Source organism: Lepidochelys kempii, chromosome 1 (genome assembly GCF_965140265.1).
Source record: "Lepidochelys kempii isolate rLepKem1 chromosome 1, rLepKem1.hap2, whole genome shotgun sequence".
NCBI lineage: Eukaryota > Metazoa > Chordata > Testudines > Cheloniidae > Lepidochelys > Lepidochelys kempii.
Genome location: NC_133256.1, coordinates 233,453,477 through 233,666,996, shown reverse-complemented (window position 1 = coordinate 233,666,996; position 213,520 = coordinate 233,453,477). Strand labels below are relative to the sequence as shown.

Sequence of the window (213,520 nt, the reverse complement as noted above, 5' to 3'; positions counted from 1 at the left end):
CAGTGCCTAGCACAATGTGGCCTCGCTCTCAATTGAGGTCTCTAGGTGCTACTCTAATATAAATACAGTAAATGTTACATTTAAGCAGCATGATGGAATGTTTTAATTTTTAAAATTTGAGATACATGATATCAATGCTAAACCTACTTTTTTGCTTATTGGCATTTAACTGTGCTAAGCAGCTGTGCCTGATGCCTTGGTTTAATTTGAGATGGGTAGCATGTCCCAACTATGACCAAGGCATGCCCACAGCTATGTTTCTAGCTGCAATGATTCCAAGAAACTTGTCTTGCATCTACAGTAAAGATCTAAATAAAGGCAGGGCCATCGTAGAATAACAATCATTTCTTGACAAGTTCCATGTGGCCCCATAGCTGCAAAATATACATCATTTTTTCCTGACTGAAATCCCTAACAGGCAGGGCTGAGGAAAAGAGAGACAACAGTGTCAGACCAGCTAACTTAACTGTTCTCCAAAGTGGGATAAATGCCTAGTTCGGTTAAAACTCTCCCTATAATAAGGACAATGTGAATGTATGGCTCAAAATACAAATTAAATGTTAATTAAAACCAACCATTGCTGATACCAAAAAAAAAAAAATCTTAATTTTGCTCTAGGTACCTCCATCCCTTTATTAGAATCAGAGGTGGAGAATAGCCTAATAAAACTACAGAATTCCATGTATTGAACAGGGACAACATCAATTGATTTTAAACAGGAAAAACAAATACTCAAACCACTTGGAAACTTAGAACACTTTTTAAAAAAAAATAGGAGGACCCAATCTGACTCACTTTCCAGGCTGAGATGATTCAAATATACTATTTAAAACTTGAATGAAATACCTATTAGGGACTATTTGGCACAGCTTTTGCTCAGCCCCCACCAATGATGAAAAGAGAGGGCGATTTATGCTGTGAATTTTGCAAAGCTTATCATAACCCTGTGGATAATGACCCCTTAAAGAAAAGCTCTTCTACGTGTCTCAGCACTCAAACTCAGTGGCAATGTCTTGGGTTTTGTTATTTATATTGTTAGGCAGGGTACTGCCCTGCAGATTGTATTTCAGGATAAACATACCTTATGCTCTCTGACAAAGAATCTTAATCCACAGTGATCTTCTTTCCACCATGCTAATTTAAGAGTATTGATTATCTGCCAAAGCAGCTTTCATATTCATTTGAATTTGCAGAGAAATGACAGGATTGATGTAAAGCAGTTGTTGTGGCACTCTTCAACCTGAATTGCCTTTTTATTTTGTATGGACACTTCCATCCTTTTTTAATGTTTGGATCTATATTAATAACTAATGTGAAAGTAGAATGAATTATATTGAAATTATAATTCATTAAAGAAATGCTGCTTGAAGGATTTGTTGAAATATAGTTGTCAGGAACAGAAACATTAGGGAGTGTGAGACAATGGGTCCTCAAACTAATTAACTTAGAGCTCCTACTGAGGTAGGAGATTGGTAAATGTTAGTATGCAAATAAGATATGTATGTATATTTGTCAGTTTCTGCTTCCTTTTGTCTCCTATGTTAAATTGGCTTTGGCTTATCTGTATAAATAAGTTAGCGTGAGCTTTTGCAGGAGACTCACACATCTGGGTGCGTTGGCAAAGCACTTTGCTAATAAACAGAGTGGTCTGACAAATTTTGTGAGTCTTGAATCTGACTTTGACACTGACCATATTTGGGACCTGTTTTTCAAAGATGTGTGCATTTTTCTGTGCTGATACAAGTGTATTTGCCTGATTTATACTTTCATATAATCCATGTGTGTTTGGGGGTATCTATGCTTCAGTGCTAAAATTTTGTTTAGTGGTGCTGTGTGCTATTCAACGGATGCCATGTTCCACTGCAAATATGGCTGCATTTTAGTAGAGGGTGAAATCACTCCTCTTGTATGAATAAATGATTCTCTTATCGGCTGCAGTGCAAAAAGGCCAGAAAACCAGTTTAACTGCCCCCCTGAAAATTCTGACTGGTTTGCTGGGTGCCTACGTTTTTCCCACCTATAAAACAAGGGAAATAATAGGACGCTATGTCCCAGGGGTGGTGTGAGACTTATTTAATGTACATAAATCTCTTTAAGATCCTACTTGTTATAAACTAGGTCTCACACACACACACACACACACACAGCTCATTGTGAGTTATCAGTGCAGCAGGCATGTGGGCAAAAATGTGGGTGCTTTGCAATTTGTCTCTTAGCACTCAATCTTGAATCTTTACCCAGGCTCATTGTCCCTGGTGCAGGTTTTTCCTACATACAGCACAAGCAACTCCCTTCAGTGGATTGCCCCTCGGATCATCCCATCAAAGGGGTGAGGGGAAGGGAGGGAGGGTGTTATTGTTCATCCCCTGTCCTGAAGATTGGGGAAGGACTCTATCCCCTCATTTCTGGCTTTAGACCAGACCCTAACAAGAGGTATCCGAATTTCTAGCATAGGGGAGGTACTAGACACTGACTCAGAGCCAGACAAGTTGCTCTCCACTGAGAATGGCTTGGAGTGCATAGATGGAGGCCGTGCCACACTTACCCAGCAGGGGGAGCCAAAGGGAAGAGAAAAGTCTCCGGCTGCCTCCCTGCAAGGAAAAACTTGCCACTTGCCAGCCACCCTCCCAATCCAGGGGTGAGGGACAGCAGCCCCATTGGGCAGACAAAGAAGGGCATAGAGACTCAATAGCTTGGGGTTTGGGGTGGGAAGGAGGTGACAGAGACCCTGTTGTGCTGGGGAAAAGGTGTGGTATAAAGGGCCCCAGGCATATGGGACAGAGGGAAGGACAGACAGAGAATCCCCTGGTATGCCACCTCTGAAGTAAAAACAAAAACTGGGACCTGTGGGATGATCCTGAGCCCATGAAGCTAGACTAAGCCCCTTTACAGATTTTTCAGGACAGCTACCTCAAAAAAGGGACAATCCTGGGGAAATCTGGACAGGTGGCAACCCTAGCATGTGGGGGAGAGAATGGGGCACAGAGAGGCAGCCCCAGGAGAGGGGTAAGAAGTGAGTGCACAGTCTGAGTGTGTGTGCATGTAGCAGGGGGAAGGGCAGAAAAAGGGGGCCACACAGTGCTTCTTGTGTGAATGATGGCTATTGAGGGTACACGGATCCTCTAGGATCGCTGATTTAGGGCCAGAACAGCAGAATGCAGAGGTCAGGGAAAGAGGGAGGCAACCAGAGACCCAATGGGCATGAAAGAGGTAATCTTAGAGCAGGAGAGAGAAGACAATCTGGCAGGGTGGGATTGAAGCTGGATGAGATGCCCACACACACTTCGAACACAGCAAAAAAGTCTCCCATCTTCATCAGCAGGATAGCCTTGCAATTAAGGCACCAGAGTGCAAGTTGGGCTTTTTGGATTCCATTCCTAACTCTGCCACTACGTTTGTGTAATTCTGGAGAAACTATTTAATGATTCTATGCAGTGCTTTGCCCAGCTGTCAAATAGGGCTAGCACCTCCCTCTAGGCTAAATTCATTAATGTTTTTTCAGGGGCTTAGACATGAGGAGTGACATAGAAAAATATATAGAGAAATCATATAAAATGTAAGATACCAAAGGAAGAAATGGAGTTACTGGGTGCTCCTGAAAACACTAGATGGGTATAGCCAACCGTCTGGGCTCCCTCTAAATAAATAGGTAGAGGATGCAGGGAGATGATGGTTGTGACTGGAAGAGTAGTGAGAATCACTGGAAGATTTCACAGGTTTCAAAAAGCATCTGAACTGATCCAAATATCTGAAGCTCCAGTAATTAGTGTGTGTGTGTATATATTGCTTTCTATTGTGAAAGCTTTAATGCAGTGTACAGTTTTGCAACATTGAAGCCAGTTCTGTAGACACTCTTAAATGTAATTTTTGTACTATTGCTGCTAGTTTTTGTGTACTTTTATGTTTTTTTTCTCCCAATGTTAAGGCGTTTCTTTGTTCCAGTCCCCTATTATCTCATTGTGATGAATCATCATAACATGTTATAGTCATGTCAAAATCAATATGTGGGAGTAGGGAATGTAGGATTTAGTGGATTTTTTTGTCTTTTTTTTTTTTTTTTTTGGCCAGGCTTTGCTCTTGCAATTGGATCTACTAGCACAGACCCCTATGCATATGCAGGATATCACTGTGTGCAGGATCTGTGCTAGTGGATTTGATTATAGAATAGGAGCCTTGGTACAGAAGGGGGAGAAAATTTGCCATGGTGAACTGCAAAAGAGATTTTTTTGTTTGTGTTGAAAAGAAATGTATAATGAACTGTTAGATAAATGTATATTAAATAATTTTAGGTAAATAGGTATTATATATTTAATAGCATTATGAGAAAATGTTAAAAGAATTTTTTTCGGCTTTCTCTATGTATCTTGTTGACCCAGCTTTCAAAGTCTGTATGAAATCAGGAAGTTGGTTTGTATCTTATCTACAGCAGATTCTTGGTCTGTGTAGATAACAAGACAAAGCAAACCAGACAAATCTGTGATTTACTAGGCAGATGTGGCTAAAACAGAGTAAGGAGGATGAACACTGATTGAACAGAGTTAGCCAACCAGTAATTTTAAGGCCACAAGGAACAAATAAGTAAGAGTAAGACAACTGTTGTAAGAAATAATGGCATCAATAAAAAGACAGCTGGATTGAGGGAGGAAAACAGTTAATAGCTAGAAAACATAGATGAGGAGGTATCAATGACAATTTTAGCAGGATAAGTAAAATGTATCAGTTAAGAGGATTTTGGGTTAGTGTGTATGAAAATATATTTAGAATAGAATGTTTCTAGATGCAGTCATTTTAATAATATGTGCTTGCATGATGTTATGAGAGAAGGTATAAAGGTGGTTTGTTTAACAAAGGGGACTAGAGCAACACAGGACTTGTACCAAATTGGACCAACGTGTATCCTACCTGCACTCCAGGACTGGTAATTGATCATTACATTACCCTGCTCTACCTGCTTTAGTTATGCTTTGTTTGATTAAGGTAGTAACATATTGTCCTAACATTTTCTTATTAAAGCTTTAAATTAGTTAAGCTTAGTAATTGATGTGGAAAGTGCTTTTCACTCAACATTATCCTTTTAGCTCATGCTCAGGTTGGGGCCTTATTATGTGTAAATGAGACTTGAGAAATATAGCCTCAAAATGTTTTGTTCTTGTAAGTTTGCTTTGTACTTTTGTAACATTTGAATATCAAGACTTCACTTTCCGATTTTAGTGTTTGGAGGACTGAGGAACTCAAGCGTCAAAGTGGTATTAAAATAGGAAGGGGATATTGAACCTTTCTCAGAGAGAGGTTCTGTCTGGAATATCAGTTAAACAGATTGTGACACACACTCAAACCCAAAAGAATTTTAAACAGTCTGTCTAAACATCCCCTCCCTTGTCATCTGAGGCTAGGAAAGCTGCAGCTCAGATTTCAGTCTGTTGCAGTCTTGTTATCCATGCTTTTCTCCAGTCCTACAGAAGGTCTTCCAGCAAAAATCAGAGAAGCCAAGATTAGAATAAAAATAGATATGCTGGGGTAGAAATATTTGGAGAAATAAATGTTATTTTTCTCACCAGTTAGCCTTTTAATTAAAATATCATTTTAGTTTTCATACAATGAAATCAACCTTCAATTCAGAAGAATGCACACAATCCTTCCAGTACTTGGGGTTGTCAGGTATCACCCACAGATCCTCATGCTCATCTTCAGAATTGTCCATTGAAAATTCTTTCTCAAAACGTTGGCTGTTATGCACAGTGCAGTGTTGCTAACTCTTGTGACTTCGTCATGAGTCTCATGATAATTATTGTTTTCCTTAAAGCTCAGCTCCAGGAGTCAAGTGGCTAGGTGATGATTTCAGCCTTCATTCTTAAAGAAAAAGTAAGTTTCTAGCCCCTGTGGCTATGAAGAAACTTTCAAAATGTGACCCTAAAGCAGGGGCAGGCAAACTTTTTGGCCTGATGGCCACATCGGGGTTCTGAACGGAGCACCAGGACTGGCAGCTGTAAGTAGTACACCATAAGCAGCACATTCCTACCGGGAGCAATTTAACACACTGCACCTGGCAGCTCTCGCAGCCGCGCTGCCCGGCAGGAGCTCGCAGCCCTGCCACCCAGAGGACTGGCGGCACAGCAAGCTGAGGCTGCGGAGGCCAGGGACTAGCCTCCCCTCCTGTGGGGGCTGGGTGCTAGGATGGTCCCACGGGCCGGATGTGGCCTGTGGGCTGTAGTTTGCTCACCTCTGCCCTAGGCTTAAAAAGCGGAAGGTAAATAAAAAGACGCCCAAATCTATTGTTTTTACATAATCGCATGATTTGAAAGCCAGTCTCATGATTTTTGGTGAGCCTGACTCATGAGTTTTGAACATTTGGGGTTGGCAACTGTAAAATATTCTCTCCCTTTTCCCCTTACAGCTGCAAGGGAAGGGGGAAGAATCACTTCTGGACTCCTTAGGGAGGAGAAAAGGAGCTGGAGAAGAAACATAGCCTAACACTCTGTTAGCAAGGCGGAAGGTTAGCTATGGGGGATGAATGAGAAGTTTTGAGAGAAATCCAGTTTTGGTGTGATCCAGTGATTAGGGCACTGGAGGAAGAGTCAGCAGACCTGAGTTTTGGTCCTGGACCTTGGGCAAGTTTCTGTCTCTCAGTTTCTCCATTTGTAAAATGAGGATGACATCTAATCTCTTTTGAAAAACATTTTGAGATCTACAATTGAGAAGCACTACGGACACCTGATCTTGCTAGATGCTGAGAATACCAGTTCCAATCCAGCTAAACACTGAAGCCTGTGAGTAGTCCCATTGACATCAGTTGACTTAAATACATGTTTAAGTGCTTTGTTGTATCAGGATCAGAGTGCTCAGCATCTTGAAAAATCAAGTCATGAGGGAGCTTTATTATTAGTACATTTGAGAGGCTTAGGAGGAGAAAGGCCAGGAGGGCAGAGGAGGAGGAGGACAGAAAGAGCAACATAGAAGGAAGAGGAAGAAAATACTGCAGGGGCCAAAATCAGAGGGAACTGAAGAGGGAAAGAAAGAAGGGGAAAAAAAACCCCTAATAATCAATTCAAAGGAGGTGTGAGGAATGAATGGTTTAAAAGAAAACTTGGCAGAAGTATTACATTCCAGTAGTGATGAATATACATGCTGGATTCAATAAATGCCAGTTAGTTTTTCCTTGATAGCCAATGGAGATGGAGAAAAAACGGGAGGGATAGTAAGCAAGAGAGAGCACTGTTGGGGCATGGGAGGGCGGTCTGAGACGGATGGTGAGAGGCAGGCTGCTGCAGGAGGGAAATCAGTTCTGGAACTGGGGACCGGGGGGATAAAGTGGAATGAAGGAAAGAAAATGGAGAGACTGAAGAGAAAGAAAGAAAGAACGAGGGAGCCATTGTAAGTGAATGTTTTATTATTTTAATATGATTTTAAGGGAAGACTTTCAAAAGTGCCATTGGCTTTCAGTGGGACTGGTGCTCCTAAAACCTATAGCTGCTTTTGAAAATCTCTGGTTTAAGGAGTTACAATAAAACACACCATTGTTCAGGACAGGGGACTGGGTTTTTTTGTTACAGATTTGTTACATACATACACATACCTAGCACAATGCATTCCTGATCTATGATGGAGGCCCCTAAGTGCTATTGCAATACAAACAATAAATAGTACTATATTTTTGTCCATAGAACACACAGTATGGGCTATAAGCTCTTCATTATATTGTACAATATATGTTCAATACAAATAGAGTCTGCATTGCTGCTGGCAGCCTCTTAGAGAAGGAAGAAGGCTGAATTTGCATGTGGATTCTGAAGTGTCAATATTGTCTCCGGTTTGTAAACATTATTACAAGAACATAAGAACGGCCATACTGGCTCAGACTAAAGGTCCATCTAGCCCAGTATCCTGTCTTCTGACAGTGGCGAATGCCAGGTGCCCCGGAGGGAATGAACAGAACTGGTAATCATCAAGTGATCCATCCCCTGTCACCCATTCCCAGGGTCTGGCAATGCTATCTGTGCAGTTTGTATTATTTTAAAAAATGTAAGAGGCCTGTGTACATTATTAACAGATTTTACAGATCTGAAACATCCTTCGCTCTCGGGTTTTAGAAGATCATTGTTTTAAAAATTCAATTAATGGCAAGAAATTTCCCAAACCAACTTTTTAACTCTCAGAACATAAAAATAGCCTATTTTTAAAAATTGCAAAAATATTCTCACTTGAAACCTTTGGCCTTGTCTACACTAGATTTTTTTCCCTAAAATTTCCCATCATGCAGCTCTAGTGGTAGCAACAGGGGAGTGGGAGGCTAAACAAGGTGCTGGTTTTCTAACCCACAATGTTTTCTAACCCTCCTCAGAACAGATCTAGGTGACACTGTAGTACAAATGCTGGCAGCTACTGGGGCACCTTGTCTGCACTACAGTTTCCAGCACTGATAGCGCTGCAACGATGGGAAGCTTTAAGGGAAAAAAATCCAATGCAGACAAGACCTTTGATTGTCATGGTTCAAGCCCATAAGTATATTCTTACAGCAGAGTTACAAATTCATGTAAAATTCATTTATCATCAATGTAGGAATTAACCCTGCCCAGATGTTCCAGATATTTTGCAGACCTTTGTGCCATATAAGGGAACTTTTCCCCTGCTGCTGAATAGAGCCCATAAATAGAGGTGTATATGGCCTCTTAAGAATGTCAGATAATTGAAAATATCAAAAGCCTAAACTCTTCAGCATGTGTGCGTGCACACGCATAAACCAACAACAGTAAACACTGGTTATTTTTACAGTTTAAAAGGTCATTAAAATGGTAAATTAAATAAAGAAAGCAAATCTCTGGCATTGCTGTTGCTTGCAGTCATTCAGTGGAGTCATGATGAGCAGCTGTTGCAGCAGCAGTAGGAATCTGGCTTTTTCTCAGCTGTGTCCTTGTACCAGTAGCTCCTACTCTGTAGGCATATTACTTTCAGCTAGCATGGTGGGAAGCTCCTGGAGCACAAAGGCTTTGCAACCCTCACTAGCGGGACACTAGCTGTTTGCTGGATTTGTAAAATTAGCGTGCCAACTTTTTCCCTGTAATTCCACTCTCACCTATAAAATCATCGTTCTTTTACTATTTATCATTTGAGTTTTCCCATGACAATGCTCTGCCAGTTATTTTTGAAACTACACACACACATATATATATATTCAAGGGAGAATCATTCATACAAATGCAGAGCAAAACAGTTTACTGAAGTATTCACTTAGCAGTAAAATCAGTAAAGAAAAGTCTTTTCTGGAGCTGGACGCAGCTGCTCACCAGCAGGCAAGAAGAGTTAAACCAGTTATGAAAATGATAACAAAGGAAAAAAGATAAAATCAGTGAAGATGGGAATAGGCACCTTTATTTGGGAAGATTAGGCTGGGTCTACAGTAGGATATTTTCTTCAGAATTCTCACCATTGTACAGTACTTCCTATTGGTGCAGCTCAACTAGCAGTAGCAATGGTGGGATTGTGCATATAGTTGGGACTCTGATGTTTATGCCCTGTGCCATCTATCTCTGCTCAGAGATTGGGTCCTGTCCACATTAAAGCTCCCATTGCTACCACTGGAAGAGCTGCACCTGCAGTGGTGCAAATTTTGCAAAAAAATGTTAAGTGTGCATAAAATCCACCTGCAATGAGAACTGAAGGATGCAGTGCTGACTGGGGGAAAGGGGTGGGTAAACTGAGAGGTTTTGAGTGTCCAGACAGTTTGAAAGCAGGTATGAGGAAATGACTCAGAGAGCAAAGCAGCATTTACCCTTGTTTATGTAACCCTTCTGCCCGTCAGAGTTGGCAGCAACAAGGGCCGGGTTCAATATCTAGGGGATCCATTCCAATAACACAATGCAAACCGGCTCGAGCCCCCATCCAGTGACCTGGGACAAATATATACCACCCCCGCTGGGCGCCTCCAAGAGGCAATACTTCCCCTCTCGAAAGCACATAGTCTGAGCCCTGGTCTACACTAGGACTTTAGGTCGAATTTAGCAGCGTTAAATCGATTTAAACCTGCACCCGTCCACACAATGAAGCCCTTTATTTCGACTTAAAGGGCTCTTAAAATCGATTTCCTTACTCCACCCCTGACAAGTGGATTAGCGCTTAAATCGACGTTGCCGGCTCGAATTTGGGGTACTGTGGACACAATTCGATGGTATTGGCCTCCGGGAGCTATCCCAGAGTGCTCCATTCTGACCGCTCTGGACAGCACTCTCAACTCAGATGCACTGGCCAGGTAGACAGGAAAAGAACCGCGAACTTTTGAATCTCATTTCCTGTTTGGCCAGCGTGGCAAGCTGCAGGTGACCATGCAGAGCTCATCAGCACAGGTGACCATGATGGAGTCCCAGAATCGCAAAAGAGCTCCAGCATGGACCGAACGGGAGGTACGGGATCTGATCGCTGTTTGGGGAGAGGAATCCGTGCTATCAGAACTCCGTTCCAGTTTTCGAAATGCCAAAACCTTTGTCAAAATCTCCCAGGGCATGAAGGACAGAGGCCATAACAGGGACCCGAAGCAGTGCCGCGTGAAACTGAAGGAGCTGAGGCAAGCCTACCAGAAAACCAGAGAGGCGAACAGCCGCTCTGGGTCAGAGCCCCAAACATGCCGCTTCTATGATGAGCTGCATGCCATTTTAGGGGGTTCAGCCACCACTACCCCAGCCGTGTTGTTTGACTCCTTCAATGGAGATGGAGGCAGTACGGAAGTAGGTTTTGGGGACGAAGAAGATGATGATGAGAAGGAGGTTGTAGATAGCTCACAGCAAGCAAGCGGAGAAACCGGTTTTCCCGACAGCCAGGAACTGTTTCTCACCCTAGACCTGGAGCCAGTACCCCCCGAACCCACCCAAGGCTGCCTCCTGGACCCAGCAGGCGGAGAAGGGACCTCTGGTGAGTGTACCTTTTAAAATGCTATACATGGTTTAAAAGCAAGCATGTGAAAGGATTACTTTGCCCTGGCATTTGCGGTTCTCCTAGATGTAGTCCTAAAGCCTTTGCAAAAGGTTTCTGGGGAGGGCAGCCTTATTTCGTCCTTCATGGTAGGACACTTTACCACTCCAGGCCAGTAACACGTACTCGGGAATCACTGTAGAACAAAGCATTGCAGTGTATGTTTGCTGGCATTCAACCAAAATCCGTTCTTTATCTCTCTGTGTTATCCTCAGGAGAGTGAGATATAATTCATGGTCACCTGGTTGAAATAGAGTGCTTTTCTTCAGGGGACACTCAGAGGAGCCCATTCCTGCTGGGCTGTTTGCCTGTGGCTAAACAGAAATGTTCCCCGCTGTTAGCCACAGGGAGGGGGGAAGGTTGAGGGGGTAGTCATGCGGTGGGAGGAGGCAAAATGCAACCTTGTAACGAAAGCACATGTGCTATGTATGTAATGTTAACAGCAAGGTTTACCCTGAAAGAGTGTAGCGACTGTTTTATAAAATGTGTCTTTTTAAATACCGCTGTCCCTTTTTTTTTTCTCCACCAGCTGCATGTGTTTCAATGATCACAGGATCTTCTCCTTCCCAGAGGCTAGTGAAGCTTAGAAAGAAAAAAAAACGCACTCGCAATGAAATGTTCTCCGAGCTCATGCTGTCCTCCCACACTGACAGAGCACAGACGAATGCGTGGAGGCAAATAATGTCAGAGTGCAGGAAAGCACAAAATGACCGGGAGGAGAGGTGGAGGGCTGAAGAGAGTAAGTGGTGGGCTGAAGAGAGTAAGTGGCGGGCTGAAGACAGGGCTGAAGCTCAAATGTGGTGGCAGCATGATGAGAGGAGGCAGGATTCAATGCTGAGGCTGCTGCAGGACCAAACCAGTATGCTCCAGTGTATGTTTGAGCTGCAGCAAAGGTAGCTGGAGCACAGACTGCCACTGCTGCCCCTCTGTAACCAACCGCCCTCCTCCCCAAGTTCCATAGCCTCCACACCCAGACGCCCAAGAACGCGGTGGGGGGGCCTCCGGCCAACCAGCCACTCCACCACAGAGGATTGCCCAAAAAAAAGAAGGCTGTCATTCAATAAATTTTAAAGTTGTAAACTTTTAAAGTGCTGTGCTTAAAGTGCTGTGTGGCATTTTCCTTCCCTCCTCCACCACCCCTCCTGGGATACCTTGGTAGTCATCTCCCTATTTGTGTGATGAATGAATAACGAATGCATGACTGTGAAGCAGCAATGACTTTATTGCCTCTGCAAGCAATGATTAAAGGGAGGAGGGGAGGGTGGTTGGTTAGCTTACAAGGAAGTAGAGTGAACCAAGGGGCGGGGGGTTTCATCAAGGGGGTTTCACACCGTAGCCTGGCCAGTCATGAAACTGGTTTTCAAAGCTTCTCTGATGCATACCGCGCCCTCCTGTGCTCTTCTAACCGCCCTGGTGTCTGGCTGCGCGTAACCAGCAGCCAGGCGATTTGCCTCAACCTCTCACCCCGCCATAAACGTCTCCCCCTTACTCTCACAGATATTGTGGAGCACACAGCAAGCAGTAATAACAGTGGGAATATTGGTTTCGCTCAGGTCTAAGCCAGTCAGTAAACTGCACCAGCGCTCCTTTAAACGTCCAAATGCACATTCTACCACCATTCTGCACTTGCTCAGCCTGTAGTTGAACAGCTCCTGACTACTGTCCAGGCTGCCTGTGTACGGCTTCATGAGCCATGGCATTAAGGGGTAGGCTGGGTCCCCAAGGATACATATAGGCATTTCAACATCCCCAACAGTTATTTTCTGGTCTGGGAATAAAGTCCCTTCCTGCAGCTTTTGAAACAGACCAGAGTTCCTGAAGATGCGAGCATCATGCACCTTTCCCGGCCATCCCATGTTGATGTTGGTGAAACGTCCCTTGTGATCCACCAGAGCTTGCAGCACTATCGAAAAGTACCCCTTGCGGTTTATGTACTCGCTGCCTTTGTGCTCCGGTGCCAAGATAGGGATATGGGTTCCGTCTATGGTCCCACCACAGTTAGGGAATCCCATTGCAGCAAAGCCATCCACTATGACCTGCACATTTCCCAGGGTCACTACCCTTGATATCAGCAGATCTTTGATTGCGTGGGCTACTTGCATCACAGCAGCCCCCACAGTAGATTTGCCCACTCCAAATTGATTCCCAACTGACCGGTAGCTGTCTGGCGTTGCAAGCTTCCACAGGGCTATCGCCACTCGCTTCTCAACTGTGAGGGCTGCTCTCATCTTGGTATTCATGCGCTTCAGGGCAGGGGAAAGCAAGTCACAAAGTTCCATGAAAGTGCCCCTACGCATGCGAAAGTTTCGCAGCCACTGGGAATCGTCCCAGACCTGCAACACTATGCGGTCCCACCAGTCTGTGCTTGTTTCCCGAGCCCAGAATCGGCGTTCCACAGCATGAACCTGCCCCATTAGCACCATGATGCATGCATTGTCAGGGCCCATGCTTTCAGAGAAATCTGTGTCCATGTCCTGATCACTCACGGGACCGCGCTGACGTCGCCTCCTCGCCTGGTATCGCGTTGCCATGTTCTGGTGCTGCATATACTGCTGGATAATGCGTGTGGTGGTTAATGTGCTCCTAATTGCCAAAGTGAGCTGAGCGGCCTCCATGCTTGCCTTGGTATGGCGTCCGCACAGAAAAAAGGCGCGGAACGATTGTCTGCCGTTGCTCTGACGGAGGGAGGGGCGACTGACGACACGGCTTACAGGGTTGGCTTCAGGGAGCTAAAATCAACAAAGGGGGTATCTTTACATCAAGGAGTATTTCAGGCAGGACTTCACGGAGGGTTCCAATAAGAAATGGTGCACCTAAGTTATTGTCCTTATTGGAACAAGAAGGTTAGCCTGGCCTCTGATTGATACATGGCTAGATTTACCTCGCTGCACCTTCTCTGTAAGTGACTGCAGTGTGATCTAGAAGAATGAGTCCCCTAGACAGGGGAGGGGGGGAAGCAAATGAGTACAAAACAAATCTGGTCTATTTCTTGTTTTGATCCACTCCATCTATTTTTTACATCTTTGGCTGGCAGCAGACGGTGCAGAAGGCCTGCATGCCATCCACATCTCATAGCTGCTCGGCAGAAGATGGTACAGTACGACTGCTAGCAGTCCGTATCGCCTGCCCGCTCACCATAAGACGGTTCAATAGGACTGACTGCAGGACTAAAGAGAATGACCTGCTCAAGTCACTCCAAATTTAGTCCCTGCGCCCATGTCTGCCCAGGCGCTCCTGATCGACCTCACAGAGGCGACCAGGAGCACCTCGGACATGACGATGACAGCTACCAGTCGTACTGTACCGTCTGCTGTCACAAGGCAAGGGGTTGCTGCTACTGTGTAGCAATGCCGTACCGTGTCTGCCAGCACCCAGGAGACATAGGGTGACGGTTACCTGAGCGGGCTCCATGCTTGCCGTGGTATGGCGTCTGCACAGGTAACTCAGGAAAAAAGGCGCGAAAAGATTGTCTGCCCTTGCTTTCACGGGGGGAGGGAGGGAACGGGGGCCTGACGATATGTACCCAGAACCACCCACGACAATGTTTTAGCCCCATCAGGCATTGGGATCTCAACCCAGAATTCCAATGGGCAGCGGAGACTGCGGGAACTGTGGGATAGCTACCCACAGTGCAACGCTCCGGAAGTCGACGCTTGCCTCGGTACTGTGAAAGCGCTCCGCCGAGTTAATGCACTTAATGCACTTAGAGCATTTTCTGTGGGGACACACACACTCAAATATATAAAACCGATTTCTAAAAAACCGACTTCTATAAATTCGACCTAATTTCGTAGTGTAGACATACCCATAGTGTAGGAAAAGCCTTTTAATAACAGAGAGAAACAATGTGGCATTATGTTGGGGAAACACCACCAACAGGATTCATAACACAACCCATGAGCAAAAAAAAAACCCACCCCAAGCAAATTGGGGCATGCCCTTTTCCCTTTGGTTCTTGAGTCCAGCAACCCCAAATCACCCAAAGTCCCAAAAGTCCCTGTCCCTGGTCAGGGCAGCCCCAGAGTTCGAAAGTTTATCTGCGGAGCTTTACCTCCCAACCTGGGTGGAAATGGGATGGGGGTAAGAGGCACCTTACATGATCTGAAGCTGACCGCCCCATAGCGGCGCTCCGCTCTGCCAGCCGCCCCACGAACTCCTTCGCTCAGCTGCGCTCCGCTCCGCCACCCGCCCCACGAACTCCTTCGCTCAGCTGCACTCCGCTCCGCCACCCGCCCCACGAACTCCTTCGCTCAGCTCCACGGCCCACAAGCAGCTCCTGCCATCCACAAACTGCTCCACGTCTAACTGCTTCACCAGCCGGTCTGCAAGGCACTCCAGCCATCCTGCAAACTGCTCCACAATATATCTTCAGGCTCCCCCACTACTTAACATAACACTAAGTGATTTCAGCTCTTAGGTGAATTCAGCTTGTAGTAAGGGAGCCCCAGTGCTAGTGCACTGTCAGCCCAAAGCGAGCTCAGCAGCCTACAACCAGACTTCTAATGAAATCAAAATTAGCTCTGATATTCCACAGTGGAGAGAGGAGGAAGTGCAATTAGCATGTAAGGCCCTCACCAAGGGGCCCATGCCACCAAGTATTAATACTTGTCCCCAACCTCTCTCTATTCACACAGTTTTTGGAACCCATGACCCTTGCCAAGTGAGTGCTCCTTAGTTGATGGTGAATCCCTCCATCATAACAAAAGGCCACGTACAGTTCCAAGCACAGGTCCCATAATCAGGGTAATAACAATTTATTCTTCCTGCCCCAATAACAGAGACACTGGGGATCCCACAGCAGCCACAGTGACCATTTGGGCAGCTATGGTCTCATTCTAGGCGGGGCGGGTGTGCCTATGCAAATGAGATCGGCCCCTGAAGTTCTTTTCCACAACTTACCACACCTCACCACCGGATGTCAGGGTGGAGCTCATCCTGACACTGCTTACATCTATGAAGGAGGGGCAGGAAAAAGAGTAAGGCCCCTAGGCCAGGGTGAAACATTTTCAGTGCAAAGAATCCCTGGTGGTATGAATCCTCTCCACACGTCTGGGACATTCTGGAGACCCGTGATGGACCCAAACTGGGCCCTGGTAGCTACCTTGTCTGGGTAGCCCGTGAGGACAGGCAGATGATTACACCCAGGCCCTGACCTCTCGCAGCGCCCACTGGGCTGGGACGCTGGGCGCCAGTGGCGGCTGGGGGAGGAGGGTGAAATACCTTGGCGCTATGGGGACGCTGCTTCTTTGGGGAGGTGATGTCCCGCGGCTCTGGCGACTGCTCCCCCTAGCGGCGACCGGGGGAACGCGGCGGGGCCGGGCGCTGATGCAATCGGAACCCGCAAGCAGCAGCCGCCGCCAGCAGCCGCGGCCGGGAGAGTGTCAGTTCCTTCCAGCCTGCGCTGCAACGTGTCCCAAAGCAGGCAGGCGCTGCGTGAGGGAGAGACTGACAGCCTGTAGGCGCTTCATCCTCATCGGTGACCGAAGGGAGCGGGGCCGTGGAGAAAGCTCTTCCTGCCTTCATCTGGCAATTAATGCTCTTGCCCCAGCATGATGAAGGTAATTGGAGTCAGTGTGCTGCAGAATTTCTCCCTGGGTGCCCGTCCACCGAGGGATGCACAGTGGCAAGAAAACAGCATTTCTCTAGTTTGTTGTTGCTCGGATTTGGCTTTGGTGCTTCGCAAGGGAGGCTCTGTCCTCGCGAGTTGATTGTTTCTGATTCAGAGGCAGGATGTGCGTGACTCTCTCGTCTCCTTTTTAAATTGTTGAATGGCATATTGGGGGGGAGGAGAGAGAGAAAGAGAGAGAAAGCCTTTCCATCTAATCTTGCATGGGAGAATTGTTTGTTACCGGCGCGGCTTTATTTCTAACAATGGGTCTCTTAAGGGGTTAAAAAAACAGAAGGGAAAAAAAAAATCAGCGAAGGGTATAGTCTGCTGACAGGCAACATGGATTTGAAGTGCCCGGGAGTTTATTATAGCTCTTAGCTGTGCAGTCATGCTAGACCTGAATCAGGGTAACAGGCAGCAGAGTGTAGCGTGGTTTGGTGTAAATGGAAAATGTAACCTTTTCACGTGTTAAAGTTAATGTGAGATGTTGGGCTTTTGGAAACCAGCCTTTTATAGTCGCAGTTGGGTCTCTACATCCTTTAAGTTATACAGTCTTTTTTTATGCTGCCCCCTGAGATGTGGGGAGAGACGTCTTGTTCTTCCAAAAGGGCTTCGTGCTGTTGCTGCTTTTTCTTCTCAGCTGGTAACTTTACACTGCACGAAACAGCTGCACCATGCGAAGGTCTGGGGTCTTGAAGGAGGTTCTGTACAAAGCTGGCTTTGAACTGACATATTGTTTGTCCTGAATTTGCACTTGGGCTCGTGCACAGTTGCTCCACTTAAATGATTCTGCTAGATGAGATGAGAGCTTATTCCACCCAGGGGCGGAAGGGGAAACATCAGTGGGCTGCACTCATGCTGCTCTCCCCTGCCGATTGTTGTGTTGCCCTTTTCTCACCCTTGGATCTTGTCTACATTGAACATTTTCTGAAATTCCCTCGCTGTTGCCTTAGCAATGGTGCAGCTGCACAGATGCTGTCAATAATGGGAACACTAGTAAATCGGTGTTTTATCACCACCCCACCACACCTGTGCTCCATCTACATGAGCATTCCCACAACTGCTAGCATCAATGCAGCTGAGACAGGGCTAGACCAGTGATGGGAGAAGTTCTGAAAATGCTCCTAGTAGCCCACTTAGTGGCTTCTCCGGTTCCGCATGCTGTGGGCTAGGGATGTAGGCACTCTGGGGAGCAGGTTACAATCTTGCATTGCCACTATTCTGGCTGTACCAGCTGCATGACTGACCAGAGCAGTGGACTTCAAACTGCAGGACTGTTATCCATCACCTTACAGCAATACTAACCAAGCACAAACAAAAAAGAAGGAAGTAAAATTTGATCCATAGCACTGATCATGACAACAGTGAGCTTGACAATGAAATTACACTATTTCTAAGCAAAAGGATCACTCTGCTGGACAGAACAAACGGGAATGATATAATGGTACTCTGATCTAGGAGACAGGAGATCTGGGTTGTACATTCTGCCACTGGCCTACTGTGTAACTTTGGAGAAGTCACTTCACTTCTCTGTGCCTTTGTTTTCCCTTTTGCCCTTCATTTGTTTTATCTGTTTAGACTGTAAACTCTTGAGGACAGGGACTGTCACTGTGTGTTTGTACAGTCATAGCGCTCATCACAATGGGATCCCAATCACAGTTTGGGCCTCTAGGCATAACTGTAGTAAAAATAAAACTATGAAGGTATCTATCAGTAATGAGATCATTACACTTCCCTGTCCCTTGAAGTTTCCCCTCTTCACTATTTCCTGCTTTAAATCCCTGCTACTCCAATAAAGACACATTCTCCCTCAACCCTCTTCTAATTCCCTTCCTGTCTCTGAGCCCTCTTTACAGAAATATTATGTGTCAGAACTGAATTTACCTCTGGTTTCTCTAGTTCTGCCTTGTCCCCCTGTGGCAACTTATTTCAGCTGACAGGCCTAGCGCTTACATCATCTTGTGAGGATGTGGGCGGTCTGATTTCCCTGGCACTGAGGCTGACTGCCCAGATCAGTGTTATAGAGTCATAGGAGAAACAGAAGGAAGAAAAAAGAGGTTAGCTTGCACACAGCTTACATTTTTCAAAACCAGCCATGGGCCATATTCATCCCTGGTATAACTCCATGGAATTATTCCCCTGGAGTTGCACCAAGGATGAATTTCTCCTTAGGAATACAGTGATCAGTAAATATTCAGGGGTCAGGATTGTCAGGAGAGGAGACACATCACATTTTATTAATGACATGAGCACTCAACCTAGACAGTCTATTCAGGCCTTTTGAAATAATGCATCCACGCTAGGCGGGCTAAAGATTCAGCATATGCATTAGTATAGTTGCTCCCATACAAATAAAATGACAATGTTAGTATCTGTAAATAACTGTGGCTACATAAATAAAAACACCATTGTCATTAGTAGGCATCAAAACCAGGATTTTTAGCAAAAAAATTATGAGGTCTCTTTGCTGTGAGAAAACAGGGGACTTTATTCTTGCTAGCCCCAACCAGCAGGGATGATATGATCATATTCGCTATACCAAATGAGTTATGTCTTCCACCTTGTTAGAAAAGCTAGTCAAAGGCTTTGAGACCCAGAGAAGTTCAAGTCCTGTCCAGGGTACTAGTCTGTAACAAAGTGTAGCTAGTGACTGAGAGCTTTGGTGTCTGTAATGTGGAGATTGAACACCTGGCCTCAGCACTGAAAGCATAAACTTCCATGACAGCTTGAGCGCATGATGAGGGAGTATATGTCCATAACTTGTCATACAGTCACCCATTCTGGTAACTTGATAACTTTACCTTACAACTACAGGGATGCGTGGCCCCACTTTCCTTGGAAATGGTTCCGTTGCCTCATAGTTTATACTTTAAGGAACCAGATTATTACCTCATAAAACAGAGCACCTGTCATCATAAACCTTTATTATACAAGAGGTGAGATTAACTCTGGTCCACTAGGAGTCTAGCAAATATTACCATATGTTACTGACGATGAAAATCCAGTTGTTTGCTTTTCTAAAGGTCCAGCGATTCCTTCTCTTGTGCAAACCATAAGAGCCAAATAAAATAACATGAAGTTCCAATTACAACTGTTGTTAAAAGTAATCAAAAGCTTTAACCCATCTGTCTTCCCTGACACGCCCATCTTGGTACATGGGTTGTTATTGTTTTACGGACCAGAGTTATTCATTTACTTACCTTCCCTTTTGAAGTTCACCATTCATGCCCAAGTTACATTTTTAGGACATATATATACAATGGAGTAAAAGAACTATATATATGAATACTTAACTATGTGCATAGCTAATACTAGTACAGTTTACCGACCTGAATGTTTCATGAATTTAACAACAATGATCATGCTGATTGTAAGACTAGAATATTGATTTTGTTGATGCTTCTTGATGCCAGAAGTGGTCAGAAGGGAAAGAGGAGGAGGCGGCAACGAGCCGGGACAGACATAGAGAAGCTTGCAGGATCAGCAGCAGACTCTACTATGCCTCCTCAAGGTCACTAAGTCCATGAGAGTTTAGCAGTGCGGGACCAGTCCCTTTGTTTTCTCCTGTTTAGACCCAGAAAACCCAGTCTTCAGGGTGTCTCTGACCTCCCCAAACAGTGCATTTACCCTTTCTGCGAGCCAGAATCTTAATGGTTTCACATTATCTAATTTTGGTGAGTTGCTCTTAATACTATTTCATTTAAGTTCCTTGTAACAGCCATGATTACTATACTCATTCTGCAGCTGGGAAGGTGGGCAGCCTTCCAGAGTGCAGCCCTGCTCCACAATCAGCTAGCGGAGTGCAATAGAACATGGTGTGCTATTCATCCTGGAGCCTGAAAACAAGACTCCCAGATGACGAGCTAGAGGTCCAAGGTTTCTTTTTCTGAGCCTGTGTCTTGCACACAATAGTACAGATTGGTGTTTGCTTGGGCAGAGGTTCTCTTGTGTTCAAACTGCTGATGGTCTTGCTCATTGTTGTCCTTAAGATGAGCACAAAAGACAGTGACTTCTGTGTGGAAGGTGCTGATGGACTGCACAAGTTGGAGAACTGCTGTACAAAGCCATAAGTAATACTTCCATCCTGAGGAACTTGAAGAGCTTTGCAAACGTTAGTAGTTAAATCAACCCTGTAATGTAGGTAGGTGGTTTCTTGAGAAAGCTACCTAAAGGTACTGAATAGATATGACATCTTCTGAGACATGAAGTCTTCGTGAGAATTCTAAAGAGAATTCTAGTCATTTTGTTGACACCCAATTGCTTTTTATGAGCTGAATCATATAATTAACTCCTTAAATCCCATAGCGAGACTCATCAGTATTCCGAAGCTATGCCGGGGACAGTGCCTTCTCCACTCATTCCCAGAGCCTCTGCCAGACAAGCAGCAATGAGAAGGGATTTAAACGCTGCATTTCCTGCCTCCCCCTGGCATGAGGCAGCCGAGCTACTGCCTCCTCCTCTGATCTGGCAGCCGTAGAGTCTACTCTCTCCCAGCTGGCTATCTTCTCCTCATCCCATTCTGACCACCACTGGCACCAAGGAACATCACACACCCATCCACCCCACTGGAGAATTCTCCGAGGTATTTGGAAAAGGAGGAGGGAAACAAAAAACTCACAGAGGATGTGAGGGCCAGAATGTCATGGGGGAGATGAAGGTTTATGGGATCAAAAAAAGCAAACAATTTAAAGAATGGGCTTGAGGGTAATACTGAAAATGTGATAATACCATTATATAAAACAGTGGTTCAGCTTCTCTGGGGATACTGTGTGTTCTGTGATGGCCACCCTATCTGAAAAAGGGTCTAGTAGAAATTAAGGGGATTCTGAGATTGGCAATGAGAGTGATTAGAGGCATGCAAATACTTTCATGTGAAGAGAGATTGAAAGGGTGGTGATTGTTTGCCTCACAGAAGAGGGGAAAGAGAGGGGACCTGACCAAGGCACACAGAAGAATTTAACAAGGTTCAAAGAGGGATGTGTCTAACAAGATTGTCCAGAGATGCTATAGGAAATTCTAAAAAAATAAAATTAAAAAAATTGGAAGGGCTCCAGATCCTCAATCTTCAGGGTTTAAGCCTGTGCTGTAAGCAACGTTAGAGTCTGAGCTAGGAAACACTCATTCTTGGACATGCTGCTTATTTCTATGGGTTAATCCCATTGACCGGGAGAAGTTTTCAGAGGCACAAAAGATGGCTGGGTGCTTTTAAAGTCTATAGGAGCTGGGTACCTTTGTGTCTTTGAAAATCTCCTTCCTTTGATGGCAGCATCTGCAGGGTCACGGCCTTAGCACATGCTTGCTTGTGCACAGAGCTAGCGTGGCTTGTCAAGGTGTGATCCTTGGCAAAGCTGGCTCTGTCTCATTCTAGAGGTGTGAAGAATAGGAAATCAAGTCGGATTTAAGCTTTCAAAGTGTTGTTTTACCAGCTCCATTGCGATGTGAGTTCATTTCCCTCCCCATCCCTTTTGCGGCTGCCCATCACCATAGTGTCTGAGCACCTTCCATGTAAAATCAATAGTGACATCCCTAGTAATCTGTGGTTTTGCTTCTCTGAATGATTTGCCAGTCAAGAAAATTTTATAATTATAAGGAACAAAATAAGAAATGACAATGAAGAGTATATTATAATTATAAAATTAATTATATATAATTATATAATTATAAAATTATAATTTGTAAACTAATTCTTTAATTTATCTCCTGCCGTCTGTGTGAGGTAGGTGGTATTATCCCCATTTTCCCAGTAGGAAAATGGGCAGAGAGGATCCTGCACCAGTCCAGTCAGTGGGAGTTTTGTTATTGACTTTAATGAGTGTAGGATCCAGTAATAGGGAAAAGTTTCAAAGGCACCTAAAGCTATGGCTACACTACAGCACGGAAGCAGCACAGTTGCAGCTATGCCACTGGAGTGCTGTAGTATAGACACTACCTATAGTGACAGAAGGGATTTTTCTTTTTTCTGTCTCAGTAGGAAATCCACCCCCTCAAGAGACTGTAGCAATTTCAGCAGAAGAATTCTTCCATCAACTTAGCAGTGTCTATACTGGGCCTTACGTCAGCTTAACTACATCTCTTAGGAGTGTGAATTTTTCATATCCCTGAGTGATGTAGCTATGTTGATCTGTTTTAGGTGTAGGCCAGGCCTAAGTGACTTAGGCTCCTAAATCCCATTTGTAACAGTGATAAAGTTCCTTGAAAGTCAAAGGGATGCTGCTGAAATTCTTCCGCTGCTGTAGCAAGTGTCTAGACATAGTGTATAGCATAGTACAGCATTTTTCAAATGCTACCACTGTGGCCGCATGCAGCCACCAGGGGCTTTTCTTGCGTCCACAGCCACCTGGGCTGTGACTTCTGGGAGGGGAGAGGGAGGAACCAAAGTAGCGGCCCCTCCCCTTCCCTGGTGCAGTTGGATGCACTGCCTTGGTGTTGGTTGCTGGGGCCCCCAGCAGGGGTTGAGCCCTGCCCACCTCTGGAGACACCTGGGGCACAATGCAAGAGGAGCCGGCAGCTGGGTTGTTCCCCACCTTCCCAGGGGCGGTGGGACTCAGGCTTTGGGGTTTAGCCCAGGGGTGGCAGGACAGCAGGCTCTGGCCATGGGACTTCGTGCTCCGTCACTGGGCCCTGTCCTCTCTGGCTTTGGGTTCTGACCACGGGGCTTCAGGCTCCAGCACTCCACTGCCTCCTTCGGCCCCTTTCACGCTCATCGCCCCTGGCCCTCACTGCCTCCCCCGACCCTCCATCCAGGGCTTAATTTATCCCCAGGCTTGCCAGGGCAGAGTAAGTCTGCTGTAAAAAGTGATATTTGTATGTTTGTTAATATCACTTTTCACAACAGACTTACTAGCTAGCAATAAATAAATTACAATGATTTGGACATGTATATGTCCATATTAATTAGCTTTGGAAAACCAAATAAAGTGTTTTAGGAAAAAGTGTGAGAGTGGCCACCAGCAAGAGTTGGTGGCTGCACTCCTGAGGCCACCAGAAATTTTGTCCTGAGAACCCCTGGTACATGTGTAGTGTAGTCGTAGCCTTAAGCTCTTAACAGCCAGATTTATGAAGATCTTTAGGTGTCCAAATATGCATGCACTTTTGTAAATTCTACTGGGAATCTCTTTCTATAATACCTTTGTAAATGTGGCCCCAAGTGCCTAATCACTTTTGAAAATGGGAGTTTGGTTCCTAAATCACTTAGGTGTTTTTTGAAAACTTTACCCTAGATGGCTTGTCCAAGATCACAGAGGGAGTCAATCTTAGAGCCAGGACTAGAAGTCATCAGCTCCTAAGTCCTGGCTCCCAGTCTTGTTCCTTTGTAACTCCTACAAATATATATAAAAAGCATTTATCCTTATTGTGGTATTTGTGGTATGCCTTGTACTTTGAATGGGAAATCCCACATGTATCATGATGAATATGGGTATGTCTACACTACAGAATAAGGTCAAATTTATAGAAGTCGGTTTTTTAGAAATCGGTTTTATATATTCAAGTGTGTGTGTCCCCACAGAAAATGCTCTAAGTGCATTAAGTGCATTAACTCGGCGGAGTGCTTCCACAGTACCGAGGCTAGAGTCGACTTCCGGAGCATTGCACTGTGGATAGCTATCCCACAGTTCCCGCAGTCTCCGCTGCCCATTGGAATTCTGGGTTGAGATCCCAATGCCGAATGGGGCTAAAACATTGTCGCGGGTAGTTCTGGGTACATATCGTCAGGCCCCCCTCCCCTCCCTCCCTCCGTGAAAGCAAGGGCAGACAATCGTTTCGCGCCTTTTTTCCTGAGTTACCTGTGCAGACGCCATACCACGGCAAGCATGGAGCCCGCTCAGGTAACCGTCACCGTATGTTTCCTGGGTGCTGGCAGACGCGGTATGGCATTGCTACACAGTAGCAGCAACCCATTGCCTTCTGGCAGCAGATGGTGCAGTATGACTGGTAGCCGTTCTCGTCGTGTCCGAGGTGCTCCTGGCCACGTCGGCTGGGAGCGCCTGGGCAGACATGGGCGCAGGGACTAAATTTGGAGTGACTTGAGCAGGTCATTCTCTTTAGTCCTGCAGTCAGTCCTATTGAACCGTCTTATGGTGAGCAGGCAGGCGATACGGATTGCTAGCAGTCGTACTGTACCATCTTCTACCGGGCAGGCAAGAGATGAGGATGGCTAGCAGCCGTACTGTACCATCTTCTGCCGAGCAGCCATGAGATGTGGATGGCATGCAGTCCTTCTGCACCGTCTGCTGCCAGCCAAAGATGTAAAAGATAGATGGAGTGGATCAAAACAAGAAATAGACCAGATTTGTTTTGTACTCATTTGCTTCCCCCCCTCCCCTGTCTAGGGGACTCATTCCTCTAGGTCACACTGCAGTCACTCACAGAGAAGGTGCGGCGAGGTAAATCTAGCCATGTATCAATCAGAGGCCAGGCTAACCTTCTTGTTCCAATAAGAACAATAACTTAGGTGCATCATTTCTTATTGGAACCCTCCGTGAAGTCCTGCCTGAAATACTCCTTGATGTAAAGATACCCCCTTTGTTGATTTTAGCTCCCTGAAGCCAACCCTGTAAGCCGTGTCGTCAGTCGCCCCTCCCTCCGTCAGAGCAACGGCAGACAATCGTTCCGCGCCTTTTTTCTGTGCGGACGCCATACCAAGGCAAGCATGGAGGCCGCTCAGCTCACTTTGGCAATTAGGAGCACATTAAACACCACACGCATTATCCAGCAGTATATGCAGCACCAGAACCTGGCAAAGCGATACCGGGCGAGGAGGCGACGTCAGCGCGGTCACATGAGTGATCAGGACATGGACACAGATTTCTTTGAAAGCATGGGCCCTGCCAATGCATGCATCATGGCGCTAATGGGGCAGGTTCATGCTGTGGAATGCCGATTCTGGGCTCGGGAAACAAGCACAGACTGGTGGGACCGCATAGTGTTGCCGGTCTGGGACAATTCCCAGTGCCTGCGAAATTTTCGCATGCGTAAAGGCACTTTTATGGAACTTTGTGACTTGCTTTCCCCTGCCCTGAGGCGCATGAATACCAAGATGAGAGCAGCCCTCACAGTTGAGAAGCGAGTGGCGATAGCCCTGTGGAAGCTTGCAACGCCAGACAGCTGTCGGTCAGTTGGGAATCAATTTGGAGTGGGCAAATCTACTGTTGGGGCTGCTGTGATGCAAGTAGCCCACGCAATCAAAGATCAGCTGATATCAAGGGTAGTGACCCTGGGAAATGTGCAGGTCATAGTGGATGGCTTTGCTGCAATGGGATTCCCTAACTGTGGTGGGGCTATAGACGGAACCCATATCCCTATCTTGGCACCGGAGCACAAAGGCAGCGAGTACATAAACCGCAAGGGGTACTTTTCAATAGTGCTGCAAGCTCTGGTGGATCACAAGGGATGTTTCACCAACATCAACGTGGGATGGCCGGGAAAGGTACATGACGCTCGCATCTTCAGGAACTCTGGTCTGTTTCAAAAGCTGCAGGAAGGGACTTTATTCCCAGACCAGAAAATAACTGTTGGGGATGTTGAAATGCCTATATGTATCCTTGGGGACCCAGCCTACCCCTTAATGCCATGGCTCATGAAGCCGTACACAGGCAGCCTGGACAGTAGTCAGGAGCTGAACTACAGGCTGAGCAAGTGCAGAACGGTGGTAGAATGTGCATTTGGACGTTTAAAGGTGCGCTGGCGCAGTTTACTGACTTGCTTAGACCTCAGCGAAACCAATATTCCCACTGTTATTACTGCTTGCTGCGTGCTCCACAATATCTGTGAGAGTAAGGGGGAGACGTTTATGGTGGGGTGGGAGGTTGAGGCAAATCGCCTGGCTGCTGGTTACACGCAGCCAGACACCAGGGCGGTTAGAAGAGCACAGGAGGGCACGGTATGCATCAGAGAAGCTTTGAAAACCAGTTTCATGACTGTCCAGGCTACGGTGTGAAAGTTCTGTTTGTTTCTCCTTGATGAAACCCCCCGCCCCTTGGTTCACTCTACTTCCCTGTAAGCTAACCACCCTCCCCTCCTCCCTTCCATCACCCCTTGCAGAGGCAATAAAGTCATTGTTGCTTCACATTCATGCATTCTTTATTCATTCATCACACAAATAGGGGGATGACTACCAAGGTATCCCAGGAGGGGTGGTGGAGGAGGGAAGGAAAATGCCACACAGCACTTTAAAAGTTTACAACTTTAAAATTTATTGAATGACAGCCTTCTTCTTTTTGGGCAATCCTCTGTGGCAGAGTGGCTAGTTGGCCGGTGGCCCCCCCCACCGCATTCTTGGGCGTCTGGGTGTGGAGGCTATGGAAGTTGGGGAGGAGGGTGGTTGGTTACAGAGGGGCTGCAGTGGCAGTCTGTGCTCCAGCTGCCTTTGCTGCAGCTCAACCATACACTGGATTGGTCCTCCAGCAGCCTCAGCATTGAATCCTGCCTCCTCGCATCACGCTGCCGCCACATTTGAGCTTCAGCCCTGTCTTCAGCCTGCCACTTACTCTCTTCAGCCCGCCACCTCTCCTCCCGGTCATTTTGTGCTTTCCTGCACCCTGACATTATTTGCCTCCACGCATTCGTCTGTGCTCTGTCAGTGTGGGAGGACAGCATGAGCTCGGAGAACATGTCATCGCGTGTGCGTTTTTTTTTCTTTCTAAGCTTCACTAGCCTCTGGGAAGGAGAAGATCCTGTGATCATTGAAACACATGCAGCTGGTGGAGAAAAAAAAAGGGACAGCGGTATTTAAAAAGACACATTTTATAAAACAGTTGCTACACTCTTTCAGGGTAAACCTTGCTGTTAACATTACATACATAGCACATGTGCTTTCGTTACGCATTTTGCCTCCTCCCACCGCGTGGCTACCCCCTCAACCCTCCCCCTTCCCTGTGGCTAACAGCGGGGAACATTTCTGTTTAGCCACAGGCAAACAGCCCAGCAGGAATGGGCTCCTCTGAGTGTCCCCTGAAGAAAAGCACTCTATTTCAACCAGGTGACCATGAATTATATCTCACTCTCCTGAGGATAACACAGAGAGATAAAGAACGGATGTTGTTTGAATGTCAGCAAACATACATTGCAATGCTTTGTTGTACAATGATTCCCGAGTACATGTTACTGGCCTGGAGTGGTAAAGTGTCCTACCATGGAGGACGCAATAAGGCTGCCCTCCCCAGAAACCTTTTGCAAAGGCTTTGGGAGTACATCCAGGAGAGCCGCGAATGCCAGGGCAAAGTAATCCTTTCACATGCTTGCTTTTAAACCATGTATAGTATTTTAAAAGGTACACTCACCGGAGGTCCCTTTTCTGCCTGCTGGGTCCAGGAGGCAGCCTTGGGTGGGTTCGGGGTGTACCGGCTCCAGGTCCATGGTGAGAAACAGTTCCTGGCTGTCGGGAAAACCGGTTTCTCCGCTTGCTTGCTGTGAGCTATCTACAACCTCATCATCATCATCTTCTTCTTCGTCCCCAAAACCTGCTTCCGTATTGCCTCCATCTCCATTGAAGGAGTCAAACAACACGGCTGGGGTAGTGGTGGCTGAACCTCCTAAAATGGCATGCAGCTCATCATAGAAGCGGCATGTTTGGGGCTCTGACCTGGAGCGGCCATTCGCCTCTCTGGGTTTCTGGTAGGCTTGCCTCAGCTCCTTCAGTTTCACGCGGCACTGTTATGGCCTCTGTCCTTCATGCCCTGGGAGATTTTGACAAAGGTTTTGGCATTTCGAAAACTGGAACGGAGTTCTGATAGCACGGATTCCTCTCCCCATACAGCAATCAGATCCCGTACCTCCCGTTCGGTCCATGCTGGAGCTCTTTTGCAATTCTGGGACTCCATCATGGTCACCTGCAGCTTGCCACGCTGGCCAAACAGGAAATGAGATTCAAAAGTTCGCGGTTCTTTTCCTGTCTACCTGGCCAGTGCATCTGAGTTGAGAGTGCTGTCCAGAGCGGTCAGAATGGAGCACTCTGGGATAGCTCCCGGAGGCCAATACCGTCGAATTGTGTCCACAGTACCCCAAATTTGAGCCGGCAAGGCCGATTTAAGCGCTAATCCACTTGTCAGGGGTGGAGTAAGGAAATCGATTTTAAGAGCCCTTTAAGTCGAAATAAAGGGTTTCATCGTGTGGACGGGTGCAGGTTTACATTGATTTAATGCTGCTAAATTCAACCTAAAGTCCTAGGGTAGACCTGGGCTTAGATTGCTGTGGGTAGATAAACCAATTGCATATTTGTAGGTGCACGGGGTCTAGAGTTACAGTTGTGGAGAGAATCTTTACTTTGACACTGGCTTCAACCATGCTTGGTAACCAAAACGTGAATTCAGGAGACAGAAGAAAGAAGGTTTCTGATGCTGGGGGGGCTCTTTCTGTAAGTAATAGGGGAGTCTGCTGGGCTGTTTGTCTCTTTTGGGTGCAGTGAGAAGGCATAAGCAAGTGAATAGCCTACTCTGTACTAAGTAACACACACACACACTGTATACAGTCCAAACTTGCCCTCTTCCTGGAGCTTGCCTTTATTAACTTAAACAAGGAAACAAACAGCGTAAGCACTGTCCACAAGCATGGCTTGAGTCCCTGGCGTTTTCCCTGTAGTATGTCTCTGTCCTCAATACCCTTTGCCTCAGAATAGGGGCTTCAACTCCTCTTTTCCTTCAAGGTAGGAGCTAACTGGACCCAATTTAAAGCTACCCTTGTATACACCATGAGATGCACCAAGAGGATGCATCAGGCTTCATCAAACTCAGGCTTCATCAAAAATGAGGAAATTCTCCCTCTAAATTCAAACCAACTACACCAGTTTTAAAACATCCTGGGGCAGCAGTGTAGACAAGTTTTGAGCAGCAAGCACCTGTACGCTGTTGTGCAGGAAGAGAACATGCATAGAGCATGGCTTTGTGCAGATGAGATACGACCACTGCACAGCCCTCAACTTCCCATTTGCGGTGAAACCACGCTAGTTCTTCTGCCTGGGAAGCCTCCACAGCCACAGAAGAGAAGGCTAGATGTGCTCTAGTGTGAGAGAAGATGGTCTTGTGATTAAGATGTTCAGTTAGAACTCGAAGGGGTATGGTGTCTATTCCTGTCTCTAGTGTGAAGACTCTTAGGCAAACCCCCCCGCCACCAACTCTAAGCTTCCATTCCCCATCTGTGAATGGGCCTAATAATATTTTCCCTACCTCACAGGTGTTGTAAGGATAAACCTGTAATCACTCCGGAGACCTTTAGCTACTACAGTGATAAGTGCCTTTGAAAAGCCTATAAAAATATGGACACAGTTCCTCTTCACCTTGAACAAAGGTGGCAAAATAACTACAAGCATCACAGAGACCATTCTGCCCTCCAGAGTCAAGATAAAGCACGCAATTCTAGCCACCACTTAGCCAGAAGCTGCTGTCTGTCTTGGTTTGTTCTGCTTTGTAACCACCCTTTCACAGCTCAGGTCAACCTCTGGGTCTCTTGATCCATCTTTTGCTCTAGCGGTGCCATTCACACTCACTCTTCAGACAGGTGGCCAGATGTTCATCCAAAAGCCACATGTAGCTGTCAAGGATTCTGCATCCAGACAAAGCATCCATACCAACCCACTACCTTTGAAAATAACCACTGCCTTTAACACACACAAAATGTAACAGCCTAACCCTGTAAATATCCTTCTGATGGTTGGCTGGGTCCAGCTGCAGTAACTAACCCATTCAGATCCTATGACAGATTATTGTTGGTATAACTTATCCGCTTCATTTTATGACCATCTCTTCCTAACAGTATAATAAACTTCTTGGAATTAGGGTATAGGCAACTGCACTGGCAGATCTACTCAATCCAGAAACTCAGGCTCCTTGTGTCTCCATGCACCAGTGGCATTTACAGCTCAATAATAAATTAAGTTTTCTGTACAAGTTGCTAAGGCTGAATCCAGCTTCAGACCAGTGTATGTCTGCCTCTTACCAGCCTGCAGTCACATGCACAGTTACAGAACATTTTGATTCTTAGCATTGTTGTTGGTGTCTGGCAGAGCCAGCAGGTTATTATTTGACTTGCTCCAGTGGGCGTGTAAGCTTGGCTTGCGGGACAAAAAGGAGTCCTCCTTGTCTCCCAGAAGAATTCCAGAGCATTTGTTTTTTGTGCACATGTAGGGTCTGATTCACTATTGCCCTGTACCACAGGCCAAAGTGGGCCTAAAAGTTACTATTCTGATTTGGAAGTATTGCATTCACTTTGCATGGTTATAACTGGCTACACAAGGTGCAGGGCAACAGTAAATCAGGTCATTAGGGTTTGATTGTATGTTCCTTCCATGGCCAGAACTCCCACTGAAATTTGTAGGAATTGGATGCTCAAGAAATCAGGGTGGATTGTTTTAAATCAAAGCCATTTAAATTGCTGGGTTTTTTTAAATCATGATTTAAATCAGCAAGCAGGAAACTTTGATTTAACTCATTTTAATTGTGTTTTGCATTTGTACTTTTCAGATATTTTTCCCAAAAAAGGTTGATTCTCATTGGTTGCTAACCATTAAAACATGTTGACTGGCAACTAAATATAGCCTTTACACTAAATTTGGTGCTGGTTTTGCTAACCTGGAGGATACACAATAGCTATACATATTCATTTGTGCAATTATATAGCTTAACTTACATTTATTCAGATTCTTAATTTTTACATTCTTTATTATGTTAAAAGATAGCGAATAACACTTCTTAATTACTAGATAATCGTTATTTTTTTACTCATGATTTGTATCACATTGCATTTGGATAGAAATTGGAATTCAATTACAAATGCACAAAAACAATCATTTTCAAAGTTTTATTTGTTAAATAAAAGTACCTTAAGTGTGCTAATGAATACAAAAGGGGGAAGAAAAAAAAAGTCAGTTTACCACAATATGTTTTGCACTGAAAATGAACAGATTTATTAAACAAAGGAAGTATTATCTGTAGAGAATGAATTTGACTGCTTTTTCCTCTGGTCACCACTTCCTTCTGGATTTTAGAAGTAGTAGATCTCATGCTCTCACACCTCATTTTTATTTCCTATATTGGAAGAGGAAAACAAGTTTTCCTAACTCCCAACTGGTTTCTAAACTTTGAATGAACTGGTCATTGAACTGAACTAGTTGAATAAACTGAAAAGAAGAAAAGTGTCTCTTCACTTACAGAAGAGACTACTGCTGTCGAAAGCTGGCTCAGCACTTCAGCAGTCTCTGGTTCCAGGTGCCTAGCCAGTGACTTCTACCAGTTCAGTGGTTTGACTTTCTTTAAAACTTGGCAGCAAATATGTACTTCATATTATTTTCTGTATTTCATTTACATGATTTTAATAAGTTTAGGCCTTAACATAAGTTTCAGTTTCCAATTTAATTTTAAATAGGGTTATATAAAAACCACCATGTATTTAATTTAAATTTAAAAAATCCAATTTTTTATTTAAAATAAAATAATCCAATTGTATCCACTCTGCAAGAAATAAAAGATCAGGTCCTTAAATGTAATTTTTTCCTCATATTTGCTCTCTTTAAGCAGTTCTCATTTTGGAATGTATTTTTAATGAAATAAATACTACTGGGAATTGTATGATTATGGGAGACTAATTTCTCAGATATAGTTTGGAGGAAAAGTGTTGCTAATAATAGTACGGCCCTGATTTTCCTGAATGTGATAGCTGACAGATTTCTTCACCAAATTGCCATTTTAGATTTGGTATTGGTGAGTAGTGAGGACCTTGTAGAAGAACTGGTTGTAGAGGACAAGCTGGGTTTAAGTGATAATGAGCTAATTCAGTTTAAATAGAAGAATAAACAAAAATAAGTCTGCAGCTAGGGACCTTGATTTCAAAAGGGCCAACTTAAAAAAAATTAAGGGAATTAGTTAGGGAAGGGGACTGGACTAAAGAACTCAAGGATCTGAATGTGGAGGAATTACTTTAAGTCAAAGTTTCTGAAATTATCTGAAGCCTCCATCCCAACCAAGGGAGAAAAAAATTCATAGGGAAGGGTTGCAGACCAAGCTGGCTGAGCAAACATCTCAAACAGGTGATTAAGTATACAAGGAATGGAAGATGGGATGGATCAGCAAGGAAAGCTACATCTTGGAGGTCAGAAAGTGTAGAGACAAAGTGAGAACTGCCAAAAGCCAAGCACAGTTGGACCTTGCAAAGGGAATTAAAACCAATAGCAAAAGGTACTAGAACCATGTAAATAAGAAGAAAACAAGGAAAGAAGTGGGACCAGTAAGCACTGAGGATAGGGTGGAGATTAAAGATAATCTAGGCATGGCCCAACACCTAAATAAATACTTTGCCTCTGTTTTTAATGAGACTAATGAAGAGCTTAGGGGTAGTGGCAGGGTGACTAATGGCAATGAGGATATGGAGGTAGAAATTATCACATCCAAGATGTAAGTCAAAGTCAGACATCATAATGGACCTAAACTGGGGGTCCCGGCTAATCTCCATCCAAGAATATTAAAGGAACTGGCACATGAAATTGCAAGTCCAATTGCAAGGATGTTTAATGAGTCAGTAAACTCAGGGGTTGTACCCTGTGACTGGAGAATTGCTAATATAGGTCCTGTTTAAGAAAGGGAACAAAAAGTATTCCAGAAAACTACAGGCCTTTTGGTTTCACCTATGTTGTATGCAAGGTCTTGGAACAAATTTTGAAAGCGAAAGTAGTTAAGGACATAGAGAGGTTAACAGGAACTGGGATAAAATACAACGCTGTTTTACGAAAGGTAGATCAGGCCAGACCAACCTGATCTCCTTCTTTGAGAAGATAACTGATTTTTTTAGACAAGGGAAATGCAGTAGATGTGTTCTGCCTGGATTTCAGTAAGGCATTGATACAATTCCACATGGGAAATTATTAGGTAAATTGGAGAAAATGGGGATTAATATGAGAATTGAAAGGTGCATAAGGAACTGGTTAAAGGGGAGACTACAATGGGTCATATTGAAAGATGAACCCTCAGGCTGGAGGGAGGTTACTAGTGGATTTTCTTAGGGATCAGTCTTGGGACCTAAATTCCCTCTAAGCTGCGCAGGCGTATGGCCATGCAGCTGCCCATTAAGCACTGCGCAGGCACTCAGGGATGTGGCAGGGAGAGATACCTCTCCCCAAGTTCTGAACCTGCCATGGTGCCTCTCCCCCAGCTCAGGCCAGTGTGGAAGCTGCTGTGGCCGGGGGAGAAGCGCCCTGGCCCCCACCCAGCCCAGCACTGAACCAGTCGCAGCTGGGGGACAGGCACCCCATACCCAGCCTGACCTGGAGCTACTGCAGCTGGGGGACAGGCACCCCTCCCCTAGCCTGAACCTAGCCTGGCCCCTGACCTGCCGCAGCTGCAGGACAGGCGCCAGGAACCCAGCCCAGTCCCGGACCTGCTGTGGCCAGAGGACAGGCGCCCCTCTTCCAGCCCCCACCCATGACAGCCTGGACCTGCCACAGCAGGGAAAGGCGCCTCTCACCCCCCCACCCATCCCAGGTGCTGCTGTGGGGAGAGTCCTCTTTCCCATCCATAGCCCTAGGGAGCCCAACTGCACCCCAAACCCCTCATCCCCACCCCAGAGCCCGAACCCCAAGCCAAAGCCCTCACACCCCAACTCTCTGCCCCAGCCTGAGCCCCTCATCCCCGGCCCCACCCCAGAGGCCATACCCCCCTGCACCCCAACTCTCTGCCCCAGCCCTGAGCCCCCTCCCACACTCCAAATCCCTCGGTCCCACCCCTGCCACATGAATTGTGTTTTTTGCACAAATATGAAGGTGATGTGTCACATATCACCTCCATATTGGTGCACATAACAAAATTCATTCCACACATGGGTGGGGAAAAATTAGAGGGAACACTGCTTGGGACCAATCTTATTTGAACTTGGCAAAAGAAGTCTGAGTGTGCTAATAAAATTTGCTGATCACACAAAGTCGGGATTGCCAGTACAAAAGAGGACCAGACTATCATACAAGAAGATCTGGATGACATTGAAAATTGAAGTAATAGAAATGGGATGAAAACAAACAGTTCAAAGTCCTGCATTTAGGGACCAACAACAAGAATGTTTGCTATATGCTGGGGACATGCCAGTTGGAAGTGAAAAGACCTAGGTGTATTCGTTGATCACTGGCACCTCATAGTCATCCAATGTGATGAGGCCATGAAAAAGGCTAATGGAGTCTGAGGATGCATCAGGTGAGGCATTTCCAGGAGAGACGGAAGTGTTAGTACCATTATACAAGGCCCTGGTGAGACCATATCTGGAATACTGGGTGCAGTTCTGGTCTCCCATGTTTAAGAAAGATAAACTCAAACAAAGAGGTGCAAAGAAGGGCTTCTAGGATGATCCGAGGAATGGAAAACCTACCTTATGAGAGGAGACTTAAGAAGCTTGGGTTGTTTAGCCTAACCAAAAAAAGGCTGAAGGGAGATAGGATTGCTCTCTATAACTAGATCAGAGAGATAAATACTAGGGAGGGAGAGGAGTTATTTAAGTTAAGTGCCAATGTGGACACAAGAACAAATGGATATAAACTAGTCATCAAAAAGTTTTAGGCTTGAAATCAGGTGAAGGTTTTTAACCATCAGAGGAATGAAGTTTTGGAACAGCCTCCCAGGGAAACAGTGGGGGCAAAAAACCCAACTGGCTTAAAAATGGAGCTTGATAAGTTTATGGAAGGGGTGATATGATGAGACTGGGTGATATGATATGGGTGAGACTGCCTGCAATGGCATGTAGCCGATCTGCAACAGTTAGCAGCAAATATCTCCAACAGCTGGTGATGGGACACTAAGATGAGGAGGTGCTGAGTTACTACAGAGAATTCTTTCCCCGATGTCTGGCTGCTGGATCTTGTCCACATGGTCAGGATCTAACTGATTGCCCTATTTGGGGTCAGGAGGGAGTTTTCCCTGAGTCAGACTGGCAGAGTTTCCACCATCCTCTGCAGCATGGTGCCTGGGTCACTTGCAGGTTTAAACTGGACTAAATGGTGGATTCTCTGTAACTTGGAGTCTTTAAACCTGCTTTGAGGACTTCAGCAACTCAGCCAGAGGTTATGGGTCTATTACAGGAAGGGAAGGGTGAGGTTCTGTGGCCTGCAGTGTGCAAGAGATCAGAGTAGATGAGCATCATGATGATCACTTCTGGCCTTAAAGTCTATGAGTCAGTTAGTTTAGTTTTTTTTCCTAGAAGTTTTAATAGGGTTGCCAATTTTGGTTGGCTGTATTCCTGGAGGTTTCATCACATAACAGTCTTTAATTAAAGATTAATCTTTAATTCCTGTAGATTCCAGGGCAATCCTGGAAGGTTGGCAACCCTAAATTTTAATGGCTCATTTGCAAGCCAGGCAGAGTATAATCCCCCATGAAATTGTTACCTGGTTCTAAAAGTTCAATAATTCCTCAGACAATTATTTTATTTGTCTCTGGTATGTATACATTTGAGTATTATTCACATTATCTTGTGCTAAAGATTTGTGAACAAGCCACTTAGCTTGTTCAGAAACTTAAAGATCTGTGTATGATTTCCACCAACTAGGAATGTCACAAGTAAAACACTTAAATGTTATTGCATTTTTAAGTCTAGTTTTTACAGTAGACAAGGTTAGCTGGTATAGCTGTATGTGTACAAGCAAAAAAGTGCTTTTGCCAATATAGCTTATACCCATTCAGTGAGCAAAATAAACTAGCCCAGCAAAAGTACTTTTATGCTAGTATAACTATGTCTACACTAGGGTTTTTGCCAGTGTAGGAATTCCATAAAAATAAAATCACACCTCTACCCAAGAGTACTATATGGACAAAAGTTTACAGTGTAGACCTGGCCTTATAGAATACCTAGGCAAAGCAAAATGCTAGACCAAAAAAACAGTGAGGTTAAACAAAAACACAAAGGGCAGCCTGATTTTCATTACATTAAGACCCCTTTTTGCTGCTCTGTGTAGCAGAGCTCCAACCTTGTCCCCTTGGCTTCCAGACGGTTTATGCTAGCTTCAGAGGCTCACTGCAACCCTCCACGTAGCCCTTTTCTCTCTGGGGCCAGGGATAGTCTACTAAGCCCTTTTCATCATAAGCCAGCAAGGAGGTTGGTGAGAGAATTCCCACTGTCTCTGTTGCTCCTACAGCCTTATACCAAAACAGTTTAGCCTCTTGTCCTGACAGAGGCCTGTTTTCCCCTCCCAGGAGGTGTCTCTGTCATGGCAGGTTGGGGGGGAAAGAAGAACCCAGGCCCACCCTCTACTCCAGCCTAGGGACCCTAATGGTAGTAGCTGTTGGTAGCCAATCTTTCACTGCCAGAGTTGCTACATTTCCCTGGGCCACTTCCCCACAACTCTCCTGCTTCTCCCTTCTTCACCCTTACCAATGACTTGAGGGTGTCTTCATTAACCAGCCCTTCAGCCATACTTCTGCTTCTCTGCCTGACTGGAGTGAGCCCTTTTATAGTATCAGAGGGCCTTAATTAGAGTCAGGTGGTCACATTAGCTTAATGGCCTCACCTGACTCTTTGCAGGTTAATTGGAGTCAGGTGTTCTTATTAGCCTGGAGGAGCCCCTGCTCTGGTCAGTCAGGAAACAGAAAATTGTTAATCCAGTGGCCAGTATATCTGCCTTCTGCTACTCTGCTGTGGGGCCTATTTTTGATCCTCTGTCCGTTTACGCCTCCGGGCAGAGTTCCTCTGGGCGGCGTCCACTGACTCCCTTGACGCCTTTGAGGAGCGGTGGGCGCTGTCCGGGGTTCTCTGCTCGGTGTCCCTGTCCGGTTCCCTTCGATTGACCCTTTGACCGCACTCCCGTCCCTGTTGTTCATTAGTTGTCCCCCGTAATTATTTGGTTTCCCAGGTCCTGTGGATCTCCCCCTTAGGCTGAGGGGGGATCCTTTAGCAGTGGGCGAGCTTCGCCCGCCCACTTCCTGGATCCCAATAAGGCTACTCTGCTGTGGGGCCTATTTTCGATCCTCTGTCCGTTCACGCCTCCGGGCAAAGTTCTTCTGGGCGGCGTCCACTGACTCCCTTGACGCCTTTGAGGAGCGGTGGGCGCTGTCCGGAGTTCTCTGCTCGGTGTCCCTGTCCGGTTCCCTTCGTTTGACCCTTTGACCGCACTCCTGTCCCTGTTGTTCATTAGTTGTCCCCCGTAATTATTTGGTTTCCCAGGTCCTGTGGATCTCCCCCTTAGGCTGAGGGGGGATCCTTTAGCAGAGGGCGAGCTTCGCCCGCCCACTTCCTGGATCCCAATAAGGGATACTCTGCTGTGGGGCCTATTTTCGATCCTCTGTCCGTTCACGCCTCCGGGCAGAGTTCCTCTGGGTGGCGTCCACTGACTCCCTTGACGCCTTTGAGGAGCCCGCCCACTTCCTGGATCCCAATAAGGCTACTCTGCTGTACCCAACTGGCCTGGGTCTATCACATCTGGGAATATAAAGGTGCCTTTAAAGGGGATATAAATTATGTTTATGTCCCCATCACACTGTAGGAGTGATGTAAAGGGGACTTAGTATAAAGAAAAAACAATGCAGAATCCTTGTGGCACCTTAGAGACTCACAGTTTTATTTGGGCATAAGCTTTCATGGACTAAAACCCACTTCATCTGCATGCCCAAATAAAATTATTAGTCTCTAAGGTGCCACAAGGATTCCTCATTGTTTTTGCTCATACAGACTAACACAGCTACCCCTCTGAAACCTTAGTCTAAAGAAAATCAGGCCAAACAGAACAAGGCCCTCATGTGGTTTTATATACACTTTGAAAAATTATTTTTTGTTTTTAGCAATAACCATGACACACAGCCATGAATTGTGTCTGTTTAAGAAAGATGCTTATGCATTAATAAGTCAACTGAACACAACTGACTGCTTTAATGTGTTTTTCTTTGTGTCATTCCAGCAAACAATGCCCTTTTTAAACAAACTAATTAATGCGAGAGCTGACAAGCCAACAAAAAGACACTTTGAGGCAGTGTTCGTAGGGGTTAGAGATGGAAGAAAATCATTAGGAAATCTAGTCTTTCTGTCTACCAGTGCAAGATTGTTTCCTACAGTGACAAAGGAAGAAGCTGTTGAACTAAGCAAACGCGTGAAGAGAGGAAATAGTATTGAATGAGATAACAAAAGTTGCATAGAGAAGAAAACAAAAGGAAGAACATTAGGGGAAATAGGCTTAGAAAACAAAAGGAAGGAGACAGAACATTAGGAGGTCACTTGGGAAGGAAACTTCTATAAGGTCATTATATCTCTAAGCACTGGACTAATGACAAAAAATAGAAAGTAGAATTGTTTGTCTGTTTTCATCTCTTCAAGGCGGTAGTAACGGGTGAGAGAAAAGCAGCAAAAATACATAAGTGGGGGAGATTCAAGCTGTGTCGCACCTGATGTCATAATGAACGCTGGCACTCGCTGGGTTTAGAACACTAGCTAGTCAGAATGGTAACATTTTAGACCCACACTGCATAGATGTAAATCAATGACTGTACATGGTGTAAGGCAGCTGAAGTGCCTAGGCTGAGGCCTTGTCTATACTGCCATTTTACAGCGCTGCAACTTTCCCGCTCAGGGGTGTAAAAAAACCACCCTTCTGAGCACTGCAAGTTTCAGCGCTGTAAAGTGGCAGCGCAGACAGTGCACCAGCCTGGCTCCCAGCGCTGGGAGCTACTCCCCTTGTGGGGGTGGCTCTCTCCCAGCCCTGGTGCTGCCACTACACTGGTGCCCTGGCAGATCTTCAATGTTGCTAGTGAAGACTTATCCTGTCAGATTGCATAGCTCTTTAGACAGGTTCCCCTTAGGGCTTGCTACAGTGAATAAAAATACTTTACATTTCTAAAGAGTGTTTTCTCTCCTCCAGCTGTCTCAGTAACCCAGCCTGTCAGACACACACTCTTTTTGGGTTTCAGGTGTGCTTTATCCTATACCTCTTTATATATATTACATATAGCAGGAGATAAAGGAGATATCAGGCGTCTTTGCTGATCCTAGCGTCTTATCACACTAGAAAGCCAAATTCAAAATGTTATTCAAGTGTTGTGGCTAAAAAGTTTCATCTCCTATATTTTTGTTCCTCCTTTTTATCTTTCCACCCCAAGTAAATATCCCCTCCTCCAAGACTGTCTAACTTTACTGCTGGCTTTGATGACCCTACTTTGGCAACTTATTCATCTTGGCTGCAGTTGCCCATTGAAACTAGCTCAGTCTGCTTTTAAAGATACAGCATAGATATAACAATACGGAACTGTCTTGACATTAACCCTTGTCTATATAAACATAAAATTAATTGATGTGTCCCATCTGTAGTAAATGTTCTTCTACTTTGTTCAGTGTAGTGTTAGGACTTGTATAACCAAGAAAGTTGTACCGGTATAACTTGAGTGGGCTTTTACATCAATTTAGTTAAACCATTGAAGACCCCTGGATGGACACTTATTGTGATTTAAGAGCAGAATATTTCAGTTTTCACTTAATGGATTTAAGGTAAACCAAAACAAGCCATTCTTAAACCAAAATAAGAGTGACTACGCAGCCTTTTGCACTGTTTTAACTATATTGATTTTAAATTCAGCCATCACTTATGCCAGTGAACTTTCTCATGTAAACAAACTGTTGCACGTGCCAAGCTTTGGAGCTTCTTGTTTCCTTGAGAGATTAATCAGAAAACTAATTACATCATTGTGAAGTTTTTCCTGATCGCCTAAATTTTCCTTTTCTTTATTGAATCCCATCAATCTTGTTTTCCACTCTGTATCCCAAACCAAAGTTTGAAAACCTTCTCTGAGGCAAACATCTCAGAGATCAGAGACAACCATAACTGTAATTCTCCTTGGTGGAAGAGAGGCTAAGCACTGAAAGAGCCTAAGGCTGAATTGTCCTCTTTGAGGTGGTCTCCGCAGATGGGGATTGAGGCACTCCCGTGGGTCTGTTTGGGGACATGCACTATTGCTGCTTGTGCTGTATATCTCCTGTGAATAAATGGAGGACTTCTGTATCTTAAAAGTCTGTCAAGCTGGTACCTACCAGAGCCCAAAAAACTCAAAACATTTCAAGGGCTGCCTGCATGGGGCTTGATTAGTGGTTGGAACCACAATTTGAGTAGCAGCCAACCAATCATTCCTCTTGGTTCAATCTCACCTGAGGAAGAAGGCGTGAAGAGAAGTATTTGTGTAAAATATGGGTGAGATATACCCGTTCTGTTACAGTAAAAGGTGTCCAGTCTTTACTCGCATATAAATGAGCTCGCTCAGCAGATATTTTCTTTTCATTACTTTTTGTACTGGGCAACCACTTGCTTAACATAGTATAGGTTAATTCAGCAGAGTTTTAAACTGAAAGCTTCTGTGTCTGGCTCTGTGATACCATGAATGAGTGTCCAAGGTCTAGAGGCCCCTTGTAGAGGTCATTATGAGCTAATGGTTTTTTCAGTTGATGTTATAAATAGTATTCTATGATTCAGCCCCACAGCAACATGCACAATCTCTCACTCCATCTGACAGACTTTGTGGACCTTTTTTAAACACAAGCTCCATTACAATTTTAAGTGCAACTTTTTCTGTAGATTTTTTTTAATGTTGTGTGGCTGCCAAGTAGTACTAGAATTCCCTGGAAAGCCACAAAAGAGAATCATCTTTCTGCATTGTTATAATTTGGTCTTTAATTACTGTTAGCTTTTTTAAAAACCACAGAGATGTTTTGTCTGACACTCTAGTCACACAGTATCAGAAGGGTAACTTTTTGTCTTAAGCGTTTTCTCCTGGTGCTTAGACAAAGGCAAAATTATAAGTGGCTCAGTAGAGCAAACATCATTTGCAACACCTCAGGCCCATGGGTGCAACTCTATTTACTTAATGACTGTACAGCACCTAGCACAATAGGGCCCTGACCTGGTTGGCCTGTAGGCAATACTACAGTATAAATGTTTAACAATAATAATGAAGTCATTGAGGCCCAGCTCCCCAAAGGTATTTAAGGATCTGAGCCTGAGCCACTAGATTACCTGGCATCACATATAACAGAAGCTGGAATTCCTATCTTGATAAGGGAGATTAGATCTTGAAATATTTGCCTCTGGCTAGTAAGTGTCTGACAAATATGGAAGAGGAGAGTAGCTCACTCTCCATGGACAAGGCCTTCGTAAATTTGCCAGGAAGGGTGCTCTCCCTGGAGCCTCACTGGAGGCGCCATTTTTCATATAGCCTCTGGCTATTAGGTGTCTGATAAATCTGAAGAACCTCCTCTGGTCCTGAAGGGAGGAGGAACATTCATTTATTCTCTCTGCTGGAGCCTGAGGGCTGCTTCAAGGGGGGTGAGTTTGAGCTACTCTACCCCATCTGCAACCTGGTGGCAGCTGTAGGTAATAGAAGTGCTGTAAGAAGATGTTTCCACTGCACCTCCTCCACTGTAGGTTAGGGTTGTCAGGTGTCCCGTTTTCGACTCGAACACCCAGTTGAAAAGAACCCTGCCGGCTCTGGTCAGCACTGCTGACCGGGCTGTTAAAAGTCCAGTTGGCATGGGCCTTGCAGGCGCCTTACCTGGCTCCGTGTGGCTCCCGGGAAGTGGCTGGCATGTCCCTCTGGCTCCTAGGTGTAGGGGCAGCCGTGGGGGCTCTGTGCGCTGCCCCTGCCCTGAGTGCCGGCTCCGCAGCTCCTACTGGTCAGGAACTGCAGCCAATGGGAGCTGCGGGGGCGATGCCTGTGGGCGAGGGGTAGTGTGCAGAACTGTCTGGCTGTGCCTCTGCCTAGGAGCTGGAGAGACATGCTGGCTGCTTCTGGGAGCCCCCTGAAGTAAACATCACCCAGAGCCCTCACCCCCTTCTGCATCCCAACCCCCCTGCCCCAGCCCTGAGCCCCCTACCACATCCAAACTCTCCCCAAAGCCCGCACCCCTGCCCCAGCCCTGAGCCCCCTCCTGCACTCCGAACCACTCGCCCCCAGCCTGGAGCCATCTCATACACCCTTAACCCCTCATATCTGGCCTCACCCTGGAGCCCGCACTCCCAGCTAGATCCTGTACTCTCTCCCACACCCCAGTCCCTCCACACTCCAAAACCCTTGGCCCCATCCCCCAGCCCGGCGCTCCCTCCTGTACTCCAAATCCCTCATCCCCGGCCCCACCCCAGAGCCCGAACCCCCAGCCGAAGCCCTTACCCCCTCCCAACCCTCTACCCCAGTCTGGAGCCCCCTCCTGCACCCTGAACCCCTCATTTCTGGCCCCACCCTGGAGCCCTCACCCTCTTCTGCCCCCCGATCCCTTGCCCCAGCCTGGTGAAAATGAGCAGGTGAGTGAGGGTGGGGGAGAGCGAGCGATTGGGGCTGGGGGTGGAGTGAGTGGGGGATGGGGCTATGGAGAAGGGGCGGGGCAGGGCCTTGGGGAAGGGGATGGGAAGGGGATGGGCAAGGATGTTCAGTTTTGTGTGATTAGAAAGTTGGCAACCCTACTAGCTGCTTCTTTGGGTCCTCCTTCCCAGTGAATAGCTCTGCGTTGCCTGCCTCTGCGACTAATCCTAGCTTTCCCAAGTGGTCGCAGAGTGAAATTGACTTGCTCAATGCTGCCCACCTATTTTTAAATAGCTGAAGTGAAAACCAGCAAAACTCTGATCAGTTTTCACTCTGTTTTCATGGACACTGTGAGTAGCAGTAGAGACACCGGAACGGTCTCTGTTCAGACTCATGTAAGACCTCACTGCCTCAGTTTACACTCAGTTAATGTTTGAAAGGCTATTTTCACAGCCATAAAGACTAGACACTTAGGGACAGATTTTCAAGAGAGCTCTGCTCTTGTTTGGGCACCTAAAATCTGACCACTTGGTTTCATAAGTGCTCAGCACCTAGCAACTCCCAGGATGGTGCTTCGGAAAGCTATGAGTGGTGGCAGGGGTAGGCACTGCAGCTATTCAATAGAGAGGAGGCCCCAGAAAGGAGGCTGGAGAATACGTAGATTAGTGCGTGCACACATACATGTTCCCCACTCAAATATTTCTGCTGCTGTTCCCAGGGGCTACTAGAAGTACAGCTATTTTCAAAAGCTGGCCATTAATGTTTCTTAAATGAAAGCTTGGCTTCTGCATAAGTTGCTTGCAATGCATTCGTATCTCCTTCCTCCCCCTTCCCCAAATTCTCCACTTCTGGTCCTCAGTGATGAGCAAGTAAGTGGAGTTTTCAAGCTGTCGGGTCAGTAGACCAAGAACGGTACAGATTACAGTGTGAGGTCTCTCGACTGAGGCCATAAAGGGACACTGTGAACTTTAAAATCTCACTCTTTCTGGAAATGTTTCACATATTTTTGTGGCAAATAACATCTAGGATTATAGTAATTAACAGAGATTAGAAAAATATTTTTGTTGTGGACTTTCTTAAATTGATTTTTTTTTAAGCTTTCACATTTGACAGCCATTACGGTCACTATTTCCCCTTTTGTCTGTGTGTATCCTTCATACAGGATCAGGTGAGGGAATTTAAAATAGGAAAATGTGATTGTAAAACAAACAAAACTTGGAAGGTGGATAGCGAAGGAGGTATAATACCTGAAACTAGTTTAAACTAATGTTTTAATTTGACTAAATGTCAAGGTGATTGTGTCCTTGCTCCTATTTACTATGCATTTATATTCTTAGTTAGTTAGGAATTTGCCTCAAAATTCTTAGTCAAAATTTCTTCCCTCTACTGTTGTGCTCTATGCCATTTGTCTGTCACTCTCCACTCCATGTGCAGCTTTATTTCTGTGGTTCTCTTGGTATATAATTTGTGAATCATTTTCTCATTCTTTGGCATGAAAGGTTCTATATAAACACAAAATATTGTCCAGTATTTCCTCCATTAGTGTCAAAGGGAATAACTTGCACAGCTCCCTCACACAGATAGGTGACTAGACTAGACATAAAGAAAAGGAATACTTGTGGCACCTTAGAGACTAACCAATCTATTTGAGCATAAGCTTTCGTGAGCTACAGCTCACTTCATCGGATGCATACTGTGGAAAATACAGAAGATGTTTTTATACACACAGACCATGAAAAAATGGGTGTTTATCACTACAAAAGGTTCTCTCTCCCCCCACCCCACTCTCCTGCTGGTAATAGCTTATCTAAAGTGATCACTCTCCTTACACTGTGTATGATAATCAAGGTGGGCCATTTCCAGCATAAATCCAGGGTTTAACAATAACGTCTGAGGAGGGTGGTGGGGTAGGAAAAAACAAGGGGAAATAGGTTATCTTGCATAATGACTTAGCCAATCCCAGTCTCTATTCAAGCCTAAGTTAATTGTATCCAATTTGCAAATGAATTCCAATTCAACAGTCTCTTGCTGGAGTCTGGTTTTGAAGTTTTTTTGTTGTAATATCGCAACTTTCATGTCTGTAATCGCATGACCAGAGAGATTGAAGTGTTCTCCGACTGGTTTATGGATGTTATAATTCTTGACATCTGATTTGTGTCCATTTATTCTTTTACGTAGAGACTGTCCAGTTTGACCAATGTACATGGCATTGCTGGCACATGATGGCATATATCACATTGGTGGATGTGCAGGTGAACGAGCCTCTGATAGGGTGGCTGATGTTATTAGGCCCTGTGATGGTGTCCCCTGAATAGATATGTGGGCACAGTTGGCAACGGGCTTTGTTGCAAGGATAGGTTCCTGGGTTTGTGGTTCTGTTGTGTGGTATGTGGTTGCTGGTGAGTATTTGCTTCAGGTTGGGGGGCTGTCTGTAGGCAAGGACTGGCCTGTCTCCCAAGATTTGTAAGAGCGTAGGGTCATCCTTCAGGATAGGTTGTAGATCCTTGATAATGCGTTGGAGGGGTTTTAGCTGGGGGCTGAAGGTGACGGCTAGTGGCGTTCTGTTATTTTCTTTGTTAGGCCTGTCCTGTAGTAGGTGACTTCTGGGAACTCTTCTGGCTCTATCAATCTGTTTCTTCACTTCTGCAGGTGGGTATTGTAGTTGTAAGAATGCTTGATAGTGATCTTGTAGGTGTTTGTCTATGTCTGAGGGGTTGGAGCAAATGCGGTTGTATCGCAGAGCTTGGCTGCAGACAATGGATCGTGTGGTGTGGTCAGGGTGAAAGCTGGAGGCATGTAGGTAGGAATAACGGACAGTAGGTTTCCGGTATAGGGTGGTGTTTATGTGACCATTGTTTATTAGCACTGTAGTGTCCAGGAAGCGGATCTCTTGTGTGGACTGGGTCCCGATGATGATGAAGATGTCATCAATATAGCACAAGTAGAGTAGGGGCGTTCGGGACGAGAGCTGAAGAAGCCTTGTTCTAAGTCAGCCATAAAAATGTTGGCATACTGTGGGGCCATGCGGGTACCCATAGCAGTGCCGCTGATTTGAAGGTATACATTGTCCCCAAATGTAAAATAGTTATGGGTAAGGACAAAGTCACAAAGTTCAGCCACCAGGTTAGCCGTGACATTATCGGGGATAGTGTTCTTGACGGCTTGTAGTCCCATCTTTGTGTGGAATGTTGGTGTAGAGGGCTTCTACATCCATAATGGCCAGGATGGTGTTATCAGGAAGATCACCGATGGATTGTAGTTTCCTCAGGAAGTCAGTGGTGTCTCGAAGGTAGCTGGGAGTGCTGGTAGCATAGGGCCTGAGGAGGGAGTCTACATAGCCAGACAATCCTGCTGTCAGGGTGCCAATGCCTGAGATGATGGGGCGCCCAGGATTTCCAGGTTTATGAATCTTGGGTAGTAGATAGAATATCCCAGGTCGGGGTTCCAGGGGTGTGTCTGTGCGGATTTGATCTTGTGCTTTTTCAGGGAATTTCTTGAGCAAATGCTGTAGTTTCTTTTGGTAACTCTCAGTGGGATCAGAGGGTAATGGCTTGTAGCAAGTGGTTTTGGAGAGCTGCCGAGCAGCCTCTTGTTCATATTCCGACCTATTCATGATGAGAACAGCACCTCCTTTGTCAGCCTTTTTGATTATGATGTCAGAGTTGTTTCTGAGGCTGTGGATGGCATTGTGTTCTGCACGGCTGAGGTTGTGGGCAAGGGATGCTGCTTTTCCACAATTTCAGCCCGTGCACGTCAGCGGAAGCACTCTATGTAGAAGTCCAGTCTGCTGTCTCGACCTTCAGGAGGAGTCCACCTAGAATCCTTCTTTTTGTAGTGTTGGTAGGGAGGTCTCTGTGGATTAGTATGTTGTTCAGAGGTGTGTTGGAAATATTCCTTGAGTCGGAGACGTCGAAAATAGGATTCTAGGTCACCACAGAACTGTATCATGTTCGTGGGGGTGGAGGGGCAGAAGGAGAGGCCCCGAGGTAAGACAGCTGCTTCTGCTGGGCTAAGAGTATAGTTGGATAGGTTAACAATATTGCTGGGTGGGTTCAGGGAACCATTGCTGTGGCCCCTTGTGGCATGTAGTAGTTTAGAAAGTTTAGTGTCCTTTTTCTTTTGTAGAGAAGCAAAGTGTGTGTTGTAAATGACTTGTCTAGTTTTAGTAAAGTCCAGCAATGAGGAAGTTTGTGTGGAGTTTGACAGTGAACCATTGATGACAACTCTTTGAGTATGATCTTTCAATTATTTTTGCACCTACTTACGGTAATTTCCTCTAGACCACATTTCCCTAGTTTGCTTATGAGCATGTCATGTGGAACTGTTTAAAAAGCCTTACTGAAATCAAGATATAGCGCATCTACTGCTCCCACCATTCACTAAGCCAGTACTCCTGTTAAAGAAGGAAATAAGTTGGTTTGGCATGATTTGTTCTTGACAAATCCATGTTGGCTATTCCTTATAACCCTGTCATTGACTAGGTGCTTACAAATTGATTGTTTAATAATTTGTTCCAGTATCTTTCCAAGAATTGAAGTTAGGTTGACTGGTCTATAATTCCTTGGGTCCTCTTCATTCACTTTCTTAGAGACAGGTACTGTATTTGCCCTGTCCTCCAGGAGTTCTCGAAAATAATCGCTAATGGTTCCAAAATTGCTATAGCTAATTCCTTAAGTACCTTAGGATGGATTTCATCAGGCCCTGCTGACTTGAGTACGTCTAACTTACCTAAATATTCTTTAATCTGTTCTTTCACTATTTTAGTTTCCATTCCTTCCGGCTTGTTGTTAATATTAATCAAGCCGCTGGTCACAATTAACCTTTTTAGTGAAGACTGAAGCAAGATAGGCATTAAACACCTCAGCCTTCTTGACGTAATCAATTAGCTCTCCTTCCCCACTAAGTAAATCTTCACTTTTCTTCTTTCTGATTTTTGCCCCAATGTGATTGTGCTGTTCTGTTGTACTCCTGCTTAGCAATTTGTCCATGGTTTTCAAATTTTTTTGTAAATTTCCTTTTTGATTTAAGGTCTATGAAAAGCTCCTGGTAGAGGCATATACTCTTACTATCTTTTCTTCATATTAGAATAGTTTGCTATTTGCCTCTAATATTGTCCCTTTGAGAAGTTGCCAGCGCTCCTAAACTACTTTTTCCCCTTATATTTTCTTCTCAGGAAACTTTACCCATCAGTTCTCTGAGTTTGTTAAAGTATGCTTTCTTGAAGTTCATTGTCCTTATCTTGCTGCTCTCGCTCCTTCCTTTCCTTAGAATAATATCTATCATTTCATGACAGGTTTCAGAGTGGTAGCCATATTAGTCTGTATCAGCAAAAACAACCAGGACTCCTCCTGTTTTTTGTTTTGTTTTTGTTTTGTTTTTATCATTTCATGATCACTTTCACCCAAGTTGCCTTCAACTTTCAGACTCGCAACCAATTCCACCCTATTAGTTAGAATCAAGACTCACATGTCTGTCCGCCTGGTTACTCCCTCCATCTTCTGAAACAGAAAGTTGTCCCTAATATATTCCAAGAATTTATTGAACGTTTTGTGTTTTGCGGTGTCTGGGTAGTTAAATTTCCCCATTGATACCAGGTCTTGTGTTTTGGATATTTCTGTTGTCTGTTGTAGAAATGCTTCCTCCACCATCGCCTCTTGATTTGATGGTCTGATCTGCTCAGGGGCAGATGTCATACTTGGCACTATCATTAGTGCCTATGTGGATGAGCAGCATGAGGTAGTGGTCAGAGGGGTGATGAGCCACAGTAACCTTTCTGTGATGTCTTGGATGTAGACTGCAGGCAGGCAGTACACCTCCCAGGATTTCAGGTCAGCAGATGGATGCCTCCGTGCCCCCTCAGAATGGAGTCCCCAACCACCAGAACCCTATGGCTCCTCCTGTTGGATGCAGTGGCCATGAGCCTCCCAGACATGGGGGCAGGTGGCTCCTCCTCAATCATTGGGGTCTGCTCCTCTCCTCCTGTTGCCAGTACAGCATAGTGGTTCTTGACTGCAATGAACAGGGGACCTGGGGTGGGGTGGAGGGTGAAGCACTGTCTGTTGCACAAGGTGGCAATGCAGCCAGTCTCCTTCTTGCACAGCAGTCGGTTCTCCTTTCTTCTCTGGTGCTTCTGTAGTCAGCCTGTATCGTCTGTCCCGGATGACTCCATGTACATCCTGTCGATGAAGTCCTCATGGTCCTGGATGCTATGCAGATGAGCCACATCCTCCTGCAGCTCTCTTACCTGCTTCCTGAGGGATGCCAGCAACAGACACCTCTCACATGAGGTGGTTCTCCCTGCCTCACTTTCTTCTTCAGGGACATGCAGGCTGCATTCCCAGGAAGTCAAGACCTGGACCTCAGGAGAAGCCTCCAGGGTCAGATTGTCAGTCTGGCCAGGGCCAGCGCAGGTGCAGGCAGAGGAAGCGCAGGTGCAGGCAGAGGAAAAACACCAACTGGTGTTGGTGATGTGCCATTTTTCTCCCATTGTGGGTTCTTCCTTGGAACGTATCTGCAATCCTCCTCTTACTGACCTTAAATGAGTGTGTGACCCATGTAATTCCATGGCAGAGCTGTGGCGTGACAGAGGGGAAGGAAGCAGAGGAGAGAACTGAGGTTAAGGATGAGGACAAGCAAGAGGATGAGCATAAGGGGCAAAGTATGGTATATGGTTACTGGGGCAGATGGAGGTGCAAGCTTCCTGAACCCCGTGGGGATGGTTTTGTTGCAGACTGTCATCCACTAAGGGTTGACTGGAGACCACCACATTCCTATTCGTTTGTGATCTATTCTAACCCATAAACAAACCACAGGCCTGCAAAAGTGAAAGAACACTGTATTAGTCTCTCCAGTACTAAACTCTCCTTCAACTTCTGTGCTTCAGAGACACACAGTGTGCTGTTCTTCGAGTTCAGTACTCTTTGGTTGAAGGAGTTGAAGCTACATATTAAGCTACATTGAAATGATTAACATAGTCCTTCACCTGGTCCCCTCTCCTGTGTCTGTATAAGTTATAAAGGCTAGACCATACCTTATCCTGCTACTACTGATGGCAGTGGCAAAATTCCCATAGCTACAAGGGAGCAGGATCGGGCCCTACACATGCAGTTCTGAATTACACACCACTCAGAACCAGACTTATGATGGAAATTAATGTCCTGTCACAACTCAGGCTCTTGTGTCACAGAGCATGGTCTACAGGTTATAAACAGCTCTGCCAAATCTCCCAAATCTGGGGTAGGGGAGACTCTCTCACAAGTGGGGATTAATTTTAAGGCTCTTTCAATCTGATGATGAAGGGTTTTGCTGGCACCTGGTTTCTACCAGGGACTTAAATTTTCCTACATCATCCCCTCCCTCCTTAATGTCTTATTTATGCAAATTGCCATAACTCCTGACACAACAGTACCTGTCTCTTGGTTTAATAACTGGGATGAGTAGTTACAGGTACATCATTGTTGTCTTCTGAGCAGAGCGTTATGTGGGAGTATGTGGATATTTTAATGAGAGAACATTGTGGGGCTAGTTTGTATTTTACCAGCATACACGAGTGACCCCCTTGCCCTCCAGGCACTGAGCTGGCCTCTCCGACAACACAGTGTTGCAGTTTAAATCTTACGTCAGGTAGTTACTTGCAGCGCATTGGCATGATTAGGGGCTTGGTCTTCAGCCGTGGTGTAGCTCTACTGCTGCTCCTGATCCTCAGCTGGGTAGCAGAGAGTGCCTCAGTGGTGCACTGTACACGCTCACCCGGCAGCATGGCAAGCGCACTGACAGCTGAGCAGGGAGCAGCCGATGCCTTCTCTTGCCAGGTATTTCCCACTTTGCATGGCTTTCTTCGTTTATTTTTGGGCGCAAGAGAGAAACAGGGAGAACGCGTCTGATCCGAGAGAGAGAGAGACGTTAACTTCCCCTCCTCCCGGCCCTTAAAGGTTCCAGCATTGGTATCCCCCTCCCCCAGATGATCCTAGCACAAAACCCCTTTTCACCTAATTGTTCTGTCATTTAACCCCCTCCTCCCCATACCACGTTCATTCTAGCACTCAAGCCTCTTAATGCCCGTTCCCTCCTGTTCATCTTCCTGTGCATTTACTGATATTCCCTCAACCGTCCTCCTGTATATTCAGCACCAGAGCCTTCCGAGTGCCCATCCCCCAAATATTCCACCCTTGTGATCCCTGCCCACAAACCCTTCCTGCATCCTTTAATCTTTCCAGCACTGTCTTGGAAAGTCCTGATTAGCTCAAATGAGCAAAGCCAGAAAGGCATGTCAGATTCCCCCCCTCCTCTTTACCTCGGTGCCGCTGTTTGTAATGTGTGTTTCATGTCTGCGACCAGAATGCTGTAGAACTGGCAGGGAGAGGATGCTAAGAAAGCAACATGGAAGCTGCTTTGAGGACATGGGATGCTTCTGCTCGATTATTTGCTTTCACAGGTCATGCACCTGTCGGCTTACTCTTCCAATTTGCACCCTCGCTCCCCTTTCCTTCAATAGCTGGCTAATATCCCACTCATTTGTGGAGTCCTTAAAAGACACACAATGGCTATAAGAGAAATAGCGTATACATTCATGACTAATTTTGTTTTTGTGGATGTACGTTCGTTACCGCTTATCTCATTCAATTAAGGAAGTATGGTTTGGAGAAGATGTTTCCTCCCTCTCTACTGTCCCCTCCCCTGCCAAGTCATTTTCACTGAATAAAGGCACAGAGGAAACCAGAAGGCTGAGGTGTCTGCCTCTAAAGGGGATTCAGTGACCTGATATAATTGTGTAAAATCCCAGAGTATTTATTCAGCTTTAAGTGAAACAATTGCACTTTTGTTCTCAGACTGTGACCCTGAGACATATAAGGCTAATGTGGGATTTAACCAGTCTTGCTAAAGCCCAGAAATGCAGTTGTGTTAAATAACTCAATTGAAACAAAAACAAAAAACAAACCAAAACAGGAGGATGGTGGAAAATACAGTGACTAATATTCTTATTCTGATCAAGTGATGATGAAGGCTGATTGATACTTTTTGATTTCTATCATGCAAAATATTAATTGCCTAGGTATCTGCCTCTTTGCAACATGCATTTGATTTGGTATCTCCTGCTTTTTATTTCTTGCAGGGCTGTCAGAATGAGTGCCCAGCTGGAGGATGTACAGGGGGAGCCACAAAGCAAGCAACTGAATCTTTCAAGGTAAGTTGTTTGCAAAAAGGTTGGTGCCTGAAACATTTCAGACACAGTGAGAGAAAGTGCTCTGGAGCTATTTATGATCATTGTGCATAATGCTGGATTTATGGACATGTTTGATCATCATAATGCTGGACATAAGTGTTTTATGCTGATATCATTTGGAGATAATGCATTTAACCCCTGTAGAAATTAGAGCATTAAAAAAAAACCACCCTACATTTGTTTCTTACTGCAGTGAGGAAAGAATAAGCAACTGCTATATTATGTGATCAGCTGCTTGGGATATGAGAAAGGAAGAAGTTGGATGCCTGTTAAATATCATGTTCACAAAACTGAGGATTTGGCCAAGTGGATTTAACTGGACCATTAATGTTGATTTTCAATAAGCTAATGTCATGCCAATTTTCAAAAAGGGTAAACGGGGATGACCCAGGTAATTATAGGTCTGTCAGCCTGACCTTGATCTCATGCAAGATAAAGGAGTGGCTGATACATCACTCAATTAATAAAGAACTAAAAGAGGGCAATGTAATTAATACAAATCAACATGGGGCTATGGAAAAATAGATCCTAACTTTGATGGGGTTTTTTATGAGATTATAAATTTGATTGATAAAGGTAATAGTGTTGACATAATATACTTAGGTTTCAGAGTAGCAGCCGTGTTAGTCTGTATTCGCAAAAAGAAAAGGAGTACTTGTGGCACCTTAGAGACTAACCAATTTATTTGAGCATAAGCTTTCGTGAGCTACAGCTACATGCATCCTATGAAGTGAGCTGTAGCTCACGAAAGCTTATGCTCAAATAAATTGCTTAGTCTCTAAGGTGCCACAAGTCCTCCTTTTCTTTTTGATAATATACTTAGACTTCTGTCAGGCGTTTGACTTGGTACCACACAACACTTTTATAACAAAATTAGAACAATGTAAAGTTAACATGGCACACATTAATAGGGTGAAAAACTGGCTAACTAGGTCTTAAAATAAAACTGTAACCGGGAATTTTCATTGAGTGGGTCTGTATCCAGTGGGGTCCCACACGGTTCTTCGCCGTACACTATTTAACATGTTTATCAGTAACCTGGAAAAAAACATAAAATCACCACTAATAAAGTTTGCAGTTGGTAAATAATGAAGAGGTCAGGTCGCTGATTCAGAGCAATCTAGGTTGCTCACTAAACTGGATGCAAACAAACAATATGAGTTTTAATACAGGTAAGTGTAAATTTATACATCTGGGAACAAAGAATGTAGGCCATACTTACAGGATGGGGAACTTTGTCCTGGGAAGTAGTGACTTTGAAAAGTATTTGGGGGTCAGAATGGATAATCAGCTGAACATGAACTCCGAGTGTGACACTGTGGCCAAAAGAGCTAATGTGATTCAGGCATGCATAAACAGGAGGATCTTGAGCAGGAGTAGAGAGGTTATTTTTCCGCTATATTTGACACTGGTGCAACCACTGCTGGAATACTGTATCCAGTTCTGATGCTCACAATTCAAGAAGGATGTTGACAAACTGGAGAGGGTTCATAGAAGAGCAACAAGAATGATTAAAGGATTAGAAAATATGCTTTATAGTGATAGACTTAAAGAGCTCAATCTATTTAGCTTAACAAAGAGAAGTGTAAGGGGTGACTTGATTGCAGTCTGTAGGTGTCTATATGAGAAATAAATATTTGATAATGAGCTCTTCAGTCTAGCACAATGGTTTTCAAACTTTTTTTTTCCTGGTGATCCAGTTGAAGAAAATTGTTGATGCCCATGACATAACGGAGCTGGGGATGAAGGGTTTGGGGTTGGGAGGGGCAGAGGGTTGGGGTGCAGGGGTGAGGGCTGCGGCCAGGAATGAGGGGTTCAGGGGGTGAGAAGGGGCTCTGGGCTGGGGCAGAGGGTTGGGGTATGGGAGGGGGTCAGGGCTCTGGGGCGGGGCCAGGGATGAGAGGTTTGAGGGCGGGTGCAGGGCTGGGGCAGGAGATTGGGGCACAGGCTTACCTCGGGCGGCTCCTGGTCAGCAGTGATACTAAGGCAGGCTTCCTGTCTCTCCTGGCACTGTGGACCGCACTGCACTCCGGAAGTGGCCAGCAGCAGGTCTGGTTCCTAGGTGGAGGTGCGCAAGCGCTTCTGTGCGGCTCTCACCCGCAGGCATGGCACCATCCCCCCCCACCCACCAGCTCCCTTTGGCCAGGAACTAGTCAGTGGGAGTGCAGAGCCGGTGCTCAGGTTGGGGGCAGCGCACGGAGCCCTGTGGCCCCTCCTAGGAGCCGGACCTGCTGCTGGCTGCTTCCACGGTGCAGCACGGTGTCGGAACAGGTAGCGACGTTTAACGGCCAGTCGGCAGTGCTGACCAGAGTCACTGCAACCCTGTGCCTTACATTCGGCGACCCAGTACTGGGTCATGACCTGCAGTTTGAAAACCACTGGTCTAACAGAGAATGGTATAACACATTTGAATGGCTGGAAGTTGAAGCTAGGCAAATTCAGACGAGAAATTAGGTGTAAATTTTAACAGTGAGTGTAATTAACCATTACCAATGGTCATGGTAGAGTCTTCACTGATGATTTTTAACTCGAGAGAGTGCTTTTCTAAAGGATAATTCTAGGAATTATTTTGTGGAAGTTCTATGGCCTGTATTATACAGGACTTCAGACTAGCTGATCACAATGGTCCTTTCTGGCCTTGAAATCTGTGAAATCAATCTGATTATTTGAACCAATTTTCAGTTGCCCGCTTGCAGCTAAGGTCCAGCATAAGTATGGGAGATGGACAATTATTCTCAGCTGCACTCCAACTAGTGAAGCTTCTGATGAAGGCAAGACAGAGTTCTATATTTAACTCTCTTTTCTTCTTTCACCTATCTTGAATCACGACATCGTCACTCTCCTTGATGACTTTAAAGCTATTGTTGAGAGTTCTAGTGGAGTATGGAAATTGTTACTGTACCAGTTACTCCAGCCATCGCACTTGAGAAAGCTTCTGCCAGGAATGATTTTGCCTCCTTTTATAAACACTTGTGTGACCTCACTGACAAGAAAGACTGTACCAAGTGAAAAAAGAAAAGGAGTACTTGTGGCACCTTAGAGACGAACAAATTTATTTGAGCATAAGCTTTCGTGAGCTACAGCATCCAATGCATCCGATGAAGTAAGCTGTAGCTCACGAAAGCTTGGGCTCAAATAAATTTGTTCGTCTCTAAGGTGCCACAAGTACTCCTTTTCTTTTTGCGAATACAGACTAACACAGCTGCTACTCTGAAACCTGTACCAAATGAATGACCTACTCCATTTCAGGTCAGCTAATTGATACAGAAGCAGAGTAAATGGCATGCTGGAGTGAACATTTCAGCCAGCTCTGAATTGCACCCCCAATTTCTTTGAACCCTGACATTAAGGCCACTGCTGAGTTGACTCATTCTGCACAAAATGATCCTGGCAAATTCACTGCTGATGACATCCACAGAGATGTAAAGAAAGCTAAGGGAAATAAGGCACCTGGAATCTGTGGAATTCCTGCAAAACTCTTAAAAAGTGCTGGACCAACTATGTTTTCGTGAATGCGATGCTGTTCAGCATCATGTGGGGAGTCAGTCCTGTCCCACTGGCAAAGAAGCATTGTTTTATTACTTCGGAAATGTAAAGGCAGCAAACGCGTCTCCTGTAACTATTGTGGCATTACTCTTCTGTTCATATGTAGTGGGGCAGCTGCCCCACTCCCGCAGAAGGTGGGTTAAAAGCAGCCCTGGAGAGGGCTGTGGCTGGGAAATGGAGTGAGAACAGCTGGGGGAAGCTGTGGGAAAGCAGCCACAGCTGTGGCCGGCTCAATTAGGGCCCAGCTGTCCCTTATAAGAGGGCCAGGGCCAGCTTTAGGCACCAGCAAAGCAAGCAGGTGCTTGGGGTGGCACATTTGTAGGGGCGGCATTCAGGCTATCCTTTTCCCCCCCCCCCCCACTTCGGGGCGGGCCCTACAGGCGCTCACCCAGATAGACCCTGTCCTGGCCCCCAAGCTGCTGCCGAAGTCCAGATGGAAGAGCTGCAGCGGGTAGCCAAGCTGGCCCTGGGACTGGGGTCCAGCAGCAGCAGTGCCCTGGGGCCTCTCTGGTTCGCACCACCGGTGGGCTCCGACACATGGAGCACGGGACACTCGGGCTGGGGGCCGCCCGTGGGGTGCTCAGAGGAGCCGCCTGCAAGTGTCGCAGGGCTCCCTGCTCCCCGAGCCGCCCAGGGGCTGTGGCGGGCAGCCAGGAGCAGCAGCAGGGCCATAGAGGGGAACGGTGACCAGAGCGCTGCTGTGCGGGGCCCACGTCCCACTCTCTGGGGCTCCGCTCCCCACTGGCCGCTCCCTCTGTGACTGCCCTGTCCCAGCTCCTCAGCGCCCTGCTGGCGCGGTCCCCCTGGGTCTGCCCTCCTGATTCCCCCCCTGACCCCGGCTGGTGGAACCCTGGGCTGAGGCGCAACCCGGGAGCCCCACTGCTTATCCCAACCCTGCTAGTGCCGGACCAGCTGTAGGCGAAGGGGGAGCGGGTGGAGTCAGGGCCCCCCTGGGTGCTAGGAAGGAATCGGGTGGATGCAGCCTCCGCCCCTGCTAGTGTCATAAGCGGGATGCTGATGACCTGCCCTGGGAGCGAGTTACCAGTGACCCAGGGCTGGGGCGGCAGGTGGTGCGGGGTCGGGGGGGAAGAGCCCAGGGCTGGGGCAATAGGGGAGAAGGGGGGAGCCCAAAATTTTTTTGCTTGGGGCAGCAAAAAACCTAGAGCCGGCCCTGAAGAGGGCTGTGGGCCAGAAGCTGAGGGAGTCCCACTCTAGCCCTGGAGTGGGAAGGGCTAGCTGCCTGGGAACAGGGTGCCTGAGCAGAGCAGCGCTGGGGAAGGGCAAAGGGAGCTGGGGAGCTCCAGCCTGGTAACCCCCCAGGCTGCAGGCCTTGGTGAAGGCCTATAGAGGCACTGGGGCTGCAGAAGGGCAGCCTGAGGAATAGGCAGAGGCAGCTAGTCCTAACCCCTTGCCATTGATGAGTGGCCATTACACTGCAGTCTGCCCCAGTGAACGGGGGCTAGCTGATGACTGGCAGTAGCCACTGAGACAAGGTGGGTTTAGAGCGAGGGGGTACTGCTGGGGCAGAACCCTGAGATAAAGAGGCACCGGGGTCCGGGAGGGACACGGGGAACAGTGGCAGATGAGATACTGGCCTGCAGAGGGCGCTCCAGTGCTGGTGAAGAGCTAATTCCCTGGACGACCAGCAGGAAGCACCGCACTGGTGAGTCGTCGCCCCGCGACACCATACCAGGGAAAGTTTTTTGCTTCTGTCTTGTTGGCCCAAGCCACTGATATCTTAAGGAGCAAGAGAAGACCACAACAAGCCGGCTATTCCGCTGTGGAGTAAATCGTCACAGTCTATAGCTTATCAAGAAGGCAAGAGAATTCAAATTGTATTCATGGATATCAAGCCTGCATTTGACTCCATTAACAGGGAATCTCTTTAGCTAAAACTCATAGCCATTCCTGACAAGCTTTGCAGAATTTTCTGTCTCTAAGGTAAGATGACTCCTCAAGCTGCTTTCTTGTAAATGGGAAAGGATTGTTTTCTTCCAAATTAGGTTGGACTTTCAACAAGGATGTGTTGCTGCCCCAGAATGCTTCCATGCTTTCATAGACTATGTTCTTGAATGGACACTAAATAAATGCATTTTAGGTATACCACACGATGATAAAAACCTCATTGACATCAATTTTGCTGATGACATATTGTTAGTTGTTGAATCTAAACCCTGGGAAGCTCAGTGGGAAAAGTCAGCCTGAAAATTAATTTCAGTAAAACCAAATTTTTACCATTAGGCCATTTTAAATAAGCTGCAGGCTCTTGCATCTTAGTGGGTGATCAACCAGTTGAGATTATCTGTGATTTTACCTACCTCGGCTCCGTTATCAATAACACAGGCGGCAGGGCCATCCCTAGCCATGGGGGAGCCCAGGCCTCCGCAGGGGGAAGGAGCAGGCTTGGGGGGCTGGGGAGAAACCACCCCCCAGCACAAGCCGGTGGAGCGGAGCGAGTTAGGGTCGGGTCGCTCCACTTCCCGCCACCCCGTGAGTGCGGGGTCGGGCCTGACCCTGCACTTACGAGGCAGCGGAAAGTGGAGCAACCCAGCCCCAGCCCACTCTGCTGTGCTCCCCTGACTCCCAGCCTTGGGAGGCAGGGGGAACCGGCCCCCGGCACTCACTGGTGGTGCGGCTGGGGTCGGGTCGCTGCACTTACCCGCTGCTGCACCGGTGAGTGCAGGCCCACCCCCTGCTGCAGTCCTCAGGGGAGTGGGGGCAGGACTTGTGGGTGGGAAGAAGCAGGGCGGGGGCGGAGCAGGGGCGGGGGCTTTGGGGAAGGGGCGGAGCAGGGGCTGGAGCAGCATGCTGCTGCGTACTTTGCGTATGGGTAGGGACCCCAAATTTCCTGGTGCCCTACGCAGCTGCGTACTTTGCATATGGGTAGGGACGGCCCTGACGGGCGGCATCAAGAAAGAACTTGAAGCCCAGAATGAAAAAAGCATAGTCAATAATAGCCCCATCAAAAATGTCTTTCACAAATGGAGCACCCTGATAAGTAGAAAGATGAAGATGAGGATATATAATGCTATGGGACTGAAACATGGCACCTTACTGTCAAGTGTGAAAAGAAGTTGGACACCATTCAGATGAAGCATCTCTGAATGATTGAAAACATCAAATTCAAGTCAAATGAGGTGATTTGCTTCCTAACTAGACAGGTCCCACAGTTTCAAACAGTTGCCCAACTCTCACTAAGGTGGTATGACAGGTTTCAGAGTAGCAGCCGTCTTAGTCTGTATTCGCAAAAAGAAAAGGAGTACTTGTGGCACCTTAGAGACTAACCAATTTATTTGAGCATGAGCTTTTGCGAGCTACAGCTCACTTCATCGGATGCATACTGTGGAAAGTATAGAAGATCTTTTTATACCCACAAAGCATGAAAAAATGGGTGTTTACCACTACAAAAGGTTTTCTCTCCTCCCACCCCACTCTCTTGCTGGTAATAGCTTATCTAAAGTGATCACTCTCCTTACATATGTGTATGATAATCAAGGTGGGCCATTTCCAGCACAAATCCAGGGTTTAACAAGAACGTCTGGGTGGGTGGGGAGGGTAGGAAAAAACAAGGGGAAATAGGTTACCTTGCATAATGACTTAGCCACTCCCAGTCTCTATTCAAGCCTAAGTGGTAAACACCCATTTTTTCATGCTTTGTGTGTATAAAAAGATCTTCTATACTTTCCACAGTATGCATCCGATGAAGTGAGCTGTAGCTCACGAAAGCTTATGCTCAAATAAATTGGTTAGTCTCTAAGGTGCCACAAGTACTCCTTTTCTTTTTAAGGTGGTATGGTCAGCTTCTCCGAATGCCTACCAACTTCCCTGCAAGAATCATCTGAAACTCTGACCCAGTGAAAGCAGGAAGAAAAAGACTCCGCTCCCCCTCCCCCTGAAGGTCTAAAACATGATGGCTGGTCGGTGTCAGCAGACACCTAACCTTCATAGGCATCCTACTACATAACATGCCCGATTTGAACCAGGGCAGAACATCATGGAGGTGCATAATGCATTTGGTGGCTTATGTACTGTCCAAAACTGCATGAGAACTAACCTAATCTTAATGCATCAGCTGCCTGCTAAAATGTTGCTGGATATTGGTCTTTAAATTAAATAAAAATGGCATTTATCTGTGTACCTTAACACTTACAACATACAGTACTGCCAGTCCCATATGTAAAACAATATCATCCAGTATTGATTCAGAGATTGAAAATTCCTCTCAACAAAGACTGTATCGTATACATTTATTATTCCTATTTATTAAGCTTTGGCAATGTTCAAAAATAAGTCATTTCTAGCCCGCTTCAAAGTTGCGGAGTCAAGGGTCTGAGCAGCCACTCCAAAGCCTAGCACCTCAGCTTGGGCACACCGTCAGTGCTTAACAACCAGACAATACTTATTAATGCTGATGAGCTGCCAGAAGCTGCTACGAAGCAATGCCCTGCTTTTTCTCTTCTGTTTAGAACTTAAACAATTAAAATCTTGCTCTTCTCTCTTTCCTCCTCTCCCCACTTCCACAAAATGTATTGGTGATTTTAAGCAGTGTGTGCATACAGATGTCAACTTCACATTTCTGCTGGGAAATTGGAGCTTAGCAGGAGCACCCCAGAAACCCTCCTCTCCCACTTAATCTTCTATGCTATTTTTTTGCCTTTGCTTCTTCCTTCTCTCCTCCTTATTCCTACTTATCCTCTTTGTTTTGTCTGTACAAGTTTTGCCTTTCTTCCTTTTTTCTCATCTGTGTATTTCTCTCTCTCTCTCTCTTCTTACTTTACATTCATGTCCTTTAAAAAGCCCCATCAGACTTTTGCAACTGTTTAAAAAATATGGGTTTAAAAAAAAACCCAGTTGAACTGTCATGTGCTTTTTCAGCATTTCCTTGTGTGTTACTGTTGACTACTGTGGTATTTGTAATGAAATTGTGGTGATAACCCTGGTAATCAGCCTGCCCTTCCTGATTCTTTGCTTGCTGTGCCAGCCCAGTGCACAATTCTGTTTTAGGCTTAAGTAGTTATTTCCCTTTTAGCTTCCCTGGCTTAAATCAGAAATGAAAAATAAATGCTACCAAAGGTTATAATCAGTCTTGATAAGGCCAATTCTGATCTTGGCCTTCATTTGACATTCACGAAGGTTTTGCCACTGACTTCATTGGTAGCAAGATTTGGTCTCATGGCAACAGGCCGCCACTTTTCTTGTTGTGCTTGCCTCCCTCTGCACACGAAGAGGGATGCCAGTAAGGCAAAACCTAATATCAGCCATTTAGTAGTGGGGCACCACAGTTCTGCCTGTGGGTAATAGTTTAGGATGACTCTTCCACTAGAAGTTCTGTTTTGGAGAATGTCAGTTTAAAAAAATATTTATATTGTATGTAACTAGTTGTCAAGCTGTAGGGGCCCAGTATGTATGGAAGTCTAGAGCTGTTCTGTTGTCTCCCCTTGGCAGACGGCTTAGGTAGTTTTCATTAGTTCCACTGTTATCCTTTGATCCCTTTATACTTGATGGGATATACAGAGGCCTTAAAGCCCGTGGCACTCCTCTGTGTAAAAAAACAAAACACGAACAAAACCCAAAAGAATCCTGCTGTAAGGGCTGACAGAACTGCCCTATGTGCTTTCTCCTCCCCCACTTGGAACCTCCGGTATATGCCAAAGGGAGGAAAGACAGGACCAGAGTGCCAATGTGCTCTGACTGTTTTGGGGCCATGGGCAGACTGAGCATAGATTAGAGCAGCCCTGCGGCTGTGCTAAATTACACTCAGTCAGGCAGGTCCCCAGAAGGTTGAGAATACTGGGAGGCACTTTCCTTTCTCCCTCCTTCTGCTCCCCTCCATTCCCACATCTCAGCCAGAATGGAGCATCATGACTGAGAGTCTCTCTAAGGCAAGAGAGCGCTAGCAGGAGGGACAGAGGGTCCTGAATGGAGAAACCCTAAAAAACAGCCAGCTCAGGATAAGGTCTAATTTGGAAGTCCATTTTTGCCTTATGACTCTGTTACTTGAGGTAAGATTAAGTGCAGACCCCTGACAGAGATGAGTTTTTAGAAAATATTATATTTTCTGTGTGTTTGAGAGGGCTGCCTGGGGATCCTGCTGGTCGCACTGTATGAAATAATAATTTATACTTGCTTTGAACTTTACAACCAAATTTAAAACACTGCATAAATGGAGGAGGGGCAGGGAAATAGCGGGGAAAAATAAAACCCCAAACCAATCCAGTGCACTTCACAACCACTTCAATGGAAGCAAATTGCAAAGCTGTGACTTCAGAAACAACAGATAATGATATTGCTAAGGGCATCAAACTCAATAGGAGGCTGATTACGCTGGAGAAAGTTGCTATTTATGCACCAATAACCTGATGATCCAAGATGTTAGGAATGGAAGTACAGAAAAGAGGGTATAATTCAATGGTGTTAAGTAAAATGTATTGTGTAAATTGTGTAATGCCCATTCTTGAATGCCAGATTCCTCCTCCTGAGACCACATTTTTTCTTAGACCCTAGCTTGCAGTCTTTAGACAGGTTAAACTCCTGTGAAAGTCAGTGGGACTTTTATCAGACAAAAGACTGCAGGCTCATCTCATTGCAGACTGGCAGGAAGTATTTCTTATGGGTGTGCTAAGTACCAAACTCTGCTACTAGCTTTTCATTGCTCTCAACTCTCATTGACTACTCTGAAGTCAGTAGACTAGATTCTGCATCTCCAGCACATGAATTATCACTAAAATACTTTTTTAATTTCTCCAGCTGTCAGAAAGCTAACCCTTATTGTATTCAAAGTCTAGGCTTCCTGAAGAATCAATCTCACATTTACAACTGATACAGCACCATTAATTAAGTTAGGGATGAGGCACATGAATGGGAGCAATGATTACACTGCCGCTACCTGTATTGTATCAATTTTATGTACAAAGGATTTCAGTCTCCAGGGATGTCGGCCCAGCACCTTTCACCAGCATTAATATCACTTTTCAAAACTAATCTTTTTCTGTACTTTTCAAATGACTGTCAGTGATTAACAAGGCGTGTTTAGCTTTTTAGATGTCTTCTGCATCTAACTTCTAGTTTGTATTCAAAAGAGTGCAGTACATGAAAACACAAGAAACTGATCAATGAAATTGTGCTCATACCATGCATTGCAGAAAATATTTCTGAGGTTGATGTACATACAGGAAAGTTTACACAAGTGCAAAATCTTCACAGCAGAACAGATATAGTCTCTAACTCTGCCAGGTAGTGATAACATGCAGTGAATATGATTATGATTAAGGCATTTGAGTGTTTGTGGTTCCAGATTAGATTAAAGTTACTTTTTAAATCACATTAGGGTGGTTGGTCACCTTCACGCTTACGCCAACGGTAAATTAATGTTGCTTGGGTGTAAACTATTCATTTCTATACTTTATCATATTTGAATTTCATATTTAAATATAACCATAGCTCTGAATTTCCTGGGTTTGTAATGTTTGCTCCTGGGATAATTACAATAGCTGCATAATGTTTTTTTTTCCCTTAAATTACTGCTACGTACTCTGAACCTTAACTATATCTTTACATAGTTTTTTGTCATGGAATTTCCTTATTTTTTTTAAAAAAAGAAAAAAGTTCATACATGAACACTAAACAAGAAATTCAAGGCTTCCTCAGTTTACATAATCTTGCCCTTAATTTACAGTTGACTTAGTGATTTAGAGGGCACTATGGTTACAATTGACTTAGTGGTTTAGAGAGCACTTAATGGTGTTAGTGATACAGATACTGGGTGAAAGGAGGGAGGGGAGAGTGCAGATTCTGAACTTTGAAGGCCCCCCATGAATCTATATAGTTGAGTAATATAATATTCTTTGTATACACCCATACTCCCCCTCAAAAACAGTTGTTAAAGAGAAACAACTATGTCACAGTAGCTCCAAACAATAATTTGTTCCACAGTCTGATTAAGTGTAAAGCAACTAAAAATACACTACAAAAGAAGTGCACGTGTTTATGGTCCATGTTGAGAGGTTGCTGTAACATTTCCTGCACATCTTGGTTTTTGTTCTTGCAGGTCTTAGACAGCTGTCACTGTTCCTTATGCTAGGAGTCTTAGCTCTGTGTTTTAATGTGCTCAGCGTATGGATCCCCAAATCAAGTAACTCTTGATAGTCATATTTTGGTGAGCTGCATGGTTTGTGCTTTTTGTCCAGGTGCCATTCATCTCTCCACGTCATTGGAGTGGTGGTCTGTATTTCTCCATTTTCTGGCAGCTAGGGTAGCAGAGATTAAAAGCTGAATGCATTGTGGTTGGAGGTGAAGAGCCGTGGAGGTGTGTGGTTTAACTGGCTGCTAGTTTCTAAATGTGTGTGAGCATAAATAAGCAGACCAGAGAACGCATATTGGGATTTGGCTCATGAGGAAACAAATGCAAGTGAGTTGCAAGGCAAATGAGATGTTGTTACTCTGTGCAGCAGGATTTGCTACAGTAAGAATACATCCAGAAAGCATTAAATAGTGCCCTAGCTTCTTCTGGAAAATGGTGTCTCCATTTGCAAAACAGTCTCCAAATGTAGAGCCTGATGCATTAGTGCATTATTCCATTTTTACACCAGTGTAATTCTAAGGTGGGTGCAATTCTCAGTGAAGTCAGTAGCAACTGTCTGTGTCTGTCTGAGGCAAGGATCTGACCCATCCAGTATTTGATTTGAGATAGTAAACATTTTTAGAAAATGTTTACTTTTTCTTTAAAGAATCATTTTTCTGTTTGCAACTCTTTCCTTGTAAAGTGAATCGTCTGTAGAGGTGATAATTTTTTTTCCTTTACAAAAAAAAAACACGGGGGGGGAGGGGGCAGAGAGGAAATTTCTCACAAAAATTCACTTTTTCCCCTCCCCAAGCCAGGTTTAAAAATAATTAAAATATGTAGTACTTTATCTTTTCAAGCAGTGTACTAAAATCATGAATTAACCAGTAGAAATTCACTGGCATAAAACTGGAGTGATGCAATGAATCAAACCCATAAAAAGTCTTAAGAGTGTAAAGCACTTTGCCTTTTATTTATTTTTTGAACTCTTAACTCAGGTCAATTTTCAAACATGCTCAGAACATGAGTCAGAGGAAGTTACGTAACATTGCTATGTATTTGGGGTGGGGTTCTTACATAGCTTGGTGACACTCTGAATATGAGCTGAACAGATTTAAAGCAATTAGACATTGTAACAGGGTGCAGGCAAGCCCCTCTTTCTTCTGCCACTTCTGCACCCACAAACCATCCGCTATGGTGCAATCACCCATGCGCTTTATTTACAGTTGAAAGTCCCAGCACCTTGTAGCTACAGACAAAGTCAGGCTTGCAGCCAGTAGAGGAGAGCGGCCTCTAACACCCTGGCTCCTCCCTGTCCTCTCCCCCCAGCTTTCTTACTGCCTGCCTTTATGTAGCCCCTGGCTAACGGGGCCAGCAGCTATTCCCTGGTTGCCACTTAAGCCTGGGCTTATTCAGCCAGCTCCAATTCCCCTTTCCTGATTGGAGCTGGCATGACAGAGGTCTGGCTCAGGGTTTCCTAGCCAGCACCCTGTCACACACCTCCCCACTTATGAACTGCCAGGTTAGTCCTTCCTCGGCCTCTCCGTCCCTGTCTGGTGGGGTTAGCCCAGGAAAGCCTCTCCCCCTCTTTTGGGTGATCACCAGCATCATCCCCTGGAGGTTCCTTCATCTCCAACCCACACTGGTTGGGGGGTGGATGTCCCTATAGTTTTGCCATCACCCACAGATCCTCACACCCGTCACACTCCTGCAGGCATCCCTTCTCCTTTATCCCCTTTTTTCCAGTAGGGGTTCGAGGCCAATCCTCACCTCCTGCTGGACACCCTGGGTCTCAGGTTCTCCCAAGCCACCAAGCGGGGGCCCGTTTCTTCTCCTGGGAGCTGTGGTCTGAGGAGCCCCAGTTGCCCCTTTTCTCCCTCGAAGGGGCTTGGGCTGGCCATGTCCCCTGCACGTCCTTCCCCTTTGTCTACCCTATCCAGGCTTTGTTGTCTGGGGTTCTCATGTTCATTATCCCGAGGATCTTGCTCCTCTTCCTTCTTGGGGCTTCTCAGTCTAGGGGTTCCTGCCCCCTTCTTTGGGAGAACCTTTCCTTTTCCCTTTGGGGAGAGGGTCCTAGTCTGTGCCCAACGCAACGGGGTATGGTAACCCCTCTACTACACTGACCCGCTCCCATTTAAAGCTGCCGCGCACTTCTAGGGGCACCTGGGCCACCGGGCAGTATCTCCTGTCTCTGTGGATACACTCCAGGACCATCTGTGCACCTGGAATTATCCAGGGTGGTTTTATCAGCCCCCTCTGGATGAGCAAGAAGGCTGAAGCTATATCCACCAGGCCCCTATGGGGTTTCCTCCCCACCCTTACCGGGATGGTGAATAGCCTCTGCCCCCTTGTCCGCCCTCCAGCATTAGTCCAGCCACAAAATTCAGTCCACCCACATTCCATAAAAGGGGGAATGCCGAGATATGTCCTGGCCACCCACACTGCTAGCAAACAATCACGCTGGCTCCTTGGGGTTCCTCCTTCCTCTCAGGACCTTTCCCAGGAAGGGGTTTCCTCCAGCTTCTTCCCAACTCTGTCTTTATAGGGTCAGCTCTCCCTTCAGGGAACGTCTGCCTTCGTGTATTCATCAGTCAGCTTGACTGCCATATCAACCATACTTGGCTGATGTTGCCTGACCCAGACTCAGATATTCTTGGGGAGGCCCTGTAGCAATTGTTCTAGGATGAGGACATCCATTATCTCCCCCACCATGTGTGTCTCAGGCCTCAGCAACGGGCAGCCCAGTCCATCAGTCCCTGGGTAAATGCCCACGGCCACACAGCCCCTGTCCATCAGGCTGCATAGAACTTTTGGTAGTATTTCTCGGCCGACAGGCCCACCCGGTCTAGGGTGGTCACCCTCACCGTCTCATAGTTCTGGGCCTGTTCCTCGCTCTAGGTTGTGTAGGCCACTTGAGCTTCTCCCCGCAGGTAGGGAGCCAGCTGTAGGGCTTAGGTTGCCCTATCCCATTCAGTGCCCATGGCTACCCACTCAAATGTACTGAGGAAGGCATCCGGGTCATCTGCCAGGCCCATTTTACAGAGTCCCAAGCCTTGCGGCTGGGTGACATCCCCTACCGTGGGGCTCACCATTCATTGCAGGGGTTGCTGCTGCACACTGGTCTGCTCTCTTATAAAGTTCTGTAGGCTTTTCTGGTAATCTGCCTGCCAGGTTAGCAAGGTCTGTCTCTCGGCCTGGTGGGACTGCTGGAAGCCTTGCAAGGCCTTCTGCATCGGCTCCTGCTGTTTGACGAGCCACTGCAGGGTCTCCTCCATCTCCGGGCTGCCAACCACATCCATTGGCTCAGGTCCCAGACAAGCCCCCACATGTAACAGAGTACAGGCAGGCCCCTCTGTCTTAAGCCACTTCTGCACCCACAAACCAGCCAGAGATCTCTGCTCTAGTGCTATCACCCATGCTCTTTATTCACAGTGGATGTTCCCACACCCTTGTAGCTACAGACAGTGTCAAGCTTGCAGCCAGCAGGAGAGAGTAGCCTTTAACTCCCTGGCTCCTCCCTTTCCTCTCCCCCCCCCCCCCCACCTGCCTTCCTGCCAGCCTTTATGTAGCCACTGGCTAATGAGGTTGGCAGCTGTTCCCCATTTGCCATTTAGCCCTGGACTTACTTAGCCAGCTCCAATTCCCTTTTTCTGATTGGAACTGGCATGACAGATGTATGGCTCAGGGTTTCCTAGCCAGCACCCTGTCACAACATGTCTTCAGATATTATCCTCTATTTGAAGATTTTAATATCTTTGCTCTCAATTTATCAGCATTTATTGGCATCTGTAGCTCATTTGCCCACTTGATCATAAAATACCTGTTCTTGTACTGTATTATTGCTCTCTAGGGCCATGTGTTGTGTTGGAGAGATTGTTTTTCTCTTATCTGGTTTAAAGAGGCCACACTCTACTGGTGTTAGTTCCATATTTAATAATTCCACTTTAATGGCTTATATTAGTCCTCATGATAAATTTTGGGTGTTCAGCTATAAATTTTCCTTTAGGAGAAAAGTTGCATAAAGGAAATGAATCCACATTTTCTCATCCTGTTTTCCTAATCTTTTGATTGTGTGAAATGAGCATTAACTGCAAGAATTCATGTATCCCAGACAGGTGCTTTTACATACTGTTTTCTCTTGCTTCAGGACATAAGCTGACCAGTTAGAGGTATATAATATTACCCACTGATAGCATTTGGGGGGAGGGGGGTTACATTACCTTCTGAAATATCTAGCATTGGCCACTATTAGACTCAAGATACTAGGTCAAAAGCCAGTTCTGATGTTGATGGAATAATAGTACTTTGTCCTTAGGTAGCATGTTCCATCTGAGGATCTCCAAGCACTGTAAGAGAGGTTGATTAGTACTGTAAAGGGCAGTACTAATCAATGTCTTTACAGATGGAGAAGCTGAAGTTATCAATTTAACTTTTCATTGTAGAGATGTTAAATAATTTGCCCTGTGTGTTACAGTGCATCTGTTGGTGAGTCAAGAGCAGAACCCATGTTTCCTGACTCCTAGTCTTGTACTCAAAGCATTAGATTTGGGATTTTCCCTAACACTTGCACTGTCTTTTTTCAGTGCATTTCTTCTAATATAGTGACTATATTAAAAGAGACATCCTTTTACCTTCTCGTAAACTAAGAGTACATCTGTGTTACAGAATTAGTTTGTATGATCTACCCTTAAGTAGCTTCCCTCGTATTAGTCTATCATGAGGGAGGGTGGCCACAGTACACAATACCAGTCAAGTGCCGAGTGGGGTTGATGTAATGTTCTACATCCACTCTGATGCTGCACTCAATTGTATGTGGCACTAAGACTTCTGGCGGCACGTCCCATGCTTATGTAGCACTTCAGGAAACTGCACTGCTCTATGAATGCTTTTGCAATATTTTGTGAGGATCTGTGGGTCTAGAATTCACGTCTGCTGGCTCCTGTCCACACAGCCGTTTGATAACTTCGGTGAAGCGGGGAACAGGAGCCCTGAAGGCTCAGACATCACTGGATGCCCCAGCAATAGAGGCCTTAATTGGTGGTGCATAGTGAATCTCCTAATTGGCTCGGGTATGCTATTTAAGACCTGGGGAAAATACTTGAAGGCTGTCTATGCAACTAGGTGGACCACAGCTTGCTGCTGCAAATGGACGCTATACTCCTGGGGGAATTCTGTGCCACTGCACACACGCAGAATTCATGTCCCCTGCAGAATTTCTTTTTTCTCTGCAGACAATAAATTCTGCCAAAGAGGCCCTGCAATTACACCTTTCGGCCACTAGGGGCTGCTATAGTGTCAGAACAGAGGGCAGCCAGCCTTGGATAGGGAGGAGGAGAGGTTGCTTTTCTCACAGCACCCTGCCTGTGGGGCCAAGTGGTGGGACGGACAGAGCAGGGCACATGGAACTCGTAGGGTGTCACACAGACTGGGGTTCAGAAGGGCTGGTGGGGGCACAGGAGCTAGTGGGGTGACAGCATTGGGCCAGGGGCTGAATGGGAATGGGGATTCAGGAACACATGGGGCAGGGGGTAGGAAGAGGGGTGGCTGAATTGAGGTACAGGGACACATGAGGAGGGATAGTGTGGGGGGTGACATTGCACCCCATAATACTTTATAGAATATGTTTATGAATGTAAATTTGACATAACTGGAATATGTTTTATGCTACATATGCCATATAACACATCTTTGCAAAGGTTATGTTCTACTGAATGTATTCATCCTATTCGTATACATATATCATTTTTATATCTGAAGTTATGAGCATTGGCTCTAAACTTGTATTTAAAGTGTTTCCTGTAGAAAGCACCTAAGGCAGATTTGGTCAACATAATGTGAAGAGGTTATTCAAGTAATTGGGAGTACTTGGCCAACAATGGACCTTTATTGACGCCAATCCACGTCTGAGCTTTCCTGAGGACGTTCAGGCAAACATGATGTCGGCCTGTAAAGAACTGAGTCGTTCATGGACATGTGACTTGCCCATGTGACTCCAAAACTCCATCTTGTAGTTGTAATTCTACACAGGGGGAGAGAGGGGTTTCCACCCACAAGAGGAAGGCTATATAAGCCCCTAGGAAAGCCCTGCATTTTGTCTTCAGCTGGCTCAAGAGATAGCCTCTTCACCCCAAAGGATGTCTGAAAGAAACTGAAACAAAGGCCAGTAACTACAGGGGTGTGAGTAATTGCCGGATTCAGACTAGAAGGAGGCTAGTCTGTCAAAGAAGCTTATTGGAACATCTCTGAGGGTGAGATTTACCTGCATTTAGTTTCCTACTGTATTAGGCTTAGACTTGCGTGTTTTGTTTTATTTTGTTTGGTAATTTACTTTGTTCTGTCTGTCATTACTTGGAACCACTTAAATCCTACCTTTTGTATTTAATAAGAGCACTTTTTTACTTATTATTTAACCCAGAGTAAGTATGAATATCTGGGGGGGCAAATGACTGTGCATATCTCTCTGTCAGTGTTATAGAGGGTGGACAATTCATGAGTTTACCCTGTATAAGCTTTATACAGGGTAGAATGGATTTATTTGGGGTTTGGACCCCATTGGGAGCTGGGTATCTGAGAGTTGGAGACAGGAGTACTTCTTAAGCTGTTTTCAGTTAAGCCTGCAGCTTGTGGGGACGTGGTTCAGATCTGAATCTGTGTTTGTAGCAGGCAAGTGTGTCAGGATCAAACAAGGCAAAGTACTGAAGTCCCAAGCTGCTAGGGAAAATGGGCTCAGAGGTAGTCCCAGCACATCAGGGGCAGTTCCCAAGGGGATTTCTGTGACCCAACCCGTCACAGGGTGCAGGTACACATGGGTAAGTGGGGCAGGGTGACTGAGTGGGGGTGCAGGGACACGGGGGCAGATGTGCCTGACTGAACGGGAGAGGCCAGGGGTCAGCCAGGGTCTGCATGAGGAAGGCTTCCCACCTCCCTAACAGTTCCTCCCCTGACAAAAATCCTGTTCTGTACTTCTCCCACCCATACCAAACAACCCACCTGATTCACTCCCAGGCACCTTCTCAGCAATTACTTCCCTCTCCCTAAGCTCCTCCATTACGCCTGACTCCCCCAAACCATTGCACTGCTTCCGCGGGTGCAGAAAATACATTTCTGTATTGTAGTTTAAATGAATTATTACTCAGAGTTCTGTATTATTATGCCTGGTAAGGAATCTATTTGCCAGAAATCATTTCCTGAATCTTTTTTGTTGTGTGTATTGTTACAGACATATGTGCTGACAGGTATTTTTAAATAAATTACCAAAATAATTGAAACTGGTGTGATTATATTGTGTTGTTTTGACAATTAAAATATGCACAATTTTAAAATATTATGCATAGAATTTTTTGGCACAGAATTCCCCCAGGAGTAACCCTGTTGTATTTCCTGATCCCTCCCCTCACTCCTGGCTTTGAATTCCAGGTCCCTATGTCGTGCTCCTAGCCCCTTGTGCTGCCCCTGCTCCACTATCCCAGTCTCAGCAAATCCATTGAGCTTCTGAGTCAGGATGGCTCACTGACTCTGACCCTGACCCTTCAGCATGACACCAGCGGAGACTGTGTCTTTTGGCCTCAACCCCCTCTCTGCAGCTAAGCTCCTGACATGTATTGTGTGAGAACTTCTCTATCCCTTCTGGGGATCCTGCATGGAAGTAGTATGAACCCAGCACCTCATTAAAGTAAACCACATCCAGCTTGGCATTCTCCAGATCTGTAACCACTGCCTTCATTCCAACTGGTGGCAAGGCATGGATCCAGCTTGGAGCAGTGACCTGTACCAGATTGGCACTCATGCAACTCTTATTTTGGCAAGGGGGGAAGAAATGGAGGTGCACATTTTGTCAGTAGCTTGGTGCCAGGAGAAAGCGCAGTGAGCTTTCTTAAGGGGAGTGCACAAGCAGGGGTGGAGGAGTGCTGATGCAGTTTTTAATGGCTGATGAGGCCCTCTGTGCTGCCCTCTGATTCTGGATCAGACCCACAAGCACAGAGAGGTGGGACTACGTCATGCAAACATGGGATGACCAACAGTAGCCCACAAATTCCATATGAAAAAGGCCAGTTTCCAGAAGCTCTGTGAGAAGCTCACTACGGCCTTTCAGCACCAGGCTACAAGGATGAGAAGGGCCATAACAGTCCAGAAGTGGGTTGCTATTGCCCTCTGGAAGCCAGCTACCCCAGATTGTTACAGATCTGTGGCTGGTCAGTTCAGTGTTGACAAGACAACTGTTGGTTCTACAATGCAATTTTTGCTGTGGTTGATCCACTGGTGGTGAAGTTGGATGATGTCCCTGAAATAATTGCAGGCTTTCAGCAAATGGACTTCTCTAACTGCAGTGGAGCCATTGATAGTGTATATGTGCCCATTATCTAAAATTCTGTGGATTTTCAAGTGGAGGAGGTGAAAAGGTAAAAGGCAAAAGACTAATTGTCTCCAACAAATAACAGATCTGAGCCAAGGTAAGTGGAAGAAGCTGGAAAAACAACCAGGAAAGAGGTTTTTCTTGGGTTAATCTATCGGAGAAGGAGAGTGATCCTTTGTTTTAGTTTATTTTACCTGGGAACTTGACCTTTAAGAAAGGGTGAGCATCATGCAACAAAGAGGCTGAGATTTTTTGGAAAAACCCTTTTGTTTTCCATCTCTGTGGATTTTTTCAATGTGAATAATTGTTTTTAAGGTTACTTGCTTAGCACCAACAATGCATTGTTAACTGTTTCACAAAGAAAAAGGATACCTTCCCCAAGAAGCTTACATCCTTGTAGTTATTTCATTCATCCAGCAATTGCTACTCTAACCGTCTTATGTTATCCTCTGGTAGTTCTGGTATTGAGTCCCCCAATACAATGTTACGGCTTTTTATTTTAGCATCATGGCAATAGGAAATACAATGTTGGAAAGGGATTCAGCCATCTTTCATAAAACTTGGCTGACCTGTTGTTTTACTCCAGCTTTTTTACTTGTCTGTAAAACTTCCCATATGTCTTGAACTTCATATTCTAGCAATATAGATATCTGGAGAACTTACCTTTTGTCTAATCCCACACATAAGGAAGCATTCTTATCCCTCTGTGTCCCAGGGAAGGCACTAGTACATAATCTGGCAACAGGGCGTTTGGTAGTTTGTAATGCCTTGCTTATGTACACTAGATATAGGACATAACTTGCCAACTGAGTTGTTTGTTATATTTTAACTTTGTAAAATATAAGAGATGATCAACTAGCTGATTAAAACTATAATCCCCACACTTCTGTTCCTATAATAATAATGGACTCTACCATACATAATTCATAATTATATATTCACAGGAGACTTCAATGAAATACTGTTGATAGTAATGAACTCGAGTTGCACTCTTGTCAGACACTATTTGCCCAAATCCAATGGTTCATTGAAAGGATGGCAGGATGAACTAGTGGTTAATGCTCAGGACTTGGAGACAGGGGATCTGCATGCTATTCCTGGCTTTACAATGTTGGTAATGTGTGACTTTGGCCAAGTCACTTGGGCCAAAAATGTCAAACTCGTTTGCCTGAAGGTAGGCACCTGAATAAGTGACCTTATTTTCATAGGTGTTAAGTACTTCCAGCTCCTGATGAAATCAGCTCTTCTGAAAATCAGGCAACTGCTGCTTTAAGTGGCTAACTTTATGGCTATAAATGTCTAACTTTAGACATGTTAGAAATTTTTTACACAAAATCCTTTGTGCCTCAGTTTTCATATGTGTGAAATACAGTACCTATAGTAACAAGTTGCCTTGCAAATGGTAGAGACTTTATCAAGAAATTAGTCAATTTTAAAGTGTTGAAGTCCTCAGGTGAATGATGCTATATAAATCCCAAATATTATATTACTGTACAATGAGATCCCAGCACTGAAGTATTACAGATTTCTTTGTATTCCAGTTCTGTGTCACAGGCCAACGTGCGCCCTCAGTTTGTGTTAGAATCAAACCTTCTTCCAGGCACTTTCTAAAAATGGAACATGGTGTTTATGCTTCAGTGCAGCAACACAGCAGTTGTAAGGCAAAGGACAGCACGGCATTAGAAATTACGTTAATCAATCAGTCCAGCTGGCAGATAAGTTTTTTAAAACAGGCATTTGATACTAATTGTTAATCATATTGTGTAATTAGTTTAATAAAATGTTCCATTATGAAAAGAATCCTTTAAAATATGGCTATCTAAAGAGATTTAAATGTAATACAGTCACATGATATTGGGCCAAGCTTGGTCCCACCGAGGGTGTAACAGAGGGCTGAATTTAACCCATTGCACTTGCAGAACGTATAATACTTTTTTAAAAAGTCATGATACTTGAGGATAATTTTCTATTTTTCAGATCTGCTAGAAGTAGAGTTTATTTCTTTTCAGAGCATATTGCAGAGCATAAGAGTTTTGCCCAAGCATTTGTTTGCATCCGACGAAGTGGGTATTCACCCACGAAAGCTTATGCTCCAATATGTCTGTTAGTCTATAAGGTGCCACAGGACTCTTTGCTGCTTTTACAGATCCAGACTAACACGGCTACCCCTCTGATGCTTGTTTGCATATGGGTAGTCACTGAGCAGACTTACATTATGAGTGGTTGGGGATGCTACAGAATGTGAGTGGTTTACGTGATTGCCTAGCATTCTAAGGTGTTGGGTGCTTCTTAATATACATGAAATGGCTAGATACACTTGCAAGTAGTTAAAACGACCAGAAGTGTCACTGCATTGTTCTTCCCAGTTTCTGGTCAGAAATTTGTTCTGCTAATTAAGGTGTAGTATTTTGAAACCCCCTCTCCCCCCATCATTTTTGCTGTGATTGGGGTTTTTTTTAAATTTTTGAGATGTCAGTAATGCTTCAAAGAGCCCATCTAACACCTGATTGATAAATAAGAGATTAGCTTGCTGTGATTTTGTGCTATATAAGAAAACGCTGCTAGCTGTTGAAGGGGAGTCTGGCTCTGTTAAATCTCAGATGCTGCTACCTGTTGAAGGGAAGACTTGCTCCATTAATCCTCAGGTAGAAATTTTTCTGTAAGAGCCAGAAAAAATAATTTTTTCCTCTTTCTTATCTGAAAAAAAATTCACTGCAAGTCTACTAGTGGAAGAGCAAAAGGATAATGATTCAGGGCCAAATTGCAAGGGTAATTGGTCCAACCTGTACCCTCCTGAAGAGGAACTCCAGGGTGGAGCTTTGAAGAGCCTGTCGATTCCACTCGCTTTTGCCTCCTTTAGGACCGAATCCAAAGCTCACTGAAGTCAAGGGAATGAGTCACATTGACTTTGTGGGCTTTGAATCAGGCCCTGATCCATCAAAATACTTACGCACATGATTAACTTTAAGAATGTCCCAATGAAGTTAGTGAGACTACTTACATGCTTAAAGTTAGGCTTGTGCTTAAATGCTCTGAAAAATTGGGAAGTTTCCTTGGAATCTTGTCCACAAGCAGGAGAAGTTTGGGCAGGCATGGGTATGGTTCCCCAACACCACTCGTTACCAAGATCCACAGGAAAGGGAGCCTCCAGTCATGTTGTGGGCCCACCTCTCTGCACAGCTGCTCTGGTGCCTCCTTCCACTGAGAGGCTTGGAGCCTGAGTTATTGTTATCTGCTGCCTAGAGGGTGAATGAGGAAGCAAAACCTGTAGACAGAAGTTCTTTCTCCCTCCTTTAGCCCTGCCCATCTCTCCAGCCCCATCTCCAAGCATAGCTTGATTGCAGTGGAGCTTCCACAGGATCTGGGAGAAGAGGCAAGTAAGCCCCAGAGCTGCCACTCCCCTCTTCTCCACCTGTGGTTCCAAGTGGATCCATAGGTTTAAGTCCCCTCTGTTCTATCATTTGTTATTTTATTTATTATTATTACCCAGAGTATATTCAGCTCAGATTCCTATCCTGTCAGACAAAATGGAGCAAGCTGTAGCACCAGGTGTGTGTGCTAGCGGACGTTCAGAAATCCTGTCTGCAAGCTAAGCTGAGGTTTTTGTAGGGTTTTTCTGGCACGACTTAGGAGACGCTTTCCTTTTTCAAGTAAGAGCACCTCATTTTCTTTTTACTTCAGCCTCATTGCCTCGTGACTCACCCTCCATTCTCGAGCCTCAGGCTTTGTTTTGAATCAAAATGGGAATGAAAGTAAAGAGATCGTAAGGGAGGCTTTATGACATTTGAAAAGATATCAGTGGTGCATATACCATTAGTTATCCATTGAACACAGGCTGGCAATGAGTTTCTACCTATTTATTGAGTCACAACTGACAGATCTGTTTTGACTTTCCACACTTTGTTTATGCTTAATATTTGCATTATTCTAGAGGCCCCCATTGAGATTAGAACCCTATGGTACAAGGCACTCTCCAAACACCTAATGACAGTCTCTGCCAGAGAGCTTGTGATCTCTTCTAAATACACAATAGGATGGGAAGGGAAACAGAAGCATAGAGGTGACCTCGCTTGCCCAGCAGGCCAATGGCAGAACCAGGAACAGAACCCATGTGTCGTGGCTTCCAGTCCCCTAGATCATGCTGCCGTGGTTGAATCTGGGGGTTAGAGGATGGAACTGAGAGTCAAGACTCCTGAGGCAATATTCTTCCACTGCTCAATGGAAATAAATTCTGTTGAAGTCAGTGGGAGATACTCAGATCAGATGAGGGTAGAATCCAACATATCTAGTTTCATGCTAATGTTTGTATCGTGTGGCCCCGATCTAGATTTTTAGAATGTTACCACAATACAAGTAACAAAAAATAAATTTATTTACCTCTTCTGTGACTTTCCCAGCAATGCTCCTACTTTGGTGGATGTGGCAGGCAGAAGTGTTGAGAATTGTGTGAGAGCATTAATTAACACAAACTACCATTGTAACTGCCACACATATTGGCGGTCTGAATAGAGGGGCCAAGGATAGACACTAAAGTTTGCTTTTCCCACCCCTTATGCTGGTCTCTCCATTTCAGGGCTGAGGCACATTGAAGGGTGTGGGGAAACTTGCTCTGCGCTTGCATGTGTTGTGCCTCTTCTGTGGGCAAACAGGAGACTGCAGTTTGCAGTGTTGTCAATGTGGCATCTTTCACAGTTTTTCTTCTGTGTGTTCAATCCAATCAGTGTGGTATCTAGGTATCACCACAGTAGTTTGGTGTCCAGCACAGTAAAAACAAAGAGGAAAAAGGAAGAGAAATTAACAGAAGGTGGTGAGGCGAGAGAGATACTTACGGAACAGGGCCAGCCCCCAACATTTTAGCACCTCAGGCAGGGAGTTCAAATGACGCCCTCATGCCCCCTCACTTGGGCCAAAACTTTGAAAGGTGTCAGTTCTCCGTTCTTCCTGTTCTACTCCTCTCATGGTACTGCTCTGCTACATACCCCAATAAAGGAGAACTAACAACTTAAAATGCCTTACTTAAAATGTCTGAACAACTCTTACCTTTCAAACACCTGAACAGCAAATATAACTTTTCTTGTTTGAGTAGTAAACACTGGCATTTTTATCTGTTTGAATAATCAAAATGGTGCTTTCTGAACCTTCTTGGTTGCAAAGATTTGAACTGCTTCCTGAAGGTCCACAGTCTGGGCGAGCTCATGCTCTATTGAGATGGTTGCAAGGCTGACCTGCCTCTCCTGTGTCGTTGTGGAGCGTAGATGTGTTTTTATTAACTTCAGCTTGGAGAAGCTGCTTTCTCCACTGGCAACTGTTATAGGAAGTGTTAGAAGTATGCGCAGAGCAACAAAAGCATTTGGAAAGAGGGTGGTCATCTTATTTGTGCACATATATTCCAGAACAGCCTTTGGAGTTGATCCTGCTGAAATGTATCTTGAAAGGGCTTTCAGTTCATCACCTAAATCACTCACATCAATATTGCGCATTTCATCATGTATCAACACTGTCTCTAGTGCCCTGCATTGCTGGTGTAGGTCTTCTTCAGTTATAGTGTGGAGTTTTGGAATATCATACAACATCCCAAATATACTGCTGTGTTCCTTGAGCTGCATGAAACATTCTTCAACTGACTGTATTGCACAAAGTTGGTTAAAGAATTCAACTTTGAATTGTTGTTTGGAGTCTCTTATGGGATTATCCCGTGCCTCGTAATCCAAATGTCATATTCTCTGGTGACTATTGTATTCTTGAATGGGTGGGAAAATAGCTTCAGTGTGAAGTTCCTCTGCCAACTTCTGTGCACTCTTCAGAATGTTTTGAAATGCCTCATCTGACCGGTAAGACTGTAGATATGACTTTGCTTTGTCCAGTTGTTCCATTGCTCCAGATATATCAAGGTCAACACCTTGGAGTCTCTTGCTTACAACATGTATTTCAAACAGTATGTTAAGCCACACAGAAATTTGAAGTTATGTATGTTTCTGGTGATTCCATTTCCTCTGCCACTGTTCTCCCACGAACAGTTCCTGTCATGGCATTATCCTCCATAATGGCAACTATGGCATCATCTATCTTCCCAATTTGGTGTTTGATAGGCTTTATCGCCTCCACTCAACTTTCCCAGTGTGGCACTCAGTGGTTTCAGTGTCACAGAGGATGTTCCCAGATGTTGCTTCAAAATTTGCCATCACTCTCACAGATCTTGGGAGACAGGCCAGTCCTTGCTTACAGACAGTCCCCCAACCTGAAGCAAATACTCACCAGCAACCACACACCACACAACAGAACCAGTAACCCAGGGACCTATCCTTGCAACAAAACCCGTTGCCAACTGTGTCCACATATTTATTCAGGAGACACCATCATAGGGCCTAATCACATCAGCCACACTATCAGAGGCTCATTCACCTGCACATCTACCAATGTGACATATGCCAGCAATGCCCCTCTGCCATGTACATTGGTCAAACTGGACAGTCTCTACGTAAAAGAATAAATGGACACAAATCAGACATCAAGAATTATAACCTTCAAAAACCAGTCGGAGACACTTCAATCTCTTTGGTCACTCGATTACAGACCTAAAAGTTGCCCCAGTTTCTTCTTCAACAAAAAAACTTCAAGAACAGACTCCAACGAGAGACTGCTGAATTGGAATTAGTTTGCAAACTGGATACAATGAATTTAGGCTTGAATAAAGACTGGGAGTGGATGGGTCATTACACAAAGTAAAACTATTTCCCCATGTTTATTCCCCTGCCCACCCCGCACTGTTCCTCAGACGTTCTTGTCAACTGCTGGAAATGGCCCACCTTGATTATCACTACAAAAGGTTCCCCCGTTCTCCCTCCCGCTCTCCTGCTGGTAATAGCTCACCTTAAGTGATCACTCTCGTTACAGTGTGTATGGTAACACCCATTGTTTCATGTTCTCTATGTATATAAATCTCCCCATGGTATTTTCCACTGAATGCATCTGATGAAGTGAGCTGTAGCTCACGAAAGCTTATGCTCAAATAAATTTGTTAGTCTCTAAGGTGCCACAAGTCCTCCTTTTCTTTTTGCGAATGCAGACTAACACGGCTGCTACTCTGAAAAGAGTAATATCTTGCTGACACAATCTTCTGTTTGACTTTTGTTGCCAGTAACTGTATGATCTCATTTTGAATTGTTTTTCCAAGGTAGCGGTGTGTGTACATTTGTTGAGTGGTAACTTCTTAGATGCTCCTGGAGTCCAGCATCAAACTCACCCATCAGCTCCACAATTTTAAGGAAGTTTCCATTGTTTGACACATACAGCTGATCTGAAGTGCCATGCAGTGCTAGGTTTTGGGTAGCAAGCATTTCACAATGGCAATGAGCCTTTTCAGAACATTTTGCCAGTAAAGAGACTCTGATGTAATCTTCTCTTGATGCTGATTATCTATGGTGGACTTTAACCTTAGTCTCATCTCAAGCTCTTTCCACCTATGGAATGCTCTCTGGTGATTTGCTGCCTTTTCATGGCATGCCAGATTTTTAGCTAGATTTTTCCAGTCCTTTGTTCCGGTAGAACCCAATGTGGCTGGAACATTAGACTGGAAGAGTTTGCAACAAAAACAGTATGCAGCATTCTGGGTTTTTGAGCACATAAGCCATGGCCTCTCCACTTTGTCACCATTGGGGCTTTCACTCCAGTAATGTGTTGGATGGAAACTTCTATTGTCATTGTCTTTGGGGAACATGAAGTTTTTCGCTTGCTGTGGCCCATGCAGTACAAGGAAGTCCTTCGGGATATTGCTCAAGTGGGTCCACAGTCCTGGATCATCTAGATTTAAGGAACTAAACTCGGCAGCAGCTGTTTCTTGCGCCTCCACCACACTCTTCTCTGATCTACACTTTTCTTCAGGAATGTGCATGGTTACATCCATTTGAGATGCAGATATGGATGCTGCAGTAGCTTCCAGGTCACCTGCACTCTGACTAACTGGAAGATCAGGCATCTCCTCACATCCTCACTGGTGCCAGAAGGCTCACCGTGAACATTTGTGTCTATGTATCTCAGGAGAGCTCCTTCCCGCTTAAATAGAAAAGCTTCCTTTCTTTCTTTTTCTGAATGCTGCCTCAGAGGCATTTTCTTCTTTCACTCGTGACTGCTGTTCTGTGCCAGCTATAGTGGCTCTCAACACTCAGTTGAAGGGGACAAATAACCAGGCTGGTAGCAAGGCCTGAGTGAGGGAAGATATCAGCGTCTTAAGGGCCTAACTGGCTCCTACTACTTCAGTTGACTGCCTGTTCTCTCAAGTGGGTTCAGAGAAGCGGCAGGAAACAGGAAGCTCCCTGAGAAGCTGGTGTTAATCAGTCCAGGCTCCTGGGGGTGCTAGAGAGGTACATAAGAGGCTCCTCCTCCTCTCTCTCCCTGCAGCTCCTGCTGCTTTCTGCTACTGCCTCTCACCTTTTCTCCTGCCTGCCTGTTATGTCTCTCGTGCCCTCCTTCCTCCAGCACAGCACTGCACCATCTCTGTGCATCTAGCGCAGAGAGAATACATATGCATCAGCCACAGACAATTTTCTATACTCTGGGTCCTAGTGACACCCTCAATGCCCGCCCCAGTCTGGCACCTGAAGCTGCCGTCTCAGTTTGCCTCATGGTAAGGCCAGCCCTGTTAAGAAAAGGACATACAACAGTAGAGGTCAAACTATATATATTTTAATTTATCCCATGTAAGTTTTCACATCAGAGATTTAGGGCCTCTAAATTATTGTTGACACTTTGGCCTGAGCAGTTAGCCAATATTTGGGGCCTTGCAGGATCGTTTCTGTTAGGATGAGGAATCCGTGAGGAGTCGGGTATCTTAGTGTAGTTTATAGTTTTATTTACAAAAATTCTACACAAGGGCCTTTTTCCCTGAACATAATAAAAACAAACAGCAGCAGGCAGTTACCCTGCTCAGAGATCTGCTACTTCAGCATGCTCTGTGCCCAGAGAAGCTCTGTCTTTGCTTCCTTTCAGGACCACCTTCACAATTCCTTCTACAGACTCTTTGCCTCCAATACACACAGCCTGCAGCCCAGTCTGGTAGCCCCAGGATTTGCAACCAGAGAAACCCCTCAGTCCCACACAGTTTAGTTCTCACCCTAATGCTTTGGATGATATCCTCCAATTTTTTGCAGCTGTCTTTACTACAAAAAGGGGTTTGATTTGCTCCTTCTCTTGAGCCTTAAAGAGAACACTTGGCACAGCTGTTGGCTTTAACGAGACCTGTGATGGTGTTGGATCAAGAACCCTCCCCGTCCCTTGTTCCCCTCCCCATCCCAATGGTAGCCATTAGCACCTTTTGGCATAACATCTTTTAAAATAAGATATATTATTCAAGTACAATAAGCTCCCATATGAAAAAAAAAGTATTTATCCCTCTAAACGCTCTGGCTAAAATTTTTGAAATTCAGGAGCTTAAAATGAAGTGCACAAATCTAAATTTAGCTACCTAAATAAAAAAGGCCTCACTTTTAGAGATACTGAGTTACTGTTGATTTCGGTGGCAGCTGCAGGTGCTCAGCACCTTTGAAAATCATTTAATTTGGGATACGTAAGGCTCTGATTCAGAAAAGCAAAGAGTACTCAAATACATGCTTGGCTTTGAGTACGTGATAAGTCCCATTGACATCAACGGTTAGCCAAATTCCTAAAGTTAAGGTTGTGTTTAAGTGTTTTTTTGGGGACTATATTAGATGGCTAGTTTTAGGCACCCAGGTTTCAAAATATTGGTTTTTATTTTGACATACAGCTTTTGGTGATATCTTTTTCATGGTTGGTTGATAATAGGTTTTCAGTAGAATCCTTTCTTGGTTTCATGAAATCATTAAGCAGAGCTATTCCCTTTAGAGAGTTCACAGTTGGCAGGCTAAAAGTTCCTACAAAGAGAACTGTAATTGTTGTTGTCAAACTAATGCATTGTAATACCTAGATAAGTCTTATCAGAATTGAAAAAACTTCTGGCTCTTCATGTGCTTTGGCTCACCATTCATTTTACATCTAATACATTATGTAAAAAGAATAAAAACAGGCCATTGTTTAGTAAAGGCTTCCTGAAAATCAGATTGTTTAAAGAGAGACTTTTTCAAAAGACTAAGACCAAATTCCTCTTGCTTTGGAAAATGTGTGTTTCTAAGTCTGAAAAGCCAAGTCCTCTGCAGAATCTGCGATGGCTGGTGCTGAACCATTTCTACCTTCATGCATCTGTGATTTAATTGCACTGTATTTTTAAGTATCAAATAAAAGAGTGACACTTTACTTGGAGCCATGAGTAAAGGGCAGTGCATAGCTGTGCCAGGGAGGCAGTATGACTCAGAGCGACAATCCTTTTCTGACAGATTACTTTCCCCTCTGAGCCAGCTGAGCTGTGCTGGTCAGCATGTTATGAGAAGGTCGGGCGGGGGGAGAATAGAGAGAAGGCTGTGCCCTAGTCCTGCTCTGCTCCAGCCACTCTTGCCCATCTGTGTATGCAAGGGGACTAGCGGCCCCTCAGAGCCTGCTCTACTCTCCCCCTCCCTCCACCACGATGCTGGGAACAAAAATGCACCTTACTTCCCTATGTCAAGTCACAATCTTCCTTTATATGAAGAAGTCTTTGTATCCTGGAAACATGATCTTGCGGGAAGATTTTTGAATCTCAGTTTCTGTCATTAAATAATTACTGTCTGACTTCCCCCGCCCCCATAATTTCCCACAACTGTTAAAATGCAAATAGATAAAAATAGAAAAAGTGTTAAAGTTAAGCCTTGTTATCTGTCAAAATTGTAAAACAAAACATTGCATTCTCCCTTGCCTATTTATAGTTCTGTGGTGACTGATGCACAAGCACTTTTAATCTACTTTTGAATTATTTTATTTTTAAATACTCATACATCTTTGTTTTATGTTTCTTCCAGGCTGCAGACTTAATTATTAACCCAGCTACCACTTTCAAGGAAAAACCAGACCCCAGTGGTTTGGTGTTTGGAACTGTTTTCACAGACAACATGCTGATAGTCGAATGGTCTTTGACTTCAGGATGGGAGAAACCTCATATTAGGCCTCTTGAGAACCTTTCATTACATCCAGCCTCATCATCTCTCCACTATGCTGTGGAAGTGAGTACCAAATGGATTAGGCAATTACCTTTTTTTACTAGTTTTTGAAAACATTATTTCGTAATATGTTCTAAGTACCGTTACTGTCTTAGTTAGTTAGTACTGACCTAATGTGCTGAGTTAACACTAGTGTCACTCCAGAGTAACTCCATTGGCTTTGGTGGAGTTAGTTTTGGTTTACATTTGATTAACTGAGGGCAAAATCTGGCTCACGGTTTCCAGTTCACCCTGCTTCGTACTCTAGTGTGACACTGAGATGGTCTGTATGAGACTCTAGGAAAGTTGATGGTATTAATTTGGGGACTGGGCATGCATACTGAAAAACTGATAGAAGGCATTAAAGATCCATAGCTTGGATTGCAGGACACACTAGACAGATTCTTGTTTTTAATTCCCACTTGTTGACTAGTTCTCAGGCAATCTTATAAGATTAAAAATAAATGTATTAGAGCAGAGACCAAATAGCAACAAGGAGCTGCCCATAAGGAAGTGAAATGTTAACAACCGGAAGCCAGCGTGGTTAATAGTTTTCAAAAATGCTTAGCTGTCAGTGTCTAAAGCTGCCTTTTCTGTGTCATTGGAGCGGCTTGTGCTAAACTCTTGTCTGTGTCAAAGCATCAGTAGGGGCACATTGAGCTATCTAGGAAATACAGTGAGAACATTGGCCTGATTCTCCTTCCACTTCAGCATAAATCAGGAGTGACTCCACTGAACTCAGTGGAGTTACGCTGGTGTAAAAGAGAAGAGAAACAGGCTCATGGCTTTTTCTTTTTTTGCCTGGGAAACTCCTCTGAGCCGCAAGGCTCTGGCCTACCCCATTTTTTCCATTCAGTCAACTAACCTTCGAGAATCTGTGTTATGGTTACAAGTCCCTGTGGCTGAGGAGGGCTAAATATGGCTCTTGATTGGCCCAGGGAGCAAGAAACCACGCTGGAGTCCCAAATTTATGTTTCACTCATAGTAGCATATTGCTTTAGTGCTAGGCCTGTGGCCCAGTCTGAAATCATTGCTAATATGAATATGCTCTTATTTTTTTCCATTTTTTATTTTTTACTTTTGTTGCATCACGTTTCCTCTAGCCAAGAGGAGAGACAGAGGAGAATCTGGTCCCAATGGTGTGGCTCAATGAATACACAGTGGGTATATTAAAAATGATGAATTTGGCATTCCCTCCCTCCCTTCTCCTTGCCCTCCATGATACACTGTGATATCCTGGATCTGCTAGCCTCTGGATCCAGCTCCTGTGACTTACAGATGCCAGATGATATAGTGTGCACGCATTTGCAGCCCTGCAACAGTTTGCAGCAGCAAATTGTATAAAAACCAGCAAGCAATTACAGCAGTTGCTTTTATTAGAGCTGGGCATTCCCAGAACACACCGCAGGTACTCTTTCTTTAACAAGTGAAAAGGTTTTCTGTGCTCTGAAAAGTGACAAGCATCCATCCATGGAGAAAAAGATTTAAAAGCTTGAGCAATCTTTATGTTGCAATAATGATGTGATTCTTGCTTCTCTGAAACCACTGATCATATCTTAGACTAACATTCCTTCCTCTTTCTCTCATAAAACATTCTGTAAATGCATATTGGGGAAAACAGCTGTTTTGTAATAACCACAATTTGGCACAATAAGAAAATTACAGTATTAGCTGATTGCTAGTCCAGTAAAAAATCCTATTAAAGTTCCTCTATCAGCTATGCCGTGGTTTATTAAAGGTACATTTTGTTCTCTGGCTACAGTGTCAAATTTTGTTGTGGGATGGTTGCCTTTTAAATTTGTGCAAGAAGTTTTAATGAAGTGGAAGCTGGCGTGGTCCACAGCACTGAGAATGGTGTTGAGAAGCAAGATGCCCTAAGTTCTAATGGTGGCTCTGCCACTTAATTGGTGTACGGCCTCGGGAAAATCACTGAGGCTCTGTTTATACTACACTGGGTTGTCCTGTGACCCAGTTATGACACAACTAAAATTTGTGGTGTGGACAAGACCTCACTGTGTCCTGGAAGCTGCATTAAAGCCTTTGATAGTCCTCTACTGTACTAACCCTATGGAAAAGTGCTGTGGAATGTAATAGTGATTAAACCATTTAGGTTCTATAGAAACTACTCTAAAAAACAACTCATAGAACTTAAAGAATTGTATTGTTTCAGTATGTTTTTAGAACTATTCGGTCACAGGGATATAGTTTTCTATTACATTCTATAGGATGGTCCAAAAAACTATGGGCTAGATTTCCCCAGTCTGTTCTCATGGTTCAAAGTAGCTAGATTCTGACCATAAGAATTCTTGAATTCTTCTTCCGGCATAAAGCTGAAGGAGCTGACTTCTGTGCCACCTGTGTCCTCCGCCCATTCCACCCTCTCTCCCCACATAGGGGTATGTTGGGAGACAGATGGAGCAAGGGCCAGCTGAAACAGGATCAAGGGATTTTAAGGGCTTCCTTAATTTTCCTTCAGCATAGGCACACATCAGGTGGAGCCCTAAAGGAAATTTATCATACTTTGTTAAATTCTGTAGGACTTTTCCATAGGGGAAGATGGTATTTGGGATCGGTCCTAGGCATTAGTCAGGGTATGAGGGTATCATAGTCTCACCCATGCAACAGATTTTAACTGTTGGAACCAGCTCAGGATAATGACATTATCACCAAAGTCCCCAGGGACAGATTAGAGTAGACAACTACTCTAACAGGTAGTAACATGGGAGTAATAATACTTATCTACCTCACAGGGGTGCCGCAAAGATTAGTTAGAATTCATACAGTACTTTGAAGATGTAAAGTGTTTATGGAAGTGTTAAGCTCTGTTACTTCCAAAGGGCATGTTTTATTTTTGTATTGGTGGTCATGAGATAACCCAGCACAATTTTCATTTGGGTCCTTTCTCCTTTTGGGTTGGTAGCTGTTTGAAGGGATGAAGGCTTATCGAGGAGTGGATGGTAAAATCCGCCTGTTCCGCCCAACGCTCAACATGGACAGGATGCTGCGGTCAGCGGCGCGAGCAACGCTGCCAGTATGTAACTGAAGCTCATTCTTTCCTTGGGTTAGAAAAACATTTTTATTTTTAGGGTGTGAGGCTTTGAAGTGCGCAGGAGCTATAAACCCTTGCTGACTACAAAGAAAATACAGTACTTCCATTTAAATCTTGTTAGGAGTCTTGTCATGGTGAAGAGCTCATTGTAGGGAGCCAGTGAAATGAACTCTTCTGCTAGATCAGTGTTTCTCAAACTGGGGGTCCCGACCCAAAAATGGGTCACAAGGCTATTGTAGAGTGGTTGCAGTATTGCCACCCTTACTTCTGCGCTGCCTTCGGAGCTGGGCGGCTGGCCAGCAGCAGCGCAGAAGTAAGGGTGGCATGTGGGCAGGGGGAAGTGTCATCACATCCTGAAATATTTTCAAAGGGGGGCCCGGCAAAAAATAGTTTGGAGAACCCCTGTGCTAGATCATTGGCACAAAGATGAAGGTTCATTTTCTCCATCTTTCCTTGCTGCCCTTCTTCCCCACTGATGGAAATTAAAGTTCGGGGGATTAATCAATCCTTTAGAAGCTGAAGGCATATAATACACACATCCTTCTAAACATTTATATACAGACAGTGGGCCAAATGGTACCCTCTTTTACAGTTATGGAAGTCCATAGGCTTGCACAAGTAGAATTTAACCCATTGTTTTCAGTGGCTGTCTTCAAGGTAAGAGTTTTATTTTTTGGCTCTGCTGCTGACTTGCTTTGTGACCTTAGTCAAGTCCTGTAGCCCCTTGGTGCCCCAAGTTTATCACCATGCTGATGAGCTTTAGCAGGGCAAGTTATGTGCTCCTAATAGTTGCACCCTGGCCTGTGTGTTCCTTGTCATGCTTTTTATGGTGATATTGTATATAGGAATTCTATAGTGAAATGTTCATTATCCACAATACTCTGAAAATTCACAGGCCTTAAATTCCGGTCCAAGCTCTGGGAACAAACTGCTGGGATCATCCAGGTATATCTCACTTAATCAATACCCTGCCACTGAGGGGCATTGGGCGTTGGTACACCTTGATGCCTCCTTTTTTCTGCCTATGGCACACAATAGTGTTGTCTCCTGTGGGCTGTAATATTTTAGTCTAATCCAGATTACTGGGCTCAGTGCAGAGGGAACTGTGTGGGTTTAGTGGCCTGTATTATAGAGGAGGTCGGACTAGGTGATCTGGTGGTCCCTTCTGGCTTTAAACTCTGTGTGACCCTGAAAAATTAGGGGATTGCCCATACACACACTGAGTTCTTTCCACACACTGAATTCTTTACAGTGTGCTTTGTACAACAGAATTGGAGGTGAGTAATCCCACTGGTTCTTTATTTGTGTTTGTGAAATATATTTCACAATATCATGAAGGATCTTAAGACTGCTCATTTTTTGGCACTTAAAATCACGTGGCCTTTTCCCTTGTATCTTATTACACACCAAGGGTGATGTTAGAATCACGTGGACTTCTATAGTCTGCAAACACTTTTTCATCATGATTAAAAGTTCCTATTAGAATGTTTGCATAACTTTTTCTTTCTTTCTTTTTCTTTCTTTCTCTTTCTTTCTTTTTCTTTCTTTCTTTCTTTCAGTGTTTTGACAAGGAGGAGCTTTTAGAGTGCATCCGGAAGCTTGTGGAAGTGGAAAAAGAGTGGGTCCCGCACTCTACATCTGCAAGCCTGTATATCCGCCCTACTTTAATTGGAACAGAGGTGTGGAAAAAAAATGTTTTCTTCTGAGTTTTATATACATTTTCATTGCTTTGTTCTTATCTTAACCTCTTGAAATCCATGCTGTGTAATTGACCATGGCAAGGAGACTAAAGTATTTAATTCTCTTTCTACAGCTGGAGTGGCAACCATATTTTGGCACTTAGGCTAGAGCAGTGATTGTAAGCTTGTCAGGGCAGAGACTGTCCCTTATGTTTGTACAGTGCCCATCACAATGGGGCCCTGATCTCAGTTGAGGCCTGTAAACCCTGCTGTAATTCAACTCATAATAAACATTCTATACAGATCTTTTTATTTTGAAGCATTGGGATATATTCACCAGCATTCTATGGCTGATTTGTGTCTCTCTGGCCATGTACAGTTTCTATACATTTGGTTTAACAGGCCAATCAAAGTTGGTTTATGGCACCTTTGCATTGCCAGCAGAGTGCAAAGTACCCATAATGCACTAGTGAATGTAGTGCCACGAGTTTTATGAATGGCAGGCCTTGCTTGGTTAACTATATTTTACTTTTTCTCCCTGTCTCTGGTATGTAAATGATTGCTTTCAAAAGTAGCATGTTAGAAAATAGATTAACCACATTTGGCTTCAATGGAATCTCATTGCTTAACTCCCCCCAATACAAATCAAATGGCATCTGTTCTTTTTTTCTTCCTAAATTCATTTAAAGTGAATTTAGTGGTCATGAAAGATGCTGGCCTGGCCTGGACAGATGTCCTTTATTTATACATCGAACATATGTAATATGGACAGCATCAGCACAAGCTTGTACGCCTCACCCACATCTTGGAGTGAAGATCTCTCGGGGGGACGAGACAGTTCAGTCTTCATCACCCATTCAATCATCAGCCTCTTTTTCTTAGTCTGCCAACAGAAGAGATAATATAACTTGACTATTTGGATAATCAAGGAAAAACCTAACCTTTTTTGCTTTTTAAGAACGATTTGAGAAGTTGCTATGCCCTTGGCAATATCTGTACTATAGTCTCATATACGTGTTTGTTGTATGTTTGTATTTTATATTATATATATTAAATCAAAGACCTTTTGGCCACCAATTTGGAAGCACTGGTGTAGTTGGATTTTTTTGTTCATTCAATGTGGGACCCTGTGGCAGCTTTTAGTCTTGCACATTTAAAGCAATGTCACAGTATAATCTCTCCAGCATATTTGCATGTACCTTTTTTGTGTTTGTATACATACTCATTGTTCCAAGAGTTCCATTCATATACCACCCTTCCCCGTCATACCTCTGAATACTCACTAATCACAGTATTCCTTCCATGTCCTGCTTTTCTGCTACAGATTGGTTGGTAGGTTTGCACTCACTCCTGCTGCTGAAGCATAAATGCATCCAGGTTTCACCAATTCAAAGAGGAGTCAGAAGTTTGATAACAAATCAGTCTCTTTTGTGGGTTCCCCATGGGTTGCTGCCAAGTGATAAGCTGGCCAAAGTGTGATAAACTATATTATAATTGTAGCAGAAACAGTAAAGCAGACTGTCTGTTTGGCTGCCAGTGAGAATAGTGTTATCTTTATAAATTCAAGTGAGAATTATACAGCTAGCAGAACATATAAGCTAATTTCAGTGATGGGAAAAATCTTTAACAGTGTTTTGTCCAAAACATTTTTCCAATGATTGCCTACCTGTGACTGTTAAATTCTCTTTGCCATTAGCACATTGATTTACCTAGAAAATGCTCCACTCTGTGGAGCCTCATTTTACTACAGCTCATTTACATTGAGCACAGCACCATCTAGTGGACAAATTTGTTCAGATCATTAGGTGTAAGACAATTTTTCACTTGGTCTGTGTGAATGATTGTAAATTTTTTTCTATGTAGAATATTTCAGTTGAGGTTTTGTAGGAAAAGGAGACCAGCTAGTTACACAGCAATGTATGCATTGAAATTTTGAAAAGTAATTTAGAGAAAAGGCTATGGGAGATATGCATGGTAATTCAATGACTGAATGTCATGGTCTCCCACTGGCAAGGTAATTTAAAGACCAAAAGGTAATTTAAAGTTGTTCCCCTCTGGAGGAGTCCCAAGTGCTACTCTCTCATAGGTGAATTTTTCCTCATTCATGGATGAACTTCACCTGCATTGCAGCTCCTCTGTTTGCATATACACAAATTGCTTGCTGGTGTGATTGAAGCAAGTCTACAATGTCGGTAAAACAATTTGGATACAGGGAGTTGATTCTTATGAACACTTTAGTTTCTTGTAAGTTTTCATAGGAGGGAAAACTTTAAGGCTTACTGGCTAGATTATAGGACTAGGAATCAGGGTGTGATTCCTGTTCCCAATTCTGCCACTGATTTCCTGTCTGTCCTTGGGCAAGTCATTTCATTTCAATTTCCCCATCTGTAAATAGTCTTTGTAATACTTAGCTGCCTTACAAAGGTGTTGGGACTTTGTTAACTTAATGTTTGTAAAGCACTTGCAGACCATCAATGAAATTATCTCCCTGAAGTAAGTGCACAGTATTAATATGAAGTGATTCTTCAATGTGGGGCTTCATTAGGCAAGTAAAGTGCTCTAATTGTTTCAGGTTACTCCACACTGATTGGGCCTTTACCCATATCAAGCAGAAAAATTGCTCTGACTTGCAAAAGGTAAACAGAAGAGTTCATTTCACCAGCTCCCAACAATGACCTCTTCACCATGACAAGACTCCTAACAAGATTTAAATGGAAGTACTGTATTTTCTTACTGTTAAGCAAGTTTCTATCTGTCTTCCTGTTACATACAGAGGTCCAAAAAAATGGGACTAATGTCATAGTTACTGCTTCCACACAGCCAGTTTGAGCATGGTTCACTCAATCCAAACTAGTGGTCTGTCAAATACCATGTGGACAAGCAATGGCACTTTCAACAGATTTTAGACTTTGCCTGGGAGCAAACTCTTCACCCTGGTGATGATGGCTCCATGCACGAGAGGCAAGCTCTCAAGGAGGAAGGAGCCTGTAAAGCGATTGTATAGATACTCTAATAAATTCACAGAGGATTGGTTCTTCATATACATATGACAGCCATTAATATGTCCCTTGAATAAACTTCTGAATTCTTGCAAGTAGGTTATGATGTGGCTTCTATCAGTACTTTAAACTTACTAACATTACAAAATTACAGGCAGGCAGGGCCAGTTGAGCGCTACCCCTAAACAAAAAGACACCAAGAAACTGGAAGAAAGGTTTATTCAATGGGTAGCCTTCAACTACTATCTCTAACCAGCAAGTTTTGATTGTCTTTGGGACTCCCTGGCTAAATTTAAAGACTCCCAGCACCAATATTCAAGGCAGGAGTTCACTATCCTCTTGGAAGAGGGAAAGAATGCGGTCAGGACTTCTCTCCAGGCAGCTCTGGATGCAGCCGAATCAACAGCCAGGACAAAGGCTTCCGCTGTCACCATTAGGCATAGTTCTTGGCTCCAGTCCTTGGGGCTTCCAACAGTTCATCCAGGACCTCCCCTTCGAAGGCTCCTTTCTAGTCTCAGAGCAGACAGACACAAGACTTCATGGCCTGAAGACTCAATTGCCACCCTACGATCCTTAGGCCTTTATGCTCCGTTAGCTTCCAGGAAGCACTTCAGGTCCCAGCAGCCTCCTTGTTTCTCAGCATCTCCAAGATAAGAACCCAACAAAAGAAAAGGGAGATGTTATAAGTGGCACCAGCAGCCACTCCTGTCCACCCCAGCCTCCCAGCTGGGATCTCAGAGGTACTCTGGAGGGCCCAAGCAGGCCTTTCGAAGGTATGCCTAAGGGCATTATACCTGTCACTGCTTCAGAGTCATCTCCCCTTTTATTTTTTGAATGTCTGTCCCACTTCAGCCCAGCGTGGTCATACATAACATTGGACTGTTCTAAATACAGTGACAGTCGGCTATACCCTTCAGTTTTTATCCCTCTGTCAATCCCACCCACCTTCTGCATCTCTCTTCAGGGACCCAAAATCTCACAAGCAACTCCTCCTTCAAGGGGTGCAATCCATCCTATGACTGGGGGCTGTGGAGAAGGTTTCGCAAGACGGAAGAGGAAAGGGGTTTTACTTCACTTTGGGATTATTTTCCTAATTCCAAAGGCCAAACGGAATCTCTGGTCTATTCTGGACCTGCGTCGCCTCAACAGTTATCTCAAGAAATTGAGGTTCTGCATGGTCTCCCTTGCCTCTGTCATTCTCTTCCTGGATCCAGGAGACTGGAACGCTGCCCTCAACTCAAAGGACACATTTTCACATTTCTATCTTCCATGGCCACAGAAGATTTCCCAGGTTTGTCGTGGGTCAGCACCAGTACCAATTCACCACTCTTGCCTTTGGCCTATCGGCAGCCCCCTGGGGGGTTTCACTAAGTGTCTGGTGGTAAGAAGAACAGGAGGACTTGTGGCACCTTAGAGACTAACAAATTTATTTGAGCATAAACTTTCGTGGGCTAAAGCCCACTTCATCGGATGCATAGAATGGAACATATAGTAAGAAGAGATAGATATAGATATCTCTATCTATATATATATGAAAAGGTGGAGTAAGAGGCTAATTAATTAAGACCTTTTCATGTTCTCTGTATTGTGGCAAAATACCTTGTTCGCCTCAGTAGGCTCAGTCCTTTTTAGCCTTGGAGACTCAGGTTTGGGGCAAGGCAAATCCTTATAGGTGGCACAGGGTCCTGCTACTCCTCTCCTCAATCAGTCCCTTGTGCTTGTTTTCCTTCCCTTCTGGGGAGCGAGTGCAGCCCTCCTACTGGGAAGGCCTGGTGTCTTGCTGCCAACTGGCAACTTCCCTACTCCTCTCACTCCCTCACCCTCCCTCTCCTACCACCCAGGGGAGGGTTTAAAACAGTCCCAAGTAGTTGGAGTCAGCTGAACCTAATTGGGTCCCTAGCAACCCCTTTTCCAGCTGAACCTTATTGCCCTGTGGTTCTCTCTCCTCAGTGGATAGGGAGGGGCCTTTTAATCCCCTGGGACTAATTACTACCCCCATTTTGTAGCTGTTTGTCCTGGGTTAACCACTCTGTGTGTGTGTGTGTATAGAGAGAGAGAATATGTGTGTGTGTATGTATGTATGTACATATCTTCTTACTATATGTTCCATTCTATGCATCAGATGAAGTGGGCTATAGCCCAGATAAGCTTTTGCTCAAATAAATTTGTTAGTCTCTAAGGTGCCACAAGTATTTCTGTTCTTTTTGCGGATACAGACTAACACGGCTGCTACTCTGAAACCTGTCTGGTGGTAGTATCTTGACAACTGAATGATCAAAAGTTGGTCAGAGGCTCGAGTTCAGAATAACATCAGCATGGTCCAAACCACCTTCTGAGCACAGGGTTTGCTGATAAACGAACAGAAGTCAACTCTTGTCCTGGCTCAGAGTATAGAATTTATTGGGACAGTGCTCAACTCATTCCAAGCCAGTGCCTTCCTGCCAGAGGCCTGAGTCCAGACTATGTCATACCTGATATTCAGTGTCATGGTCCACCCAATTACAACAGCTTGGGTTTGCCTGAAGCTACAGGGGCACATGGCGACATGTACTTAAGTGGTTCAACATGCAAGACTGCACCTCAGGGACCTTCAGATGTGGCTAGTGTCAGTATATTCCTGGAGCAGACACCTCTTGGACTCCGTGCCAACAGTTCCTCCCCTAGTCCTTCACCTCCCTGGAATGGTGGAAAGACCCAAGATCAGTAATGATGGGTATGCCCTTTATGTCTCAACCCACTGATAGCTTTTAATCTTGGACATGTCAGACCTAGGGCAGGGAGGCCACCTCACCAGCCTCAGGCCTCTGGTCCCAAGAAGAACTCTCCCTGCCCATAAATGTCAGGGAGCTCAGAGCGGTATACTTAGCTTGTCAAGTGTTTCTTCCCCAGATCTCAGGCGAGGTGGTGCAAGTCCTGACAGACAATAGTGCGGCCATACCTGCTATAGCAACAAGCAGGGAGGGGCCTGATCTTCGGCCCTGTGTCAGGAAGTCATCTGTGTATGGGACTTCTTCACGAAGCACTCCATTCATCTCAAGATGTCACATCTCCCAGGAATCCGGAAAGTACCGGTGGATCACCTCAGCAGATCCTTTTCCTCTTACCATGAGTGGTCCCTTCACCCAGGGGTCACCTTCCAAAGGTGGGGGCCTCCCCAGATGGACCTGTTCGCTACCAGACAAAACAGGAAATGTCATCAGTTTTGCTCACTGCATGATCACATCCTGGGCTCCCTCTCCGATGCTTTCCTCACAGATCTCCTATGCTATGCCTTTCCCCCAATCCCCTTGGTTCGCAAGGTCCTCCTAAAAGTCAAACAAGACAAGGTGAGAGTTATTCTGATAGCCACTGGTTTGGTACGCTCCTGAATCTCCCAGTAGCAGCTCCACTCTTGCTGCCACTCAGTCTGGATCAAATCTCACAAGACCGTGGCCGGTTGCTTCACCTGAACTGAACCTTGCGTCCCTGCACCTAACTATATGGATGTTGCATGGCTGATCCCAGAGGAACAGGCTTTCTCAGAACAGATCTGGCAGGTAGAAAGTAGTAGAAAGGTAGTAGAAAGCCGTCCACCAGGACTACCTACCTGGATAAGTGGAAATGCTTCTTGACATAGACGTCTCAACGAGCTCTCTCTCCATCCCGATCTTCCCTTCAATCTATCTTGGACTACTTGCTCCACATAAAGCAGCAGGGCCTAGCCCTCATGTCTGTCAAGTGCTTGGCAGCCAGCTCAGCCTTCTGCCCACTGGTGAATGGCAGGTCAGTGTTCTCCCACGAGATTATGGTACAGTTTCTCAAGGGGCTGGAGAGGCTCTGTCCTCAGGTTCACAAGCTGATCCCGCAGTGGGACTTAAATGTGGTTCTGTTGAGACTCATGGGTCCTCCCCTTTGAGCCGCCAGCATCATTCCCCCTGCTGCTTCTGTCTTGGAAGGTTGCCTCCTTGGTGGCGTTTGCCTTGGCCAAAAGGGTCTCTGAAATCAAGACCATTACATCAGAATCACCTTACACTGTGTCCTTCAAGGACAAGGTCCAGCTGCACTCTCCACCCTGCCTAAGGTGGTGTCACAATTCCATAACAGCCAGGCCATTTTCCTGTCAGTTTTCTTCCCAAAGCCTCCCAAGACCTCTGAGGAACAGCAGCTTCACTCATTGGACATTATGCGGGACCTCGCCTCTTATATTGAGAGGATTAAACTCCTTATAGCAATAGTGGAAAAGATGAGAGGATGACCTACCTGTGTCAGCCCAGAGGATCTCATCCTGGATAGCTGCCTGTATTCGGGCTTGCTATGAGTCATCTTAACTGTTCACTCCACAATAGCCCAAGCTTTTGTCAGCAGCGTCCCTCTCATAGGTCCCAACACAGGACATTTGCAGGGCTGCAACCTGGTCATCAGTACATACCCTTGCATATCACTATGCCATCACCCAACAGGGCTGGGATGATGCCACTTTCAGGAGAGCAGTGTTGCTGTCAGCATGTGCATGAACTCCGAGCCTGTCTCCAGGGATACTGCTTGTGAGTCACCTAACATGGAACGGACATTAGCAAGCACTCGGAGAAGAAAAACGGTTACTACCTTTTGTAACTGTTGTTCTTTGAGATGTGTTGCTCCTGTCCATTCCACAACCCACCCTCCTACCCCTCTGTCAATGTTAACAGTAAGAAGGAACTGAGAGGGTGCGAGGCCGGCGGCTCCCCTTATACCAGCAGATGAGCATGTGGCTCCAGAGGGCACGAGAGCCAGCCCAACAGATACCCCACTGAGGGAAAAATCTCTGGCAACGGTGCACTTGGTGCACACATACCTAAAGTGGAATGAACATAAGCAACTCATCTGGAAGAACAACAGTTACGGAAAGGTTAGGAACCATTTTTTTTATGACGTCAAACGAAAGCCATGTGTAAAATAAGGGTTACTTAGGCCAGCGGTTCTCAGCCTTTTTCTTTCTGAGTCCCCACCCAACTGTGCCACAATTATTTTTCTGCATATAAAAGCCAAGCCCTGCGTTAGAGGGTAGCAAGCAGAGGAATTGCCTGGGGCCCGGCCCACACCATGGGGCACCATGAAGCTAAATTGCTCAGGCTTTGGCTTCAGCCCGGGTGGTAGGGCATGGTGCCCTGGGCTGCAGTCCTATGTAGCGGGACTTCGGCTTTCTGCCCTGGGCCTAACGCTGGCCATGCTTGGTGAACCTCCTGAAACCTGTCACGACCCCCCAGGGGACCCCAGACCCCTGGTTGAGAACCACTGGCTTAGGTTGGTTTTTTGAAGCAGCATCTTTGCAGATGCATTGTGCCCTTTGACTGGTGATGGAGCACCCACCTGCGGCAGGTGCTTTGAAAGTGATAACTCAGAAAATCTAAACTGTGACATGAAGAAGAAAACAAAGCAAAAACTATGTGTGTTTCTTTTACTGTGCAGCCTTCTCTTGGAGTCAAGAAGCCAACTAAAGCCCTGCTGTATGTCATACTGAGTCCTGTGGGCCCATACTTTGCAAGCGGAAGCTTTAATCCAATATCCTTATGGGCAGATCCCAAATATGTAAGAGCCTGGAAAGGAGGAACGGGGGACTGCAAATTGGGAGGGTAAGAGAGCCTGATTATGCATTAATTACATATTTTAACTGTTGGATTATTTTTCCTTTCAGTAAAATCCTGGCTATGATGCTGTATTATTAAATGTTGCAAATCAGAAATTGTAACAAAGGCATTTCCAGAAAAGAGGTATCTCACCTCCAGTCAAAATGGGCTACAAAATGGCAGACTGCCGATCTGTTCACCCTGCATAGATAGACTAAGGTTAAGGTTGTTAAACTATAGTTTGTGGACCCCTGGTAGTCCATAATGAGCTGCATGAGACTGTGGAGCTGTCTCTTCATGATTCCAGCTGCTAAAATAAAGACAAGTCAAATGCTTTCCTAATGTTCGCAAAAAGAAAAGGAGTACTAGTGGCACCTTAGAGACTAACCAATTTATTTGAGCATAAGCTTTCGTGAGCCGATGAAGTGAGCTGTAGCTCACGAAAGCTTATGCTCAAATAAATTGGTTAGTCTCTAAGGTGCCACTAGTACTCCTTTTCTTTTTGCGACTACAGACTAACACAGCTGCTACTCTGAAATCTTTCCTAATGTTGTTTCTCTATGTAAGCAGTTGCTGCTGTTCTGTCAGAAAATGGAACAGAAGGTGTCCATAAGACAATTTCTGTGTTAAGTTGTCACATTATGAAAAGTTTTGAGAATGAGGGCAAAAGTTTGGAATAAGGGCAATTGCAAAGAGGAAGGGACTAAGAGAAACTTCTGTCCGGTCTTATTTTTTGGGGAAAAAAGTATATGGAAGTTTGATCTACCTTAGTCACCGTTGAAAGTCAACAACTACCTAGAGTTACCAGATAGTTTCCCAAGTGTGGTAATTGTCGGTAAATGTTGAAGTTAAAATTAATCCCAGTTTAAAGTGTTCACACAGTGCCTCATGATTTTCTGCCTCCTTTTATCAAAGTATGCATCTTGTTTTTCCTAAAATCTTGCAAATTTGTGTGTGCATGTCTGAAATATGCAGTTATAAAGAAAACCAGAGTTAAAAATCTAAGTTTAAATCTCTTCTGACTAGATTTCTGTCAGCAAATCCACTGGGTAAAGACAGGTTTCAGAGTAACAGCCATGTTAGTCTGTATTCGCAAAAAGAAAAGGAGGACTTGTGGCACCTTAGTCTCTAAGGTGCCACAAGTCCTCCTTTTCTTTTTACTGGGTAAAGAGTTACACATCAGACAGCAGCAACAGGCAGTGAGAGCTAAGGGGAGGGAGGGAGCCTGTATGGCTAAGGGAATCCCCTGCTTCCTATTGAACTGACTCCTATTGAACTGCTTCAGGTTTTCTGCTTCTACAAATAAACTAGCTTTAAGCCACTTCCATGTGTATAAACTTGAAGTGCTGCGGCCTTCACTGCATAATCTGTTAGCCACTTTGCTTGTACAAACGTGACACTTTCATGAGTCAGTTGGGGCAGGGGTTACCTTTATATCCCAGGATCCAGTGGAGCTCCCTGGCGGCCCACCAAAACTCCCTTTAGCTTTATCCAGGTAGTCCACAGACCCTATGGAGCAGTATGGTGAACCCTTGACTCTGGCTGAGCCCTTCAAAGTTTTATTTTGCAGCAGCAAAGTGACTTGTAGTTCATTCATTTAAATGCTGCCAATGGAATCATGTCAGGGGCAGGAAATTACTCTGCAGAGCATTAATCGTGAGGCAGATTTTGCAATCTGGCACTGAAAGTAATGTAAGCTGTTTTTAGAAGTAGAAGAATTAGGAAGTTTTATAGCAGGAAGATACCCATCTAGCTAGTGATATCTGTCTCTTTTTCATTTGTTCCTGAAAGGAATTATGGTTCTTCCATCTATGCCCAGCGTGAAGCTATGGAATTAGGGTGTCAGCAGGTTCTGTGGCTGTATGGAGAGGATCATCAAATCACCGAAGTCGGAACAATGAATCTTTTCCTGTACTGGGAAAATGAAGATGGAGGTATAGTAGTATGTGGCACTAAACCTCTGCTTGTTGCAGTCCTCAGGACTGGGAGCCAGTTGTGATCTCAGGACCGGTGTCAGTGTTGTATGGATGATGCTTCTTGGGGTTTGTAGTTCTGGCCCAAAGAATGGTGGCCTGCATTGCCTTCCTTTTCTGTTTTAGTAGAAGGAGGGAAGTCACCCCTCAGTCAATCCCCACTAGCCCCCACAACTACTTCAGAATTCCTTCCAGCAGGGCCCTTCCAAAGAAATGGGGTTTGGGACCTTCCCTCTGCAGAGAAGGCAGGTGATCAGAGACTCTGACCTTGCAGTTCTGTGACAGGCTGCAACTGCCGCCTTTATCTCTTCTGCTTCCGCCTTGTGTGGCTTCTGTCATGGCCTCTAGCAGGGGCATCCCCATCCATTCCTGAACCATGACCTGTGTCCACAAAGCAATCTGACCTTCCTTTTGAATCATGACTTTCCTGCTGAGCAAGATAGGTTCATATTGTCACTGTAGCAGCTTCTCCTTTCTCCCAGTGGCCCTCTCTTAGAAGATAAAGTGTCGCATCAATCATCCTTCTACATCTTTAATCCTGGTAAATTGCTTTGAAGATGTAGGACCAGATTTTTAAAGCTGGGCTCGAGCTTGGAAATTATGCCACTTAGACAACTGACTGTCTAATTACTGTGTGCAACCAGGTATTTAGACACTTGCGTACCTTCACTTGTGCATGCAATTATTTGTGTCTGCAGTTCATAGAATAGAATATCAAGGTTGGAAGGGACCTCAGGAGGTCATCTAGTCCAACCCCCTGCTCAAAGCAGGACCAATCCCCAAGCTTTGCCCCAGATCCCTAAGTGGCTCCCTCAAGGATTGAACTCACAACCCTAGGTTTAGCAGGCCAATGCTCAAACCACTGAGCTATCCCTGCCCCCAGCTGGTTGCTAGTACAGAAGGGTAACCTGGTTTGAAGGACTATGGGCCTGATCCAAAGCCCATAAAAGTTGATAGACTCCCATTAACTTCCCAGGGCTTTGGCTCAGATCCTAAATAAAGGCAACGTGTTGTTCCACCATCTGCCAGTCTCAGAAACAAAAGAACAAGAAATCGGTATTCAAGCTCTGATCCTTTTTATGCTAATGCAATGCACACTCTTGTAAAATGCCATTTCATTGCCATTTTTCTGCCAGTGCTATAGTGGTGGTTAGTAATGTCTCACAATGGAAACAGCATTGTGCTTTATTTTGCATAAGGGTTTGTGAGTCAAGATACCTGGGTTCTATTTCCAGTTTGACTGCTGATTCTTGGGCAAATCCCTTAAATGTCTCTGTGTCTCAGTTTATACAGCTGTAAAATAGGGATAATATTTACCTAGCTCTAAAAAACTTGCTGAGATCAAGTGAATGATGCTATGTACGTGAATTTTATTATTTAATATTTCATCACAGTGGATTAGATATTGTAGCCATTGGGCCAAATTCACTCCTCACGTGCACCTTCAGTGGAGTTACACCAGCAAGGAATTTGGCCCATTTGGACAGCATGAACAAGAAGTTGGTTAGCATTCAGTGTTCTATTTTTCGACCAGGAATAAGCAGAAGTTATCCAGCTGCAATACCAGTGTGTTACCAGTGCACTACTGAATAGTATCATTGTGACATGGGTGGAACAAACAATCTGCTGTTCATGCCATCCAGCCTAAATATATGCCAACCCTATTCCAAAACAGACCTGCCATTACACATGCTATGATCACTTGCACTGAACGGGCAATTAGCTATTTAGCAATGTATTACTAAGCAGCCTGGGTAAGACCTAAAACACCTACAACTTAGGGCCCCATAAAAATGTTGCCACCAAGAAAATGCGCGCCAGTGTATAACTGTCTACCCGCATGCACCGTGGCAAAAAGTGACTGCTGTTGGCTCTGTCTCTTCATAAGGAATGCTACTGGTCCCAGGGTGACCAGATAGCAAGGGTGAAAAATCGGAACAGGGGATGGGAGGTAATAGGCACCTATATAAGACTAAGCCCCAAATATAGGGTCTGTCCCTGTAAAATCGGGACATCTGGTCACCCTAAATGCTACTTAGGGGGTCCTTGTTTTGTTTGTTTCATTGTGCATATATTGCAGTGGGGCGGGGGGGGGATTAAACATAGAAATAGTGAGATTTGGAACTAGAAATCATGGGTACGGTTTAAGCATCAGGAACATACACCTCATTGTGTGTGCAGGGAGTAATGTAAACTCTGTGTGTATGTGCTATGTTTTTTGTGTTCCCTCATGAATGCACTAGATGGGGACTGATTTCAACAGTGCTTCAAATGAGGGTCCATTTTTACTGCAAGCCGTTTCTAGATCAATTTATCCCTGGTATTGGACAAAAGAGGTGTCTAACATTCCAGTCTTGGGCGGATCCTAGAAAATGTCTCATTCATACTGGTGGTAGGGGGAGGGGGAAATTGCCCAATAGCCTCTGGTAAATTTGCATGACACACATTATGCTGATCCTGTACATTTAGCATTGCTCTGGCTGAATGTAGCTAAATCTGGATCACTGTTATTCCAGGAATAACTGAGCTCAGTAGTTTCCATTCATGAAATACTGCTTTCATCAGTGGCATATTTGGAGAGTGACATATACCTAGGATGGTTTCCATGTTTACCAAATGTAAAGCTTGATCACCATGTGATCCTCCAGGCCTACCTTTTCACAGCACATAACGTTGAGAGACAAAGGGTGACAGGAGTGGAAAGCATGTTAAATGAAATGTCTGTTTCTCCTATCAAGGGGCTTAGCTTGGCAGAGATGAAGACCTTTAAAATCAAAACAAGTGTACAGTCTAGGGAATACACCAAATGGGGGCTGTACACCATGGAATCTGTTTATATTTTCCAGTATACAGAGGCAGTGTTGAGAATGGTTGGTGCAAAGAGTCAGGACACCTGGGTTCTATTTCTGGCTGAACCATTAAGCCACTATGTGATCTTGGGCAAATTATTTAGCTCTGTGCCTCAGTTATCCCATCAATAAAATGGGAAGAATAATACCTACTTCATAGGAGTGATGGGATGCTTAATTCCTTAAAAGTTCTTTGGAATCCTCAGATCAGGGCCGGCCCTAGACCACATGGCGCCTCAGGCGAGGTGCATCTTCAGCTCCCCCCTCCATTAAAGTTTTGAATATCTTCTTTTTTATTGCATTTATAGCCCGTTTCACCACTTTGATGCACAATTTGCATGCATGATTTATCCCTGTTATATTAGATATAAATTTGCACACAAGGATCTGTAAATCTTCATTCTTATATCTCATTGACTGACTGGCAATGCCCCGCCCCTTATATACCTACAAGGGCATAGCTGACAACATTCTAGGAGGTTCGAGGAAAATGTACCTCTCAGAAAGTCTGGAAGGTTCCATGAGATTCTACGAAGGTCCAGAACATTCTAGATGGTTAGTGAAAAATGAATCCACATACAGAATACCTGAAACATTTTACTTCAAACATTCTATTTTCCCGTTTGTCACTAACAACAAAAATGGCACCCCGAGCCCGGTGCTCCTCCAGGCCGGCACCCCAGGTGGTCGCCTGCCCCTCGATCCAGCCCTGCCTCAGATGAAAAGACTCATAGAAGTTCAAAGTAATGCTCTTATGTGTGAAAAATAGAGTTTGATGCTTGTTAAAATGGTCATTGTTTGTGCTGCAGAAAGTGCCATGTGGTGGTGGAGCTTGAAGTTTGCTGGTGACACAGTGTGGGCTGTTAGATGCACAGTGATCCTAAAGGGATGGATTCTTTTTGTAGAGAGTGACAGAGAGATTGACAAATTTATGGGATGACAGACAGAAAAAGGGGAAAAAAGAGAGGGGCAGAGGGCCTGGCAGCAAGTAGCAATTTGGAACAGGGAGGGAAAAATGGAATGGAGACCTGGGGTGAAAGGAAAGTGTGAGGAAAAGAGGAAAAAAATGAAGGAGAGAGCGACACAGAGGGAAGGAGAGAAGAGGATTATAGGGTATGGACCCCAGAGCTTCCTGAGGCCTATGTGACCCAGAAGTTCTCTTGGTGGCCCCACCCCTGCAAACATTTTGGTGTTTTTCTCAGTGTTATAGTAATTTACCTAGCCCTAAATTCATCCAATATGCATCAATCAGTGCATGTTCATAAATACTTGTGTGATAAATGAAGGGGGTGTAGCTCCCTTTTATGGACACCCAGCCAGCCAGTTAGCTATAAAATCCCTCTTGGTGTCTGTTCTCTGCTTGCTTTACCTGTAAAGGGTTAACAAGCCCACAGGTAAAAGAAAAGGAGTGGGCACCTGACCAAAAGAGCTAGAACTTTTTAAAATTGGGAAAGAAGCTTTCCCTTTATGTCTGTTGTGTCTCTCCAGGAAAGAGGGGAACAGAGGGCAGCAGGAACGCTGTGTAAAGCTTTAAGCCAGGTATGAGAAATCAGATCATACCTAGAATTACTTATTTGAAATCCCCCAAATATGTAAGTAAATTAGGAATGTTTAGATAAACCTGATCAGGTTTATTTCTTTATTTTGGCTTGTGGACTCCTCTGTACTAACCCCAGATGTTTTTGTATGCTTGTAACCTCCAAGAAAGCTATTTTGGGTGCTTAATTTTTAGAATTGCTCTTTTAAAATCTAGGAAAAGCCTAAGTTCCAGGTGTATATTCTTCCTTTTGGTTTTTAATAAAATTTACCTTTTTTAAAAAACAGGATTGGATTTTTGGTGTCCTAAGAGGTTTGTGCATGTTGTTTGATTAGCTGGTAGCAACAGCTAATTTCCTTTGTTTTCTTTCTCAGTTCTTCCCTGGGGGGAGGGGGGTGAATGGGCTTGAGGGAGGAATTCCCAAGTGCTCCTTCCTAGGGTTTTTTGCATTTGGGTGGTGGCAGCGTTTACCAAGCAAAGGTCAGAGAAAAGCTGTAACCTTGGGAGTTTAATACAATTGGCCAGTATTAATTTTTAAAATCCTTGCTGGCCCCCATCTTCTGCACTCGAAGTGCCAGAGTGGGGATTCAACCTTGACAACTTGCATGAAAGACTTGAAGCTTATGTTGTTCAGTAAAATGCAATTTTAAAATCACTTCAATGTTAAGCTCCCCAGATCTGGGATGGTCTCTTTGGTACATGTTTGTTCAGTGCCTCGCACAACGGGGCCCTGGCCTCTCAGTGCTACTGCAGTAATGACAATGGAGTCTCACATCAGTGTCAACATATGAGCATTCAGCAAACACTATAAATGAACACGTATATGTGAGTTCAGACCAACGTGAGAATTGCAAGCCTGGTTACATGGGGGACAGACAAGAGCGTCCATGACCATTGCAGGCTGTTGTGGCCTTGCTTTGCGCTGTTCATGTTTTTCACCTCGGGTGTTGATGATGCACCTTGCTTCAAAGCAGTTAACAGCAACATGACAAGTCTGCTGCCACCTTGCTCTGTTGTGGGCTGTTGTTTCCCAGTGACTGGGATTGGCTGATATGCTTTCATGCATGACTTCAGTGTGTCTATATTGTTTGTACTGGCCACCATGAGAGCCGGTGCCTTCCTGTAGCTGACCAGAAAATATGGCCTTGGGTATTCTTGAGTCTGCCATACAAACGAGATGCCAAGACCAATGCATAGCTGAGCTTTTTTTGAGCATGCTTTGAATGTCAGCCCTCTGACAATAATTGAGTATTTCTTGTCTCACCAATTGACCCTGCAAACAGACCGAAGGTCGTGCATATGGAACTGATCGAGTTTCCTAATATAGCAGCAATATGTTGTCCAGCATGACTGCCTAATAGACATTTAGCTTAGTGCTTATCTTAACACCCCTGTAATTCCATAAGTGGTGTGACAGCATTCCAAATGCAGAGCTGGCCTTGGCTATGCAATCGGTAATCTTCTCATCAGTTGTGGCATTCTGTGACAACATACTCCTTAGGTAGCAGAACTTCTCCATGGACTGGAGAAGACCATCCTTGATCTTAATAATTGGGTAGACAACTGCATCCCCTGACATGTGTTGGTACATGTAGCAAGGTGCTGGTGCAAAAGCACCTAATTAGCCCCTGCCAAGTCAGCTCCAAGCAAGGGAAGCAGATTGGGGCTGATGGAAAAGGCCTGATGCTGGCCTTAGGATTGGCAACACCTGCTGGCCTGACAAGCCAAGGGCTATAAAGGCTGGGAGGGAGCCAGAAGAGAAGGCTGAGGGGCAGCCAGGGAGAAGTCAGTCAGGGAACGAACGAACTGACTGACGGACGGACGGACGGCCTGCCTCCTAGCTGAAGGCTGACTCTGCCTGTAAAAGAGGTTGAGTAATCCTGCAAGGCTTGTAAATAGATACACTGGTGGTGGGATAACTGTAAGTAAATAAAGACATGGGTGTTGCACAATCCTGAAGCCTCTCTGAGCCTTATTGGGGCAGCAAGCAGGTCCCAGGAAGAGGGGTGGGTCATGGATCCTGTTACAGTACAGTACTTCAGTTTTCTTTAGATTGATTGTGAAACCAAAGTGATTCACTGTACAAGTAAAGTGATCAGTTATTAATTGAACATCATCAATCGAGTGAGCAACTGGTGCACAGTAATCAGCAAATTAAAGCTCCTTAATGTGTAAATCTGCCACTTTCATGCAAGAACCGAAGCGTTGAAAATTAAACAGCTTATAACACTGCAGAGCTGGGTAAATACTCCTCTGTCAGTGTCATGAAATGCATCCATAAGCATAGCCAATAGAAGGATGGAAAAGACTGTGGCAGCCAGCACAGACAACAGTGTTTTGTGCCACTGGTGACCAGAAAGGGGTCTGATATCTCCCCATTTCCCACCACTCTGGCCATCATCCCTTCATGGAAGGATGGAATAACAGAAAGAAACTTTCCAAAGATGAACAAAAAATCGAGCAAGAGGCAGTGCCACAGAATTTCAAAGGCGCCCCCGTTGTCCACCTCTATAAACGTAAGGGTGAATGGGCAAACTCTGATAACTACTAGGGCATTTCCCTTCTCTCTGTTGCTGGGGAAATTATTGCACTGGTCATACGGAATTGACTTAACACCTATCTTGTGGGAACCATCATCCCTGGATCTGGACAGGGCACTGTAAATGTGATCTTCACAGCCTGTCAGCGTCAGGAAAAGTGCTGGGAGCAAAACTATGGTCTTTATGTGATGTTCGTCAACTAAGTTAAAGCATTTGTTTCCATAAATCATGGGGGACTCTGGAAAGTTACCGCAATACAAATAAATATATATAAAAATCAATAAAAGCAGACGAAGAGGAAGTTTTCCCACACAGGGCTGTTTTTCCTATGTGCTAATATAAATCCAGGAGTTTACAGCTTATCAAAATGTCTCTCCCATGAAAAGACAAATGGGGTTTGTGAGCTCATCGTCCGAGTTCCCAGAGATGGGCAAGCTGAATGCGTATGGAGCCACATTTGGTACACACATGGTACCAGACGGAGATGATGACATGCTACAAGGGAGGCAGATGCTCCTCTAGGTGACCCCAGGCTGGTAGACATAATATGCAGACTTGACAAAATTATATAAAGCTGGCAGTTTAAAACATTTTGCAGGTTCTCATATTCTATCAACTCCATGCTGTTTGGCAGCTGGCCTGGCAAGCTTTCAAAATAATTCACAGCAACCAAAGTATATTTTGGATCTTATACACATCCTGCTCCACCATTCATGGTAAAGCCTCTGAAGACGGAACAGTATCAAGTGTGTCACAGGGTTTCATATTGAGGCCCATATTATTTCTTCTTTTCACTAATAAGAGGAGTATGTACATTCAGACATGATCAAATTTGATGATTCCAAAGTTGGTGAAGTAGCACGAAACTTGCGTTACTCGAGGGGGCTTTTTCACACCCCTAAGCTATGTAAGTTGTATCAGCGTAGGCTGTAGTGTAGACCTGCCCTCAGATATATGCATAGATTCAAAACGGGTGGCATCCAACTGAGTTTGTGCAATTTAGAAACTGCCTCTGAAATTCTAACCAATGTTTGTATCTTATGATATCGGATATTGCATGTTGGTATCTGATATTTCTGCTCTCATTTAAATATTTTATTTTGTTTGTATTTTTGGTTCAACAGAAGAGGAACTGGCAACCCCACCGTTAGATGGCATCATTCTTCCTGGAGTGACGAGGCAGAGCATCTTGGAGCTGGCACGCAAGTGGGTGGGTGTTTGCCTTGTCCCTCAATAGTAGCAATTTTAACAACCGTGAGATACACTGTTATGAAAATAACTCATTTATTGCATTCAAGTAATGGCTCACAGTTCCACCTGATCCTTTAAACCAAATATGAACTGGGGAAGCATGTTAAAATTAAAAAGTCTGGGCCAAACCACCCAAACACTAGCCTTTGTTCCACAGAGCCACATGCAGTCTGTTTAACTAGTTCCCAATTGGTATTCCCACACAAAAATCTTCATTAACTTTGTGTGAGAGTTGCCAGACCCCATATCCCGTTAATACAGTTGGCTTAAAGTAAGGAAATAAGCAATTGTCATTCATCACCCCATCTACATTCTACTCATCAGCTCCTTGTTCCACCACCTATAGGCCATGTGTCTCCACCTTCATTCTGAGCAACCAAGGTGCAGCCTCAAGTCCAGCCATAGATATAATGCACTAGCACCTGTATTCTTTCAGATTCCAAATCTGTACTTGCATACAAGTTCTCATGCACAAAGTGCTGTAAGCTCAGCAATGATCAAAGGCATACAGGTCCTCTGTTTTATATCTCATCCAAAAGTTCTGCTGCGGCTGCACAGTGTTCCTGAACACCGTGTGGAGGTTCAGTTCCAAATTTGAGGGGAAAGTGCCACCTAGTGAATTGCCATCATCACATCTTACAGATCTTGGGTTTTTCTTGGAGGTCATTCATCTAACTACTGACCAGGCCTTGCTTAGCCTTATGAGAACTGAAAATTGACTGGCTGCAACTGAGTTCATTAAAAATATCACCTCTGTGATACAATTACGGGTGTCTAATGTAAGGAAAGAATTACGACCTTTAAGAACATATGCTCTGGTTCTGTCTTTCTGATCTCTGGCGCAGGGAGAATTTAAAGTGTCTGAGCGGTACATCACCATGAGTGATCTGACAGCTGCCTTGGAGGAAAACAGAGTGAAGGAGATGTTTGGTGCTGGGACAGCTTGTGTCGTATGCCCTATTTCTAAAATATTATACAAAGGCAAGGTAAGGAAAGTATTTGTGTTTATTTTTTTCTTCCCCAGATAATTACAGCTTGGCATTGTCTGAGGTTCATGCAGGAAGTATCTTATCAGTATATTGCCTCCTATCTTCTTCCCAACTTCCTCTCAAGTTGGGGGAAACTGATTTTTTTTTTCAAAATTCCCCCTCCCTCTTTTTTGTGTTTAATTTGAAATTTCAGAATTTCATTTTTTTTTACCAGCTCTATAGTTGGTTGAAAAAGGGGGTGGGGATGGGGAGAAATTTATTTTAAATTTAAGTCAAAAAATTCATTCATACAAAAAAAATCAAAATTTGAAATTTAATCCAAATTTTGCAATTAGAAGCATTTCAGCCAGCTACGTGATGTGATTTGCAGTCAAATCTTCCTTTAATGGGGAGGCTGTCAGCCAGTCACAGTTCCTCAATTCTGTTCTGCCCATCCCTGGTGTAAATTAAAATGGCAGAGGAGGAGATTTTAAATTCTTCCATCAGCATACAGAGAACATGGCTTTGCTCCACCATGACCACTCCCCTTCCATCCCCTAATAGTCTCCTTCCTAACCCCATCCCATGCCTGACTTAATCCTTCCCCTTATACCAGGCAGTACAGCTCTGTTGGAGAGGACACAGATGGCAGAGCTGGTACAGGAGATGGCATAACTGTTTCTGTCTACTATACACCAGCTGGGAAATTCCTCCTGAACAGGGGGAATTCTGTAGAGCATTTCTCTGTCCTGTTTAAGTTCACTTTGCACTGCTTACATTGCATAAAATGAACCTAGCAGACCAGTGAATCCAGCCCAAGGTATATTGATATGTTTCTTTGGGAAGATAGCCAAAAGAACAAATAAAATAACAGTGTAGAAAATGATGTTTCTGACAGATGGACTATATCTATTAATACAATCAGGCTTTTGAGATATGAATGGGAAACATTAAGATGTTGAAAATTATTGTAAATGTAGTTGTTTTAACACCATATACAGTGTAGGTAGTAAACAGAAAGGTGCTTCTTTGAGTTGACTGCCCTCCTCCTCAAGTCTTACTGATTGAGCAAGAAGGTAAGTGTGGTGTCGTGATTAGTCCTTGCTTGGACTCCAGTAGCAGCTGGGTTCTATTCCTGGCTCTACTGCCACTCCTTTGGCCAAGTCACTGAGGGGGGCCTAAACCAACTCTCATTACAGTCAATAGAAGTAGTGCAGTTGATGTGAATGGCAGCTGACCCTTGAGCTTCCTGTGTCTCCTATAAAATGAGTATTAATGATCCTTACTCGCCTGATGGGAGTGGTGTGAGGTTTAATTAATGTTTGTGAAATGCTTTGAGATCCTCAGATTTAAAAGGCATTTTTATATGTATGTACTTGCTGCTGCTGCGGCTGTTATCTGACTGTACATGATGACCTTCTAGGAATTATTCTCATTTTAATTCCATCCTAGAATTTGCACATTCCAACTATGGAGAATGGACCTCAGTTAGCAACCCGCTTCCTGAATCAGCTGACTGATATCCAAGTAAGGGGTTCTCTTCTTTGGTATGATAACATAATGAAAGGGTGAAATAGATTGAATAGTTTTTCTGTTACAGGCTCCAGGAACCAAAATATAGACTTTCTCCAACCTCCCCTGGCACTGAAACCTTGGTAGATTATCAATGGTAAGGGATGGTACAGGAAGATATTTACCCTACATATCACTGAGGGATGCTATTTTCCTCTTCAAAACTTGCCCTTCCTCTTTCATCTTGAAACAGTGATTTTAATACAGGTGTGAAATACAGGAGTGCTTGTAAAAGACTGATGTTTATGTACTTGTCTCATGACATGGGTTAGGATTATAAAAAGTTATACCCGGTCATTATCCAGAAACTCCAGTGGCAGCTGTTTCATCTTCCCTTAAAAAAATACACAGTCAGATAAAATCTAATATCAACTAAAACTGACTTCCACAAAATAGTACAGCCAATCAATTTTTAAAAATCCCACAAAATGATGTATTGGATGGTGGAAATGGTATTAGATATTGGCCAGTAACTGCTATCTTGTAGGCTCAATGTCTTTCTGATGATGAAGCCACTACTTGTTCCCAAAGCAGTTCCTCCTCTAGTGGCTTGTTGTATGTTAAGAGGGATCTACCATTTGGCACTTTTATTTGCTCTCAATATCTAGAGAGGCATGTTTTACATCTGTCAGTGCACAAAGACTGTCAGTAGCATTCTGGACATCCTCAAGAAGCTGAGCACCAGTGTCCTCCTTGATTTATTTAGATGTCTTCTCTTTCTCCTGTAGGGGGTGGTAAATGATATATGACCTCTGCATGGATAGAATAGCTGTTACCTTGACAGGTTGCAAGTCACTTCGTTTGAGAGCTAACATTCTCTCCTGCTTACTATGGCAGTAACTCTTTGGCATTCTTCTCATAGTATTTCTTCTGATCTGGGTTGCTATAGTTATTTCATAACTGCCCCAGAGTTAATGGTCTGTGGCTTAAGAAGCACATTAGATGTTGCCACTAAGGTTTTTATCCTCCCGCCGGTGAGCTGCTGAACTGGTGATCCTAATAAAACATTGTGAGATGTGTTGCAATATCTATACTAAATATGGATCCCTTGAATCTATCAGGGCTTTTATATTAAATTTTTAATTACTCTTCTGCAAATCTTTAGTAAGGGCTTCACCTGGTGTGCATGAACTGATACAGCCATCAAAAAATTGTCAGATTGAGTCATTCATTAATTGTGGCCCATTGTCTGCTATTGACTCACCTGGAATCCCCTGGCTAACATACTGAGATTTACAATGTGATATTCAATGTGTTGTACAATAGAGTAGTTAAAAATAAAATAAAATGATTAGCATTCCACTAACCCTTCATTTTTTAAATCAGGTAGTGTGCACCAGCCTTGGACTAGGGACAGTCGGGCAACTTTGGTAGTTTCAGTAGTTCTTTTGGATTCTTGTTCTTCTATTTATTGCAGGTTTCACACATGCATACTATCATATAGATTCTGTCCCAGCTGCTTTTCACCACCCTGCTGACACAAAGCGGCTAGAAAGTTGTTGAATCTGTGCCCTGCTGGATTCCCCCTCTGTGACAGAAATCTCAGATGGCACAGATCCACCATTGTGGGTCCTAGGCTTGTCTCCAGTTCCCTCATGGACACCATCCAGCGTAGTCTCTACACCTTTTCGAAATAAAGTATTGTTTGATCACAACAGGAGCATAAGAAGGCAAAAAGGGTTTTCAACACAACAAACAGCCTATATGCACGCCTGTCTTACCTAAAGCTTAGGTAGGCCTCGCTTATCCGGACACCCCACCACTGGGGTGGGGAGACAGTTTGCACACCTGCAGTCTCTGCATCCCTGTCACCTGAGCTTCAGGGACTCAGGTTTTTATCCACTACAAAATTTTGTTTATTTTTTGCCTGGGTTTCCCCTCTCCTCTGCCAAGGCAAGGGTGTCGAACCCAGCATGGTCTGAGATAAACTTCAGAGGAAGTAATACCTGCTTTGTCCCTTGAAGTATTGGTGGCTATCAGGTGGGCTTCTCCATTTTCCTGTTTACCTGCAAACTAAGCCATGCTAAAAATAACCCTTAATAATCATATAGCAAACAACACAATAATAATCAAAGTGGCAGATAGAACACATATGCTGATAAACTATCACAGGCAGCTCCCATTTCACGGGGATCATTTACATTCTGATTCCCCCTCAAAAAAATCTCCCCATTTAATTTCAGTGGACTACAGTACTGTTTGCTGTGCTCTGCTAAGCAGCTTCCACATTCCACCATGGAGGTGTGGAGCATTTCTGTGTTAGAGGAAATGATTCCCATATATTTGTATTTAGCATGTAAAGGGCTTGTGTGTTCTTCTGCATAAAGATGCTGTATGAATTAGGCCCATTTGTCATAGTGGTCTCTATATGAGGAGCTGGACTGAGACTACTAATTCATTTTGTGTATGCCAACTGACAGTGATTAGATGATAGGCACTTTCAGTTCCAACGGTGAGTGCTGCATTTGAACCAGTAACCTAGAGGTGAATCACTCCGTATCCAATTACTAATCACCGCTGGCATCCAGTTCCCTTGTATGCAATACATGCTAGTTCAACATTTTCAGATTTCTTTGATTATTTTGCACCCAGATCTGTTTTCCTGCCATTTACTGTTTTTTGTAATCCACAGTCCTCCATGTGCAACAGGATTTACTTGGATTTGAACAGCTGTTCAGTGGGAAGTAGCACTAGAATGACTAATTAGAACTCTGTGGGCAGAACTGATTACATTTCTCATGGCAGTAGCAAGAGACGGGAACACTGCAATATATGTTTACACTTGTGTCACTGAACGGAAATTGTGATCACTAAAGATCCATAGAGATTTTAGATGAAATAATTTACTCTGTATATAGCACTGGTGTGGTTATGAATGCATCAATCACAGAATACTGTGTTCTTTGACAGCTTGAGTTAGAGGATTTAAAGATGAGGTTCTCTCTGGGAATTGCACTGCCTCTGAAATGCCAATCAATGCTGGCAATCTCCTTCCCTAAATAAAAAGCCCTGAATGTTTTGGCTAATATGGCCAGTGGTCCTAAATATTGTAGATTATTTATGGCTTTCTTCATGATGATTTGTATTTTTAAGGAGGATGCAGTGAAAGCTTGTTTATTTTTAAAGTGTAGATCAGAAAGCAATTTGGGTGGGATAGGTGAACAGTTTCAGGTGAAATTATTTGTATTAGGGTAGAATTTAAAGGACATGATCAATATCAGGGCCCCATTTTGCTAGGCACTGTACAAATATATAATAATAAGAGACAGTCCTGCTACTCTAAATAGGCAAGCCTGAGAAAATAGTGGTAGAGAGGGTTGGCTAGAGACGTAAGTATTGTTATCCCCATTTTACAGATCAGAAGCAGAGGAGCAGAGATTGAGTGATTTGCCCAGGTTACACAGGAAGTCTGTGGCCAATCCAGAAATAGAATCTCATCTTCTTAGTCCCAATATAGTGTCTTAACTGCACAACCATCCTTCCTTTCTAAAATCTGAGAATGAACACAAACCTTTGGCAAAAAAAATGAATCCATACTGACCCTTTCAGGGAATTTATGGGAGTCTGGATTGTGATTTCAGTTTTATGCACCTCTGCATTTCTTGGTTCTGAACAGGGTGAGACACTGAAGTCTGAGTGAGGCTGTTCTTACAAAAAGAAGCAGGAGGTACTGGAAGTCTCACAAGAGAGCTTGTTTTCATGAGATATCCTGCCCATTTTTGCAGGTTCTGGAGGTTCAGATAAATTCCCAAGTTTTTTGAGTTTCACTCAGTTGCTTGACAGGTGAATTAATAGCAGTAGTTATCCTAATTAGCAGAGTAAACGTCAGCATAAAGAACTCACCTCTTTTAATGGAAACTGCTGATGCAGCCTCTGCTCAGTACAGCTTGGGTGGATGTGAAGGGAGACAGGAGCCTTTATGGTGCCTCATTGCCCAGTGCTTGAGCCAGGCCAATTTCTAGTGTGAATCAGAGGAGCCTCACAGCTGCTGTGACTTATACCAACTGCCTAGGACCCCCAAGGGGCCGTTCCAATAGTAAAGGATCACTAGGGTTAGAGCCAACTCCCTTTTCTCCAGTTTCTACATTACAGCGTCTCTTTGCTACTCAGGGATTAGCCCATGCTGGGGGAATCTTGCACTGTTTGGTTAAACTGGCATTTGGTTGCTTTGCAGTGCCAGGGAAGCATGAAGCACCCATGGTAGGGAAAAGGAACTGGCCTGTAAATGTCATGAATGGAACCCTGCTTTTCGAGCATGGTGTAACACATTCTGTGAGCTGCACTGCAAATCTCTGTCCAGTGATAGCAGAATTAGCAACAAGGAGAAGAAATATCCCCAAGGACTGTTAGAAGACATTGTGGTGTTGTGTTGTACAGAGAGCTGTTCAGCCACTTGCCTTCAAAGACAGCCCTCCCAAATGCTGTTTCTTCAAGTGAACACAGTAACAAGCCAAGAGCTTTTCCTCTTCTTGGGAATTCATCTTTTAGATTGCTCTTCTGCCCTAAGGTTTTTCTCATATGGTCTCCATGCTTCCACACTCCATTTCAGTGTGTATACTGGGCTACTAAAGATGTATAGACTACAGTGCTTTCCGTATGCCGCTGCCCTCAGCTCTCTGTCATCTTAGTCTGACCCACAGGTGAAGTCTAGAGATAATCTGAATCCCAGTCCAGTGCTTTTGAGTCAGGAGATCTGGGTTCCATTCCTGGGTCTGCCACAGTTCCCTGTATGACTTTGGGCAAATTATTTCATTACTATGCTGCCTCTTTTATCTGTAAAGCAAGGATACTAATTCCCTGGTTTGTCTGTCTGTTTAGATTGTAGACTCCTCACGGCAAGGACTGTCTCATACTATGTATACGTACAGCACCTAGCACAGTGGGACTTGATGTCAGGGCTTTTAGGTGCTATTGTAATATAAGTAATAATTGAGTAGACATGACCGATATTTGAGATTAGACTTTACCTCCACCTGCCCCTTAACCACAATCCCACATCATTTACTGATTTGCCATCTCTCTACTCTTACCGCTGTTTCTCTCACTGTAACAGGGCTTTACCTTCACCTTCATGGTACACGTGACTCGCTAGTTAAAAGCCAAAGTCCTCACCTTCCAAAGATAAACAAAAGTCCAAACCCAAAACAATGTTCAGCCCTCCTGGGCTCGAATAATCTTTTTCTTGGCCCTTCCCAGGGCTAATTTGTATAGCAATAGTCCTTTCTCCACCCAGGTCCGCCATGGTCTCCCTCAGTGTTTATGTAGAAGTTGAAAGGTAACTTCCTTCCACCCTCTGTGGCCAGACAGTCACAAATGGCCCTTCCAGCCCACTCTGGACTCTGAACAATTCCTTGTCCCATTGTTGCAGAGAGTTTCCATGCCCTCTCTCAGGAGGATCCAGTGCTCCATCTACTACTAACCTGTGTCCACATATAATTTACCTAAATGAATGAGCTGTGTCTGATTACAGGGTTTGTGACCGAGAGCCTTAGAACTGTTTACCTTCAGTTTAAGATCAAATGCAGTGTCAGTGTAATAGCTAACTGTCCTCTGCCCTGGGACTGTCTTGAAGAGACAGATGGTAGGTCTTTTTCATCCCTGCCTTCTGTAACCCTGTTTATTACACAGTGAGAGCAGACTCATTCTTCATCCACAGTAGATCTGTTTTATTTGGTTTACTATGTTGGTGTAACATCTTCTCTAATTTTACTCTGTGGTATTTGTGGTTAGATTTATTTCAGGTTTAATAAAAAAAGATGTAATAAAAAGCTACTTTTTAAAAAAAGGGAAAATAGACGCATTTGCATACTGGGGCCTGAGCAGGGGCTGCACATGTGAGCAGATTAGTAAAATGGCCACAGGGAATAGTTGCGGAACTTTTAACACAGGTTGTATTAAATGCATAGACACCTCCATCAAAGCAGGACTGGTCTGCTTTATATCATCTCACAGGAGAGTATCTTCACCCCTTCACAGCCTACTCACGTAGAGATGGATAAAGTGTCAAACTGCCTTCAGCTTTGTTTAAAACACAGACTGAAGCTAAGGAATAAAACCACAAATAATCTGTTTTATGGGGGGCAGCTATGGCAGTGGAAAGGAGCTTTGAAGTGGGTGTAAATTATAATTACTCCTCCCTACAGGTCTCTTTACCCTGCCAGAGTGGTGGAAAAGGGCCTTAGAGTGAACAAGAATCAGGTCCTGGGAAAATTTTGTTGGTGCAGAGTTACCTTTATTTCCTGAAATATGTTCTTTGTTTTTGTTTCAGTATGGAAGAGAAGACAGCGAATGGACACTCCTGGTGTCATGAATGCAGAGTGGCGGGAATCAGACCTTCTGTACTCTACCCGACAGGCCAAACCATTACACCAGAACAATCGCCGATTTTCTGTAGCTGCCTGTTTAGAGCTGTGCGTAGGGTAGTCTGTGTTCTCCCTTTCCTCCCCAGGGTGATTGTTTCCACATACCAGGGAATGTGAACACAATCATTATGATTGATACCATAGTCTTGCTAATAGAAGCCTATCTTCTTGTTAGAGGTGCTAGATGTAAGCAATAGAACTGTCCCAACCGTTTTCTTGGTGCCTCCTTGTGTCTTATGTACAGTCCAAAAACTTGTCAAATACTCTTCAACTGCTCTTCAGTGTAAGCCACGGTGTTTTTTCAACTGCCACCACTACCGGAGCAGACTGCCATATAAAAAAAGTTGCCCATTACTTAGGAGAACAGTTACTATCCTTTAGTCCTATTTCATTTGCATCCTCAGGCAATGGATTGTTTTTCTCTGTTACTCCACTTGTGTGGGAGGTTCCTCGCTGCATTCCCAGAGCCCTGAGGAGCCCCTGTTTTTTATTCTGCCAACATCATACCCTCACCTTTTAAGGCCCCATGTCAGAGCAACCGCTTCTTTAGAATGATGATGAATTGGGGGAAATCCCTTCAGAGCCCAGCAACAGCACTCCTAAATCAGCTTACAAGAGCTAGTAGTGATCTTTCCCCACCCAAGGCTTTACAGTGCTCCCTGGCCTGGCTGGCTCACTTGTTTCTTAATATGATCTTTCTATTTTTCTGAAGAGGCCATGGCTTTCCAGTATGGGTTCTCCTACATCTTCCCCTGCTTGCCAGTGGAAAGTGCTCAGTGCAGGAGAACAGAGGGATTTCGTTCGCCCTTTGTCATTCTGCACTACCATGTTCCCTTACCTCTTCATACACCACTTGACTCAAGATACACTCTCTTGTTGCTATTTGGAAGCAGATACAGAGCTGTTAGCTCACAATTAGGAAAATTAATAACTTCTGCACCTTTTCTTTAATCCTTAAATATGCCACCATCCATATAAGCTTTCTCATCTATGTGCACACTTTTCTCAACTAGTTTTAAGATGTCTCTTGCCAAAAAGGAACTACAGTATTCTGTAGCAATACTCCAAAATGCTAGGGGCCTGCTTCTTCTGTTACTCTGGCATATAACTGATGTAACTTCATAGCTGTCAATGGAGTTACACCTGCATAAAATCAAATCCTACATTTTACACTAGCCATACAGCAGTATTTTGGGAACTAACTAGTATTTTTTTAATAAGGGGGGAAGAGTTTCTCTCCCACACTTTCTAACAGACCCCACCTCTAACTAGCAATTGCTAACACAATGTAAAATATACTAAGCATCATCTCTAATGGGCAGCCCACTGTTTTAAGCCACCACTTAAAATTATCCACAGGGGTTTCTTGTACAATATTTGGTCAAACATTAACCCTCAGTCTCTACTAGGCCATCATTTTCTGCTGGTCCCATGAGTGGTGAGTTAGACACATCTTTCTGTAGTCTCTTCTGATACCTTATTGAAGAACAGTTGAAGGTTACCAGTGACAATTGTTCAGAGTGAGTTGTTGGACAGTGTTCTATTTAGACTATACCTACAAGCACAAAATGTTATTTCATTTATGGTAGCAGTAGTACTCTGCTCTCTGTTCTCTGTTCAGTTTCTTGCGGTGTATCATAGGCCACTGTTAGTTTGTTGGTTTTTGTTGGTTTGTTATTCGTCTACTGGAAAAATTAACATGGGGGACACATTGAGATATGATGTGGGGTAAAAGCGTTTTTCCAACAAGGCAAGTACCACAACTGGAGTGCCTTTGACTAGAGTGTGTGTCACAGAACTCATACAAGGTTACGTCATGAGTGAGACTAAATGGCTTCCTATTACTGGACTGTAACCTGTTCCCTCACGTTTAGCTTAGATAATTGTCTTTGATAGCAAAAGTCTAGGTGGTTCGGTTTAACGAGATGCCTGGGGAATTGGATGTGCTACTCCCATACTTGAGATATCAATAGTATTAAAAGAAGTTGCAAATCAAATTCCCCATGGACAGTGCTGACAGTAATCTACTCACAAGTCAGAGTGAAGAAATGAAGACCAGTTACAATGATTGATTTAGAGTGGTTGACTCCTTAAAGAGGTGAGTGAAACTGTTCTTAAATCAGACTACAATAATTTTAAGTGGGGCTCGACATTGGCCTGTACTTGGGGTGGTCTACACTGACTTTTGGGGAGACCTGAGTTAGACCTCCTGTCTTACCTCTTCACCTCTTGTACTGCTGGAGACCTCAAAAGTGCAAGGGCTAACAGAGGACAAAATTGGAAGGTCCACAAAAATCTGAGCTATTTCCTAGAGAAAAAGTGAAACCATGTGGAGCGCTCCCAGTCAGCTGGTGTCACCTCTGTGAATACTTTTGCTCCCTCTTAATGAATTCAAACAGCCTTGATTATTTTCATTCAGGCTCTGGGTGAATAGGTTCCAGGTTTTAAACATTATATACTAAATAAACCAGCAGAGTATTTTGATCTTGCATGACAATCCTGTGTGGAAATACATAGCCTGTGTTCTGCATCTGTATTATTTTATCCTTTTATCATAAAATTCCAAGAAATAACATTTGTAAATAACAGTGAGCACTTGAGAGATACTGTGTTCTCCTTATTTTAGCCCATAAAGTTTAGGAAGGAACCATGCTATTCCCTGAGCTGATAGATTGTAAAAGAACATCTGCACATCTCTTTTCCATGAGCGCTATTTGTTTAATTGTAGCAGATTAACATAGAAAGGCTATGGTACATCATAACTAGGCAATTATCCATTCTTCATCACTTAGTTATGGTTACACTAATTGATCATTTAAGAAATAAGATAGTCTAACATTAGGAACATTTGAGGCTGTTCAGAAAAGATCAACAAATTAATAATTGTGTGATATTTGCATAATTGGCTGCAATTATTTAATGTTTAATTGGGTTGATCAAATGCAATTCAGCCTCTCACATGTGTATGCTTTACAAACAGTGGTACTTTAAAATGATAATGATGAACTATAATTTTTGCAAGTTCTTTCTTTCCCCCACTTCATTCTTTGATTATTATTTTCAGCCTTGAGCATGTTCCTAATTTTCAGTTTAGTTTCAGCTATTCTTCTGTCGGGGAAAAAAGTCCTAAAAATGAGATCCCATTTCAGAGGTCCACAAAAACTAGTGTTTTATACAAACCTTGATGATGCAGGAGTTGTGGAATTAGCAGCTGTCATTGCATTGCCATATTCGTAATAGCAGTTCAGGGTAAATACACCCAGGGGTAACAATTATTTATTCTGGTGAGAACTCTGGCAAAGGATCCTCAGGGTAGAAAGTCCATCCAGAGGAGGTTGTGGCAGCACAAAGCAAATGTAATTTCCTTGCCCGGGGAGTTAGGAGGGCAGCAAGGACCAAAAAATGGGAGATGTTGGCCAGGGGGACATGGCCATTGGATGTTCTCACTCAATATAATCTTCAACAGTGTCCATGAGAAGGATTCCCAGAAAACCCCAGCCATAAGCGAAGTCTGCCCACATCCCCGAGCAGAAATCCCTGAGGGACCGCAGTGGCAATACCACCTGCCCTTTTTCTGGATGAATCACCACTGGAGTGCAGGGAGATATAATTGAACCTTCCCTGCCTAAGTGCTGGTGATTCTCTTGTCCTTATTCTATATTACACCTGGAGAATGGCAATCTGAAAAATAGGGCATTTGAAAGGTAAGGGTTCAGCATGTGCTGGTGGGAATGGACACACAATAGGGTGTGTCCACACTTCAAGTTAGAGGTGCAATTCCCAGATTGAGGAGACATACCCATGCTAGCACTGATAGAGCTAGCATGCTAAAAACAGAGTGTAAGCCGCGATGGTGGGAGCAGCAGGAGGGGCTAGCCATCCGAACAGAGGCCCAGGGTCTTAGAAGGGATTGTACACAGGGAAGCTAGCTCCTTAAACTACTACAGCTGCGCTTCTGTTTTTAGCATGCTAGCTCAGTCAGAATTAGTGTGGGTATGTCTCATTGAGCTGCAAGTCGCACCTTCAGCTTGATGTGCAGACATACCCGATATGTGAACCATCCCTCGTGTCCAAGCAACTGGTAGTGGGCAAGGCAGAAGAGGCAAGAGTTGAGAGCTATTTCACAGACCCATCACCAGTGGGGAAGGAGAGGAGGGACTCTTGTCCAGTGTTATCTATAGAGCAACCTATGTAATCTCCTCAGATCACTTAGCCCCTTTCCTTTGCTTCAGTATGTAACAATGCAACGTCCTAGAGCAAATGTTGCAATGCCCTGTCAGAGCATGACACAGTGATTGATCTTCCAGGCCTCGCTCAGACTCCTTTCACCTCTTCATGACCCTGCATATAGTGCACAGAGGAGACAGGCCCAATAATGAGAGAAAAGCAGCATGCAGGTGTGTGTACTTGTATCACAGTGTAGGTCTATGCTGCAATAAAAAAACTACAGCAAGTCTCAGAGCTGGGACCAACTGACTTGGGCATGTGCTCCAGGGCTAAAAATAGCAGTGCAGATGATTGGACTGGAGCCTGGGACCCTCCCCTGTCACCAGGTTACAGAGCCCAAGCTCTAGCCCAAACCCTAACTTCTATACTGCTGTTTTTAGCTGAAAACGCAAGCCCCATGAGCCGAAGTCAGCTGACCCAGGCTCTGAGACTTGTTGCTGTGGGTCTTTTATTGCAGTGTAGGCACACCGGCATTCCAGATACCTAAAGCAGGGCTAATACTGAAGACTTACCCAGAGATGGGGTGGGTTCTCCATCACTTGGAATCTTTAACTCAAGATTGGAGATGTCTTTCTAGAAAATATGCTGTAGCTCTGCCAGAGGTTATGGACTTGATGCAGAGTTTACTGGATGAGCTACAGCCTATGCTGTGTAGGAGGTCAGACTAGATGATCATAACGGTTCTTTTTGGCCTTAAAAATCTATTTGTAAGAAGTTTGTATTTATAGCTCCCCTGGGCAGTCAGTGTCTGTGCTTTCAGTCATCGCCTGGGTCTTTCTCCCCCTCACCTATTTTGCAAGTAATGTTGGTACAGGTAGGTGCCAGCTTTTTCCTTTCCCTGGGGTGCTCAACCCCTGCTTAGGGCACAGGCCCTACCCCCACTCCACCCCTTCCCCCACACCTCTGCCCAGTCCCTGCTCCTCTCCCCCCTGCGCTTCCTGCATGCTGCAGAACAGCTGCTCACAGGAGGCGCTGGGAGGGAGGGGGAGGAGTAGATTGGCGGAGCTGCCTGCAGGTGGGAGATTCTGAAGGGAGGAGGAGAAGTTAATCGGCAGGGCTGCCAGTGGGTGGGAGGCACTGGGGGGAGGGAAGAACTGGCTGCTGGTGAGTGTTAAGCATCTGCTAATATTTTTCCATGGGTACTCCTTGGGGCTAAATTTTAGCACAGTCAGTAACTCATATTAATGGGTCCTTTGCAGTTAATTCCCTATGGTGCTGGAAAGGCAATTTCTTTCGCGCTGAAACAGATTTCTGGTCAAAGAGTGTGGAAGTCATTAAAGAGCAGCAGAATGAGGAAAAAGGTGATGGGCTTTTATCTGCACAATACATTTTATTGCAGGTGTTTTACTCATCCCAGTCTGGAAACCTCTTCTTCCAAAATACTTTTATGAAAACTTTTAAACCTCTATTTCCTTACAAATGGTCAGCCTCTAGACAAGAACGTGCAGGGCATTCCATTAATTCAAATTCTATTAAATATAATGAACAAAAACATCTTTAGTCTAAAGTGTAAGTCTGGGCTCTCATGGCCTTCATGAAATGCAAAATATACCTCTGAATTCTGATTTCTTTCCATGTATTTAACCAAATTATAACTGAAAGCTGAGTAGGCTATTAATACCTGGAGCATAACACAAAACCCTAGCCAAAAACTTTTTACCCTGAGTTCTTTGATTCCATTTGCAAAATGGGCCACATATTAGAAAGGATGGGAGTCTGAGCAAAGGCTGAGGAGCCACATACTCCAGAGTTTCAGTTCTGGCTCTGACATTAACTCTGCAATCATGGGCAAGTCATCTAGCCTCTTTTTGACTCCACTTGCCCACCTGCAAAATGGAAATAGTGCAACCTAACTGATTGGTGGTGTGATCTCATATTTTTGGCTTAGGGGGCATGGGAGAAATCTTAAAAAGTCTGCCTTGTTATGAGCACAGAAGCTGGGAGCTAGGAAGACATTTCCTCATATAGGAAGGTTATCCCGTAACTGCATTCATAAAGGAACACTTGTATTAGAATCGTCCTACCTATTCCTTTATTAAACATGGTGTTTATTAGCCTAGGTTCCAATATATTTTCCCTGACCAGATGGAAAAATCTGACAACTGTATTAGCCAAACCATGCTATAGGTGTCCCCAATTGCACAGATGGGGACTTGATTGTCCATTGTCCTTGTGCAGTCATTTACACCAGTGCAAAGTAGGTGGAAAAATGCTACCAAATCAGACAGGTCATGCTTTTTGGTCTGTGGCACAATTGCAAAAGTCATTTCTCAGACACAAAAAAACCCAGAAAACCCTCTGCCCCCATGGGCTAGAGAACCATGCTAGTACCTTACTAGCACCAATCATGTTGAAACACTCTGCTGGTGCCAGTGTGGATAGACCCATGTGACTCCTTTACTCTGAAGGAAGACCTGTGTTGAAATACACAAAATAAATCCCCCCACCAAAAAAAGAAAGAATAGAAAGAATCAATGTTTTGGGGGATATATTTATTCTGGGTTTGCTCATTTAAAAAATTGTGATTTAAAAAACCAGACACTATCAGTCACTTTTTACCTGAATTATTAAGGCCAAGATATTAAAATTGGGCCCTAACAGTCAATGGGAGCTGCTGGGTGCTAAGCACTTATGAAAATTTGGCCATTTTTTCAGGAGTCCAGATAAAGATTCAGGAGTCTAACTTTAGGTTTTGGAAGTTATGTTGCCTAAATGTTTAGAATTGCTGGCTGGGTGAGGTTATTGTAAGAAAAGAGACTAAGACTTTGAAGAAGAAAGTAACCATGATTTACAAATGCCTGTACAATTCTTTGTAATAACCCCCATGGGGAATCACTTATGTTAATGACCAACTATGTCTTTGGAAAAATATTAAGTAAAATATGTTCTCTTTCCATCCATACAATAGTTAATCCTCTTGGTACATTTAAGTCTGTTTTAGAACTTGATCCTGCCAGGTGCTTAGCAGTGGACTTAAGTGGGAGCTGATGGTGCTCAGCAGCTATCGGAGATGCTTGCCATCCAGCAGGATCAGACACACTGAAGGCGTCGTCAGATCTAGTACATCTGGCGTAACTGTAAAAGTGATTGAGATAAGAAAAGAGGAGCCTCTGATAACTTTCTGTACAGGAATATTTACAAACTTTTGGTTTTCTTTTTAAAATATACATGGATTTTAAAATAATTTGGTTTAATTTTTTTTTTAAATTCCCCAGCAACCCCAAACCCACCCATAATCTTTAAGAAGTTTCCAGAAGAAAAGCAAGCAATGGCTGTGACACTTTCTTAGGGTACCCAGGACTCTGAGTCACATTGTTACCCTGCAGCATCCAGCATGAGGAAGTCTTTCTTATGGTAGCTGGCTCTCAGCTCCCTGTCACTGCCAGCCCTTCAGCCATTCAAACACTCTCCTCTGGGCTCTGCTGGCCCTTACTTTGCCTTGCAGGTTAACAATAGGTACATCCCAGTCCCTGAGCCACTCCAAAAGCATCCTCCTGATAGTGTCCAGCCCCTGTCACGGGACACTCTGTAATTACGAGGATTGCAACTCCCAAGGGAATAGAACACAAGTACCAGCTTGTTTGATTCAACTGAGTACAAGCTCCAATCCAAGAGCACAGCACTGTAATCTATTAATACTCAAAACAAATATAAATTTATTAATAAAGGTAGAGATTTAAGAGATAGCGAGGAACGGTAATAAGAGCCAAAGGTTACAAATAAAAGTATAACACACGTCTGCTAGATTAAAACTTAACTGTAGTCTAAAATAGTCTCTCACCTCAGCTTTTTCTGCAGAGTTGCTGGTTTCAGTCAAGCCAGGATCCAAAACATTCATGAATCACACCCCCCCGCCTTCCCCTCCACCAAGGGTGTTCCTCAGTGACGTGGATAACATAGGGGTCCTTTTTCCTTTCTCTTATACCTCAAAGTTGGTCTTTGCCCTCCTGAGACAAGACAACCCCCGGTGGTTCTAGTCTTTGGTGTCACCCCATGTTGCCGTCACATCCTCAAGTTTATTTAGAATACGAATGTAGCTCCTATTGTGTTTGGCTTCCAATGATTTTCAGTCAATACTAAGTGCTAGTGGGAGGTGCCAGGGTAAAGCCTTCTGTCCCCAGGACAGGTACAGCAAGGGCAATGACAGAATAACCTTCTCCTGCAGTGCTCCACTGCAGTACGTCAGTCTTGTTCTGGGGTCCGCATAGTATTTCTAGGCCCATTCAGCTCTGAGAACAAGACTGTCAATTAGTGCCAAATGTTGGAGTGATGATTTACGATGTGACCCGCTATTTGGGAAAGTGCTGATCACAAGCTGAAGTGCTCAAAGTTATGCACATGCTTTCCTGAATCAGAGCCTGACACCTTAACTGAGACCAGCAATTCACTTCATATAGGCCACCAAACAGAGTCAGGTGCTAGAGTCAAGCCAACCCTCGAAGAGGAAAGGTTCCATATCTTTTCAAATCCCACGCCCACAAAACCTTTCTGTTATCTAACATGCCAGCAGCTGGCGAGGGCTCATGATAAGGGGAGAATTAGATAATTGTTAACTATGGTCATCCCTTAATTTAAGATGGTGCCAAGAAATTAATCTCTTTCCTCTCCAGCTTTCACGTCCTAGTGGGATTGCCTGGGCTGCTGCCGTATAAATTGACTGGATATTGAAGGGTCTTTATCATGATGAGCAGTAATAGGGGTTTTATATGAAGCTATATTAAAGCATTTTCATTAGCGTGGTAAGTTTGGGTCGATGAATGCCTCAGTCAAATCAGTTTCTGAATTGGTTATTAATGTACGATAGAAATAGGTGGAATTCTGGCGTTTTAAGTTGGAGAAATTGTCAACTTAAACAGGGAGAAATAAACCCCTCTGAAGAGTCTCTGCTTTCATAAATGTTCAAGTTAACAGGATATTTTACCAAGAGCCAAGCATATAAAAGTATTAAGGGAACAGATGTGTGTGGGGAAAATATTGGGTAAAGGAAACTCTACCTCATCCTTCTTTAAAGGTTTCATAGAAGCACAATTAAACACTTCTCATGGCATTGTTATACACAAACCATCTGGCATGAAAGAAACACTTTATATTTGTATGTCTAAACTTCCTGTTATAACTGTATTTTGCTGGCAATAGAAGCAGTTTATATCGTTTGCAGTTTCCTCATCAGATCTGTAATTATGCAGTGTTTCTGGTTTCAATAAAGGGATTTAATGGCCCCCTGTCTGTGGCATGTTATGAAATCTGCACTGTCAAGTACATCTAATATGGCATAATTACCACATGTATGTATAAAATTTAATCGTGAAAGCTGAATTTAAACAAAATATTTTACCAAATTAGACCAATGGGAACACCCACAGTGCTGAGGAGCGAATTGTGTCATAAAAAGCCTAAATTCTGGTTGTGCCTTCAGTTACCCATTGAAGTGAAGGGGCATGACATCCAAGGAAATGGGTGAAGAATTGGGCCCTAAGAATATCAGACATGCATCGTTCTAGCCAAACCTGGATGCAGAGATACTTATGTCATTCAGGTAAAACCTGTTGGGCAAATGAAGCAGTTAAACTGACTGGCTACTAACCACATTGTCAGGAAACAGCTTTTAACAGCACATCAGAACTTTGCAGCAGTGATTAAAGGAAGCCATTATTATCAGGAAAAAGAAAAGAAGTACTTGTGGCACCTTAGAGACTAACCAATTTATTTGAGCATAAGCTTTCGTGAGCTACAGCTCACTTCATCGGATGCATACTGTGGAAAATACAGATGTTTTTATAAACACAGACCATGAAAAAATGGGTGTTTATCACTACAAAAGGTTTTCTCTCCCACCACCCCACTCTCCTGCTGGTAATAACTTATCTAAAGTGATCACTCTCCTTACAATGTGTATGATAATCAAGGTGGGCCATGTCCAGCACAAATCCAGGATTTAACAAGAACGTCTAAGGAACATTGGGGGGGAGGGGGAGGAATAAACAAGGGGAAATAGGTTACTTTTTATAATGAATCAACCATTCCCAGTCTCTATTCAAGCCTAAGTTAATTGTATCCAATTTGCAAATTAATTCCAATTCAGCAATCTCTCTTTGGAGTCTGTTTCTGAAGTCTTTCTGTTGTAATATCGCAACTTTCATGTCTGTGATCGCGAAAATGTCACCGCTAACCTGGTGGCTGAACTTTGTGACTTTGTCCTTACCCATAACTATTTTACATTTGGGGACAATGTATACCTTCAAATCAGCGGCACTGCTATGGGTACCCGCATGGCCCCACAGTATGCCAACATTTTTATGGCTGACTTAGAACAACGATTCCTCAGCTCTCGTCCCCTAATGCCCCTACTCTACTTGCGCTATATTGATGACATCTTCATCATCTGGACCCATGGAAAAGAAGCTCTTGAGGAATTCCACCATGATTTCAACAATTTCCATCCCACCATCAACCTCAGCCTGGTCCAGTCCACACAAGAAATCCACTTCCTGGACACTACAGTGCTAATAAACAATAGCCACAAAAACACCACCCTATGCCGGAAACCTACTGACCGTTATTCCTACCTACATGCCTCCAGCTTTCACCCTGACCACACCACACGATCCATTGTCTACAGCCAAGCTCTGTGACACAACCGCATTTGCTCCAACCCCTCAGACAGAGACAAACACCTACAAGATCTCTATCAAGCATTCTTACAACTACAATACCCACCTGCAGAAGTGAAGAAACAGACTGATAGAGCCAGAAGTCACCTACTACAGGACAGGCCTAACAAAGAAAATGACAGAACGCCACTAGCCGTCACCTTCAGCCCCCAACTAAAACCCCTCCAACGCATTATCAAGGATCTACAACCTATCCTGAAGGATGACCCAACACTCTCACAGATCTTGGGAGACAGGCCAGTCCTTGCCTACAGACAGCCCCCCAACCTGAAGCAAATACTCACCAACAACTACATACCACACAACAGAACCACTAACCCAGGAACCTATCCTTGCAACAAAGCCCGTTGCCAACTGTGCCCACATATCTATTCAGGGGACACCATCACAGGGCCTAATAACATCAGCCACACTATCAGAGGCTCGTTCACCTGCACATCTGCCAATGTGATATATGCCATCATGTGCCAGCAATGCCCCTTTGCCATGTATATTGGTCAAACTGGACAGTCTCTACGTAAAAGAATAAATGAACACAAATCAGATGTCAAGAATTATAACATTCATAAACCAGTCGGAGAACACTTCAATCTCCCTGGTCACGCTATTACAGACATGAATGTTGCGATATTACAACAGAAAAACTTCAGAAACAGACTCCAAAGAGAGATTGCTGAATTGGAATTAATTTGCAAATTGGATACAATTAACTTAGGCTTGAATAGAGACTGGGAATGGTTGATTCATTATAAAAAAGTAACCTATTTCCCCTTGTTTATTCCTTCCCTCCCCCCACTGTTTCTCAGACGTTCTTGTTAAACCCTGGATTTGTGCTGGAAATGGCCCACCTTGATTATCATACACATTGTAAGGAGAGTGATCACTTTAGATAAGCTATTACCAGCAGGAGAGTGGGGTGGGGGGGGAGAGAAAACCTTTTGTAGTGATAAACACCCATTTTTTCATGGTCTGTGTGTATAAAAACATCTTCTGTATTTTCCACAGTATGCATCCGATGAAGTGAGCTGTAGCTCACGAAAGCTTATGCTCAAATAAATTGGTTAGTCTCTAAGGTGCCACAAGTACTCCTTTTCTTTTTGCGAATACAGACTAACACGGCTGTTACTCTGAAACCTACCATTATTATCAGGGTTTCTCAGCGAAGATTTCAGGGGAGTGAAGAAATCCAGAAGAAAACTTAATACTTACAGTGCTTATTTCACAGGGCGTTTCTGAGGCATAAGGACATTGACCAATGTGAAGTATTTTTAAGATGGAAAGGATTGTAGAATGGTTGTTCTTAAAATCATGACACCTACCATATCTAGCAGTCACATTTCCCAAATGACTTGCCCTATTTCCCATTCTCAGTACAGTGAATACTGCAGATAAGATGGTAAAGATCCATACACGAATGAGGTACACATCAGTGGTGCCCTCCATATACATGTAAGTACTAAGTGTTAGTTATTTCTAAGGGAATGACAAGGCTGCCTGTCAGAATCAGACTTATTTCCATGTTCCCCCTTTCTATTCTCTCCCATCCAATCAAAGTGCTTAGTAGTAGTATTAGCCTTTGTTTTGCTAATACAATATTCAAAGCTTGCTTATCCCAAGTGGTGTTACTTTGGGGCCTGGTCCTGCAAAGTGCTAAGCACTCTCTAATAAATTATTAGCACCATCAATAGGTCCAGACCCTTAGTGTGTGTGTGTGAGAGAGAGAGAGAGACTACTTCCCGCTGCAAAATCTTGAGAGGATCCATTCACCAATACTATTTGGAGATTCCCAATGAGTGACAAAAGCTTTATTTGCCAAAGAGCTTGTTTGCTCCTCTGAGCGAAGAATAGTATAAATGGCAACATTGTTCTTGGAGGGCTTGAAGTATGCATTTATAGTTTCCAGAACCATACTTCTAAGGTATAGATTCCTCTAAAACAGAGGTGACAGATATGCCTGTCGTTGAAAGACTAGTTTTAAAACATTAGTTAGATGTGGGGGCAGAGAGAAAAACTGTCTTCGCTGTGTAGCTCTTCAGACAAGGAAAGATGCAAAAAAGTTATGCCAGAGTTTCCAGTAGGGTGACCAGATATCCTGATTTTATAGAGACAGTCCCAATATTCAGGGCTTTGTCTTATATAGGTCCCTATTACCCCCCACTCCCTGTCCAGATTTTGCACACTTGCTATCTGGTCACCCTAGTTTCCAATAAATGCAGTCCAAATACAGACTTGGAATTCAGTGCTTGGAGTTATGTTGGCACAAAGGTGGTTCTCAACTTCATGTTTAGCCTCTCCTCTCCCCTTCCCCCTGCTCAACTGTGGTCATAAGCATCATTACAGTGAAGTTGCTCTAAAGTTACACCATCACAACGAAAAATAGAATTTGATCTAATATCTCCACATCTGTCCTCTATGCTCCTCCAAAGAAGTGTTCCTGGCAGAAACTGCATGTGTTTGGCAATGGTTGATCTCTCTCTGTTCTAAGACCCTAGAATGAACTTCAGACCTTATACAGGGAAACCCTTATGGTGCTACTTCTTTTGAACAATAAAGTACTATAATACACTTCCATTAATTCATGTCTATCATAAAAACCCCAATATCACCACAGTCCATTAAAATGCCTTTTAGTTGTGTAAGGAAGAAGAAGTTACTCACTCTGTGCAGTAATTGTGGTTCTTTGAGATGAGTTCCCCCTATGAATGCTCCACTTCCGGTGACTTCCAAGCTGTATCCCCACAGGAAGGAGGGAGGAATTGAGTCCAGAACTGAAGACAGGCCTGCATTACCAAGTGCCACATCTGAACCGGAGGCATGGATCAAGGCATAGTGTTTAGAAAATGTATGTACTAAAGCCCATGTAATGGCCTTGTGCATCTCAGGTACTGGAATGTTTTTGAGTAATGCTATAGACGTTACTTGTGATCTGGTAGAATGTGCTACCTCACTTTGGGGGGGTTGAGCAGAGATCATGGAAATCTGTCTGTCCACAATGGAAATGAAGCATCTGTGTGACTTCCCAAAATTGACTAGTTCTGGCTAGGTAGAAGGCCCATGCCTGTCCAACATCTAAAGTATGAAAAGAAGTTGAAACTTATGTGTTTTTTGCAAAAAACACATGAATGGACTGGTTGAGATGGAAATACAGTAGTACCTTAGGTAAGAATTTATGGTGTGGGTGTAAAGAGACTTTGTCCTTGAAGAACACCGTAAAGTGGGGGAGGTCTGCTGTCAAGCCTCTCTACCCCCCAATTTCTCTGTCTCTACAGACCAATGTGATAGCTGCTAAAAAGTCTGTCTTCATGGATAAGTGAGGCAAAGAATAGGTTGTCACTGATTCAAATGAAGGTCTTGTTAGACATCTAAGTATGAGGTTGAGGGTCCAAATTAGAGTGGACTCCTAACTTGTGGGTAGAGGTTCCCCAAACCCTTAATAAACCGTGAAGAGATAGGATGAGCAAATATAGAAATCCTTCTACTGGAGGATAAAAAGTTGATATTGTAGCCAAGTAAACCATAATCAAGATAATTGGTACCCTGGATTTCTTTAAATCCAACAGATAATCCAGGATAGCTGACAGCAATGAGGATTCAGACATGAGTCAGTGGTGTTGACACCAGTGGTTGAAGCTCTTCTACTTCTGCAGGTAGGTAATTCAGGTTGACTCCTTTTTATGATTCAGTAACACTTACACTTTCATAGAGCAGATAGATTCTAATCCTGCAAACCATTGAGGAACCATGCCTTGAGTTTTGGGTGAAGTAAATGACCTGTGTCTTGGGAGAAGAGATGAGGAACGATCAGAAGTTTTGATCACTGGGTGGACGCACAGGTGAAGCAGGGTAACGATACCAAGATTGTCTCAGCCAGGGCAGTTCTATAAGGTTAACCCTTGACTTTTTGTGTCTGATCTTGTTCATCACTCTCAGTGTTAGCAGTGCTAGAGTAGTACCTTCATCTAAGATAGAAGAAAGTCATGTCCCAGAGACGGATGGCCTAGACCTCCTCTTGAGCAAAAGAGATGATACTACTTGTTCCTGGAAGTAGCAAAGAGATCCACTTCCAGAAGTCCCCAATTTTGAGATATACTGTGGGGAATCTGAGAGTCCTGGGAGAAATGCTGGCTGAGGGTGTCACCTCCTGGTTTTCTGAACCCCAGAGAGGTAAATGGCTGAAATTTGGATCTGATGGGCTATACATCAGTTCCACAGCTTTATTGCTTTGGGGTGGGGTTGGGGGGGAGGATCTTTCTCCCTCTTATTTGTTGATATAGGACATAAAGGCCATGTTGTCATCAAGATCCTGATGGATTTTCCCTGACGAGGAGTAGAAAATGAAGACAAGCACTCCTGACTGCCTTGAGTTCCAACAGATTGATGTGGAAACTGATTTCCTGAGGCAACCATCTACCCTTAGCTATGAGAGAACTGAGGTGAGTTCCCCATCCCAACAGAGATGTATCCATTGTTACGGTTGTTGTTGGAGGTGACTGAATGAAAGGAGTGCTGGCACCGACATTGAATATGATCTTTCCACCTGGAAGCAGTGGAATCAAAAGCAAGTGGTAGGCCCTACCTAAAATGACTTCATAACAATTTTGTCCATTTCTATCCTAGATGATTTTGAAATTTAACTGTGGGATTATCAAAAAAGGGCTCAGCATTAGCCTCATTATGCTCAATAAAATCAGTGGGTCATTTATCATTGACTTCAATGGGAGTGGAGTTAAGTCAATGCTGAGCACTTTTGAAAAGTTTTTATTAAGTTTTTGTGCTAGGTGAGGGTAAAAATAATCATAGAAATGTAGAGCTGGAGAGGACTTCAACAGGTCATCTAATCTGTCCCTCTGTTTCAAGGCAGGATTAAATATACCTTGACCATCCTGAAAAGTGTTGTCTAACCCGTTCTTAAAAACCACTGATGACTGGGATTCCACAACCTCCATAGATAATCTTTTCAGTGCTTAACGATGCTCATAGTTAGACAATTTTCCCTAATATGTAACCTAAATCTCCCTTCCCGCAAACTAAAGTGATTACTTCTTGTCCTATGTTCGGTTGATATGGGAAACAACTGATCACCGTCCTCTTTATAACAACCTTTTACATATTTGATGTCTGTTACCTGTCCTCCTTCAGTCTTTTCTAGACTAACCATGCCCAATTCTTTCAATCTTTCCTCACAGGACATGATTTCTAAACTTCTTATCATTTTTGTTGCTCTCCTTTGGACTCTTTCCAATTTGTCCACATCTTTCTTAAAGTGTGGTGGTCAAAACTGACTATAGTACTTCAGCTGAGACTTCAGCAGTACTGAGCAGAATGGAACAATTACCTCACGTGTCTTACATATTACACTCCTGTTTTTACATCTCAGAATGACCTTTGCCTTTGGGCTGCAGCATCACACTCTAGATTTAAATTCACTATGTGATTCACTGTTTTTCCTTTTCTCTTTCATTTGAAATTTTGAAATTTGAAAAATTTCCACCAGCTCTACAGTAATCTGAAGAGTGTGTGTGTTTGTGGGGGCAGGCAGGGGACTCATAAAAAGTTTCACCAGAAGTTTGAATGTCAAAAAAATTCAACCAGCTTTCCTTGTAACAGAGTCGCTGGAGGGAACAATGGAAACAGCCTTACACAGTGATTTTGCATACCGGTTTTCAGTTCCATATTTGAGGTGGTTGTCATCTTCCCAAAGGGTTCACCTATGTAGACTAGGTTTAAAAACATAATTAAGAGCTCAGTGGTTAAGGTATTCTGAATGAAGGCAAAGGGAGATGATAGATGACCCAAAGAGCAGAGGCAGGGCAAGGGATGATGCTCAGCTCAGTGTGCCATCCCTCTCCCAGGGAGATTAGTGTTGAAGCAGTATTGTGCTTCAGATGTGCTGCAGAATCCGGTCCTAGTTTAAAATCTCAGTTTCATAGTGTTGAATTATAGATCCATATCTTAGATTTTTTCTACTCACTATGGTGGTATGTTCTATCTACCTACTTATGAGACCCCCAATATCACCCTAGCATCTGAGTACTTCTCAAGTATTAAAAAATAGTAATAACAATCTCTGACTCTCTCTCTTCCTTCCAGCCTGTAGAAGAAACAGCTTGGTTATCCTGTGGGGGTTTGGGGGGGGGGGTTGTGGACGGGAAGATGTGTTGTCTGCAGGTATGTGTGAAAAATGTTTTTTAGGACAAGATTTTCAAGGTACTGAGGCTTCCAAAGATGCAAATAGGAACCTCGTGGGGCTTTCAAAAGTGTCCAGTGGGAGTTAGGTGCCTAAGCATGTTTGAAAATCCCACTAGGCACCTGTCTGCAGCTTTAAGTGCCTAAATAGCTTTAAAAGTCTGATCCTTAGTGAATAGAAGTCAATGGCAAATGACCAGGGACTTGACTGGTGTAGGATCAGGGCTTTACTGAGGGACAAAGATAAATTGACTGAATTAGTTTTGCATTGAGTTATGAACATGACAAGATCTGAGGTCGATTTTTCTCTTACAGGAGTGAGTTCCACACTGTAGGTCCATGTCCAGTGAGCGTTCTGTCTCCTACACAGTACACAGTACACAGCCTGTTGGTTGACAGTTTAATTGTTCTGCTGGAATGTATCTGTGTGAAGGTTGTGATCATGGAGAAAAAGGCAACCTCTCAGGTGGCTTGAGTCAATCCTATGGAGATCTTACTCTGTGCATTGGGTTAATGCGTTCATGGTGACTACGCAGGCAGGCTTCCGGAGTTTGTACCAGATGGAGTTTTTTTTCAGGGTGTGTGGCATCATTCCCAGATAACATGACTTCAATGGGGCACCATGCTGGAGCAACAGTACACTTATGCTATTCTGTTTGCAGGATCAGAGCCCCAGATTAGAGGTCAGAAACAGGAGGGTCACCATGTACAGATCTGCGTCTGATAGGATGACATGTGTTCTTCTAGTGAGATGATCAAAATGGGCACTTTGTTTTTCTGCCACCATATCTTTTTGAGCACCCAGTAGGACTGAGGAGTTTGAAAGGAACACAAGGTTGCAGGCTTATTAATAATGTTGAGAGCAGATGTCTTTAGTAGTGGGTGATACTACAGAGGAAGAAACCTATTTAAACACAGAAAGTAAGTCAGACATAGTGTCTTCCCTCAAAACCCTTATGTTTAAATAGCAGTAATGCATCCCTGGTGTTCTGGACTGTAGTTCTATTTCTGTGCTGAGATGTTGCTCTTGGTGACTTTGTCCATATGTTCAGGCTAATTTCCCATATGCACTGATTCTTAAACCATTTAAAAGGATTGGCGCAGACACAAGAAAGTTTAAAGAAACAGTTTCCTTTATTTGGTATGGATTTACCATTGTCACAGTGGCTCTGTTTCTTACAGCCTGACTTGATGACCTGGACTGCCTCAGGTCTGGGCAACTCACTCCCTGCCAGTCCTTTGGTCCCAAGTTCACCACTTCTCCCACCTTTTTAAAATCTTCTCCCCACTTCTTAATGTCACTTCTGTCTGATTCCTCTTAGTCTTTCCTCCGCTTCCCCTAATACATACTGATTGTATGGTATATTTAGAAGAAGTGGGCCTGATTCGCTGCTGTAACTCCATGGATTTACTTTGGTGTGAGTGAGAGGACTCTGAACCCTATGACAAACAGACCAAAGTCTGCAAGTACCCTTTTGGAGCAGGGCTGAATCCAGTCCTCTGTTACACCTGTCACACCCCAGGGGGCTGCAGGATGCTGGTGAGAACAGAATTTCGTTCATATGCTGTCCTGTGACTGTTTTGGGCCTTGTTTTTTGCCACCATTAGGAAGAGTCAGTCTTAACTTAGGTTTCAGAGTAACAGCCGTGTTAGTCTGTATTCGGAAAAAGAAAAGGAGTACTTGTGGCACCTTAGCGACTAACCAATTTATTTGAGCATGAGCTTTCATGAGCTAGTGAGCTGTAGCTCACGAAAGCTCATGCTCAAATAAATTGGTTAGTCTCTAAGGTGCCACAAGTACTCCTTTTCTTTTAGTCTTAACTTAGACTCTCCTATCAACTTTGGATTTGTGTCACAACCTTCATGTTATTTAAATGTACCCTCTGGTGTTTGAAAATGAATTGGTATTCTGTAAGTTTCTCCTGAGTCACAAATCTCCCGCCCCATTGAATGGAATATAGTGAAACCCCTCTGAGTATTCCACACCTGTGTTTACTCAGTGAAAGTTGGTGCCAGCAAATAACTTTTAATACTTGACTCCCCAGTTGTACTGTAAGTGAGAAAGATTTTATTAAAGCCCTGGCTTTCCATTGATACTGTGCCTAAGAACTGTAACTAACTTTGCCTGGCACATAAACGGCATGTGTCTGTAGCTTTGTTTTAAAGGTTATATTTCAACAGAAGGTGGGGGGACATGCAGCTATGCTGCACACGCATGCTGGTTAGTTGTGTGCACATATACCTGGTTCCACATGCAATGAGTGTCTTGTAAACTCTTTCACACAGGGATCATGTCTCCCTCGATGTTTGTACAGTAACCAGTACAATAGGGCCCTGATCCTGATTGAGCCCCCACGGTGCTATTATAATACATATTGCTGGTAATAATGAACATGACTTTGCAGTCAAGACTCTCTCCAAAAATCTGGCTCTGAGACCCCGGCCACGCAACTTCAAGTTTAGTGGAAGAACCTGTTCTTCACAAAGTTGCATGCACTCATAAAGTCCTTTTCAGGATTATTCAGATGAGGCTGGAGGGGTTTATGGTAAATTGCCTGATTAAGGGTTGAGAAAAATAAACAAGGTCTTTGGATAATTTTGCCGCAGGGAGGAAGGGTGGTTTGATGGTTAAGGCATGGGACTTAGAAGCAGGAGATCAACTTGAGTTCTCCACCTCACTCTGCCATAAATTTCCCATGCAACGTTAGGCAAATCACTATCTGTGCCTTGGTTTCTTTGTCTGCAGGTAATAATGCTGTTGTGCTGAAAGGTGTTAATAGTTGCCATCAGGTGATTCTATGACTCAAAGACAATCATAGATCTCATTAGTGTCAATGGGTTTGCAAAAGCATACATTCAGGCTCATTGGAAGAAACAATCAAATCCTTTTACGTAGTATTAACAGCTACAAACTAGAGCTGATTGGAAATGTTTTATTTAATTTTTTTGTGATAAAAATCACTGGTTTATCAAAAATGAAACATTATGAAAAACATGTTGATTCTGACAAAATTTTGTTTTGAAAAGAAAAAAAACAGCAACAAAAAATCGCTAAACAAAGTGATAATGCTGAAGCATTCCATTGTGGTTGTTTCAGAAAGGAAGATTTTGATTTTTCATTTTGAAATTAAATTACCGTATATACTCTTCATAAGCCAAATATTTTTGGTAAAAACATGACCATCAAAGAGCAGGTGTCAGCTTATAAACTGATCTACACCAAAATTTGATGATTTTAAACTCTGTGGAATCATTGAATTGAACATATAATACATTGTCATTTTGTTTACCTGGAGTGTCTGCAGGCATGGAGTCCCTCAGCTCCCTGTGGCCAAGGCGCACCACTTCCCGCAGCTCCCATTGGCTGGGAACGGCAAACTGCAGCCACAGGGAGCTGAGGGACTCCATGCCTGCATATGCTCCAAGTAAACAAAACGTCCTGACCTGCCAGCGGCTTACCCTGACGTGCCGGGAGCCAAAGTTTGCCGACCCATTTATTGATGTCAATACTGCAGCCTTTTAACGTTGCAAAGGCTTTGTTTAGTGAACTAGATTGGCTTGAAAGGAATACTAAAAGAGCAGTGCTGCAGATCTGCATGACATTTGACCCATGCATTTCACAAAATGCTATGCCTTACAAGCCAATCAGAAAAATGCAACGAATGATAGTACTATAGCACTGGTGTCAGTCCACTACTGTATAGTTTGATCTCTTCATGCATTTCTACCAATGGACCTCATAAGTCTTGAGCCAATATGAAAATATAACGTGCAGAATAGAATCTCTAATAGAGTTGAAATAGCCTGTTATCCCCACAGACATGCCAATCTACAGGACTGCTTTGAAATAAACAAAGAACAATAATAATTTGAAAGTGATAAAGCAGGTGACATTCCTATAGAGTCTTACAAAATCTATAACTACAATAATAATAATAATCTATTTTCATACTAGTATTTAAAATGAACAACGGTGAAAGAAAAAGAAAAAGGTCTGCTTATCACGCAGCGTTCAAACGTAAAGTTGTTGAATATGCAGAAGCAAACAATTATTGCACCACTTGTGAATTCTGTATCAATGAGAAGCAAGTAAGAGAATGGTGAAAAAATAAAACAACACTAAAAGATGTGCCAAGAAGCAAGAAAAAATGTCCAACGAGGTGCACTTCATTTCCTGAGCTAGAGAAAGGTCTCAATAATTAGGTTGTTGAATGTCGACAAAATGGGTACATTGTCACTAGAACTGGAATTCGTCTGTGTGCTCTGCAAATGTTGAAAGACGACAAATACAAGTCAGTAAAGCCATCAATGTTTGTCGCATCAGCGGGTTGGTGTACTTGCTTCATGAACTGTCCAGAGAACATGGTCTCTGTCTTCGTCAGCGAACGAAGTGCAAAAGCTGCCAAGAGATCTGGAAGAAAAAATCGAATCTTTCCAAAAGTTTATTATAAAATATCAAAAGGAATATGCATTTGAACTGTCACAAATAGGAAATATGGATGCAACACTGATGACATTCGATCTCCCGAGCAACAGAACGGTAACCAGTGTTGGTGAAAAAACAGTTTTAATTAAAACCACTGGCCATGAAAAAATTCATTTTGGGGTGGTTTTATCGTGTTTGGCAAATGGATCAAGGCTCCTTCCTGTTGTTATTTTAAAAAGAAAAACCTTGCCTAAAAACATGAAATTTCCTGCTGGTGTCATCATACATGCACATGAAAAGGGATGGATGGATGAAAGTGGGACTATTTAATGGCTGGAAAAAGTGGGGAATAAGAGAGCAGGAGCACATTTCAAGAAACCTGCTATGCTCGTTTTTGACATGTTCAGGGCACACAAGATGGATGAGGTGAAAAATGTGGCCAAAAATATGAAAACTGCTTTGGCTGTAATACCTGGAGGCTTAACTTCAGTTCTACAACTGCTTGATGTCTGCCTGAACAAACCCTTTAAAGACAGACTATGCAAAATGTGGTCTGAATGGATGTGCTCAAGCATGGCGAAGTTGACAAAAGGCAGGAATCTTATGAAGCCTGAAATCAATCTGGTCGCCCAGCAGATCAAGGATGCATGTGTGTCCATTCCCTTGGAAATGACAGAAAAATCATTTAGGAAATGCTGTATCAGCAATGCACTCAATGGGTCAGAAGGTGATGCTATATTTGACGATGACACAACAGAAGCTGATGATGAGAAGGAATCTGAGTCGGAAGACGACACTGTCGACATCTACGATGACAATGCAGGTGCAGCTGTGACTGAAGCCGAGTTTAATGAACTGTTTGGTGAATCAGAGACTGATTCAGATTTTGAAGGATTTTAAGACTTTTTAAAAGTCTCATATTGTTCTAAGTTACTTGTTTTAAATATCCATTTACTGATTTTAAATATTGACTGTAATTTTGAAGGTGAATACATATTTGTTCAGTTATTATTATAACAACAACAGGTTTTTCATTAGATTACATTAAAATAATTCTAGCAAAACTTTTGAGTGTTTCTTGTGATGCCAGTTTTTAAAATATAGCAGGGGTCAGAAAACTTCGGCTCCTGGCCCGTCAGGGTAAGCCGCTGGCAGGTTGGGACGTTTTGTTCACCTAGAGCGTTCGCAGGCACGGAGCCCCTCAGCTCCCAGTGGCCGTGGTTTGCCGTTCCCAGCCAATGGGAACTGCGGGAAGTGGCACCTGTGAACGCTCCAGTTAAATAAAACATCCAGGCCCGCTAGTGGCTTATCCTAATGGGCCAGGAGCCAAAGTTTGCCAACCCCTGAAATATACGGTCAGCTTATGAAAGGGTCATACAGTTTTTGCTATTTTTACCTAACCATCTTGGGGGGGTCGGCTTATAAACGAATGGGCTAATGAACAAGTATGTACAGTCATTGTTTTTATACAAAACAAATTTAAAAGGGGGTTTTGAAAGGTCAAAATCAGAATGAAATATTTTGATTGACCTGAAATTATTTATTTATTTATTTATTTATTTTGGAGTGGGGCAAATTTTGTTTGTAAGGCAATTTTGAAGGGTTGGTTTTTGGTTATTGTTTTTTTAGTTTCGTTCCATTTCAGAATGGAAAAAATTTCACAGTCGTGGACTTTCACATGAAATGGAAAATCCTGCCCAACTTTACTACGGTGGCAGGACCACCCCAAAGCATATGGCACAGGTCACAGCTAAACCACATGGACTAAGGGATTTCCCTGGCTGCAAACACTGAGGCTAGGATATTGGTTTTGCAGCATGAGCGTAATAGAGACAGACAGCCTAGAGAAGGTATGGTGAAAGTAACCCTGAGTGTAAGCAGAGAGACAGAGATCAATGGAACAATAGACTTGGGGATTTCTGAGCAGGGTAACTACCTATTGCTGGTTGTTCATGGAGGATAGGTCCATCAATGGCTATTAGCAAGAATGGTGTCCCTAGACTCTGTTTGCCAGAAGCTGGGAATGGGCAACAGGGGATGGATCACTTGGTGATTACCTGTTCTGTTCATTCCCTCTGGGGCACCTGGCATTGGCCACTGTCGGAAGACAAAAAGAAAAGGAGTACTTGTGGCACCTTAGAGACTAACCAATTTATTTGAGCATAAGCTTTCGTGAGCTACGGCTCACTTCATCAGATGCATATCGTGGAAACTGCAGCAGACTTTATATATACACAGAGAATATGAAACAATACCTCCTCCCACCCCACTGTCCTGCTGGTAATAGCTTATCTAAAGTGATCATCAGGTGGGCCATTTCCAGCACAAATCCAGGTTTTCTCACCCTCCACCCCCCCACACAAATTCACTCTCCTGCTGGTGATAGCCCATCCAAAGTGACAACTCTTTACACAAGGTACATGACAATCAAGTTGGGCTATTTCCTGCACAAATCCAGGTTTTCTCACATCCCCCCCACCCCCATACACACACAAACTCACTCTCCTGCTGGTAATAGCTCATCCAAACTGACCACTCTTCAAGTTTAAATCCAAGTTAAACCAGAACATCTGGGGGGGGGGTAGGAAAAAAACAAGAGGAAACAGGCTACCTTGCATAATGACTTAGCCACTCCCAGTCTCTATTTAAGCCTAAATTAATAGTATCCAATTTGCAAATGAATTCCAATTCAGCAGTTTCTCGCTGGAGTCTGGATTTGAAGTTTTTTTGTTTTAAGATAGCGACCTTCATGTCTGTGATTGCGTGACCAGAGAGATTGAAGTGTTCTCCGACTGGTTTATGAATGTTATAATTCTTGACATCTGATTTGTGTCCATTTATTCTTTTACGTAGAGACTGTCCAGTTTGACCAATGTACATGGCAGAGGGGCATTGCTGGCACATGATGGCATATATCACATTGGTGGATGTGCAGGTGAACGAGCCTCTGATAGTGTGGCTGATGTTATTAGGCCCTGTGATGGTGTCCCCTGAATAGATATGTGGGCACAATTGGCAACGGGCTTTGTTGCAAGGATAAGTTCCTGGGTTAGTGGTTCTGTTGTGTGGTATGTGGTTGTTGGTGAGTATTTGCTTCAGGTTGCGGGGCTGTCTGTAGGCAAGGACTGGCCTGTCTCCCAAGATTTGTGAGAGTGTTGGGTCATCCTTTAGGATAGGTTGTAGATCCTTAATAATGCGTTGGAGGGGTTTTAGTTGGGGGCTGAAGGTGACGGCTAGTGGCGTTCTGTTATCTTCTTTGTTAGGCCTGTCCTGTAGTAGGTAACTTCTGGGAACTCTTCTGGCTCTATCAATCTGTTTCTTTACTTCTGCAGGTGGGTATTGTAGTTGTAAGAAAGCTTGACAGAGATCTTGTAGGTGTTTGTCTCTGTCTGAGGGGTTGGAGCAAATGCGGTTGTATCACAGAACTTGGCTGTAGACGATGGATCGTGTGGTGTGGTCAGGGTGAAAGCTGGAGACATGCAGGTAGGAATAGCGGTCAGTAGGTTTCCGGTATAGGGTGGTGTTTATGTGACCATTGTTTATTACCACTGTAGTGTCCAGGAAGTGGATCTCTTGTGTGGACTGGACCAGGCTGAGGTTGGTGGTGGGATGGAAATTGTTGAAATCATGGTGGAATTCCTCAAGGGCTTCTTTTCCATGGGTCCAGATGATGAAGATGTCATCAATATAGCGCAAGTAGAGTAGGGGCTTTAGGGGACGAGAGCTGAGGAAGCGTTGTTCTAAATCAGCCATAAAAATGTTGGCATACTGTGGGGCCATGCGGGTACCCATAGCAGTGCCGCTGATCTGAAGGTATTCATTGTCCCCAAATGTGAAATAGTTATGGGTAAGGACAAAGTCACAAAGTGTAGCCACCAGGTTAGCCGTGACATTATCGGGGATAGTGTTCTTGACGGCTTGTAGTCCATCTTTGTGTGGAATGTTGGTGTAGAGGGCTTCTACATCCATAGTGGCCAGGATGGTGTTATCAGGAAGATCACCGATGGATTGAAGTTTCCTCAGGAAGTCAGTGGTGTCTCGAAGGTAGCTGCGAGTGCTGGTAGCGTAGGGCCTGAGGAGGGAGTCTACATAGCCAGACAATCCTGCTGTCAGGGCGCCAATGCCTGAGATGATGGGGCGCCCAGGATTTCCAGGTTTATGGATCTTGGGTAGTAGATAGAATATCCCAGGTCGGGGTTCCAGGGGTGTGTCTGTGCGGATTTGATCTTGTGCTTTTTCAGGAAGTTTCTTGAGCAAATGTTGTAGTTGCTTTTGGTAACTCTCAGTGGGATCAGAGGGTAATGGCTTGTCTACATTACATTACAAGCTCTGCGATACAACTGCATTTGCTCCAATCCCTCAGACAGAGACAAACACCTACAAGATCTCTGTCAAGCTTTCTTACAACTACAATACCCACCTGCAGAAGTAAAGAAACAGATTGATAGAGCCAGAAGAATTCCCAGAAGTTACCTACTACAGGACAGGCCTAACAAAGAAAATAACAGAACGCCACTAGCCGTCACCTTCAGCCCCCAACTAAAACCCCTCCAACGCATTATTAAGGATCTACAACCTATCCTAAAGGATGACCCAACACTCTCACAAATCTTGGGAGACAGGCCAGTCCTTGCCTACAGACAGCCCCGCAACCTGAAGCAAATACTCACCAACAACCATATACCACACAACAGAACCACTAACCCAGGAACTTATCCTTGCAACAAAGCCCGTTGCCAATTGTGCCCACATATCTATTCAGGGGACACCATCACAGGGCCTAATAACATCAGCCACACTATCAGAGGCTCGTTCACCTGCACATCCACCAATGTGATATATGCCATCATGTGCCAGCAATGCCCCTCTGCCATGTACATTGGTCAAACTGGACAGTCTCTACGTAAAAGAATAAATGGACACAAATCAGATGTCAAGAATTATAACATTCATAAACCAGTCGGAGAACACTTCAATCTCTCTGGTCACGCAATCACAGACATGAAGGTCGCTATCTTAAAACAAAAAAACTTCAAATCCAGACTCCAGCGAGAAACTGCTGAATTGGAATTCATTTGCAAATTGGATACTATTATTTTAGGCTTAAATAGAGACTGGGAGTGGCTAAGTCATTATGCAAGGTAGCCTGTTTCCTCTTGTTTTTTCCTACCCCCCCCCCCCCCGATGTTCTGGTTTAACTTGGATTTAAACTTGAAGAGTGGTCAGTTTGGATGAGCTATTACCAGCAGGAGAGTGAGTTTGTGTGTGTATGGGGGTGGGGGGGATGTGAGAAAACCTGGATTTGTGCAGGAAATAGCCCAACTTGATTGTCATGTACCTTGTGTAAAGAGTTGTTACTTTGGATGGGCTATCACCAGCAGGAGAGTGAATTTGTGTGGGGGGGTGGAGGGTGAGAAAACCTGGATTTGTGCTGGAAATGGCCCACCTGATGATCACTTTAGATAAGCTATTACCAGCAGGACAGTGGGGTGGGAGGAGGTATTGTTTCATATTCTCTGTGTATATATAAAGTCTGCTGCAGTTTCCACGATATGCATCTGATGAAGTGAGCCATAGCTCACGAAAGCTTTATGCTTAAATAAATTGGTTAGTCTCTAAGGTGCCACAAGTACTCCTTTTCTTTTTGCGAATACAGACTAACACGGCTGTTACTCTGAAACCTGTTGGAAGACAGGGTACTGGACTAGATGGACCTTTAGTCTGACCCAGTATAACTGTTCTTATGTTTAGGGAAACAATGTTTTGTGTATGTATTTAGTAAATAAACAAGATTACACCAAAGAATATTCTGGACTCATATCTCTGATTTCTCATCCCAACTGAAACAACCCTGGAAGGCCCTGAATATTGGCTGCCTGCTCAGGCCAAAGGGACAAGAATACTTTATGCCAGGGATTCCCAAATTTTTCATAGGACTCGCATCTTAACAGAGAGAGTCTCATGAACATATCCCTTCACATGCACAATCTCATAGCATCTCTATGGCAACTATAGTGACTGCTTCAATGTAAAAGTTACATTAGGAAAGGATTTAATGTATTTTAATGGGATTTAATAGGAGGAAAGCAAGCAGGAGGAGCCAGCACCCCTCTCAGCTCTCTGTTGACCCTCAGCCAATGCTCTGTAGTAGAGTTAGTTGAAATATTTTTTTCAAAACTTTTTTTGATGAAAAATGACTTTTCAGCTAAACTGAAATGTTCATAGAAAAATGTGTTTTTTCTAGAGTTTGGTTTTTCATTACCCCCTCCGCCCAAAAAAACCAAAACCTAAAATTTTTCCATACGAAAAAAATTGTTTCCTGACTAGTTCGACTCTGTAGACCACGTGTAGACCTCTTCTTTGTGCAGTCACATAGGCTGTGGCTAAAGATCCTTCACACGTAGGCTGAAAATCAAAAGTTCTGTCATGGTAAATCTCTAAAACACTGCCAGTTCCTAAAAGACCACTGCTCCTCTTGTACTCAATGCTTAATGAAAGATTATCAGTTAAGAAACAGCTTTCAGTTAGGAATAAATCCCTGACGTTTATATCAAATATAATCAAATATATTTTATACCAAATTTATATCAAATATAAATATATCAAGTTTTAAATTCATATTGGTATTTATGTGGCTATTCTGGAAGAGCTTAAATGGTTCATTTTAAACACATACGTGACATACAGGCCCCATGACATGCAGGCACATAACTGGTCAGTGGCTAGCTTCAGCCACGGGAGACACGGGTTCAGTTCTCTGCTTTACCACAGACTTCTTGTGTGATCTTGGACAAGTCACTTAGTCTTGCTGTGCCTCAGTTCCCCACCTGTAAAATGGGGATAATAGCTCTTCTCTATGGGTGTGATGGGGAAAAATACATTCAAGATTATAAGGTTTTCTGACATTATGGTGATGGGGGCCATATGAAGCTAAAATAGATTCTACCATGGTCCTCCTCTGCCATCCCCACAGCTCCTCCTTTTACAAGTCCTCTTTTCCACCACGTTAATTTGTAAAAGTACATAGTTTGTGAATAGATTTTCTTTATTCTTTACAAAATCATCTCAACTAAACCTCACAATCAGATTTATGGCAAGATCAGTGTCACTTCCAGTTCCAGCAAAGCTTTGCAAACTTGAATGTTGCCTTCAGGTTGGCTTCAAATACAAGTAAACTGAGCTCCCTCACACCCAAACCTTTTAGAGCTTCAGGGCTTGTGTCAAGGTTCCTTCCCCACTCTGAACTCTAGGGTATGGATGTGGGGACCTGCATGAAAACCCCCTAAGCTTATTTTTACCAGCTTAGGTTAAAACTTCCCCAAAGTACAAACTATTTTACCTTTTGCCCTTGGACTTTTTTTTTTTGCTGCCACCACCAAGTGTCTAACAAATATATAATCGGGAAAGAGCCCGCTTGGAAACGTCTTTCTCCCCAAACCCTACACCCCCTTTCCTGGGAAAGGCTTGATAAAAATCCTCACCAATTTGCATAGGTGAACACAGACCCAAACCCTTGGATCTTAAGATCAATGAAAAAAGCAATCAGGTTCTTAAAAGAAGAATTTTAATAGAGGAAAAAAGTAAAAGAATCACCTCTGTAAAATCAGGATGGTAAATACCTTACAGGGTAATCAGATTCAAAACATAGAGAATCCCTCTAGGCAAAACCTTAAGTTACAAAAAGACACAAAAACAGGAATATAAATTCCATTCAGCACAGCTTATTTTCTCAGCCATTTAAACAAAACAGAATCTAACGCATTTCTAGCTAGATTACTTACTAAGTTCTAAGACTCCATTCCTTTTCTGTTCCCGGCAAAAGCCTCACACAGACCGCGAGAGCCTTTGTTTCTCCTCCCCTCCAGGTTTGAAAATATCTTGTCTCCTCATTGGTCATTTTGGTCAGGTGCCAGCAAGGTTATCCTAGCTTCTTAACCCTTTACAGGTGAAAGGGTTTTTCCTCTGGCCAGGAGGGATTTTAAAGGTTCTACCCTTCCCTTTACATTTATGACAGCTTGTGAATCCATGCAATCTGCTTCTGATTTTTTGAAAAGAAATTGCAAGCCTATTTGTCACCCAAATTTGCAAAGGCTTCCACAGCTCTAGTTGGAGAGTTAAGTCTATCAGAACCTTGAGGGCTTGATGTCAAATTAACCTTAACAACAACAGAGTACAGGCACAGCAATATGTACTTGTTAAATGGTGCTTGGCCACTGGAAATCTAATCAGTTCTGTCTCTTGAATGTAGGAACCTGCCTGGAACTTGGAGGGAGGATCACAGGTTGCAACAAGGAAGAGTTTGGAGGAGGCACCAGGAAGTTAGTCTGTGTGCACATGGTTTCAATGGCAGCGGCAGTTGCAGCACCTGTGTAAAGAGCGAGTTCAGTTTTAGAAGCATGGAGTCCCTCACGTTTCTATCTGGCATGCAGTACATGATATAGCTCAGCGGAGATTTAGAATGCTTACTGCATTTATCTTTTCTATTCTTGACATAACTTGCAAAATTAGAAATCCAGCTACAGTCTATTCATTAAAGTACAAATTGTTCACACTGAGAGGAAAAGCATGGTCTTGAATTGTGTCGCTGAACTGAGACTCATGAGACCTCATGAGTTCTCAGCTGTGCACAGGCTTCCTTTGTGATCTTCTGTGCCCCGAACCCAAGCTGCCTCGCTTCCCTGCAAATTAGAATTGCAAGGGACCCTTTGTCAATGGAGGAGCAGGCACGGTGGAATGCCACTCAGCCACATGCACACCCTCCCTTCCCTTAGGCTGGGGGTGGCTGACGCAGGATGTGGCTAGACTGCCTTTGTCAACTTTATGCAAGTGGGAGCCCTGCTCCACAGGGGGAATGTTTAGTGGCTATTTCTTGCTGCTTTAATTCCACTTTATATGGCATGAAGTTTATTTAGTAGATGCAAAATCTGGCCCAAAGGGTTTAATAATGAGAAGGGGTGGGTTGCGACATGTGTAAAAGGACAGTGAGATCCACATCTGGCCTCTTCCTTCATTGCTGCTAAGCAGGTATTTTCTATTACTGCAACTCATTCTGTAGTGCTGGCTTTTTGTTTGTTTATTTGTTTTTAAAGTGAGCTAAGTTCCTATCACCAAATAAAATCTTCTGTGACCTCCACTGCAGAAGCAAAAGCTGACATGCAGGAACCCTGAAGCCCTTGCAGTCAGCACCTATTACATTTATGTCTGTATCTTGTCCCTGTTCCGGCTTTTCCAGGTTAATCCAATTTTGAATGCCTGAGCTGCAGGAACATTCATTCCCTGATAAAACACAGAGCTCCCAACTTTTATTCATTTAGCTTATGCTTAAAACCTGCCTTGTCTCCAGCAATCAAGCCATGACCCCTTTGATTTCCACTGGCAGAATGACTCTGGGTTGTTTATCACAGTTTTAACTTTTCAGGCAAATTATTCCTTTAACTTTTAGAGATGCATGATTGGATCTTTCTTCCCACCTGAAGAAAAATGTCAGTCTTGGGATAAAACAGAGCCCCTTCTGTATCCTGTGCAAATTCTAAAGGACATGAGTGTTCTGTTTCTCCATATACAAAGAATAGCTGTATACTTTCAGTCTCAAATAGCTTATTTTGCGAAAGGAAAACAGCTACAAGAAAGAACAAAAGTAAAGTATCCAGGAGACAGCACAGTGTTTTAAATAATAGTTTTAAATTACTCAGAACACAGCTATATACAACCACTGTCACCCCCAAACATGTTTACAGGCCAAGAATGGGATTCTGCACAATGCCTCTTGGAGGCACAGCACAAAACTCACAGCTCAGGAACAGAGGTGCTATTGTGACTTTAAGCCACCTTTGCTCGCTCCCAATTCTGGAGCCTGCAAAGGCCTCCGGTATCTAAGTCAGGGCAGATTTCTGGGGCTATCCAAGTGGCCACAGCACTGTTTGAAATCTATTTAGTACTGTGTGACATCGCTGTCTAACCATTTGTAACACCCAAGGCAAAAAATGTGAGGAGGTAAACTTGAGAGTGCACATTACTGATGTAAGGGTAAACAGCCTTTCAAGACTTTTGCAGGTATCAAAAAACAACAGTGATAGTTAAACAGAAGAAATCCAAATACTAGAAAGGATTAAAATGCCTAGTTAAGGTCACTCAACTTTAAATCTGACCCTATGACAACCCCAGTATCTCATCTCTCCTTCTTCGGTACTTTCAGATCATCTATGTAAGATGTTAGTTTTGGATCAGCAATGTTTCCAATTCCCAGCAGTCAAAAATCATGAGTCAGGCCCCAAAATATCATGAGATGGTCTTAAAAATAATGAGATTAAAAAAGCCACAAAAATGTTTGTGCTTTTTTTCTCTGCAGCCATGAGCCCTAGAAACTATTTTTTTTTAATGAAAGCTGAGATAGCGTTTAGTGTTGAGAGTAGTTATTGATTTCACTAGAATTACTCTCAGTAGTATCTATTGTACTCGGTAGTAAGTGTTTGCATGAGTGGATTTAAAGGCTGCAAACGTATCTTACTCTGTTTATAATCTGTGCCATGTACCTTTACTGTGCTAGTTAGGTGATAGTTAATGAAATGCTAGCGTGAGGTTGGTGTCATAGAATTTCACATGATATGTACCGAAATACGAGCCAGACACTATTGTCATAATGTTGGAGGACAAGATTTACCCAGGATGTTTTGACAATCTCACAAGAAAGCTGGATCTCATAAGATTTCCAGCCTGAAGACACTTGCTCAGATTATTCTCTAAATGTGAGCCTAGCACCATGGAAAATAAACTGGCAGCCACCAGCTCAGATAATGAGGCTCCCAGCAGCCTTAAGGATTGTTCTCGTGGATTTATTGATAGCTCTAGCTAAGGCCACTCTTAGGTGGAAAGAAGGGCCCTTTCACTTGGAAACCAAACTGTTGTTTTATGAGTTAACAATAGATGGCACTCAACTTCCATGGGTCTGGCTTTCTTAATCAGAAAGTGTATCTTTAAATAATTAGGCCCACAAGACAGCATTTAAAAGGGTTATTCACTGAAGTCTGTAAAAATGTGTGGACATGGACAGCCAGGAAAGTCAAGATGCTTCACCAGCTGGAGAAGGCTTAGGTGAGCTAGACTGACTGCAAGAATGGGCTGCCAACATAGACAAAGGGAAGAAGCAGTGATAGAAGTTGGGTGGCATAGGATATGCAAATTCTTGAGGACAGCTACAGTGAAGGTTCTCTTGTTGGGCAGGGTACTTCACGCCTGTCACTCCCAAAGGCCTGTGCTGAAGGCTGTCTTGGACCACACAAGTTAAAACACCTTTGCTGATTTTCAACTTTATCCCCTCTAAAAAAAAACAACCAACCCAAAAAAGCCCATATGATTTACATTCTCTGTTTAGGATTGGTATAATCTGAGCAATTTTGGTCATGATTATGATGCCTTTTCAGAACGGGAGGGGAGGGGAACTTGTACAGTTCCCTAATCTGTCGTGCCTCATGCTTGACTTCCACCCGTGCTCTTGTTCTTTACTTCTACGGGAAACAAATTTACTTTTCTTTCTTTCTTTTTTTTTTGGGGGGTAGAACTAGGGGCTTAATCTTGCAATGTAAAACCTGGGGAGGGGGTAAAGGGGATCACAGAGTGGAGATGTTTCCCTGTTACGCCCCAGCATGGAAACAGGAAGTATGTATGCCGTGTGATGTTCTCAGCATATTGTACCTTCCCTTCCTTCCACATGGGAGCCCAGCACCCAAAAGGGGCCATGCTGTGGAGGAGGCAGAGCCAAGGGCTGTTTATTACGAGAGTGCTGCATCCTCACACAAACTATGGAATATGGGACTTGCAACAGCCACTCCTTAGGAAATGGGTACACCTGTGGGGGGCAGGGGCACAGCTAGTCCCATATGGGGCCACCACATACTTCTGTGGTTGGCTGGTAGCACTACACTGGGCTGAGCAGCTGCTCGCTGCCCTCGAGTGGCTTTCCTAATGCCTCTCAAGCTACCCTCATGCAGGATCAAGCCCTAGATCTGTGCTTCATAAATGCAAATATTATTTTACTTAGAGAAAAGTGAAGTGGAGAGGGAAGGCTGTGTTCTGCAATGGTTGGTTGGGAAGAGTACGTATGCCATGCTGTTGGGGAGCCTATGGGTACAGTTAACCCTTGAATGTTTTACCAGTGTAAGGCGGGTCACACAAACCACTCTCAGGCTTTTTTTCCTAAATAATTTTCACCATGAAGGCACCCCTGAGCATAACTGCCACTCTGGACAAACCTCTTCCTACATTTCTCACCAGGCTACTCCTCAGAGCTGCTTCTCTCGACGGAACAAATAAAATTAGAGCGATCTTGTGGATGATGGCTGCACAGCGTGCAAGCTTTGCAGTACACTAGCTTCTTTATCAGTGAGGAGTGGCTATCGATGGGAGCTTAGGAAGGAGCCAGCACAAGTAAAGGTGTGGGAAGAGAAAGGGTAAGAACCAATAAATACAAACTATATTTAAAAAAATGTGAACAGTACACAGAAGAGAGAGGTTAAAAATCAAAACCTTGAATGTATTTTGGCTATAGACATACCTGCATTTTTAAAAAGAGTATTCTACAATGGTATTTGTTAACGGCTTTGAAACTGAAAACCCCCTGTATATCACCCTTGCAAAATTGCAACCAAAGTTGACCAGCCCCAGGTCTAATTGCCCATGATGATGAAAAGCTTATACTCTTTTATTTGGCCATCCAAAAGTATTACTTGCCCTGAGTGCATGAGGGAATGAAATTCTCCAATGCTCATCCAGGGCTTGATCCTGCTCTCATTTAATGCAATGGGAAAATTCCTATTAACTTCAACAGTACAGGATCAATCCCTAAAACAGTAGCTGCTATGGTTACTTAATGGGCTGGAACAATCTCATACCACTCAAGCAAATTGTAGGTGATTATTAAGCACTGTGGTCTAGAGGACTAAACATGAGAGTCAGGGATAAGGAAATCCTGAATTCTGCTTTTAACTTTGCTGCTTACCTATTTGTGTGATCTTATGCAAAGTCACTGAACTCCTCTATACCTGTTTCCCCAAAGAGGCGAAAATAACACCTGCTTCCTTACCGCTCAGTAATGGTGTGAGAATTAATTAACGTGTTTATACACTGCTCCAGAGATGTTTATTATTACTATAATAGGCTGTAGTATTTTAAATAAGGGAATATAATAAAAAATCAAAGATAAAGGAGAATTACAGTACTGCTGATGATGAATACATTACCAATCCAGTGCTTCCTATCTGTACTCATGCAGGCCGACAGTAGTAATTTGCTGAAACAGTTTGTTATAATCTGAGGCAAAAGCTTTCAAACTTGAGTTCCTAACTTAGGCACCTAAGTAGAAGTAGTCTGTTATCAGAGGAGCTAAGCAACCCGTGCTCCCATTTAAACCAATGAGATTTGCAGATGCTCAGCACATTTGAAAATGAGACTGTTTCAATTCAGGTGCCTAAATATGGAGCTAGGAGGCCAGGTTTAGACAGTCAGGTTTGAAAATGCTGGTTCTGGGCTCTTCCTGGCCAGTAGCATTCTGTGGGGAAAAAAGGAGACTGCTTCCACTAACCAGCAGAGGGGCTCCAAAGCTCTTTTCTCAGTATTCTCAAACAAAGGGTGTATAGAGCAGGGATTAGGCCTATAAATCTGGTGTAATTAAAATACTGAATGTTAGTGTTAAAAGTACCCTTAATAAAAAGCCTCTCAAAGAGGTATTAAAAACCCAAAGTTTTCAATTACCACTAACTGGAGCAATAAATGCACATACTGTTATTCATATGTCCTAATTATTATTTTTTAAATGTTCTCTGCACATTATAAGTAATACACTTGCCACTGACTGCAACAGGCAATGCAAGGCCAAAGTGGCTCTGCTTTCCAATGGCTGCCTTCTTCCAGAAGGTGTTGCTATTATGCAGCTATGTTAAAGACACAAAAAGTAGTGTGGAAAGCTGGGTGGAATAAAATGTGGTAAGGCTGGATAAAAAAATGTAAACCCTACTAAGTATATAGAATTCAGGAACAAGGATTTCTATTATATGGGGAAAAGAGAGCCTTTAGTGTCGTATGTGTCCACACTATAAATAGTTCAGCAAAATGTAAACACTAAATATTTCCACCAGGGATCTTTGCAGCCTCAAATACAGTAGCTCGACTTTTCTTTTCATTAAGACTTCTTTTAATAAAGGGGCTTTTGTGGGGTTAAATGGAGAAAAAGCCCAGCCACCTGTAACTTTTTTTAACCTAATAGTACATACAGTACATCTATCAAAAACAGAGGAATTTGAAACCTGCAAACTTGTGAAAGAAGCAAGTTCCACAGATAATATAGAACAAATGCCATATGTGCACCAAGCCAAGCAAATTAACAAAAGGGCAGGGGCACTTGCAATATTGCTTGAATAATTTAGGCTGAATAATGGGCTCTTTTCACACACAAAAGCCGAAATGTGTTTAAGAAGAAAACCATGCATTTTTATTGAATATTGTATGATACAAGCCCTGATTATAAGAGCTATTAATCCTGCACACACTAATTTTATACTGTAATTTGGGATAAGTGTAACACTTCTCTGGGTGCAGGCCTGCACTATGTGGGCAAAGGGGAACAAGCATTTTGATTGCACTTTCATTTAATGCGTGCCTGCGTTGTCAGAAGTAATCTCTCTCAGTCTGTTCCCCAACAGACAAGTATCACAGAACCATCATCTCTATTATCACCCCGGTCAGCAGGGTCCAGAAAGAAGCCGGGGTGACGTGGGCACCGGGACTGATATGCGTTGACTTTCAGAAGGGCTGAACTCTGACCAAGGCACTCAACACTCCTGAAAACAAGACCGTGAATTACTTGAGACCCTAGAGGTGATGTCTTTAAGTCAGAGCTGACATCTTGACAGCATGGGGGAAGTCTACGCTGCTGCTGTCCAAACAGTAATTGCTCTGTAGGTAAAAAGGACTTCATTCTCCAGAGCTGTCAAGTCAGTATCTTTTACAAATATTTAATTAACTAAAGGCCCAATCGTGCGAGGGACTGAGCACCCTTAACTAGAGTGATTGCTGACAGTTCAGGTGTTGTTCTATGGGAATTTACAGTATTTGTCACTTCACAGGACTGGCCCCTTCAAAAGAAAAAAAACATATTTTTAAAATGATCTTGATCATACCTCTCAATCTGCCAAGGCCTTAATGTGGGACATGACATCTGATGAAGACACAGGAGAAAGACACAAAATTATTCATGCAGGAAGTTTAAAATGATGCGGCATTCATTCCTTTAGTGTAAACACTTCTTTCTGTCAAGTGAGATGACACCAAACTTGTGTTGTGCCTTTAGGACTAAAATAGGTGACCTCTCTCGAAATGAAGGGCATTTGAGAGTCAGGATCTTGAGTCTTCTGTTTCTGAAAGCGTAACTGTGAGTTAATAGATTAAATGTGTATCATATTCAAATTTTCCCTCGTATAGACATGGAGCCAGATCTTCAAAATTGCCCAGAACTCATTTATGCATAAAGAGAAGAGCCAGATTCTCCAAAGTGCTCAGCACCCAAGAGCTCTCACTGTGATGCTTATTTTGGTGCCTAATTGGGAGCTGAGCTTTTTTTGAAAATCTGGTCCATAGTGTTTGTCATATAACTATGTATCATATACTATTCGTGTTATACAGCAATGGGAAACTTACAGCATCTCTTGCTTTGTGTGAGAAAAATGTAAAGCACTGCCACCTACAGGATGCAGCTGGCAACACTCTTGGCAAGAGAGGAAACAGCCATTGGAACAACTTAACCAAGGGATATGATGGTGGATTCTCCATCAACTGGAGTCTTCAGTCAAGACGGGATGTTTACAAGATATGCTCTGCCTAAGTCTCTGAATCTAAGCACCATCTCCTCGACCTCTGTTGGCTTTTTAAGCACAATAGGGCAATGTGAGTAGTATATGATACACAGTTAAACATCTTTGATTCCATCTGCTGCAGAGATGTTTCACAGATACACTTGACCAATTCATCGTGATGCAATTTGCTAATTGTTCTCTTCTTGAGCATGGACAGAGCAACTGTCACAGCTATTGTTGGAGCAGATAGGGAGCAGCATTCAGGTTCCAGTTCAAATGCCCTGTGCTTCACAGGCGGTGATGCTCCTTTAGGGGAGGTCTGTGCTTACAGAATAAGAAGTTCTGGGTTCTGTCCCTGCTCTTGCCATTGGGTATGCCTACATGGCAATAAGACACCTGCAGCTGGCCTGAGTCAAGTGTATCTGTGAAACATCTCTGCAGTGGATGGAATCAAAGATGTGTAACTGTGTATCATATTCTGTATGTCACAGGCCACTGACCACCAGTTTTTTCACACTAAACCCATTCATGAAGTTCCTAGATGGCCACATATTTGTTACAGTAGTAATTACTGTTTCCTTAAATTGGTCAGTGTAACAAATAAACCTCATATGACACAATAAATATTACTAAAAGGCTTAGCCCTTTCCCCACCAACTCAATTAATTTCACTTGCCTTTCCTTTGAATAATACTGCTTCTGGATCCAATCACAGAGAAGTGTGAATATGAAAAACAACAAAAAAGTTAACCTTGGAAAGAGGTTTCTTTGGGGGAAGGCATTGGCCTGTTCTTATGTCATTCAGACTGGTGTCCCTAACAGCTTTGCAGGAGCGCTGAGGGGAAAATGGTCATTGTTTTGACTTTTTAAAAAATATTATCCATGAGTTTTCTTTGTTTTTAAGTAAAACTAAAATAAAAAAAACCACTTGTTTCTGCAAACCTCTTCCCCCAATTTTTTTTTCAAATACTGAAGAGTTTTAGAGTGTTTGTTTGTTTTGTCCCCTCCCTCTCTTCTTTTCTAGTGGGAAAAAGAAAAGGGGGAAGAAATGGCTAAAAGATGGAGAGAAAGTACAAAAAAAAAAAAAAAAAGCCAAAAATATTTAGTTTTTCATTGAAAATCTGGAACACTTTGAATAAAATGAAATTTCTCTGCAAAAATATTCACTTTGAAAAAAGCTGACTTTTATAGAAAAGCGTGTTTGAATGAAAAATTTTAACCGGCTTTGCTTTGCAGTATTAATTCAGTCACCTACATGAATGCTGATTTTTCTGAGTTGGCTCAGAATTACATGGCTACAGTGCCAGCTAGGAGACTATCCCTGGTGGTCAGAGACTCCACTCAGCTAGCTGGCCATACTCATGACTTGGCATTTGGGCTGTAGTAGTGACCAAAGCAATTGGAAATATTGACCCTATCATGGACTGACTTTCATGTGGTTTGAGTTGGGACTCATCACTTGTGTCAAGATAAGGGACGAGTTTTGTTGGTACAGTCTCAGAGGTGGATGGAACCTGGGTATTTTCAGTGAGATCCAAGGGAGAATATTGTTTTTCTGATGGACAATTATACCAGTGGTTTGGTAGCACTTTGTAACGATGTTGTCCTCATCTTTCAATAGAATGGCACCTAAATGCCTCTTCTCCAGCTTCACCAGCATAGGTCGCCCTCGTTTGTGGATGGTGTGTGGCAACTCAAGCAGGAAGGAAGATGGCTACAGTACCACTGACAGAAGTCTTGTGCCAAAGCTGATTGATTGCATCACAAGACACTTTTTCAATTCTTGTGCCCTGAACAGGAAGCAAAGAAGAGTCCACATAGCGCCCTTAATCAGTGAAATTGTTTTAGTAGTGAATAATTTGTTTAATACAATCTGTCCTCACTTAGTAACTGAGTTGAATCTTTCCCATTGTGAGGCATTTTCAAGCTATTTTGCTAATAAAATCACTCAGATTCAGACCAATATGTCTGTTGGAGTGGGCAATATCTTGTACAAATGTGAAGTCTTCGCCACGTGAATTTCTGACAGTCTCTCCTCATTCTCTCTCTCCCCCTGCCCCCCACCCCCCACCCCGTCCATTCTAGCTCTAGGCAAAGTAGACAGTTGCCTAAGGTGGCAGATTTCTGGGCAGCACTGATAGGTGCTGGGTTTGGCCCACATGTGCCTCCATCAGATGGAGTGACAGATGGGCCAACTTTGAGTGGCACTACGACCTTATGCAGCAGGTCTCAATGCCATTCATTCAAATTTGGCCCAGCCATCCCTCTGTCATGGTGGAGAGGCAGCTGGGCCAAATATACTACCCTAGGCCTATGAGGAAGGGGGTGGCACACTGAAGTTTTGCCTAGGGCAGCAGGTAGCTTTGAGTGACCTATCTGTTCGTCTACTGCATCACTTACCACACTGTCTTAACTTTAACATATCCCCTCAGGTACTCTGCTTCCAACAATTTTAAAAATGCTTCTGTTTTGAATCTCACAGAGCAGTGGGGTGCGCCAGCCATCCCCATTACTTGTTGGGAAACAAAGAGCAGCATTGATTCGCATGCAAAGCATGCAATTCTGTGGCACCTAGAGGGGAGCCCATAGAAGTCTGCATCTATTGTTGCCACCAGGGTCAAACAACGAGGTTTTGCATCTTGGCTGTGTGAGCATTTGCTTGTTGCAGGAAGGGAGGAAAAGGGGAAATCTCCCCCCTGATTTTCAATAAACTCACAAAGCAGACAAATTTTGTGGGAGAAATGAGCCATATGCAGTTTTTTGGCTGAATTCAGAAGCAGGCTGCCTTGCTGTTAATCAACTCTGCTGCCCTCACCAATAAGTTTCACAACATCCAGAGCAATGTTCCAGAGGAGGCAGGGATGATTCAGCACCTGGACAAATAAGGAATTAACACAATAACGTTAAGAAAGGATTGTTATTGCAAACTGTTGCTACTTCCCTGCTTTTTCTAGAGCTTATTTAAAAACTGGATGATGGGGAAAAAGGGTACAAGCAATTAATCTTCTCTAGTAAACTTGAACTGATGGCCCCAATACTGAAAAACACTTAAGCACATACTTAACTTTACATGTTAGTAAAGTCCCATTGGCTGCAACAGGGCTTAAAATTAAGCATGTGCTTAAGTGCTTTACCTCTAATGTCTCTGAATCTGAATATTATGGGCTAGAATTCTGGTTAGCACTTTGCTGGGGCTCAGCTGAGGAGATGGCACAGGGAACTTTATCATCCTCATTGGACTCTTAAATAGGGTGTAGAAATCCTCTCGGCCCTTGCCTTTCCTTCCACCATGCAAAGGTGGAGAGAGTCTACTGTGGGCAGTGGCATCAGTCACATCAGGGGAGTGGAGAAAGGCAGTGCGAGGAGGAGCCATGAGTTTGCATGCTGCCCATCCTGGCAGTGGAGTTGAACTGCTGTAGGAGAGTACACACTCAATCCTCTAGGGGGTGCAGCAGGGTCCATTCAGGCCCACCTTCTCCCATCACTCTAAGGTTACATCTACACTGCACATGACTGGTGGTGGCATGTAGGGTATGCTGTAGTGAAAAGCAGGCTGCATCCACACTGTGGTGTGTAGCTACATGTGTCGGTGAAAGGCTCTGGCAGTACTACCTCCCTCCTACCAGAGCCTTTTCCCACTGCCAGAGTCTTTCCCAGTGGCTGGGAAAGGGTCCGGCAGCTCCCTGCAGTGGGGAAGAGCTCTGGCAGCAGGGAGGTATTGGGGACACTATGCTACCAAAAATTATCCGTGTAGACTGGGGAGACAGGGTTTGGGCATGTAGAGAGCTGTGTAGGGTACATACCCACAAGGTTCAGGCATGTCTTTACTCTACTTACCTAAGCAGCATCTCACCATCTATTCTGTTATTTATACCTGTGCTAGGGGTGTGTGTACTGTACACGCTGCTGTGGGGAGTATACAGTGTAGATTTACCCTAAGAAGCACGTGCTTCACTCTGCCACCATGTCTGTGGGTGTGATCTCCCACCAGGGCACAGCTTCTCCTCATTCGACCCCAGTTAGACAATAGCTTTAAAACACAATCTTGCCCGGTATGTCTGCACTCACACTCTACCTGAGAATGCTGGAATTTTTGTGTTGTAGAAAATAAATGAATATATGGATAGAGGATTTTCTGCAGCTGATCAGATCCCTAGTCCAGCCTGTCTAATGTGCAGCTGTGTGTGGCTAATTGCCTTACATTTGAGAGGAAGGGAAAAAATGCCACCCAGGAAAGACTGAGGTGTTGTTAGCGGGAAGACTTGCCTCATCTATAAATCCTCCACTAACATCTGCTCTCAGATAATTTAGGCACTCAACAATCTACTGGACTCCTCTGTGACCAGGGAATCCTCAATGCCCGAACAATCAAGGTGGCCAAAAGCACCCACATCCATTTATATCTAGCGAGAAGATACTTTTTTCCTATCAGTCACAAATCTGGCCATGATGTTCCACATGTTTGTAACCTCCAGTCTTGGGAGCCAATCTTGCCAACTGAACTGTGTGGGCAGACTGCTGAACCTGCACAAAGCCCCACTGAAGTCACATTATCTAGGAAAGAAGCCACACACTCTGAAAACCTCCATCTGGGACAAAATGCAGCAAGCAGCCTGTCTGCTAAATAAGAAAAGCCACCCTGGAGACATCACTCCAGTGCTCTGCCCTGTCCAGTTCAACATCTCTGTACTGAGGTTCAAAGCTCTCCAGGGGACTGCCTCTCCTTCCAGGATGGTGACCTCCTACTACAGCCAAGTTTCACCAGAACAACAAAACTGTCAACCAGTAGTGGGAGGTACTGTGCAGGAGATAGAACATTCATTCACAGGATATGGATCTAGAGTGTGAAACTCACGCCACCAAGAGTAAAGAATGATCATGGGCTTCACTGCATTCAGAACTAAGGTCCCAATTCAGCAAAGCACTTAAGCACTGGGACTGGCTCAGTGGGACTCAAGCATGGATTTAAAGTTAAGCATGTGGTTATGTGCCTTTGCTGACTCAGGTCCTAAATGCAAAACTCATCTCTTTGACTTAGCTTTCCCTCAGTAAGAGCCTAATCCAAAGCCCATTGAATTCAGCAGTAAAACTCCCATTGTCTGTAATGCACTTTAGATGAGGCCCTGTTATGCTAAGTACTGAACTAACATGTAGAGATCCTGTCTGGTCCCAGTTGCCACTACTGCTTTCAGCTGTTGCTGGGAAGTTCCTGCTTCCTGGAATTAACTCCACATTCCAGAGGGCCTGCCTTGTTTCTCCCTTCCCTCGCCTCATGAGCCAATGTGGTGCCGGGCAACCAATTTACTCTGAGACCAATGAGATATATTACTGTTACTTCGCATAACTTCAAACATTGTTACTGGTCATGGAATTATCCAGAATTCAACCACAGTGTTTAATTATTGTTTGAGTGGGATTCTGATGATGCAAAGCGCTAACTAAGTGATAAGTGTTATTGTTATTTTTATTTGATGTTAGAGCATGGTTTAGTGGACTGAGATAGGAACTCCTGGACTCTAACTTTGGCTCTGACACTCTCTTGACGTGTGACCTTGGGCAAGTCATGTAACCTCACTGTGTCTTAGAAATGGGAATAGTGCTTCTGTTCTCTATCTAGAAATACACTGACACTTGAAACTGTACTGACCATTAAAAAAACCTCATCATATATTTTTTTAATTTCATTTTAGTCTTAGAATAGCAATAGCAACATGAGTATAGGGCTTATCTGGGTCTTAATGGGTTTGTCGATACTGCACTAAAACTCCCCATGCTGGCCCATGTCAGCTGACTTGGGCTCATGGGGCTTGGGCTGTGTGGCTATAAAACAGCAGTGGAGTCATTCAGGCTCAGGCAGGAGTCCAGGCTCTGGGACCTTTCAAGGGGGGAAGGTCCCAGAGCCCAAGCTCCAACCTGACCCCGAATGTGTACTCCACTATTAAACAGCCCCGTAGCCTGAGTGAGCTGACACAGGCCAGAAGTGGGTGTTCTATTGCAGTGTAGACATACCCAATGGGTGGTTTTGGTCAGTGACTCTTGACACATCCACTTCTTCCGTCTGGTCATTAATCCCCAGGTGAAATGCCGTGTGCCTTAATTCTTATTGCTTACATATTGTCACAGTTTTAGGGCTAGCTGCACCTCTGACCCCTCCCCTGGTCTCTCTCTTAGTTAATTCACCTCAGGCCTTGTGCCTTCACCTCTCTCCAGAGTGTAATCCCATAATTCTCCCGCTCTTAGGCCAGGTCCTGCGCTACAGTGCACTGGCTACCAATTGTGCTTATACAGCGGGTCTGACTGGGTATTAGACCCCCAACAGGGGTGTGTGTCTGTGTGCCAGTCTTTCCCTCTCACACAGCACCCAAACAACTGCTTCCTCTCCAGACAGAGAGAAGCTTCTTAACTCTTTATGGTCCTTTTGATCTGATGTTTCCCAGCATTGGCAAGATAAGCTGTGTAACAAAGAGCCAAGGAAGTAGGATTTTCCCAGACAGTAGCTCCAACATTGTCTCTGAATACCCTCTAGAGTGTTTAACTGAAGGCATTTTATCTTATCTTCCTGCTTGGTTTTCCAACAGCTAGCTATTTAGCTAAACCAACCTATTCATACAGCAAACACTTCAATAACCACGTCACATAAAGTAACACAGTATGCATGAATTATTACAGAGCAGGCCCCCTCCCCCGCAGTAACTATCCAAAAAAGTTTGATCTTGGCACCGCTAAAGATGAATATACTCAACATCTTTATTGAGGGACTGGAGATATGTAATGAGTATGTATTAGTGACCAGGAAAGGGAGGCGTCAACATTTGCAGATGAGACAAAATTATTCAGGTCGGGGGAGAGTACAGAAGACAATGAGGCATGCAGGATAAAGATCTAGAACTGGAAAACTGGAAAGCAAATAAAGAGATGAGGTGATTTCCTCTTTTTTATTCAATTGAGAGTTCACAAATACTTTTTTGTTGAATTCACTCAGCTCTATTTCTAATAACTATTTTAGGGTGTGTTTGAGGGATGCTCACGTGATTTGGAAAACTGTAGACTGATTTAATCTGATTACTCAGGCATTTATTCAACAGCCCTCACTCTGGAATTATAATCCTCACCGAGGCCATATGTTGAGAATAGTAAATATTAATATCTTCCAATTACAGATGGGGGAACGGCAGCAGCAAGGATAAGTGACTAGTCCAAGTCTGCTGGGGAAGTCAGTCTCAGAGTGGGGACTGGCAATCAGGTTGTTAATCTTCTTCTCAGACCTTTAGTTCACACCTCTGTCTGGACTCAAGGGTGGAGAAAGACAGAATGGGGAACTGAAAGGTAGGGCCATTGTCTTAGAGGTTCAAACTTGTGTCTAACAGGGACAGATAATGCTAAGAGAACTCCTGGAACAAGAGGGAGAAAATCCTTTCAGGAAAAGAGAGAGGGAGAAAGAAGAAGGTGCCAGGTACGGAAATTAGACCAAAGTTATTGATCTAGTTTTAGCTTATTTATAAAAACCTGAGAATTGGAGATCAGATATTCACAGATGGGTGTAATGTTTTATGTGAATTGTACAATAGCCATTCTATAGTGGTGCGATCATTGAGCTCCATGAGTCAGCCACTCATTTCAGGTGTGACAGGGTCAGGCCAGATGGCTACAGGAGAATAATTTTTTTTGAAGCAAAAGATGTTTTTATTTGCATAACACACTTACAAAGTAAAAACAGCAGCATATGCAATGTGTAACACAGCAACCAATCACAATTGTTTTCTCATTAGCTTCAGGGGAGGGAAGTGTTCAAGCTTGCCTGGGCCCAGGGCAGGGGGCTTCCTCGACTCTCATGGTCTTCCACCCTTCTGAGTTACCTGGTGGCCCAGAGCAAGGGAGCTTCATCAACTCTCGTGGTCTTCCACCCCCTCGAGTTACCTGGCGCCACGCCCGAGTGTCACCAACAATTCCCTCCTCTGAAAGCACCCAACAAGAGGGGCAGGCTGTGGGGTGGACAATCTGGGGGGGGGGCACGTGCACCCACATGTGAAAGGACCTCTCTAGGGTGGTGGTGTCTGCAGCAGCAATGGCTGGGGCTGGGGTCCCTTACTCTCTCCCCCAATCAAAGGGTCAGACAAAGGAACCCGGATGGGGACACCGAGCAGAGAACCTCAGACAGCACCCACCGCTCCTCAAAAGCATCAAGGGAGTCAGTGGATGCTGCCCAGAGGAACTCCGCCTGGATATGTGAACGGACCGAGGATCGGAAAACGGCCCCACAGTCACAGGAAACTCCATCGGCCAACCTCCTCTCTCTGGTTTTATAGATGGCCATTTTAGCCAGGGCCAGGAGGAGGTTAACTAGGAGATCTCGCGACTTTGTGAGGCCACGGATGGGGAGTGCATAAATAAAAAGGTGAGGGGAAAAATGCAACCAAAAACGTAATAGGAGATTTGTGAGAAGCTGGAACAGGGGCTGCAGCCTGGCACACTCCAAATATACATGCACCAGGGTTTCCCTCACACCACAAAAGGGACAAGTATCTGGGATGGGGGTGAACTGCGCCAAGTACGTGCCCGTGTTCACAGTTCCATGAAGGAGCCGCCAACTGATGTCCCCGATGGGCCTTGGAACCAAGGTGGAATATAGGCTGGCCCACCGGGATGCTCACCCTCCAAAGGTGGCAGAAGGTCTCGCCACTTTGTGTCGGGGCGGGACACTAGGGTGAGGGCGTGAAGGGTGTGGAGCGCGAGCGTGTACAGATGTTTCCTTTGCACGGTTTGGAAGCGTACCGGCTGCAGTTCATGCAGCCAGCTCGCAGTGAAGGGGTGGTGGGGGGTCGATTGGATCTGTGGGGCAGGGGTCCAATTAAAAAGTCCGGCGGCCCTGGGGTAGAGGGTGGGCGGGGTGTGCCCTCGAGCAGGACCCGGTCGAGGTAAGCTTGAGCAGCAGGCGGCAAAGCGGCCTTCACCTCCTGAAGTATGCGCCGGGGGTACGAGGTCTGGAGAGCCCCATGCACCGGGCGACTGTCAGGGGATCGAGCCAGTCTCCCCGGTCGTAGTCCAGGAGGTCTCTGACTCTCGTGCCTTCTGCCAGGATCAAGCTCTGGCGCACCGAGCGGGACTCGGCCACCTACGCACGGAGCTGGGGGTTGTGTAGCAGGGGCTCCGCAAGGAGATCTACCCCCTCGGTGGCTGCCACGGACCTGGTAGTTAAAAACAGTTTCCAAGTCTGGAGGAGGTCCTGGTAGAAGACGGGCAGCCTGGAGAGGTCTTGCGGAAGACCTTCCGGACGGAGATAAAAGAGCTGCCGGTCATATCGGAACCCTCGGATGCAGCGCAGGATGGCATGCGCCAGTGTGCTTCATGCCAAACTACCTGCACCATAGAAAGAAAAGGAGTACTTGTGGCACCTTAGAGACTAACCAATTTATTTGAGCATGAGCTTTCATGAGCTACAGCTCACTTCATCGGATGCATACTGTGGAAACTGCAGAAGACATTATATACACACAGAGACCATGAAACAATACCTCCTCCCACCCCACTGTCCTGCTGGTAATAGCTTATCTAAAGTGATCATCAAGTTGAGCCATTTCCAGCACAAATCCAGGTTTTCTCACCCTCCGCCCCCCGACACGCAAACTCACTCTCCTGCTGGTAATAGCTTATCCAAAGTGACCACTCTCCCTACAATGTGCATTATAATCAAGGTGGGCCATTTCCAGCACAAATCCAGGTTTTCTCACCCCCCCACCCCCATACACACACAAACTCACTCTCCTGCTGGCAATAGCTCATCCAAACTGACCACTCTCCAAGTTTAAATCCAAGTTTAACCAGAACGTCTGGGGGGGGGGGGTAGGAAGAAACAAGGGGAAATAGGCTACCTTGCATAATGACTTAGCCACTCCCAGTCTCTATTTAAGCCTAAATTAATAGTATCCAATTTGCAAATGAATTCCAATTCAGCAGTTTCTCGCTGGAGTCTGGATTTGAAGTTTTTTTGTTGTAAGATAGCGACCTTCATGTCTGTGATTGCGTGACCAGAGAGATTGAAGTGTTCTCCGACTGGTTTATGAATGTTATAATTCTTGACATCTGATTTGTGTCCATTTATTCTTTTACGTAGAGACTGTCCAGTTTGACCTGGGTTAGTGGTTCTGTTGTGTGGTAACCCAGGAACCTATCCTTGCAACAAACCCCATTGCCAACTGTGCCCACATATCTATTCAGGGGACACCATCACAGGGTCTAATAACATCAGCCACACTATCAGAGGCTCGTTCACCTGCACATCCACCAATGTGATATATGCCATCATGTGCCAGCAATGCCCCTCTGCCATGTTGTCATAAATATAAAGGGAAGGGTAAACCCCTTTGAAATCCCTCCTGGCCAGGGGAAAGCTCCTCTCACCTGTAAAGGGTTAAGAAGCTAAAGGTAACCTCGCTGGCACCTGACCAAAATGACCAATGAGGAGACAAGATACTTTCAAAAGCTGGGAGGAGGGAGAGAAACAAAGGGTCTGTGTCTGTCTGTAGTCGTTTTGGCCAGGGACAGAACAGGAATGGAGTCTTAGAACTTTTAGTAAGTAATCTAGCTAGGTATGTGTTAGATTATGATTTCTTTAATTGGCTGAGAAAAGAATTGTGCTGAATAGAATAACTATTTCTGTCTGTGTATCTTTTTTGTAACTTAAGGTTTTGCCTAGAGGGGTTCTCTATGGTTTTGAATCTAATTACCCTGTAAGATATCTACCATCCTGATTTTACAGGGGGGATTTCTTTATTTCTATTTACTTCTATTTTTTATTAAAAGTCTTCTTGTAAAACACTAAATGCTTTTTCATTGTTCTCAGATCCAAGGGTTTGGGTCTGTGGTCACCTATGCAAATTGGTGAGGCTTTTTATCCAACATTTCCCAGGAAAGGGGGGGTGCAAGTGTTGGGAGGATTGTTCAGTGTTCTTAAGATCCAAGGGTCTGGATCTGTAGTCACCTAAGCAAATTGGTGAGGCTTTTTACCAAACCTTGTCCAGGAAGTGGGGTGCAAGGTTTTGGGAAGTATTTTGGGGGGAAGGACGCGTCCAAACAGCTCTTCCCCAGTAACCAGTATTAGTTTGGTGGTGGTAGCGGCCAGTCCAAGGATAACGGGGGTAATATTTTGTACCTTGGGGAAGTTTTAACCTAAGCTGGTAAAGATAAGCTTAGGAGGTTTTTCATGCAGGTCCCCACATCTGTACCCTAGAGTTCAGAGTGGGGGAGGAACCTTGACACATGTACATTGGTCAAACTGGACAGTCTCTACGTAAAAGAATAAATGGACACAAATCAGATGTCAAGAATTATAACATCCATAAACCAGTCGGAGAACACTTCAATCTCTCTGGTTATGCAATCACAGACATGAAGGTCGCTATCTTACAACAAAAAAACTTCAAATCCAGACTCCAGTGAGAAACTGCTGAATTGGAATTCATTTGCAAATTGGATACTATTAATTTAGGCTTAAATAGAGACTGGGAGTGGCTAAGTCATTATGCAAGGTAGCCTATTTCCCCTTGTTTCTTCCTACCTCCCCCCCCAAGACGTTCTGGTTAAACTTGGATTTAAACTTGGAGAGTGGTCAGTTTGGATGAGCTATTGCCAGCAGGAGAGTGAGTTTGTGTGTGTGTGTGTGTTCCCGGGGGGTGGGGGGTAAGAGAGCCTGGATTTGTGCTGGAAATGGCCCACCTTGATTACCATGCACACTGTAGGGAGCGTGGTCACTTTGGATAAGCTATTACCAGCAGGAGAGTGTGTTTGTGTGTGTGGTTTTTGGAGGGGGGTGAGAGAACCTGGATTTATGCAGGAAATGGCCCACCTTGATTATCATACACATTGTGAAGAGAGTGGTCACTTTGGATGGGCTATTACCAGCAGGAGAGTGAGTTTGGGGGGGGGGGGGCGGAGGGTGAGAAAACCTGGATTTGTGCTGGAAATGGCCCAACTTGATGATCACTTTAGATAAGCTATTACCAGCAGGAGAGTGAGTTTGTGTGTGTATGGGGGGGGGGGGGGGGAGAAAACCTGGATTTGTGCTGGAAATGGCCCACCTTGATTATCATGCACATTGTAGGGAGAGTGGTCACTTTGGATAAGCTATTACCAGCAGGAGAGTGAGTTTGTGTGTGTGGTTTTTGGAGGGGGGTGAGGGAGTGAGAGAACCTGGATTTATGCAGGAAATGGCCCACCTTGATTATCATACACATTGTGAAGAGAGTGGTCACTTTGGATGGGCTATTACCAGCAGGAGAGTGAGTTTGTGTGTGGGGGGGCGGAGGGTGAGAAAACCTGGATTTGTGCTGGAAATGGCTCAACTTGATGATCACTTTAGATAAGCTATTACCAGCAGGACAGTGGGGTGGGAGGAGGTATTGTTTCATGGTCTCTGTGTGTATATAATGTCTTCTGCAGTTTCCACGGTATGCATCCGATGAAGTGAGCTGTAGCTCATGAAAGCTCATGCTCAAATACATTGGTTAGTCTCTAAGGTGCCACAAGTACTCCTTTTCTTTTTGCGAATACAGAGTAACACGGCTGTTACTCTGAAACCTGCACCATAGAGGATCCTCTGTAGGGCCTGGAGGCGGAAGACATGGACCTGAATGTGTAGACACTTCAGGCCCTGTCCTCCTTCTTTCAGGGGTAGATGAAGAACCCCTACAGGGGCCCAGTGCGTTCCTGACCAGAAGAACCCCAGAACCAATGTCCGGAGGTTGGTCAGGAAACCCGGGGCCGGGACTAGGGTGTTGAGCCCGTACCAGAGCATGGACAGGACTAGTTGATTAAGCACCAACGCTCTCCCTCGGAAGGAGAGACATCAGAGTAGTCCCGTCCTTTTCCGGAGCCGCTCTATCACCCCGCCTCTAAATTTCCCAGTTCTCGGGCGGAGAGGGATGTGTGGCAGAAAGGTAAACGCCGCGGTAGAGCAGCGGACCCGCGCTCCACCAGATGGTCTGAAGCGCGGGTGGGAGGGAGCTCACCTGCCGCCAGTCTCCTACCACCAAGCTAGAGCTCTTGACCCAGTTGACCCGGGCGGAGGAGGCTGCCTAATAGATGGCCTGGCAAGCCTCTACCCGCGCCAAGTCGCCGGGGTCCTGGATCATGAGGAGCATGTCATCAGCGTACACCGACAGGACCAACCGCAGCTCAGGCTCCCACAGCACCAACCCTGTCAACCTCCTGCAGAGGAGACAGAGGAAGGGCTCGATCGCCAGAGCGTACAGCTGGCCCGAGAGGGGGCACCCTGCCGTACTCCTTGCCCGAAGCTGACCGGTTCGGTCAGGGTCCAGTTGAGCTTAAACAGACACTCTGCGGAAGCGTACAGCACCCGGAGAAAACCCACAAACTGGGGTCCAAAGCCAAACACCTGCAGAGTGCTCAGGAGGTACCTGTGGTCCACCCTATCGAACGTCTTCTCCTGATCTAGGGACAGGAGGGCGAATGACAGACCGTCTCTAAGCCAGAGTTCCAGAAGGTCCCGAACCAGAAATAGATTATCAAAGATACTGCGGTCCAGGATGGTGTAGGTCTGGTCTGGGTGGATCACGTCCGCCAGCACAGACCCTAGCCGCAGTGAGATTGCTTTCGCTACGATTTTGTAGTCCGTGCTGAGGAGCGAGACGGGACGCCAATTTCGTAAATCACGGAGGTCCCCCTTCTTCAGCAATAAGGCGAGCACAGCTTGCCTGCAAGAGAGAGGGAGGACCCTGCTCTGCAGAGACTCGGGCCAGATGGTGACTAGGTCTGGGCTGAGGATGTCCCAAAACACGTGGTAGAACTCCACGGTCAGCCCGTCCATGCCTGGAGACTTATTGGTGGGCATATGACGGAGGGCTTCCGAGAACTCGGCCAGAGTGAGAGGCAACTCTAGCTGGTCTCGGTTGCTTGCACTGACCGTAGGGAGCTCCTCCCAAAACACTCTGCAAGTGCTAGGGTCGGTCGGATCCGGGGAGAAAAGACTTGCCTAGAAGGCTCGGGCCCTTCCGCACAGCTCCGCCAGTTCCGTGACGGGGGTGCCGTCTTCTGCCAGGAGGCAGGTGACGTGTTTCTTGGCCCCCCTTGTTTTCTCCAGGGCATGGAAGAAGCGGGAGCCGTGATCCATCTCCCGAAGGAGGCGGATGCAGGATCGAACAAAGGCGCCCCGGGCCCAATGGTCCTCCAGGGCCCGGAGCTCCTCCCGCTTCTCCCAATATGCTCCGCAGAGGAGCGGGTCTTCGGGGCTCGTGGCCAGACGCCTCTCCAGCTCTAAGACCTCCCGTTCCAACTGCTCTATCGCTGCATTTCTCCGTCGGCTGGTGCCCCGGGTGTAGTCATGGCAGAAAAGCCGGGTGCGCACCTTCCCCAGGTCCCACCATTGCCACGCCGAGGGAAAGGCATGCTGCTGCCCTCGCCAAGCCAGCCAGAATTCCCAGAAGTACGTCACGAAGCCCTCATCCTCCACTAGGCTGTTGTTAAAATGCCAATAGGCCGGCCCCGGCCTCTCTGCACAAAGGGAGGCTAACACGGTGGCTAGGTGATGGTCAGAAAATGGGGCCAGCCGAATGCTGGAGGAGTGGGCTTGTGAGAGATGGAAGCGTGATAGATAAATGCGGTCCAACTGGGAGTGGCTCGACCAATGGGCTTCCACCCGGACAAAGGTGAATGTGGAGGTGTCATCCGGGTGGTGGTCATGCCAGATGTCCACTAGGGAGTGATGTTCAACTATCTCCTGGAGGGTGTCTGCGGCGGCCAGGCACTGCTCGGTCCCTGAGCGGTCTCGCTCCTAGAGGGTGGTATTAAAATCCCCTCCCAGGACCAGGCACTCGTGAGAATCTAAGGTGCCGAGGAAGGCGGACGCCTACTGATAGAATTGCAGCCGCTCCGGGCCCGATGTCGGGGCATAGACGTTAACGAGGTTAACCACGAGCCCCTCTATACAGACCCGGAGACGCAGCAGGCGACCCTGCATGGGCTCGGCGACCCCTAGCACCTCGGGCCGTAGGTCAGGGGAGAATAGGGTCACCACTCCAGCCTGCCGAATCGTGAAATGGCTAAAGTAGACCCTGTCCCCCCACTCCAGCCACCAACTGTCTTCGGCAGTCGGATCCGTATGGGTCTCCTGCAGGAAAATCACAGAGTACCCTGCCTTCTGAAGGAAGGAGAGCACCTGGGACCTGCGGAGAGCCATCCTACAACCCCGGGTGTTCAACGTTGCGATGGTGAGAGGTATCATGGGGAGGGCTGGGGGGGATCCTCACTGGCAGGGACGCTCGCATCCCCCAGCAGGCCGCGCAACAGTCCTTGACCCATCCCGTAGGTGAGTAATTGGTCACGGAAGATGCGGACCCGCCAGTGGGCTGCGGCATCCTGGTTCCCCGTCCCTTTACCTTCCCCCATGAGGGCCCTTGTGGCCCGGAGGATTTGAAAAAAATCCCCCCATCGCTGGAGAGCAAGCTGTACCTTGTTGCGGGAGCCACGGACATCCTCTAAAAACTTCCGCAGCTCTCCTCGCAGCTCATGGGGGAGTGGGGTTACGGTTTCCTGGTTGTTCCCCGGCGGGGCCCTTGGTGCATCCCCATGGCCCACTAAAACAGGCAAGCAGGGTGCAGACCCCTGACGGGGTGCCTGATAGGCTGGAGCTTCTAGGCCTACCTCAAGCCTTGGGGCGATAGGGGGCGGTGGAGGGAAAATAGCAGCCCCTAATGGGTCGGGGCAGGAGAACGCAAAGGCCACTCCCTGGGGGTCATCAATTGGAAAAGGTAAGGAGACAGCCCCGGGGGCAGCGATAACATCGCAGGAGGTAGACTGGATAGGGGTAGGGGTGGGGCAGGGGCAGGGGCAGAGGCAAGGTTCTGGGTTTTGGGAGGCGAGCAGCTGGATGGTGGCACTTCCCAATCAGTCTCAAGGGTTAAGGGGGTGGGAAGGGAGTGATACCGGGCGCGGGCTCCATGGTGGATTTAGCGGCTACAGCATCAGGAGGTGGATTATCTTCTGTTGGGCCCTCGCCCGGGAAGGAAATCAATTGCTCCGCACTAACGGGGTGTGCCCCGGTGGCTCATGTCCCGGTCACGTGGCGCCGGCTGTCACCTGAGCAGGCTCCATGGTTATCAGCGGGGTGCCACCAGTGGCCGGGTCGATGAAGGAGTCCAGGGGCTCCTCGGAGGTGGGAGCAGAAGCAGCAGTTAGGGGGAGGGAGCATGGGGAAAAGAGAGGTGGAGTGAGGTCGCCCAAACCGAGGTTTGCTGGCAAAAGGTCGTCCTCCCCCTGGGCAACCGGGGTCAGATCTAGGGACTCGATCTCCTCGAACATGGAGGAGAGGACACTTTCCTTCGCCCCGGGGTTCTCCCCGCTGGCACCTGCCACGACGGTTGCCTCGGGGTTCACGGGGGCTTCAGGCAGTGTCATGACAGAAAGGGCTTCCTCGAGGGTCTCGGAGGGGAGGGTCTCCCGTGGAGGGGAGACACTACCTTCCGGTGCTACCACGTTTTTCCCAGCTGACACCGGTGGATGGGACGCACTCGTGGGCAAAGCGGAAGGTTCGGCATCGGTGCCACCCTTCCTGGTCTTCCGGGGGGCCTCCACCTCGGATGGAGCTCGATGAGGCGGAGCTCGAGCCTTCCGCTTGACTCGCTTCCCCTGGACTAGAGCCCAGCCCTCCATGGCATCATCTGGGGGCTGGTTAGCAGGGGTCGTATCGGGGGTAAAGGCGATGGCTCAGGAGCTTGGGGGGATCATGGGGTGGCATAAGGGAGGGACGATTCTCCCTGGGGCAGGCTCTCTCCCATGCCTGGTGGTATCTCTGCCACACCCTCCTCCATAGGCCCCGCCAGATTGTCAGCAGCGAGGGCAGGGCTCTCCCGCTCGTCTGGGCGTTGTAGGGGAGGTGCCCCTTGGGCCTGAGCAGAGGAAGTGCTTGTCGGAATGGGGGGGGGCGGGTTTGGGTATCGGGCAGCCAGGGGTGTTGGCAATGATGGGGCCAATGTCCTGCCGGGTCTCGAGGATCCCAGGTGCCCCTCCTTGCCGGGCTAAGGGGTAGTCCCTCCGGACATGCCCTGAAGCCCAGCAGAGGTAGCAACAGGCTTCCCCTGTGGAGAAATACAGCCAGTAATGGGCCCCCTGGTGGGGGACTAGGAAAGACCCCTCAAGCGCCTCTCCGTCACACGCCGCTGATGGCAGTAGAAGCTGCACTTGCCGGCGGAAGGAAAAGATGTGACGGAGGGTGGGGTCCTTGCAGCCCAACGGGAGAGGGCTGATGACAGAAACAGGTATCCCCAGGGTGGAAAGGGCGGGTAACAGGACAGCATTGGGGAGAAAAGGAGGGAAAGAGGTCAGGACCAGGCGGACGCCCAGGTCCTCTAGCGGCTCTAGGGGGACAAACACCCCCCCCACACCGCCAGGCCCCTCTCCACCGCTTCCTGGGCGGCAGCCTCCGATGCTAAGAAGAAGACAACCTTCCCGTACATTTTGGAGGCCACCACAATGGCCGAGGGCCCCACCACCCTCGCCAACGCCCGCACGTAGGTCTCCACATGGGGCGAGGTGGCACCAGGAGGCATCGGACTCCGTGCTTCCTTGTCATGGCGGGAAAGGGGCCCCGGATGCTATTAATGGTGGCAGAGGTGGTGGGTGGGAGAGATGATGAGGTGGCAGGTGGGGGGGGGCTGCCGCCGCCCGGGCATACGTCCTGGGGGCTGAGGGAGGGACATCTGCAGAGCTGGTGGAGGGGCAGTGCGGGAGGAGGAGGCAGTGCGGTGGCGGGGCTTCAGCAATGGGGGTGGCCCCTGCCACGGAGGGCCTGATGGTTTTAGCGGGGCCCTTCCCCTTCTTGTTGCCCTGGCCTTTCCCGCTGGCTGGGGGGGGGCTTCCCTAGAGTTTGGGGAGGCGATGGGCATGGCAGCGGTGGAGGTCACCCCGGTGCTCTCCATTGCCGATGCCCCAGCGGGAGCGGTGGCAGGTGATTGACAGGAGTTGGGGTCAGGTAGAAAGGGACAAGCTGTGTGGTGGACAATTCGGGGGGGGCACATGAACCACCGTACGCTTGTCCAGAGAGACCTGTTTGGTTGGCTGGTGCTTCTGGCCCACGCGGTGGAATCAGGGTGAGCAGCTAAGTCCAGAGGCAGATGTTAAACTGCCAGCAATGATGGTGGAGGAGGCAGTTATGAAGATGGTAGTGTGGGGGTTGGGAGGACACAGATGGATCGGGGGGCAGCTCCGTGCCACACCCCCTGTGTCCCTACAAACACAGTCATGACACAGTCAAGGCCTCCCCCCACACGAGAGCACAGTTTGAAAGTTACTCAGTCTTGGGCCCCCTCCACGGCAATTTGTAAGTTCCCCAGGCGGTGTTCCTCTGTAGACGGCTGTTTCTCTGTCTGTTCCGGGTTTTCTTTTTTGCATTCCAGAAATGCCGGAGCAAGTGATAAAATTCCTCTCAACTGGAGATGGGTCCGCAGACAAACAACAAGTGGCTGGGTCTGGGGGCTGGGTCCTTCCACTCCCCCCCTCTGGGGGGGCATGCTGGTAGCCCCCCCCCCTCTCAGGGGGTGGGGGTTTCAGCTGGAGTGGCAGAAGCGTCTGAGGGCGGGTGGGGGGAGAGGTGGGGGCTAACAGCTGGCTGGCAGCCGGCCAGCACTCTAGTAACAGCGGAGAAAGAAAAAAAACAACAAAAGGAAAAGAAGGGGGGGAGAGCGTCTGGCCCGGTTGGGGGAAGCTGAAAGCAGGGGAAAAAAAGCAAGGAAAGCCCAGGCCTAGGGCTGGAGACAATTAAGACAGGCTGATTAGAACACTTGCAGCCAATCAAGAAGCTGCTAGAATCAATTAAGGCAGGCTAATCAGGGCACCTGGGTTTTAAAAAAGGAGCTCACTTCAGTTTATGGTGTGCGTGTGAGGAGCTGGGAGCAAGAGGCACTAGGAGCTGAGAGTGAGAACGCGGACTGTTGGAGGACTGAGGTGTACAAGCATTATCAGACACCAGGAGGAAGGTCCTATGGTGAGGATAAAGAAGGTGTTGGGAGGAGGCCATGGGGAAGTAGCCCAGGGAGTTGTAGCTGTCGCACAGCTGTTCCAGGAGGCACTCTAGACAGCTGTATTCCACAGGGCCCTGGGCTGGAACCCGGAGTAGAGGGCGGGCCCGGGTTCCCCCCAAATCCTCCCAACTCCTGGTCAGACACAGGAGGAGTCGACCTGGACTGTGAATTCAGAAAAATGGCCAAGCTGAGGGCTGCCGTGAAGCTCCAAGGTGGGCAAATCTGCCAATAAGCACAAGACCCACCAAGGTAACGCAGGAACTTTGTCACACAGGGTAGAGACTGACTCTGTTAAATAAGGATTTGAGATTTTGGTTTCACAAAAAGTCTGAACTGTTTTTCCAGAACAGGTGATATCCTTCTGCTAGCTAAATAATTCTCCAAAGTGGCACTAACATGGAACCCAAGAAACTGATAAATCTACAATTAGTTGAATTCTAGAGATTAAGGGTCTGATTCTCCATATACTTTGTATAGCCATTCAGACCTGTGTAAAACAGCCAGAAAACACTACCGCTGATGGGAGGGAATGAAGAATTCTGATCTAGTAATATTTTACACTCATTTGCACAGTTGTTAACAATTATACAAGGTGCAAGGCATTGGAGAATCAGGCCTCATATTTCCTCCCAGAATTTTCTAAGTTTGGAACAGACTCAGTAAAGTTACCCACTCAGATCACAGATGCAAGATCACTGTTGAAGTAGCCATCCCAGCTGTGTGCTTTCAAGTCTAAGTAAGCGTAAAAATAACTTTCTGTTAAATTAGATGTGTCCATGAAGAATTTTTTAAATGTTGGAACAAATAGTATCCCATATTGGTTCTGTAATTAAGATGTGCATATCTTGGCTCCAAATATCCCTAATTACGTCTTCTTTAGGGATGCTGTTAGAGGGTAGATAATTTATACAGTAGCTGCAGAGCCATTAGAGGAGCTTAATCTACAGTATAGCAAAAGCTTAGACTATCACGTGGTTCTGGGATACTGTTTATGTTGTGATGGCTTATCTGCAGATATCACTAATTATGTGTGTTGTCTGTTTTATCTAATTAAAAAAATGTATGTACTTGTATTTTGGATGCAGCTTTTTGACTATGGGCCTGATTCTGTTCCTGTTGCAACAATGACAAAACTCCCATTGGGTTCAGTGGTGCAGCATCAGATCCCATATGGGTAGATGACAATATCTTACATTATATAGCTTTTTTCATGCCCAAGGTCCCCAAAATGCTCAGAGACTTTACTGACCCTGTGAGCCAAATTTGGCCTGGGAGCACACCAACAGCTAAAGTTTGCAGTAGATGTTGACAACAGTGATGGATCTGCACAGCAAGGGACTATGTTTCCCACCAACCCCCTTCCCATTGCACTTGCTTTTCCCCTGACCTGGTAAGGGGAAAGGTCCTGACCCAGGAAGTGGCCAGACTGTTTGGGGGTGGGAATTCCATGGCAGTAGGGAGTCGGAGAGAAGCCCCAGGAATCCTATGCAGAGCTGTTTGTGGGACTGGCTCTGATGGTCAGACATCGCAGCTGGGTGCAGGTCTGTGTGGGGCTTAGGGTGGAGCTGCAGTGGCTGGGCAGGGAACCAGTGCAAAGGGGCTCCAGGAGAGATACTAACTGAACTTGGCTTGAAAACCTGCAAATGCTTATTTGTTTCAATAGAGACTGGAGTGAAGAAGGCAGCTCAGGCATTGGGCTTAAAGAGCCCTAACTCTCAAGTGGACTGCCCCAGAGACCCAAACAAGAATTACTATTGCACACGTTGAAATGGGCCATCCTGATTAACATTATAAAATTGATATTTTCCTCCTGCTGATAATAGCCCACTGTAATTGATTTGTCTCCTTAGAGGCAGTAGGTACAGCGAGGTGAAATAACTTGAAAGTGTTGTGTCACTGCAGAAGCCAGTTGAAGCTAGCCTGGGATGGACCCCAGTTGATGAGGCAGCAGAATCTGAAGTGAGGCTGCCCATCTGGCAGTTGGCAGTATGGCTAAACCCAAGAGTTAAAAAATTCAGGGGACAAATCAAAATACCTGGCGCTCTTAGTTTGTAAATCAGAAAGTTCCGCTTCCGACTCAACCAGTTGTGGCCCACTCCCATATCTTCAGTAACCACCGCAGTTGCCAGCAACCAGTTCTCCTCACAGCCATCTCAGAGCTCTCAGGGGATTTGGGCCAAGTTTGTGTCATCACCTGATCCAGGCTGCTTTAGATTATGTTTATCACATTGTGTAACAAGCCCAGTTTACATAAAGGATCCACTATGGCTCCAACATCAACAGTCTTCTTGAAAAGTAGGAGGCCTGAGACAGGATAGTAGTTGGAAATAGCATCAATGTACCAAGTGTCCAAGTAGTTTGGTGTTTATATATTCTTTTTTACCTCAAAAGGACATTAGTTTACAAGACTAATCTTGGTTACACTGGTGTAAATCCAGAAAAACTCCACTGAAATTAATGGAGCTATTCCAGATTTACAGTGAAATGGAGCTCAGGCTGTGGTGCTTGTGCTTTCAAATCTCCAAGTTCGGAAATGGTAACATTTAAAGAGTACACTGAATGTAAGAAATGTAATAGAGGTATCTTCAGTACTGAATGAGTTAAAACAAACAGACAAAAAAAGGACCAAGCTACAACCATGCCAGTTTGTGTATTTAAGGATTATTTTTTGCCCAATGTCTCCTCACCTTCAAGTTTTTGCTTTCACAGTCTAATCTCTTGCATAATGGGGCAGACATAAAGCCTTGATGGGAAATCCTCCCCCCATCCTGTTGCAATATTTATAAAGCCACGCTTTGTAAACCTGCCACAAGATGGGTTTAGTAAAAAAAAAGACATTGTAATTTATTGTTCTGGGATTATTGATTCAATAAATTAACAATAATTTCCAGGGAGGGTAGGAGCTCAGGCACGGTAAAAGTTTATTTATCTACACTTTAACTAGCATTGATTAGAGTATTCAAATTGTCCCAGTGCTATATAATCACTCTTTATAGGTGGAATGCCCTCTGCTGTGCAGGGGACAGCAAAATAAACATTCAGTCAGAAGTGACAATGGCTCTTTTAAAAGTCAGGAACTTTTTTGAGAGAGAGAGAGTTTGGCTAGTGCTTTAAAAACTCAGTGAGCATTGGACAAAGTACCTTGCTGTGTTGCAAGGACATGCACCCAAGAGGTTATTGCCATTGTTCTGAAAAGGCATAAGGTACAAATATGCTAGTTATATCTCATATTTCAGTATATCCAAATGAGAAGGCTTTTTTGTTTTTTTTTTTTTGTTTTAAAGTGCCATTCTGTGTTGCATTTAAGTGCCAGGTGGAAATTTTTTTCACTTATTTTTTCCCCTTCTTGCTTTTGTTCTTGAAGTACTCATTGAGTACCTGTTCAAGGTAACTTTATGAAGCTATTGTAAATCTGTTAATAACTTGAACAAAACAGGCCATACTTTTAATTTCATATCCACTGAGCAGATTAGTTTGAAGGAACATTCTGTCGCTGGAGAGAACAATAGCTAGTTTGGCTCATGAGGTATTGTAGTCATGTACAGCTATTATGTAGCGTATATGGGACAATTATTCTTTATCTAATAGACCTATGTTAGGAATATATTCTCCTTTTGTATGATCGCCCTCAGTTTGTTTATTTGCTTTTTTATTTGTTTTCATTTTTCAATCTCTGATGATGATATATTTTAGAATTAAGTCTGCCTTTTCCCTTTTTTGTTTTCAACTAAATGTCCAGCTGCTGGAAATGTCACTTAAAACTGTGAGTTTGCAATAATTAAAACAAATTATGCATCTTAAGCCAAGGTGTATGATTTATGCAGGCTTTAAATGATTGTTTGTGTTAAATTGTTTCTCCAAATGCACTTCAGGAATTTGAAATTGTCAGATTAACTGCTGTATTTACTGGTCTGTTTGATTAGGTGAGCATAGTTTTATATTCCCTCTTGGAGACCTAAATAGCAACCATTTCCTACCAAAACAGCCTGGAAAACAAAGGCTCCATTCAGAGGCTCTATTCAGAGTGGGCAGTGCTCTGTAGCCCTTTGTATCCTGAAACAACGTGGTTACTAGCATGCCTCTAAAAGAAAAAAGGTGCAACCCATTTTAATAAATGGCCAGAATAAAAATGGCCCGAATATTAAAATTGTGCTCTACAGAACAAATGTATTCCATAATACTGGACTTCTCTTAAAGACATCCGTCAAAAACCTTTCTGAAGATTTTAAAATAGAACCGAATGAATACTCCAAAAACATCTGTGCAAATATTCATTTAAATCTTTATATTAATTAACATTGGCCTCGTTTGTGTCCATTCCAGGCTCTCTTTCCATGAACATTCATGCAACTGAATTTTAATAAGCATAAATGATGAATTTTAGGCTTGTACACATGAATATTTGTGCAAAGTGAATATTAAATTATTTTCCTACAACAGTTTTGCCACAGACTTCCAATCAGGGAGCAAAAACAATACCATGTGATTTGTGTGATCAGTCAAGCAACAAGTACATAAGCACCACAACTTAAACTTTAAGCTTTACATTTCTAATACATGCTTTGGTTGTTTAATTAATTTTCAGCTAAATCCATTCAGGTGTGTAATGGGGTACTTGTGCTTTAGGGCCAAAGGAAGTAGCCTGGGAGGGCAGTTACCCTGTTCCAATTGCCTAGGGAGGATAGAAGGAATAATAGAAATGGACATTGGGTGACAGGCAGATGATCCCAGGGAATAGTTAGTGTCTGGGATGGGGAAGGAGTAGGAAGGCACAGGCCATTTTTCCTTTAAGAGCCTAGGGCTAGAAGCCTTGTTGGTAGGGCAGGACAAGGTTCCCCTCTCTCCCAACCAGCCCAGACAGGTGTTTGGGGTTATTAGACCCACCTGGGAAGGGTCAAGGGATTGGACAGGTGACTGGGCTAGGTGCCTCCCTTTTCATTCACTCACCCAATCAAGGAGAGCCAGCTGAGAGGAAGAACTCAGCTAGGGTACGTCTCCAGAAGGAGAACTGTGCAAACCCTGAACTCAAGGGGAGAGTTTGTAGGTTGGGGAGGCCAGGGTTTCAACTATACAGCCCCGAGAAGGAGGACCATGGAGCCCTGAACTAAAGAGGAGGCCAAAGAGGGACTTTTTTGGGAGCTGGAAGTTGTTTAATACAATAGATCCCAGAAGAGGGGGAATATTGCTTAAAGACTCTTTGTGCGAGTAGATTATTCCTGATACTTGGAGGGAAATTGAAACAGGAAACTGCATAGAATCATAGAATATCAGGGTTGGAAGGGACTTCAGGAGGTCATCTAGTCCAACCCCCTGCTCAAAGCAGGACCAATCCCCAACTAAATCTTCCCAGCCAGGGCTTTGTCAAGCCTGACCTTAAAAACATCAAAGGAAGGAGATTCCACCACCTCCCTAGGTAACGCATTCCAGTGTTTCACCACCCTCCTAGTGAAATTTTTTTTCCTAATATCCAACCTAAACCTCCCCCACTGCAACTTGAGACCATTACTCCTTGTTCTGTCATCTGCTACCACTGAGAACAGTCTAGATCCATCCTCTTTGGAACCCCCTTTCAGGTAGTTAAAAGTAGCTATCAAATCCCCCCTCATTCTTCTCTTCCGCAGACTAAACAATCCCAGTTCCCTCAGCCTCTCCTCATAAGTCATGTATTCCAGTCCTCTAATCATTTTTGTTGCCCTCCACTGGACGCTTTCTAATTTTTCCACATCCTACTTGTAGTGTGGGACCCAAAACTGGACACAGTACTCCAATGTCAACCCCTCACCAATGTCAAATAGAGGGGAATGATCACGTCCCTTGATCTGCTGGCAATGCCCCTACTTATACAGCCCAAAATGCCATTAGCCTTCTAGGCAACAAGGGCACACTGTTGACTCATATCCAGCTTCTCGTCCACTGTAACCCCTAGGTCCTTTTCTGCAGAACTGGTGCCTAGCCATTCGGTCCCTAGTTTGTAGCAGTGCATGGGACTCTTCCGTCCTAAGTGCAGGACTCTACACTTGTCCTTGTTGAACCTCATCAGATTTCTTTTGGCCCAATCCTCTAATTTGTCTAAGTCCCTCTGTATCCTATCCCTACCCTCCAGTGTATCTACCTCTCCTCCCAGTTTAATGTCATCTGCAAACTTGCTGAGGGTGCAGTCCACATCATCCTCCAGATCATTAATGAAGATATTGAACAAAACCGGCCCCAGGACAGACCCTTGGGGCACTCCAGTTGATACCGGCTGCCAACTAGACATGGAGCCATTGATCACTACCCGTTGAGCCCGATGATCTAGCCAGCTTTCTATCCACCTTATAGTCCATTCATCCAGCCCATACTTCTTTAACTTACTGGCAAGAATACAGTGGAAGACAGTGTCAAAAGCTTTGCTAAAGTCAAGGAATAACACGTCCACTGCTTTCCCCTCATCCACAGAGCTAGTTATCTCATCATCGAAGGCAATTAGATTAGTCATGCATGACTTGCCCTTGGTGAATCCATGCTGACTGTTCCTGATCACTTTCCTCTTCTCTAAGTGCTTCAGAATTGATTCCTTGAGGACCTGCTCCATGATTTTTTCAGGGACTGAGGTGAGGCTGACTGGCCTGTAGTTTCCTGGATCCTCCTCCTTCCCGAACCACTTTTCTCCACAGAGGGCTGGTCACCTCCTCCCCATGCTGTGCTGCCCAGTGCGGTAGTCTGGGAGCTGACCTAGTTCGTGAAGACAGGGGCAAAAAAAGCATTGAGTACATTAGCTTTTTCCACATCCTCTGTCACTGGGTTGCCTCCCCCATCCAGTAAGGGGTCCACACTTTCCTTGACTTTCTTCTTGTTGCTAACATACCTGAAGAAACCCTTCTTGTTACTCTTAACATCTCTTGTTAGCTGCAACTCCAAGTCTGATTTGGCCTTCCTGATTTCACTCCTGCATGCCTGAGCAATATTTTTATACTCCTCCCTGGTCATTTGTCCAATCTTCTACTTCTTGTCAGCTTCTTTTTTGTGTTTAAGATCAGCAAGGCTTTCATTGTTAAGCCAAGCTGGTCGCCTGCCATATTTACTATTCTTTCTACACATTGGGATGGTTTGTTCCTGTAACCTCAATAAGGATTCTTTAAAATACAGCCAGCAGTTATATGCCTTGCCCAGGGAGGTGTGCTTGGAGACCTCATCCATCCTACAGGCACTTTTGTGTGTCCAAAGCAAAAGCTAAAAGCATCCCTTTCTCTGGCTTTTTCTTTATGTTCTGATGAGAACTTGTGCACATGCACTTTTCAGTAGCCGGCTGCCAACACTTTTCCAGGCAGCATTGAGCGTGATTTGTATAATAGTGAAATTGTCATGTATTGAGCGTGTGATGTGCTCTTTCATGACCTCATGATGCTTATGGGCAAAACCAAATGAGTTGATCTGACTATGTGATAGACTGAGCTCTTAAGGAAGAGGGGATGGGGACCAGAATGCTGTTGACTGTCAGGCTCTCTCTCTCTCTCTCTCTGTATATATATATTTTGCCTATTGGAACAGCCGCCTTCCTGAAGCACCATCTAGGTCAGGTGCTATGTGGGAGACTGTTACCACTAGGATGCTGGATAACTCTGCCACTCTTCTTGTGCTGAAAGCAGAGCACTGTGCTGTTTAATGGTGCTAGTGATGGGCAGTGTGCTGGCAGGAAAGTAAGATGGAGGGACGGAGGCAGATATCAATGGATCTAAGGCAGTGGTTCCCAAACTTTAACAACCTGTGAACCCCTTTCACTAACATGTCAAGTCTTGTGAATCCCCTCTTAAAAATAGATATTTCCAGGGATTTTCTCCTTTACCTGAGTAGAAATTATAAAACTTGTCTTGTGACATGCTTATTACACACTATTTATTATTATTATTTATCATTACAGTATTTTTATTATATTATGAAAACAGCAACACTCTTCCAAGATCTCACTTTCGTAGCTTGTACCAGTTTGAATAAGCCTGTTGTAAGACAAGGCTCCTATGTTTCATCAAGGATTATCAGATGTGAAACCTCATGAAGGTATTTAAGAAGCCAACTCAACGAGTTCCTCCTACACAAGCATTCAGGTCTTGAGCAGTCCGGGCAAATAACTCACGTTACAACAAAGCTTAAACTTGTTCTTCATAATAATTTTTAAAACAATACTAGCTTCCTATTTAATTTTAAAAACAGCAAAAAATATCCACTTCCCTTTCCATTTCTTATAAGGAGTCTTGAAGTTTAAATCTCCTCAGTGGTATTGATATGCTTGTTTTGCTCTGCTTAGCTCTTTGAAGTCTAGGAGCTTCAGGCTGCTGGCCCCATGCTGCCTGGGGTCCCTAGGGACAGCTCTGTCCACCATTAGGGATTTTTTTCCCAAGAACTCCCTGTAACATTTCGTGAACCCCCAGAGGTTCATGAACCCCAGTTTGGGAACCACTGATATAAGGTGATCTCATTCGTTTGCTGTAGCTGGTGTGTGGTGCATACATCAAGGACTTGGTTTGGTTACAGATTACGTGCACTGCTCTGGTGGAGATTTGGGGCAGTAAAGCAATATGTGATTCAGAGAGAGCGAGATTCCTTTGGGTCCAGTCTATGTGATCTTCTCTGATACAGTCTTGAGGGAGTCCAGCATTCCCATAACATTCCGTGAGATGAGCCTCTCTCCCAGTGAATTGTCATGAGGGGTCATCTCTATTTCTCTGGTCATTGGCAGATGTAGCTTATGCAGCATCACTGAATCCTGTGCAGCTCTGAAGAGGAGAACTGGCTTTCACTGTATCATCAGCCCCATTAGGGGGGCAAGTGGATGTTCTGTCTGGTTAACCGGGAAGGTGACTGTGGTATGGATTGACAAGGACAATGTCTGGGGCAGTGGGCTGCAGGAGATAGATGGTGTATCTACAAGTTCCTATCCCAACGTAACGGTATTCTTCTCTGAAGATACTTGAGTTCTACATGCAGAAAAGGAGCCTCGAGCAGATGCTTTTCTAGTGGGTAATTTCCCCACTAGGAGCCCAGATGGACTAGCATGTGTGCTTGAGAATACTGGACACGGAAGCAACTCTGAGGATGTAAACACTCATTACAACTCTTTAGGCTGCTTGTATACAAGCAAAGACCGTGACATAACTGAGATATTGGCGTTATTGCTACAAAAATGTGCAACGCAAGGATTGTGCAATTAGGACATATGCATGTGTAGTTAGGACAATTAGAAGCTGCTTGGTGTGGCAACTAGTGGAGGGCATGGTACACAATGGAGGAGAGAGCGTAGCCAAGGAGACTCTAAACTTGAGAATGCTATTGTGTAGACCTGTCACAGGATCAAAACCGGTAGCAGAACAGCAGGGTCCGTGTAAGGTTCTCTAGGGGTTAGGACAATTAATTACACAGAGAAAAAGGAGGAGAAACCACTTTAGCATATGAATTTGTTAGAGCCTGGGGAAAACCCAGGAGGCATTGAACCCAAACTCAAATGAGCCTCAGTTAGGCTGTCACAGTTCAAGCTCCCAGTCAGAATAACCTGTGACCATAGGTGAGAACTTTCTCCTGGAGTAAAGAGTTCAGGCACTCCAGCTGATTAACTTTTCTTTCATATTTTCAGCACTACCCGGAGAAATCTGTTTGGCCCAGCACCACATACAAACTGAAGCTGGAAAATTGGTTTGGGAGCCTCCCTTCCTGCTGTAGATTCTAAGAACACGTGGGAGGCAGGCAACAAAAACTTTACTCCATAGTAGATCTGGGGGGGAGATTGAAAAATACTGATAGAGCTGTAATGTCTTGAGCCCCAGACTTGATGGCTCCATGCGTTTTACGTTGACTTCAGAATTGTCAATGAAATTTCCAAAATTAATGTATACCCTTTGTCCCATGTAGATGAGCTTTTAGATTGTTTATGTGCAGCCCTTTACTGTCTTGGATTTCATGAAATTTTTTTAGCAGATTCCTCTTTCCCAGAATTGGAGTGAAAACAGCTTTATTCACACCTTGTGATTTGTTCTACTTCCAAATAATTCTGTGTGGATCACAAAGAGCACCTGCCACATTTCAAGAGGAGACTCTTAAACTGAAATTGTTGGTGTATAGATCTGTCATGGATCAAAACCAAAATCCTTCAGCTCTGTATCCAGTCTGCTTCCAGTTACCTAGATGATTTAGTCATCTGTAGTGTAGATTGACATTTTCACTTAGAGAAGCCATATTGTAATTCCTAATGGAGCCAGGACAAATAGTCAACCCCACTATACATGCCATTAGTAAAGGCGGAACCTTCTCTAGCATACTCCCTAGAAAAAGACACTCTAGCTGCAGGTGAACAAAAATCAACGCTTAATGGATATGTCTATCCCTACCACAAAAAAGCAAATCCAGTCATTCTGGGAACTCATGAACTATTACTGAAGTTTTGCGTCCAGGCTTGTCACCACAGCAGCTTTGTGAAAGAGCTTTCCAAACTCTCAAACAGAAGTTTTGTGGCCAACCAGTCTTATATAGTCCTGACTTTAATAATGAATTGATACTTCAGAATCAGGCCCAGTTCTGCTCCAAAAATCCGAGGAAGAAGAGCACCTAGTTCTCTGTCTATGCAGAAATCTGTTTTCTTAGGAGAATGTGTACTCAGTAATTAAAGAATGTTCAACTGTCAAGTGGGCCTCAGAGCTCCTTTATTAGGGAACAAGTTTACACTAGTCACCAAACACACATCCCTGATAGGACCAAACGTCACAAAAGATGCTAATGTTTGGGTCATGAAGTGGCGTTTATCCCTGCAACCTTAATTCTTTAGTTGGGATTTTAAAAGAGGCCTATGGGAGTTAGGTACTCAACTCCCATTGAAATTTAGTGGGAGGTTGGTGCCTAATTTCCTTCACTCCCTTTGAAACGCAATGCCCTTTGGCTCCTTTGAAACTCCCGGTATAAAGGCACAACAGTGGCAGAGCACCACAATGTTGAACTCTTGTGCTGTGAAATGGTGGAGAGACATGATTTTTCCCCTTGCTGTTGTGAAGGGGCATACTAACAAGGGCTAGTCATACAATGAGGGGGTGGGCAGTCCAGCAGAAAATTGCCTTTTTGTGGAAAAACTGAACAAAACCATTTCACTGAAAAATATTCAGCTTGGGTCTGAAAATTTTTACATTTCAGTTTTCCAGTGATGTAGAGACTTTTTTGAGGAATGCAGACACATTCTTGAAAAATCTCATAGTTGAAACCCCAATTTTCCAATGGAAAATTCTCAACCAGCTTGAGTACTATCAGCCCCCTCTGGCAGGGAGGGTTTAAGTCCTTTAAAGGGTTAACCAAGTAAAGGGGCTGCCCCTGCCTGGAGAAGCTACTCAGCCTGCTAACTGGAAAGAGAAGATCCCACACCTGGGCTCATCCAGGGAGGTACATTTACAGGAAGGGGATGTAGCTGAGTGGCTCTTAGAAAGGAAGCTTCATTTTCCCTCCTTTTGGCTCCTATAGGGCTGTGAAGAAACCCACAGATTCCGAGACCAAACACTGACCATCAAGTACTAAGAACCTGACCGCTTTGTCCTTTCACCAGAGACTCTACACATTAAGACTGTTTATTTTCCACCTTTACTGTGCTTTCGCCTGCCTGCCTGGGTCTGATAGATGGACTTGTCCTTTGAACCAAGCAAAAGAAAGCTGGAGTGCTGCTACTCTGTGAAGTGACCAGAGCAGAGAGGCTCTGCATTGAAAGGTATGTGCATTTTGGTTCTTCTTCCAGTGTCTTTTCTTTTGCTAGTGCTGGTTGCTATCATTCTAGGCCATCCTCATTCATTCCTGTTGGCCCTGCAGGAGCCAGCACAGCTAAACAGGAATAAACTGGAGCTCTTCTTATGCATCAACAGATTTGTTTCCTAAGGTTCAATCAGTTACATCTGTGCAAACCCACTGAAGACAATGGCAGCACACAGGTGTGTCACGAAGGAGCTGGGGTGTGTGATTCTCATAGGCATACTTGTGTTGGCTCTCACTGAGGTAGTGCACTAGAAAAATAGCGTAGCTGGCATAGAATGGCCGCAAAGAATTGCAGTACAGGCTAGCCGTGCAGACTACAAACTCACCCATACCCCATGGCCACATATTTGGCATGGCCCCTACCCAGTGCACTGTTGCCACTGCCCATGCTACCCCAGCTACAGTACTATTTTTAGCATGCTAGCTTGATGAGAGCTAGCAGGAGTATGTGTACATGAGCTGGGAATCACACCTCTAGCTCATAGGGTACCTGTAGCCTACAGAATAATTGGAAGGTTGCACAGGTGTAACTGAAAATTTATCCTGTAGAATATGTGTTCCTGGTGACTCTGTGGAAATAACCCAGCTTGGGTCTCAGAGCCCAGGTTGATTGTGCAGGGGTGAGACTTAGACAGTACAGATGCTAATTACAAAAGCACTCAGACATTGGCCTCATTCTGTTCCCACTGTAGTCAGTGAGAGTTTTACAACCCACTTCAGTGGAAGCCGTTAGGTCAACATTAAGTGCTTTTGAAGCTCTTACTGAATGTCTTTTCACTTGTAAATTGATAACATTTGCTAGAGAAATGACTAAGGGCTTGTCTTCACTGCAGAGTTAACTTGAGTTATAACTCAAGTGTTACCCCTACCCCAAGTCTCATCCTTACACACAAATCTTTAACTCGAGTGTGGTAGTGCTTTTAACTGAAGTTAGCAGGCCTGACAGGAGGCTTAGGGTACAACTCAAGTTAACACAACTACTGCGCTGCTAACGCAGTCACTCCGTGAAGGTAACCCAAGCACTGTGCAGCTGTTGTTTTGCAGTGTGGCCACTCTCAGTGGAGCTAGGCTTACTTTAGTGGAGTTAACTCAAGGGCAGATCGCTCCAGTTAGCTCTGCAATAAAGACCTAACCTAAGACAATTAACTTTAGAGAGGTTTCAGAGTAACAGCCGTGTTAGTCTGTATTCGCAAAAAGAAAAGGAGTACTTGTGGCACCTTAGAGACTAACCAATTTATTAGAGCATAAGCTTTCATGAGCTACAGCTCACTTCATCAGATGCATATCGTGGAAACTGCAGCAGACTTTATATATACACAGAGAATATGAAACAATACCTCCTCCCACCCCACTGTCCTGGGGTGGGGTGGGAGGAGGTATTGTTTCATATTCTCTGTGTATATATAAAGTCTGCTGCAGTTTCCACGATATGCATCTGATGAAGTGAGCTGTAGCTCACGAAGGCTTATGCTCTAATAAATTGGTTAGTCTCTAAGGTGCCACAAGTACTCCTTTTCTTTTTTTAACTTTAGAGAGACACTTTGTGATGCAGAAGTTCACATTGATGTTGAATTAATGTTCCACTTTTGATATACTTGTAGTTAAAAAATCAGGAATAATAAAGGCAATGCTCGCTAGAAGTATATTAGAGGTTGAGAGAGACCTGAGATCCCCTTGAGTAAGGAAAGGAAATCTGTAATTGATTCCCTCGTCCCAGCTGGGACCCCAGAATTTCTGTGGATAATCTCGAGCTATAACTTGTTAACTGAATAAACATGCTGTCCTGCTTTCTGCTGATCTGTGTCACTCATGACCAAAATACGGGTTGTGATACCAGAGTCCCTGCCGCATCAGCAGGCTTGGCACTGAAGAACCTTGTTTCCCTGGTAATGTTAAGATTGTATCATACAGTTAATGAATCTGTTATATTCAGCATGAGCATCCCTTGATTCACCATGTATAATATAGACTGTATGGCTACATGCTCAAGATTAATTTGCAATGCTATTTAGAGTGGGGTGGGGGAGTGCAAAACAGGCTTCTTTTCACAGTGGACAAAAATACTGTTAAACAGAGGAAGCATAATATCCCTTTTCATAGCAAGAGATCAAATGTCTGCAGAAGAGTTTAATTTATACTTCTTCATGTTCATGTGCCAGAGCTGTGTCTGAGACATTGCAGCATTTCAGTGCTTTCAATCAGGTCATAGTTTCCAGCACAGATGACTTCACCCCTTTTAAAATAGAACCAGTAGAGTAAATGAAATTCCACATAATCATGGTAGGAGCTGAGATTATAGGAAATTAAAACACATATTTAAAAGCATAGCTCTGTGCGGTAAATAATTGTGACACAGAGCTTGGAAAGTAACGTTTGGACTGTAATCTCTTCTCAGTAGTTAACAGGCAACAAGGGTCTTTGGCTCCATAGCTTTCAGGGTCTGTGGGAGGGTATATCCGAACGGGGGTGACGGCAGTGATGGTGGATAATGTGCAGTATCACATTTAATAGTGTTGCTGCTTTCAGAAAAAGTATTAAAATAATAGTAATGTAACTTAACTAAAACACAGTAAATTAACCTTGGCTGTTTGGATTTGGCCATGGGCTTACATCGGGGCATTATTGTGCAGGAAATATTGTTTTGATTGTGTTCCCTGGTTGGCTGTCTTGCTCCATAGTCACTATGAGCCAGGAACACATTGCATCTCTCTGCTGCAACTGGGCATTGGCCACTCGGGGAAAGGTGTTGATGGATTCTGTATGAAGTCTCTGCACAACTGAAGAAAGCCCTTTATAAAATGCTAGCGTGAAGTATAGCGGTGTCCCAAAACCATAGAAATAACACACTGTAAATTGGAACATTTAGGAGCAATGTAGAAGACCAGTATTTATTATTATATGGGTAACTAAAACTAGAAACATCCAGTTCCTTAAATTACAGTATTTGCTCCAAACACTGTCCTCATTGTGAAGGTTAACTAGCTAATGTTTGTAAAGGGCATTGAAAATAAGAGCTATAAATTATTTATTTGTAATATGGTAGAGACTTCAACTGAGATCAGGTCCTCACTTTTAGGCATTGTATAAACACAAAGTTAGAGACAGTCCTTGCCCCCCAAAGCTTTAAAGTAAAGCCATAAGACAGAGGAACGAAGTATTATCCCCATTTTAAGGCTAGAGAATTAAGACACAGAGGAATTAAGTGGTTTGACCAAGATCACACAGGAAATCTGTGGCAAAGCTAGAAATTGAATTTAGGAATACTCCTAAATCCCAGTTCAGTGCCTTAACCACAAGATCCTGTCTTGTCTATTTGGGCTAAATGGTATGTTGATTTAATAGCCTGTGCAAGTCAATGGGCTTGCATAGAGTGGAAATCAGTTCAAAGTTGATCCTTAATGTATTACTGAGATGACATTATTGTAAGTGTTTTAAATCATTATTGTTTTTATAAGAAAGGCCCATTCAATTTATGTCCCGAGAAAGGTAAGAGAAGAAAATCCGTGGAATTATCTGTAGCAAACCCTTCCTGCCTAGTTAGAAAAACTCTGTTTTACTTTTTAATTCAATGTCCTATTGAAAAAGCATGTATGATAGCATACCAATCAAAGGAGATCCCGACAAGAATATATTGGAACTCTAGTTCCACATGCAAGCTTTATGGGAATTTGTAATGTATTGTAATTTTTGTCCTGTTGTGGCTTTTTTGTGTGATTACCTCATTGTATCTTACTGTGACAGAGAACTGCGCACTTTTTGGAGCCTAACATACAGCACTTCCCTTTGGAAAGTTTGCTATTTAAATATAAATAAAAGAACTCTGAAAGGAATCACAAATTCACTGCTGATGAGCTGGCTGCATTTAATCTCACACTGTGTATTATAATTTATCCCTAGGAATTCATGTTTGCATTGGATCTGCCTACCAGATAAGCCATAGGGAGATGGAAGTGACTTGCATTTGCTTCTGGTGCTTGGCACACAGAGTTCATGCTCTGTTTCTGGGTTGTTCAATTGGATACAGTATACGAGACGGCAGCCTCTCAAAAGAGTAAGCTAGCCAAGTGGCGGGGAGACAGGTGAAATTTTTTAAGCATGACACTGATAAGATTTCAGTATGTTGCAAATACTTGCTTTTTATTTAAAGTTACTTGCATTGGCAGGACTTCATTAAGAGCCTAGTCTGGACTGCTAAATCATAGCAAACTGAACTCTTTTGGTTGACTTTAGTAAATGCATTCTTCCGTTGACATCAAAGATTGTAGCAACAAAGGCCTTGGCTTGCTGTTGTGACTCAAAATCACTCAAGAAATCTTTAATACATTCTTGCAGGTGTAATCATGTAGCACATATTAAACACAAATACATAAATAATTCCAACCTGAAAACAGCAAATAGTCAAGAGTGTTTATTGCAGGAAAACTGATAAAAACTAAAGTGAATAATGCTTAAAAGTGTTAATTTGTGGATTTCTGCCAACTTTGTATAGCAGGATTAAGGGGGTAGAGGGCATTGGGTGTGTAACAGTTTATGGTCTAGACCTTCAGCTGCTGGTGATCAGTGTATCTTTTTTGATGTCAGGAGACTTAACGTCAGTTTGCTTCTGCTCAGGTTGTGGCCCATGACTCTGAACACTTGTGATCAGCCTTGGTTTTAAGTTTGGCCTGCATTTTGTAAAGGGGGAAAAAGAAACTGACAAGTATTCACTAGAATATTATTTATACCCATTCATTTTTCATTCAAGGTTTTCCTTTTCTGCACATGTTTGGATGTTGCTTGCTGGTGTCTGCTGAATATGAACTGCTTTACATTTCCACATAGTCATAGGCCCTACATGCTTCTTTGGACCCTCACTCGTGTCAGTGATTGTAGGTGGTGGTACATTCTGCAGCAAAATCATCCCAGACACCAGACCATAGCTAACATACTGACAACCAGCAGCAACAGGACTAGCATGTCTAGGTATCATTGTAGCTTCTACTTCTACTACTACAATTCCCATCCTCCACGCACACACACACTTCTAACATCCTCATTCATTCTTCCCTTCACACTTTTTGAAAAGCATGTTCATGAACATTTTCCTTTTGAATTTGCTCCTGACTAAACCCACCAGGATATCTTTCATTGTGGATTCAAAGCGAATGTCTGATTCCAGTGAACCAGCAAATTTATGAGACTCTACACGAAACCAGGTGAACATGAAGCTTTTCTTTGGATTTGTAGAGGGATTAATACAGGGGGGGTAAACAATTTGAGGTTGAAATTCAAACCATTTTTGAATTTTGCAAGCTATAATTTAAAACTTGCTAACCTATTTTGAACAGAACTTGAAATACATACAGCGATCAATTAGACCGTAAGCATGTGAGCAAGAGCCAGCCAGCCAAGCACCTGAGAGAGAACAGTCAGTGCCACCTCAGAGCCCTGACCCAACCCACGCAATGTCTCATCTCCATCCATGCCCATGGTTGATGCTTCAAGGAAGGAGATTTTAAAAACAAACAAAACTCAAACAGGATATACCGGGGTGAGGGGAGAGTATTACATGGGAAGAGAGGCAGTGCCTCATGTAAAGCAGATCCTAAAAAGATCCTGAAGTCTTGCCCTGATTTCACAGAAGTTTAGGTCCTGATCCTACAATTGATGGTGTGCCGCCAGACTGCTGTACCTGTGGGGAGCCCCAGTGAGTTCATTGGGGTTCCATGCAGCTGCAGCAGGCCACTTGCAAGCTGCAGAGTCAGGGCTCTTGGCTGTAAGCACTTTGAGGCAGGGAATACATCCCTCTATGTGTTTATACAGTATCTAGCACAGTGGGCCCTGATCTTCACTGAGCTATCTGTGTACTATTATTATGTGTTATAATTAACTAATAATAGAGGGCCTTACAGTATTTAATATCTAGTGCTAATAAAATGATACAACAAATAGGTTTACATGAGGCACTGCCTCCCTTCCCATGTAATATTTCCTCCCTCCCCGCAAAGGTATTCTGTTTTGTTTTGCTTTTTAATCTCCTTCCTCTGAAGCCCAGGCATAGGCATGGCTGCAGATGGGACACTGGGCAGATTGGGTCAGAACTATGAGGTGGGAGCAAGCATTGTCTCTCTCACGTGCTTGGCTGGCTGGTTCTTGCTCACATGCTCAGGGTCTAACTGATTACCACATGTGGGGTCAGGAAGGAATTTTCCACCAGGTCAGATTGGCAGTGATCTTGGGGTTTTTTGCCTTCCTCTGCAGCATGTGGATGCAGATCACTTGCCAGGAGTCAGGCCCACTGACAAGGGTGGGGGGGGGGGGAGGGGAAGAAGGCAGGGGGGACAATTGCCCAGGGGCAGCACTGCAGAGCAAAGGTAGGCTTTCTGCCTACCCTCACTCCGCACTGCTCCTGGAAGTGGCCAGAATGGCCCTTCGGTCCCTAGGGCGGGGCAGAGGGGTCTCCGCTTGCTGCCCCCGCTCCTGCGCCAACTCCACAGCTCCCATTGGCCAGGAACTGCGGCCAATGGGAGCTGCAGGGGCGATGCCTGCAGGCAGCGGCATGCTGGAGTCCCCCTGGGCCCCCCACCTAGGAGACTCTGCCAGAGGGGTGTGCCAGTCACTTTCAAGAGTTGCCCAAGGTAAGCGCCAACTCCCTAACCCCCTCCACACCCCGCACTGCCTCCTGCCCCAGCCTGGTGAAAGTAAGTGAGGGTGGGGGAAAGTGAGTGATAGAGGGAGGGGGGATGGAGTGAGCAGGGGGCAGGGCCTCAGAGAAGGGGTGGGACAGGGCGGGGCCTCACGGAAGGGGTGAGACAGGGGTGGGACAAGGGTCCTTGGGTTTGCACAATTAGACAGTTGCCAATCCTACTAGGCAGGCATGTGGAAGCCCTGGCCATGCCAGAAGAGTGCACCCAGCAGCACAGCTGGCAGCTCGCTGGGCACTAGCCAGCACAGGCTCAGCACTGCCCAAATATCAGGTGGACTGCGTCTGCAGCTTGTGTGTGCATGGGGGCCGATTGACTGTTCTGCCCTAGGGCCCGGAATTGCTGTTGACAGGCCTGCCAGGATTATCTGGGTATGTCATACAGAATAATTTCCCTGCCACTGCAGGAACCTTGGGCACTGGTGCACCTTGATCCCTCCTGTTCTTTGCTTATGGCACGAAATAGTCTAGTCTCCTGTGGGCTGTAATACTTTGGTCTAATATCAGTTGGGGTTAGTGTGCGGTTGCTGGGTGGTGGTGGTGGTCTGTGATATACAGGAGGTCAGACTAGATGATCTGGTCATCCCTGCTCGCCTTAAACTCTGATTATATGAATATTGCCATAAATAAGATCAGAAAAGACATGAACTAGAAGTCCCCTTAGTTTAGAGGAGTGGGTACTGCTTGGAGGAAAAAAATTGTCACAAGGCATTTTCTGTGAGGGGTGTGCAGCTTTGGATCTCCCTCTCCAACTTGGTTTGCCACAGCTCAGATTGATTTTTTGGGGGCATGCTGAAAAAAATCATCTTTTTTTCCCTCAGGAATTTAAGAAGGTAGCAGAGTCATTGTGAATCATGGTGAACAGTTACATGAATATTATGTGGGCAATTTAGTTCTATTGTAGATTTTAAATTGTGTGAAATATGATTCTGAATAACTGTGAAGCTGTTAAAGCATTATAAGTGCTGAAAAATCAAAACAATTGCACACTAATTGTTCAGGACCGTCCTTTTGTCAGATGCATCCTGAATAAACTGACACTTGGCAGTCGCATAACTACAGAGCTCCTGCTGCTGGAATGGTCAGCCATAGGCCTGTGGCAGGCTGTCCTGGAATGAATGGCACATAAACAACAGGCTTTATTCATAGGCTTGGAGTCTGCTTAGTCCTTCAATACGTCTAGTGGAACAGCCCTCCCAGAGAGTTGCAGTTGCCACTGCAGCTGATTCAGATTAAAATGAGAGAGAAGAGATGCCAAAGGACAGGGAGAAATTTGCTGTATCTTGTTTATTTGACATGTAGATGAATTTTGGGGATTGGAAATGTCCAGGAATCTCCAGAAAACGTATTGAGAAACAGATGCAGTTTGGAAAACTTTTAGGCCTTGTCTGTACACACAAGTTGTATCACTTTTTAGTTATGACAGTATAATGAAAGTGGTACAACCCCCGTCAGTATGGTGAACACAGTTACAATGGTATCCAGGCACTTAGAACTGGTATATCTTTTTCCTGTATGGAAGGAGAATAAGCTATACTACAACAATGAACATTTATACTGGTGTAACACTGTCCACACTAAGGGTTGTACTGATATAATGAAATGTGTTTTATTAAACACATCCCTAACAGACCTAGTTATGGTCAACAGACCTAGTTATTATGGATAGACCAGGCCTGATTAGTGTCAAAAATATTTACCTCTCATTCCACTTTGTCATTTTGAGATAAATATAGAGAGAGGGTTTGGTTTTTTTCCTGTTTCCCTCCTCATTTGCCCCATGAACTAAGGTAAAATCCTGGCTCTATTGAAGTCAATGAGATTTTGTCATGGACTTTAATGGGCCAAGATTTCAACCCTAATGTTATCAATAGCAATGTATTAAAGTTTTTCTTTTTAAAGAAAGAGTTAGTGCAAAATACTAGATCTGTGAAATGTTGCCAAGTCAATTGTGCATTAGAAACCTTGGGCCAGGTCTGCAGCTGTTAAAAATCAGCATATCTCTACTGAGCTTTGGCCCCTTACAATGTTAAGACAGAGAATCAGGAATTTGAAAATGGTATTAACTTAGGATCTACAGTGAAAAGTTCCATGCCTAAGTACAAATAAGAAAAGTGAAAGGTGAAAAAATAAATAAAAAGGAGAGAAAAAGACAATCCATGGAGAGAAGAAAAGAGTCAGAAAATTAAGGAAATTAAACAAAAATAAATGGACATTGCATTTTCCCCTTGATTTCAATGGGAGACTTGCTGTATTTTTGCCACTATGTGGTGCTGCAAGAAGCTGTAAATTAGCTGCATCTCTCAGCTTGGCCTTGTTCACACCATTTTAAACGGTTTTTCAGAGCAATAAAGCAGTTACTTCTCTATTCTGTACCTACTCATGCATTGCTTCTTTGTAAAGTACTCTTAACACAAGCATAATTAACTCATGCCATAACAACACAGTACCCAAAGTTCTAAACTACTGTATGATAAGAGTGGCATAAAACACTGTGGATTTTTTTTACAATATTTTTAAATCAAATCATGGTCCTTTTAAATATTCATACTTTACACCTGCTCAACCAATTTTCTTCAAACTTTAATTGTTTCTTCAGTGAGGGTTATAAAATCATGAGTAAATCAAGTTTGAAGTTGCAGACATTTTTGAAAAAATTACACTGAAAATATACTGTATTTTTTAATCCTGCTCTCAAAACATAGAAATGGCTGAACAGATTTTGCTCAAACATTCTATGTTAAAGTTACTTTGGGTTAAGATCAAACATGGAAAATTTCAGCCCAAAATCTATTTCAGAAAGCTGAGCAATAGAAAGAAGGGGGATTAGAACATGAGCTACAAGGTGTCTGTTCCCTAGCAATGTTATACACACAAGGACACATAGTCATCGTCAAAAATCACCATCTACTAATAGATACCAGAGATATTTCCTATCCATAATGATGGAAGGAAATGATTGTATATCAGATAGCACTGTGTGGTAACTGTTAAGAAATAGGGTTTTTTCCCCGTGTGTGTGTGTGTACACACTGCTGGTATTCACCTCATGGGGGGAAATGTGGCCGCTGTTTGAGTCCACACTGACAGGATTGTACCCAGAAATGTAGGTCGCCCCCAGGAAGTATAAACTGTTGAAACACTGGGTTCAAACAGAATTGCTTACATAATTGCTATGGAGTTGCATGAAAATAGATGGCCTTATAGCTAAACCATTAAAAGTGGAAGTAAGGAAAATCTGGAAATTCTTTTCCTTGCTCTGCCACAGCCTACCTGAGTGACTTTAGGCAAATCATTTAAACCTTCTGACTCAGTTTCCCCATCTATAAAATGGTGATATTTCCCTACCTCACAGTGGTCTTGTGAGCCTCAATTAGTTGGTGTCTCAAAAGCATGCCATCTTTGGAATTCAAAAAGGATTATTCATTTACCTGTCCAATCATACGGTCTGATCCAAAGCCCACTGACTTCCTGCTTTGGCTCAGACCCATAATTTACAGGCACTGAGAATCTGACTTTATGCTTTAGTGCTAGACCAGTGTTCTCATGCCACCCCTGTGTTTTGATCTTCAGTGATTGGAAAAAACTCACTGCTGAGCACCTCTACTTAAAAACTGTATTTGGAGGTGGAGAGTTTTTTGGGCCGCTCACTATGCTCCATAATTCCCCTTATGACCCCTCTGAGTAGGGGGCAAATCTAGACCTGTATCTCCCAGGGTTTGTGTACCGAAAATTATTACAATGTAATCTCTTTTGAATGAGGCATTCTTGCGAGTGAGGGAATCGGTGTAATATAGTGTCTTGTGTGTTTCTAAAAGAGATAATACAAATAAAATGAATTCACTGGAGTGAGGAGACAGGGGCCCCTGTTATGTCAAATAGCTTTCTATTAAAAAGTGCCATACTGTGAATGAACACAGGCCCTAGGATTTCTTCTAATTTTCCTATCTTGCCTTCTGTTTAACATGGACTTTAATGCTCCATAGCAACACCTGAGAACAATGGCCAGCTACAAACACTTCTGTGGAGTTCCACGAGACTGAATGCCGCCAATACAACCAATGTTCCAAAAGCGCCTGCCAACGACACACACGGCTCTTAGTCACTTTAGAGCACGCAGGCCTGCCAGGGGCAACCTCTTTGAAGCACAGCCACCCTTGCTTGCCCAGTTCCCTCCCTTCTGTTAGGTGTTAACACAAACATCTCCCCGTCCAAAATAGTTTCATTATTTATTGGAGGTTACTTTCCTGCCAGTGAAAGTGCCAGACTTCGTTAGCTTTTCAGCAGCCAAACAACTGGATATGTGTCTCCAAAGATATTATAAAAAACTGGGTAAATGGCTATTGAATGTGCACCCAGAGCACCTTATGAAAGTAATTTCTTGTGAGCATCAGAGTCATGCGCCAAGAGCAACAGAATAAGAGACTCCTCTTTGGAGAGAGGTGCTAACAGTGACAGGTATTAGTGAGTGGATTACAATGGAAACATTTGTATAGTAACTGAAAGCTGCTCAGACTTACTCCTTCAAAAAAAAATGTGAGGGAGGGTTACCACTGAGCAAGGAGTGTTAATGACTCTCTCCCTCGCATACGTGCGCACATATACATGCACGGACCCGCATTGTTCTCATTCCACAATTGGAAAAGGTTCAGAAAAGGGCAGCAAAAATGAGTAGGGGTATGGAACTGCTTCTATATGAGGAGAGATTAACAAGACTGGGACTTTTCAGCTTGGAAAAAAGACAACTAAGGGGGGATATGGTAGAGGTCTATAAAATCATGATTGATATGGAGAAAGTAAATAAGGAAGTGTTATTTACTCCTTTTCATAACACAAGAACTAAGGGTCAGCAAATGAAATTAATAGACAGCAGGTTTAAAACAAACAAAAGCACGTATTTCTTCACACAACACACAGTCAACCTGTGGAACTCCTCGCCAGAGGATGTTGCGAAGGCCAAGACTATAACAGCGTTCAAAAAAGAACTAGATACATTCATGGAGGATAGGTCCATCAATGGCTATTAGCCAGGATGGACAGGGATGGTGTCCCTAGGCTCTGTTTAACAGAAGCTGGGGTTGTGCAACAGGGGATGGATCACTTGATGATTAACTGTTGTGTTCATCCCCTCTGAAGCACCTGGCATTGGCCATTGTTGGAAGACAGAATACTGGGCTAGATGAACCTTTGGTCTGACCTAGTATGGCCGTTCTTATATTCACACAGCTCGAACAGTATTGTTCGGTGTTTTCCTTCAGGACTTAAGGGAGTGTAAAGGCAGCCTTATACAGTGGGTCAGATGCAAGCCTAGAAGTGGGGAGACCTGGATTCCATTCCTGTCTGCCAGTGAGTTAATGTGTCCCTGAGGAAGTCACTTCACTTCTCCCAGTCTTCAGCTCCCCATCTGTAAAAAAGGAGCATCATGATGTTTTTCTCCCATTAGTTTAATTGCCTGCCAGTGCTTTAAGATCTACAGATGAAAGTGTTATGTAAGGGTGTTTTTTTTTTTTAAATGTATTAGTCAAACCAAGCTGAGCATCGTAGAAAACTCCAGGAATTTGCACTCTGAAGCTCACCTTACAGGAGTACTATAATAACTGCATTGTTTTAAACAACTGTTTCTTCATTTTACAGGTACTCTATCACATCGCATGGAATCACACAGAAGGAGCCCTGATTCTGCAAGGTTTTTAAACAAGTGGCTGACTCAAGTCAATGAGAGTATTCATGTACTTAAAGTTAAGTACCTGCTGAATTTTAAGGATGAAATCCTGGCCCCCAAGGAGAGTTTTGCCATTGACTCCAATGGGGCCAGGATTTCACCCTACATATCTAAAATTAAGTACCTTGATGAACTGGGACCTGGATTTGTAACTATATTCTAAACCAATAGAAGTTAGAAATAGAAAACTATTTGTACTATGGTCATCAGGGCCATTCCTCTATTTCCCTGAATTTTTTTCTTCAGTGTGTTTATTCATATATCATACAATCATACAAATCAGAGATGGAAAAACTCTACTAGATCATCTAATTCATTTCCCTGTCACTACGGGACTGTTCCTTACATTATGCCTCTTGCTGCATGCTGCTGAGTGTGGGTATGGAGGCAAAGAGCGAAGGGATAATCAAAATAAGGGCAATCACACACACACAGATTTCTGTTCTTACTTTCCATATAAGTTCTTCTTTCAGGTAGAAGCTGGAATCTGATTCTGTGATTCCAGCTAATTTGAATATAAGCCATTTTTGTATGCAAAGGACTGCTGACACCAGCAAGTTTCACTGTAATGATTACTATGGAAACGTTTATCTATAAATATAAAATTCTTTAAAGCCCAGCCTTTTATCTTTATAGAAAAAGGCCTGTTTATGTCACTTCTAAGCTTCCAGCTTTAATGTAGACATGAGTTGTTCTCATGCCAAACAAGATAACCCCAGTGTTAGAGCTGTGTGAGCTTTGAAATATGGGAATGTGTGGTAAAACTATTATTTTTTTAATATAATATAATATTAATAATTTAATGGAAAATATTTTAAAACAGCTTCCGAAGCCCAAAGCTCCAGCTCAGCTACAATACACTCTTCTGTGAATTTTACAGCAATACATCTACTATGATGAGACTTGTGAAAGCATGGCAAAAATGGAGAATCATTTATTCATTAACCTCTTTCCTTTGGAAAGTTTTTAGATGTTGTTTTTCAAAATCTATACAGAAAAGTGGTTTCTAAGATTGAGGGCCCCCAAAAAGATTTTTCCTTCTTTTTTTTTTCTAATAACTAAAAAGTTACATCATTTGAAGCTTATAGCTGGCAGATCTATCCAGGAAAAGGATACAATAGCCAGCTAGCTTGTCGGGTGGGGATGATTAGATTGATATTTTCCTAAATTTGGATGGATAATATTGGTCTATTTTGAAGCAATTTAAAAAATTTCCTTTGGTTTAAATACTTCCACTCATTATATTTTATTTTTAAGATACTAATTGTTTAAAATGTCTTGATTATGCAAACACTTACACATGTGCTTATTTTTACTCCAAGTATTCCCAATGGAGCTATACCACATGAGACAAAAACATTTATGCATGTGCAGTCAATGAGACTATCCATGTGGATAAAGTTAAGCATGTGTTTGCAGGATCTGGGCCTGAATAACTCTGGAGCTGAATTTTATCATGGATACAGATGAAATTATGTTTGCTGATGATGATAACACTAATTTCTTATTCACTGCCACATAAAATTGATAGCAAGAGCCCTATCTACGAGAGCAGTAAATCATGTGTATTAAACTTTCTCTCTCATTACATTTTGATTGCTAACCTTGAGGAATCTTTTTCACTAGTTTCAGGTGGGAGGAGAAATGGATAATTACTGATTTCATTTAAAATCTAATGCTACCATGGTGAGCTGTGAAACAACTCCATGGGGAGATTTTGTGCTGTCTCTCTGAGACACAGAACTCACAGCTCAGGGAAGCTGGGGGTCTTCAGTGGATTTAGGTCTCCATTGTCCTCCCAATCCTGGCCCATTTGGGGGGCAGAAGATGCCTCTGGTGGTGTACATAGGACAGCCTTGGGAGTCCATCTTAAGTTATGGCAACCTCCCTGGGCTGCCTATGGGCTGCAGTACTGTCTGGAATCTCCATAGCACTGTCTGCTCTGGCCCTGCCTTGACATGCCGCTCCCATCTCCAGCCCCATCTCCTGCATGCCTTCTACATTGAGGCTTACAAAGGGATGCTCAGGAGGCAGCTTAATGGATGTCATCTGCAGCACCTGTATCAGGGGAATCCTCTCCAACTAGATATGGGCCTTTTCAGGTGCCTTTACACCAGTCTGGCACCTTTACTCCAGAGCCTGAGTGTGGGTGAGGATTTTACTCTAGGTATCTCCTCCCCTTTTTGTGTGTGTGTAAATTAAGAAAAATAAATTAAGAATATCATTCCATTCTAAAATGTTCAAAATTCAAAATAAAACCTTTTTTCAAGAATCAAAATTGTTTAACTTTGTATCCACTCCTTTTCATCTTCATGCATCAATACCCTGGCTGAGGTTTTTTTCATGGTACTTCCATGCTGATGGCAATTGTGGAAATACTAGGAAATGTCTCAAGGCCAGTGCTTTGGATAGAAGGGATAGTCTTGTGGTTAAAGCACAGCACTGGTTGTTATGGAAACCGCAGCTCCAGATTTAGCTGGGTGACCTTTGGCAAGCCATTTAACCTGTCTGTGCCTCGCTTTTCTCATCAGTAAAATGTGGGTAATTTCTCAGTAGTCAAAATGAATATTAATAGTGTTTAGAAGTGCAATTTAAGTACAAAATGTTCTTACTCTGATCTGAAATGAGTCTCCATGTTTTGGAGGTTCATCCGTAATCATCCAAGTCACCTCCATTTGGGTAGTCCATACAGTCGTCTATCCTATAACTGTCTGTCCACTCTCTCTTCTCTAAAGGGCAGCCTGGGTTGTACAACCTGGGAATAGCAGTAGTAAGGGACTCAGTTGGACACCCTTTCTAACTGAACACTGCTTGAAGACACAAATTCTCATAATGATTAAGAGCCAGATTTAAAACTTGAAATAGGATAAACAATAAAATGTGCCAAAGATGCCCTGCTTTATCTTAGGGATGAGCAGACTACAAATACTTTAGATTTCATATGGAATTCATATAGACACTCCCAAATCTAGACGCTTATTTGAACCTTATCCAAACCTCCTGGTTCTGTATAATAAATCTGTAAATCTCACAAGAGAGGCGTTGTGGTATTTTACCACTTTTGTTTGTGGTCCCGGCAGGAACATGAGACTGAGAATAAAAAAGAGCATGAGGCTAACTTGAAAAGCTACCACTTTTCTTTTTACTCAAACATCTAGGAAGGATTAGCTGGGAAAGAGAAGAGGTTCATCAGCTCAGATTTTATTCTATCTGAACTGGTTTACCCATCATTAATATACGGCTTGCCTACACCGGCATTTTACAGTACTGCAACTTTCTCGCTCGGGGGGTGTGAAACCCCCCCTTCCCCCCCCCGAGCACAGCAAGTTTCAGTGCTGTAATGTGCCAGTCTAGACAGTGCACCAGTGCTGGGAACTGTGCTTCCAGCACTGGGAGCTACACCCCTCATGGAGGTGGTTTTTTTAGAGTGCTAGGAGAGCGCTCTCCCAGGCTGTGCCGCGACTACACAAGTCATGTTAAAGCACTGCCCTGGCACATCTTTATTTTATGTCCCATTTCAAAGTTCAGATCACAGTCTTTATCTGCAGACAGGCCACATGCCAAGTGTATCACATGTAAATGGAGCAATAGTTAAACTGGGATTGTCCTGGATAACTATGGGCTGTCCTGATAACTGAAAGGAGGAGTCTGGTTAAAGTTCCACCTGAATGGAGACTGAAGTGTCAATTAGGGGAACATTTATCAGTGGTTCTCTGCTTCACTTAGCACCCTTGTACTTTCTCCTACTTTCTATTTTGCTTTGTTCATATGTTGTTGGTATTTGCACTACAGTATTACCTAGGCCAGGCCTACAATACAGAGCCTATATCAGCATGGCCCCCTGGTGTAGACACAGTGTGTGCCAATAGAAGGAGGAGTTCTGGTGGCATAGAAATACCACCTCCCCCAAATGACATTAGTTATGCCAACAGAAGCACTCTTACATCTACACTGAGGGTTTTGTGGGAATAGCTATGTCATCTAGGGGCTGTTGTATTTTTTCTCTGCACTCCTAGCCGACATAGTTATTCTGGAACAACTTTGTAGGGTAGACCAGGCTCCCCCGCAACCAATGAGGATTTGGGGTCCTATTGTGCTAGACATTGTACAGACAACTAGTAAGACAGTTCTGGCTCCAAAGATTTGATTGTGGCTTGGGTAGACAAAATAGCAGTGAATACCCAATGGCATGGGTTTTAGCACAGCTCTATAAGCCTGCCCAGGATCCTGGATATGTACTTGCATGACTAGCTTGCGCTGGGATCTATGCCAGCTTGACTAAAACTAGCATGGTTATGCCTACCTGAGCTGCAATCATAGCTTCAATTGATACCTGTGGTTTAAGACAATATGTAACAGATTGGTGAAGCCAAGGAGTGGGCAGGTAGAAAAGGGTGTAACAGTAATATGAGCATGTGTTTTCATTTAGCTGCGTAAACAATTTGTTGGTTTAATGTATTATTGAAATTGGAAAATGTAAGAAGATGGACATTAGTGGTCCCAGCTCACTGGTTAACTAGTGATTATAAGCTGGCAGTGTTCTATAGCAGAGCTGATCAGAGAACTTCTTGACAAAATGTCTTTCTGTCAGAAAGTGTGGATTTCTCAAATCTGAAACTTTCTATGGGAAAGGGTTGGGTTTGACCAAACTTTCAGAAGGTGCCTCAAGGGCAGGATGGAATTTCGGTGGCGGCGGAAAGAGAAGGAGCCTTCCATCCCCCCAGAATAGCCCAGTGGGTACAGCCCTCATCCAGGTTGTGGGAGACCAAGGTTTAAATATGAATCAAGCAAAGTAGGAACTTGAGCCTGGGTTTCCCACATCCCCCTGAATGCCCTAACCACTAGGCTTCAAGGGGGAGAGATATCTTTCTGGTTTATCATGAGATTTTGAAAGATCTCATCATGCAGGGTGGCAAATTTTTTGAAATCTCAAAAATTTTCAAAGGACAGAAAAACAGTTTCCTGCCCAGCTCTCTTCCATAGGCATTATGGAAGAAGGGAGGCTTGAGGAGGACAGCAAAATGGTTATTATCAGGGCGGGTGTCTGACCTACCAAGCGCCATATGAAAGAAAGCACCAAAGGTGCTTGTGGGAAGATTGAGACTGGCATCACGGGCTGAGCAAAGGGTGTGGCTGATAACATCCTATGCGTACAAGAGCATAGCTGGTTGTATGAGAGCTGCACATGTTGCACTCCTATGTTTGAACAAAAGAATTAGGGGTGACTGTGCTGCAATGGACATGGCATTTTAGGGGAGGAAATGAAGTTGTGTATTCGTCTGGACCTTCATTTCAGATGGAACTATATTAGGCATTCAGAGTTGCATAGAAGTCTTATCTCTTCAGGCTAAGCAATAGACAAGTTTGGTCAAATCAAGTTGGTGCTTACAGGGCTTCCATCTGCCTGTATACGTGTACAGAAGTGTCCCCTTGTCTCTTGTAACTCAAACTGAGGTCAGATGCTGGTGAGCCATGTGATTGCAGATTTAACTGGGTCAAGAGACAGGTGGTTGTGGGGAAATTGCAATTGCAGTGAGACTGACAAAAAACAAACAAGTAGGCTTCAGAGTAGTCGCAAAAAGGCTCGAAGCAATCTCTGATCCTCACACTGGCAATATGACTGGTTGTGGCTAAGAATTCACTGCTCAAACCTATGTCTAGAACAGGCTGATCAGAACATGCTAAAACTTGTGAAATTTTGAGTTTGGGGTCCAGATTTTAATACTCATGCCCAGCCTGTCCATTCAGGAGTGTTTGGAGCCAGGGTTTTGATAAGGTCCATTATAGGGGATTTGGGTCTAGATGTTTTGTTCAGGTTCTCCTCTTTTTGAAACACCATTTGTTTCATTTTAAATGAGCCAAAAACTGTCATTTTAACGGCAAATGCACAAGGAAGCAGTAAAATGAACTTTACTGAGTTTACACAATTCCACAATTGAGTCCCGTGTTGCAAAGGTATGAGGGCATTTCCTTCATTCTCTTGTGGTCTGGTTTGTGGCCTGCAGAACATCTAGAACTGATAGACGATAACTCCCATTTCAGGAAACTCCTTGAACTCAGCTGAAAGAGGACAGTCTGATTACGGAACGGGAAGATGGGATCACCTGGCAAATTCCCCTGAAGAGGAACGAGACATACATGAGGGCAGGTAGCAGACCACTAATTCTTGCCAGGAAGACAATAATGTACCAGTAATAGGCAGATGTATCCTATTGGGTGGGGACGATATATTACAGAGCCTCACAGTAAGGATTTGCGGGGCTCATGCATTTTATGTGCATCCAAAAGTTTGGGTATTTATCTATGAATCTTTAAAAGTTCACACAGTACGCTCCAGAATGGTATATGTTGAATGTTCAAATGCAGAATAGGGTGCCCAAATTTGAAAACTTAGGGCTCGAATGGATGGTTGCTGCAGCAATACCTTTCAGCTAGTTAGAACCTACTGCTTATCAGTGTAGAATACAGCACTGTGTTGGCTTGTCTACACGATGGCAAAATGCACACTACAGGGGTGTGATTTCTAAAGAGGACTAACATGCTGCTCATTAATTGGTCTGTGTTTCAAACAGCACTACGTTACAGCGCACTAGGGAACATTGAGCATGCACCAGTAGGGTCTACATGGACCAATTAATGTGCAACATATGAGTATGCTTTAGAAATCACACCCCTGTAGTGCACATTACCCACCATGTAAACAAGCCCTGACTAGCATTGAGCATAGCCTTTGGTGGTCTGTTCAGAGTCCTGATTCTCAGCCTTTTTTAACTAAGTGGACCATAGAAATAATTGCTTAGCCCTTTGTATAAATTATCAGGGCAGCCAAATTAATAATAATAATAGAGCTTTAACAAATGGCTGGAAAGTGTGCTTTCCAAATCAAACACATTGTTCTGATTTCTTTCGGCTTCGTTTTGGCTTTTCTTTCTGAGTGCACTATATATAGCTTGTGTAGATGTGAGTGTCTTGTTTCATGCATGAGAAATGCAGTAGCTCTTGATAAATATATGTTTTTTTACCCTCCTGACTCTGAGAAAATAACTGCTAACGAGCTAACATGAAGGGACCCAACATACCTGAAATAACATGAAACACCTCTTCTTCGTGTACATATTGTGTTCAGGAAACAGGGTACAGAAACTTCCTTCAAGCTTCAACAACAATAGCTATTGTTGGTTGTTGATATGGCATGAGCTCATATCCAGGATACTGAGAAAGGAACTCATGACTACAATAAATAATATACCTCTTAACTCCTGGTGTGAAAAAATGTGTGTATTGTTTTTGTAGAGAGAGATGGGGAAATATCTCTTTAAAAGGAGGGTCTTTGTGCAGAGGAGCAAAGACTCTGGTATTTTTCTTTTCTTTTCTTTTCCACAAATAATTCCTTAATTAATTTTTTTTAAAGTTTTATAGTCAGGTTCTTGGCTGGCTGGGTTGAAATATATTTTGAATGTGACTGTATTATGGCAAAAAGATAAGATTAGTGTGGCAGGTCTATAAACTTGCTCTCTGGAGCGATATTTTTGTCTTGCAGTCTTGCCTAGATCAGAGATGGGGGTGGGAAGGCAATGCTTAGCATAGTTAAAGCTCTGGGACTAAGTTATCCTGGAATTGGGAGTTCTTCTTTGCCTTTGTTTAACTTGATTAGAAGAGTTTCTTTAACGCTACAGCACCTTGGTTCTCTAAGAGCACAGCTTCCCAGCTTTCAGTTTTTTGAAAACGAGATTTGCACAATACTGTGGACTGTTTATACTCTATTTTATTTCTAACTGCCACTTAAATGGTATTTAGTGGATACATTCTCTACTAACCTTTATACTATAGAGCCTAAACAAAAGTCCCATGGGAGTCTAATTTTCAAATATTAGTGTGCTGGTTAAAGCACAGAAGTGGGAGTCAGGGGTTCTGGATTCTATTCCTGACTGCGTTACATCATTTGAGAGACAAGTTGGGTGAGGTAATATCTTTAATTGGACCAACTTCTGCTGGTGCGAGAGACAAGCTTTCAAGCCAGACAGGGCACCTTGTCTCTCTAATATCCTGGGACTGACACAGCTACAGCTACACTGCATGTGACACTTAACCACTCTATGCCTCAATTTCCTCATCTGTACAATTCAAAGAATATTCTCCTACTTCTTAGGAGTTTCGCATGGTTTAATTCATTAATTGTTTTAAGTGCTTTTTAATGCCTCTATGGACCTAAAGATGTGCAAAAGTAGTATGACTTTTTAAAATTAATAATGGCATCCAAACTTCATATTTGAATACTCAAATTGCAATGACAGTTATTTTGCATGCTTAAGTGCCTATATGGATATTCTCTGAAGGCAGCTATGTTTGAAAATTGAAAAATGTCACTGTAAGGCTCAAATTGAGCGCTACATTTTTAAGAATACGTTCAATTAACATTAACCCCACTAATTTCCCGGTGCTAATGCTTCACACCATCTCCTTCTCTGATACATTGAGTTTTAGGCACTCGTTTGCAGTAAACTTCTGTACTAATGGCTGCAATGCTAGAAATTTTTGTCACAAAATCCAAATCCAGGATTATAAACCCCAAAGAAGGGCTGAGCGAAAAATCCAGTCAACATTTTTTCTTGTCTTTCTATTATCAATGGCTAGATGATCATGCCATTCTGCTATCTCCTGATTCAAAGTTATGTGTAAATTTCTTCAGCAAATAATTCTTCATCAGATCATTGTGAATATGTGCACTTTGTGGGTTGGTTACATAAATCACACAATATTGTTTGTTTCAGGATTCGATGGCTTAACTAATAAACCTTGTGCAAAATGGAAGATATTACAGTCAAATACGTAATATGAAAATCTGCTTGTCTTTTTAAAATTTGCTTACATTAAAATTGCCTAAAATTTGTGATCTGTGCGTGTTCATTACAGTAAGCCTCAAGACCGTGAATGTTCATGGAAAGTGACCACAAAGAGGTCCAAACTTATTTTCAAACCCCAAATCAGTAATTCCCCGAAAATGTCCTCTATTTGCTCAACTGTAACCCAAATCTGCCTAGGCTCACTGCATTTCTAGCAAGCATGGACCTAATTTATGAGCTAGGTAATAAATGGATTAATCAGGCAAAACTAAGAAGGTTTGCCAAGGCTTGCTTTGTATTGATTTATTCCATACAAATTTACAAGAAAATACTGTATATACTCGTTCATTAGCCCATTCGTTTATAAGCTGACCCCCCAAGATGGATAGGTAAAAATGGCAAAAACTGTATGACCCTTTCATAAGCCGACCCTATATTTCAGGGGTTGGCAGACTTTGGCTCCCGGCCCGTCACGGTAAGCTTCTAGCAGGCTGGGACGTTTTGTTTACCTGGAGCATTCACAGGCACGGAACCCCTCAGCTCCCAGTGGCAGCGGTTTGCCACTCCCAGCCAATGAGAGCTGCGGGAAGCAGTGTGGGCCGAGGGACATGCTGACCGCCACTTTCCGCAGCTCCCATTGGCTGGGAACCGGGCTCCGTGCCTGAGAACACTCCAGGTAAACAAAACGAGAATGTATTAAATTCAGTAATTCAATAGAGCTTAAAATTGTCAAATTTTGGTGTGGACCCGTTGATAAGCCAACTCCCTTTCTTTAGTGCTTCACTTTTTTACGAAAAAAATTCGGCTTATGAACGAGTATATATGGTAGGTTTAAAAAAAGCAACCCTAACTCTCCTGTGGGCCTAAGTTAAGGGGGGCTGTTATGTGGTTGATAGGCACAGAGGCCCTGATCCTGCAAATGACAGTGTGGAAATGCTATGAGCCTATGCAAAGACCTACTTCTTCAGTGGAGCTCTGCCCTGTGCTATTAGTTGCAAAGTGAAGGTCCAAATTTATAAACTACATTTAACTTTGTTCTTCCCAAATGCTTCAGTTTTTTTTTTTTTTTTTTTTAAATCTCACAAGGTTATCATGATCCAGCCCTTAACCAACAACAACAAATTAGTGAGATGCCCTATGGGAAAGGCATTTCTGTAAAGAAAGAGATGTCCATTTCCAAACTTCCTAGGGAGTGTTATAAGTGGCGAGCCAAAAATATAAAGTATTAAAAATACTTTGAGTGTCCATTTTAGTATATCTGAGAGATTGGCATTTTTTAGTTTATCTGGGATTTAAAGTGAATGCTCCTGTATCTGAAAGAGGAGAAGAAATAGTTGTCTTCTAGCAGACTCAGAGGAAAGTTATTAGTTGGTTTGAACTAAATACAACTGGGTTTTCTTCTGAAAAATAACGATCAGTTTGCTTCACTGTGTTAAAATATTTCTCTTCTTAATATCTAAATAAAAAATCATATCAACTTGGTGTCAGATATTGCAACATTCTTCAGCACTAGGTATCATTGCTATGACTGTGGCATGAGGAACTGCTGTAGGCTGACAGGAAAGAAAGATATCTAGTTTAAAAAAAAACATGGTTTTTCACTTCATAGAGGTAGAATGAAATAATCTACATATTTTAATAATTTCATTTATATTCAAGAACACTTTTTTAAAAATGTTCATTTTCAAGGCAGCTGATTTGACTGCTCATCTAGAACATATCTGAGCAAGGATTGGAGTAGTCTTATAACTAATTTGTATGACTATTCTTGTTACCTCAGAAAACTACAGGGATGTTAGTTTTGCAGGTTGCAGCTTTGACTGGGAGGTTACACACTCCATGCTGTTCAGAGTCTAATTCATCTACAAGAAAAGCTGTTTTTAATACCTTCAGGAGCAACCTTGCCAAATTAATATAACAAAAATATTCCTTTCTAATAGGATAAACCTTGCTCTCCTACTTTCTGATGTGTCTGCATCTCCTCTAATTATTTTCTGTGCTTTGCTACAGTGATTTCAGGTTTTGTTGTTGTTTATTTTACAGTTTTCCCTTGCCCATTTATTTCTGTTGATCTTGCTGCCAGTTTTATACCAATATGTTTCAAGACATTCTCATTCTGTTCCCCTTCAACTACTTTCCTTTATTTTTCTTCTTTAGATCCTTATTAAAGAATTGGAGGGACTGAAATAGTTCAAGTACTGGAAAACAAGCTGCTGTAGGATATTATTGAGGTAAACAGTTCAGTAAGTTTTTTTAATTTATTTTTATAATAAAAGGATTAAACACGTCTATGAATAAGAATAGCACCTGCAGCTACAGTAACTGAGATCCTTGTCATTTAAGTCCATATCACTATGTTTCAAGGCAGAGGCTGCTTAACAGCTGGGGCCAGAAAGAAATGTCTCCAATTTTAGTAAGATGGAGCAATTAGATGCATCATGAGAAGCTGGATAGTAAGCCTCGGGGGTGGGACTGTTTGTTGTTCATTGAACAGCATCTATTACAATGAGGTTCTGGTCCATGACTAGGTCTCCTTGGCGCTAGGGTTATACAAATAATTAATAATTACAGTCAATCTTTCTCTGATACACCAGCTACTGGCTGCTATCAGAGATGGGACAACGAACTACAGTAGGTGGATCATTTACCCATTGTAATTTTACAGGTCTTATGATAATTACCACCCTCTTTTCAACCCATAAAGCCCTATAAGAAAAATGTATCCTTCCCACTGCTGGAATAGCACCCACTCACTGCCTCCTGCCAAAAGGCCTACCTTAAAACTGAGAACCATTTTTATTAAATATAAACTAATAAAAATAAACCACATAAGCCAGGAATCAAAAAATATTTCACATTTATTAGATGGTAGAATCAGACTTCATCTCACATTAGAAATCTGAAACAACACGGTAGATGCATCCAGGGGCTATAGGCCATCCTTGTGCCCTCCAGATTCTGGGCTGAAGCCAGGGCTGAAACAGCCGCCCTTCTCCCCCCACCCCCCCCAACTCGTCCCCCCTCCCCCAAGTTAGAGCTACCTGGTGGTGATGGACTGAACAGCAGCACAGAATCTCTATAGCATTCAGCACTATGGAGACACTTGCTTCCAGCTGCAACCCCAGCATATCTCCTGCATTGAGACTTAGGAAGTAAGAGCCACATAGAGCCATTTGTATCAGTCCTTTGCTGCTCCTGTCACTGGTGCCTCCTGTTTAACCCCTATACACTGCAGTAGGAGCTGGAGTGGGGGCAGAATCACCTCCTATATCTTTAAAATAAGTTATTTGTAGCACACACCAAAGTGTGTGTTACAGAACATAAGAATAGCTTTATTGGGTCAGACCAAAGGTCCATCTAGCCCAGTATCCTGTCTTCCGACAGTGGCCAGTGCCAGGTGCCTCAGAGGGAATGAACAGAACAAGTAATCATCAAGTGATCCATCCCCTGTCACTCATTCCCAGCTTCTGTCAAACAGAGGCTTGGGACACCATCCCTGCCCAGCCTGGCTAATAGCCTTTAATGGACCTATCCTCCATGAATTTATCTAGTTCTTTTTTGAACCCTGTTATGGTCTTGGCCTTCGCAATATCCTCTGGCAAGGAGTTCCACAGGTTGACTGTGCGCCGTGTGAAGAAATACTTCCTTTAATTTGTTTTAAACCTGCTGCCTATTAATTTTATTTGGTGACCCCTAGTTCTTGTGTTATGAGAAGTAGCAAACAACACTTCCTTATTTACTTTCTCTACACCAGTCATGATTTTATAGACCTCAATCATCTCTCCCCTTAGCTGTCTGTTCTTCAAGCTGAAAAGTCCCAGTCTTATTAATCTCTCCTCATACAGAAGCCGTTCCATACCCCTAATCAGTTATGTTGCCCTTACTGAACCTTTTCCAATTCCAATATAACTTTTTTGAGATGGGGCGACCACATCTTCACACAGTATTTAAGATGTGGGCATACCATGGATTTATATAGAGGCAACATAATATTTTCTGTCCTGTTATCTATCCCTTTCTTAATCATTCCCAGCATTCTGTTTGCTTTTTTGACTGCTGCAGCACATTGAGTGGATGTTTTCAGAGAACTCTTTCTTGAGTGGTAACAGCTAATTTAGACCCCATCATTTTAAATGTATAGTTGAGATTATGCTTTCCAATGTGCATTACTTTGCATTTATCAACATTAAATTTCATCTGCCATTTTGTTGCCCAGTCACCAAATTTTGAGAGATCCTTTTGTAGCTCTTCACAGTCTGCCTGTGTCTTAACTATCTTTAGTAATTTTGTATCTTCTGCAAATTTTGCCACCTCACTGTTTATCCCTTTTTCCAGATCATTTATGAATATGTTTAATAGGACTGGTCCCAGTACAGACTCCTAGGGGACACCACTATTTACCTCTCTCCATTCTGAAAACTGACCATTTATACCTACGCTTTGTTTCCTATCTTTTAACCAGTTACCAATCCATGAGAGCACCTTCCCTCTTATCCCGTGACAGCTTACTTTGCATGAGAGACCTTGTCAAAGGCTTTCTGAAAATCTACACTCTATCCACTGGATCCCCTTGGTCCACATACTTGTTGACCCCCTCAAAGAATTCTAGTAGATTGGTCAGACAGTATATGGCAGGGGTGGCCAGCCTGAGAAGGAGCCAGAATTTACCAATGTACATTGCCAAAGAGCCACAGTAATACGTCAGCAGCCCTCCATAAGCTCCCCCCGCACCAGCTCCCAGCGCCTCCTTCCCACCAGCAGCCCCGCCAATCAGCACCTCCCCCTCCCTCCTTGAATCTCCCTATCAGCTGTTTCGTGGCATGCAAGAGGCTCGGAGGGGGAGGAGTGAGGGCATAGCAGCCTCAGAGGAGGGGGCGGGAAGGGGTGGAGTGGGGGCAGGGCCTGTGGCAGAGTCAGGGGTTGAGCAGTGAGCACCCCCTGGCACATTGGAAAGTTGGCACCTGTAGCACCATCCCCTATACAAGGAACCACATATTAATTTCTGAAGAGCCGCATGTGGCTCCAGAGCCACAGGTTGGCCACCCCTGGTATATGGTGTATAAAGCCCTCCTTCATAAAGGTTGGTGCAGGGAAGGTAATTGGAAACTCTTCCAAATGGACCTCCTATATCATCTATCTATCTAAGGGTATGTCTACACTACGATATTAGGTCGAATTTATAGAAGTCGGTTTTTTAGAAATCGGTTTTATATATTCGAGTGTGTGTGTCCCCACAGAAAATGCTCTAAGTGCATTAAGTGCATTAACTCGGCGGAGCGCTTCCACAGTACCGAGGCAAGCGTCGACTTCCGGAGCGTTGCACTGTGGGTAGCTATCCCACAGTTCCCGCAGTCTCCGCTGCCCATTGGAATTCTGGGTTGAGATCCCAATGCCTGATGGGGCTAAAACATTGTCGCGGGTGGTTCTGGGTACATATCGTCAGGCCCCCGTTCCCTCCCTCCCCCCGTGAAAGCAAGGGCAGACAATCATTTCGCGCCTTTTTTCCTGAGTTACCTGTGCAGACGCCATACCACGGCAAGCATGGAGCCCGCTCAGGTAACCGTCACCCTATGTCTCCTGGGTGCTGGCAGACGCGGTACGGCATTGCTACACAGGAGCAGCAACCCCTTGCCTTGTGGCAGCAGACGGTACAGTACGACTGGTAGCCGTCATCGTCATGTCTGAGGTGCTCCTGGTCGCCTCTGTGAGGTCGATCAGGAGCGCCTGGGCAGACATGGGTGCAGGGACTAAATTTGGAGTGACTTGAGCAGGTCATTCTCTTTAGTCCTGCAGTCAGTCCTATTGAACCGTCTTATGGTGAGCGGGCAGGCGATACGGACTGCTAGCAGTCGTACTGTACCATCTTCTGCCGAGCAGCCATGAGACGTGGATGGCATGCAGTCCTTCTGCACCGTCTGCTGCCAGCCAAAGATGTAAAAGATAGATGGAGTGGATCAAAACAAGAAATAGACCAGATTTGCTTCCCCCCCTCCCCTGTCTAGGGGACTCATTCTTCTAGATCACACTGCAGTCACTTACAGAGAAGGTGCAGCGAGGTAAATCTAGCCATGTATCAATCAGAGGCCAGGCTAACCTTCTTGTTCCAATAAGGACAATAACTTAGGTGCACCATTTCTTATTGGAACCCTCCGTGAAGTCCTGCCTGAAATACTCCTTGATGTAAAGCCACCCCCTTTGTTGATTTTAGCTCCCTGAAGCCAACCCTGTAAGCGCCCCTCCCAGCATCAGAGCAATGGCAAACAATCGGGCATCTGAGAGTGCTGTCCAGAGCACTCACAATGGAGCACTCTGATGGGGCTAAAACATTGTCGCGGGTGGTTCTGGGTACGTGTCGTCAGGCCCCCGTTCCCTCCCTCCCTCCGTGAAAGCAAGGGCAGACAATCGTTTCGCACCTTTTTTCATGAGTTACCTGTGCAGACACCATACCATGGCAAGCATGGAGCCAGCTCAGGTAACCGTCACCCTATGTCTCCTGGGTGCTGGCAGACGTGGTACGGCTTTGCTGCACAGTAGCAGCAACCCATTGCCTTCTGGCAGCAGACGGTGCAATACGATTGGTAGTCGTCCTTGTCGTGTCCGAGGTGCTCCTGGCCACGTCGGCTGGGAGCGCCTGGGCAGACATGGGCGCAGGGACTAAATTTGGAGTGACTTGACCTGGTCATTCTCTTTAGTCCTGCAGTCCTATTGAACCGTCTTATGGTGAGCGGGCAGGCGATACGGACTGCTAGCAGTCGTACTGTACCATCTTCTGCCAGGCAGGCAAGAGATGAGGATTGCTAGCAGTCGTATTGTACCATCTTATGCCAGGCAGGCAAGAGATGAAGATGGCTAGCAGTCGTACTGTACCATCTTCTGCCAAGCAGCCATGAGATGTGGATGGCATGCAGTCCTTCTGCACCGTCTGCTGCCAGCCAAAGATGTAAAAGATAGATGGAGTGGGTCAGAACAAGAAATAGACCAGATTTGTTTTGTACTCATTTTCCTCCTCCCCTGTCTAGATCACACTGCAGTCACTCACAGAGAAGGTGCAGCGAGGTAAATCTAGCCATGTATCAATCAGAGGCCAGGCTAACCTCCTTGTTCCAATAACAACGATAACTTAGGTGCACCATTTCTTATTGGAACCCTCCGTGCAGTCCTGCCTGAAATACTCCTTGATGTACAGGCACACCCTTTGTTGATTTTAGCTCCCTGAAGCCAACCCTGTAAGCCGTGTCGTCAGTCGCCCCTCCCTCCGTCAGAGCAACGGCAGACAATCGTTCCGCGCCTTTTTTCTGTGCGGACGCCATACCAAGGCAAGCATGGAGGCCGCTGAGCTCATTTTGGCAATTAGGAGCACATCAACCACCACACGCATTATCCAGCAGTATATGCAGCACCAGAACATGGCAACGTGATACCGGGCGAGGAGGCGACGTCAGCGCGGTCCCGTGAGTGATCAGGACATGGACACAGATTTCTCTGAAAGCATAGGCCCTAACAATGCATGCATCATGGTGCTAATGGGGCAGGTTCATGCTGTGGAATGCCGATTCTGGGCTCGGAAAACAAGCACAGACTGGTGGGACCGCATAGTGTTGCAGGTCTGGGATGATTCCCAGTGGCTGCGAAACTTTCGCATGCGTAAGGGCACTTTCATGGAACTTTGTGACTTGCTTTCCCCTGCCCTGAAGCGCATGAATACCAGGATGAGAGCAGCCCTCACAGTTGAGAAGCGAGTGGCGATAGCCCTGTGGAAGCTTGCAACGCCAGACAGCTACCGGTCAGTTGGGAATCAATTTGGAGTGGGCAAATCTACTGTGGGGGCTGCTGTGATGCAAGTAGCTCACGCAATCAAAGATCTGCTGATATCAAGGGTAGTGACCCTGGGAAATGTGCAGGCCATAGTGGATGGCTTTGCTGCAATGGGATTCCCTAACTGTGGTGGGGCTATAGACGGAACCCATATCCCTATCTTGGCACCGGAGCACCAAGCCGCCGAGTACATAAACCGCAAGGGGTACTTTTCGATAGTGCTGCAAGCTCTGGTGGATCACAAGGGACGTTTCACCAACATCAACGTGGGATGGCCGGGAAAGGTGCATGATGCTCGCATCTTCAGGAACTCTGGTCTGTTTCAAAAGCTGCAGGAAGGGACTTTATTCCCAGACCAGAAAATAACTGTGGGGGATGTTGAAATGCCTATATGTATCCTTGGGGACCCAGCCTACCCCTTAATGCCATGGCTTATGAAGCCGTACACAGGCAGCCTGGACAGTAGTCAGGAGCTGTTCAACTACAGGCTGAGCAAGTGCAGAATGGTGGTAGAATGTGCATTTGGACGTTTAAAGGCGCGCTGGCGCAGTTTACTGACTCGCTTAGACCTCAGCGAAACCAATATTCCCACTGTTATTACTGCTTGCTGTGTGCTCCACAATATCTGTGAGAGTAAGGGGGAGACGTTTATGGCGGGGTGGGAGGTTGAGGCAAATCGCCTGGCTGCTGGTTACGCGCAGCCAGACACCAGGGCGGTTAGAAGAGCACAGGAGGGTGCGGTACGCATCAGAGAAGCTTTGAAAACCAGTTTCATGACTGGCCAGGCTACGGTGTGAAAGTTCTGTTTGTTTCTCCTTGATGAAACCCCCTGCCCCTTGGTTCACTCTACTTCCCTGTAAGCTAACCACCCTCCCCTCCTCCCTTTAATCACCGCTTGCAGAGGCAATA

At 44.4% G+C, this 213,520-nt stretch overlaps 2 protein-coding genes across 4 annotated transcripts; both read left to right on the top strand.

Moving 5' to 3' along the window:
- Positions 1 to 10,256: 10,256 nt before the first annotated feature.
- Positions 10,257 to 12,041, top strand: LOC140906215 (uncharacterized). The gene is made up of 2 exons (XM_073329718.1): positions 10,257 to 10,899; positions 11,489 to 12,041. The coding sequence occupies exons 1-2, from the start codon at positions 10,317 to 10,319 to the stop codon at positions 11,854 to 11,856; spliced, it is 951 nt and encodes a 316-aa protein (XP_073185819.1). The 5' UTR covers positions 10,257 to 10,316; the 3' UTR covers positions 11,857 to 12,041.
- A 4,250-nt stretch (positions 12,042 to 16,291) lies between these two features.
- BCAT1 (branched chain amino acid transaminase 1) lies at positions 16,292 to 124,863 on the top strand. Of its 3 annotated transcripts, none has more exons than XM_073318390.1 (12): positions 16,292 to 16,517; positions 51,902 to 51,973; positions 82,875 to 83,075; positions 84,155 to 84,211; positions 85,972 to 86,082; positions 87,660 to 87,779; positions 96,206 to 96,369; positions 98,155 to 98,297; positions 106,387 to 106,472; positions 107,359 to 107,499; positions 108,934 to 109,008; positions 115,322 to 124,863. In XM_073318390.1, the coding sequence occupies exons 1-12, from the start codon at positions 16,509 to 16,511 to the stop codon at positions 115,361 to 115,363; spliced, it is 1,221 nt and encodes a 406-aa protein (XP_073174491.1). In that variant the 5' UTR covers positions 16,292 to 16,508; the 3' UTR covers positions 115,364 to 124,863. The 3 variants fall into 3 exon arrangements, with proteins under 3 accessions (XP_073174491.1, XP_073174484.1, XP_073174500.1); XM_073318383.1 differs by lacking the exon at positions 16,292 to 16,517 and adding an exon at positions 50,461 to 50,600; XM_073318399.1 differs by lacking the exons at positions 16,292 to 16,517; positions 84,155 to 84,211 and adding an exon at positions 50,461 to 50,600.
- The last annotated feature ends 88,657 nt before the right edge of the window (positions 124,864 to 213,520 follow it).

Coding starts and splice junctions, on each gene's coding strand:
- BCAT1 (XM_073318383.1), top strand. CDS start 50,547: ATGGCAAGCGCACTGACAGCTGAGCAGGGAGCAGCCGATGCCTTCTCT. Junction 98,298..106,386: donor CTGGGAAAATGAAGATGGAG/GTATAGTAGTAT, acceptor TTGGTTCAACAG/AAGAGGAACTGGCAACCCCA. Junction 109,009..115,321: donor ATCAGCTGACTGATATCCAA/GTAAGGGGTTCT, acceptor TTTTTGTTTCAG/TATGGAAGAGAAGACAGCGA.
- LOC140906215 (XM_073329718.1), top strand. CDS start 10,317: ATGCAGAGCTCATCAGCACAGGTGACCATGATGGAGTCCCAGAATCGC. Junction 10,900..11,488: donor AGGCGGAGAAGGGACCTCTG/GTGAGTGTACCT, acceptor TTTCTCCACCAG/CTGCATGTGTTTCAATGATC.